This window comes from Maylandia zebra, linkage group LG10 (assembly GCF_041146795.1).
Source record: "Maylandia zebra isolate NMK-2024a linkage group LG10, Mzebra_GT3a, whole genome shotgun sequence".
NCBI lineage: Eukaryota > Metazoa > Chordata > Actinopteri > Cichliformes > Cichlidae > Maylandia > Maylandia zebra.
In genome coordinates, this window is record NC_135176.1 from 12695247 (window position 1) to 12969134 (window position 273888).

Sequence of the window (273888 nt, forward strand, 5' to 3'; positions counted from 1 at the left end):
GTTGAGTACACTTTGAGTCAACTGGCTTGTTTTCATCTGTACCAGTATAAGGGCCTTGAATGTATACTGTGCGTATTCATACTTTTCCATGTAAAAGGGTGTTTATTTGTGGGTGATATGTGGAGAATATGTAGATGTAGTCTACTTCAGATCCGTGGTTCTTCTGATTTGCATGTGAGTGGTAAATCACAAAGCTTCCAAACAACTGGTTAGATTACTTATCTGTGTTAAAGTGATAAAAAGTGGAGTGTCAACAAAGCAAACCTCTGGAAACTGCAAACAGTCAGTGAACTTAAGTGTTTTATGTAAACATGCTCCTTTGCTTGTGAAAATGCCAATTAGCTTGGGTTAAAAGAAGTCAAATGAGGACAACAACATGGCAATAACCTCCAAAAGTACTTGTCTTGCTACTCCATAACAATCTAGTTCGTGTAAATGCGTGATGGTGGGTTACTTCATTCTTTGTTGATGAATCAGGTTACAGATTTACTTAGATTGAACTATTTGAATTTGCATAATAAGGCATCACATAGATTTCTGTGGTGAATCTTTGCAGAGCCTGCGACGTAACCTACATGATGGCTGCCAGCTTTTATGCTTGTGCGTGGTGCGTCATGTGTTAATTATCACATTTTATGTGCGGTGCCATCCAGTAGAAACAAATAAAATTCTGGCACTTTTTTCCCCTCCTCTTTCTCCATTCTTTGTTCTGGTCAGTTTTTTTTTTTTCTTTTTGTTTTTTTTTCCAGGGCAAAAATATTCGCTCCTCTAGTTTTTCCACTTTGCTCATTCTATCACGCCCATCCCAACAATGTCAGCAATCTCCCTTGTGGAATTTGCTGACATTTGAGAGAATTATTGTCTAAAGGTGAAGAAAGATGCCCAACGGATTTACTTTACCAAATGGACCATCCCAGCCTTACCGTATTGGTCTATTTGATTCACCTTTTATTGTTTATTTTATTTTCACTTGCTAAATACGGGACAGACTTGACTGGGGAAAAGAAAGGGGAGAAAAAATGAGGGAAAGAAAAACAGCGGGGAAGAGGGACGGGGATAAAGGGCAAAGGGCAAAAAATAAACAAAATAAGCAGACAAAAAATACATATATCGATCACCTGTTGAGAAAGAAAAAAGAGAAAACAAGCAGAAGAAAAAAAAAGAGCAACATAATAAACAACATCACGATGATCTATGGGAATATCACAGTAAATACTAAACATTATTGTGCAGCACGTAAGATCGACAGCGCACAGTGTGCTTTGAGGTAGGAGCCAAAAAGGGTGTAGTTTGTGTGTGTGAGCACCCGTGTGTACACCTGTGAGCATGAGTGCGCTTGTATTTAAAAGGTTCCTTCATGTAATGATCTGCTAGAGGATGTTGGGAGCCACAGTCCTTATATTAATGCTGTAACTACTTGTCCTCATATCTAGATCATGATTGTTATTCTCTGAAATAAAATAAAAACTGTTGAAAAGGTAGCCAGAAATGCACAGGAGGAATCATCAGTACTGAACAGGCCAATCACAATAGCTGGAGGCTGTGCACACCCAACTACAATATTTGTAGGGAGGTGCCCGTCAGATGATGGGGTAGGTCACTTTGTTGGGTTTCAGAAGGGATTGTGGTTACAATGTAGCTATGGTGTAGATTTCCTGCTGAAGCATAAATCTCTAGTTCAACATGACTACTTCTTTTTTATAGATTAGTTCAACTGTAAGTAACCAAGGATGGTGCAGCTTGGCTGTCGGTGCATGGGAACTCGACTGAGTGTGCTTATACTGGTTTTCTGCAGCATACTGCTCCCCTTGCCTACAGATGCCTATATATATGCTGTAAGTAGAATTGGAGTTTTAAATCATATAATTTGGTAACCTTTGTTTGGAAAGATGAGCCTCAGACTCTTATGAAACTTTTGCCTGTTCTCATAGTGTTTGTATATTGTATTTACAGCATTATAGCAATATTACCAAAACATTTGATGACCGCATTGCTTTGTTTGGATCTGCACTTCCAAAGGATGGAATAATGGTGAGAACTGAGTGTTGAAGGAGGAGTACAGATGGTAAAATGCAGGTCGATTTCTTTTATAATGATGCTTTTTTTTTTTCTTTGTATCTTAGGGAGTTTTGGTTGCCTCTCATCCAGCTAATGCTTGCACAACAATAGACCCTCCCCCACCACTGCCCCCATCTTTTAATGCCACAACTACCAAATTTGTTGTTCTCATCAAACGTTATGACTGTAACTTTGATATAAAGGTAAGCAGAGTTTAACACTGAATATTTGTTGTCTGAGAAGCACACTGCTCTAATGTAAGGAACTTGTTTCAGGTTTTAAATGCACAGCAAGCTGGATACGATGCCGCAATCGTTCACAACATTTATTCAGAAATTCTGCTCAATATGAACTACAGCAATGGTAATTATTTGTGCTATTATAAACATGGGAAAACAAATATTACAAATATAAATATTTGCTATTGTACTGTCCTACTGTGTGTGTCTGATTCCTGTTGTTTTGTATTTTTTTTTCTTTTTCAGAAACTATTGCAGAACAGATTAATATTCCCTCTGTATTCGCCAGCTACTATGCCTCGCACATTCTTAGGAATTACATAATTCCGGAACAGGGGTAAGGAAGAACAATACCAGTAATATTAAACATAAACTGTAGATTAAACCAACTTTTTATTGTCAGCATTAGATTTGTACCAATCTGGAAACCATTTGGCTTGGCTGCTGATTTAGCTTCTCAGGCAAAGGCCAGTTTTCAGACTTTCCACTGTAGCGAGCTTATATCTTTGTCTGTTATCATGTCACGTGACTAATGCAGGTAAATAAGAAAGAGAATTCTGTTAATCAAATTGCATCTGTGATTGTCAAATGCTTTTGAGATTGAATTTCTGCAAAGTTTTCGCTCTTTTGCTCTGCAACCTCAAACACTGTTGGTCCACAGACCTTAGATTGCAAAGGGAAACCAGAAGGTTTCCAGTACAGACACTTTGCCTACAGAATTTACATATGGAAATGTATAACCTGTAGGCAGATCTGTTTATATGTATTAGGTTTGCAGAAACAAACATATTTCTACTTTTTTCTTTTCTTGACTTGTAGGGCGTATGTGATTCTCAAGCCAGACTTTCCTTTTCCGCTTTCCTACTACCTTATTCCCTTCACCGGAGTAGTGTGCCTGATCATTCTTGTGATGTCTGTTGTTTTCGTAAGTATATGCATGAATTGATCTTTTCTGGGTTGTTTATACAATAACACATGATGAAAGTAGACCAGAGGTAGTAGAGGCTTTTTGTGTTATAAAAGAGTGACCTAACTGTAGCTCAACATATCTCTGTGTGTTTATTCTAATCCAGCTTCTTAGTATCTAATGATAGTTGTCAAACATGAACACAAAGAACAAACCCAGTGATGTCTATTAGGCAGCTTTTATTAAACTTACAGAAATGAATCTGGTTATTTTCCACTTGCGTAATGTCACCTTCACTTTATCGGTCTCGCCTCTCTGCTCAGCTTAGCTTAATGTGTGGCAAAGTGAGGGGCAGATGAAGAAGAGCACACATGAATAGAGCCTGCCACAAACGCATCAGAGGAGAGAAACGACCCTTTTTGTAATAATGAGTACATGAGCATTAAGCAGTTCTCCCCCATTTATTTATTTGTTATTTCTTAGGGAGGCAGGCCATGAGGGTTAAGGGAAGTGTTGAGACGCCACTGTAAATCTTTTTTCCATCGATAAAACTGAGCTTTTTTTTTTTCCATATTTCAGATTACACGATGTGTACAATACAGAAAAAGGCTGAGAAAAAATCGTTTGTCCAAGGAACAGCTGAAACGCATTCCAATACACAAGTTCAGTAAAGGTAACCATTTTTGCTGTTATTATAATAAATAATTTTTTTAAATATTAAGAAGTGACGGTAAATTTGAAGGCTGCGTTTTATTTTTTTAATCATTTGGGAAGACTTTTACGTGCGTTGAGAGTTACATGCCTGTTTATGTCTAATGATGTGAGCTGGTAACATTCAGTCTCTTTCAGGGGATGACTATGATGTGTGTGCAATATGTCTGGATGAGTATGAAGAAGGGGACAAGTTGCGTGTTTTGCCTTGTTCACATGGTAAATATCTGATATTCTGTGTTGATGAGGCACTGAACTTTTTTTTTAAGTGCTCAATCATCTAATCCCATCCTATTTTCTAAAATATGAATTTTTTTATCTTTTAAAAACTCTTGTTTAGTATTTTAATCGTCATCCTCTGGTAGGTTTTTCATAAGTTCCTCAAAATGTTTTTGATTTTCAGCCTATCACTGCAAATGCGTAGACCCGTGGCTCACACAGACCAAGAAGACGTGTCCAGTGTGCAAACAGCGCGTTACCCGCAACAACCCTGAGCAGTCCGAGTCTGAGTCTGAGACAGAAACTGGAGGACGTGGAGAGGAAGAAGGACCAGAAGGTGACGCAGACTCGGAGCGCACTCCTCTGCTTCGACCCTCCAACCCGGGGTCACCCACAGGAAGCCCAGGGGCCTACTCAGCCACCACCACCACAACTACCGCCCAGTGCCTCACCTCCCCTGCACACTGCAACTCACCCATCCTAGGTTATGAAGGTTGCTACTCACCGGTGGAGGACACAGACTCAGAATGTGATGACACAGGAGAGGGCAGGCACCACTCTGACGATGACACAGCTCAGCTCATTGGTAGGGACTGAGAGGAGATCTGATGGCCAGAAATTAGCTACAATGAGATTATTTAGTTTGACCAGAAGGACAAAAAAAGTTTCTATCCTCATACGTATTGTTATTGGGAAAAAAAAAATTAAATTGTTTTCAGATTTGTGGCAAGCTTGACAGTTAGTTAGTTCACTGATTTAGTGCTGATTGTTAAAAATCTGTCACCCAATAACCAGTGGAGTTCTTTCAAGTGTCATAACAAATGCAGAACCTGCGGTTGGTCAGTTTTACCAAGTGCAATGTTGAGCATAAACCACTGAAATCCACACATTTACTGTAGTCCATTAGCTTTCAAGCATGATGTCCGCTGTAACTGGATCACTAGTGCAGTACAAAATGTCCAGATCACTTACCGATTCCCTTTTAGGCAAGAGTGAAATGTCCATAGATGACGTCTTCGTGGCCAAAGTTGTGCAAAAATGGGATGGGATCTTACCTTGTGCAAGGTTCTGTTTAGGATTAGTATAGAGTATGAAGGATTTATGTTGTCTTAAAATTAATCATTCCTGTCTTTTATTTTTTTTCTAACAAGGATAATGGGGTAATATTTGTCTTCTTTTTATATTGTAATACCCCCAGTTCTGTTTTCACACATTTTAACTTTGCATCCAAGTTTTCTGAAATATGAGAAGTTAATATTGAATTAAGTCACAGTAAAATATAGGAGATATGTAACGTTACTGCTGCTTTTACATTGTTAATACTCTGCGGTTGTGGACAGTTTAAGGAAACTATTTTTTAGCTTTATACAGTTTGTTGATCAAACTCAGGTTTACACTCCAATAAATTGTTGGTGGCGATAAGAATAAGGTAATGGGGTTGTGGTCTTGTAAAGTGTTTTAGCGTTTTTCCTCGAATCTGTTTAAATGTATGTAATTAAGTTTTTTCTTCTTTCATTTTTTTTTTGTTTTTATTTTTTATACAACAAAATAGAAAAGAAAAAATTGTAGAACAATAATGTGAGAAACTGGGACACAGGTGGTGGTTTTAGGAAAAGCAGAGCATTGCCTTCTACTGGCCTTCATCTACATGTCTGTGTTAAATGTCTGGAAATTGAACAAGATTGATTGACTCTCCACCCACACTGCTCTTATCGAGCTGTCTTTAAGACTGCTCTTATTCATCAGTGTGAACATCTGTCGGTGTGTTTTTCTTGGGCGATTGTGGCTCAAGAGTTGGGAGTTCGCCTTGTAATCGGAAGGTTGCCGGTTCGAGCCCCGGCTTGGACAGTCTCGGTCGTTGTGTCCTTGGGCAAGACACTTCACCCGTTGCCTACTGGTGGTGGTCAGAGGGCCCGGTGGCGCCAGTGTCCGGCAGCTTCGTCTCTGTCAGTGCGCCCCAGGGTGGCTGTGGCTACAATGTAGCTGCCATCACCAGTGTGTGAATGTGTGTGTGAATGGGTGGATGACTGGATATGTAAAGCGCTTTGGGGTCCTTAGGGACTAGTAAAGCGCTATATAAATACAGGCCATTTTTTTTAAATAATCAAAAATAAATTGCTTTCCACATGTTTGGCTCCTGTAACGATAACGTAAGCTCGCATAGTCATGCTTGATTTGCACCTGAAAGCCGAGCAGCTGTGGTTTGATTCTCCACTTTCTGAGATGAACTTGGTGAGGTCTTTGCCCTTGATGTTTTTCAAAGAGACGTACAGCTGGAAACCTTTTAAATCTGTTTCTGAATGAATAGGGCTGTCATATCAATACATTCCTTCATTACTGACTAAAAGACTCGACACTTCTAAGATCTCTTTGGGACTTGTTTGCAATAGTCTGTATTGTAAAATATAGAAACTCCTCCTTTTTACAAAATACTTAAACTATCTTTTGTACTGTACTTTTTTTTTTTTTTTTGCTCTTTATGTCTCAGTTTTAGAGACTGTTCACCGAAACACTCAAACATTATAATGCCCACTCATTTTTTCATTCTTTGTTCTTTGTTTTTTAGACTGTGCCTAGGTTATCAGACTTAAATAATAAATGTATAGTGTCAAGTGTAATTCCATGTGTAAAGCAGGATTGGGAATCTTTCAGATGTTGAAACACTATCCGTGAAAAGCTGCAATAAAGATCTTGTTTGTGGAAGGGTTAATGATATTAAAGTAGGACTGTGTTACTGTTCGTTTAAATGAGAACACTTAAGTAGATCTTCCTTACAAATGGTTATTGATGTGATCATTTTATTAATAAAGCCACTTGAAAAGTTTTGACTTTGTTACTTTGTTATTAGAACACCTGCTATCTTTTATAAATATTTGCAATATAGTAAGGTCAGTAATGTATTATAATAATATTTAAACCATGCTTTTATCAGCTGAGCTGTTCTCATCTGACGTTTTCGTTAGTTACTCTTCTGGTTCTCAGTCTCCTTCTAGTCCTCCAGAAGGGGGAAAATATACCCCCACCTCACTGTTTGTTTGTTTTTTAAAGTTAATCATTAAAAATAATGTTTTACTAATGATCCAAGTTGAATTTAAGTGAAAAAAACAGCATTATTAAACATATTTTTCCTATATAGTAAATATTAATCAGCTTCCTTTCCTCCATGTTTTCCCAAAGTTACTCATTTTTGTCCTCCTGCAGAGTCTGTGCTCATGGTCAGCTGATGCAACTTTAGTCAAGAGAGCAGCAGAGCTGACATTTCTTGGTGCAAATTACATCTGAAGATGCATCTGCTGATTTCTTAAAGGCGCTCTTTGACTGGAGCATGGAGAGGAGTAGAACCTTAATTGACGTTACTTCCCTGGGTTTTTTGCATAATTACACTGAAAACCACCCCGATGCATTTCAGATTAAACAGTTAAGATGTGATTCAAGTGCAGACTTTTTGCTGGTTTTGCAAAACTACTTCATTAACACCCACAGTCCCCTGTTTTCAGAGGCTCAAACGTAATTGGACAACGCAACATAATGTTAAGCATAAGCATGCTGTATTGGCTTTAGGTCGGGTGACTGATGTGGCCTTTGGCGAATATCCCATTTTAGCAAACTGTTGTTTTTGTGGTTTGCTTTGTGTTGTTATCCATTTGCACTGCGTAGCATCGTCTGATCAGTTTTACAGCATTTCGCTAAATCTGGGCAGAGGGTACAGCTCTGAACACTTCACAGTCCATCCTGCTCCTTCTATCAGCAGTCCCATCATCAGCACACACAATTTATATAGTCCCTCTGGCACCTCATGCCATAACACTGCCTCCATCATGTTTGACAGATGTTGTGGTTAGCCGTGGCTCATTAGCTCTTTCTTTCTTCCTTTCTCATAATTCTGTCTTTCTATCATCCTCGTTTAATCTAACAAAAGGTTTTTTTACTATTATTTTATTTATATTATTTCACTAGAATTTCATCTCCTTTAGATGTTTTTTGTTTTGTTTCTTGGTTACATATTGCGATCTCTTTGTTCAAACTATGGAAATAATGCTAAAAAAAAAGAAGCTAAAATACAAGTTCAACACTTTGAAGCAATTTAAAATATTATATATGTTTTGTTTGTCACGAAATAACAAGGAACAGGCCTCACCTGGCTATAAAACAGGTGTGTCATTATCCAACAAATGATGGCTGTAAGTCTATGCTCCAACTGGGAAAGATGATTCTGGTTCGACTAAACACTGCCTCAAATAAAATTGCCTGAAATGCCTGATGAGTTTCAGTTTTATGCGGCTGGTTTGGGTTTATTGAATTTAAGATCTGAAAAAGTCCAAATAGTTTTAACAACAGATCAGAGATGTTATAGAACAGATGTAGAAAAAAAACTTACAGAAAACGATGACATTTAAGAAGTAGTTTATTAGATCTCACACTATTGTCTGTGAAGGTTCTCAGTCATCCAGGTCATCGTAGTCAAAGGAGCTTGCAAAGAAAAGCGTCTGGACTTCTTTAAGTTGCTTGAAGACGTTTCACCTCTCATCCGAGAAGCTTCTTCAGTTCTAAGGTCAAATGGTGGAGAGTCCCAGATATAAACCTAGAGATCCCTTCCCAGACGCCTTAACGCCCACTCACATCCTGGGCCATCTGACCTCAGGAATTCGCATGATAAGGTGGGGCCAGGTTTCACAATGAACGCACCCGAAACTCTGGCTGATTGGGACCCACGCCCAGTTTCCCACCTTGGCTCAGGCGATTAGAGGATCATCAGGGGGTCCTTTTGTCCCTCTGTGGGGGGTCACTCCCACTAGGTTTATATCTGGGACTCTCCACCATTTGACCTTAGAACTGAAGAAGCTTCTCGGATGAGAGGTGAAACGTCTTCAAGCAACTTAAAGAAGTCCAGACGCTTTTCTTTGCAAGCTCCTTTGATCTCACACTATTGCGTTTTACTTTCACTAGACAGTGAACCTCCAAATATATCCTTTCTTTGTGCTTTTCTTTGTTCGTCCTTTGAACCTTAACTGGTGCCTCATGTAGTCCAGGATAGCAAGTGGAGTGGAGATGATGTGCAGGTGATAAGGACTCCCCAGAAAAGCCTGTGAACATGTGAATAGTAAAAACTGTTATTTTCTCTTTTATTTCTACAATATTATTATGATTATTGTTAGGATAATAAAAGCATTGCCTGACAATACACTGATAATAATATTATCAATTAAAGAATTAATTAAAGCTGCTTATGGAAGGAGTGCAGGGCATCTAGGATATAACCAGAACCAGATCTAATAACTTACTTTCATCTGAGGTTAAAAAAAAGCTGTTTGCATTTTTTTGATAATTTCAAAAAACCTTTGAACCTTAAACCACTTTGTTTGTTTCATATCAACATAATTTGTAAAATAATATCAGATTAAATTATTTTAGAGGGAAGTTAAAACTCGCCCAAGGAATAATTCTGCTGAAATGAAAATTAAAGTAAATGCATATCACACTAGGGTGTAAGTTCTCTTGGTACAGTCAATAAATTACCTCTGGTTTTTATTTCTGTGATGAAAGTTAGCAAATAAAGTCACAAGAAAATGTACTTTACCTCATTGTCGTCCTGGGAGATCTTTCTGGAATCCAGAAGCATAATTAAAGTTAAGACTAACAGGAAAGATGATCTCAGCAAAGAGCAGCTTGATGGCATCTTTTCCAGAGAAAGTTCAGAGTTTTTAAGAGTTTTCGAGATTCTTTGCAGCAAATCCAAGCTTTTTTTTGCTGACGAAGAGTCTTGTAAAGGTTCTTCTGGTTTAGAGGAGAACTCTAAATGTGATGATGCTAACCTATGCATGGCTATCATGTATCCGGGGTATAAAAAGATTTATTCAGCTCAAATGTAAATTGGCTTTTCTTTAACACAGCAGGTGACATCATTAAAGGGACATGAAATACTGAAATTAACAAGGATTAAATGGCTTGAATTCATCGTATGCATAAAGCCCTAATGAATCAAGTCTTAATGAGTAACCATAAAACTGAAAGGTAGGGTACGGCTTATGTCTGGAATAAGCACATTAATAATGTAGATGATATATGATTCAACAATTAATTTTAAATTATAGAAACACTTCAAGGAACATGGTATTGATGAGTGTTCAATAGAAAATAAGGTAATCCCACAGCAATTTTACAGTCATACATTATGTCTTGTATACATTTTTCAATGGACTCATCTTGGATAAGAGTTATAGAACCCTAAAGACAGCAAATCCAGCAAAATGTATTGGATTTAATTTATTTCTTCTAATAGTATCCAGTCGTTTTCTTCATACACAGTCTCCTGTTTCCAGAGCTCAAAGGCAAGTGGACAATTCTCTAAAAGCAGTTTTATGGCCAAGTTGGACCTGTTCCCTTATTACGTCGTGGCAAATTTGTCAGATTAAATATAAACACTTGTTTCCAAGTGTTTGGCATTTGGTAGCTTTTCAAGAGGTTGATGCAGGTGAAGACACAGCAAAAGCTTGTTTTGCAAAACCAACATTCTGGTGAATTCTGATGAAGTTCTGGTCAGCTCAGCAACACCAAAGAGACCTGAAAGGCCATAGAAGACCACTAAAGCGGGGGGCATTGCCTTCAGGTTGCATGGTTTCAAAGACAATTTCTCTACTTTTAAGATTAGGCTTAAAACTTTCCTTTTTGATAAAAGAAAAAGGGCTGGATCAGGTGGACATGAATCCTCCCTTTAGTATGCCGCAATAGGTCTAGGCTGCTGGGGGCTTCCTGTAATGCACCGAGCGTTTCTTCCTCACTCACTTCTTTTCACTCGCTGTTATTGTTCATCTCTGGCTCTCTTCCACTGTGTGTCTTTTGTCTGGTCTTTCTCCCCTATATTTAAGGGGATATATTTATATCTATCCATTAAATTGAATTGAACTGAAGTGAATAGAGAGGGAAAACTATAAAAAATATTGAAGAAGTACTGATGTGTTATAATTTGTGTGTTATACGTAGAGAATGAGAATGAAAATTCTGATCTGAAAAAGGTGAGGGGATAAATATACATGTTTAAGACCTACGTTCCATTTATTATCCATATTTTCCAATGCATTTGCAGTGTTGGGTTTTCACTTTTATCTCCCTTTCTTGATTATTCCTCTTGTATATGTATTTTTGGTTTGGGTCTATGAAAACCATGGCTGGTGTGGGCTGAAATAATCTTTCCCTTTAAATTATGTGTAAACATACTATCAAAACAGAAGATTTTCTAAACGGTGTGAAAGATGGAAAACTAAGCGTTCTGGGGTGCAAACCTCCACCAAGTCAGTTCACTCTCTGGTCATAAAAATTATCTAGGAAAGGTAATAGATAATAGGTATAATAATAGGTAAATAACTGGAAATGAATAACTTGAACTTATTAAATAGCTTTTTACATTACTTTCTTTAAAGATATAACACATTTTAGGGTCAACTTGAAAGAAAGACAGATACGGAACGTAATAGTGAGCTCAAATATAAAATGTGATGCAAACTATAATGTGATGTTTAAAATCCTCATATACCAGTAGCATTTCCTAAATGTTACCAGTACAAACAAATGCAGTATAAAAGACATTTTATGAATGTTTGACTTTATTTGACCTTAAAGAAAATCCAAAGTAATGTAATATTTAGAATCCCCATATATCATTCCCTTTATGCCTATATGTGGTCAGTAGAAAGAATAGCAGTAAGAAACATATTTTTAAATAACTCTATATAGCATTATTATCCCGTTGACCTTCAGATCAATCTATTGACCTTGAAGATAAGGTCAAATGTGACATGATATTTTAAATCTTTCTATATGTTGACAACACACACTGCACTTTTAATAATCATAGTTTCTAAGTGATAAGGATTTTTGTCTATTTTTGACCAATAAATCATTAATTTGACCTTGAAGACCTTGGAGGATGTAAGCCAGATTTGAATGGTTTGGTCATGTGACCCCAGTATACACTCCTAAAAAGTTCGATCAAAAGTCATTCAAAACGTTTCGAGTTGTTGTGTTTACAACCAAAAAGAATGACACGCACGTAAACGCTACCTAGGCGGAGGTGATAAATTGTGGCTTACACTCCAAACCAGGTGGTGGCGCTAATTCCATGTTTAGTTGTTCACCAATTTCCAAGCGAAGAATAAGAAGACGTGAAGGCTACGGAGAAAGAGGGAGACGAACGAGATCACCATACCAACGAGTAATTGTTAAGGTATTATCGTAATTATTAACTTTTCCTCAGTTATATCAGTTGGTCTGTTATTTAGAATAAGACAGGTCTGTAGAATGAGACTGTAATTCAGTTTATTTCATTTAATTTTATTTCTTTCATTTTATTTTCAGCTAACACACAGCTAGCGTAGTGGCTAACGATACATGGCTGCATTATCGAGGGTCCTAACTCGCCCTAAAACACGAATTTACAGGTTTTGTTTCGACTGAAAGACTCAAACCTGTATCTCCGGATAGCTACTAATTTTGATCTTTCTTTTTGTTTGTTTTGTTTTGTTTTTTGTAAATTTTGTAAATCCCAGTCTGATGATATCAATGATCGCTATTATGCAAGACAAAAGAATTACTTTACGGCAAGTTACGCACGTCGTCTGTGACAGACTATCTGCATTTCCTTGTTCACGGTCCCCCTTGTTTGAATGACTGCCGTCACCAAAATCCTTTTGAATTAGAAGGTCAAATATTAATAGTCACTTGTTATAAGCACCGTCCCGGTCTCCATGTGGCAACCCCACATACTGAAGACAAAATAAAGGAAACTGTTTCCCTGGCTTATAATGAGAACAATATTCAACGAGAACAATCTTCATGGGGGGCATTTTGCTGACATGGTTTACTGACTTGTCACTTAAAAGGAAGATGCACATGTGTTTTGAGTTGTGTTACATCAGAGCAGTTTCTTCTTTTGAGATGTAAATCATAAACTTTCGCTTTGCACTTATCAGGTCTTAATATAAAAAGTAAAACCTTCCTTAAAACGATTCTGCTTGTAGCCATCTTAATAATAATCAATGGATACTACACGTGATCTGGATTTTCTTTCTTCGTGCAGATGGGAGACAGTGATGATGACCATGATCGCAGGAGAAGGGACAAATTCAGACGGGAGAGAAGTGACTATGACCGTTCAAGAGAGAGAGAGGACCGGCGCAGAGATGACTGGAATGACAGGTTAAAAAGAGAGATGCTATTGGGCACACGCCAGATTCAGTGAAACCTGATACAGCCAAATCATATTCAGATGAACAGCTAAATGCTAATAAATTGTAGCTCTTTGCTGCTCTTACACTGAGTAAAGTGGATATTAAAGATAGACTTGTGTGTTTCTTACCTTTTTTTTCTTTCCTCATGTTTTCTCTCCTTCCTCTGATTGTGATCATTGGTCCAGGGAGTGGGATAGAGGCAGGGAGCGGCGAAGTCGTGGAGAGTACAGGGATTATGATAGAGGTCGAAGGGAGAGATTTACCCCACCCAGACACGACATGAGTCCCCAGCAGAAACGCATGAGAAGAGACTGGTAGGATTTGCAATGTTACTATTGCACAATGTCTGTAACCATCTTTTATTTTACTTAAAGCCCCTTATCCGTTCCTGGCAGGGATGACCATGGTGGAGACCCCTACCGTGGTGGGTATGACTTGGGTTATGGTGGTGGAGGAGGGCCCAGCTATGGACCACCACAACATTGGGGCCATCCCGACATGCACCTCATGCAGCCTCATCAAGGCATCCCCATTCAGGCCAGGTAATTAATTTAAGTTCAGTTTTGAAGTTAAATGTTACTTTACATATCTTTAAAGATATTTTTAATGTTGTTACCTCAGATATGTCTTTTTGCCAACTAGCTTCTTGGCTAGTCAAAGCTCCATCCAACATATCTTTCTTTCATTAGGCTTGGTAACATCCACGACTTGGACTTAGGTCCTCCTCCTCCAATAATGAAGAGCTTTAAGGAGTTTCTGCTGTCCTTAGATGATTCTGTGGATGAGACTGAGGCCGTCAAACGCTACAATGAGTACAAGATCGACTTCCGGCGACAGCAGATGCAGGACTTCTTTTTGGCTCATAAAGATGAAGAGTGGTACGATCTCAGATGCCTTTACTACATAAGCCCTTATCAAGAATATAATTTTTTTATTATAGTCATAATATAATTATTGCATCGACAGATCCATTAGCATTACTTAAGCTGTTATTTTTTGTTGTCCTCACCAAATATAATTGGCTCTTTATTTCTTTATTGGCCTTTTCATCATTTTAGGTTTAATTGCTATTTAAAGGCAAATATAATAGGCTGAGCCTGGTCCTTTTGGTGGGTTTATCTTAGAATTCTATTCAAAAATTCAGATGATGTTTTTATTTGTAATTGATGGCTAATGAAATTGGTACATTAAAACAAGGTGCATGTATATGCCATCTCCGTTATGTTCTTGTTAAACTCTGGTGCTGTTAATGCACACAAATTAAAAGCAGTGGAAAGGCGTTTGGTATGACAGTTTCACCCAGTACGAGGACCAGGCACACACAGTTAATTTATAACTAATGACTGTTGCTATAGTACTTGTTGACAAAATAAGAAAATCAACCCAATTTCAACATTAGTTTATATTTGTTATAAATGTATTTTAGGAGTTTAATTTTTTTTTATCCATAAATATCCATAGCTCCTTAGGCAGGAATACAAATATTATCACTAGTCAAACATTGGGTATAGAAAAAAAAATCTAGGAAGTAATGTGTGTTAATTGTTTATTGTCACTCTCATGTAACGAAATTGTTTAAAGTCATCATTTGGTGCTTTGACCAAAACGTCTTTGTTCCTTGGGTTGATTGTCTTATTTGGAGTAACACAAGATTCGTAATTGTGTGCTGTCTGTTAATGCTTTGACACTTGTTTCACAGGTATCATGCAAAATTATTCTGTTTTGTCATAACCCATTTTCTTCCCTTCATTTCAACTACTACGTTGACGACGATTTTTTTCAAGATGAGAAAAAGTGGAGCTCATCCGCAAGAATCGGTCTTAGACAGACAGGGCATGCACTGCGCACAATGCAGTTGCTCTTAGACACACAGTAACAGGGATTTTAGATAGACAGCCATGTAGTCGTCCGCACACGGAATTTTTTTTTTTTCTTGTTTTATCCTTTTTCGACACAATTTTCTTTTTATATTCGGATCAAATCCCAAAACCGAATTTGTGTGCATACAGACACACCATTGGGGTGAAGTGGAGCGCACTTTCACAGAAGAGACCCCGCTCTCTGTATTTATTTGTTATTAAACTGGCAGAACAAAAGGTAACTGTAGTCCACTTAATGCTAACATTTTTAATGTGACATTTTGAATATGTAAATGTTTAATTTGATCATCTCTGTTGTTTTTTTCCTGCCTTTTTTTTCTTTCTTTTTTGGTGAGTTAATCTCAAATCTTCTAACATTGTTGAGTAATTGGCTATGAAGACCACAGTCAAAACATAGAATTACAGAAAATTATAATAACTAGGATATACTGAAGACAAATTAAAGTTTTGTCATATGCTAGATTGCTTATTGAATTGGAGTTGTTTAACATAAAAAAAACCCTATTCAGAATAAATGTTCTGTTAAAAATGTGATTAGAAGAAACTTAAGAAAAAAAGTGTAAAATACACAGATGTAACGTAGGCTTGTAATATTTATTTGTTCTCTAACTTTTGCTTCCCGCTCATCCCAACCCCCATCATTCTCTCCCCAATCTGTTGTGGACGCCCAACTCTGGACACAGGTTCCGATCCAAGTACCACCCTGATGAGGCCAGACGACTTAAGGCAGAGGCCCAGAGGGCTCTGCACAACCGCCTGAATGTGTTCATTTTCCTAATGGAGAACGGCTGGTTTGATAATGTCTCCCTGGACATTGAACAGACCCCAGCCATCATCAAAGTTTTGGATGCAGGTGAGGTCTCAAACAACTTAAAGAGCATTGTTAACCTGTGGAGTTTTCATTTGTGTCTACAATTAAGTCTGCTTTTACAATAAAAGCAAAAATGATCTGACCTAATTGCATGGATGGTACTTAGAAGAGTACTTCTATGGCTGAACCATAACGTTCTTTCTGCATTTCAGCTGTGATAAAAATGGAAGGGGGCACAGACCATGATCTTCGCATCTTGGATCTGCCATCTGAAGAGGAAGAAGACAGAGAGAAGTCAGCATCTATTTCCAGGGGCACTGAAGTTTCCAAGAGAGAAGACCTCAAAGCTTTGGGTAGTGACTGCAAACCAGTGGAGAAAGACAGAAATGAGAAGGTATGTGTGCTCTGTTAGACAGGCGGTAGACATTTCATGAGGCTCTGTTGATGACAATGAACTGTGGCACAGGAGGGTAGTGACTCAGCCAGCACAGAGAAAGCTGCCACAGCAGAAGGAGAGGATATGAAAGAGGAGGCAGAGAAAGAACCAGCAAAAGAAATTCCTGAACCTAAGAAAGTAAGTGTTCCTTCTGATACTGAATTAGTTCTTACCAAGAGAAAGAAATAAATTGAACTGGCCTGATTGTTTTTCAATTTGATTGTTTAGCCAAGAAGAAAGAGGAAGCGCAGCGGGGACAGCGATGATGAAGCCAGCGCCTCAGAGAGTGACTCGGACTCAGATTCAGACTCCAACTCTAACTGCTCTGACAAACCAGTGAAGAAGGAAGAGGAAGACAAGGATGAGGAGGAAGAGGAAGGTGAAGGTGAGAAATCATGCCTGTAGTGTCTGGTTATACATTTTCAGGAGTATAATATGTATCTTTCTGTAATTTAGCACTCATCAAATAAATCTCCCTTTCCTGTCTAATGATCCAGAGGAGAAACCCAAGGAGAACTCCGAGGAGGACAAGAAGGAAGAGAAAAAGCCCAAAGACGACTCTCCTAGACCACGGCCTCTCCACAGGACTTGCTCTCTGTTCATGAGAAGCATCGCTCCCACCATCTCCAAGGCTGAGATTATTGCTGTGAGTTGTATAAAAGAAGCATACCTATCAGATCCAGATCTTTAAGTGCACTAAACAGATACGTGTCCTGGTTTAAACTGAGCGTGGTTTCTTTTTCTTCTCAGCTGTGTCGACGTTACCCTGGGTTTCTGCGTGTTTGCTTGTCTGATCCCCATCCAGAGCGCAGGTATGAAAAATGAAAACTTGGCATTATTTGCTACACTAAAGTGTAAATGGTTGGATTAGTGTAGTCATTCATTACTTTGACATGAAACCTGCACCGTCTCAGGTTTTTCAGACGTTGCTGGGTGACATTTGACCGTAGCGTCAACATCAAAGAAGTCTGTTGGAACCTTCAGAACATTCGGGTAAGTGCACCAGTCATAAGTGTTGGCACTGCTATAACTTTGTGTTGCAGGTGGCTTTAGAGATGCAGAGATCGTTCAAATTTCAGCTGAGGCCTTTACCAGTCTGTTTTTACCCTTCACAGCTGCGAGACTGTGAACTGGCACCGGGGGTGAACAGGGATCTGGCTCGGAGGGTGCGTAATGTTAATGGCATTACTCAGCACAAGCAGATTCTCCGCAATGACATCAAGCTGGCTGCCAAGCTCATTCATGCCTTAGATGAGAAAGGGGAACTTTGGAGCAACAAGTCCCAGGAAGAAGGGCAGAGCAGTGAGGTATAGTACCTGTACCCATGCAATTTAACCGATTTTTCTCAAGTTATTTGACCATCATCATCATTTGTGGGTTTTTTTTATTTCCACAGTTGCCAGCGCAGAACCCCATCCTGAAGAATATTACCGATTACCTGATAGAGGAGGTCAGTGCTGAGGAGGAGGAGCTTCTGGGCTCCGGGAGTGGAATGGATTCTGAGGAGGGCATCAAGGAAGGAAACCCTGCAGAGATGACTGTTGAGAGGGATGACAAACTTGTCAAGGTCATTCCTTTACCACACTTAGAACAGTTTAAGATATAATATCCATCTGATCTTCTCTTTTAAAAGTGGGTTTCTCCATTTGTATCTTCACTGTGCTAGGCCTGTCAATTTTACCATGTGTTGTTTCAGGTTTTGGATCGTTTGGTCTTGTACCTCCGTGTTGTGCACTCAGTTGACTACTACAACACCTGTGAATACCCCAGTGAGGATGAAATGCCCAACCGATGCGGCATGATTCATGTACGTGGACCCATTCCTCCCAACCGCATCACACATGGAGAAGGTCAGTGTTCTTCCCTTTTCATGTTACGTGACACAAAAGAGACCTCTGGGATGAAAACGTAAATGTTGACTCAGCTGTAGTGAAAATGAATCTTCCAACATCCTGAAGTTGACGTGAATTTTAACTGTTGTGTTTGCTAGCTAAACATTTGCTGTGCTTAGACTATTTTGCCACCTATCATAAACAGTGCCAAATGTAGGCAATGCAGATTGCAAAAAAAAGTTTAAGTGAGGATTTTAAAGTTTTAGTGTTGATTCAGAATTTAATAAGATGACATCCCCTCATTCAACAGTGCAACAGTGGGAGAAAATGATGGAGGAGAAGTTGGCCCCCTTGTTTAGTTTAAAAGAAGTCTTGTCTGAAGAAGAGGGGGTGAAGATGGGCCGCAAGGACCCTGAAGAAGAAGTGGAGAAGTTTGTGTCTGCCAACACACAAGAACTGGGAAAAGATAAATGGCTCTGCCCTCTAAGTGGAAAGAAATTTAAGGTTGGAACTTGGAATGAATAGTATTCAGGACTGTACAGCATGACCACAGTCAATGCATTTTATTAAACACAAAGGAGATATACCAGTAGTTTTTGTTAGAAGTTCTGTTGTAATTTAAAAAAAATAATAATCAAGAATTATTTCTGTATATATTTTTTATTTTTTTTATTTCAAATCAAATTCAAGGGTCCAGAGTTTGTACGGAAGCACATCCTCAACAAACATGGGGATAAAATTGAAGAAGTGAAAAAGGAGGTTAGTTTCTTCAACAATTTCCTGATGGATGCCAAGAGGCCATCCCTGCCAGAGATGAAACTTCCTCCTCTTCCAGGCCCAAGCCAAGGTCGGTTTGAGATTTTTGTCTAGTAAACCCAGAACTACAAATATTCTTCAACAGAGATAAACAGAATAGTAAGAAAAAGATACACTGGGCCCGTTTCATCTCGCAGGTTTGCTCAGTCCCAGTATGCCGTTTCCTCCCCAAGGTCCTCAGGGTCCAATGGGCTTTGCACAGCCTCGTCCTCCTCTGATGGGCTACGGTGGTATGTTCTGAATTTACCCTTTTATACTAAAAATGAGAATGTGCTTTCCAGTCAAGTCGCAACACTTTTTCTTTTTTCAAATTAAAATCATTTTTTGAAGCTGGTGGGCCTCCTTATCCACCCAACCAATATGGTGGAGGCAGAGGCAACTATGACAACTTCCGCGGACAAGGTGAATACCTGGGTAAGCCGCGCAACATCAGGTGAGACCGCTGTACGTGTCTTTATTTTGCTACAAACATTTTCTTTTTTCTGCTAATGTGGAAGTTTGAAACTCCCTTTAAAAGATCGTTTCTACTGTTTTTCTGTTTGCATTGCCATCCATTGCAGAATGTCACGAGGTGACCCACGCAACATCATTGAGTACCGTGACCTGGATGCACCAGATGATATGGACTTCTTTTAGAAGGTTCACATTTTTTGCTCTTTACCAGTGTTGTGTTCTGCCTGCTTTTTGGAGTAATGAGATTATTTCTTTTCTTAAAAGGCTTGTTTTGTAATTATTGTGCAACCAGAACTGCTGTAAACAGATTCATTAATAAAGTTGTGATCAAATTACAGTAATAAGTATTAAATTACTTGTGAAGTCGATCTGATATAAAAAGAAGTAATCTGTGACAAAGCGCATCATAATTTTTTAGTGGATCTTAAATAATACACAGCTTTTTTTGGGGGGGGGGTACAGCTCAAAACAACACAATATCCAGTAAGATTTTTTTCTTTTGTTCATGAAAACTAGTGGGATTGTTTTAATAATGCAAACAAAAAAGGAAAAGTATGTCATGTTATGAGATAATAATTGAATCATTCCAAATATGTACAGCTTTCAGAAACACGTGAGAATATTTTTTTCAATATGTTGTTAAAATTATTGCCAAACATGATTAAACTAATAATCCTCCAGTGTTTTCCATACAAACAGCAGTGCCACATAAAGGCTTCACGTCATAATTATTTAAAACATGTGATGAGCAGTTTTAAATACAGGCACATTTTTATAGACTGATGATCACAGGAAACCTTCAATGTTAATATAGGTCCATCACGTCAGATCCATAGTGACTCCAAGTCGTATTTGGTGCAAACAGTTTATGTCAAAATATCTAAATTATCCGAAGCTCGTGATTTTCTGAAAGTCCGCAGCTGACCTTGTGTTCGTGGAATAATTTGGAAAGGGCCTGCATGTAAAGTCTGTGATAATGGTCGACTTCCTCGTCTGTGGGCGTGACACGCTTTGGCACTGAGATTGGACTTCCCACTGAAAAGAGTACAGTGTGAGAATAAAATGGGCTCAGTACATAAAAGTGGTATTGGCTATTTAAAGAATAATAAAATACCCACCAACAGTCGTGATTGGAGTCCTGTAGGGCATGAGAACAAAGCGCTCACCGACAAAGAGACACGGTGCAAAGCCCATGATTTTTTTAAACAAGTCCTGTAACCTGCGACACAGACTGCCCTCTGCGAAAATCACCTGCTGGTAGAGCTCATTCTCCCCGAATGAATAAACGGGCACCAGATCAACACTGTGGAAGGTCAGAGTTCAGGTTTCAGTGTTTTACATATTTGTATATTTTCTTTCTTAGTGTATAATTCTCACCCCAACTCAAGGGCCAGTCTGACAAATCCCTTTCTTTCCTTCATGACCACTGTGTTGAGTCCGTGAGAGGATGCCAGAGACTCGGCAGCGCCCCCTATCACAATTACCACTGCATTCCCTTTGCCGCTTTTTGAAAGGAGGTGGACCAGGCTTGGTTTGCTGACTGGGTAAAGTCCTTATCAGACAGAGTAAGAACAGAAGTAGTTCAGGTCAGGAGCATAACAGGGACTTTTTTGTTAAGCTGTAACATGCAGGTCTACACTGTCAACAGGCTTTCAAATTCAGTTAGCATCAGTAACATGTAGGTATTCTTTCTTCCATTTGCATTCCACAAAGTAAAATCACTTTTTTCTGCAGAACATGAACTGTATACTGTAGTATGATCAATAAACTGCTGTTTCGGCCTAATGCAAAATGCTTCTCGGACTAAGAAACGGAGTAGTTTAGTCCCCTTGCTAAAACATGCGATAAATACCTGCGCTCATGATGTACTCCCTAAAGAATGGTATCCTGAACAGGCCCGCCAGCATCGCCAGGCTGGCTCGCACGCCGGGAAATGCCTCAGCAAAGCCACAGCTCTCCGTGCTGAAGCAGGTAAAGGCTCCAGTACACATGATGCCATGTGGGTGAGAACCTAGGATGTAGTTTTTGTTTGGATTCAGCTCTGCTGTCTTGACCAGCTAAGAAAGAACATTGACACAAGAGGGTTAATGTTGGTGATCACGGATGTTGCTGCTGTTAAACAGCCATGCCCATTTTCACTCATCTGACTGAGGCAAAGATTAGACACTTGTTCTTGCAGGCTTTTGACTGCGTGCCCTGCGTGAGGGCCTCAAATATAATATGCTCTTTGTAAAGACTAATAACAGGATTTTAGGTTTCCAGTGCTTCAAGTGTGCACTGGAGTAAAAATGTATCTTTCCGTACCCCAAAAACATCCCAACATGGAATTCAGTTGGACATTTCATAGGGTTTGAGATTTTTGAAAATATTAGCTGTCCTGTACACAGTAAGCATCTGTGTGTTAGAAGCAAATAAACAGATCTAAAGATATTTACCCAAAACTTACTTTAACGGGAAAGTAGTCTCTCATGTGCTCCCATACCTTCCACTTTCTCACAGACATCGTTCTTCTGCCCCCTGATGGAGACATTGAAAACCTTAGAAACACTGAGTGTCCCAGTTTCACAGTGCACGTTAGCAAAGCTAAAGAGTATCCTGATGTGATCACTGGTATGCAAAAACTATACTAAATACTAAGAGTTATAAAAACAATGGTAAAACTAAAATAAAGCTATTTTTAAGCAGCAAACCCATTTAATGTAGCCAGTATACATGCATATACTGTAAATCATAATTTTTGAGTGTGCTGTTACACACTTTAAAAGGTAGGCCTTTTATTAGTGTATAAACTGCATATTTTGTTTTTTGTATCGTCATTATTTTCATGCATACTTGAATTTCTTTACCTCTTTCGGGTTTATGCCAGTCCATCACCAACCATACAAAGTAGAGAGCAGACAGCGGCCACAGAGAGGTAAACATAAGATACACCATCAGTATGATACAAGCCACTCCTGGAGATGGATGTTTTTCATGCCATGTCGACCAGCATTGGAGTTGGGAAGGAGCAAGAGATTTATTTTATGAGTTAATTAATAATGCAATTAATACACTGATGTTTGTTAGGAAATCATTAAAAAAGGATAGTATGGCAACTTCTTACCCAAGAGGAGAAAGCTTAGCACCCACTGCAGAACACTTATTGACTCTAAAAACTCCTTCAGCTGAGTTTTTTCTCGAGTCATTCTTGCAACCTGGAGGCCAAACCATCATTTTTCAGCTATCAATAACATTTTAATGCGGACTCTCATTTAGTAAAGGTCACGACTGTAATGAATAGTATAGCGTATGGCCTTTGAAACGACAAAAGTGGCTTTATCCAAGATCATAAAATTTTAAATAGATGACTTTATGACAGACAACCGATTTCATTGATGACCAGCACATAAGCATGTACTCTTAAACTTCATTTAGGGAAGAAAGAGGCTTGAAACCTTGGCAGACATGCAGGAGCCTGATCAAATGACTCGCTTATGAACAAGCTCACAGGCAAACTTACATGCTAGATTTTTTTTTAACCTGCTTAAAAGTTAAACTATTAGCAGCCCAGCCTAGTAATGCCGTAAAACAAGACCTAACCCTAACCAAAAGCAATTTTTATGCTGCAAAGTTCCATAAAATGTTGTATTTTACCTTAGTAGAGTTAATTCCAAAGTTAATTTGAATGGATGCAGATTCGTTGCTTCCCCGCAGATCAGCAATATGCACTTTGACCAGACCGTGTACAGCTGCTGATAACAACTCCACCCACCCAATACTTTGTGACACAAGTAACTTATGTCAGAGATAAACACAGCAAACGTTAATGGGATTTAATAAGATACTGCAGTTATTTAATCTTTGTACTTTTACATACAGTGATTTAATTTGATTTTGTCCTTTTTGTCTTTGGTGTGGTGATCATCAGGATTACATGTCAGTCTCTTTAGCTGGTGTTATTTCTAGGAATCGTCTCATGCAGCTTCACAGCCACTTCACTTGTAAATTACATAAAGCAGACTTCCCTATAAGTCTTCTCATGAGCTGATGCTGATTTTCCTGCTACTGTAAATGTCATGAATGTGTTTCTCTCCTAAATGTTGTTCTTGCTCACTGATTTACTGAGATCATTTCTACATGCCTGCCTGGTGATAAGGCTCTGCCCTGAAAGCTCAGCATTTCCTGCATGGTTCAGGAAAGTCAAGTGATTGTGCCCTATGCAGCACTGAGAGATTTCTATTGTAAAATAATGAGGAATAATGAACTGGTATAGCAACAGTGAAATAGTTTGGCATATAGGATCAAATAAGGAAAGAGTGAGGCTTAGATTCAGACTGATCAAGTTAGTTTTTTTTGACAAACTGATATTAAAAATGAGACATTCAGAAATAAACCACAGCACAGACCTTGCTCTCCTCCTCTTGCATATTTGCTCCTGTCAATCAAAGATTTAATGCAAAATCTTATACTTTATTTTGAAAAATTTGAATAAGGGGAGCAATTTTTAAAAATCTGACTTTCTCAAGTGGCGGTTTTCTCCATCAGCATCCACGAAAAAAACAACAACATGAATACAAAACACAAAGCAGACATTTGAAGTACTGTAGATATACTGCCACACCACTTCTCATAACACTAACCACCACTCAACTGCTCTGATCCTTAATCATATAAAGAGCTAAAGTCCCACTGGGTCCATCTCTATTTCACTGACTTTATATATCCTGTGCAGTGGAGAAGTTTCTGTCATCTGCTACTGTACTGGCCAGTCCAGGCTCAGCACCATGCCGTTTAAACATAGAAAAATTTGATTCTTTTGTTTCATGTCCTGTCTACTGCACATTAAAGGCTTGGATTTTCTTCTGGTTGGGCCTCTGAACCTATGCTGCTAATGTTGCAATATCACTGTTGACTGATAACAGTGATAATAATCTGTTAGTTATGGACATGACTTTTAAGGAATGTGTCAGGTGCAGGTGTACGGTCAGCATGCATGTGCTTTTAAATTAGATTAATCCTAAATGGGCTAACACCAGATTTTATCCCAGCAGATCATCTTTAGGCTCCAACAGCGATAGATGCATATGACATAAACATCCAACACAGTGACTGATCAATATTTAGAAAAGTTTTAATCAAACCTAAACTTGGACTTTGGATTCACGGCTCCACTTGTGGCAGTCCAAAGATTCCACCGATACACATGATTACAGCGTGTTTCTCAAGAGGGAGCACTCCTAATCTAGATATCTGAAAGATTCACTTTTAACTCCAACCCAGTCACCCATATAGTCTCCCGTTGACTTTAGGGGGCGTGTCAGCCTCACACAGGCCATGTGTTGGCTAGTTGGTCATGTGACAACGACCTTAAAAAAAAAAGAAAGAAAAAGGAAAATGCCAGTGTTTGATCACATCACCGGGAAATATGAAAGAAAATATATCTGCACTAAACAGTGGGTATTTTCACATTTAATATTATGATGTCCTCTAATATTTTTTGCTTTCACTGCATGGTCATCTGGAGGCAGTTAATACAAAATGTTAATATTCCTCTGACGGCTTAGCCTACTTTGTGGTACTCAGCGCGGGCTTTTTGGCGAGCTTATTTTATACTTAATAGTATTTTATCCTCCATTACATCACCGCGATCCTCCTACAATGTTTTATATGGCAGGCTGACTTTGTTTTTGCACATTACAGCACTCTGGTGAAATAAAAGGGCTTTTTGTTGTTTGCATAAAAAGCCTTTAAAAAAAAAAGTAAGGACATTTAATGAGTGTGCTGTTAATATGAGCAGTTTCTGTGGCTTTCACTTTCACTGAGCGATAAATAGCAGGATAACAGGAATCAGTTTTCTCAAAACAACCACTGGGTTGCTCTCAGGAAGTACTGTATGAATATTAATATGGATGCAAATGCTCAGTGAGGATGCCCAGCGCTTGAACCAGCACAGCGCGCTGACATCTGCGCATTTTTTGTTTTGACGTTTTTTTTTTTCTTCTTCTTTCTGTTCATCCCCGCATTTGTGAGCGTGTTTCTTTTGCGGATGATTTTGAAAGAAACACAGACACAAGGATGATGTCGGCTGGGGAGCATTTTAACGTCGCATTGAATTGCATATTGGTTTTCAATAAGATCTCGCACCGGCCAGTCTACAGCGATCCTCGGTAGTACAGTGCGCCGTTTATCCCCCTAAAAATGGAAGACCTTTCACGTCAAGAAAAGGCGTCAGTCCGGTGATCGGCGTCTGAATATCTAATTTTTTATTTCCACGTCAATTGACACATCTGGGAAAGGATTCATTTCCCTTCCCTTCTGTTTACCAAGACAGCTGTGTCATCAACAACCGGCGTGGTTTTGTTGTTGTCTGATTTTTTTACGAGTCTGGGCAACTGGTTTAGGCGATCGGCACAGTCTACCTCTGCGCCAGCCGTAGACTCTACAGCTATCAAGGTAGGTATCACACCTTCATTTGTGTTTTGTTTTTGCTGCATAAATCACAAAATCGTTTAGCCCACGTAGAGAGCTGTCGTGGTTATGGTGGTTATGGTCTGCCTTATTAGCAAATGAAAACATGGTATATTGCGGAGGGACGTCGGGCATTTTTACGCGTAAATTTCACCAGAGTGCACGGGTGACAGCGAGCCGCCGTGTGTTCACTAGCCAAATTGTTCAACCTTGAAGCCTCGCGGCTCGCGTCATTCAATGCGAGGCCCGTATTTTAGCCCCAAACGTAAAAGATCCGTGCAGATATCGCCACGCAGTAACAACCCACAGCTCGTGTACAGTCGTGACATCCCCGTATAAATATTTCACCAGAAAACAAGCCCGCATCAGCTGACTATTGATGCTGAAGCATGCACGGCGCTGTTAATCAAAATATCTACAGCACAGCGGTGACAGGGGCGGCAGTGTTTGGCGTCTTAATCTGCATGGCCCTGATGGGAAACATCTGCATGTTTACGGATTATACGAGTCCGTAAATGCAGCACGGTTGTGTGTTTTTGAGTGTGCGTTCGTGCGTGCGTGTGTGAACGGGCGGTAATACTCTGATTGTGAGTATAGGGGTGACGTGTGTGTGTATGTGTGCGTTTGTTTGTGCGCATCCAGGTGAGGATGTGTTGGCGCGTCTTGGAGGTGCGGGAGAGAGAGGCAGGCGTCTGGATGGAGGGAGCCACATCACTAGATTTCTTTCTCTTTTCTAAAGGGAAAGCCATCTGGTGATTAATACTCAATCAACTGCCGCAGTGTTCTTCCTTAGATCCTCCATAAGACGATTCAAAAGCGTCGAGAAGTTGTGAATTGAACGCAAAATTAAGGCTAGTCAGCAATGTCTCCCCCCCTCAACCCATACCCCACCCGCCTTCCGGGCGTGACAGCCTCTAAACAGCCTCTGAACAGCACTCCTGCTGAGAGATTTCTTCGTCACAGTCCACCCTAAAAAGAAGAAGAAAGGCAAGAAAACACAAAAACCCCCAAAAAACAACTTGTAATTAGACTGCTTCAAAATATTACAGATAGGAAGCTATGTTGGAAGAAAATGGAATATCCATACAGTTTATTGTAGGTATTAACTGCCTGCCACAAAACAAATAAAAGCATTTAAAAAGGACAAAGCAGTCCCAACATGAATAATGAAGGCCTCCCCTTTGAATGTGCAATTAATGTAATCATTTGCCTTTAAAGATGCTGGACCAGCAAGACTGAATACTTCACTGCTTGAAACTGAGACTGACACTATTTACTAGCCAGTCCCAGTTGACCTTGGAGCTTAATAAGACCAAAATCTTCCTATACGTTCATTTAAATCTAGCTTAGGTTAACAGATGCACATAATCAGGGTCAGTTATGTGAGCATCTCTTGTGCAGTTTGGCTTAACCACTCCTAGCTACAGAGTGGATCGGGGTTGGGTGAGAGCAGCTGTGACTTTGGGGTCATTGAGTGCAGGCTATGAGCTACGCATGCTGTGCAGTGTGTTTTGCATGCAGAAGAAAACCGGTGCTCAGACCACCTGTCACTGACTGCCGGGCTCACCTAGTGATCTCAAAATGTGATTGTAGCGAAATGTGATTAAAAACAGGAAGTGGCAGCTCTGCGTTGCGGGCCGCAGTCATTTTATTGTGGTATTAAAAGCAGGAAGTGGTGGGAATTAAATAGAGTGGGTTTCATTTCATGCCCTTCAATCCCAGAGAGGTTTATCCCACTAAATTAATATTTAGAGCTTTTAAAAAATACATGAAATATAGCAAAAGACTTGAAGAAGAAATGAAATTGAGCGGAGGTTATTGTTGTTATTTACTAACGGAAATAATTTAAAAAAGGAAGTCCCAAGTGTTTTTGATGAGGAAAGAAAGATTCTGACTGCATTTGAGCTTCTTTCCATCAAGAGGATGGAAATGCTCAGCTGCTCTAGCCCGCTGTGTGCATCATGTCTGATTTAAAAACGAATGAGAAATTACTGGATCCAGTGAGGATGAGGGATGGCCTATGCGTGGCCACAGAGGAGAGGGGACTAATAGGAAAGAAACACAGAGAGTGAGGGGACTGATGGATGAGAGACAGACTTGGCAGATGCTGACATTTTAAGCCCATTTCTCTGGTGGAGTAGATACCCGTGTCTACATGAGCACTAATGGTTGTTTTTTTTTTAAACTGAAGCACCAAAACAGATTGTTTCCCTAGAGTTTGAATATTAGCATGCTGTTAAAAGTAATACTATAGTGTAATGTGGGCAATGTTAGCATACAGTGCTATTTTTAAGGAAGAACATGAGACATATGGAATCAGAAATGACCACGATTTCCTCTGTTACAGACTGTGATCAATGTGAGTGACTGCAGACAGTTAAAAAAGTGCATTTTGATCAACTCTTCCTCTTTATTTGGTGTATATTTAGTTCACATCTTTTCAGTGGGTTTCCCGGGTGAAGTCTGGCCACATTTGTACCTCTGTCGCTCATCTTCACGTCCCCCCGTATATGTTCAACAAATGTAATGCTTGCAAAAGTGATGAAAAACCAAAAGAATACTACAGCTGAACATCATTTTTTTTCTCAAACGGCAGCAACATATGATGTTGATCCATGTTTAACTCATTTTTTAAGGTAAGCTAGTGAAATAATGCTACACATTCACGTGTTCCTGCTTCTCAAACAGGTAGATTTTCAGCTTCTGTTTGTAAAATCTAACAGTAAAATTATGGTTTACACACATTTTAAAAAACCTTTTGGTCAAACTAAGATTTTTGCAGTGTTGTATCAGTTTAAATCCATGTTATTAATTGTTACTGCCCATGCTCCTTTCTAAAATGACAGCATATCCTCTTTGTATTTTTACTGGCACTCCTGTGTCAGTTTATATTTGATGGGAATCTTTAACAAAGGGAGATTCAGATGCTTTGAGGAAAGTTTGTGATATTCTCTTGAGTCTTGTGTTGTGGATATGCTAGAGGAGAGCTGTGGGTTTAAAAGAAAAGTCATTAAGGCTTTATATGCTTATAAATCAGGAATCTTTAAGGACGTATTTCTTTTTTGTCACATTGAAAAAATTCTGGTTCATAAACATATGACCCCGTGATGAGGCTGATATTCTGTTTTTGTGTCACATAACTGATAATACGACAGTTATCAGTTGTTAATGTAGCGTAATTCTGGCCATAATGTCGCGCTGACCTTGCTAAATAATGAGAACTCTAAGAGACTGATTAAAAAATGTTCACAGCTGAAAGAGCAGAGGATATCCTGTGATAGGCCCTCATAAGAATGTCTACACATCCCATAGGACACCACAAAAGGACCAGTCTGGGCCTTATTTTTCTGCTAAGGTTTATTCCCCTTGTTTGTCGAAACTCAGACAGGAAGGTTAATGTTTAAACTTGGAAAAAAGTCACAAAGTCAATGCAACATTTTCATTTCCAGGTCCATATTTCTACTCTTAGATCTGGATTCCCTTTAAGCTAGCTTTGTCCTGATTGGCTGCCCCTTTTAAACAGACAGTTCAGAGCAGAAGGGAGTGGGACTTTGGTGCTTACAGCCAGAACCGTGTGCCTTAGATGGGATATCCCCTCTCTCTGACTTCTTGTAGAATAGAAAGTGTGTAGAGCTGTCTCAAGCCCGAGCTTGTGCCTCACCGGGATAACAAACACCGACATATGCTGATCTCATTATTTCAAACTTTGGCCATGTTTATTGTGATTTCCCCCGATGTAAAAGTATATGTTTATAGAAAAGAAGGAAACAGAAAACAGATCCACTTTAATCTAAAGCTGTATAAAAATTTAATAAAATAAAAATTTACCAGGCTTCCTGGTTCAGTTTTAAACCAGTATATCACCAGTGCCCGTCAAACCTTAACACTAAAGCCTTTGCTTGTAGATCAGACTCACTTTTTCATGTAGCTATTTTAAGCAGACACAGTGTATAGGAGTACATATAGGGCTAAAGGTAAAGGTCTCTAGCGGCTTCTTGATTAAAGGGCATGCCATTTACAAACCATGTCCTGGATACAAACCCAGACCTGAACATTGTTCGATGACTGCCCCCCTTTGTCTTCTGCTTTTCCTCCCCTTTTACTCCAAGACTACACAGAAATAAAAGAACCCTAAATTGATTCTCATTAAGCTTCTTCTTCTTCATCTTCATCCCCCACTATAAATTCTTTCCTTTTTTTTCTCAGTAGAGAAGACTGAAATACTGGCCACTCTTCTTTTCTGTGTTGCTCTAAATACAGGTTCTGAAAAGCAAAACAAAAACACAGCAAAATATAATAGAATAATAGGCAGACCCTGCACGCACTGAGGGACGAGGTGGGGCTATTATTTTGCGCTACAAATGACTCCTCGGTGCTTTATCTGGGACGTCCCTCTGCGTCCACTTTGTTGGATGCTGTTGCTTTGTGACTCTTCACATTAAAAGCTCATAGACGTCTGTCCCTTGTCTGACCGGAGGATGACTGAATGTATATGGGCAAATTAACCAATGAAAATTTAAATTAAATGCCCCATTTAAATGCTTTTTTTCTGGATTGTGAGTATCTTAGAGCATCCACTTTCACTGCAGTGTGTAGTCAAGAGTAATGATGTGTGGTAATGATTTCCTTGAGGCAACTCATCTTTGTTCATTTCCCCTCTGTTTTCTTCTCATTAAACCTTTCAAAGTCATTCGCATGGTACCATGCAAAATAAATAAAGTTAGAAGCCAGCAGTCACTCCTCTCTTGTTGGCGCCAGGCTCAAGCCACGTTAATCACCAGCCGCCTGTGTGCATCTGTGTCTTTGCAGCATCATAAATAAATGCAAACAAACTGCAGATGTTTTCATCAAAACATAAGTTTACACATTTGCACATTTTTATGAGCCATTCAAATTTTTTTATTTTTTTATTTTAATCATTATTATTATTTGGCAAGAAGCTGTTAGCAAAGTCATTTCAGGGTCATTATGTTGGAACAGTAATTGGCAAAATCTGAAATTACAGGAGGGACACAATGCAGCTTTTCTTTTCTTTTTTGTTGTTGAAATTATACATGTTTAGGCATGCATAAATGGACCAAAGTGGTCCATAGTGTTATATTAATGTCCCCGGTCTCATTAATGTTTTACATTTATGCTAAAGACCTTCAAGAGACCTTCATTAATGTTTGCTAAACGATTAGGAGGCAGAAACGTGTTAATCGGGGCAGTTGTGTGATGCAAACAATCAAAAGCGTATCATGTTCCGCAAATATTGCTCCTCCACATGTCGCTGTATTGTGTGAGTGAGTGGGTCTCAAACTGATGGGGAGACATGATGGTCTTAGGAGTGTCTCACAGTGATAATTTATTGTCTGTGACATTGCCAAAGGTCATCGTAAACCAGCAAAAACTGAGAGCACAGCAGTGTTGGAAATTGGCGATCGCACATTCAGAAATGTAAATTCTAATTGTAGTGTAACTTAAATATGCTTTTTAAATGTCAGAGCAATTTTGCCTTGTCCTGTTAAAAAAAGAGAAAAGACTGCTGCTGCTCAGCTACTTGGCAGCAAAAGGAACTCCAGCTAATTGCACACAAAAAATATGCTGGGGGTCCCACAAGCAATATGAGTTGTTGGGATTGGGGAAGGGATTCTGAATCATGCAGGTTATTTTATCTTTGCCCCAATCTGGGCCGTTTTCTTTTGAGAAATAATTCATTTTTTAAAAGTCAGTATTTTAAACCCTGTAACGAGTTTAAACGCTTGAGCATTTTAGTTCAAAATCCAGCTGGCACTTTTTCAGCTCGCCACATTTTCTCGCAGTCTTTTGAGCATTATTGCGCAAGAGAGCAAGACGTACAGCAGGTACATCAAAAGCGGACGCAGAGGATGTTAATCACACTCCTGTTTTTTGGACACGTATCTCACAATCATCTTGTTATAAGTGACTTTTTTTTTTCCATCTGCCTTTTCTGGCCATGTGTCCAACGCGACCACAACGCGAGTACAGCGTATGAAAGCACTGCCTCCATCGGGCCCCCTGCAGTGTGTAATCTGCCATCACCTGCCATTTGCCCCAGTTATGGCCTTTTCATTTCATCACTGTCAGTACAGTGAGCAGCAGGAATGACAAGAATAGGAATTGCTCAAGTGAGACCCCCCTGCTGAAAGCCTGCCAATCATACCTGTATGGACGACACACCTGTACCACCTCTCTTTCATTTCAGTTTGCACGGCTTTGAAAAGCTCTCAGACATACTTGACCTGATTCAACACCTTTAAAAAGTCCCTGTTGCGATTTTATTCACCTTATACAAAGACAGAAAAGAGCTGGCAGTTAAGTGTGTGTGTGTGTTTTTCTTTCTTTTCTTTTTTTTTTTTTTTTACCAGCTATTAACATCATGTAAAGTTTGTCATGTCTTAATGTGTTACAAAACCCTCTTGTCATGAGTTACTGTCCTGCTCTTGAACACTATGGGGTGCATAACATGGTCCCTAAGAGATATGATTTGTTTGTAATGAGATCGATGAGTGGGAGAGCTGTGTGTGTGTGGGCATGTGTGTGCTTATCCTGTACAGCCTACACTATGACTCGCTTATCGGGGGATGTTGAGCACGAAGAGTAGGCTGATTCAAATGTTGGAAGACCACTTGTGGCCTACCTGGCTTTGCTAATCACACCAACGCTGCCGTTGCTTCATCTGTCAATCAAACGAAGGCCGGTCTGACATGCAGGTTTTTTGTTTTTCCAGTATGACTAACTGGGGGAGAGTTCTGATGCTTTCTTGTGTGTGGCGATGTTTTGATTTGATTTTTGAATAGAGGTCACCTCAGTCCTCATGCTTGTTTTTTATTCTTCTGCAGCTATCTCTGGACATTGTTCTCTAGCCAGAGGCAAAAAAATTTTCTTTGTTTTTTTTTTTTTTGCTTGTTTGAATGCGTTAGCTCTGGGAAGATGTGAGTCAAGCCCATGAACTGCTGTGAGGCAAATCATATGTGTAGCTTTTAGTGATGTTCAGCTGATCCTTTTTTGCTTTGGGCTATTTGAGTTTGCTTAATTGTTGCTGAATAGTTTATAAGGTTTGTCATGTTTGGGGAAGGGACACCCACAGAGCTGCAGATTATTTTGGTTTTGGCTGTTATAAAATACATAAAACATGCAAAGGGATATAATTTACTGAAAAACAGGCCTTTCTACCTAACAGAGAAAGGCAAGATGCTCAAAACTGAGCATCTTGAGTTTTATCTACTTGGATATTTTCACGATAATTTTGTAAACTAGATATCTAAATATATGACTTTAAGCTGAAGAAACTAACAGGAAGACAATATTGCAGGGTAATCCACATCCGAAAATGAGTCAGATCTTGGGTAGAGAAGGATGCTGGCTCAGTGAAGCGTGTGCAGCTGCGGAGTGGAGCTCTTCCCCTCATGCACAAGTGGAAGCATTAAGGAGTTTTTTTTCTTCCCTCTTCCACAGTTCTTACTCTTGTCCCTGCGGCGCTATATCTCACAGTCTGGGTTTCAACAGCCAGATGAAAAGACAAACAAAACAGAGACTACATTTTTCTATATGATGTGAATTCCCTCGTTTTTTTGTTAATGCAATCTTCGAAAGCCAGACTAACTTAAAGGGACCCTGCTCGGTTTTTAAATTGTAGCACATCTAGTGGCGGCACTCGTCAGCGTCCACATGCCGCTGCCGGAGAAAAGTCTGCTCTGAATCTTATCTCTGCGGTATGAGTTGATATTCCCACAACCCTTTATGCATGTGATAGAACAACAAGCTGCAGACCGAAGGAAAATCTGCCCAGTGTTGTGTAAATGCTTGCGAATGTGCAAGCTGTTAAGTGTTCATGTATGCTAAGTGCAGTGGGTCACCTTGGTTACTGCAGATTCCAGCAGAAGATGATGAAGGCAAGGGCGAGCTGAGGTGGGAGCTGGAGATTGGGAGGTCATTGGCTCGCTGCCTCTTTTTGACCAGAAAGACATCGTTTGCAGCGACATTATTTCCATTGTTTTTGCAATTATTTTATTATTGACCAGCTGTGACTGGTCATGTTTTCTATCCACGATCCGTGTGTTGTTTGCTCTAACAATAGTGGATTTATTTCTTGGGCGAATAGGTGCATACATTGAGCATCTCTGAACGTTTGTTGTGGCTCAGGGCTGTATCCTGAGGAATCAGGGAAGCGCTTTTTGTGGGATATTTTTGGTAGCGCTCCATGAAAGATTTAGTGGTCACTCAGTTTGAACAACGCTGAGGAGGAGAACCCAAAGTGTGCGAAGTGCCCGTTCACATACTTTTAAGTGAGTGTACATGTGTCTTCTGTGTGTTTAATGTTTTGAAGCAATGACTTTGTCATTAAGGGTTTTGGAGGGTTTTTTGATTTTTTTACATCCCAGTTTTTCCTGATAGCTGCTTTGCAGTTCTTTCATGCCCAAAACATGAGAAAGACATCTCGAACGTTTCTCTATCTCTTATGCACCAGCCTTCCATCCTTGTCCTGAAATGATACATCTTCCTCCTCCTCCTCCTCCTCCTCCACCTCCTCCTCCTCCTGTCCATTCTCATCATCCACAGGCATCTCACTGCACAATGCAATATTGTAGAGAATTTAGCACACAACAGCAATGCACGAAGGGAAGCCGAAGGCACGCTTGAACCCCCGTAACCCTCAGATGAAAGTAGTGACTGTGGTTTGAGAGAATTCTTCCCATCACACACACACCGCACACAAACGTAAATTTGTGAGTCACACAATGCACAGGCTCACACATTCACAGGTTTTACTTTAAGTGATTGTTTTGGTTTGAGGAAGGGTTACATTGATTTGTTTTTGTGCACGGGCCCACAAAGCAATAGGTGTCAATTGGAGTGTTTTCTGGCCTGCAGGTTAGCTGGCCAGAGTGTAAAGGGTCTTTGATTTTAAAGGCAGAAATATCTTTAAGTGTTTAAGAGCCGAAGTCAGGTCCTACACAGCGGGCGGTTGACTGAACCTGACATTAAACAAGTTTAACCCCGATTCTGGAGAAACAACACGTGCAAAGTATTTCTTGAGCTGATCATGAATCATTTATCAGTGCTCCAAATGGACATCTTCTCCTTCTGATCCCAAAACAGCAGAATTTATGAATGTGACATTGTTCCCGCGTTCAGATGCGTTAAAGGTGGACAGCTTGTCATAAATTATTAAAGGATTTGACTCACCAAATGTTTAGGACAGCATTTCCCACTGCAAGTTCAGTTTCTGTAAACAGAAAGCGTGAGAAAAATCTGGCCATTAATATATTTGCAAGCATGTTTGTACTTGCAAAAAGGCAACTTTTCGACAACTGACCAGTGCTCGTCGCTCTGCCACGCGCCGACTCTGCGTCGCGTTAACTTTTTATATTTTTCTGCTGAAATTAACCAAATTTAACAAAATATTTTGAGAGTTCTTTCATGGGAAGATCCAAAAACCTGCTAAAAAACCTTGCTATATTAGACTAGCACAAAGACTGGAAGTGGGAAAACAGCAAGCCTTACTATGCTAAAAAAAAAAAATGCCTGCCAGCACCTCTAAACACACTATATAAATAAATGTGATATAGTGTGTTAAGTAGTGATCTTCAGAGGAAGTGGCTGGGGAATTTTGTTATCTTTGGACACAGCTCAGGTTTGCTTTTCCCCCCACTTTCTGTCTTTTGAGCTCTGATAACCAAAGTAAACTGGCTTGTGGCTTTACCTTGCAGACATTAGATTTGTATCTGATCTCACTCTCTAAGCATTTTATAGTGCTCTAAAAATATGTGCAGTGATATGATTTGGTGGATTAATTTGTTAAATCCCTTTTCCTCTGCTTTGCAGGGAGTTTATAAAAATTGTTTAAACTTATAATAACCTTTAAATGATCATGTAGTAGTCCCCCCCCCCCATAATAATGTATTTAGTGCCCTAGTGCTATGCGGAAGCTCTCGTATCATGCTGTAATATGTTTACTATAAATGAGTGTTTCATTCGATTGTTAAAAAGCATCTCTTCACCAGATGTTACCTTGTTAAGGAAAGTGCTCAACACAAGTCATCATTTACATTTGACATTAAATGAGCCTTGACTCTATCAGATTTAGATTTCCTGCATAATAAGAAACTGAATAGATTTCTGTGCCTGGAGTTAAGTATTTCAGACTGAAGCAAATCATAGACATAAAAACAGCTGATATGGTTTGGGCTGAAAGAAGTAATGAGCTGTTTCACCCAATAATGTGTATCCAGCCAATGTGAAAGTTGGCGTTTAACTGTAAAAACATTTGTGATGGCTATTTGAGAAGAAGGAGGTGGGATTTCACATCCCTCCTACTTTGGTGTTTAATTCTTTACAGTATTTAGTATATCAGCTGGTATGTATATTCTCACCTTAAGTATTTTTTATTAATCTTTGTCTCATTGAAAAAGAAAATGGTTCAAATCTGGCTTGATAGGATTTAAAATACTAAGCGTTATCATTTGAGTGTATTTGCCTGGATTAATATTAGCCCCTGTATAGCTCAGTACAGATACTACTAAGATACATACTGTGCTATTTAAGAAACATGTGATATTTATTGATCCTGAGAGAGTCGGGTACAAATGAAGCTGCAGTGAAGTTTAACCCTGGGATCATCCTGTATGATGAGGCTGACGTCCTGCTTTGTGAATATTCAGCGGCTAAGGAAGAGATGCTGACAGTGTTGCTAGGAGACCACACACAGCGACTAGTGTGAGAGGCTTGATTTCACCTCCCTCCCCCATTCTTGTCGTCTGGCTGCCTTTCACTGTTTTTTTTTCTATCCTCTCTCCCTTCCACTTGCCTCCATTTGCACATTCCCTCTGCTCCCATGCTCCCTGTCTCTATCTTCCCCTCCGTCAGTCTGTCTGGGCAGTACGTTTCCCGCCTAATCATATTCGTCTTCTTCCCCGTGTTGCTATATCAGTGATTCTCTATTTTGTTGGTTTCCCCCATTTTTCACCGTGCCCCCTCCTCTCTCTCTCTCCATTTCCCGCTGCCTCTGTCTCTCCTCCTCTCCTAGCTGTGTGTGTTTCAGGCTGCTCATTCTTCCACTGAACGTTTTGCTCCATCCTCATGCACTGCTTCCTCACCGCCTCTCTCTTCTTCTCCTCCTCTCCTCTGTTTGTTTCTCAGGCTTTGCTGTCCAGCTCAGGTGCTGAGATACCATACAGATGTGGGCTGGAATGGCTTTGGTATTCAGGAGAAACCAAACAAAGTGAAGGATATGTATAGTGCACTGTTTCCTAAATATCTGATAAAGTGAGCCAAAAATATGGTGTTGAGAAAATCCTGACCCCCACCCCCCCTCCCTGATTTCCTTACCTATTGTCACAGATTGATTATTGAATTATTTGCTACAACGTGTTAGCAACATGTTAACTATCCAGCCTCTGCAAACGCAAACATACATGTTTTGTAGAAATTTTTCACTTTTATCGAAGCCACGCCAGTGTGATGATGTGTCTGTCCACTCTGCAGTCCTGCTGTCTCACTCACAGCGAGGTAAAACAACACTGCTGGACCGCTTGCTGAGGTGGAGACTGGAGGGCAGAGGGCTGCAGCACAAAACCTTCCAGTGCTGTGAATCCAGTAGCAGCTATAGAAGGAAAGGTTTTCGACATGAGATACCACAAAATGTACACCCAGAGTGAATCCCCTGACTGCATAATGTTTCACTCATAACTTTTGTTACGCTCATAAATCACACTGTAAATGTTTTACACTGTCATATTTTACATAGGTGATTATGATGTGCCTCGATAAATTCCCGCTTCTCTATAGTAGTCATATTGGCGGAGCTTTTTCAGTTACTGCTATACACACAGAGGGTGTTTGAAGGGTGTTATGGGGGCCTTGAATATGTGTGTGTGTGAGTATGTGTGTGTGATGTTTGCTTATGTGCATGAATGAGTAGTTTGCAGCGTTGCATGCAGATTGAGTTACGTGAATCATGGCTCCATCTGCCTCCTGGTTTTAATGAGGAATTCAAGCGACTCCTGACCCTACAGATGCTCCTGAAACAACTTCCTAAACGCTCTCAGTTTATTTGGGTTAGAAAGTGACTCTGGGGATTAATAACAGGCACCCTATATGAGCGTATTGCATGCTTGTAAAAACAATATTTTGCAGCCTGGTCTGATGACACAAACCTGCCTGTAGATATATAAGATGCTGGACTCTCGGTTCTTTTAGCTTGGCTAATTGTACACCAACCCACAGGGTGTAATGTGACAATTGTGGGGCTGCCTACTCAGCTGCCAGATCCTAGAAACCAAAATCAAAGCTCCATTTAACAAAAGCCCAACCTACAGTCACAGCTCCCTAACCTAATTAACATTGAGTCAGCAAACACGGCAGCAGCAGCGGTCGAGGTTGTGGTCAGAGCTGTGGGGTACAAGAATAGCAGTAGCCACGCTGACACACTGGATGACACACTGGGCTGTGACAAAAGAATCACACACAGGTACACAGATCAACATGCCACCTGGCCCAGGTGACAGCGCCTGCTGCTCTCACTGTGTGCTTTTTCTCTTTATAGTAAGACATAGCCGAGCTACTGCACTGGCAGTGAAAATGGTGTGCAGACGATGGTAAACTGCTTAAGTTATCGAAAATATCTACAGAATTAGGAAAACAACAGCACAGCTGGAAAGTGTCAATATATACTTTTTGATGTATTTTCATGCTGTGTGAAGCATCATAGGACCTTAATTGTAAATCGGGTCTCATTAAACTGGATTCGCATGTGTTCCACCACATTTGATTCATATGGCTTGTTTCCCCCCGTTTTCTGCTTTGTGAGAATATCTGATAATGCGGACCATTAAAATTACTCACCAGCTACACTGCAAACAAGCTTAGCTTAATAATGCATGTCATGTAAAGTGGCTGATTCAATTTAGTTCCCCAGCAAAGCTGTTTAACTCATGCTGATGCCAGGGGCACCGACGATACCACTTGAGTGTCCACCATCAAAACACATTCAATTTCTATTTATGGTGGAAAAACACTAGCATCGTGCATCAGCTGACATCTGCTCTTTTCTTAGCCAATTGCGCTGCACACTCACGTTCTCCAACATGAAAACACTGTTGGACTCCCAGATATCTGCCCCACAACAAGCCTGACTTCACATGGAGGGAGCGTGAGTAGGAAGCTGTGCATGCACTACATATGACAAACCGCATTACTTTCTGGCTAGTAGACAGGCTTAGATAGGCCATCCCAGGGCCTGCAGCCAAAGATGCTCTGCAGCTGATTTACCATGCTTACTCAAATATTCATAACTGGATAATGAAAGTATAAATAGTTTTCATGTGATACACTAGAGGCAGGGGTAAACAAAGCTGCAACCTCCATCATCATCATCATCATGCATCACCGTGTCTTCGCTATGACGGCTGCCAGGTAGAGTAATGGGAAGGATTGTTCACTATGACACAGTGAGCGTGATAAGCAATGACTCCCTTACAACTTTTGCCAGTAATTTGGAGTTGATTATTTATGTTGCCGCATGAACAAAGTAATCACTGTCAATCTTGTCATCTGCATGCAGGCTGGAAAGTTATTAAACTTGTTTTTTTTGGGATTTTTTTTTTTTAATGATTAATGAGCTCCTGTTTTCTCTTGTCTAAAGGAGGGCTGCCTGTGACATACATCGCCATCCCCTGAGTCCTCTTCTATACCATGAGCTCTGGCTCTGCCCAGGATGTGGCAGTCGAGCATTTCCTGCGTGACATAGAGAGGCGAAGCAAGCGGCTACACTGCGCTGTGATAGGCTGCGAGGAGGAGCGATCCCACAGCGACATGAACCTGCTGTATCGTAAGAGCCGGTTGGACTGGAGGCAGAGAGACCAAGAGGGAAGTAAAAAGAGGTGAGTGGATTACAATAGGGTTCAGTTCAGTGGAAATATAAGCCTCTTATCCAGTGTGAACGAGTTTAATTTTCAAAATCTTAATTCCAGCCACTGTTCGTGAAGTCAGAAGGGTTCACCTGGAAGTGAATCTCATAGATTTGCATAGCGGCAGGTCATGATGAAGTTAATACGGTCTTTAGATGAGATAAATTAGTAGAGCTGAATTGCACAAGGCAAAAACGGGCCAAAAGCACACATAGAAATGAGAAAACTGAGTTATTGCGTAATTTCTGAATGCATACACTACAGTGTTATAGTACATGGATATGAAATCAAATGGTTTTTGGCAGTAACATGTTATATAAATCTGGGCCATTCACTCTTTCACTGTTTTTTTAAGAAGCAAGTGTGAGGATTTATAGGTTGACTAATGTACATTTCACGCACACGCCCCCTTCAAATTCTGCAGGCCTGCAGCTTTTCAGAAGCAAAAGAGTAAACAAGGAATAAAGAAAAAAGATTTTAGAAAAAATTCATAAATTTAAATGAGTGATTTTTCTTAAGTACATAATTCTGCACATGGACGTCATGGCAAAGATGGACACATTCACCGTGATGTCACCAATTAAATCTGAAGCCTCAGGTAACGCTGGTTACTGACTGGGACTTTTGCTTTTTTTTCTCTTTTTTTTACAGTGAATTAAAAAACGAGTTACAAAATTGACAGATAGAATAGAGTAGGCTATGTTTTCTTTGAATGTTTGATTTAAAATATGGTTTCAAATCAACTATTGAGACCACAAATTCACAAGCAAAGTGCTGAAAGCGTCGCAAAATAGTGTTGCTTCCCATAGACTTTAACCCAGTCACAGTTCCTTTTGTAAACAGAGCACTGAACGCCTGCTGACTATAAGAAAGAATACAAGTTTAACTCTTTATCCTGCCAGGAATAACCCTTAAAGCTCTTTTCTGAACGGAGAGGATTCTGTCATATTTCAGGCCTGCTTACAGAACAAAATGAATCAGACATTAGTGAGGGCATCAAATGTTGTCTTTATGGCGGGTAAGCGTTAAGGCACTTTTGTGTTGGTTTCATGATTGAGACGTGCAGGATAGGTAGATCTTTTATTTTCACACTATGAGGTTACTGAATACTTCTTCTGCAGCTGCTTGATTTCACTGTAGCATTGAGGACTTGCTGCTAAACACTGTGCAGTGTGTGTTCAAGGCTATAACTTGTGCACCAGTAGAACACAGTTAGCTGCTGATGCATCACCTCCAGACTCTTTCTTTTTTTTAAAAACAATCTTCCAGCAGAAAAGCAATCATAGTAAATCACAGCACAGAAGTGCGATGTCAACGATATTTAAAGTCCCACATAATTCTGTGATTTTTCAGCCCAGTATAATTTGTTTATTTTTGCAGGACTATCAGAATTAAGATCAGATTTGTATTTAGATACAGGAAGAAAGAAGAGAATCAAACCCCCAAACAAGCAAATGAATTCAAGCACTCTTCAAAAGGGTCAAAACAGACCTAACGTCATCACACTCACGTGACAGCATTGTGCTGAAAAGCCTGTGAGTGAGTGATCTTGTGTATCTGAGCATGTGGTTTGGGGGCAGAAGGAAGGATGTGCTGTTCAAATGTGAGTCACCTATAACTAACCGAATTCAGCATGGGGTTCGGGCTATTTGTGCTCGAGAGGAGAAGGAGAGCATCAAAGACAACAATTCAAGTTTGTTTAGATGTGCCATCCATTGCTTTATGACTCACGGCGGTAATTGGAGGCCCTCGTGTTGGCAGCAGAGATCAACGCCATGGCAGCATCAAGCCAGTGAAGGTGTAGGGCAGCAAGTAGGACAACGGGACACGATGAGTGATGAAAGCAGAGCCGAGTGGGGCCAGAGGAGCAGAGGTGGAAGCGGGATATGACCGGTGATAATTACGAACAGGACAGGGTCAGGGATAAAACTGCACAGGGACAAAAGGGGTGAAAACCGAACGGACTTAAGGGAGGACAGCAACTGCAGACCTGGCTGGAGAGAGAAGGAGACGGAAAGAGTGGAGGGATAAAGGAAGCTGTGCACTGACAGACAGTTTAACATCCCGAGGCTCCCAGTAGAGAAATCACACGAAGTGCAGGCGGCTGTGGAGATGCAAATGGTAAATAGGTGAATTTTAATATGAGTTTTAAAAATAGAGACAGTTCCTTATGGCACAAGGCATGAACAATTCCCAGTCGTGACAACTGTAAATAGTTTTAATAAATTCTTGTGCTGATTTGGAAGTGTTAGTGGTCTGGTAGAGGGAAAGCCTGGCAACTCATAGGACGAGAGGTGGGGTACACTGAACAGGTCGACAGTTGTCGGTTAAAGATATTTAAAGGTTGCTCTGAATAGACAACTCATTCATTTCTCTCAAAAAAAACCCCCACTTTGTTGTGTCTGTCAGCACGGCCTCATGATAGTAGAAAAACTTAAAAAACATAAAAGAAGAGGTGACTGTCTACAGTGACACGCACAGACAGAGACAGCTGTTGTCATCTTGTGGAAAATTCAAAGACATTATTCACTATGTGGTTATTTAATGTCACGGAAGGAAGGCATGTTTTATCCTTTAGTTCCTTTAGGGGCATTTAAAACTCTCACATGCTAGTAAACAGCCCTGTAATAATATCATTAAGAGAATCAATACACAACGACTGCCTTTGATTGCTTTGGTTAAACCATAAGGCACTTTCACTTTTTGTATCATTTTCTTCTGGTGACAGAAGAAGAATCGGATCACTTTGAAACCACACTGGTGACAACCCATAACTTAAGGCAATCAATTAAAGTGTCGCATACTGTGTCAGATATGTCACTGAGGTCCAACAGAATGAGGACAGACACACGCTTAGAGTTCAGCATTAACCCCTGACTTTAACAACAGACGACTTGACTGCTCTGATTTGCCTTCAAATCAGATTTGATGTTCTCAAAAATAACATTCTTTCAGGTCTGATTTAGGTGTTTAAACATAACCCGCTCTTAAACCTTGCCTCCAAGTGAAAAGGTGAATTAGAAACAGGACTATATGCTGCTACAGGGGTAGGATGATATGAACTGGATTTCTCCAGCGAACGCTTTATCGCCACAGTTATCGAAGCTTTTGGGAATATCTTGCATTCTGAGAAGGAGATGGAGGTAGTATTCAAGAGTCTGTTCTACCAAAGGTGTGGTTCAAAGGGCGAAGCAGATGACATCACCTTCTTCTTCTTTCTAGTGCTTGCTGGGATCAAGACATTAAATTTATCTGCTGGCAATCATACCATTAAGAAAAAGCAAGACAGAGGATGTTATTACAGCATAAAGATTGTTTATGGAAATTGTTTTGACCAATATTTCTGTTAGTCTTGTATTCATGATAAAAAAAAATCCCATTTGCACAGGAATCATATTGTGCCTTTAATTAACAAGAGCTCATTGTCCTGAAATGGCAAGCTTCATCTCATTCTCCAGTACAGATTTTCATTTAGTGAGGTTTAGAAGTGATGAAAGGCAGATTTTGTAACCTTTAGACAGAGCCGGGCTAAGAGTTTCTCCCTCTTTATAGTAAGATAAGCTAACCAGCTGCTGGCTGTAGCTTCATTTCTAAAATGCAGATATGAAGGTGGTATCGATCTCATTTAGCTCCCGCAGATTATGAGCTTAATGCGAAGCAGCAAGGAAGGTAAAGCAAATATAGAAGTGGGAGTCCTGATACTTTGTGAACCGCTGAGTCTGGTCTCATTTTGAAACTGTTGGAAGCTCCTTCCTTTAGATGGAAATAAGAAAAAACACACAGACTTCAGTCAAAAAGAGCAGCTCAGCCTCTGTTCTGGGCTTAATTTGGCCCTGTTGTATCTGTGTCGATTGTGAAGAGTCACTAGCATGTCTCCGCAGGCATTCAAGGATACAAAGATACATGTACAATGCACTCTGTTCCTCTAACACACTTATATAAACACACACTGCCTCACACATGAAGAAGGAAAACAGAACCCTCTCTTTTCTCTACGAGCAGCCTCATTGCATTTTCTGCTGCTTGAAATGTTGAATGCAAATCGAAAGCCCCATTTGTCTCCTGTGCTTCACGGGTATTGCAACTGAACTAAAAGAAAGCGCTGCAAGGCCCATAGTTATATGTCACAATTAACTACTAGGCTGAATAATTTACAGTACTGTGCAAAAGTCTCAAGTGCATCCCCCTCCCACACACACAGTTCTTTATGTTTTGCTTCCAAGGAGCCAGAATTTCTTGTCATTTTGTTATTTCTTTAAGTGGTCTTGACCAATAGTTCTCCTGACTTTCTCACAGTCTTCCAAAGTTGTTTTTTGGACATTTTCTCCCTCTGTTTTTCTGTCCATTCCTTGTACCTGACCATTTTCAGAGGGATGTTTCCATTTGTCTTTTTTAAGGTCTGTGTTAAGTCCTTTAACATGGACCTGCGGATCATTCAAGTATAAAAAGCTACTTAACCTAAGACATAAACCAAAGATTTGTCTGCACATGACATACAACTGTGGAATGAACCTATTTTAAATTGGGTCTTTAGGCACTTTGTTACTACCAGCCTGTTGCAGAAACACATAGCTTGTTCCCATTTCTTTAGCTGAATGTGTGAAAAATGTCAAATATAACACATTTCGGCTTAAAATAGCATTTTTTGCACCACAAGTTGTTTCCCGAAGAGTTAATCACTGAAAGCCTGGTGCATCTTGGCATGGTGTGGTAAAAAACATGGTATGTTTTTGAGGAAACTAGACAAGTGGATGACAAAAGAAGAGTGGCAGACCTGAAAATCTTCTATGGCACTCAGTATTTGAAAGTCATGTCTCTAAAAAATAGAACAAATCCAGCAAAGACCTGACACAGCACCTGAGAGATACAGTACATCTGGCCCTTCAGTGGATCCATCTACTGTTCACTGAAACTGTTCACTGAAACAATCTGGAGTGGTCTCCGTGGAATGGTGGCTGTCAAGAAGCAATTTTTAAGGAAAGGAAACAGGAAACAAGGAGAAAAGGCTGAGATATTGGACACACGACTGAAATTGTGTGACTGAAATATTGCATATTGGATATGCATTCATATTTAGTCATTTTTGGTTCATATTGTTTTTAAAATGTACAGAGTTGGTCAGGAGAGTCTACAGTCATTTGTAAAACATAGTGGAAGCACTGTCTTGGTTTGGAGCTGCCAGTGGTGCTGGAGATGCAGTCAAAAGAGCCATGTTGTTGCAGATTGAGATTCACCATACAATGCGTTCTGGAAAGCATCTGATTACGAGGAGCTTCATTTTTTGGTATGAGAGTAAGTAAGTAAGTAAAATTTTATTTATATAGCACATTTCTAGATAGAGATCACAAAGTGCTTTACAAGATATAACAGATTAAAAAGACAAAATACAAACAAAGTTAGCAAAAGGCAGTTTTAAAAAGATGTGTTTTTAGCTGTTTTTTAAAAGTAATCAATGAATCAGCGGATCGTAAGTCCTGAGGAAGGGAATTCCACAGTCTGGCGGCCACAGTAGCAAAAGCTCTATCACCCCTAGTTTTCAGTCTCGTATACTGAATGACAAGTAGGCCCTGACTACTCGACCTCAGAGACCTACTAGGGGCATAGGGCTGTAAAAGTTCAATGATATATGGTGGTGCTTGTTGTTGAAGAGCCTTGAAAGTTAAAACCAAAATCTTAAACTGGACTCTAAATTCAACAGGAAGCCAATGTAACTGCATGAGCAACGGTGTTATATGTGAAAATTTAGAAGCTTTCGTCAAAATAATAAAGTAATAATAAATTGCCAGTGCAATAAAAGCACATCTGAAAGAAAAAAAACACACAGTGGCACACAATCAGTCTTGGATTATCCTTCACAGAGCTGGACCTCTACACTATTGAAGCAGTGTGGGAACAATTGGTGGGATCAAAACAAAGGGCAGCCAACATCCAAAAAGAGCTTTGAATGTCCTACGAGAAGCCTGGAGAACTATTCTCGTAGACTACTTGAAGAAATGTCAAGAAAGCTTTTGCCTATTTACATTTTACGTAGCAAAATATGGAGGAATGAGAGGTGCAACATCAGACATTTAGACCAAATATGAATATAACCTTCTAAATATGCTCCTTGTTTTTTTTTGTGTGTGTGTTTTTCTTCTGTGACATTAGACACACAAAATTCTATCACACGTGTGAATGTTTTTTCCTAGTGTCAGTGCTGTGGTTTTGCTCATGATGTTATTGACTAAAGCAAATAAATTTACTTCGATCTCAGTTGGCCAAAGACTTATCTCGTGTTTCTCAGAAGAAGAAGATGACTGAGACAGCTTTGCTTTTTACAATGTAACTAGTTTTTTGTGTGAAGATGTGCTCTTCAGGCTCGATCACAGACTGCTGAAAAATACTTGAATCCTGTTGTGCTAACTGTATAAGAGACATATTGTGTGTGTGTGTTTGTTTTTTTTACATGCCCTGCAAATATGTAAGTTACCCCAAAGAAAAAAATACTATTCCAGCTACTGCCCACTTTAGTGAAATGCTGCTGTATTCTGTCAGATTTTGTTTTCTTTGTCAGTTTCATTTTTTTGCTGCAGTAGCTTGTGTCATTGATGATTTCAAAGAGCAAGTATCAAACACCAGAAAATCACAACTGTTCCCATGGTAACAGATGAAATGCTTCTAGTGATCCTGAGAGCAGAAAACAGATGTAGGTTGAATATATAAACATATTTAAAAAAAAAGAGAGAGATGAGTGAAAAAAAAAATTAAGGGAATTCCAGTAGCAGAGTGCACACGAGTACCTTGCTTATGACAAGGCAATTGGTTTCTAATTGAATGTGTCTGAAGGGTAAGCACACATTGAGGAATACAGATGTGAATGCAGAAAGGTAAAGGAGCCTCCAGGGTGTTTTTCTCAGCAGCAGACGCCCTGCAGGCATTTCTTTATTGCAAAGACGATGTCTGTAGACCAAAGAGAGAGTGAGGAAAAGGGGAGGTCAGTATAAGGAGTACTACATGACTGTTTTACACCTCTCTATGATTTCTTCATGCTACAGTATTTTTCCTCCATTAACACTTTCTTGACCCGGTTCCTTGATTCCAGCTCCACGCAAAATGACCCCTCAGCTACTGTTGGCAAAGTCAGAGACCTGGCTTCTTTCCGACGGCACTTCCGAATGGGTTTCATGACCATGCCTGCCTCCCAGGACCTGTCCCCTCACTCCTGTGCCTCTGCCATGGCGCCGCGCTCGCAGTCCTGCCACGCTGTCGGAGCCGGAGATACAAGTCTAGAGAATGGAGATTACTCAGACACCCAATCTCAACACGGCGGCCGCTGCCCTCCAGCCAAACCCAAACGCCACCCCAGTACTCGCCTGAGCTCCTCGTCTGCTGACAGCAGAGGACCTCCTTCTGAGACACCACCTCCGCCTCCACCCACTCACTCCCAGGCAAAACACTCAGAGAAAAAGAATGGTAGGAAATGTGTTTTCAGGTGCATATTTTACAGAGAAAATTATGTGTTCTTTTGAAATTGCTTTCTTTCTTTTTTGTTCCCTGCAGCCATGAAGAAGTCTGACTCTGGAGAGATTGGAACAAAGAAGGTGCCTCCTTTAAAGCCCAAGAGAAGTCCCAGCACCCAGCTTTCCTTTGACCCTCTTCCTTCACGTGTGCCTCCTTCTGCCACATCAATGCCCTTTCAGGCATCAGACTCTCAGATTCAGACAGGAGATGGGGATGATGAGCCAGTCTATATAGAAATGGTGGGCCAAGTGTTCACCAGAGACAGTCAGACGGCCACACCCCACCCTGTAACCCCTGTGGCCACAACACCGGACTCTGACTCAGACCAGAGTGAGGCAATCTATGAGGAGATGAAATATCCAATGCAGGAGGACAGGGAGTCCCACAGACACCTCCCTCCCAAACACGAGAAACTGAAAACCTCTAAACACTTTCATGTGACACCTTCTTCTGCCAGCAGCTCCTCTTCGCTGCCACGCCCATCTTCTTCTTCCCCTTCCTATTCCAAACCTAAAGCTACTGTATCAATCTCCCATTCATCTCCTCTGCCTGCCTCTGCATCCTCCACCCCAGTGCCCCAGGTCCTCTCTGCCAGCCCCCACACGCCACGAGCTCCTACACCCTATCTGCTGCAAGGGAATAAATCGGAGCAAGAATCAAACACAAAGATCCCGGCGCCTTTCCCCAATCTTCTACAGCACCGGCCCCCGCTGCTCGCCTTCCCTCAGCCTGCAGCAGCCTCCAGTGGGGTCGGGGTGCAGAACAAGTCATCTGCTTCCACTAAAATGGGAACTCAGACATCAAGCGCAACAACACAAGCGAGCACCTCTTCCTCGGCCTCTTCTAATATTCCTGTATCCCTGTCGGGCTCCAAGGAATCATCAGGAGGCAGTGCAGCGCAGCAGGACAAGCACAGCAGAGACGCCCAGTTAGGCCCAGCTCCTGGACTGAGAGCCAGGAGTCATTCCACGCCCCTGCCTCCTTCCTCTAAATCCACCTCCCCCTTTTCCCATCACCATCATCACCCTCACCATCGCCCCTCACACTACCATCACTATCGGAAGCCAGAAAGAGGAGATTCTCCTGTGCCGACCAAGAGCAGCTCCCAGGCTTCTAACCAGGCCACAGTCCAGACACAAACCTCAAGTACAGGCAAGGAGGGCAAGTCAGTTAGCTTCCTCCTGAAGTCTGACAAAGGTGAGAAGGATAAGGACAGGGAAAAGGACAGAGACAGGGACCGAGACAGAGAAAGGGATAGGGGTAGAGGAGACAGGGACAAGGAAAGAGAGAGAGACAAGGACAGAGATAGAGACAGGGATAGAGATAAGGATAAGGAAAAGGACAGGGAAAGAGACAGAGACAGAGAAAGGGATCGTGATAGGGATGGAGGTCCACACTCTTTACAGTTGGACATCACTACCAGCACGAGCAGCCAAACGCCTCAAAGCAGCACCAGCTCAACCCCCACGCCATTATCCTCATCCCAGCGTCCTCACTCTCGCCCACACCTCCGTTCTCACACGCCTCACGGCCTTCCAGCGTACAAGCCGCCCTCCTCGGACAGCCCCTTGCTATGGACCTACCCCTCCGGTGGCTTCAGGAGGCCCCCGGCTTATGAGAGCTTGAGAGGCAGCTCTCAGACACCATCTCTGCAGCAGCCCTCGAGTCTTACTGGTATTGGTGAAGGTGCGTTCAAGAGCAATGGAGGGTCTGCATCCCTTCAGTCTAAAGTTGGCTTCATGCCTTGGGACAGCAGTGCCAGTTTATCCGCTGATGACGGGTCTTACTGGCCTATGCAGAGGAAATTGTCCTTCAGTCACGGCAGCAGAGAGACAGAGAGTAAGTCAGAGGTTGCTTTTTTATTACAAAGTGCAAATGCCATTAAAAATAAGGTTCTATTAATCCTGTATTCTTTTCCTTTCCCTCTTTCAGAGGATGAAGGCCGGGCATGGAACGGTAGTGCTGATGCCCTGTTAAGGACGGACAAGGAAGAGCTTGGAATAGGGTCTCGGGGAGGCCATTCAGGCATCCCAGTCCACTTCAGTGGGTCCACAAGCAGGGCTCTTGGACACAGTGAGTCACTGGCCGGTGTTGACAGCAGCCTAGGATTCAGAGCTCTGCCCAGGGTAGGGCTGCCTCTTCCCTGCCAGACCTTTCCTGCCTGTCGCAACGGAGGTAGGGAGGCACCCTGGGTTGTTTTTTGTTTTTTTTAAAAGCTTATATTTTAATTGAATTTAGTTATAAGGTCTAAACATTTAATATATTGTAATTTATATAATAGGTAAGCCCCTTATTAAAAGGATATTAACAATTGTGACCTGTCACATTTCTGGATTCGACTGCATCCTTTCTATGACATTTTGCGGTAACTTTGTCTTGGAATGTGCGAACAAATACTCCTGTTTTTATCTTATTTTGGTACCATTCGAAAAGACAATAATTGCTGAATCAGGAATAAACACCAAAATAATTAATTTTTGGTAAGTAGACAGTAACTGTTTAGTACCTTAAATAATGAGCAATGAGTTTGTGTCGCAGATCAAAAGTCTAGCCACATAACATAGCTCTGTGTGCTGAAATGAAGTTCTATCCATCTGCTCCCATTACCAGGCACACAATGTAATGTTTGTTTCCTTACAGAAGTGGGGCGGCTGGGTCGCTCCTCCTCTGCTGCTGGAGTGAGACAGGTGGGTGGAGGAGACGTTCAGAGACAGAGCAGTCTACCAGCACGAGAAGCCTTGAATCAGGTGAATGCACTGTATTATATTCACCAAGCCTTAAAACTACAGTTTCTTTTACCGTCATCCCAGGTAGATTTGAGAGTGAACATTAATATTGTTCTCATTATTACTTCCCCTACTGCTAGAGACACAGCTCCTGCAGATCTATTTTTAGCTGGTAGATATGCCCACTGAGCAGAATAAGGTTCTGGCCTGCCTCAAAAAAAAAGAAAAAGAGAAAGGTATATGACGTAGGTTAGTACTCAATCAGTAAATCAGAGGCCTTTGCGGGTTAGAGAACATGCTGTACTCTGTTTTGAGAGGTGAACTGCAGTCTTCTAGCAGCACATTTCACCCGGTTTCTGGCTCCATAGCAAGTGCTGACGCAGTTTGAGTGTGCTGCAGAGACTGTCTGCATGTGTCTGGTTGACCCTCCCTCAAACTGTAATAGATGCAGCAGGACTGCATCCTGGTGGCTGTCTGCAGGAACTGCAGTTCTTTTTTTCCTACATGTGTGAGGACCAGCTGTTACTGGTAACACCACTGCAGTAATCATGTAGGTTTATAAATGAAAATATTATCATGTGATAAATGACTAGATGAAAGCACTAACTTGACTTTTAACCCTTTTGCGTTCAGCTGCATAGTTTGGCCCAGCCTCAAGTACCCTGCAGTCCCAGCAGTCCCAGTGGTCCCGGTGTGTCACGGCAGCAGCAGCAGCAGCTTCAGCTACACCAGCAGCAGCTGCAGTTAAAGCAGCAGCTTCAGCAGCTTCAGCAACAGCACCACCTGCAGCTGCAGTTCCAACAGCTCGCCCAGTTGGCACAGGGACAACCTGTTGTCAGTGGGGTCACCACCCCATCCACATCGCAGACCCAGAGAGACGGCAAGTTGCTGGAAGTCATCGAGCGTAAGCGCTGCCTGTGCAAAGAAATCAAGGCACACAGGCGTCCTGACAAAAGCTTGTGCAAGCAGGACAGCATGCCCATCCTCCCTAGCTGGAGACGGACACCTGAACCTCGTAAAACTGGCACACCTCCCTGCCAGAGGCCACAGGCCGTTGTGTGGGACACGGCTATCTGACGTGGAAGTCAGGCCAGCGAGTACAGCACTAGAAGAGATGAGCTGAAGATGGCAGAATTATGAATGAGAGTAAAAATGGATATAGAAACTAGAAAATTCTTTAAATGGCTTTGGTGATGTAATTACCACCAGGGAATGGGAGACTATGGACCAAGAAGAAAACCCTTGATAGCATTTTTATTGTGCGATAAACTGATCTGTGAACAGTAACTGATGAAGGGTACTGGAGACTCTGAACCCATCTGGGGAAAAAACAAACAAAAAAAAAATGCTGATTAAGAGGTGAAGAATAAGAAGTATTACAATCAAACTACATGAATTTCTTACAAATTGGATTTGTATCTGCTCTGTATTATGTAGTACACTATGTAAATGTGTTCTAATTGCTAATGTTTTTTGCCACAAAACACCAGTATTATTGCTACAAAAGGAAGACGCCAACTAACTAATAATTAGCGGGTTGTTTTCTGAAGTCGGTGTTGCCAAATTTCTTCCTGACTACTTGATACATAAATTGTGTATTTTCGCCAACAAGCAGGTGTCCAACACGCTTAAAAACTACTCTGTGGATGAGAAAAGGCAAGACTCATAGATAAGTTGCTGAAGTGTTTCTTGAAATTGTGAATGTATATGAGATGTCTTGGTATCAATAGATTGTCATTGTGGATGCAAATAATCATCACCGAGGAGTAAAAGCTACCTACTGTATCTGTTTGCATATTTGTAATGTAAATCTATTTACTTTCTCAACGTTTCTGCAATTTTATAGCAATATCCTCCCGACGCTGGAGCAACATAATTAAAACTTGTGTCAACTAGCCTACAATACATATCTAAGACTTGAAGAAGTCATATTTACTGTGTCATTCTCTGCATGTCACGATAGACATACAGTATTGTAAAAAAAACAACAACAAAAACAAACAAAAAAATCCCAACTAAAATAAAAAAATTAGTGTAGAGATGATCATGGCAAACTTTTACATACAGCAAATCTTCACTATGATAACGTGTGGTTGTATAAAAAGCTGAATATGTTGTTTGGGGGGAGTGGGGGGGGGGGGGGGGGTCCTCATTAGGAAAAAAATTAATAAATAAATAGGTGACAGATGGCACATGCTGTGCAGTCCAGCCAAATATAGATACAGATCAATGGTACAAAAAAAATTTCATCGCTCATGCTTATCCACAGTTGCACATTAGTGATTGTTCCACCACACCGAAAAACAGGCACTCAACACCCATCAACACAGACTGTGCAATATGGTGCAACTGATAAGACTGTGAGTATTGATCACCTCAAACAGAATGCTGGAACAATCTGCACAAAACATTGTATACGCTTAGGACAAGTTAAACCCTAATGTACTGTAAATAGATATGTACAACTCTATTGAAAATGTAGCAATTATTTCCATTTTCATACTTGTAATCAATACATATTATGTAGCATATATTGTATAAACATAACTTTGTTCACTTGTTTTTTCTAAAAGAATTAAGTACTTTATCTGCTGCAGCCAGTCCATGCATTACTTATAGTTCTACTAATAAACAGTAAGCCCTCTAAAGAAAGGCACAGCCCAACAGTTGTTTATTTCAATTTATGCAAGACTCCCTTTAAGCTGTGTTATTGATTTATTTATGCCCTTTTTCTACATCCATTTTTATTTGTGTACAGATTTCCACAGCCCGTTGTCTTGACATTTTTGAATACTTGCTGCTATCTTGAACTACTGGTGTTGTTCACTCAACTATACAGTGTTACCATGAGAAACATTATTAATATAGTGCTTATTGTGAGATATTTGTTTTGGGTTTATTTTTATTTATTATTTTGGTTTTCTTTCTTTCTTTTGTTTTTCCTTTCTGAAAGCCACGTGAAATGAAGTTCGTACATTAAAGAGTGAGCCCGTCTGTAATAGTATTAAGGCGCTTGAATGTCTCTTGGTTGTTGTCGTTTTTAATGATAGTAAGCACCAAACTGTACAGTACAGTACACCCAGTGAAAAGAAGACCTATCTAAGTGTTTGAGAGTCACTACTTGGCCTTTTTTGTTTTTAGCTCCACCTGCTCGCGTTTGAGGATCAGAGTCCATTTTCAAGCAAACACAGGCCAGGTTGACGGAAATGGGCAAGTGCAATGCATGCAGAGATTCCTTACACTGAAATGCTCCAATGATTCTTACTATTGTGCCCAATTTTGATTGCTGATACCAAGTAATCACCTTACTATGATTCCTTTTCACGGACTGATATGGAACCCTCGGTATCATTTCCAGAATAGTTTACAGAAGCTGTTGGTTTTGTGTGTCTTCTAAAAACAGTGGCCATTATATGAGTGCCATACTATATTGATATGGTAAGATACGGTGTACCTTGGAAATCACTGTAGTGCTATATTTGCATTGATATTGTCATTGAAAATAAATTTTATATAATGAACTTTACACAACAAACACATGTTGTTTTCATGTTTTCACGCCACATTCTGTTGTGTCTTCGTGCATGTGATAATCCAGTCAGCTCTTTAAGATAACGCATACACGTAATAGCCATTTGACTCAGTAACCCTTGACGTGTCCTTTATCATTTGGATTTAACAGGGATTTCACATTTTAACCTCAGCTATGTGAAAATGAAAGCACACCCTCTTTCAGTTCTAAGGTGTATCAGGACATTTAAATAATCATCTGGTCCTTACAAAGTTCTACAAGTATGTAAAAAGTGTGGACATACTGAGTGTGTCCACACTGCACAGTGTTATTATTTCATTTTTAACAAAATTAAGCTAAAATGTCAATCCAAAGGGAGTATGTGAAAAACTAAGTACTCCCTTACTGTTTTCATACTGATTATGAAGATAAGTAACAGCCAGCTGCTGCTAATCGGATGCACTTCATTAACTGATCATGATCAAGTGTGAGCTCCTCTGTAAAAGCAGAGGTTTTGGTAGTTTGGAGCATTAAACCACAGGGCCTCTGGAATGACAGAGGCTCTGTGTCCTTTGACAGAGGACTGTCACGGACCGCCAGGGCAGACCGTGTGGAGTGAGTGGAGGACCCAAGAGCAAACAGAGGTGAGGACACAAAACCGGACTTAACAGAAGGCGAGCCTTTATTTAGGGCCGAAAACTTAAGGAACAAGGCAGCAAAGCAACTGAGGGAAAACCTGAACATAGACTGGGAAAACTATGGCTAAACAAAGTACAAACTAGGACTAGTTAAGGCTGGGAAACTATGACAAGGGGTAGGGGAGATAACACAGACGACGCGACACAGACTGTATGAAACACAGAGACTAAATACACATGAGGGATGATCAGGGGAAGTGGATGCACACGGGGAACACAGGTGACACTGATAATCATAACAAGACACGGCAGGAGTGAACGTAACACTGATGGGAGATGGGCAAAGTAAAACAGGAAGTACACAGAGGTTCAAACAGGAGGAGAGAGAGCACGGGGAGAACATAGAATAAAACACAAAGAGAGACGAGGGCTCATAAATACACAGAGGGGCACACAGGGGGTAAGAGTCACGAAGGGAAAACACATAAGGAACAACGTAACAGATCAACCCAGGAAGCATGGCCTAAATAAAGAACAAAATACAAAAATACATGAAAACTAAGAATACTGGGCCCACATGGCCCAGGACCATGACAAGGACATCATTCCAAAGTGGACATATAGGTTTGCACTTCACTGTGCTTAGCAAAACTAAACACAGCAAATCAGCACAAACACCTCATACCAACTGTCAAGCATGGCACTGAACAAGTAATGATTTGGGCAGCTACAGGACCTGGGCACCTTGCAGTTGTCGAGTTGACTCAACTCATCTTTATAACAAAGTATTCTAGAGTCAAATGTGAGGTCATCTATCTGACAGCTAAAGGTTGGCCCAAACTGGATCTCATAACAAGACAATGGTCCTAATCATGGCAATGAATCTAAAGCAAACGAAAAGAACCAAAGTGTTGCAATGGCCCAAATCTAGACATCAGGATGACTAAAATGCTGTGGTGGTACTTTAAGAGAGCGCGCAAACCTCAATGAACTGAAGCAATGTAAAGAACAGCAGTCCAAAGGTGTCCACATGAATGTAAATAACTGATAAAAATCATACAGAAAACAGTTAATTCAAGTTATTGCTGCTAAAGGTGTTTATAATAAACCATAGAATTGTGAATTTTGCTTAGTTTTAAATGCAATACTTCTGCAATATTGCTTAATTTTTGTTAAATAATTAAAGACAATGCGTAATATGTATGTTGTTCAATCTGTGGTTCTATTTGGCTAATTTAAGAACCTCGTAAGCTCCAGATTCTAATAAGTTATACGGAAATATTTAGAACTGAAAGTGGGTGACTGTATATTTTTGATGTGTAAACGATGTTAATAATGTATATATAGGGTTTAATGTAATTTCTATGTTATCCTTTCAAAAAGCCTCATTCTCATTTACTGCTGTTTTTAAAAGGAAAAAAAAAATTCTCCAAGGCTTTCCTGACATAACTTGATTCAAAAATAAATAAAAGCCTGAATGGGACATAAATTAGTCACCTCAAGCGGACAGTGAATTCACCAACAGAGACACTTTACGGTCCATGAGGGATTATTAAAATTATTCTGTTGATTTTTCTTTGGATACGTGACGTCAAGAACCACTTAGCCAATAAAGGGATGCTCTAAGCCACCAAGCGATTTGCTCTGAGGCTTGTCTCTCGTGCATCAGGAGTGAGGATCCCGAGCAGGTGATTGGTCAGGCGGGTGGAGTAGGCGGGAGCTGCTGTGGATCGCGGCATGCGGGAGGAGGGTTAAGGCCTGCGCTGGTGCGTGCGTGTTAGGATGTATGTGTGGAGAGCGGTGTGGCGCTTGTAGAGGGAGGCGGAGGGAGTGCTTTACCGCAGTATCACTACATTTCTGCACCACTCATCAAAACTCTGCGGCATGCAGACAAGAGCTGGGGGGGAGGGCAGTCACTAGGTCTGTTCTGAGTGTGAAACTGCTACCTCTTCTGTTGGCCTACCAGTCCTTCATATAATCTAGGCTACAGCAGTGCTTTTACTTTATTTATTTTCATGCGGGCTCGTTGAGTGTTTAAGTCGACTTCTTTAATGCCGGTCTTCTTCCTGTAGGAGCAGTGATACGGCAGGGCTCTCTCTCTCCTTCTCTCTCCATCCCTCTTGTTCTCTGCTGTCAGGGCAAAGTGCTTCAGCCCGTCGCTCAGTGTCATCAGGCCGCTTTTAGTTGAGCTTTGGAGCAGTTCGTTAGAAAATGGCAAAGGATGGAGAAAAAAGCGATTGGAAGGAGTTTCTATGGAACCCGAGGACGAGGGAGTTTCTGGGCAGAACGGCGAGCAGCTGGGGTAAGTGCTGTCCAGCTACGGCAATGCAGCAAACAGGGTCCCCCGGCTCTGTAACAGGTCTATGGCACAGTGGTTTCCCCCCCCCCCCCCCCCCCCCTAAAGGTTCGCTAAGATGCTGTAAGAGAGAAATGAGCGTGTGTAACCATGACATGAATTTCGACCCTGCTTGAAGTTAGGCGGTAATTTCCTTCAGGCGATGAGATGGATGTCGCTGTCCACTACAGGTTGGTGCTGAAATCTGACTGCGGCACCGCTCCTGTGGAAGCCAGCCGAACCCCCCCACCCCACCCACCCACCCCACCCCAACTCCTGTCTACTTTATTAATTTAATGTATTTTTTCTACAATGCTTTCCCTGCGCATTGCGCCCAGCATAAGGGATGAGGCATTTGGTTTTATTTTACATTTGGATAAACCTGATTACAGCAGCATTGCTGAAAATAAAAAGGCTCCACTTTCTTGTAAAGTGCATGTAATCGATTCTTCTCTTCTGAAGAGTGATTTAGTTATAACTATGACTTTCATTCTGCTGCAGAGAAGACTTTTTCTAGGAAAGCGGCTTACTGAAGTTGTACAGAGATTTGTTTGCATGCCCGTGGCTTCATCAAGTGTGTGTGCAACATGATGTCATTTATTTCCAGGCTTTTCCCCTGAGATGCTGAGCGACGATCAGGTCAAATCCTCTTTTTAACACCGTAGTGTTGCCATATACTGACACATTTTCTGCTATACAAAGACCCTGCAACTAGTTCAAAGATTCATGAGATGACAGGGCGCATATGGCTCTGTTCTAATGCCATTGGAGCATGTTTAATCTGGGTAAAGCCGAGGGCTAAATGCTATTTGTATCACCTCCAACTCGACCCCTCCCAGTGTGTGTAAATCAGTAAGGGATTTAATCCTAATCTAATGAGTTCATTGGCTGGAGAGGAAGGTATCAAATTCAGCGTGCTCTGGCAAAGTAAAACATTTTTAGGAACTTGGATTCATTTTCACATTTTCACTGAAGATCTGAGCTCAGAGACTTGAGTTTAGCACTCGAGGCTGAAACTGTGTTAAACGTAGTCTTTACTTTGAGTTTGAATTTTCTGATTATTTTTCATCAGTGCACATATATTATTCTTTCAGTGTGGGGCTGGGACTCATGGACTGTAGCTTCCTTAACTGGAATCCTCCCACAGTGTACAACTTAATCCAGTCCAATGTGCCCCAGGTGCTTTAAGGTCTGTTGGCCTTTTTAAGCTGCGCTCTCTGAGACTTAGTAATTAGGCTATTTCTGGAGTTAGAGACTACATGTAGGTCTGCTAAACTTGGCTTTTCAGAGTAGCACTTTCTCATTCTCCTAATGCTGTACATACTGTACCATTACTTCCAATGTGCTGGCAACACGGCCTAATCTACTCGTGATACAGTTTCTTACGGCTTGCACTGAAGAGGGGTTTAAATGCAGGTTTCCAGTCTCTTTAAGGCATTAATGTGTTTCTGCAGCACAATGCACATTCAAAGCATTAGATCAAAGACTTCTTTGAGGATGAGACGCAAAACACTTCCTTTTGTGTTCTGCTTTCTGTAAAGAGCTGTAATGATATGGAAATAACCTTGATAAAGGAGAGCAGTGCTGCAGGTTTGTTGTTACACATGCCACAAGCTGACACAGTGAAACATGGTCAGACAACTAGCTTGACTAATGAAGTGTTCTGGACCTCCCACTTCCAGAAACAAAGTCCACACTGCAACACAGGAAAAGAACCTCAAAGGGCCTCATGGTGACCAGAATCACGGTGCTCTTTGTTACTTTAACATTGTGTACGAGATAATTAGCAGTGTTTGCCGGTGAAAGAGCCACAGCTCAGAGCTATCCACGCTCTCGCCAGACCTTTTCATTTTTATTTCAGAGGTGCGTTTGATCAGCAAGTTGCAAAGCGATTAAACAGCATGTCCTCCCAATTAATTGTGAGAGAAAAAAGGGACACCTCCTGCCATTATTACCGAAGAAAGAACAGGGTAGTGGACCATCCGAGCCTGTCCTTTTGTTCTTTTCTTTCAATCACCGTCTGCATACAAAACCAGTGCGAAACAGAGACGCCTCACTGTCCATCATCAGCATGACTGAGAGGGCAGGCTGTAAACCCAACACCCTGTTTGCCAGGGGGGGGAAGCCACCTTGCCTGCACGCTTGATCCCGTCTGGATGTGCGCACATTCATTCTCCCCCTGGGTGGTGTCATATTTGTGGTTAGCACAAAAATCCCCCCACCCCCTTGACGACAGAGACAAACACTTTGCCACTTTTGTTGGATCGTAGCGTCTCTCTTGCTGCGTTGCCTCCAGCATAGTTCATGGTCTGTGTATAATTAATAACTGAGCTTGTGTCTTTTCTGTGGTGTAGATGGGATGCTCATTGTCATCCCACTAAGGGATTCGTTTTTATTAGATTCTAAAACTTCAGGTACAGTCAGGCAAAAAATGCACACACAAGCTGTGCACACAAGCTGTAAATCATCAAGATACCCCTCTGCGATTGCCACCCCCCCTCCATCTCCCCTTGACATTTTGCCAGTCTGGCAGCGCAGGGAGACAAATGCGATGCTGAGCCTGCTGACTGAGGGAGTGAGCGCCACGCTGGGGGCCATCCAGCAGAGGTGCAGGGTCAAGGCACTCAGCTGCCTCCCAACAATGGCCTCAGGTGTCGATGCTTGAAATGTGGGATGCGTCACATACATGTTCTGTATGTGGATAGGAAGCAAACAGCTGCTTCAAATGTATCTGATGGTTCCAAGTTAGAAAGATCGCCTCAGAAATGGTTTATGAATTTGTTGATCTCACAAAATAACAATGAAAAGATGCCAAGTTAGGATCTCCATCTGAAATCTCAGTATTTTCGTCACAACAATGACAAAGTAAAGCATTAAAAACAAACTCTTCTTTATATCAAATGTAATTATCATTATCAATTTGCTCGTACACAGTTATTAATAAATCTAGTCCCCTGACTCTGTGGCTCAGTCTCCGGGGCATCCTTATTTTCTCTCTCCTGGTGTTGCCTTCTGTCATTCTTCCTTCCTTTCTGTGGACAGGACATATAATGAAGTTGGTCGTCAGCCACGAACTCCTGCGTGGTTAGGTTCACTTTGTGTCATACTTATTTTTCAGTCCATGCAAAAACACAAAGAATTTAAGGATTAATGTGCAGCTTGTGTTTTGAGTTTATGTTGATAAAATAACATAAAAACCTGCAGTGGGCAGAAACATGGAAGGAAAAGCTCTGCCTGATCTGTACTAAGCACCTTCCACTGTACAGCCACTGGCATGTGTGCTAAAATGAGTCAGTATTGAGTTATGGCTTCACATATGATTCAAACCCTGCTCGCCCTGGTGGATGTCTTCTGCTTCACGCATTGCACCACCGCTTCTTATATCCTACATGCACTTTGTGCTTTTTATGCTACCCTATAGTGCTTCCCTGTTATTCTTTTTAAAAGACCCATGATTGGACACCATCTCCTATTGTGGTCTAGATGATCTAAAGCCTTAAAATAGAGCCCTGGGGAGACTCTAGTTCTCTCTCAGACCACTTGCATTAGTTGCATTACAGTGAAAATGTGTTGCCTCCAGTTATTTTAACTTTAAACGATGATATTTTAAGCATTGCATCTAAAGGATGATTTCTTTCATGTGAGTGAGAGAGAAACAGAGGCAGATGTTGCAGATGCAGTGAAGCAATTTAACGAGGATTAACTGAAATCCCGTAGACATGTTTGGTTAGAGAGTGACGTAATAGACATGAACTACTCATCAATTCAGATGTGAGATTATTTGTTCTCATTAAGGGTTTGTGTGCTGCAATTATAATGAAATGGACTTTGCTGACTTGCAGATGTTAGTCTAATGGACTTTATGCATAATTCATAGATGTGCTGTGGTGTACAGCAGACTAAATAATGTAATCATAGCAAAAAAAAAGGATTAAAGGTTATTGGGGTTTTTTGCACAGTGTATCAAACATACATTTTCCATGCAATAAACACATAAACACAAATTATATTATCTTATATGTAGCCATTTATAGATGAAAATGTCTCAGCGATATCAATTTTGGGGCATATGATCAGATTATCTTTCTACAACATCAACTGACCAAATCTGATGATGAAGAAATAGTTTTTACACAATTTTCCAGTTGGGGAAGATGCTGTTTTGTAATATTTTAATATTCCATTTTTGTTACTATTGCTTATATTAATATGGCTCTATTTTCTCATTGTCTGCAGGCCTTATTTTTCTCTTCTATTTAATTTTCTACACCTGCCTCGCTGGCATGTTTGCTCTCACCATGTATGTCATGCTGCAGACCCTGGACGAACACAGACCAACCTGGCAAGACAGGCTCTCCACACCAGGTGCAGAAACTATAGATACAAGCTGCATGAACACAGATCATGGTCTGTGCACTGTGTCATGTACTCCCTGCTGTCTCTCTTGTCACTCTCAGGCTTGGTGATTAGACCTCGGGCAGATGACACCTTTGAAATAGTCTATACTAAAGAGGACACTGAGAGCTGGGACCTGTATGCCCAGACATTGGACAAATTCCTTCAACGTAAGTTTGGCTCTTGCCCTCTAAGACAGAATGTTATGACATACACAGATAATCTCTTTATAGTTAGCTGACAGGAGACCGTCTTGTACTGGGATCTTAGTTGATTATAAAGACAATTTCACCCCACACACACTCTCCTATTTTCCCTGCAGCCTACAATGATTCCCTCCAAGCCCAGAAAAATCACGAGTGCGCCCCAGACAAGTACTTCATCCAGGAGGACAGCGGTGAGGTGAAGAACAACCCGAAACGATCCTGTCAGTTCAACCGCACAGTCCTCCAGAGCTGCTCTGGAATCGATGACCGTTACTATGGATACCGAGAAGGCCAGCCATGCATCATCATCAAGCTGAATCGGGTATGAAAGGAAAAGAGAGGGGAGTGAAAGGGACTGGTGTTGCTAGGAGACATGGAGTGACTGAGACAACCAAACTGGTTGGAAATGATAAAAAGAAAAAAGTCACTATCATAATTAAACTGATTGGTTTTTGCATTTATCATCATTCACTTATGTTATATCGCCTAAAAATGAACAAAAAACGGTTTTCTTTATTTTCTCATCAGGTGATTGGTTTGCTGCCAGGAAAGGATAACCAGGCTCCGTATGTCACCTGTGCTGCAAAGGTAATCCCTTTTTGTCTTTCACAATCAGAGGCTTGACACAACAGTTTTATTCATAGCTATTGTGCCTCACGTCATCTGCAGTATTCCACCTGTCGTTTACCTCCATCTTCCTTTCTTAGCTATCATGAATTTCTTTTCAGGCTGTCTTGTCAGTCAAGCCAGTTGTTTTTATCGCTGCCCTTTTCTTTTCTCCATTGTGTTCCATTAATTTGTTCACTCGCAGAAATACAGAGTTGGCAAAGATCAATGGGTAAGAAAAAGTCCAGGACCCATGTTTGGTACAGTTTAGATCAGAGGTGTCAAACAAAAAGCCTTTGGGCAAGAAGAGGTCTGCCAAAGGGCCCAGTTTCACCCACTGGGTGGTTTTACAAAGTGTGTAAAAATTGTGAGAGTATGATTAGTATTTTTGCACTTTTTACTATATTTAGGATTATATCTTGAGACATATCTGTCTTCATATGACTTAGTCTGCTATATCACACTGACATAAAGTAGTTTAGTAATTTGTACGATTTATGATGCGCGTGTTTGTAATAACAAAGTTGCTGAATGTAGAAAAAAATATTGTTGAAATTGGCTTTAAAAAATGTTATTTACATAGGATTCTACTTAACAGGTTATCTTAGTCACTATAAAATTTGACGCTGCGTTACCTTTCTCAGAGTTTGACTCCCCTGGTTTAGATAATATTTCTATATGATATATCTGTAGCAGTCGATCACATTGTTGTTTTGTATTTGCATTTTAGAACTAGATGGTAGATATGTAGGAGAAAGAAATTTAGAGAAAAGTAGACAAATAAAGCTCACCTCCACCTTATAAAGTGGAGATTATAGCTATATAACTGATGAAGCCGTTTCACCCCCTCAGAAAGATGACGCTGATAAAATTGGAGAGTTGATTTACTTTCCTCCAAATGGCACAATCAACCCTATGTACTTCCCTTACTACGGCAAGAAAGCGCAGGTAAGAATGTGGTTTAAATTAAAATATAATGTGCTGTAAACACGATAGCAGTAACTGTTAATAATTAATGTGTGTTTGTTTACAATTGCGCACACAGACCACAGAGTTAAACCTACTGGGTCCGCAGGTTTACGACGTCTTTGTTGACTGTTTTTGCAGGTGAACTACTCTCAGCCCTTGGTTGCAGTCAAGTTCCTCAACATTACTCACAATGAAGACGTGAACATTGAGTGCAAGATCAACGCCGAAAACATTCCCGTTGGAGGTGAAAGGGACAAGTTTGCTGGGCGAGTGTCTTTCAAGCTGAGGATCAACAGTAAAAACTAGGTTTACCCCCCTCCTCCAACCCCACCCTAACCCCCACCCCCACCAGCCTCATCCCCCAAAACATACTGTCTTCATTCTCAGCAACACTGCACATGCACAGAAAACAAAAATCACAGTATTCACACCCTTTTTAGGATTTGTTTACACCCCCAACCCTTTCCAACCTCACCCCCACCCTCCACCCCACACCTCTCCACAGATTTTTGTGGGAAATTCTTTGTCAGGTCACGTGGCGAGACGAGGTGAGAACCAAAAGGGTGCTAATCCTGTCATTATTTCTGTGAGCATTCACACACAGGTTATTTTCCATCAGTTAGTTTGAGGTGATGTCTATTTATACTGCATGACAAACTAGGGGGCTATAAAGGACGTGGACGTGTGTTTGCAGAGTTTGCAAGGATCAGCAACTTTACCACTGTACTGCTGCTCCCCACCCCCCGCCAACCCGCTGCCTCCTCATAGAGTATCCCTCTAGATATGAAGATCCACAAATTACAATACCGAGCGTGTATATCTACAGTATTTATACAGCATAATAATAGTAATCTTACATCAGTGCGTCTATTTTGTTGCACTTTAAAAGAATATTCCAACAAACAGGATTGATGCAGAGATGATTCCATTTGCATGTGCGTATTGTCTTAGTATGCTACAAAGGCAGGAGGCTCCTGTGTCCCACCTCTCGGCTGCTTACATCTGTAATAAGTTCAGCGACTGACCACCAGGAGGGACCACACCGTAATCTTTAAACCTGTGTAACTTTAAAAAAAAATGTGATACAGTAAGATGACCCCCCGCCCCCAAAAAAAGAAGAACATGAGGTACACATTACAGGTAAAGAGGAGTAAAGAGTGCAGGAGATCGTGTGTTTTAGTTCATACTGTAGGTCGGGAAGTTGCATGCAATGTGCAATATTCATTAAGTGGCATGCATTATGAATGCCCGTATCCATTCATCAGATGACTTCTATTAAATAGTAATCATTTTGGATCATTTGATATTCACTCTCATTGTGAATGAGTAGCTTGTGAAACAGATGATATATATATATTTATATATGGGGGGGGGTCATATAACACCTGAATTCTCAGTCGGTTACGGGGTAAACTGAACTCTAGCTTTGTGGATCCTGGACTGCAGTCCAATAAGATACCTGAATATCATGTGAAAATGACAAAATCGACCTCTGTTCTGCACGAGCACACAAACACACACAGACAAAATTCAATATCGCATTTTATTCCCAAAGTCAAACCTAGAATTTCTTGCGTTTCAGTTTTTAATATTAATATTCAATCGATGTTTAGAGGAGCTGTATTATTGAGTGTATTGCATCTATTTCACTTGTATCAGAAATAGATGCCATTGTAAAAAAAAAAATGGTATTGTTTTGCACAGAAAGTGTGCTTTTATTCTTTTCTTTTTTTGTGAAGCTGACTTGAGTTTATTAATGCATTTCCAGTTTTGAAGGAAGTTGTTTGTTTTTTGTGTTTTGTTTTTTTGGGTAGTTTTCTTTTTTCTCATTCATTCTCATTTTCGTCACCTAAAGGATGCATCTGAGATACGAAAATGTACACTTTACCTCTTATTTTAAAAGACAGTCGTTACTTTATTATTTTGAATGTTAGTTCAGTTTTGATTTGTAGGGCTGTAGCAAATTAAAAACAACATGAAGATTTACTCCATTGACCACAGAAGAAAGATATTTTTTTGTTAATTTGGTTCGATGTTGTTGTGTTCCCCGGTATTGTATGAATCATACTGAAGGAAAACCCATACTGATAACAAGACAATCAGTTTCAGCCTCTAAAAAAGTCAGACATGTTCCTGAGTTTAGTGCTTGAGCTGTTTACTAAGCATCCCTTAAATTATTGGCTTGAGAAATCTGTGGAGTCACACTTTTAAACTCAGGCACGTTACCTCTGCACAGCTCCAAAACTGTTAGATCAGTTAGACTGTGATCCTGCCATGTCACTGCAGCAAATATAGAACACGAGCATCTGTTCGCTCACATTAAGGTCTGGCTGATTATTAATTTGTTTTGGAAGGCTGTGTGTTTCTCTGTATGCCTGCAAATATCTTGCAGTGGTTTAAATAAGACTGCATCATCTGACAGAGAATGAAGGCAAGCCCATTAGATCCAAGGTGATTATCTGATCTATATTTGAAAGGTCATTTATAATGGATGATCAGCTCTAACAGTAATTTTTCATGAGTCCGCCACCCAGTTTGCATGCATTTCTCCTCTTGCACCGCTGCAACACTTACTTAATTTCAATGTAATCTCTTAATCTGGTCAGCTAATCCAGAGCAGGCACGCTGAACTTCTTTACCCCGCTCTGTTGCTCCTCCTCCTCGTGTCAGGCGGCCGGTTCAAGGTTTATTCATTTCTCATTTTGCTCACCACATTCACATTACACTTTGTTTAGTTTGAATCACATCACAACAAATAAAAGTGTTCCGCTTCACTGGCTAATCGGACACTCTTGTTTCACTCACGCATGTGAAGATGATTTCTTCAACCAAAGATCTACATGACAGTTAAAATTGAATTTCCACTTGTCTGACACATCCTCAGCAGTAGATCTGAGTAAGGATCCCATGCAGAGATACTGTAGGATCCAACTGGAGGGCTAAATACCCTGTGATAATAAAAAGGCCTCCTCTTATATAATAATAATACGCACAAAGGAACATGGTTCACCACGACATAACAGTGCCTCCTGGTGGACAGACAGTGTTGCTCCCCCAGTGTCACAGAATGTTATTTCCTGTTATCTCCATTTATCTGCTTTTTTTCCAGTGATAATTTGGAAATGTCTTTGAAAAGCAATATATTTATTTCTTGTGTGGCTATATGAATATTTACAGGAAAGGTTGTAACACAATCAGAGCGACGTGCATCAGAAACAGTAAGGAACAAAAGGGAAAGACTGCATATATGTCAGTGTGTGTTATTATGATGATGGAACCATTAAAAAAAAAGAATTGTTTTGTTTATAAAAGAGTATTTTGTTGTAAAGATGAGAGAATGCATTAGCCTGGAATATATCATGTGATAGGACGTACTAGATAGATTTTCAGAATAGTATTCAAGGAAACTTGAATAGATATGGATTTGAGGTTTTTTTTTTCTTTGAATGTTTTTGTCATTTGAGTTTGTTTTACTGTTTTAAAACAAACCTATAATCAAAGCTTTCTGTCAGAGTTCTGACAACACTTTATCCACTGCAAAGGTTGGAGAAAGCCAACTGTTGGCTTTTAAGTAGAGATAACTACATGAATAAGTAAAAAACAATCTCATTGCCCCTTAATGTTAAACTGTATTACTGCTTAAGACTGGTATTATAAGCCAACAAGAAGGAAATTCAGTGAATTTGTTCAAACACTCTCTCCCTAACAGATGATAAATATTCTGGATCTTTGTTTTCTGCTCTAACTGTATGTATATTTTTGCTCATGTTTACTGCAAACCAAGATAGAGAAATGAATAAATGTTATTTAAGGGAACTCAAACTTCCTTTCGTGCCTGCTTCTCAGTCATCTTTCTGCTACTCTTTGCCAGTTTCATGGGCGGAGGGATTGATGTATTACTCATGATCAGGCATGTTCTAGAAACTAGGTGGAATAGCAGTGACCAACGTGTAGTTAAATATAGCATCACTTTCACAGTTGACAATAAAACAAGCCAGCTAGTGTTAAAAGTAGTTTTCGGATGAATGTAACTAATGAAACTAATATAATCTCATTCTCCATAATCCTCACAGGTAACCATATATTACTGTTTAAAACAGTAATATATGGTATATATAATATATGATGATTATATACAAAATAAACTTGATTTTCACAAAATGATTATGCCATCCATGTCACAGGTCACTTTGACTGTAGACAGGAGAAAAATGTGGATGCTTTATAAGTTGTACTTTCCCCCCCCCCTGTGGCAGTTGCTTTAAATAGTCTGCCACCAAGTGGTTGACAGGATTAAAGGTGAAGTGTACTTCCGCTTCCTGACCTTTACCCAGCTCCTGTCTCCTCTGCACTCCGTGACTTTAACCCCATTTTCTCCACCGTTGCCCACTCAGAAAGAAAGCGTTTCATAAAAATGGAGCCAGCGTTGGAGGTACTGCTGGGTTTAAAACAGTCTAATCAACACCAGTAGTGCAGATGAGTCATACACATGCTATTCTCTCTGTTACACGTGTACTCTGTAATATAATACGGAATATTCTTTGATATTATAACAGTAATACCAAACGTATTCGGACAGGAAAAGCCTTTGCATTTGGATTCAGACAAAAAGTGCAGAGTGTGTATAGGTAAGAGTGCCACATAGACCAGATTATATTCACTGTGATGTGACTTCTAGCAGGGCACTGGAACCTCTGCTGGTTGGTTGGTGCACAACATAAAGAACATTTTATTGCCAGTTAAATGTTTTTCCATTGCTGGATCACACGATGAGTAGAAATAATCAAATGGATTGTCTTCTCTTTTTTTTTTTTAATTAATCATTAACATGATACAAAAAAATGACATAGATGTAAAAATAACAAAGCCATACTCTACACACAGCATCACTGTGAAGCAGTAACTTTCTAATCCATTTGGTCGCGTGGAGATTTCAGACCAACACGATAGTTACGAGGTAATTTACCAGAGGAATAACACTGTAAAAGAGCAGTTCTTTTTAATATAGCAATTACCAATTGTCAATTTTAGTTACACATGCGCTATTTAAAAAAATCAATTATACTTTTGTAAATAATGCACAGTCTAAACCATAATCATCAGCAACAAAGTTTGAGATAGTACCCCATAAAATCTGATGAGAAACATCAAAGTAAAGCTGAATGTCACATGTTGATTGTTGACTCAGCACTTTGGTCCGTAGAAGAAAAAAAAAAAAGCGGAGTTCTGGGTGAAAAACAAGTCAATTCTTGCATCGTAGAAAAGCTTGCATCTTATTTGTATCTAAATCCAATATATGACGCCAAGGATACAGAGCAGAAGCACAACCCAAAGACGGGTAAAACAGCAGCAGTGCCCCTGTGTCCAGTCTGATTATCTCATTTTTTATGGCAAGTCCAGCATGCCATGTTCCTCCAGAGCTTTCTGTGTCCGGTCATAAACCTCTCCGATGGCCCGAGACACCCTGTGCAGCACTTTGCTCATCTCCTCCTGGTTCTGCACGCACACCAGCCTGAAAAAGAAACCCCGCTCTGGCAGGGCAATGAAGGCCAGCTCGGCGGCCTTGCGGACGTACCATGTATGGTGTTGAGCGAGGGTGCTCTTGTAAGCCTCACGACACAGGTCAGAGGGACTCCTGAGCCGTCCCTCCACTGGTGTCTCAGCCAGCTTCTCCAGGAAGAGCTTCAGCCAAAGCAGAGCGCGATGCAGGCGCAGTAGAGTCCGGCATCCAGAGTCTGTCTGGTGGTGGAAACTCACCAGGCCTTGATTCAGCTCCACCAAGATCATAGAGCGCACAGAGTGATAAGCACTGGTGTGCACCGACGCCTTATTCTTTGTCCCACCACCCTGTGAGTTTACAGAGTTTATGGAATGTAGATCCGGGCCTACCTCTGCTTCAGGGTTCCCGTCTGCCGTCAGGGCCAGCTGGCGAATTATAGAAGTCTTACTTTCTATCTCTTTAGATATCAGTCCCACCATTGGCCCCAGAGAGTCCATGAAACTAGAAGAGTAACACAGAACAGGATAAAGCAGCTTACAGATTTCAGATAATCAGCAAACAACAAATAACTTTTCTTCCTGATGGCCGTAAACAAATCTTTATCTGAAAATCCTACTTGACAAGCTCGTCCCAGCTGGACAGATATGGCTGCAGCAGCACATCAGAGTTGTGAGTTGGGGCATCCAGCAGGTGGGAGAGCAGAAGTGACACCTGGAAGGTCTGACCGGGGCACAGCTCAAGCTGGCTCTCAGCTCCATCGCCCACACTGCTGTTGGACAGCTGGTGAAGCTAATGGTGGGGGGGATGGGCAGTGCATGAATGTGGGTGCAATCGGCAGGGGACAAAGGAAGAAAGAAAGCACGACATTTATTTTAAAAAAAAACAAAGAAATCCACTTCATAGTCTGCAAGCAATCTAATATCAGATTCAGGAGGTACTCTTACCTTATTTAACTGATTATAACCTTTTACACAAGAATCCCAGTGGTAATCCAACCCCCCCTCTGAAGTGGACCATTGAAAAGAGAAAAAAGACCAAGGGTTACAGTTAGTTTTGGTTCACAGAGCAATATTGATATTGTTATCATTTAATCTTTCAGATAGTCACACAGCTTTAGCTTGGTTTATCTTTGCGTGTCGACAAACCCGTGAACTAAATAACTGTCTCTTAATGGCTCATGCTATTTTCAGCTAGTGTTTGTCTGCAGTTTCATGGTGAGCTACTACAATATGGTCGAGCTTTCAGTGCTTTCTCTTAAAAAAAAAAGAAAGAAGAAGAAGCAAAGTTGTGAGAGTGAACTAAAAGGATAAACCAATGAGCTGAAACCCACTTCGCAGCTGTAAGAGGAGCTGCTGGTGCAGGTAGTGGTATTATGTAGGTTCATTAAACAATCCTTCTCACGCTGTCACTGTTTAAAATATTTTCTATTGTTATTGATATTTTGATTATAGCTGGCTGAAATGTAACATTCATGAAGCACCGTTATCTAACAGTTTTGTTATCTCATGGAAATGATTGTAAGAAGGTGTCCTTGTATCCTGTATTACGTCATATTGTATATCTCTGTATGTAAAGACCAACTTATCTACCTGCCTATCATCTTAACTGATGTGCAAGTTGCTAATGAAAGTTTGGCACTGTTCAGTTTATTTACAACAAGACCCTTACAGACACATTGTTGCCAGTGACAGTGGCAACAGCTGCGTTGAGCATGCTGAGTGCTGCGGAGTGTTTGGTGTTTTTTAAGGGAGCTGTGAGGTTACTGCAAATCACAGAATCAGCAGCAGAAACATTCACAGGTTCATCCTCCAAACTGACCCATAAACATTCAGGTTATCGAGCTTCTGGTCAAAATACTGAAAACTAGCAAACAAGCAAATGAGTTCAGATTAAACACAGCACAGATTTACCTGCAACAGCAGAAATAACTCGACTATGAATTATTGTAAATGGTCTCCATCCTGACTATAAAAACGCAGAAGTGACATTTCATGCTTTCAACTAAAAACCGGGGCCAATATTCTGAATTATAAATACAAACTAGACAAAGACAGATCACATGGACTGAGTTTGAACATTTTTTAGAAAGATCAGTAAGTGGCTCCTTAGCCCTTTAAAAGGTCACAGTGGAGCCACTTACTGATTTCCTTTGACAATGAATCACTTTTACTTCTTTTTAATGAGGCAAAACGCAGTGACATTTTTAAGGCTTACAGATTATTCTTGGAGGGTTACTTACATAACCCTTCAAGAATCTTTACCAGTAAAAGATTATTTGTGAAGTAGCTTATTTGAAAAATAAGGGTAACTATTTCATTACCATAAATAAATGTGTAATATTAAATGTATTTTGTACATCAAGGCTGCTTGGTATCATGTGACATTGTTGATCCGGAACAAACAACACACTGATTGTTTAGACTAAGTAGTACAGCATGAGAATCAAAGACACACGCTCGCACCCACACAGAGAGAAACTCACGTAGCCACAGCGAGCCAAGGAACAGCAGCAGGATAAGGATAGCTGCAGCAGCCTTGCTCTTTACACCCATACTGAAGTCCAGTGTGGGGCCGTCCAGTCTGCCTCTTGTCCCTTTTTCTTTCCTTTATCTTTTAATTCCTCTGTTTCACATGAGTTCTGGTCCCCTGGCACTGGCTGTCACTGAAATTACTTTCTCCCAGACCACTGCCTCTGACCCCCCCACCCTCCTCTCCAATCCTTCATACTCCTCCCCAGAACCTCAAACAAAACCTCCTGTCCACCACTATGGCCCCTATTAATCTTTAACTCTATTCTTGCTCTATTTTGAAACTGCCCTTTTCCCTCGTCACCTCCTCAAGCCCGAGGTTGCGGTTTCTATCCAGCTTTTTCTGCGACTTTGTTTAAAATCTGTGTGGCTTCCCGTGCTGCCTTTGTGATTTCAGAGCTGCCTGTCTCTCGCGTTGCTCAACCCCAGGGTCCAGAGATCAGCTGAGTGTGGCCAGTAGCTGATAAAGCAGAGCCAACACAGGGTGTCCTCCTGTAACCTCCCGCTATATGTGCACTATATTCCTGGTCAGCTTGAGGAAACACTTGCTCCCTTGCCTCTCCTCCCATGACCACCACTTTCCCTCCTCCCTCTTCTCTCCTTTCGCTCTCTCTATCACTAATTCATACACTCCATGACAGTATATCAATCATTAGGCAGTGTGTTAAAGTCACGATGACCAAGGGTTTGTATTTAATTTTGGTGGCTACACAGACAGACATGTTAATAAATAATAATCCAAACTTGCACTGGTCGAGATGCCAAAAGGAACAAAGATTTCCACACATGAAACTCTATTTGTAGAAAGATGTGACTCAAAAGGGAAGTGAATCTTTTGTTTTTATTAAAGAAGCTATTTCCTCTTTCCTGTCATCATATTTTGCACAAAACCTAATTCATACAAATATTATTTTGAACTACTACATGCAAATTATCAAACTTTTTGTTTAAAAAAGTGACGTCTGAGCCATATTAGTAAAACATTGCGGACTGATGTGACTCATAAAAGGTGTTCTCATCCTTATTGCCTCTGATAATGATAATTGTTGGAAGCTCAGAGGTTGGTCCTGCTATCACACGAGGAGGTACAGACATTGAACGCCACACTCAAGCCTGGCCGTCTGTGCTCCTAAAGAGGGACTCAACAATGGTATTTCTTCTGCGGATGAGCGGGGAAAAAGTGAAAGCAGGGGCATTCATTCCCAGTTTGGGGCGGGGGCTGGTCACAGAGCTTTTATTCTCCGCAACCAATGGCTGATCTTGTCCAAGATAGGCAGCAACTGAGAAGGGGAGGCTAAATCCCTGGGAAACCTTGGGACACATTCAGAAACCATTTGATACCACACAGAACAGAAAACAGAGAATACCTTTATTGTCACTGTAGCATGTTGGGTGTACAATAAAATTAAGTGCAGTCTCAACAGTGCAAAGATCACTCACAGCAGTCATAAAAAAGTATGCAAAAACCATAAACTATATCAAACTATATAACAGATTGTTTTAAAAACAGACAAAAGCAACCTTTCTTCAATCTCCCAGATTGCGAAACACTTTATCACACAGAGCACATTCATGTGGAAATTGCTGCATTATGCAGCTCTGGGATAAAAAGTCTTTTCAGTCTATTTGCCCCTTTTTTTAATTATTTTTTTTGTAATCTCTGTTATGGCGCGGTGGTGTCCAGGTGTGAGATGGATCCAATATGATATTATATGGTATTAAATGAAAGAAAAAAAACAGCTTGTATTTCCTATTAAACGCTGAGATGCAATAACAGACATTACAAAAGCATATAGCCAGCTGGTGATGTGAACATGAAGCGATTCAGATTCAAGCTGTGTTTCTCACACTGTTTTTTATACTCAAAGGTTACACGGGGGGGCAAAGATAAAACCACACTGGATTTTCCAGTAAAGTTGCTGCACAGCATTACTGCACTACTGAAAACCCCATCTGGATAATCAAAACATTTAACCACAGTGCTGGGATTACTCATGCTATCAAGTTTGGTGTTTGTTGAAATCGTTCCCAAACAAATTTCCCATTTCAACAGAGCAAAAAGATCCCGAGCTGGGTGAGAAAATATAATAACAGCAGTGTAGTCATTTAAAAGCATAAAACGTTTTATTTATTGATAATTGGAGGATTGACCCCTAATGACTTGTAGGCTGAAGTTTCAGACTTCTCTATTGTCTTCTCTGCAACAAGGTTTCAGAGTTTTATTTGAATTCCAAAACAAGGCACTGCCTGTGTCATTTCATATTCAGATTAACCCAACAATATTTTGATCCCCCCAGCTTCCCTTGTAGTAGCTATATTTGAAACGCTAGTTGTAGTTGTTGGCTGTAGCTATAAAAACAGTTACACACACGTGTCTCACATGTCGCACTAACTAGCCTCCATGTGAGTTATTTTCTGATGCTAATCGGGTGGGCTTGAGAGTATAATGCTGTACTTTAGCAGTAGAGAAGAGGGTAACAAATATAAACACAGCACATTGCTCAGAGTGGTTGTAATGTGGAAACATTAACCTAAACAGAACATGTTTTGGAAGGCTGTAGCTGAGAAGATAAAGCAGACCATCTACTAATGTGAAAATTAGTGGTTTGATTCCTGCCTACTCCAGTCTGCATGACAAAGTATCCTTGGTCAAAGTACTGATCCCAAAGTTGCTCATGTCAGTGTGAATGTGTTTATATGTTAGATAGAAAGCACTTAGAAAGAAAGGTGCTTGTGTGAATGGGTGAATGAGGCATGTCGAGTATAAAAGGAGAAGCTTTATTATAATGAGGGAAAATAACAGAGTTTTGTTATTAATGTATAATGCATATATATAGACAGGTGGAAAAAATGCAGGAAACCCACCATAAGTAATCTTAGTTAGGACACCTTAAGTGCTCTATGGCATAGATTTTACATAATACGGGGGTCATAGCATATAATTCATCATCATCAAGTCACTCACTGAGCCCTGATGTCCTCTGGACAGGCCTCCCCTCGAACAGAAAGCTCCCATCAGGACAGAAAGATCACTCTGAACTTTGTATTGATTTGCTGTGACCCTTCCCTTTGACAGGATGAGTTGACTCCCACACAGTATAACAGAACCGCTAGTAGGGTTCAAAGGTTTAATGTTTTTTTCCCCTTTAATTTGACACCTGTTTGGATATAAAACAGCTCTGCTCTCTGGAATTTGAAGGCCCACAGCTCGAGCCTTTCTGCTTCTGAGCTCTGAGTGCGAGACACACAATCTGCCTTCTGGAGGCTCCAGTTACCTTAAAGAAGCTCAACTCTGTTTCCCCAATTGTATATTTAGAAGTACATCACATACTGTGCAACTCACATGGCACATTCCAAAAATCAGTCTGTTGCCCTTGCCACTGCAAAGAGACACTCCTTAGATTAATCACAGCCTTTATTATGACAACAAATCTAGTCTCTGCATTTTAAATGAATTGCTAAAACAACCTGACAGGTCAGACTCTTGGGCTCCCTGGTTTCATGGGGTTTATGTGCAGCCCTCTAACCCCATTATTCTGCAGACACTATCTCACCGCTGAGGTCCTGCAAGGTTTACTGTAAGAATCAATACTCTGGACACGCATAGGAGGTGTGCACCACCAGTCACCTGTTCACCCTGCTGTAACCTGTGGGATTTAGCCATTTCCTGCATCGATCTTTAACACTGACACCAAAATGTTAAAGTTCTACGCATGTCTAGTGGATACAAAGGTGAGTGACAGATTAAAGAGGAAACACCAACCACTAATCCTGTCAGTGACACTGGCCCTCGTGCTGTGCACTGACCATACATCGATCTGACAACTGAAATTTTCTATCCTGATGATGCGAGTACTCCTGCTGTATAAGGTCTCGCTTACAGGTCTCATTGCTACCTTCAGAAATATCTGGAATATCCTGGACACTCCTAGTTTTTGTCTAATGTTGGAGTTGCTATCTAATGATGATGATGATTATTATTGTGGGTGCCTGGAGAGTGACTGGAAGTCCTGGTTTAGTGCTTTCAGCTGGTGTGTAATCTGAACCCCGGATAGTGACAGCCGTGGTGGGTGACAGTCAGGACGTTTGGTAGGGGGATTTAGAGCTCTTCATCTGCCTTCAGTCTCACTGTCTTTCTGTATCTCACTTTATATTTCAATATAGTGCAGCACAGCACAGTACAGTGCAGAGCAGCAGAGAGGTCTTGGAATATGATGGCAGTGCGCAGTCTTTGGATAGCTTTCGGAGTTGTAACTATTCTTGGGACTTTAGCGGGACTGGGTAAGTGACGCACTTGCAAACTTTTGGCACATCCTCGCTGACTGGCACAGAGATAGCCAACTCTTCTTGTGGTGACTGGCAGGGTACAGAAAACTTGCTGTACTTTAGACCTCATGAAAACATGTAAAAAGTTGTAGAGGCAAACTAACACAGCTGTAAACTTGCATATATTGTTTTAAACTGGAAGCAGTAATTTTTCTTCTGTTGATATCATATCTGCAACTTCTCTAACAAGGATTTTGTAGACTGTCTAATTTGGCTTTTTTTTGGTGCACACTAGTGAATTAGAATATTTGCTTCCTTTATACTGTTGCACTATGTTTTTGTGCATGGTATAAAACAGCGGTCCCCAAGCCCCGGGCCACGGACCAGTACCGGTCCGTGAGTCATTTGGTACTGGGCTGCAAGAGTTGAGGTTCGGGTGTGAAATGTATGGTTTTCAGGGTTTTTATCGATTTTTAGCGTTATTTTGTTATTGTTTTTGTCGTTTACTCGGTTTTTCTGGGTCGTTTCACTTGTGTTATGAATAAATCTTCTTTTTTCGATACCAGTACTAGTTTTATTTTCTGTGAAAATATTGTCGGGCATAAACCGGTCCGTGGCGCAAAAAAGGCTGGGGACCGCTGGTATAAAAGGTTAACAACATACAAAGTATGACCGTCTATTCCATAACCATTAAGTATATTTGATACAATTAGATAAAAACATCAGTTAACAAATCAGAAGGAAAGCGTAACTTCCTCTATGATTTTTCATGACAGCAACAGTATGAGAGTGTGTAAGCTGTTCTTAATGGTCCAGATCATTCTTATCCCACAGCACAACTTTACCCCAGGGTTTTTACACTTTTTTTTTAACTAGTTGGTTGATTTTCATTTTATCATGTTGCTGTATGTTTTGCAGTTAGGTTTTTGTAGGCCTGTGATGTAAATGCATTAACCTGGAAAGCACTTTAGGCCAACTACTGTTGTTTAAAATCTGCTATATAAATAAAATGACATGACAATATGAGGTAAGAGGATGTCATAAAGCTGCAATGAAAGCCAGGAGATGATGGAAAATTGAAAAACAAATACTTGTGAATCCATTTGTAAATTCAGGATCTAAAGTTATGGTGGTTTGTTCTTGTATTTGAGGGGGGAAAGGTTTCTTGAATCCAGCTATTTGGTGGATATCACATTCATTACCAAATTCCTCTCAGACCAAGTACAGGTATGTGTAAGTGTCAAGCTGAAATCTGGACTCTCAGTTTTTGTATTGATACATTAAAGGAATAGAAATCAAAGATTAAAATGCTGGAAATATGACTCGTGACTGTGGAACATCACAGAATAATGATAGAATCTCTTCATGCCTTGCACTTCAATAGAGGACTATAGGAATTTTGAGATTAAACTGACACTGTTGTTACGATTTGATAGCAGATAAACAGATGAACTTATGATCTTGGTATGAGGTCAAATGTAATCCAAGTGTGATATCAGGAATCTCTGCTCCACCTCGGGTGTTAGTGTTTGTCTTCAGAACACGATGCGCTGGAATCCTCTTAGGAAGGTACCAGACACTTCTTCTTGTTTCTCTTCTTTTCTAAATCACATTAAAAGATAACACACATGCACATGACGAATTACTGTCAAAATGTCATTTTTTGTGTCTAAAAAAATAAATTACATTTTGACAGTATACAGAATTTTTAATTTTGTTGCTCATAGGACAGGAAGATACTATCAAGAGACATTAAGAACAGTATAGTGACTAAAATTCCTTGTACTGTTTTACTGTATGAATAATGAAGGAGCTTTCTCACCCTTAATTTCAGAAAACCATGTGGACCTTTTTATATAGCCACAGGATTAATGAGCCATTGTCTGTCCTCGGCCACAAAATAAAATCTGAATCTCAGATGATGTTTTCCTTGGCCAGGCAGCACAGGAACTATAGCCTGGTATGGCTAATGAAGCCTGGCTGCTATCAACACATCCCCACTCGCTTCCTGAATGAAAATCAGCAGGTTTTCTCATGTGTAGGGATTTTCCATAATAAACCTCCCTACGCCGCACTGAGAAAATATCCAAAGAAGGGGAAATATGTAGGCCAAAAAAGCGTGTGAGGCAGTCACTGAATGAGGCAGAAATCAAAGCTGCCTGATAGAAACAAACATTCCCCGAGATAAAAAAGATACCATGACTGCCCCTACATACTTTCTTTTATACTCCCCTTAGAGCTCAGGCAGCATGCTAATGTGTATTAACTCATCAATTGCTACACAATGTCCGTCTTCCCTGCATTCATTCCTTGTATTGTATTTGTGTGTTGCACAAATCAGATCAGACAGAAATTGTCACTGCAGTCTTCTTTATCGCCCTCTCCGTATTTTATTTTGCTCTGCATGCTTGTTCTCATCAGCTCTCAGATTTCTATCAGGATATTCCAGGTTAGGATGCATCGCTCTCATTATTTGGGATGTGGTGATTCTTACTGGTTTCACTATAATTTGATGGCTTTTTGTTTACATGTGAGAATTCTGGTCAGCTTACAGTTTGGATCATTATGGCCCTAAAGTATTGTTTGAAACTGTTTGCGGGCTCTTGCATATACTATGGCTTTGTTATATCACTCAGCAAAGCATTACTTTTAAAATACATCTGCCAGTTCAAAAAGCACTTAGTGGTTTGACTCTCATCAACATCTCTGACTTGCTCAGTGTCTATAACCCAACTAGACCTCCCAGGTCATCAGCTGCAGATCTTTTTCCAGAATAAGATAGAATAAGATCCAAGTATGCTGACGGTGTTTTTACTTGCTGTGGTCCTATTCTTTGGAACAAAACTACCAGCACCAACTATGTCTACATTTAAAAATGAACATTAAAACCTTTTTATTCTCACATACTTACAGTGTTTGAGTGTTAATTTGTATTCTATATCTTGTAAAGTTTTGGTTTTATTACCTCAAAACGTTGCAAATCTACCTACATTTTTAGCTTTTTTTTTTTAATCAGTAAGCACATTGTGTTTATGTGGAATGAAATGTGCTATATAAAATGAAAATAATAATAAAATAATAAAACTGGCACAGTTTTGAAAAAGTAGTGTGTTAGCATTCAGCAAAATCTTAAACAGGGATACTGTAATGTTTACTTAGCTTCTTACTGACCTTCTCTGCCATCATCATAAATCATGAAGTAATCAAATATATATATATAAACACCCAGCACGCCCCTGCGGGCGGTTTATCCTTCAAGCTCGGGTCCTCTACCAGAGGCCTGGGAGCTTGAGGGTCCTGCGCAGTATCTTAGCTGTTCCCAGGACTGCGCTCTTCTGGACAGAGATCTCCGATGTTGTTCCCGGGATCTGCTGGAGCCACTCGCCTAGCTTGGGAGTCATATATATATATATATATATATATATATATATATATATATATATATATATATATATATATATATATATATATATATATATATATATATATATATATATATATATATATATATATATATCAAACACACATCCCTTCACAGTGGTTGCCTGCAGGCTCTGCCTCTAATTTCCAAACATCACTCTCCCGTCCCTCTGTCTGAGCTAACCTATTGTAGTGTCAACTACAGGAAATGATGAGGTCAAAAACTTGGCACCATATATTTAACTCACCCTTTAACTGACTGATATTTAGAAATATACTGCATGCTCACGAGGCCCACTTAAAAGTCAGACAACGTATAACTTCTGAAGTCATCCATTTACTCAGTACAGACACACTATGTTCTGCTTACTGTACCCAGAATGAGTTCTTGTACCTAAAACTAAGCAAGATCAGCATGGTGTCTTTGCAGCTATCCATCATTAAAACAGCTTGTGATTAATAAGCTGGCATAATATACACCATAAGGAATATCAAAATACCAGTTTTTGTTTTAATCAATGATGAAATTAGAGGGAAAAATTGCTTAGAAATTCAAATGGGGGATGGTCTTAGTTCAAACACAAACTCCTGCATATCACATCTCATATTTCACTGTTACATTTATTCATTCATCCTTCTTATATCCAGAGTCATCTATTAACCAAGCGCAATAAGTAGAAACTGACCAAGCCTTAAGAAAAAAAATCATATGGGTAAATTACTGTTCAAACTAAGTGACATATTTGTGCCTGACTGGGACACCCAGGATCTCATGGGAGATGACATATTTTCTGCTTTGTATTACTGTCACCATTTTTGCCAAAGGATAACACTGATGATTATTGTAGATGACCCGAGTTTGACTTAAAGTCCCATTTGAGAGTTTTGATAGGCCACTATGTAATGTGAGCTATGGATAGTGACAGCTGGGAGAGAAGAAGCAAGAGGTTGGAAATAACCTCCATTTAGTCTCTCCTAGTCTCTCTTGACCTTTGTTTGGATATATGGTCAGGAGCAGTAGTAGTACTCAAGGAGTACAATACAATGGCAATGACTGCTATTTTTAGCATAATCTTTGAACTCTGGAATCATAGATTGGCTAATCTCTAGAGTTTGTAGCCTATCCCAGCTGACATAGGGTGAGAGATTGACATTCTATCGTAGAGCTATAAACATAATATCTTCAGTGACATTAAAATAATATTTGTCCTTGTTAATATTATTGGAGAGTACTGATATGCAGATATCCAAACTTATGGGACTGTATTGCATGGACATCACAATGTAACAACAATACAAACAGAAATATTATAAAGTACGAAACCTTTTGCACAACAGCATCTTGTGTAATAATAACCAGATATATTCCTATGTAATTTTGATGCTTTTCTTCATGCAGTGCAATGTAATCAGGAGACAGAGCTGATCGGGGACTTGTTCAAAAACTACAACAAGAATATACGTCCAGTATTACATCCTGAAGACAAAGTGGGGGTTCAGATCAAGCTGACCCTCACTAATCTTATTTCCCTGGTAAAAGCTTCATTTTGCTACTTTTTGCAATACATCTTTTCCGCACATTAAGAATGTATGAGCATTACTTAAGGGTGGAAACATATTCAAAAGCATTACGGTTAAAAAATGCGATTAATAATAATCTCTCTGGTGTGCATTTACCACAGCCACTATCACATGAGCTACACAGCTCAATCAATCTCTTCTCTCATTCCTACAGAATGAAAAGGAGGAGACTCTTACAACCAATGTGTGGATTGAGATTGTGAGTTGTATCTCTCTTCGTGGTTGTCATTTTCCTTTCTTTGTTTGAGAGTTTTGGTAGAAGGCATTTCTCCCTCGTCTTTGTCCAGCTTTTAATCTCACTGCTGATCTTTTTCTCAAACCACAGCAATGGAATGATTACCGCCTTGCCTGGAATGCATCTCAGTATTATGGCATTGAGGTTATTCGTGTCCCGTGCAAAACTGTCTGGCTTCCCGATATAGTTCTTGAAAACAAGTAAGGCAGTAACAAAAAGGAGCGCAATTCTGTCTCTTTTGTTTTTTGCGTTCTGGACAGTTTGTTTGTTAACCGGTTCTGGTCTTTGTCCACAGCATTGATGGCAAATTTGATGTGGCCTACTATGCCAATGTGTTGATCAGCAGTGATGGTGGGATTTACTGGCTGCCTCCTGCTATCTATCGCAGCACATGTGCCATTGAGATCACCTACTTTCCGTTTGATTATCAAAACTGCACACTTGCATTCAGGTGGGATTTATTAATCATTTGAAATCTACGTTTATATTATATGTAAGTCTTTCTTTATGCATTTGCTTCTATTAAACTTTGGCTTGATTGCCACAACCGTAGATCCCAGACTTACAGTGCCAATGAAGTGGATCTTACCTTGGCTGTTGGAGAAACGGGGGAGATTATTGAATGGGTGGACATCGACCCTGAGGCTTTCACAGGTACTGTAAATACACCATCCATCCATCCATCCACACATCAATCCATGCCTCAGTCCACATTAACAATCATAATATTCAAGTTTTGAAAGTCCTTCAGGTTTTTGCATTTACACCCTTTAGAGAATGGTGAGTGGGCCATTGTCCATCGTCCAGCCAGGAAGATGATCAACAGTCGGTATTCCCCAGATGACCTGGAGTATCAGGAGATCTTGTTCAATCTGGTCATCCAAAGGAAGCCGCTGTTCTACATCATCAATGTTATCCTGCCCTGTTCCCTTATCTCATCTCTGGTCGTACTGGCCTACTTCCTACCTGCACAAGGTCAGTAAGGTCAATGCTTTTCCTGTTTCACTACTAAAGTTTGAAACATGCCAGATGAACACATTTGTCTCATAATTTTCTGTATTCAGATGTAAAACAAAACAATAATGAACTTGATTTGCTCTCCATAATAATTTTAAAATAATTTGGACTTAGCCTTTTTATTGTGTTTGTCACTAATTAATAAAAAATAATCACTAACTGCTAATTCAAAGTAACTGATCTACAGAGCCTAAAGGTTTGATGTGGAAAGCATTCAGCTAAAGCTCTAAGACTGATGTTACTGTAATACAGCTGACTTTTAAGTCTTAAATCATGAAATATTACAAAGCATTCCTTGATGCCTGAAGTAGATGAAAGAGAAGAATGTCCTTTTTTTTTTGGTCCAACCGGTCTAACTCTCTGCTGCTCCCTCACAGCTGGAGGACAGAAGCTGACCGTGTCCATCTCTGTTTTGCTGGCTCAGACTGTCTTCCTTTTTCTTATTGCTCAGAAGATCCCCGAGACCTCTCTGTCTGTCCCTCTAATTGGAAAGTGAGTCAGCATGTCCTCTCTGCTGACCCCTGCTGGTTTGTTTTGCTTCAATCCAAACAGTTTGAGCCTGCCCTCCAACAAAGATCTCTCTAATGTCTTCCCCAGGTACCTGATCTTCGTGATGTGTGTCACTACTCTCATTGCTACAAATCAAATTGTAGTGCTGAACTTCTCACTGCGCAGCCCCAGCACTCACAGTATGTCCCAAACCCTCAAACATGTAAGTGCCCTCCACGGAGATGAGTAAACTTGTTTTTTAAAGAGTTATTTCAGTAAAGTGACTGTTGTTAACTTCTATTGCCTGCTGCAGCTGTTCTTGAAAATGGTTCCCCGCTTCTTGGGGATGTCTCCGCTGGTGGACGATAGTGAGGTGACAACAGAGGTAAATGGGGTGAGGGAGCGGCGGCGCAGCTCCTTTGGCCTCATGCAGAGAGCAGAGGAATATGTGCTCAAGCAGCCTCGCAGTGAAATGATGTTTGACAAGCAAAGAGAGAGGCATGGTCTCACGCGATCCATTGGTAAGACCGTTGATTACAGAGCAACACTCAGCACAGTCTTTAGCTCACATTTCAGCTCAAATACTTAAATATTTGAAAATCAAAGTAGAAAATGTATCTGGTTTAATTAGTGCTGATCACTGCAAATTGTCATCTAACGCAGTGTCTCCCTCCCTCTAGTGGACAGTATAGATGTCAGCAGCACAGCTAACCTATATAAGAGTTTGGCCCAGGCTGCACCTGAGATTAAGCAATGTGTGGATGCCTGCAACTTCATTGCTGACAGTACAAGGCAACAAAATACCATTGGCTCTGTGAGTGTTTGTTTGTTTGTTTGTTTTAACTCAACTTCAGTGACGTTTTAGATGAGTAATATTTTGCAGTCAATTTTCATTTCCTTTCATTTCATTTCCATATCCTCACTTGAACTTAAGCTTTTGTTCACTTTCTTTCCAACTCAAGGAAATTGAAAGCTGGGTCTTGATTGGGAAAATGGTCGACAAAGTGTGTTTCTGGGCTGCTATGTCTCTATTCATCATCGGCACAGTGTGGATCTTCCTAACAGGACACTTCAACCGTGCCCCAGAATTACCATTTCCAGGAGAGAGTAAAAAATATGTCCCAACTTAAAAAAGGAGAGAAAAAAAGAAATTTGTCTCTGTTTAATGTTTTCGAGGTATATTTTGCCTCGTGCTGTTTATGATGATGAACGCAATGTTGTTCACTGATCCCATGGTTAAGATTCAGGGCTGAGTTAAGTCTGTGTTTGATAACATCAAAACTTTCTGTTTCCATGCTTGTCAAACACCTGAGCATCAACATTCAACGTTTCTTAACTTCTAAACTAAGTTGTCAGCATTTCTATATTAAATCACAATTATTTTGTTAGTTTTGGGGTATGAGAATGTATGCAAGCCCAGACTTACAGCTTATAGATGCATTTTGAAGAAAAAATGTTAACGGCACTGCACCACTGTGCAAAGGGATTTAATTCTATTGCAGAAAATGACTTTTATGACTTTGTTTTGCATAACATGAAGCTACAGGCACTGTATGCTTTAACTAAAGAACCCATTTTACTTGCATGACCATCTACAAAACACTCAGAAAACATATCCCTGCACACATATTATGTCTTATGGTCATTATCTATATATGTAACATGAGCCAACCAACTCTAAATCAAAGCCTTATTCTTCTTACTATGACTTATTATTTGGAATGTATTGCTTACAGTAGATGGCTCAGTGGGACACTGTTTGGCGTTAACTGTACCAGGACTTCTTTTTTAAAAAAAACAAATTCTTTAGGTTATTACAAAGTGTGTGTTTTAATCTTGAACTGAATGTCTAAGTAGGTGTTTTATATGTTTATACATCAGACAGTGTGAATCTGCAAAGTGTGGCTAAAACCTAAAACTGTGATCATATTTTTTACAGTTATTTTGAGTGGTGTTACTCAGCTGATTCAATAAATGTGACAGAAATGGGCTAGCAAATAAAAACAAGTCTAAACACTGTTGAAATTTCACACACTGAAGACTTGAATGGTCTATGTTTGTTTTTCTGTTCGTGTCCAGCTGTGTTTAAAGTTACACAGTTGTGTATTTAGGGAAGATATTCTATAATATAGTGTGTTTATGGCAAAAACAAAGGAAAGCTCACATCGAATAAGTTTGGATCTGCCATCGGGTTGTATTAATTTTATAATGTGTATAATAATATTTAATAAAGTGGAATAAAATGTGAGATTAAACCACATAGAAAGGTTTGACTGTTGTGTGACTGATAGACTGCTGTTTAAAAATCCAGTCAGACTTGTGGTTGAACGCCTCCATGTGGTGGAAAGTTGCACTAGGGATACTTTTTTAATAGCGCCACCTCACACCAGTTTTTTGGAGTTGTCTTTGATTTTCCCGAAAACATCAACCTGTCACATCACTGTTTAAACCAAGATTGTAAAAAAAGAAAAGAAAAAATCAAACTCAAAAGGTAAAAACCAAACCTTTCACGCCTGTGTTTTTAATATCAAGTCCTAGAAGTATGTTTGCTTTAGATACAGCAAGTCTAAAGTTCAGCTGTTAATTGTTACTGTTTTCTCTCAGCGTGTGCAACTTCAGCTACAGGCTAGGCATGTGTGCTGTCATCTAAAACCTGTACCTGTTTCGAAAACCAGTCCGGAAAGTCTTTTTAGTCATTTCAATTATTTCTCCAACCTGTCAGGCGGGGCTGTGGCTGAGGAAGCTGGTTTATGGTTAACATGCAAACAACTCTCCAGATTTCGCTCACTTTGCATGGGCGTGAGTCATCAACTCTTTTTTTAGGTACTAGCAATATGAAAATGCCATACCTCTGTTCGTTTAATCTAATAATGCACGGTTTATCTTCGAAAATAGGAATACAGATAAAACTAGAATGAAAGTTAAATCTGGTTGATTTTAGTTGATGCTCACGTAACATGTACTTCCGGTGTCCCACTTCAACGTTAAAGTTTGTACAGTTTTTTATTCTAAATAAAACTGTACAAAACACATTGTTGGTTTGTCCTAAAAACGCGTTTTAGATGTAAATTTTGGTATCTCGTCGGATAAAATAATATATATATATATAATCGGAAGTCTCCTGATACCTTACGTGATTCTCATGAAAATGGCATACGTGCCGCCTACTCCCTTCTCGTGTATCTGAATTCCTGCATATATGTTTCCTGACAAGTATGAAATCGGGACTTGTGTTCGTGTTTGATCATTGTGGCAGTCCACACGTCAGTAACGTGAACTAAGTCCATGAATGCGCCTGCTATGTACACAGCCGCAGGTACCGGAGGGGGAGGAAGTCATTGTTTGTTTTGTGTCAAAATTCCGAACATCACCGGGCTCTTTTCCATATAAGAATAAAAAGGGACATAGTATGATTTACCTAATAACAGTGGCAAAGCAGCAGAAACCATTTCCACGTTATCTTTTCCCTCACGCTGTCCCATCGGACAGCCAGTAATAATGTGGGTGGGACTAAAGCGTGCATCACCCACGGTTAACACTGATGAACTCTTCTCTGATACTCCGGTTGGGCTACAATGAAACATTTTTGTTACTTTGAATGACTCTTTAAGCTCTTCGCCCTGAGTGTGGAGCCGCCGTGAGCCGATCCGTGGCTCGAACTTAGCTGACAGTAAGTATTTTTTCAGGCCTATGTCGGACTTCTATTTCCACCCGCTGTGTTGTCGCAGTACTGACGAGTGCGGATTGTCCAGCTGCAAACTCGCAGGTAGAGATAAGGAATACGGCGATCCTATTAGTGCCGCGCTTAAATCTATGTTTTGTTTCCAACAGATGTCTTTATATGGGAAGTTTTTTTTTTTAAACTACACCGAGTCTCTTTGTGGATTGTGGCTGTAGTAGGGAAACAGGGAAAGGGTGGAGACGCCAAAACTTAGCCTTCAGCTTTTCCAGCCTGGAGTCTTAAGTAGACTTTGCTGCTTATAGATGCTTTGTCTTTGGCGAAAAAATTAAAAAGTGATTTTCGTTAGTGTAGATTAGGGTGTGTGCTTAAGAAAACTCCATCAGATGTTTGTTTTATTTCTCTCTTTGTCTTTCTTTAAGACGTTTTTTTAAACACTGACTTTTTGCCCTAACGCTTTAAAAACGTGATCAGGCGGACTATTCTTAGCCACAGCACAGTTTTGGGGGGAAATGCTGATGGTAAGCAAGTGTTGACTCAGCGCTGTTGTTTCAGTCATCAAGTTGATGACTAACAATTGTCTTCTGTCACTTGGTTGCACGTTTTAGAGTCGGTCCGTAGATTTCCCATACAAATTCATTTTAAAAATCACGTATGCAAAGCACAACTTCCCCTTAATCAAGGGAAGACCATTTTTTAAATAGGTCAGCTGATGTTCAGGCTGAAGAGCTGATGAATGATGTTTAAAAGAAAAAGAAAATATGATGGGTATGCAAACAGCTTAAAAAACGGAGGGGGAAGGTTGCAGGTGAAGGATTGTCAGAGGTACACTGCTGCACCTGTACACGCACCCAGCTGTGATGTCAGATTGTACATCATCATTGCAGGGTGTGCCATCCTTATCTAGTTGAGGCCATCAGTGAAAACTGCATGGAATTAAGCTGAAGTGTGATTGTTTTGCTGATCGTCTCCTAACATTTCCCTTCCCTTGCCAGGTGTCATTGTTTGAGATAACCACTGGGAGTCAGCAAAGTCAGGAATCTCCTTATTTATCCCTTTATCCATAGATTTTCTTCCACTTATCCATTCAATTTCTGGAAGCTGGAGCCTATTTCAGCTGTCACAGGGCAAAAGGCAGGGTGCAGGTAGTCAGTCTGTCACAGGGCCGACACAGAGAGACAGACAGCCATTCATAGAGAAATTCACACATAACCGCAGTGACTGCATGCCTTTGGGCTGCGCGATGAAGCTGGAGTACCCATGGAGAACATACAAACTCCACACAGAAAGGCTCCAACTAGATGGTGGATTTGAACTCACCTCCTGCCTTTTCATTATCCAAACAAACACAAAATATGTTTTGAATTCAACACAGCACTGCTATCAGTGTGTTTGATAGTATTTGTAATTGCTCCAGAGTCGGTACTGCTGAGAGATAAAAGTCATCCATTGCACCCCACACATACACACAAACAAAGCCACATTGTTCTTGACACATAGCGTGTGTGTTTAAAGGATTGCGATCATTGGACTCTTGCTAATAGCTTACTTCTCAGCCAGTCACAGCATTCCAATTTGATTAGTCTCATGTTTTATAAAACACAGTGTGGGTATAGTGTAGTATTTACCGTGAAAGTAACCTGAGCAAACAGTGTAGGTAAAGTTTGACTCAGACATGCAAAATGCAGGGAAATCACGTTAAGTCAACACTTAACACTTTAGTCCTTCAAAATGTAAACAGATAACAGCAGCTAGTTGGGTTTGGTACTTAATGAGAAATATCTGTTTTGGTTTAGTTTTTATCATGTTTATCTCTGTATTGTGCGTCTTGCTTGCTTAGGGACAAGTGTGAGCAAGTCTTTCATACGAAAGTATAACACCTAAAAGTGTGTGGAAACACACCAAAGATCTCACATGTGAGTGTCTTAAAAAGATCCAGCTCCATAAGTGGAAATAACCAAAAAAAAGTCAAAAGTATAAATTGAAATAGCCGAAATTGAGTATGGCCTTAGTGTGGAGATTTTTTTCCACAGCAATTAAAATGTCACTTGTGATTTCTTGGGAAGCAAAGGTGGGGAAGATCCGTCCTAATGGGATTAATATCTAAACCAGATTGTTGTCAAGACAAAAAAGCTTATACGAATACAACATATACGCAGTGGTGATCTATATTTAAAAAAACATGGCTGTACAGATGACACATTTGGGATGAATACACTGTGCAAATGTGCAGATCTCTTCAACAGCAGTGCTTTTGATTCATTACATGAGCAAAAAGTGGAAAGAAATCTTGGCCACAAAGTGCTGATTATTAAGTTCATCTGTCACATTTCCTTTTGTTTTCACTCTTAGTCTCCTTATTAGTAGATGCTAGTTTACGCCCGACACAGTAATTGTGGCGGGATCTTCAATTATTATTCTTCCTGAACCTGTTTTTGCTACACATGATCCTGTGTAGCTTGTAGTGGAAGTGGAAAGTCACGTTTCTGATAAAAAGAATGCAGACGCAGATCATGCTTCTTTCTTTCTTACCCTTGTTTCAAACTCTCTCTCCTTAACAGAGACAGGCTCCCTCCCTCTTTTTTCTTAAGCCTCGTTTTCCAGGAAACATTCAGCTATTCTACATTTACCAACATGCAACACAAAGGGTTTCACACACCCTTTTTTTTCACCAGTAACCTTGTCCTAAACTTCTCATATGTTTTGACATAAACGACTTGCCTAGCAGGTCGCTGCTGACAAACATTTCCAGTTTACTTTCTATTTTCATGCAAGTTATATCTAAAGCAGTCTGTTTTTACAGAAGTGATAATGGTGGTTGTCCTTGAATTCCCCCTGTTGAGCAATCATGATATGTCATCATTATTGAGCATTAGATTCACTTCAAGGTCATGATCACACTGACGGATTTTGCTAAGCATCAAACACTTAAACTGCATCTCTCTGTCTGTTTTAAAGCTGACATGTTTGTGGTTACAGGTCTGTATTATTGCCTTTATTACTACTTTTCCTACAGAAAATCTGAAGTCAGATACTCTTGCTTTAAAATCCGATTTTGCTATGATCTATATCACGAGAAAGGCCACAGTTTCACATGTCTTTGATCTCTGGACTGTTTTCTTTTGTCTTCTCACCAGGGCATTTGATCATTTGTGCAACAGAGCTATGGCCAGTCCAGAGGACGTGATCGAGCCGTTGGCAGAGAGCGCAGCTGCCCAAAGCCTTAATAGACGACGCTTCTCACACGACTGCCACGATTTGACTAAAGACGAGCTAGATGGCCTCATGTCGCGCAGTGGTGAGAAACGACGAAAATGAATTTAGTTTAAGATAGAAGCTCCCAGAAAACCATTTTTCTTGATTGCTTCAATTTTTCAAATCGCAGAAGGACGTCCTTTCATCGTGGTGCATCGTCTTTCCGAAATAGAAGATAAGGGTATACCTTATTTCATCCCTGATGTTCCTGTTAAATGCAGACTGGACAACACAGAGAAGCACACTACACGCTCAAGGGTACCTCCATAAACTTACAAAAATACCCTTTACATTTTTTTCTTTTTGGGATACTAATGAATCTTTATAGAAAGCTCTTGATGGGCCCAAAGTGAAAACACACACACTTATGCTTAATAAGTAACTCTTTACAACTGTGTAACAACAGACAATCCCATTTTCGATTTTGACTCAGGACATGCCAGGGATAAATTTGACTACTTTGCCATGACGTTAAGTCATAGTGAAGCGAAAGGAGCGATAAAATTACAAAAGAAAACTTTATTGCTACTGAGCAGGCTGTTTCAGGGTTTTACAGTGTGCTGTCACTTTGGCCATAAAAGGATCAACATGGCCAGCAGCAATGCTCAGTGGTGCTTAAATGATGCTCACTTGGTAGTACGGGGCTCAAAGTGTGACAAGAAAATACCCCCCCATTCCATTACACCACTACCACCAGCAGCCTGAACCATGGATGCAAGGCACCAGAGACGACAACCATGCCACGTTCAAAGTCATTTAAATCAAATTTCTTTCGCATTCAAAATGATTAACAGCAGAATTTCATTTGTGGTGAATTTTATTATGACTGTTGTTGAATGAGTCCTAAAGATAATATTTAAGTGATCTGAAACCAACCATATGACCATGAAACAGTCAGTCACATTTATTTCTACATAGTCATTTATATTAAAAAGCAGAAGTTCATGGTACTGATCTTCATGTCACTTTATTTGTAAGTTAACTCCTGAGTTTTAGTTGGATGGCTCAGTCAGTTTGCATATACTTTCCATATTCTGGTATCCACATTCTCTGATTTTCTTTCTCCCACAGTCCAGAACGGTGAATGTAAGTAGAATTAGAAACTTGTTTCTACGTGTTTTAATCCAATCCACATGCTAAATGTCTTGCCTGATTTGCTTATATCCTCCGGAAACCCAAACTTTTTTTTTAATGCATTTTTAATCTTAGCTATTTGGGATTAGCTGATTATAAAAACTGTCTGCATGTGGAAACAGTGGGTTTATTTTACAACACAGTAAAGTATTTTCAGTGGGAGAAAGTGACTTCTTCACTGTCCAGATGAACAGAATCAACTTTCTGGGGTCATTCTTTTTTATTTTTACAAAGTGTAAAACACTTTATTGAGTAGAATGAAGTAGAACGTGCGTAAAAGCCTAAATGTAATTTCTCCATATGAGGACATAGGTTCTCAGGAGGATATGAAACAAAAAAAACCTTTACGCTACTTCCTGGTTCATCTTTGATCTGCAGCACTTACAAAATGGCAATTAAAAAAGGACTTTGGGTGTCTTAACTCTTATCTTCCAAGTAAGTGATTTAGATATAAATTCATCTGTCTATTCAAATTGTGGCTTTCTTTCTTACTGGGAACTACGTTAAAGCTGTGGCTGGCAAAACACAGTCCAGTTGCTATGAAAACAAGAGCTAATAAGAAAAATTCTATTCCATTCAAATCACTCAAATTTTTGCCATTTGGTGGTTCCCCTTTTTCACCACCACACTTGTGTTTTTGTATGATATCAATGATGTCCCTCCAGGTTAGTATTGGGACCCTGTATACATTGCATCTAACACATGGCCAGTTCCACTGGACTATAAAGAGGAAGTACAAGAACTTTCAGGAGGTGCATCGCGACCTTTACAAGCACAAGATGATGCTTCATTTACTGCCTATTGGAAGGTTGGTGTGCTGATCGATTTAACTGTGCAACTTGTCCTTTCTCTCTTAATGCAGTTGAAATCTGAGTAATTGTTTGTTTTGAGCTTTTTTTATGGCAGTTCTCTCAAGCGCAGAATGTTTTTGAATATTCAAATTTTCCTCAAAGATTTGCAAAGGAGAGGCAGCAGCTGAGAAATATGTCGGAGGAAATGCCCAGCCTACATGGGACTGAGTGGGCCAGAAGAACCTCCAGCAAAGTGGTATATAAATCAGTCTTCCACACACTGAACATATTTTGAAGCATCACATAATTTTACAAGTAGCAGCTGGTAAGTAAATTGTAAATATGTGCTCTTCTAATGCAGAAATACCTTGAGGAGTACCTGAATTGTCTACTGGAGAACACATTCTGTAAAAATGATAGCAGCATGGTAAGCATGGGTGAATAATATATACACTACATTGCAAAAGTTTTAAATCAGCCCTCTGTATATTTTGCTTCCAAGGACCCAGACCTTTTCAAGATATTCTTTAAAAATGGCTGATTTTTCATACATTTTCAGTCCTAGTACCTGACTATTTTTAGAGAAATGTCTTTTTGTTTGTTAAGACACTTAACGCATACCTATTCATCATTCAAGTACATCATTCAAGTACAAAAGATGCACCTAACCCAAGGAATGAACCAGTGTTGTCTACACTTAACAGACAACTTAACAAAGAATCGGTTTTAAATTGTGTCAGGCAGCCTGTCATAAAAACACATAATTTAACCCACTTTCATAAAATGAATCTACCAAAAATGCAAAAGATAACATAGTCTTACAAGAATGAAATGATGTTTTTGCAACAACAAAATGATTCCCACAAAGCTATTAGTCTAAAACTTGGCACGAACACAGAAAAATTCTTTCACATTTTGATTCACCATACAATACCCATCTAGAAAGCCTCTAATTGGCAACAGGTTTATGCCAATGCAGCAAAGGATACGTGGATAGAAAAACCCACAGTGGAACACTCTCAGTCATGAGTTGGACAAAATATGACCAAATATTGACTTTGAAGCTTGTTAGAATTGTACAGTACCTGATTTTCTTGATTTTTATACTGTACTCCCATGTATGTTTGGACATTTTTAAATAAATTGTTGCACCTATTTCTAATGTTTCTAGCAAAATACAAAGAAAAGGGAAGTGGCTCAAGACTTTTCATTGTACCATCTCGACATACAAAGTAAATCTCAAGTAAAATGACTGCATTTTGAGTTATATTTTGTTTTGCAGCTGGAGTTCCTCTCCATCAGTCCCCTCTCCTTTGTCTCTGATCTTGGACCCAAGGGCTTGTAAGCAAAACACTGAGCTCATGTATTTTAGTGGGTTGGGAGTGAATAAGGGTATGGCAGGTGTTCATTGCATAATATGTCTGATCTTGACTCAGGGAGGGATATATCTTGAAGAGGTCAGGGGGTCACCGAATCCTAGGCCTGAACTGTATAGGCCATCATCAGATCTGCTTCCGCTGGTCACGCCGCTGGCTGGTGGTGAAAGACTCTTTCCTGTTGTACATGAAACGAGATAGTGGCAGCATCGACTTTGTGCTGCTGTTTGATCCAGAGTTCAAAACAAAAGTGGGTCGTGCTGACACAGGCACCAAATATGGAGTGTGCTTTGAGAACTTTAATCGGTAGGTCAGCTTTGTCTTTGTGTATTATATGTACTGAGTTTTGCGTGTTTTTGCTGTGTATGTGATGCACGTAATGCCTTTGTGCTTTTAATCCTTTTAATCAGGAATTTGATTATCAAGTGCAACGGCTATAGGCAAAGTCAATGGTGGAATTCTGAAATCAAGCATCTGGCAGAAACATGTGACTTTCTCAAAACGCAACGCTTCGAAGGATTCGCTCCACCGCGGGAGAACACGCTCACTAAATGGTCAGTTATGTAGTCTGGCTCATATTTGTAATAATTCCAATAATCTTTTAGGATTTGTCCTCAATTTACCTTTCATTATTTGAAGGTATGTGAATGGAAGTGGTTACTTCGCTGACCTGGCTGATGCTCTCGAACAAGCCAAGGAGGAGATTTTCATCACAGATTGGTGGTAGGTGTCAAAAATGTCTGGATTTGCTGATCAAAATCTTTATGTAACTATAATTTTTCAATATTTTAGTTAAACCTGGAAACGTATTCTGTGTGTGTGTGCGCGTTTTTTGTTTTTTTTTGTTTGTTTGTTTGTTTGTTTTTTTGGGCTTTTTTCACAGGCTCAGTCCTGAAGTCTTCCTAAAGAGACCAGCAACTAACTACTACTGGCGGCTCGATGAGATCCTCAAACGCAAAGCAGTAGGGAGTCTCTCTGTCTTGTTTTTGTTGCCATCTTGTTTTTTTTTCTTCTTCTTTTTCAAAATGTATATAATTTGTAGAGTTTTTTTAAAATAACATTACTTTAAATGAACCTGTTTCTGCAGGAAATGGGAGTCAAAGTGTGTGTACTGCTGTACAAAGAGGTAGAGATGGCACTTGGCATCAATAGTGAGCACAGCAAGAGGACTCTAATGAATATGCACCCAAACATCAAGGTCTTTCACTTCTCTGCACAATGTCTTGTAGAGTAGTAGGAGAGGAGGGACACAAATAACTGTCAAAAGAGCCCTGAATGCACATTTTAACACCAGTTTTACCCACTGATCCGTCAGGTGATGCGGCATCCTGACCACGTGTCTTCTGTGGTGTTTCTGTGGGCTCACCATGAGAAGATGGTGGCCATTGACCAAACAGTAGCCTTTGTAGGGGGGCTTGACCTGGCTTTTGGGAGATGGGATGACAGCCAGCATCACCTAACTGACCTTGGTTTGACAGAGACGACCGACGGGGTAACTGAAGGCGAAACGAGGAACGATGTAGATGTAAGAATGTACCGTGAACCGTACAGACTGTAATGGATGACTCTGTTATCCAGGGCAATGGTATGGCTGGTGGCTCTAAAACATCTGAGCCAGATAAGCAAGGAGAGCAGGACCCACATGATTTGACTGGTAACACTAAACTGTGGCTTGGCAAAGATTACAATAACTTTATCAAGAGAGACTGGGTCCAGCTGGATAGACCATTTGAAGGTACTCTATCTAAATTTCTTTCAGCAGCTCATGCACACACATACACTGACAATGCCTGAACAGAGAGATGAAAGACTTGTTTTGGGTTTTTTTTGCTTCCTTTCCCCCCTCTTTTATCTTGTCAGATAACATTGATCGTACTACAGTTCCTCGCATGCCGTGGCGTGACCTGTCTGCAGCTTTTCATGGCAAAGCTGCCAGGGATGTAGCCCGCCACTTCATCCAGCGCTGGAATTTTACCAAGGTCAGACACAAAAGAAAGCTGTGTTAAACAGCAATAGTTTTAACATTGATCTTTAAATATCTATATGTATATTGTAAACATCACTTTTGCTTTACAAATGAGTCTATAGGTGTACAAGCTACAGGTTGGTTTAACATTTATACTATAAATATCCAAAGTTGTGAAACTGAAACATTGGATTGAAAATAGGTGATCTTTACTAAAACAGAGCTTAAAATAATCAGACTCCTGTATTACTGACTTGGACCTTGTATCCTGTGTGGTAATATGACTCATACAGTAAGTCCTAAAAAAAACAAAAACATCCCCAACCCTCATGTTTCCATTAGAAGTATTGCTTAAAAACCTTTAAGCAATGCTTTGGAAACATGAGTAACAGGAAAGTGACAAAACTGAAATTGATTCATTTTTTCTGTCCTCTTCAGATCTTCAAAATCAAGTACAAAGACGACTTCTACCCTTACCTACTCCCCAAGTCTCATTCCACTGCTGACTCTCTGCCATTCACTGTGCCTGGGTCCAAGAAAGCCAAAGTGCAGGTATGTATATTCACACACAGACTCAAGATGGCCTCTGAGAACTATATTTTTTTCCAATTTGCTTAAATCACCAGTAGTAACGCTAATGTGATGCGTTAGCCAGCTGGTAATTTGCAGAGCCACAACAACAGCAACATGCTGGTGGACTCTGTATCTGGAGCTGTTTGCTTGTTGTGTGTTCCAGGTTGCTGACAACAGCACAGATGTGCAAATTCATATTATGCAAATTAAATTGTGAATTTTGTGGGCTTTAAAGTAAAACAACATATCATTTTGGTCAACATGACCATTTTCTTTATATGCTGTCAATTATACAAGGAGCAAGTAATCTTAAACAGGTTAGTGGCTCTAACTCTTTCACTGTGCCTCCCACAGGTGCTGAGTATAGTTTCCAAAAGCATGAACAAATCAATCAATCATTAGTGCCCAGCATATTCTCATCTATTGCCAAGGATAGCACGCAGGAAAACATACTGGAACCACTTTGGTTGTTGTGGTCCTTTAACTTTGTTGTAATCCAAATTTAATTGATTATAATCACTTAATAAAGCCTAGACTTTTCCATTTGAGAGGAATGTGTTGTTTACACGGGCAGTGTTAAAATCCTTCTTTAATGACTCTGCTTATGTTTACATAGGTTTTTCAGATCTTTCCTGCAGTCCAAAGAGCACCTTTTTAGCCCTTTCATACATTGTCGTCAAAACACTGACAGGTTAAGATGTGAGCCTTCGTGCATATGATGTGACATTAGCATGCTAGATACATTATATAAGTATTTATTATTATATTATTATATAATAGTTTTATTCATCACTGCTTACATATTTGCTGCAGAACTGTAGCTGGTTGTAAAACTTTCCACAGTTCTGTTTCAGCAGTTCAGTCATGTGCAAAAGAAAGTGTAACCCCTTTCATTTCTAATGTTTTATGTAACAAGAGAAACCTCATCATTGCACAGTTATTTAAATGCAATCTCAGATGAACTTCAAAACATGACTTATTACCCTGTCATTATTTAGTGAACAAAAATGAAGCCAAAATGAAAAGCAGTGTGTGAAAAACTTAGTACAATCTTACTGCTTCCATAGGAATTACGAGGGTAAGTAGCAGCCAGGTGCTGCTAATCAAGTGCACTTCATTAACTAATCATCAGTAAGTGTGAGCACCTCCAGTAGAGAAGCAAGTTGTTGCTGCCTATCAATCTGGGAAGGTTTTTAAGGTCATTTCCTTACAATCTGAAGTCCATGTTTGTACAGTGACAAAGATTATTCACAAGTGGAAAATATTAAAGATAGCCCCCAATCTTCCCAGGAGTGGATGTCCCAGCAAATTCCCTCCAGTGTCCGAGTGTGCAGACTCTACAGATTTAGCATAAACCAGACACGGCAGATCAGACCACACACCTCATACTGTCACACCTCACTGTCATGCATGGTGGTGGTGCGGTGATTATTTGGGCAGGCTAGCTTGAACCAGATAATTTTTTTTATTCTGTCTGATATGTAAAACCTTAGAACTAAAAGAGTCTGTACTTTCATTTGCACAGGACTGTAGGCTTCACACTAGAGCTTGATAGAAACTGGGTTCTCCTACACAGAAGGTCAACCTTGGATACGGGAAAACACAAAGACTTTGCCTCTAGCTGCCAGTGCTCATATGAAAGACTTTTTGTGTCACACAGCTCCAAGCTATAATGACATGGTGTAAAGAGAGCTTTCAACATCACTGTTAAGACGGCAAGAAGAATTGAAAACATGTAGAGTGCACATTAATGAAACGTTGCTGTTGGTCATATGTATACTGTATTCTTATTGAATAATTATTTAAGACCTTAATTGCTGTAAACAAGCCAAGAATGAAAGACCTCTACTGACTTTTACATGAATTTATTCTTTTGTGCTGCCAGGTCAGATCTTACAGAGGAAATCAGATGGGTATTTCTGTGCTACAACAAAGAGACACTGTTCTAGTGTTGGAAATGCAGCTATTCAGTATTTGCTGGTTTTTGTTTTGTTTTTTTGTGCTATGGCAGATGGTGGAACAAAAGTAAAGCCTGTAGAACAAAACTACTTCCAACATATTTATCCTGTTTAGTAAAGCCAGAGAAAACAAATGCAATGCCAAGGACAGAGTGGGATTACAAGTGGCAGTATCTCATTTGCAACAGGCTTCATAGGATCTATGGTCCAGAGAGACACCAGCATAAGCAGCACAACTAGCAGATATCCCCTTAACAGAATAATAAAATAATAATATATTGCTAAAGATGGTGCGTTAGCAACTTTGTGAAGATGCTTGTTTTGTTAGAATAATTCAAAAACAAGATGACAATATGTTAGAACTGTATTTAATCAGTATTTTTAGCCAGTGTTACATGCTGCAGTTAAAACCGCTCAATCAGTGAGTGTCCAGTAACAGATACTTCTATTGTGGGTGGTGGCCTGTAACCATAACCCTTGCTCCCCATTATGTTGTAGCTTTCCTATCAGGTTCTGTAGCTGCTTTATTCAGGTTTCAGGCTCATTGCCTCAGACAATCTGTCTTCAAACTTTAAGAGGTGCGCTCCCTTTTTGTGCATCTGCTCCATTTCTTCTGTTAAGTATCCTATTAAAATTCATAGAAATGGGCGAATTTACATGTCCATGGTAATATGATATGTAAGTGTGATTGCAATGGTGAATATCCACAGTAATAGTAAAATGACACCATTGAAAAGAGATAAAATATATGCATGATTTATAAGTATATCCAGTGCTAAGTTGAATTTTTGGGGTTTTCTCAGGTGCTGCGCTCTGCTGATCGTTGGTCAACTGGAACCTGTGAGAGCTCAATCCATAACGCCTACATCGACACCATCAACAAGAGTGAACACTACATCTACATCGAGGTAATTAAGATTAACATTGTAGCACTTTACAGATAAATGTACATCTTTAAGCAGGCAGTGTGTCATCCTGTCTAAACCATATTAAGGCTCGCTGTGCCTTAATATGGTTTAGACAGCAGTGATACAGTCAGGGCTCCCATTGGGACAAAATTGTCACCGTAATCGCAAATATGTTGCCCAAGAATAGGCTCTGATTTGGAAAAAACAAATCTGTTTACCAGCATGCCTACTGTAATGACTTTTCCTGAATCTGAGTATATCCAAAGCCCACTTCCTTCATTGCCAGCTACCTGCTAGCTTTGGCCCTCACCTCATACTGAGCCACCATCTGCCTTGCCTCTGCCCTTAGAACCAGTTCTTCATCAGCTGTTCCGACCAGAAGACTGTCCATAATGGCATTGGTGATGCAATCGTGAATCGAATTCTGCGTGCCTACAGGTATGATTTGAGTGTGTTGGTTTTCTAATATTTGTCTATTGTCTTTTGGAAGGGCTGTGTACAAAATGCATTCATTAAATATGTTTTGTACCAGATTTAGCTACTAGCTAATTTCCATCTGCAGTCCCTGGGCAATTTAAGAAGCAGAAGTAGCTGAATTCTATCAGCTCAGACACACATACAACGGTTACAAGTGTTTCTTACTTGTTGGCCAGCAGCATCCCATGAAGGAGCAGTGGCCATCTTCAGCTAAGATGCTCATTTTTAACTTGTGACGATGTGTGACAGCGGCTGTCAATCATTAGTGTATGCCCTGCCCATGCCTCGCCCACTTGACACATGCCCACAACACAAAATCAGGGTCAAAAGTTTGACAAATGGAAAAAAAGCGGGGGAAAAAGGCCCGAAACTGAAAAAACAAATTAATTTGTAACAGAAAATAAAATTTGAAGCTGAAAAAAATGAAACTAAAAAAAAAAGTCATTTCCATGAAAACAAATAATTTATTCAAATTATTTTTATATCAAAAAGAATTTCAACTTCAAATCACCTTTTTGAAATGAGTAAAACTTTTGACCATGATTTAGCTCCATACTTTGTAATTCAGCAGAAACTCGCTCAGGTCCTTGCATGCCATCAGATTTATCTTGTGTTTTTTTTCCATGTTGCATTGAAATGTTTAGAAAAGCTGTGGCTTTAAAACAGCAGTTTGTGAAAGAAGTTAAGACAAGACATGTAAGAACAAATGCAAATATCACTGAGCTGGTAAACTGGGGGTACACATTTGAAACAAAATGTTTAGTTCAAAGAAATAACAAAACCAAATAGAAATATACATTAGACCTCATCTTTTATCTGCAGAGTACAATGTACAGTGTTGATGTTGTGTTTTTTCAGAGAAAAGAAGAAGTACAGGGTGTATGTGGTGGTGCCTCTGCTTCCTGGATTTGAAGGAGACATCAGTACAGGAGGTGGAAATGCCATTCAAGCTATTCTGCACTTCACTTACAGGTGAGAGCCTTTTCCGCCCATTAGCACTCTGCACTCAGCCCACACATCAGCAAGCACTACAACTTATGAAAGCCACAGTAAAAACAAGACTTCTCAGCTTCGTCTGGTTTAAAGACATATTTCTGATTGAGCAGAAATGTCACTGATAGAAAATGCATAAGACATGTCAATAAAACTGGTAATGGAAGTTGGGGTAGCTACCATGCATGTAAGGTTTCTATCAATCAACTGGTCCAACTGGAATAGAGCATATCGAGTCATATTACATATTACATTGAGTGATGTTGCTTAATCAGCTTTGTCAGCATGTTGTTATTGCCAGAATGCAGCATGGCCATGTTATGGTTTCACTATCATCCATCACATTTCCAAATCTGCCTTTGATGTTATGCCCAGAAGTGTACTCTCTGTATATGCTCTAGATATTTTTGGGGTTTTTTTTGTGAGATTCCTAAATTATTTCCCCTTATGCTGGCTGGCTTTCTTAATGTAAGGTTTTATTCTGTCATCCTAGGACCATGTGCCGAGGGGAGTTCTCCATCCTGTCAAGACTAAGCGAATGTAAGTTTTTTTTGTCACTTACCTGCTTTGTTAGACCTCGGAAATCAGCCTGACATCAGCCTTTGCTGCCTGGCTAACATGCATCTTTCCTTCCCCTTGAGTTGTTCCTTTAAATTGACTCTACTGGTCTTCACTTCACATCATCTCATGTAAATAATGTGATTCTGCTCTGGCCTGCAGTGAAGGATCAGTGGACAGAGTACATCACACTGTGCGGATTGAGGACGCATGCCCAGCTCTCCGAGTCACCTGTCACAGAGCTCATCTATGTTCACAGCAAGACCCTCATTGCTGATGACCGCTGCTATATCATTGGTGAGTCACCGCTGGGCATTCAAGGATTATAATTCTGACCTTGAGTCATCACAGAGGTTCATGACAAAATGATGATGACATAATGCTGCCTGCAGCTGATATGATTTTTTTTAATGTGTTTTTGGCTTTCAGTGTAACAATAAAACTGAATCGATACATTTTATATGTAGTTTAGTAGCACCTATAACTGTAGAATACGGATATGAACGAATACAGTCATTTATATATAAAAAGATAAAAAAAATAGGACGACTTAAAAAATGGATGAGTGCAATGACTTTTGAATTCTTTTTTCTTTCTTTCTTTCATTGTTTAGCCTTACACTCTTTAAGATTTTAGGCTTACTCCATATGAATATGCAGATTCACATGCAAGTCTTTGTGGGAGGAACAGAGGGATTGCATTTGCTTAAACGTCCTCTGGAACCCACTAGCTATTGATGACAGTTAGCTTTGTATTACCTTTTAAAAAGATTTATCTGAATTCTTAAAGGTACAGTGAAGTTGTTTTTTGAGTTTGTTGAACAGAAAAACAGAATATTATACTCAACAACATACTTATAAATATTGATTAGTGTGTAAGTACGTTTTCCAACAAACTGATGCATTCTCATAAACGTAATCCATTAAAAATACATAGAAGCGGGCACTAATCGATGGAAGTTAACCATGTTACCCCACCCTCTTGAATACAGTGATTCAGATGAACATCGCCGTCCCGCTTAATCATGTTTTATGTATGTGGGTAGAGACAGCTACATACACAGTACGCCAAAGGTGGAGGAGAAGTGAACTCATAGGTGTGGAGACAAATGTAATTTATGTCTGCACCTTTAGACTCAAGAAGGTATGAAGGGTCATGCGTTTGTTTTATCTCCTGAACTGAAGTCAGTGCTCTAACAAAAAAACACGCTTAAACAATCGTATTTAATGTCGATACTGCTGCAGTTACTTACTGTCAGCAGATCAGACATGTGATCCTCCAATATCTGGAGAGCTGATAATTAGCCAACTAAATGGCAACAACAGCTGGTTATGCTAACATTGTGCTAGCTAATGTTAGACTAGAGTGTCCTAAAGATCACTCTGATAAAGAGTCTGAATACATTTTCACACTGTATGAAAATATCCGAGGTCAAAAATGTTAGAACCACTTCAAAGAAAGTTTCACTAACAGAGGCTAACAGCGGCAAAAAAATTTAAAAAAAAAAAAAATCAGGATGTTGTCAACAAATCACCTCCGAATCTCTGTCATTAGACAGATTTGAGCTTTAGAGACTCATGCTGACATATTGAACTCCATTTCCAAAATTTTACAGCCTCCTCCAGAGTAAATAGACGTGAATGCATTGGAGATTTCTCACTATATTCTGTACACCTTATAGGTTGTCGGCTATAGGTTCTATGTATTTTTTTCTTTTGCACTTAATACATGAAGAAAGATAAACAAAATGTTCTAAACAGTCCATGGACCTATTAGATAAAGCAGAACTAGAGAAAAAAAAAGCAGCACTCATTTTAAATAAGGCTAAAACATATATATATATATATATATATATATATATATATATATATATATATATATATTTTATTATTATTATTATTAATTTATTAATTTATTTTTTTACATGAATCATGCTTCTGAATGGACACACTGTAAATGCTTGTACTGTCCGTTTTTGCTCCAGGATCAGCCAACATTAATGACCGTAGCATGCTGGGCTCCCGAGACAGTGAGTTGGCAGTATTTGTGGAAGATGAAGAGAGGGTCCCATCCATCATGGGAGGGGAGGAATACCAGGCAGGACCACTGACACTTGCTCTACGCAAAGAGTGCTTCAGGTCAGGGCAAAAGCCTCTTGATGACTTATTAGCAACTTATAGTCTAATGTAGTTTTGCTACAAGATACAAATGTGAGAGTGAGACCTCTAAGTATATGGGCTTCTTTTTACACACAGACAAGCAAAAATATTTGATCCTGCATGGGAAACCTGTGCAGTTTTGTCATTACTTAACCATATTTTTTTCTGTTATTTGAATATTTTTGGCCTTTTCTTTGCTATACCAGGGTTCTTGTTGGAGCTGCTTCAGACCCCAGTATAAATATTGACGATCCAATCAGTGATGAGTTCTTCTTCTTGGTTTGGAATGACACTGCTAAAACGAATGTTAACATTTATGACAAGGTGTGAATTGACCCAAAAACCTTTTTATATATATATCTAATTGTATCAATATGTATTTTCACTTCTCTCACCGCTCTTTGTTCTTCTTGGCTCTGTGGCCCTACTGTATCACAGGTGTTCAAGTGCCTGCCCTGCAACAGTGTCCATAGCATGCAAGCCCTGAGGGACTATTTAAATGTGGCTCGCCTCTGTGACACAGACCCCGAGCAGGCCAAAGAGGAACTAAAGGCCATCCGAGGAGTGCTGGTCCATTTCCCCTTAAAGTTCCTTTGTAAGGAAAACTTGCTGCCTCCACGGAACACTAAAGAAGGCATGGCTCCTGTAGGGCTGTGGACATAAGCAGCAGCTCAGCCATGTTCAGACCACTACATGACAATGCAACTGCTGCTGTACTGCAACCATCTTTCCTGTTGTCAGCACAGTAAACAGAAGGAGTTACAGCACCAGCACTTGAATGGTGAGAGGCGGAGAGAGGTGTTACCCTTATCAAATTTATTAATGATCCACTTATGATTACTTTGTCTTTTTGATTGACAATGGGCTAATGTGACTGATGTTAGCTACTGACATGCAAATTTTACAATGTCCTGTCTATATTAGGTTGTGCTGACCAATTTGTTTGTGATGTCTGCTTTATAATAGCTTCAGTGTGATCTGATCTGCATGTCTGGCGGCGGTGCAGAGCACAGATAAATGAATGTATGAGTCAGGAGAGGATTGCAAGGTTGTATTAGAAATCAAGGATCTCACATGATCTGGGAACATAGTGTACATTTATTGGTGCACGATTTTTGGGTGGGTGGGTGACTCTCTCTCTCTGTCTCTTTTCTCTCACTCTCTCCCTCTGAGGCTTCACCTCTCACTGCAGTGCCAGAAAATCTGTCAGAACATTTGTGGTTGTTATGGTGACGGATATAAAGAGATGACTGGATTGTAGCTGAAATAAAGACTGGATAGGGCAGAATAGGGAGAGTGCTGATAAGAGGTACAACTTACTAAATCAGGATGGTGCACTGGGAAAAAGGAAGCTAATATTCTGCTAGGGCTGCTGACCATTTCTGGATATATGATCAGGTGGGGAAACTGTGAGAGCGGAAAGAAAAGCAGAACAAGATAATTAAAGGGTGTTAGGTTGATTTCCTGCTAATTGTTGCATTTTTTTAAGTCTCCATGACACCTTAGTGAATTTTTCCCACCATACTGTCGACAGTCCAGAACAGAACATTCCACTGCCCACTTGAGACCACTGAATATCTCAGCTATTTTTATGTTGGGTCCAGCATCTTTCATGTGTACCGTATGTTACATTTGCTCACAGACATAGCCGTTTGTTTAGGTCCACTATTTTTAGCCATAACGCTGACTTGAGTTGTGACGTGATGTCGTTTTCACGTTCTCACTGATTGCCATTTTGGGGCATCACGGGGCTGTTTTTTTGAAATGTCATTCCCTTGAGCTGTGACCAAGCCGTGACTGCTGTTGGGAAGTCTTTAAATGTCTTCTACTGGATACATTTGTAGCATTGCTGGTGAAAATAGACAGGAAACCTTTACCTCTTTTGTGTCATTGCATTGACTGAGATATCATGTAATAATACAGCGGGTAAGGTACAGTATGTGCCTTAGAAAAACAGGAATTGGATTCTAAGGGTTGATGGAAAATCAAAGCGAGGGGGAATGTACATTTTTCTGCAACTGTAGATTGTGCATTCGGGCAAAACTGTAACTCATTTTTCAATATCTGAAGCACTAGGCCAGGTTTTATTACATGCACTTTCATCACAAGTTTTTTACAGCAACAAACAGCAGAAGAGGATAAAGGCCAGTCTGTAAAACTTGTAAATGGGACTCTGTTTTATATTCCTAGCCTTGTGCTAGTGTTATGACTACTGTGTGTGTGTGTGTTCTGGAAGGGGGTTGAGCCTTTGCACATGTTTCTTTTAAAGAGACCAGATAAAAGATGACCCAGAACAATGCAATGACAGTAAATCACAGTTAAGTGAATAATCCAGACTGTTGTATGAGCTTCTGACACACACCTATGAGTGAAAAACATTACCTTGGCGGTTCCATTGCAAAGCTGTCTGTGAATGGGACAGGTGCCCCATGCGACCAAGTCTACATGAAGTGTCTCACAGGATTGTTGTTCAGTTAAAGCATCTGTGTTTAGAAATATGGATGCTTACCTATGTAAGATATTAAAAGACACTATAAGCCCTTCCATATATATTTTCTACCCTCTTTCTTGCAGCCCAAAGTGGTTGTCTTAACTGGTGTTCCTTTTAAGTTCTGCAGAAATGCCTGTAATATACCGAAAAGTGACCTTATACGGTTTCTCTCATGAATTTTATTTTTAATAGACCAATAATCAGCATTCCCAAACCACTTTTATGAATTTATTACTCATTGAAATGTGTTTGTATTCATTCCTGAGAGTCACTGTGTGAAACCTTGTCTCTGTAGATCAATGTCATTACCTTATAATTACTAATGTATAGGGTTACTAACACTCAGGGGTAGAGAGCGATGACCAATATTCTTAGTCTTGTTAGTGCAATTATGAGCAACTTGTATTTTATTCTGTTTTTTTTTTAACATGAACTTGTTTTTTATATCCGAATATCTACTCTGTTTGAAAAATTTACTTTTTTCAGCCTTCTCTTGTATTACTTTTGTAAACATTAGTGCTTTCTTTTTAAAAAGAAAAGACTGCATTCAAACTGGATTTAATATATTTAAAAAATAAAACTTTCAAATGTGTATCAGCATGCATTTCTATTCTGTATAAAATCTTAACGCAACTAAAATGACTGTCTAGACGTGTCTATCACATGGCAAGAGAAACAGAAAAGGGGAAATGTTAATTGTTTATATCTAAACTACTTTTGTCACCATGGAAGCAATATCCTTTGTTAGCTGGATATCCTTTAAGCAAATAGTTACTCTAAGAGAGAGCATGTGCTTTACACAGGAAACTGGTATTCGTGGCATGAAAGCTTAATGTTCACTAAATGACTAATGCATTGTTCAGGTTATTGCCATACAGTCTGTTTTTTTTCTTCTTCTTTTAATAACAGTCAGGTGCTTATCTGGAAAAGCTTTGGAACTGATTCATGCAGTATTGACAAGCACTATAAAGGTGAGCTTGCTCTAATGGAAAACTGACTATAACAATCTCCAATCTGCTGGATGACGCACACATAAAACCAAGACGAGGAGAATATTTGTTAGATGTGGCACTTATTACCAAAATCTGCATTGTTTATTCAGCAGTATTTTAGCCTTAAACGTGTATCCAGTGACCCAGAAGGCCAGAGCAGGACAGGTATGCCTAGGGATGATCTTAGCTGTGCAGCTCAAACAAGACAGAGGCAGCTGCGTAGGCTGAAGTCCACTGTAATTTCGGGTAATTTGTCCCTGATGAAGCACCGTAGCCAGTCGAGAAGAGAAAACACTTCAGGAGTGTTGCGTGCAGCCAATCGTCAGTACAAACCCAACAAGACTACATCTAGGCTGCGAGTGGGAGGGAGGAGTGGACTTGGGAAGCAAAACATGGCGAAATAACAAGTTTGGCGGCTATACCGCAGTTAGAAACTGCACCGATTCTAGCAGTGGCGGACTATGACTGCAAGTTCATAAAATCTGGACGCCGGAGATCGACGGCAGCGCTCAACTTTGAAGCGTCGAGTGCTCAGGCTTACAAGTATTACGGTGGCTGCCGATAACACAGTGCCTGCTCGTCTGCCCGTGTTTTCCCCCGGAAGGTTGGCAGTGCTAGGCGCGACTGTCAACACAGAAAATGGATGAAGAAGGAAAGGGAAAGTTTATTCTGGAAAAGACAATTTAGCTCGCTAGCCTAGCTGCGTTAGCCAGCCGGCCAGTTAAACGTTAGATTAACCGCACACACCTGACTCGCTATTCGGATTATTTGTGCGCTCTGGACGAAACCCGGGGGGCGAATTTAACTCGCGTTAACAAGTTTGACAACTGCAGCCGCAGGGAATCGCATTTGAAACGAGGCCCTTTTTTCCATTTTTTCCTCCCCACGCTCCTAATCTGTGACAAAATCCCGGGAGGTTTAAGGCCAGCAGTGAGAGCCTGACGGTCGGTTCTGGTGCGGTGCGGACGGACCCGGGGACGCCATCACATCAGACGTTGCGTTCTTAGTAAAACAATCACTGCGCTGCTAAACCGTAAATAATAATAAAAAAAATAGCATACTTTATCAGTGTAAGTAGGAATGTTTCAGTAGCACACAACACCTGTCTGGTAGTTGTTTTTCTTCTTCTTCTCCCCCCTCGGTGACACGCATCGGTGTATCATATGTGAGATTAGCTGGGATGTTGGAGAGCAGGGGAGAAGCGGCGTCTTGTCAAAATGAACGCAGCATGGTGTTCATCAACAGCGGAGGTGCTCTGCATTTGAAACCTGCCAGTTGTTAGATCGATATCAAATGGGCGGCTAACAGCAACGTTGACAGCCTGTCTAAAAAAAATCCTACTTTTTAAGTTGCATGCGATTTGATTAGCTGCCGCAGGCGGCATTAATGTAAAACAAGTGCGAATAACATTTACAGCTTTCGGTCAGAGTTGACGTGAGCTAGCCAGCTGGGTGCGTCTGTCCGCTCTCTGCGATGCATTTGCTAATCTAAGTGCTACAGCTCCTGCGTCTTGGACCGCCACTTTGCTGTATTTCCCCTGGGTTTAGGCCGTTATAACCTCGCGTGATCGGCCGCTTAAATCCCCCTTAAGCACTTCTTGTCAAATTAGTGGCTAACTTATTAGCCAGCGTGATAAGTTTCGCCAGCTATGTCTGAAAACGCCCCCACAAGAAGCCTGGATGACATAGACCTCGCAGCTCTGAGGGTGAGTATTGTTATTACCAGATAAGTGAATTGTAAAATGATGGCAGACGGACTCATTAGATATTATGTCATATGCCAGTTCGCCTCAGACACAAGCACGACCATTGAACACCCACGCGAAAAAGTTAAGGTGGGATAAACATCAATCGGCCTGCGTTATAGCAGTACAGTCTGTACACAAATCCTCCAAGTATATGTTGGGATTTCTCCCTTAAAGGACCACCTTACCCTGCCCTGACAATGTTAATTTGTTGGTTTGGGAGGAAAATAAGCACCAGTATCTATAAACACTGGGCCACTGTGTGATTACATCATGTAATGGGAAGGCTGGTTTATTTAAAGAACATTTTGTCTTCTGGTGGTATTTTTTTTATGGAGGTTTATGACTCCATAAGAAAAAGGCACATCTGTGTCGTTCTGATAACATTCTAATATTGTTGATATAATGTAACATATCAGACTGTTCGTGAAGAAATTAGACCTGGTGTTTGTTCCTTTTGTATTTTAACTGGTGTCCCATTAAAGTCCCCAGTTTGAAAATCCTAACTTCTGCAACATTAGAAACTCTTCGAGAGTCAAGAAATCTGTCACATCCCTTTTAACATTTTGATAATGTTTGACTGACTGTTGAATCCCCATCTACAGTTAAAGTGATCAAAAGGCTACCCAATAACTCCAATTCAAACTATGTTTAAAGTAATACCATCATTTTCTTGACAAAGTAAGATTCATAGTTTCATAGGATTCCCTCTGAAAAAGATGAAGAATTTCTAGTATTTCAGTGTAGCTCTCACATGGTATTGGGGCTAAACAGATCAGGATATTTTACCCAAATACTGATAGTTTGGGCAGGTTTGTCCTGTTTCCCTGAGCTTCTTCTGAGGTTTCACCTGGAAATTTCACCTAAGCCTTCACTAACAACACAGGCAGATGTGACCTAGTTTCTAAAAATTGTAGTAATTATTTAATCTTGCACTTCATTTAGTAATAATTTATTGTGTATTTAAATGGTGGATCTAGTAATTTAAGTAGCAGTTTGCTTATAAGAACAGTTGGGTAGGTGCAAAAAATGACCCAGGATTTGTTGCCCACCACAGCTGAGATGTGGAAATAAATAGTAGTTTGTTTGTGATTCTATCTATGGCTGGGTATTCCACTGAAGAAAACTGACCGTGTGATGGCTGTGGCTCAGGTGATAGAGCAGGTTGTCCATTAAATGCAGGGTTGGTTGTTTGATCCCGTGCTACGTTTCCTTGGGCAATACACTGACCCCAAATTGTTACATGACAGCTCTGCTACTATTGATTAATGAGTGAAACAGAACCAGTAAAGATGCGTCTTAGAGAATTTATACTTAATGCTGCACTAGATAATAGTGATTAAGCAGGTCAATGACTAGTCATTTATTTTGCTAAGGTTAAGTTACTGGTGTGTTTAAACAGGGAAAATAATATTAATTTACCTAATTGTTTTTCACATCTTAGAAGTTTCACCACCAAAATCTACATGATAAGCCACCAGAATAAATAAGTGTCGAATTGTTTTTGTAGTTTTCTCAAATGACAGTTTAAAATTTTATTGTAAACAGATATTTTGTTTACTGTCACTGTAACTCACCATCACTCATATATTTAAATTTATCCAAAAGGGACATTGCACTATTGTAAACATGAGCGTGAGAGCCATTTAATGTAAATATGCCAGATTTAGCTGTATAAGCTAATTTTCCTCTGCAATCCATGGCAGGTTGATAGCACTGATCAACATTAACAGAGCCATGTAACATACTGAACAGACATTAAGTACCACTTATTGTATAAAACTCACAACAAAAAACAAAAGTAGATGCATACAATCACAAAAACATAGACGTATGCGTCAGATTATGACAGCATGTTTATTTATTCTTGAGCTTTAACAGTCGTGTTTTCCTCCCCAATAAAGGTTTTTCAGGGTATGTTTAATTCAATATTTTTGCGTCAGTTTTTTACTGGCTAGCATTCTCCTTGTTACCTGCCTCGCATTACAGCATATCTCTGGTTTTACCATCACTCCTTGAAAAACGTGATAACTGTTGGCAGGACAGTGAACTGCGTCATCCACATCTGCGCAAACAAAAGGGGACCTCACTCTTAGATTAAAAAAAAAAGCGTTTGAAATTATTAAATGGGCTTTAAAAAAAAATCAGTGGCTCAATCACAGCATTTTTCCAGAAATTTGCTACACAGTACAGAAGAGGCCCAGCATTACATAACAACAGTTCACTGCAAACAGGCATCAACAAATTATTTATGCAGAAACACTTACATTGCCAATGGACTGGTTCTTATGTAGGGCTTTTCTACTCTGCCTGAGCACTCAAAGCAATTTATACCGCTTGCCAACATTCACACAAATTCATACAAACACTTTATTCTATGTTTTTTAAGTGTTTTCTATCCAACACTCACACTCTGCTGGATGCATTGGAGCGGAACTTGGGGTTAGCATCTTGGCTAAGGCACGATTTGGCATGCGGACTGGAGCAGCCAAGAATCAAACCACCAACCTTCCTCTTAGTAGATGACCTGCTCAGCCTCCTGAGCAGCAGCCACTAGCCAATATGTAGAAATTGCAAATGAAATTGAGGTATTTTGTTACATTGCTACAGTCAAAAAGTCAATCACCTTAGCCACCAACAACAATGACAATAATAAAGTTTATTTGTATAGGATTTATCGAACCCAATGTTACAGTGTGCTTCCCAAAAATGAAGAATAGACTTTAGAACAATAACAATACAACAATAGACTAAATTAAAATAAGCCATGCAATACTCAATTGTCAGTTAGGTGAAAATGCAAAGGAGGAAAATAGCTGTAATATTAATGAAAGCTCTGGAATGCTTGATTTGCACTTTCTGAAAAGGTTAAAACAAATCTATAGCCATTTCCTGTAATTTTTGTTATTCTTATTTTACACACATTTGATGTGTTATTAAATTGTAATAACACAATAAAATTGTTCCCTGATTCTAATCGCTGAAGGCACGCGATGAGTTTTGATTTTGATGATTGCTGCAGGTCTGTAACCACATCTTTTTCTTTTCTTAAAAGACATCCCCTCTTAGCGGTGTTGACATTGCAGGAAATGGGTTTTCCTTCCTCTTTAACCATCACCACTATATTTTACAGTGCATACTGTTAAACCTAGCTTACCATCTTGACTATTTGGCTCAATTATGTGCGTTAGTCACTGAGGTTCCCCTCCTTGTACATGGGTACAGCCACATGGTTACAACCTCCCCCTTCTAGCCTAGTTTTACTGACACCTTGCTTGTTTGGCGTTCACTGCTGACACTTTAATTGACTTTTTGCTGGTGGTGCTACTCTTTGAACATCACTGTATCCTTCCCCTTCCATCATATCTTTCCTCTCATCCCACTCTGTGCTTACGTGGGCGAAGATGCCGTCTCTGCCTCGCCACCCACTCTATCGTTACATTGTTGCCTCCCCTCCTGTTTTGCGTTACCATTTCCCCACTTTTCTGTCCTCTATACTTAACATGTTTATCTCATCATATAACCATGTGTATTGAATCTTTGGTCACTTCCCCGATATACTGCCAAGTTTTCCCAATCATGCTGTTCTTTATCGTAATTCCTTGTCCTAAAGGAAAATCTTCACCTCCCTGTTGAAGGCGTAAAAACCCCATCATTGGAAATGGATGAAAGCAGGATAGGTCATGGTGTACAATCTAAACCCAAAGCAGCAGTCTCACCACCCACACATCTTCTTAAAGCCATATTGAAATTGCATGAAAGTGGAACTGCTTGTCATTTCCCTTGTCTCTTGGGGGGGAGGGGGTTGCATAATTGAGTCAAAGCAACCTACTCATTATTAGTGTCAGTGAAATATGTGTTCGTGGTACTGAAACACAGAATGAACAGATGAAGAAAAAAGGCAAAAGTTTTATGTCAGTATTGTCAGAATCTGTCTTTGCATATCTAATCTAGTATCAATATTTAGTGTCTCTGAGTGTCTGCTTCCTCCGTGTAAAGTTTTGTGGGTGGCAGAGAACACTGAGTTTAGATCATTTGTATGGAAATATGTAATTGTGATATTGTCTCCGGTGTACACAGTAGAAGCCACTGGGATTGCTGTTATTTGTTTTTGTCTGTGGTCTCTGTTCTGCACAAGCCCATGTGCTTTATGTGGTTTTATGACACTGTTCTTAAGGGGTATAGATCTGTAGCTACGCTTACATCTAATGATAGTACACAACTTCTGAAATTGCAGTCATAAAAAAAAACTACACAGATCTTTCTTTGTCTTCAGCGGGGCCTCAGCATTGTTTTGTTTTCAGTCTCGTGCTAATTTAGCCTTTGTGCTAATATAACCGCTGGTTGATTGCAGCTGTTTCAAGAACAGGTGAGGTTTAGCAGGGTGCTAGTATTTAAGGGTTAGTCTTTACCCAAGAAATATGAGCGCAGCAACATGAAATACAACCTGCACTTGGGGTCAGCATTGAAGTGTAAATGTGGAGGATTCAAAGAAGAACAAAGCAAGTATCACCCACTTAAAAACAAAAATAAATGTGGTGAGCTTTGAGTGCAGTCATTTTAATTTTGCCTTTTCCCAAATGTTGAAAAAGAAAAGTGAATTAGGTTTGTTTTTGTTGAAATGCTTTGTTTGTCTTTAGTATGTCAAGCTGATGTGGATTAAATGATGCATCTTAATTGCTCTGCCTGTCTACTGTAAGTCATTTTAAACTGCTGCTCTCTTTACTAGGATCCAGCAGGAATCTTCGAGCTGGTCGAGGTCGTTGGCAATGGCACATATGGACAGGTGTACAAGGTGAGCCATGATGCCCTTGTGACATATGAGTAATGCACGAATTCTAATGGAGAATAAAAAATTCAGTGCCTGAATTATCACTTGTGCATTGAGTGAGCATTTTGGATTGTTGCTGCACAGCCTCCTTCAGTGTCTGTTCTTTAAACGTTCTGTACATTAACTTCTTAGATTAAAGCAGATTTAGTCCACTGTCATGTCAGTGAAAATTTCAGCTATCAGGCTGTTAAATTTCAAGTGGCAGTGACGGGAAGATAAGGCACTCTAGTAAAAGGAAATGTAAATTAAGAACAGGAAAATGATGTGAAGAAGCAATTAGCCACACTTAATGGACCAAATTCAAAGAGTTCCAGAGAGATAGAATCCAAGATTCACTTTAAATATTACTGATTAGTGTTAGAATGATTCAACTTGCTTTTTGTTCAGGGACGTCACGTGAAGACGGGCCAGCTGGCTGCCATCAAGGTGATGGATGTTACAGAGGAGGAAGAAGAGGAGATCAAAGCTGAAATAAACATGCTGAAAAAATACAGCCACCACCGCAACATAGCCACATACTACGGTGCCTTTGTCAAGAAGAGTCCGCCGGGACACGACGACCAGCTTTGGGTCTGTCTGCCACTGTGTCTGGGCTGATGGTTTAATGGTTGCAAGCCTCATTAATTGTTCTAAGTGAGATGTGTTTGTTTCCTCATAGCTGGTGATGGAGTTTTGTGGGGCGGGGTCAGTGACCGACCTGGTGAAAAACACTAAGGGCAGCTCTCTAAAGGAGGACTGGATTGCTTACATCTGCAGAGAGATCCTAAGGGTGAGAAATCAAGAAGCCATGTTTAGCCACAATGCCAAAGGGTTGACAGACCACATTCCTCCACATACTAGTGAAGTTTTGTCATGTGCACAGTTGTCACTTTGTAGTGTCAAAGTCTGTCCAGAGACAGATGGACCAATAAACACTTGGGAAAGTCACCTATGCGCTGGTTCCCACAGAAGTACATTCCTCCCTGACCAGATTTTTTTGTCAAGATAAGGCACACACGTAGGCAAAGTCAAGGTGAAAACAAAGCCAGCTGTGGTAGCAGGGCAGGTGAATGCTACTAATTACAGCTTTTATACAGTACGCAGGGTTGTACTACACCATTTCACAACCTCAAATCCAACTGTTAAGCCTCATGTGTGACTGTAATTTTGCACATTTGTGATGCTATCATGTTTTTAAGAGCAGCCCAAAGATGTGTGGATAACGCAGAAAGCCGATTAAACTGCTCAACGCTGCTATTGTGTTAGTGCTTGTCAGAGCAGGTATCTACAAGGCCACATTTTGCCAGGCTGAGACACACACACACACACACACACACACACACACACACACACACACACACACACACACACTTGCTGTTTTGCCACTAACGTGTGTGCAGCAGAGCTTGTTACATACTGATCTTTTTTTTTTGTCTTGTTTTTATATGAACAGGGTCTGTCTCACCTCCATGCCCATAAAGTTATCCACAGAGACATCAAGGGCCAGAACGTTCTGCTAACAGAGAATGCAGAGGTCAAACTGGGTATGTTAGTTTTGATAGTGTGCATTACTAAAGCAGACCCAGTCTCGGACCCTTTTCTGTCTCTTATTTCTCGTTTCTTTATGTCACTTTCAGTCGATTTTGGGGTCAGCGCCCAGTTGGACAGGACAGTTGGGCGAAGAAATACCTTTATTGGCACACCGTACTGGATGGCACCTGAGGTCATTGCCTGCGATGAGAATCCTGACTCCACCTATGACTACAGGGTAACACCAGCCACAGTTTTGTTTATGTGCAGTATGTTGTATGAACAAAGTGCAAGGCTGACCCTGGGCCCCTGTGTATTTTGCAGAGTGATATTTGGTCCTTGGGAATCACAGCTATTGAGATGGCCGAAGGAGCTCCTCGTAAGTGTCTTTGTAACCTTTGCACACTTTTTTGAACCAGTTTTTGCTAAATAGTGCATATTAACATAGCAACAGATAACTCATAATTTCAAAGCCCTTTCTGCAAGACGTCATGAATGAGCCTGTCTTGCATATGCAGCCCTGTTGTCTGTATCTTCAGATGGACGGCTGACTCACTGTAATCAAGGTAGTGAAATGGTGAGCTGCCAGTTGGCTTGTGGAGGCTGCTTGTACAGATCTCTCCGGTCTGCTTAGCAGGGAGGTTTGTCTGCATGGAAATTTGGTGTTAAATGCAAAGAAGCAAAGAAAAAATCTCACTGAAGAGTAGCAGCTAAAAAGTTTGGTAAAGAAGGTGTCGAACAGTAGCTCAACACGAGTAGCTTGTAGTGCCTAGTGCGCTCCTACATTTGATAAGTGGGTGGTTGTTTTTAAACTGATATATGTGCAGAGTTTTAGAGTAGAAGACTCGAGTCATTCACTGGCTGGTGTGGTTTTGTGACACCATTCAGTATGAAGTCTACAGAAAACTGGTGTGTAAACTTGAACCCTTTAGTGAAACGTTGACATCACGAGTGCAGTAGTTCCTTCTTTGAGATGAACAAAATTTCTATTTTCAGAGTAGAGCCACTGCTGTCCCTTTAGACCATTCTGAAAGTTCAGAAAGCTCCTGCAGATCATGATGTTGCTGCTGTGAATGACACGCGGCACACAGACCAACTGTCAAGATAGTGTTGTACCGTGATAAATTATGCAGCATGTACTGACTGTATCAGGGTGATAACTGAAGTTTGGTTGCCACTAATAAAGCGATCAGCTAGCCTCTATTTTTAAAAATGGTTGCTTTTGATAGTAATGCTGAAACCATTTGTCAGTTGATTTTTATTTATATTATAAAGTATAGTTTGTATAGTTGGCGTATATTGTCAAAATACTAGAATTTCAAACTCGGTACTGATACCCAGAAAAATGCATACAGATAGAAGAAGCATTTCTTTTAATGGAGGTTAAAACAATGCAAATGATAAGATCAATAACACTGATTAAGTTGTCTGCTATAGTGTAAAAAAAAAAAAATACAGGAACAACATAACTGTGCGTGTGTGTTGTATATCAAATAGAGATTAAGTAGGTTAACAATTATAACTGTTTAAAACTTCAGTGTTGTTGAAACGGGACCTTTCCCGACCGCTCGATATTCCTCCTGAAATGTTGTTTGGTGCTGTGAGCGTCAGCTACTTTAGCTGTTAGTGAGAGGAGGGGCTGTGTGCCTACCTGTCTGCAGCAGTGCTGTGTGAAGTTTTGTGTCGACTGGAGGAGGCAACGATGGCACTATTTATAGCAATACAAATGAGTATGTAATAGTAATTTTGAGTATTGATTAGTATAATTGGTGTCAATTTAATATATATGTTTTTTTTTAAATATAATATTGCCAATCCTAAATGCAAGACAGGTTTTATGAATCTGTTAACACCTGCTTAAAAGTGTAATAAAAGCATAATAACTATGCTAAAGCCCACACTGGCCTTGGCTCTCTTTGTTATATTCTATAACAACATGATGGGCATTATAGTCAGTTATTAGTTCTGAATGTTGAATTTGCTCTTTATTACCGTAATCAATATTCTTCCAAGTAAACATTATTCTTAATTAGGTTAAATAGTCACAGTAGTAGTTAAATATCTGCACTTGGTATTTTTATTTCTGTACTGATCACATGACCTAAATTTACTGGGAATTCATCCATCATCAGCAGGGCTGCCAGGCGAGGATTCTGTATGATATTTGTCACAGTTTCACTGGGATAGCTTTATTGTGCCGGTTCTAGTAATGTGCTCACGATCCTTGCAGGGTGAATCAAAGCATTGGTTGCACAGTATGCTCACTCCTTGCTCATCTTTAGCTTTTTTTTTTTTTTACCTCCTAAAGGTAATTGTTTGAGTGTTGAGCTTTTGGACTGTCTGTAGTAAAACACTGAAAGGGACAGCGGCAGGTAACCGTTTGCACAAAATAATTTCTACTCCCGGGAATTTTTAGAAAAGTGCCAACATCGTGTCAGTGGGTGAGCCATTTCTTTAGTGCATGTTATATGGAGCATGTTCTCACTGTGATTCCTGTGGTTCGTGCATACTTTAAAATGCTGAAATGAAAATTTCCTCTTTCCTGCCTCAGTCACGTTGGATATGTCCTAAAGACTGTGTTACAAAAGCCTATTTACTGTGAAAGTCTAAAGCTAACCAGTCAGGTTTAGCTACCTACCTACGCTGGGAACACAATGACTCACAGTCCTTGTTCTTACATTCAGTGTAACAATAAGCCTGAGGCACTGGGAACGATTGGATAACAGCAGCTGTAACCATGTTTGAGGATGCAGAAAACATGTATAATGGTGGCATGTGTTATTCACAAACTGCCACATGTGGAAGTGGATGATACTCTAACATTACCCTCATTCTGATGTGCTCTTTGTTTTGTAAATCGACTCACAGCATGGACGGAAAGATTTAACCCCAGTAATCTCCTTTATTTCTTTAGCCTTGTGTGACATGCACCCAATGAGAGCCCTCTTCCTGATCCCCAGGAACCCCCCTCCAAAACTTAAATCGAAGAAGTGGTGAGTTATCAGCCTTACCAGTGCCTTATATCAAAGTGTTTGAAAAGCCTCTTTTTTTCTTAGCGTGTGTTGGATTGTGCATTCAGTAAACAATGTTCTAGCATATTTCCCTCTGTGTAATAAACTGGTAACATACTGCCTCACTGCAGGCTTTGTAATTGTTATCACTTTGCATTAAATTGAAATAATAATTCAATAACTTATGAACTACAGTCAACAAATAAGCGTAGTCTATTGTGATGGCAAAGAAGTAGGTCAGTGCAGGAGGGCACGGTTTACATCTGATGTAGTAGTGTAGTCACTTGGCGTATCAGGTTACTGCTGTATGTGAATGGAAACGTGTGGATGGTACAAGAAATTGAAGGACTGTGTCTAGTTTCCAAAATCTTGTGCATCAAGATAAATTGGGTGCATTTGCAATAGCTGAATCTCCCTCACATTTCAAAGCATTAAAGGTCGCGCACTTGTTCTCCTTATGAGCCAGATTTGATTGCTTGCAAGCATTTAAACTAATTTGTCATGTTTTCTCCTACCCGCTACTTTTCCTGCTAGTCGTTAATGGACCCACTTAGTAGTGGATCTACTTTTGCTCACGCAGGATTAAAAATGCCATGTTTCTTCCACAGTTTTTATAATTGTCATGGGAAAAAAAAAGCTGCTGCCAATGTTCTACCAATACATGAGTGTTTAAAAAAAAAAAAAAAAAAAAAAAAAAAAAAAAAAAGTAGGGGACGGAGCCAGGTGCATGATCAGTTGAATACAATGGACATTAATGACCTGATGCACATACCAGTAATTACACAGTTACTATACTGTGCTGCATTGCATTATTCAACAGTGATCATGTGGTTTATGGTCCTATTTTAATGAAACAAACAATCGTTAATCACATTGTTTGTTTATGTCCTTTTTTTCTTTTTCTTTTTTTAACTGGTTAATCACAGCGACTAGCCCCCCCATCAGTGAAAGTAATTTTTGAAAAGGCAATAGTCACACAATGGTGCTAGCATTAACCGCAAAACTTAACAACTTAGTTCACATTTGACTAACAGAGGAACATTTCTAAAAAGGTCTTTTATTTCTCAAATACTGATAAAGATTATTCCTACCCCGCTATATGTGAAAAGATCCTCTTCAATGTCTCATTGTTGTTGAATCTGTATTCTGTGCAGTACTTGTCCAACTATCAGCTTGCCTCCTGCTCAAGTTTTCTTATCTTCTAACCTTCCTCATCCTGCCAGGTCCAAGAAATTTATTGACTTTATAGAGAGCTGCCTTGTAAAGACATATCCCAGCCGGCCATCCACGGAGCAGCTGCTCAAGCATTCCTTCATCAGGGATCAGCCCACTGAACGCCAGGTCCGAATTCAACTCAAAGACCATATTGACCGTACACGCAAAAAAAGAGGAGAGAAGGGTAAGCAAGTGTAGCACCAGCTTTGTAGAGTGTTCACAGACAGTCAGCAAAAAAATTCACATTAGAGTGACTTGAATTTATTTTTCCTTACAGAAGAAACAGAGTACGAGTACAGTGGTAGTGATGAAGAGGAGGACAATCGTGGAGATGACAGAGAGTCAAGGTAATTTTAGCATTTCTGTCAAAGGACACTTATTGACTTGTTTGAGTTTCTCTTTTCACTCATATCTTGATTTTTGGTCTTCAGTTCAATCCTCAATGTGCCGGGTGAGTCCACCTTGCGGCGGGACTTCCAGCGTCTGCAGCAGGAGAACAAAGAGCGCTCAGAGGCTCACAAGAGGCAGCAGGCCCAACTGGCAGCTCAGCGCCGGGACCCCGAGGAGCACAAGAGGCAACTGTTGCATGACCGACAGAAACGCATCGAAGAACAGAAGGAACAGCGTCGCAGACTTGAAGAGGTAAAATTCAACCTTTTGAAAGGAAGACTCTAACATTAAGAGATATACAGTGGGGCAAAAAAGTATTTAGTCAGCCACCGATTGTGCAAGTTCCCCCACTTAAAATGATGACAGAGGTCAGTAATTTGCACCAGAGGTACACTTCAACTGTGAGAGACAGAATGTGAAAAAAAAAAATCCATGAATTCACATGGTAGGATTTGTAAAGAATTTATTCGTAAATCAGGGTGGAAAATAAGTATTTGGTCACCTCAAACAAGGAAAATCTCTGGCTCTCACAGACCTGTAACGTCTTCTGTAAGAAGCTTTTCTGTCCCCCACTCGTTACCTGTATGAATGGCACCTGTTTGAACTCATCATCTGTATAAAAGACACCTGTCCACAGCCTCAAACAGTCAGACTCCAAACGCCGCCATGGCCAAGGCCAAAGAGCTTTCGAAGGACACCAGGAAAAGTATTGTAGACCTGCACCAGACTGGGAAGAGTGAATCTACAATAGGCAAGCAGCTTGGTGTGAAAAAATCAACTGTGGGAGCAATCATCAGAAAATGGAAGACATACAAGACCACTGATAATCTCCCTCGATCTGGGGCTCCACGCAAGATCTCATCCCGTGGGGTCAAAATGATCATGAGAACGGTGAGCAAAGATCCCAGAACCACACGGGGGGACCTGGTGAATGACCTGCAGAGAGCTGGGACCAAAGTAACAAAGGTCACCATCAGTAACACACTACAACGGCAGGGAATCAAATCCCGCAGTGCCAGACGTGTTCCGCTGCTGAAGCCAGTGCATGTCCAGGCCCGTCTGAAGTTTGCCAGAGAGCACATGGATGATACAGCAGAGGATTGGGAGAATGTCATGTGGTCAGATGAAACCAAAGTAGAACTTTTTGGTATAAACTCAACTCGTCGTGTTTGGAGGAAGAAGAATACTGAGTTGCATCCCAAGAACACCATACCTACTGTGAAGCATGGGGGTGGAAACATCATGCTATGGGGCTGTTTTTCTGCCAAGGGGACAGGACGACTGATCCGTGTTAAGGACAGAATGAATGGGGCCATGTATCGTGAGATTTTGAGCCAAAACCTCCTTCCATCAGTGAGAACTTTGAAGATGAAACGAGGCTGGGTCTTCCAACATGACAATGATCCAAAACACACCGCCCGGGCAACAAAGGAGTGGCTCCGTAAGAAGCATTTGAAAGTCCTGGAGTGGCCTAGCCAGTCTCCAGACCTCAACCCCATAGAAAATCTGTGGCGGGAGTTGAAAGTCCGTGTTGCTCGGCAACAGCCCCAAAACATCACTGCTCTCGAGAAGATCTGCATGGAGGAATGGGCCAAAATACCAGCTACTGTGTGTGCAAACCTGGTAAAGACCTATAGTAAACGTTTGACCTCTGTTATTGCCAACAAAGGTTATGTTACAAAGTATTGAGTTGTATTTTTGTTATTGACCAAATACTTATTTTCCACCCTGATTCACGAATAAATTCTTTACAAATCCTACCATGTGGATTCATGGATTTTTTTTTCACATTCTGTCTCTCACAGTTGAAGTGTACCTCTGGTGCAAATTACTGACCTCTGTCATCATTTTAGGTGGGGGAACTTGCACAATCGGTAGCTGACTAAATACTTTTTTGCCCCACTGTATGCTCATTCGTTTCGTTGGTGGGAATTGGAATGATACCCATCTCATCTCTGTGCTAATCTGGGTGTCAAAACAGGAAGGTTGGCATAACTTAGCATATGGACAGAAAGCCTGACCTCTCTAAAAAAACAAAAAGATCTGTACACAGTGAAACATTTGCTCTTGTTCCTCCATGTGACTGTAGAGGGTTAGTTACAGCTCAGACCTGCCCCTAAAATAAGCTGAGACTTTATCTGTTCCAGAAGTTGGGAAATTATTGTGTCATAGCTGCCAAATCATTAAGAATAATTAAATATAACCTATAACAAAACTTGAAGAAAAAAATACAAACACGATCAAATGAAATACCCCAATGAAGTCAAAGAAACTGCTTGGTGTCACTTCTACACTTTAGGTTTTGTATAGATTAGAAAAAGGAGATGCTACAGCACATTCAGAATCCCTGGTAGGTGTGTTTTTGAGCATTTGCCAGTCATTATGCTAATCTGGTTAATTAGTAGCTTAAGCTTCATGCTTATCCCACAAACATGAGTCTTACAGCAAAAGAGCAGGTGGGCATTTTCGCCCAGCTGTCACTGGGGGCTGCTGGATCTGGGTTCACTGTTTTACTACAACTAAAACTAGTCGGAATAACAGGAATTCCTGCATAGCACAGCTTGATTAATGTTTATCTTTTCGTAGCTTATTTATTCGTGCACGCCACTCTTTTAGGAAGACGGCCTTCTAAAGCGAAACAATCTAAAGCGAATAAAGCAGTAATTTTAAAATAGTCATGATGTAAAATATTTACTGCAGCTTGTCGTGGGAATTGAGACAAGAATCATTTCCTGTGATTGAGAATTGAACTTTGAAATGGATTCCACCTTAAATAAGAACGAGGAAAGACTGATAAGGAGGCCCGTGTTTTTTACAAGTGCTCGTTCTTTTCTGAGATATTAATATTGTGTTTACTCCACATTTGCACAACCGCTTTGCTGCTTATCATCAGATTTGAGTTGTTAGTTTTGATTAATTATGGTGATAATATTTATGAAATGCAAACACACGTTTTGTTCGAGATGGAACAAGAGCATGTTACTTTGAGTTGCCTCCACTCTTGATCTTCGATCATTAGAAATGTGCACGTTTTACTACCAGCTCATGATACAAAAACATTATGCAATATGACAGCACATCTTAATTCAAGCAGTGAAGCTATGTAGTTCATTGTCTGTCCGTACTTGTCCTTCTCTTTTAGCCACATAACTGTCTCTGGTTGGTCCTTTTCTTGCTTTGAGTTTGATTTCAGTATGTTTGTTTGCTTTCGGCAGTGGCATTTTAGATTTACTTCCTCACGCTGTCTGCGCATGCCGTGTAACTGGCATGACTTACAAAAGCACATGTAAGAGTAACAATGTTTAAATACTTTAGATGTTGAAATTGGCCAGTGAGACAGACACATCAGTACACTCACCTGTCTGTCTCGATTTCACAACCTACGTGACTAAATAACTAGTTATAAGTACTGAACTAAGCTCAGGTCACCTTGTAGACTAGAACAAAGTATTCTGAAGTGATGGAGTTTACAAAATGTATTGTCATTATGCTTTTTTCTTCTCAATTTGAGAATCGATGATTGCTCAATTACATTAGTGATAGTGACCCAAGATCGAGTGCTCTACACTAACCTTACCTCAGCACTGAGGGCCGCTTGTGTTATTTAATAATGTAAGAAAACCATTTATGTGTGATGAGTGGAAGAGGATGAATGAATGGAGTTTTTGCAGTAGAGCAAAAAAATATTAATGACCACACATTTCCAGATCTGAATCACTGGAAATGAAATATTCTTATGCTTTTTATTTTCTTTCAGTACCTTCATTCACAATGTTTCGGCCCTGAACAGTCTTTCACTGTATATTTTTAGAAGTACAGCATTGTACTTCTAACAGTAGCTGACATAGTGTTGATATATCCACCCCTTCAAAGCTTACAGACAATAAATTGTATGAAAATGTTGTCTTTGTTGCACGGCATCTGAACTTCCTTTGAAGCTGACACACAGTCAGGATTTGACAGGATGTTATGTTAGACATTATTAATGAAAAGGCTGAGCATGTTGCTAAATACTTTGAAAGACATGCCTGCATAACCCAGTGAATTAGAGATGGGGTGGGGGGGAAATCTGTGAAATCTCTGGGGAGTTCAGTAGGATTTGATGCACCTACACTGCTGTTGTTGCTGTAATCGTTGTGCAACATTGGTACAGGGTTATAACTACAGCGAGGGTGCGTTCTAATGAATCTTCACCTCCTTGTCTATCTTATTTACCTCTTTTGTTTACCGATAAAGTGTCAGCGATGACTGAGTGTACGAGTGCGTTTTAGTGCCACTGCCAAGTCGCGGGGGCTCTCGTTTCCCCACAAAGAACAAATCTTTGTGTTTCAGTCTCTGTTTAGAAAAAGGCAGATAAAAAGCGCCCCCAGTCACAAGTGGAAAAACTGTCACTTCAAGTTTGAATCAAAGCAGTACACTGAAAAGATGATTAGGATGCATTAGGTGTGTGTTTGTGAGAATGACTCACAGCTTCCTTTCTCTGCCCTGTACTTCTGCAGCTCTCACCCCCACCCTCCTCATATCTTTGCAGGGGAGAATTTTCTTAACAGTAGGCTAATTTCTCTGTGCAGCCACATCCTCTGTGCTCATTACTCTTTTTCCTGTCACCCTTCTCTCCCAGCAACAGAGAAAACAGGGAGAGATGGTGAGGCAGCAAGAAAAGGGTCCCCATCGGAGACTTGACGATATGAGACGGGAGGAAGATAGGAGGCTGGCAGAGAGGGAGCAGGTAACCAACCACAGGAGGAGTGGGATTGCAGTCGGCCAATCGGAGCGAAGTGTAGGCGTGTCCAGCGGCAACACTGTGCAGGTTGCTCTGGTGGTGAAATTCCAGGAGTAGGTTGCCATAGCAGCAAGGGTCTAAATTAGTGTATTTACTCAGAGATGAGTTTTCTGTGGGTGAGCTCTCTGCGCCTCTTATGCTGTTTCCAGTCTACCCAGTAGAACAAGAGTCTGGCATCATGGCACAGTCACCTTTTAGTGCCAAATAGCCCCTTTTTAAAATATCAGTCTGGTCCCTTAGATCAGTCACAGTGTCGTGATAAATATTTACATTTACTGCCATTCATTTTAAATCTAGACACTTCTCACGGTCTCTGACAGTATGTTTTAATGGTCATATGATTAGTCTCTGTTGCAGCTTCTTAACATGGGTGGTGACTGTTTTGAGACTAAAATTGTTGATTTTAATCCATGCAACACATGGTTTCTGTTACTGGATTGATATTACATAACTCTGCTTCTATGGTCTTTCCCCTCCCCCAATCATGCTCTCATTCCTCCTTCATCACCTCAATGTTTATCATTCCTCCCTTGTTACCTTTCCTCAGGAGTTTATCAGGCATAAGTTAGAAGAGGAGCAGCGGCAGTTAGAAATCCTCCAACAGCAGTTGCTTCAGGAGCAAGCGCTGTTAATGGTAACTAGTCCTTATTACTCCTTAATCATTTCCTCTTCAAACTGCAGAGACTTGCACATTCATCTCCTGGTTATAATATATTGTCTGAAAAGGAGGGCAGCTTTTTTCCAAACCAAACACTGCAGTGTTGCAAGCCTGCTTGTGTTTGGGTTTAGATGCTTTTTAAATGGAATAAAAGTCAGAGATGAGATGTTTTTGTTTTTTTTCTTTCTCAATCAGACTATAAAAGCTCAGCTTGAGTTTGTAAGATTCTACATGTGGAGCACCTTGATGTAAATAAGCGGTTCATTTTCCAGAATATGGATGTAGCTCCCACAGTATTCCGTGTTATTTAAAAGACATGCGGTGACCTAGATTTTGGGGGCAGTTTTCATTGTATAATGATATCTTGCGCACACTGAAGGGTAGAATCGCTGCACTCGTGGCATCTTTGTTTCTGCGTGCACCTGTGGAGCGTAGGAGTTGCTGTCATCAAGACTAAAGCCTTTGTTTCTGTTTTGTAGAGTGGGAAAAATAATCCTATCCTATTTACTTTAGGCGTCAGGGAATTTCAAATGCTTTCTCATGTCTTGCACAGAGCTCCTGTGGGTATGTAGGTCTTCACAGGGAACCAGAGCACAAGGCTGAAAACAAGTGCGCTATCCTTCCTCTGGGTTTGGCATAAAAGGGGCGTTTATGTGTGTGCTGCACGTAATTGCCCTACAGTGCAGTGAGACAAAATATTCAGGTGTATGGGCCTTGTAGGCCAAATTTCTGTGGATCACAGTATTTACTTCTAATACATCCAGTTTGTTCAGTAACTGTAAGCCTACCTCCAGCTCACAATTGGAGTACATCGTCAAATAGCGAGCAGCATTCCTCTCTTGCTATTTTAAATTAAGTCTAGGTGGAACATTAACCCAGTAGGAATGTTTCTGTAGTGCCTTAAAAAAAAGTTGTGAAAAACTGTCTATTAACCAAAACCATTAGTCACAAGGTCATAACCCCAACTTCTTGATATCTGTGACAGTTGCAGGATGTTTCCAGTCAGCCAAATTACATTGTAAGAAGGTATTCACATCGACAGCTACACGGATGTGAACAACACTGAATCCTTTTGAATTTGACATTTCAAAGTTGATTCAAAATGTGGTCTGATCGTTGATACAATTATTGACGAACATATTCTGACTAAAGTGATAATGCACAAACGGTCACAATTGTACAAGTTTTCATGAAAGCGCTGAGTGATCAGGAAGGAAGAAGTGAACTCAGCGAATGGCAGAGGCTCCTTTAGCAACAGCAGCCTCCATCAGATTGTTTCTGTTGCTGCTTTAGATTTAACCAGTCAAGAAAATGAACTTGGGACCAAACCTCCTACAAAGCAATTTTTGTTTCATCAATATGTTTAAAAAAAAGTTTATTCAACATGCCCTAAATACCTCCGCGGGGTTAAGATCAGGACTTTTAAGGAAATTTATTATTTTCAAACATTCAAATGATGCCTCACAGGTGGGATGAGGTTTTGGCATTTTTTCATAAATACATACTTGTGTGTTTTTGTCAAAAAGTGGCATGAAAATGAAACAAAGCAAAGAAGAGATGAAAGAAACACCGTTCAGCGTGGTTGTAACTGTTGATGTGCATAATTTGACCTCCAGAGGGCGCTCTGCAACTTCACTGCCAAAAACACAAAACTCTGTTCTTTCTCCGTTTTCCTATAATCATCTCCTAGATGAAGATCAGTACAGTTTGAGTAATCAATGTAGAGAAATATGACACTCCCAACTATACATAATCAGAGAAACCTGCTGTCCACGTCATCCAAAACAAGCTGATTCTGAAAACGTTGTCAGTTTGCGAATGTTTAATTCTTTTATTCTGATGTTTTGGTTCCTTATCTTGTTATGTGATAAACTCCTGAACAAATATTTCATATAGACAGTATTTTTTTTATTATAACAGGATTGTTATAATATTTCTCCGTGCAAATTCGCTTGATGAAAGAAAATTATGGTTAAAACTGCTCTCACTCAATGCAGCATCAGCTGGCCTGTAAATCTAGTGCTCAGTTGCCTGTAAGGACTCCGTTACTCACTCTCGGTTGAAAGAAAACTGTGAAGTTTAGCCTATGTTGTGGTGACTCATGGTAGAAAGTCTCATTTTAACCTCCAAAGCTTTGACTTCTCTGTTATTTCATGTTTTCTTCTGAATGCACTGGCCATCAAAAGGGTTAGAGACCCATGCCTACAACTCAATAAAAAACCAATAAGTCAGATGACTCATTTTTGCACTGTCTAACATACGGCACAAAAGCATTTAGCTACAGACCTGATCAATATTATTTTCATGTGGGCTGGTAATTGACTGAAATAGGAGCACTTGGATATGTTAAAGCCCTAAACATGTGTTGTCTCTGGTTGAAATCAGGTCCGGTGTATTATCATTGCATCTGCTGTAATCTGCAGATTTGACTTGTGCTTTTGTGTCCAGTCTGAGGCAAGCAATGTCTTAAGTGCAGTGTTTCTCTCTGCTCAGGAATATAAACGCAAGCAGCTCGAGGAACAGCGTCAGTCTGAGCGGCTGCAGAGACAGCTGCAACAGGAACATGCCTACCTGGTGTCTCTGCAACAACAGCAGCAAGACAAGAAACCTCAGCTTTACCACTACAACAAAAACCTGGAGCCCAACAACAAACCGACTTGGGCCCGTGAGGTACCAGCATTCCGGCATTTTAATCATTAGACAGTAAAAGCAGCGAACACTACAGAGTAAATTCTCCTCTCGCACGCCTTATTTCAGGTGGAGGAGAGAAGTAAGCTCAACAGACAGGGCTCACCCAAAATCTGCACTACTGTCTCCGACACTGCCATCCAGTCACGCTCTGACTCAATCAGCCAGTCAGGAGCGGTCCAGTCTGCGCAGACCCCACCGATGCAAAGGCCTGTTGAACCCCAAGGAGGGCAGGGCAAGGTGGGTGTTTCTGAGAGTTTGAAATAATAATCTGCCCTTAATTGGAGCAGATACAATTGCTTTATACCTTCCTATTTCTTATTCCTCTGCTGCCTTCAACTTAATTTTTTCTTACCTTATTTATGCCTTCTTTTTCTTCTTTTCCCTCTCAAAATCACCTTGAACTACAAATGCGACCATTCACCCTCGCTGCGCCTGCCTTCCTTTTTCGCTCTTCTTTCCACTGCTGCGCTTCCCTCCCGGTGTGCTGCTGCTGCTCCTGTCCCCTGCAGTTCCAGATGGCTCACTTGGTTCCTCTGAAGCCTTATGCTGCCCCTGTCCCTCGCTCTCAGTCACTCTGTGACCAGCCCACTAAGACCATGTCCGCCTTCCCTACCCAGGATCCTTCCCTGACCCCCACACCCCGCCCTATCCACTCCAGAGAGCTGGTGCGTCAGAATTCAGACCCCACTTCTGAAACCCAGGCACCACAGGCACACCAAATCAGAGAGGATCGTGGCCCATGGATCCGCCTGCCAGATGTAGAACTTCCACCCAAGGTAAGATTCAGCAGCTGCTTTGGACTCTGTAGTCGGCGTCCAACCTAAGTTTGAACTTTTTTGTTACCTCAACTGTTCACTGAGCTGCAGCTATTAATGAGACATTAAATGCGTACCTCATAGAGAAGCTGCTGGTAGTACGTTGAGCTCATTTGCTTACATCTAGGGAAGACTCGACCAACTAGGAATAAATTTGCATGATAAAAGCTGTTGTGCATCTTCGAGTGGTTGGTCTACAAGACACAGTCTTCATGAAAGTTGTTGCTGCCTGGAAAATGTAAGACTTTGCCATTGTTTTTCTTAGATTCCACAGAGGACTGCGTCTATCGCCACAGCTCTCAACACCAACCTAACCTCTGGTATAAGGCACCCAGTAAGAGCCAGGTACTGAAGACATGCTTTGATCTGAGATTTCTTTAATTTTGGTGGCTTTTTAATAGGATAAATATCTATGACAACTTGATTTAATTGATTTTTATCCTCACTCTAACCTCATGGCAGCAATCCAGATCTCAGTCGCAATGATCGCTGGGAGAGAGGAGACAGCATGAGCATCATATCCAATCTTCCCCAGACGGGCAGTTTAGAGAGGCATCGCATCCTCAGTGAGTTCCCATCTCCCCAGTGCCATTTCTCAGCAGACTGTCTTTGCAGTAAGCGTATTTTCAGAAGCATAACTACTCTCTGTGACGTTGTTATTTTCAGGTTCCTCCAAAATGGATTCGCCCATTCTCTCCCACGATCCTCGTCACAAGCCAGGAGAATCTCGAACCTCCTCCCGGCCTGGGCGTCCTGCTGTGAGTGGCTGTTTCCTCACTGTGCCTACTTGTATAGCCAGCTTTAACAGAACTCAAAGGGGTGCTCGCCACAGACAAGCATCTGTAAAATAAAAAAACACACTAACGCGCTGTGCTTACGCTTAGTTTTAAATTAAATGCACCTGTTCTGTAAATGAATTAATAGAAAACTAACTCGAGGTTTTCTCTTCACTTCAACTTTACTCCTGAGCCAGTACTGATATATGCTGCTCCTTTTCTTTCTTTCTTTTTTTAAATCCCTATTTTTTAACTTTACCTTAAATGTGCAGAGTTACAAGAGAGCTATAGGGGAGGTTAGTATCAATGTCTCTTCTGTGCTTGTGATGCTCCTGCATGACTTGGTATTTGCATTTACTGTCAGTGTTTGTACAGAATTTAAGGCATGCCCTACACTGCCTGCTTTCATCACGTAAATCTCATTTTATTCTTGGAATAAAATGAACTTCCTTCTGTAAAATCCTTTCTAAGGACTTTGCATGTATTCTGTTGCAGTTTGAACACCTTTCACTAAACACCTGCATCCATTATGAGTCATTTGCATCGCTGCTGTTTTTCAGCTCATCATCCCGATGCCTGCCTTACCAGCTGTCTTTGGATTGGATTGTTTATCAGTAGTACATGAAGTGTTTCCCATAGAATTAGATTTATGTGTGGCAGCAGCAGTTTTCGCTTTGGGAAGGTGTGCTTGTGTTGAGCACACAAAACGAAGCACACACGCGTTTCAAGGTTTATTATTAAATATTATTGTTTATTAGGCTAGTGTTGCTGTGTAAGATCTGATTTCGATGGGACCATCTCAGGCCGCAGCTTCGACAGCTCTGTAGGCTCGTCGAGTGACCCTCACTCACATGCTTCGCTCTTGAGATCCAGCTCACACTGGATCTCACCAGCTGCAGTCCAACATGGTGAAGTCCAGGTCTGACTGGGCAAACGCCACTGCGACAGCGACCTGGTCTGTGTGCCACTAGGAAAAAACGATATACCAAATAAAGGCAGTATATGGGAAACACTTGCATACTGTGTAATGCTGTCGTGTTAGCTGCTATTTTCTTTGATAGCTGAGATTATGTGCAATCCTGTCTGGCAGGACCACGGCCTCTTTGCCAAGGAGCGTGCCGAGGAGCCGCCAAGACCTCCAGTCAAAGCCAACGATTACTCGTCCTCTTCGGAAAGCAGCGAGAGTAGCGAAGAAAGCGAAAGCGGCGAGGGAGCAGAGGAGGAAGAAAGCCCCACAGATCGGTAACACCAACTAATACTTACAATTCAGGGATCAGTGTGAGCTTTGCTTTTAAATGAAGAGTAACCTGCTTGTGTAAAATCAGCATCCTACATCCTTTTTGATTTCAGCCACAGAGATGCAGACACTGATTCAGTCAACACCATGGTGGTTCATGAAGATGAGGGCGAGGCAGGAGAAGGAGAGCAAGCTGGAGGCTATGGGGATCAGACCATGCTGGTACAGAGGGTGAGTCATATGTAATGATGCTTAAAATGCATTGAGTTCACGGAGAAATCAACACAGTTTGTGTCACAGAATATTGTAAAGCAGGAAGACAAGAGCCTCTGGTCCACGTCAACAGTGTTATACTTTTTTACATATACAGTGTATACAAATGGCCAAATAAAGAAGACATTATGTAATGTGGAGTCATTGTACATGCACAAATAAATATGTTGGCAGCTTTCAGATTTCATCAATGCACTGAAAGCAAAGAAGATTCCACATTTTGCACCAGTGCTTAACAAGCACTCGCAAGTGAATCAGAAACCGGAACACGTACAACACTGTGTCGCGTAACAGTGGACTGCGAGGTTGTGAAACCACAGCTTCTGTATTGCACAGCTGTTGTTAGTAACTTTAATTATTCTTTTCTTTTAACTCCTTTTATTTTAGTGTCTATGTTGCCTGAAGACAGCCTTTAGCCAGCCTGAGTTAGATTGTCAAATGTCTTTTGATTTTTTTTTTTTTTTGAGAGACAGCCATGACAGCATGTGTCTTCCAGATGGCTCATAATGAGTTGTCACTTTTAACGAAGTGCAGTAGTTTTGTGCATATGTGTGTGAGTTTGAAAGTGCACAAAATGTATATTTGTGACAGGCCACAGTTATATAAAAGGAGGACATTTTTACCATGATGCCATCGATTGGTTTCTAATGTTGTGTTTTGAAGCCTCGAGAATAGCGTTTCTATAGTCTCCATTTCAGTTAAAAGAAAAAAAAAGGGATGTGATGGGGAGGAAGGGAGGGATGAAATGAGTCTATCCAAGATAATTCTCCTTTTTGAGACATAGTGGGACAAAGATTTACAAACTAGACTTAATTTTTTATTCAGTATGACCCAAAACAGCTCATCGTTAACTCATGAGGAAGGTTTACAGAGGTCCAGATAATGCTGATTTCACATGTGCTTCTGTAGGACAGAATGTCTTTTTGCAACCACAATTATCACCATCTGGTAGCCTTCAGGGTTAAGAAACTTCTGCACTGGCTTCATTTTTCTGACCTGGAAGCTGCATCCATGTTTTATACCATCTGAGGGATACTAATGATCACCAGGGAAATGTATGGTGCTATTAAATAGTCTGCCATTGGTGCTAAAATGACATACACAACACACTGAGCACACAGAGGAAGAATGTTGATTGCTTTTATGTTGAATGCTTTCAGTTTTTAATGCAAATCCTAAAACCATTTCCAGTGACAGCACCACATCCCTCTGCGACACATTAGAACAGTGACAGTCCTCCAGCCTGGCGGGGCACGTCAAATATTATCTTGACAGGATCACATTTTATAGCAGCGTGCAGATGAGATTCGTCATTCATTCATTCCCGAGTATGGGTAAGATACCGTTTTGAGGACATATAGGGTGTAATTTATCATAAACTTGTGAAAAAGTTTATGATAAATTTGTATTTAATGAATAGCTTTTATGGCTGTGCATGTAGGTTCCTGTCAGTTTAGACTTTTATTTTCTTTGTTACTCATTTTTCCTTAATGTGGCTTTAAAACAGCTCATGCATGTTCAGTTTTTCCTGAAAGAAATTCGACTGGGAAAGCATCCAGTGGTTGTGCATGACAGAACCTTTACAACTCAGATAATGATTTTGGGGTCGTTCACATAATGGAGACAGAAAACTGCACGATGTCCATTACTGATTGTTACAGTATTGAACATTTAAAGTAACTTTTCAAAGTCAGAGTCACTGTTTATGTGCTAAATGTTTCTGAGTAACTGGTGCAGCAGATTATCCTAATCGGAGTCTGTCATATCATTATGTAATACTTAATATTTCTGTTTGTTTGTTTTGTGTTTATTTCATCTGAAAGACCCCAGAGAAGCGCAGCCATAACGGATACACTAACTTGCCAGATGTGGTGCAGCCCTCTCACTCCCCCACTGACTCAGCCACTCACTCCTCTCCTGGGAAGGACTCTGTTTACGATGTAAGTGTTACTGATGCTAAGTATATCAGCCCTAAATTCCTCCTCCCCCCTCCCTCCCGATGTGTTCCACATTTACCATCAGATCAGTCACGAAGTTCACCCATAACTGAATGCATTTACAAATATCAGTAGTGCAGCTCTTAAAGCTGTTTTGATGTCACACAAGCACTTAAAACACTTGGAGATGGAAGAAAAATACATTTTCAGAAGAAATGTAGACTTAAACAAGAATATACAACTAACACACACATCCTGTTCTCCCAGTATCAGTCCAGAGGTTTGGTTAAGGCATCTGGCAAATCCTCTTTCACTACCTTTGTGGATCTGGGGATGTACCAGTCACCAGGAGGTACAGGCGATAACATATCTGTCAGTGGTGAGCGAAATATTCACTACCTTAACCTTGTTTTTGCATCAGAATACTTTTCCTTTATTTACAAAAATAAGTCTGATGACTTGATAATGGATGTAATGTTGATTTAAAATAGGATTATTGAAACATTAGTATATATGTATTTTGTACTGATTTGTGTTTTCCCTCTTCAAATAAGCCATTCCCATTGCTGCTTCTATGTGTAGGCTCCAGGTTTGATCAGCTGAAGATGGAAGTGAGGAAAGGATCCATGGTGAATGTCAATCCCACCAACACACGCCCTCCTAATGACACACCAGAGATCCGCAAGTATAAGAAGAGGTTTAACTCTGAGATCCTGTGCGCTGCACTTTGGGGTAAGACCCGGTTCAGTATTTATTAATGAAAAAATATCAATGCAAAATGCAAACACTCTTACCGAAGTGTGTGTGTGTGTGTGTGTGTGTGTGTGTGTGTGTGTGTGTGTGTGTGTGTGTGTGTGTGTGTGTGTGTGTGTGTGTGTGTGTGTGTGTGTGTCTTTAGGTGTGAACCTTTTGGTAGGCACGGAGAATGGTTTGAAGCTACTGGATCGTAGTGGTCAGGGCAAGGTGTACCCCCTCATCAACTCTCGCAGGTTCCAGCAGATGGACGTCCTGGAGGGCCTCAACCTGCTCATCACCATATCAGGTCACAACTGCTGCCCACTGCTGTTGCTGCAGCTGGTTAAGTTTGTCTGTCCTTTGGTCATGAGATGATAAACAAGCTTCTTTTTTCTACATTTGAAAATACTAACAAAAGTTGGCTGTTATCACCTACAAAGCTGTCTCTCACTGCTTTTTTTATTCACTCACTGTACTGACAGCTGTGTCATATGTTGTGAGTCTCCTCTGCTATGTCAAAAACAATGACCCTTCAACTTTAATTTCCTTTATGTGAGGCCAAAGTCTAAAAAGGCAAGTAGACTGAGAGAAGACTGTGTTGCTGTGGCTGAAAAACGTGCATTTTTAATTGTGCCATTAGTGGCATTTTGTAATTTCCCGACCTTTAATTGCAGGATAAAAAAAAAATAATGTAACCACATTATATAAATGCACTTAAATAATTACTATAATGTAGTCAGATTTATAATTGATCTTTCTCTCTGTGCATCTATTAAGGCAAGAAAAACAAAGTGCGTGTCTACTACCTGGCATGGCTGAGGAATAAAATCCTCCACAATGATCCTGAGGTAGAAAAGAAGCAGGGTTGGACCACAGTGGGAGAGATGGAGGGCTGTGTACACTACAAAGTGGGTGAGTGACAGATGATGGCTTTTTATCCGTGGTCTTTATTAAACTCCTGAGAAATTGGTGATGAATGCATTCGGCACAGTAAATTATTAATTACAAGTGTCTGATGTCAGATGGCCTTGTCCTTGTTCTGTCTAGTGAAATACGAGAGGATAAAGTTCCTGGTGATTGCTTTGAAGAATGCGGTGGAAGTTTATGCTTGGGCGCCCAAACCTTATCACAAATTCATGGCCTTCAAGGTAAGTCTCCCCTTTCGTATGAGCTGGATTAGTTATGCAAGGGCAGTCAACCAGAAGCGGGTTCAAGTTGATTATCTTCTCATTCTCCCTTTCTGCATCCTATCACCCTCCACCCCTTTAAACCAGTCTTTTTCAGATTTGCCACACAGGCCTGTCTTGGTCGACTTGACAGTGGAGGAAGGCCAGAGGTTGAAGGTCATCTATGGATCTTGCGCTGGCTTCCACGCCATTGATGTGGATTCTGGAAACAACTATGATATTTATATTCCCGTTCACGTAAGTTTTTACGGCAACGATTTGTAAAATATAAAGCAGACAGTAGCTCATCCCTCCGGGTTTCTATCTCAAACAGATCCAGAGCCAAGTGACACCACACGCAATCGTGTTCCTGCCCAGCTCAGACGGCATGGAGATGCTGCTGTGCTATGAGGACGAGGGCGTCTACGTCAACACATATGGGCGCATAATAAAGGACGTTGTCCTGCAGTGGGGCGAGATGCCTACATCTGTTGGTACGGGTCACACCAAGCAGCATTGAATTGTAAAGACTGTAACTGGTTAATCCGGTCCTAACCTTACACTGTGCTCTGCAGCTCATATCTGCTCAAACCAGATCATGGGTTGGGGAGAAAAGGCCATTGAGATCCGCTCTGTGGAGACTGGCCACTTGGACGGTGTTTTTATGCACAAAAGAGCTCAGCGGCTGAAGTTCCTCTGCGAGAGAAATGATAAGGTAAACATAGAAACACTTGTAGAAGGTTAACTCTGCTTTTAGTATGAACACAGAGCCTGCAGCTGATTAGCTTAGCTTAGCCACTGATTGCAGAGGTGTGCAGCTACCCTGAAAGAAAGTAATCTTGTCACCAGAACCCCGAAGCTCATGAGATACACAAAGAGTTATTTATATGTGAATCGGTGATTACCTCGAGTGCCTTTCCAGCACACCGTCCCAGCCATTAACACCTTTTAACAGCGTTGATCAGCTCCTGGATGCAGCTTGTTGGTAACATCTTTAAAAAGGAATAACATGCATCTCGATTGTGTCTATCCTCAGGTGTTTTTCGCATCAGTGCGGTCCGGAGGCAGCAGCCAGGTTTACTTCATGACGTTGAACAGAAACTGCATCATGAACTGGTGAAAGGACCCCAGCAGGGATCGAAGCAAGAAGTGCATCCGAAATTTGCGCTAACGCATGCACCAAACGTGAACATCACTCTCTCTTTTCTCTCCAGCAAGCTCACACTCAAGCACTCATAGTCCAAAGAGACACGCACACACACACATAGCACACACAACACACACAGATACATACAAAAACAATCTTAAAAATCCATTCCAACTTACACTCCTTAAGACGCAGTTTCAACCGTGACCCCGTGAAAACATTCTCCCTCGAGGATACCGTGAAAAACAGCCGATGAGCTTCATATGTTGATACCATCTATTTCATTTGTACTGTATATATTCTTGTCTTGATTTCCTTTTCTTTGTGGACCCGTGTTCAGTCGTAAATATTTAGTTCCTAATTGTGAAGTATGTTAACATTCCTTGATGGTTCTCCAGTACTTTTGAGGAAGGCATTATTTACTAATGGTATATATCAAAATGAAGCTGTAAATAGATAGCACCTTAGACTTGGATCCGAATCATTTGCAGGCCTCTTGCATAGCCGACGTGAGACGATAAACACCTGCAACGGCTCGTGGCCCCTGGTTATTTTGAGGCTTCTACGGATTCAGGGAGGCTCAAAGAATTATTACAAACATATTACAAAGGGACAAAGTCCGGCGAAGTAGCTTGTTTAAAATTTTTTTTCTTCTTCTTCTTTTTTTTTTTTTTTAATCTACAGTAGACAGTTAAAGGAACTCTTACTTTGTTTCTCTGACCAAACCAAAATATGATTCAGTTCTTAATCACTGGCAAATAAGCCTAAAATCCTTCAATAACAGAATAAATTCACTTTGAACGATCAATCAGAAGTCTCCATACTATACGGTACTCAGAATGAGTACGGTGAAAACTTCCTGCTTTGCCTTTTTGTAGTTTAGGCGAAACGATCAGTTGTATGTCTCATCAGGCTTGTATCTAAACTTTTTTGTTTCCATAGATTTTCAAAACTACACAAATTTGATATTTATATGTAGTGATTCTGTATTGGTATTAGCCTACTGGTATTTTTAATTTTACTGTAATTACGTTGCCATTATATTGCAATATATACTATTCTTGTGGAGTGTTTTGAGCAGGGGAGTTCATATATTTGGCTAGCAGTGTTGGAGTATGACGGCAACTCTGAAGGGGAGAGAGGGGACGGGAGATTTGTCAGGAGGAGGAGGATGTTAGTGAGACACGGGAGGAGGGTTTGCTACCTTCCTACCACTCTGATCTACTCTACTGTATTATATTTTAGTTCTTAGACTATTTTGTTAGTGTGGATTTTTTTCGTGAGAAGTGTTTGTCCAGGCATTTGCGGTAGAACAGCCCTCTGTGTGTGATAGAAGTCATATTTGTCCTGGGCCAGTAGAAAGATTCGATTAATGGGGACTCTGCTGTACCGCAGAGGGCTCCATCTCATCAGGCACTTTGGAGAGCACAGCTGAAACTCACGAGACTTAATATATTTTATATCTGTACATTCTGCCAAAGTTCACCGTATATATTTTGCAGCAGAGGTTTGAAGCAAGGCCAAAGGGAAAGAGGAGCTTATGGATGCTGACCAAGAAACTATTCCTACAGATCACTAACCAATATTTTGCTTTCAATATACCAATCCAAAATGTGAGTTAGTGGTGTTATGGTATGATTCTGTGTTTCTTTTGCATAGATTAGATTTTGTTAATTTTTTTAAGGGGAATTAGACTTCAGGAAGCTGCTTAAGCGAGAGATTGGTTGTTCCTCTACACCAAACACTACGGTACAAGCATGAGGCAGCCTTATCAGGAAGAGGCTTGATGAATGGAGCTTTTTGTTCAGTGAGTCACTTGGTTCACTGCACTGCCAGAGGTGGATGTTTAGCGTGGTTGCTGGGAAAATGTGCTGTTTGTTCACCAACTTGTACATCAAGAACTATTATGTAAATATTATAAGAATTCTAAACTGAATCTTAGCCAGTGATCTGTAGGAAGGTTTGTTAAAGCCTGCTCTTTAAGCTAAGGAGATATATTTTATTCATTAAAAAACGAAGAAGGCTATCAAGACTGCAGTGTAAATTCAGGACAGAGCGTTTAATCGAAAGTTCTATAAATAGGTGGTTAATTTTCTGAGAGTATGCGATAAATGGGCATGGAAAGCACCTTCAGCAAACATACATTTACAAGTATATCTCACACAGATACTTTGGTGTGCATGTAAGCCATTGAAATAGATTATATAGTACTGTATCAAAGTTGTTTTCCCCTTAAGCGAATGTGTTTTTATTCCTAAGTATCTTTTATGTGCCATGACCTACTTTTCAAACGTCTACAACTACAATCGTCCCGGAGCTCTGGCACTTGTGCTTTCTATGATCAAATCCTTATTTTTTATCAATCTGCCATGTTTACAGTTAAAGCAGTGCCTTGGACTCGGGAAGGTGAGATGCTTTTTTTGGAAGGGTTGTGAGCCCACTCCCCACCCCTATATGCCCACCCCCTCGCTCCCACCCCCAAAAATCTCTTTACTGAAATCACACGAAGAAGAGGCACAATTATATTTGCTCCCTCGTCAAGATTAATGTCCTGTGCCAGTTAAGTGCACTTAAGTAAAATCCATATTATCTCTTAAATGGACTTTAAATGCTTTTTCTTTGTTCTTTCTTTCTTTCTGTTTTATTTTTTGGGCAACATATATTCTAACTTCAAATAATCAGCAGACAAGAATCTATTGAGAGAATTGCAATAACAGATAAGTTAATATATGTCCAGTTAATCCAGTGTAACGTGTTGAGGATGTACTCACAGCAGGAGCCAGCATAGAGTAAAGCCATGAATATGTAGAGGAAAAAACAAAAGTTAATGTGCACACATCAAGTTAAACTGTGTGTGTATGTGTGTGTTTGTGTGTGAGTGATGTCTGCTCCTAAAAATGTAGGTTCATTCTGCACAGGTGATCTAAGCGCTTCTTTAACATGTTGATTGTGTAATGTTGTAGTGGGGAGAGTAGCGTGACTTATCCTGAGAAGCCTATTTTATAAAATATGTAAATGAGTCTATATTGAGAAATAAAAAGTGAATGTACATCTATACGACAGATTTGTATTTATATGAAAGTGTGTACCGCTCTATTAATCTAAGCACAATGTATTTTAAGGCTGAGAGATCAAAGCTATACCCGAGTCTAACGGAGAGATGGGATATTTTATTTGCCCCCCTCCACCAAATATTCCCCTTTCATTCTGTCATTCATTAAACTAGTCCGGGTGTAATTAGGAGTTGTTATAGCTAAGCAGGAGACAACTGTGTGTGTATATGTGGACAGTCTTAAAAATCTATCCAGACAGAAACATACATGTCTGTTGTTAGCGGAGGAGTCAGATGTGGCTGGGATTCAGACACTTGAGGTTGGATCTGCCCTCTGGTGTAAATGGCCTACAGAGGTGTGACAGGCTGATAATATTCTCAGGAGATGATCGCAATGATCATGAAGACAGAAGTACGCTGATGTTAGGAGCCCAATAGTCTGTGGTGTGGGGTCATCGGCTCTTCACACGCCACAAACGAGCCAATAATCTTTAGTTTTCATGAAGTATAGAAAGTAATTCCACTGATTTTACACGTCAGAGTCTGTTTTTGGTGTCAGTAGGTGCTTCGTGTGATGTCGGGTCGCGCTGCTCGGGGCTGAAGGCCGACAAAAATTCTTGCTTGAGACTACATTTTTGCACACCTGAATCTTTAACTGAAATTGCAGTGTGTGATTGTGGGAGCTTCAGTGTACAGGATAGTGGATGCATGCCTGGAAATAAAAAGATCTGATTCTGAAGTGTTAAACATGAATCTGGCTACTTCACACATATAGCATGATGGACGGCTTATGAAAAGATGAAAATCATCCAAATTGTAGGAGAGCTCAAGCTTGAGTGTATGCAAAGCTTTGATGTGTAAAATCAGTGCGTTTTCCCCTCTTTTAAACACATAACTTCCATAATGTACTCCATTCGCAGTTGCGTGAAATATCCTGCATACACAAAAAAATAATCACTTCCATGTAAACAAAATCAAAAAGCCATAGCATCACTTAACTCTCGTCATTTTAACTGCATGGTTTGTGCTGGCAGGTTTTCTGGAGAGCACTGCAGCTAAATTATTAACGTTAACCATGAAAGCCTTTTGACAAACGTTTGTCGCCAACCCGACCGAGAGCGTCACTCCCAAACACTCAGCTTGTTGCCTCATTTCGTGCAGCAGAAAATCTTCTAATGGTGTTGCGGTCTGGAAGACGGACGAGTGGTTATGGTTGATGATTTCCCTAAATGCACCTTAAGCTGTGAAAGTGCTATTTCATTTTGTGCCAACGACCATTAAAAGACCTGAACCTCACAGCTCATTAGTTTTCTGGGAAGATTTGCGTCAGTCTGGCCGTAAGCTTGGACATACTTGACCGCTGAATTTGTGTGATTTGACTCTTGAGTTGTAGGTTTGGAGGATTGTTCGTCTTTCTTTCTTCCTTTTTTTTAATTTAAAGCAATACAAGCGTTTGAAGAGTTTCAAAATTGTCCATGCGAGTGTGACTTGCAGGTCGTGATTCTCCAGTGGCCTTCGGCAGACTTAACATAGGCTAGTTTGTGTGTTACAAAAATCATTCTGTGCTCTCACTTTTGTTTGTAATCACACATACACAAAAAAAAATGTCGGTTTAACACAATCACATGCTGGGACGCTTGATGTAATCCAAAAACTGCCTTTGTGAACTCTTAAGTATCGATAAATGGCTGATAGATAATCATCTCATGAGGCACTCTTCTCTTCTAACTTATATTTCTAATCAATCCCGTGTGACAGGATTAGCAGCTGTAGTCGGGGAGTGAGGCAGATCAAAACATGGGGAGCTCTACATCGACGTGGCTCTTTGGACAGAAACACAATATCTCCTGTTCTTTTTCAATAACTTTTTGGTTCGTTTTTTAGAAAGACATCTTTGCAATGTTTTAGTGTGCGCGCGCGTCTGTGTTCCTTGTGAGAGATTAACTCCAGATTGTATTTCATAGACTAAACTTTAAACTTTCAAGATTGTGTTGAATGAATTCATGTCTTAATACAGATTGTTTGAAAAATAAAATACCTTGATCGCATTTGAGTCTGTTTGAATTGTTTTTCTTTGCACTGCAACAAATGCCCAGTAGGGAATTATAGTATTATTGCAGCGAGGGCTGCAGTTGACATCGGTTTCGTATCACACAACAGCAGTGAACGGAGTGAGATGTACTTCAGTGTTCAGCCACATCATGGTGCTAAAAGTCTGCCTGGACTTCATGTTCCTGTCACTCCTCCTTTGTTACTACGAAGCAACTGTGTAGGGTCCACTTAACAAAAGGCACTACTCAGTCTTCATAGCCTAACTTGTAAATAGATTTAACAAATTTTCTTCAAGATTTGTTTTTGGTTCACAGTCCTCATTTTCTGAGTCAGAGATGCAGAATGAGCTGCAGCACCCCCCGGTGTCTAAAGACAAAAGCATCCGCCAGACATTTCCATGTACCTAAAGTCTGTTAACAATGAGTTAGTGGAAAAGCTATGACATGCATCGGCATTCAACATAAAATTTCTTTGGAGACTGAAGGTTCAGGTTGCTGCCACATATGTCTAATTAAGCAGATAACCAAGTTTGCTGTGTGCCAGCTTTGAGTTTTAACACTACATTTACTGGCCACACCTCACTATTAAGGGTCTTGACCCCTTTTTGCCTTCAAAACTGCTTTACTTCTTGGCAGATTCCACAAGATGCAGGAAACGGAGAATTTGGTTCATATTGACATGCAGCAGCCTGAAAGTATGTATCCATGGTTTCGTTATTTGACAGGACTAAATTCTGGCCTGACTATCTGAATGTCGCAGCAGAAATCAAGACTCATCACGTCAGGGGACTTTTTTCGAATCTTGACCATGCCTAAATGAGTTCCTGCCATGTGATTGGCTGATTAGATATTTGTTTTACCTAATATATCTAATAAAGAGGCAGGGGACTGTATATTCCAATAACCCATGTATGTCTATATCAGTGCTACTTTCAAATCTCAGGTTTAAGTAAAAACCTGAGGTTGTATAATGAGAATACCTGACAATATGCACTTAATACTCAGTTAAACGTGTCAGTTTTAGAAACAATTTTAAAAGGAAAACACAATAAAAGGCAGGAGAGGCAGTTATTTATTAATAATATGTACAATTATAGTAATGTCCAGATAATACAGTGACAAAGTCAAAGTTTGATTATTGGCTCCTACTCAATAAGACGTGCTTTTACTTCTCAACTTCTCTTAATCTCAGGTTGTTTTGGATTCATGTAACTGTCTCAGTATCCTCTGTTAATAAGTGTATTTGAGGCACACAGGAAGAACAGGAATAAAATAAGTGTGTAGAATTGGGGGGGGGGGGGGGAAAAAACTGGGTGAAGACAGTGACTGTGTGACGTTCTGAAACAGATGAAAATCAGTTGATATCTTCATTGAGCTCAATCATCTGTTCATCGGTGAATGTTTTTCCTTCTTTCTTACTTTCTTTATGTAAATGCACTCAGGTGGTTCCGCCTTCACGTCACCACTGCTGAGATACGTGTGGTAAAGAGACCGAAACAACAAAGAAAAATGAGTCTGAGGTGTATTTCGAGCAAAGTCATAAGACGAAAATATCGGGTAACATTCGCTCCACTGCTTAACACGAGAAGCAGTATGTCTCATGATAAGCATGTGTGAGAATGAGTGCGTCAGATAGTGTTGATGGGATTTGTGTTTTCGGCCGAACAGCTGAATATTCGGCTGTATTTGGTCATATTTTGACCTGTTATGTGCATGTGTGTGTTGCACTGTGGCCTTGCTGCTGTGTACTTTCATCGGCGGTAGGTAGTGTGAGCATGTGTTTAGGTCTTGTTATCTTATCCTGCATACAATACGTGTGTGTGTGTGTGTGTGTGTGTGTGTGTGTGTGTGTGTGTGTAAGCTCATATCTAAGTCATATATATTATGTACAGTATAATGTTGCGGTTCGTCTGTGGAATCTTACATACAGTGAGAGTACAGGGTGCAAACTGTGTCCCAAGATAAGAGCGGTGTCTGTTGGACGTGTGTGGTTCGCTGTTTATGTGCATGGCTCAGTTCCAGATCTTGAGGAAGCTGTCCCAGGACCCGGTGCACACCGCCATGCCGTCATCCGCCACGCCCAGACAGCTCACGCGATTGTCATGGCCTGCCAGGACTCCTGCAGGAGGGCCGAAAAAAACCCTAAAAGTCAACTTGTCATTGTGCAATGCACTTCTTCAAAAATCAAACAGTGAGCATACTGTTAACTTAAGATCGATGCTACGGTTTGTATCCCCCTGTTTCTTAAGTGTGCAGACAAAGATTTTGTTTTTCAAAAGGAATCTTTAAAATCTAAATGTGACCTCATTTTTATCTATTTATTTTTGATGCAATCAGCGGCAAAACAGACTCACGATGTTCTTTCTACAATGGAAACGAATCATTGTTTGGAAAGTTTGTCCCAACACTTGTACTAAAATTCCTGCTACTGTAATGACTGTGCTTAAGGCAGACTGTGCTGCTCTTCCATCACTGAACTTACTGCCAATTCTTTTTATGCTTTCATATATTTTTTTTTTTGTGGTAGGATGAACTTCTGACTCACCAGCATGTGTGCGCCATACGGATGATCTGATATCAGATCGTGTGCAGTATACACTCTAGATCTGCTTCCTGCAATATATATCGCTACTTTCTGAAGTAAATAATTATACTTCCTGTTGTACAGTACTGTCCTAATAATGCCTTGACCTTGTAGTAATACAGATAAAAGGGCCTCTGAAGGACTTTTTTCTATTAATTTTCAAAGCTGAACTTAAGTTATAAGTTTAGCCATTTCTGAATCTGTGAAAAAGGCATAATTTTCACTTATTTAAACGATTTAAGCTTATTCTCTGCTTTTGATCTTCTTAAATGTGTTTTGATTAGCAGTACACAGTAGTACACATGACACATCTTGTATAAAATGCTTTAGTTGCTGACCTGGCAACAGAGAAAAATGAGAAGTAAAATAGTGATTGTTTCCACAGACGCATGCAAAAATAAAAAGTCGTGACCAGAGTTATTACAGTTTAGCATTTTAGAATTCGTTTTTATTGTTATTTCATTTTGAGTTTTTGTTTTTTTTATTCAGTTTAGTTTGTTAGTTTCATGGGGGGATTTTTGTGTTTGGTTTTATTGTTTGAAAATGTTTCGTTTTAGTTTAGTTCTTTTTGTTTTAGGGTCCTAAACAGTGTTAAATTTTAGACTTTTAATTACTCTTGTAGGGAGGACATATGTCAGAGGTAAAACCAGTAATGTTTTTTACATGTAGTTTTAGTTTTAGTTGAATTTTAGTTAGCTATAATTTAGCTATAATAACCTTGATCTTGATACATGGCAAGCAGCTTAATTTCCTCAAAAACAAACAAACAAACCCCAAAACACAAATAAAGAATTACATTTTTTGCAACGACAACTCCGTTTAGAAGCAGTTTTAGTCGCACTATTTTTTTTATTCAGATTGTGTTTTCTATGTTTTTGATTGAACTCTTACAGCTGAAGCTCAGATAGGAGTTTGGTGGAAAGAGGCTCTAACCAGAAAAAATAAAAATTACAACCAATTTGTTATTTCTGTACTTTAAATCATTGTTATCAGCAGTACTTGTATACCAAGCTCCCCTCTCATTTAAACTGAACATTGTATAAACCTATTTGTTGTTTCAGGCATCAGAAAACTGCACACCTACATACAATCATCCCTCTGCAGTGCAAAAATGAATCACTAAACTAAGCTTTTATTTTAGCACTGAAAAATCAAAAGAAGGAATACTACAAAAACACGTGTGGTGTAATTGATAGATAATCACTTCATCTTCACCTTAGCTTGAAGATGAACCTTCCCTTTTCTCTGTTCTCTCGCTTGCTCCACCCACCTGCTCTGTCTCCTTTCATGGCATCCCATATGTTGCAGTTGAAGTCGTCATAACCAGCCAGCAGCAAGCGCCCGGAGCGGGAGAAAGCCACAGAGGTGATGCCACAGATGATGTTGTCATGGCAGTAGAGGCCTAGCTCCTGGTCTGCGCGGAGGTCAAACAGCCTGCAGGTGGCATCGTCAGAGCCTGTGGCAAAGGCGCTGCCATTGGGAAAGAACTGGGGAGGAGAAAGTGAGGATGACTCTTATTTATTATTTATTTATATTTTTAATTATAAATAAATATAGTTACAGCATAAGCTGCTATAGAGAGTTCCTGCCTTTCTTAAATCCCTTAATAAGACAGAAAACTGAATGGGATCAGTGCTTTAACACCGAATCTGTCCACCTGCCACACTGTCAGATGGCCTGTGCCATCAACCCAGACTCCCAACCGGAGATCGTCTCCTGAGATGATCAGGATGTTCAGATATGGTGTTAATTGATAATCTTGTTAATCCTGCAGCGCGCTTCCCATTTAAATCCCTCCCAAAGCTGGTGGCTGGAGACAGTGTGTGACGTCACCAAGACAAATCCTGGAGCTGATGCTGCTGATGACGTGTTAGACAGTACTCAGGAGCGCCAGAGTGCCACTTAAGGCCACAGATTAGCTTATAACAGTGCCAGGAATTCAGAAACTCATGATGTGTCTGAGAATAAATGTCTAAAATGGTGTCTCAAGCATACCAACTCCATCCAGTTTCTTTAATCTATGATGTGGGTCAAGCTAAAAAAACCCCTACGTTATGCTCCTGCTGACCTTGTGTGTGTTGTGGGGGTTTCTCATCCTCACACCTTAAACCCTGATTTTGAATGTAGTAAATTGGAATAAAAGTCCTGTTGTCTTTTAAAACTCTAAACTGCATTTTAAGATGCTGCTTTTGAGCGACCTTCCAATACTACATTTCCCACAATGCAACTCAAAAGCATCTTTCATTAGGTCTCCTCTGCCTGTCACATCAGTGATGCAGCTTCATAAAACTCCACGGCCAGAGCACTCTTCTGAAACAAGAGCTCTAAACTGCACTTGTAAAATATATAATCCACGATTTTAAGAAGAATAAAAGCAGTTGGGCCTACAAGGGCACCCGGTCCCTGAGGACACTCACACAGACAGCGTTGATGTCCGATTCGTGGCCCGTGAAGGTCTGCCGGCACATGCTGTCCCTGATGTCCCACAGTTTGATTGAAGCGTCGCAGGCTCCCGACACGAAGGTGTGCTGGTCGGGCGAAAGGGACAGACTCATGACATCACCGGTGTGGCCCGAGAAAACTGTGGTCTGCTGACTCGTCTCGATATCCCACAGTGCACTGGGCAAAAAAAGCAACGACAACAACAACAAAAAAAGCACAGGGTTAGTGATTGGAAAGCAGGAAAACGATGCTTAGGCTGCACATGTGTGTGTTGATCTGTGTGACTCACCATGTGGTGTCTCCTGAGCTCGTGATGATTTGATTGTCATCAATGAAACGGCAACATGACAGGTAACCTGAGAGAACGGAACGCACAAACACGCGGATGATGTCAGTGACACTTGATGACGCATTTTACATTAAATTACTACTGTATAGGAGAAGAATGTAAAACGTAAATATGACTATAAATTTATTGTGAGTGTACATATAGAGCTACATGTTGTCTCTGCGCCACTAAAACTACTCATTCGTTTAGATATTTTATGATATATTTTGTTGACATATTTTACATGATTACTACTTTAAAGCCTTCTTTTTCAAGCGTCTTTTTGGGATCATTTTTTTAATTTCTTTGAAGCTGCAATGATAGATGCATTGACACATCAGCAAAGTTTGCAGATGACCAGGATTTTGGAGCCATTGGAGACCTTTGACCTTACTTATAGTATAGGTATTAATTATTATTTTTAAAATATTGGAGTATTGGAGTCCAAAGACATGCAGCTTGTGGGGATAGGTTAATTGGATAATCCAAATTGCCACTAGGTGTGAATGGTTGTCTGTCCCTATGTGTTAGCCCTGCGACAGACTGGCGACCTGTCCAGGGTGTACCCTGCCTTTCGCCCTATGACAGCTGGGATAGGCTCCAGCACCCCCCGCGACCCTGAAAAGGATAAGCGGAAGCGAATGCGAATGCATGGATGGATGGATGGAGTATTGGCCTTCCCAAAACCTCGATCTAAACCTTTCTGGACTATGTTTTTTTTTTTCTTTCAAATTAGTCCTTTATTTATCCAGGTAAAAATCTAATTGAGATTAAAAAAAATGTAATTTTCAATAGAGACCTGTATCACATAAGTACAAGACATTCAAAACAAATACAATATCCTGCACAAACATTTGAAAAATACGCAATAACAGATCATTTAAGAGCGAAGGAAAAACCTCCAGTTTAAATGAACTTTACCAATTCTGCCAAGGAGAGTGCTAAAATATCCGGGCAGAATTATGCCAGAAGCTTGTTGGTGGCTACAAAAAGCGTCTGGCCGAGTTGTAACTTGCTAAAAGACATTTAACCAAATATTAGCAGGTGGTGTTGTGTATACTGGATTATAGAAACAGCAAAATAAAATCAAAGTTTTGCACTCAATTCTTATTTTTAAGTCATTAAAAATGTCTGCTGTAAAAAAATAAATTAAAAAAAGATTCCAACCTGGTAAAAGAACAGTTCAATGAACTCATGAAAATCTCGAAACTTCATGTCCACGAGTGCAAGAAACCGTAAGTTTAAAGTTGTGTATGTAATGTAGTTCTAAGATGCCTTTTATTAGTGTGTGAGCAAGCTGGGTGTGCTCATGAAACGCACGTCAGAGTGTACTCTTTCCATGAGCAAACACGTGGGCATGTGGCATGTTTGCATCCTGCATCTGTGGTCATAATAATCTATCCACGACTGCAATAAAAAGAAGCTTTTCCATAGGTTCAAGAGGAAAGATCTGTTTACATGTGGTGCCTGTATGTCTGCGTGTCTGTGCCAGTCCTGCTGTTGTCTTCTTTTTATTACTTCTGATTTCCCACACTGTCGAACTCTTCTCATCATTATTTCCATCATTATCAGGCTAATTCTTGTAACCTTCTTACCTGACTTCTTTAAGCCAATCAGACTCTGTTATCTATTCTTTAAATGTGACTTATTATGCTTTTCACTGTTCCTTTGTTATATACATATAATTACATAACATAAACATAGAATTATATCATTTCATATTAAAGACGAACAGAAAAAAAAACAAACAAAAAAAAAAAACCTCAATGCCCTGTTCCAGACACTTTTTTTCTATTCTCGTCTTCTGTTAGATGTCAGTGAAGAGGGAAAAAGTTCTGGCTTTAAGCACAGCAGCCCCACCCACCTGCTGTTCAAACTGAAGAGGCAGCCAATCAGAAGACAGCTGGCTTTAAAGCAGGAAGAAGGCTGCTAAAATTCTTGGCTTCAGACAGTGGATGAGCTGAGAAGTGCCAGGATAAATGGGGCTTATTTTGAACTGTAAATTGTGCAAAGCTGCTCTAGAAGGAGTAAAAATGTGGAGGGTTTTTTTAGAGATTGGTTGCTTTTTTTACTCATTTTCAGTCCAGTCCCTGTACCTGACCACTTTCAGAGGAATGTTTTTATTTGCCCTGTAACACTGGCCTATGAATCATTCAAAGAAGAAAAAGGCATCTAACTCAAGGGATGAACCAGTGTTGTGTCAACACATAACATTAATCCCTCTACTGTTCACTGAGGCCTTGTCTGAATGGTCTCAGTGGAAGGGTGGCTGCCAAGAAGAGGCATCCCAAACAGGTCTTTACACAAGAAGTGGACTGAAAAGCAGTGGCAACACATCTTATGAAGTGATGGATCCAAATTTGAAATCTTTTGGTTCAATACATTCCAAGGAGTTCAAGAGAGAGGTACATCAGTGAGTACCTACGACCATCTGTAAAGCATGGTGGAGGCTGTGATGGTTTGGGATGACATTTCAGCCAGTGGGAAAAGTACCACCAGATTTTGATCCACCATGCAATACCTTCTGACAAGCATCTGATTATCCAATTAGCAAATGCTTCCTTTTTCAGCATGACAGTGGCCCTAAACACATAGTCAATGCATTGACAATGGGTAGAACTGGGTAGAACAAACACATCTTTAGATCGCTGTCAGTCACGGATCGGCCTCCCCAGAGCCTGGACCTCAACATTATTGAAGCAGTGAAGGATCATTGTGACAGAAAATGGAACAAAAGGCAGAAACATTCAAAGAAGAGCATTGCAAAGTTCTTCAAGAAGCTGCTATTCCTGACGACTTCTTGAAGAAAATACAATCAAACTGCCTAAGAGAGTTCAGAATATGCTAAAGAATAAAGGCAGTCATACCAAATTTGGACTTTCAAGCTCGTTACAATTGTGCAAACCTAGTTTTTGCTAACATACTGTATTTACATGTATGTTTGCACATTTCAATAAATCATCTACTTCACGTTTTTCTTGAAAATATAAAATCAAAAATAAAATACATAGAGAAGTTATAGTGTCACAAATCAGAGTCACACAGACAGGAGTTAATATCTCAGCTCATTAAGACTGCAATTAATTAACCATGTAAATGAAGTCATTGTTTAGGGGTTTGGGAGTGGAGCTTTCCCACGGGGGCGTACGCTCATCTGAAACATCTCATCAGTTTTACTCATGAGAAGATTTTAACATAGTTAGCTTAGGGCGCCATGTTCTCTCACCTGTATGGCCAGGTAGTTCCCTGCTGACCCTGACATTGCCCTCGCGTGTCTTCAAGCAGTAGATGGAGCAAATGTTGTCGAGGCCTCCGCAGGCCACGTAGTTCCCCGAGGGAGCGTACGCACAGGTCATTACCCAGGAGGAGCGCAGGGGGATGGCATGTATCTAAGAAAAGAGAGGTAGTTTAAAGAGCATAAAATGGGCAGATATTAACACTGAAAACACACACGATGATGCCACTGTGACTCTTACAATCAGTCACAGTAACACTGAGAAAGAAGCCATTATGGAAAGTCAGCAGCACTTCTACAAGAGGAAGATGTTAGTCCACTTTCATTTCAAGTTCAGACAAGTCTTCCAGCTGGAGACGTGCCGTGTTTTTTGTCTTTTTGGTGATTTTACCTTGTTAGTTGTGTAGCTGTCCCAGACAATCAGTTTTCCATCTTGAGAGGCACTAACCAGAAGCCTGCAGACACAAAAGGGGAAAAAAAAACAAAAAAGTTTTGAATAATACAGGATCTCTTTAATTTTGGCATTTGAGTCCTGTTATCACACTGCGCTCCAAACCTGTTGAAACATGCTTTTCCTGTCAAAACACTGCAGCCTGAGATGATTCTGTGAGTTCAAGGTGAAGAATCAGTTGTTTTAATGTTTGCCTCAGCCAGAAATGTTCATGGTTAATGCCTGAAGTCAGCAAATGATTTCACAGAACTAAAATTAAAATGCTTGCAATGCTTGTGCTTTTGTATCGTGCCGCTTTGAGCTAAATGCTAACGCGAGCCTGCTAACAAGCCCACTATGACTGTTTGGCTTGTTCATTCAGCATTTACTAATTAGCGCTGGCAATTTGCATGTGTGAGTGGAAAATCAAGCATTACATCTTCACCAAACGTGCTACAGTTCATCTCGAGCAGGTATGTCCCATGTGTCATTACAATCCACTAAATAGCTGTCGAGGCATTTGTTGAATCATGAAGACAAAGAGTGGAGCATATTTTCACTGCATTACAGACAGGAATTATTTATTATAGGACTTATATCTTTTTCTCCTTTGGAAAACTGGGTAATGCAGTAGTCTAAAAGCTCCATCAAACAGCCAATGAACTGAAATTAATTCCCAGGATGGACACAGGTGGCCTAAAGCCTATTTACACCACTTGCAAATTTTCTGTGGGTCAGATGTGATCCATATGAGGTGGATCTGTGGCTCAACTGAGGTGTGGAGACTCACATTGAGTCAGCTCCATCAGTAAAGGCTAAATGCCCAGAAAAATGCAGAAGTGGGCCAAATTTAGGTCAAACATTTATTTGTATCCGCCTTTTTCTATTCTAGCTAATATAGATAGGAAGTGGCTACCTGTGGGGCGATCGTGGCTCAAGAGTTAGGAGTTCGCCTTGTAATCGGAAGGTTGCCGGTTCGAGCCCCGGCTTGGACAGTCTCGGTCGTTGTGTCCTTGGGCAAGACACTTCACCCGTTGCCTACTGGTGGTGGTCAGAGGGCCCGGTGGCGCCAGTGTCCGGCAGCCTCGCCTCTGTCAGTGCGCCCCAGGGTGGCTGTGGCTGCAATGTAGCTTGCCATCACCAGTGTGTGAATGTGTGTGTGAATGGGTGGATGACTGGATATGTAAAGCGCTTTGGGGTCCTTAGGGACTAGAAAAGCGCTATATAAATACAGGCCATTTACCATTTACCTGAAGTGGCTTTGATGGCCGATTACACTCAACCATTTTAGGTGGAACTTTAATCTATAGTATACAAAGAAAAATTAAACCAAGAAGCAGTCAAAAGCATTAGAAATAGTATGGACTCACCTAGAGTCTGTGCCCCAGTGCATGGCATAGATCTTGGCCAGATGGCCACGGAGGGTGCGTCTTGTCCGCATCTGGATCCGCCCCACAGGATCCAGACCAGCAGTTATCTAAGTTAGTAAAGTTAGCAAGTTAGCACTGTTTTGATCATTCACTGGGTGTGTGATAAAAGGTTTGGCAGAAAAGTTTTGCTAAAGAGTAACAGTACAGTGGCTATCAGACACCGAAGGCAAGACCGGGACAGAAATAACTAATATCACATGTCAAATATGACAATATGAATAATGCACCTGTAAAAATAAATTCAGAAATTATTGATGATTTATACTACTGCTGGTTCAACAAATGGCCGTCATCTATTATTTCTAAATTGTGCTACAAAAAGAAAAGGTCACTCCTCTGTGCAGGTGAAACCTGGAGACATGTTGAGAGTAGCAGGGATGGATTTTTTGTCCTATAGAGTAACATTTGATCAAAAACAATAAAAAAAATAGCTTTCCTGCTTTCTCCACTGTGCCCAATATCATGTTATTAAGTATATAGGTCCATATCGACGCCAGGTTAACCCATCCCCAGGTGACTGACATACATCTTACACATTCAGTTGCTCTCACCTGTGTCAGGGTTGAATCTCCACATGCTTTCCTGGCGTCCTAATGGTTATGAAGTCACAGGGAAGGGGAAAAAAAAGAGGACACCGCTAGTAAATAACAAATTTTCCAGTATTTTATTCAATGGTAAAACTGTTCACAGCAGACACACATCACTCACTCGTATCTGGTTCCGAAGCTGCTCGGCCTCCTGACGAAGCTGTTCCAGCTCACTCATTTTGAAACTGTCCGAGCTGTCACCTGCTGGATGGGGCACGACTTTAAATATCACACTCTATTATCAAATAAATCTAAATGAAATGAATATCAGTGCATATTAAGTTTTTTTGGGATTATCATATTTTTATACTTCCTAACCTACTAATCCAGAGGTCTACTTTCATCAATAATTGAACGCTACTTGCATTTGGGGAAATAAAATAATCAAATAAAATCCCAATTTTAATCTCTGAGGTTTACTGAACCCACAGTGAGGGAAAAAAATACAACTTGTAATCTGTTTATGGCTGTACAACCACCCATCCTGGTTTAACTGAGGAGAATAATCTGCAATGACTAAGCTGCTATCAAAAAGCCAGCATTGCTACCAGGCACCAGATAGTGAGTGAATGCTCACTATCTGGTGCCTGGTAGCAATGCTCATACAAGTCCAACTTTGCACTAATGCAGGACGGAGCAATCCTTCATTTGAGCCGCTGACTGTGTTTAAACAAACACTTCACGCTGAAGAACAGGGGAGTCCCTAATTTCTTAAATTACACAGGTACACGAAAACTGTTCATCTCTATGTTGCGCTTTCCAGCGGCGTGCACTACAGTATTTCCTGTTCCTCATGGGAAAACAGTTGCACATTCAAATATTCTCCCAAACAGGTGGCCTATAGATTTGCATATGTGAAGCTATTCAAATTCAAGATAAAAACCCCAGATAGCATGCATACAGTAGCCTACACTGTGCAAGGAAGAGCAATTAGCTACAGTAGACCACTGTTCCCTGGAGGGACCTGCGACCAGATGGATCACACAGCACTAATGGAAGCCAAAAGGGGTGCATCGTGGGTCTCAGTCTCCTGGCACAGCTGCTCATTTAGCCAATCAGGAGAATAGATGCTGCAGGAGAGGAGGATGAGGAGGAGGGAGGTAGAGAAGGGGGTGTGGGGAGGGGGATCATATATCAGGCCATGGGTCCTGCCAGATGCTCAGATGCATGTTTTTGCTGCTTCTGAGCATCAACTGGCGGACACGCAGATTTGTGCTGAAGTCAGTGGGTAAAGAGTAGCAGAGAGTGAGGACACGCATATCACACTGCCGCACTGATGATGCATGGCCTAGCAGCGACACGACCCTTGCTGCTAGGCCATGCTCTTTATAAAAGGTTAATATGGCAGGTCCTCGGTGTCCCCAGCACTTCTGGCACTCCACCAACCTCCGAGAGCATGTGGTAGAACAAAAACGCAAAGATGCCAGGAGTGCCTGGCCCCACCCCTTTGATTGCACATCTGATGTGGAGGTGCTCTAACATGGCATGGCTAAAATCTGCCTCCAACCACTGCATGCCGGGCATGAGTGGATGTTTGATGGCAGAGGATGTGAACGCATGGCCTAAGAGCCTCCCCAATGAAATACAGTCAGCACTGAGGAGAACGAGGGTACAGGCCAGTCTCAAAGGATGCACTCGAGAGAGATTTTTATTTCACTGTCTAGATTTAGAGATTTACATAATTCAAAAAAGGCCCTACCCTAGCTACATCACCTCACATATTGATCAGCACAGTCATAAAGGCCTTCATCACGTCTCATTTTAGACATCGAGCTCCTAAAATTGCGGATGTAGCTAATCGTATTTGGTCAAAATGATGCCATACGCACACCATCACCCAGCCACACACACAGGCTGACCTATCTGCTGTCACAGCGTTTGGATAATGGGTGGCTACCTGTTAATTCTCCCGATGATTTTCCTGCCCTTTTTCCTCCCCCTGCTGCAAAGAAAAATAAAAAAAGAAAGAAACTGAAAGCAACGTCCCCCCCTCAAAAAAAAAAAAAGGAAAAAAAGACAAATCCCGCGGAGGATTTAACTACAAGTCTTTTTCAGTCATTAAAAATCAAGTTCACAGGAGATCCACTTTAAAAGTTCCGTGTGTCACGATCAGCCTGTTTCCAAACCCTTCAGTAAACAGGCAACCGGAGGAGGGCTGCACACATTTCCATTTCTCTGCTTTAGCGGAGCTCCTGAGGAAAAAACACACACACAAGATGATATCTGCTGCTGCCGAGCTGCTGTTTCCTCTACGGATCGTTTCCACTTTTCACACACGGCAACCTAACAAAAACATCTTCGTCCAATACGGCGTAAACAGACGGAATTGGCCCCAGCTCTTTCCCCGGCCCGCATCAGGGATCGTCCATTAAACACTATTCTCAGTCCGTTTTACTCCGAGTCTTCGTGACGTTATCCTCGTTTCCTTCCTCTCTTTGGTTTCCTCCTCCCTCTGCCGATACTTCATCAGGATAGACGCCTCCAAGTCGGCAGTGAATTACAGAGTAAAATCCGGAAAGTGCAACAAATATAAATTATCAATAAATTGATTAATTTAAATTTTAAAAAGGACGAAGAAGCGTTTAGAATTCCAGCCTTCACGCAAGATTTTGTGTTTTCCTCTTGCAGACAGTAACCAGAGGCGGCCCTTACCGCTTGGGCAGTATCCACACGGTTCCTGTTTTTTTTTTTTTCTTTTTTTTTTTCTTTGCTGAATATAATCATTTAGTAACAGGGTGCCGGATCACGCGGTGAGCGCTTGCAGGATCCTCAAATCCGGGCATGAAGAAGTCAACCACACCCATCTTTTAAATACACGTAAATCCAATGCCCCCCGCCTCCTCCTTCCTGTGCAGACCACTACTCGGGGGATCCTGTGCTCACACGGACAGTTATTGTCTCACCAGACACAGGTCGATTACATTTATAAAAATCTACAGCATATGATTGATGGATTTTCAGGCGTTTTACAGAAAATATGAATTATATGTCTAATTTCACGTGACATTGAGACGATTTCAGTGAGATGAAGATGTTGCAATGCATGTTTGAAAAAAAGAAAGAAGATTTAGTAGGTTTAAACAATCACTGAATCACGTGGGAGCTTGACTAGTACTCGGATCTATCCCATAAATCTATGAGTGCACCAAACTGAGGAAGCCCCTCTCCTCTGATAAACATGTCCTGTTTATCGTGCTGTTTCCTGACGAGCATTTCTGCCTCAGCTGGGTGTTTGACCTTCACCGTGCAGGATGATGTGTGTGCAGAGTTTTCCCACCTTTGTCCCCTGATGAATGCACAAACATGAATCTATGATATTACAACTTAGTGGGATCAAGAATGACTGTAATCAGTCAACCCTCACAAGGGAACTTTTTGTGGAGAAAACTCTTTGAGAGTATTTTTATTTTTTATTTTTTTGCAGAGAAATGATAAAATGAATGAAATGCAGGTTGCAGAGAAGTAACAAAAAGCTTTTAGCGCTTAAGTGTGGATTTTCTTAGTTAAAGTAATCGCATTACTTCGAATTTACTTCTGGAATATTTAAGATCTTAAGCAAATGTTGAAAATATTAAACTTAAAATAACACAATACTAATATTAATGCAATATTATGTCATGAAGGGCCAAACCATTATAAACAAGAATACATATGGTTCTGTATAAAAATCTTCAGACATCCACACTTTCATTATATTTAGCTATGGGAAAATGGTGCAGAGATTTATTGAAGCATGTTAAAACACACATGGAAATACAATATATCAGGCAGAAACAGAGTTTAACAATTCTAACGAGCTTAAAAGTCAATATTCGATAGGACCACCTTTATTCTTCAACACAGCCTGAACTGTGCTAGGCAGCTTGTAATTTCTCTAAATAGTCTTCAGGAAGAGTTACGGTCTGGACTCTGGGGAGGCCAGTCCATGACTTATATGTGGCAGTGTGTGTTTTTCTTTCTAGGTGTGCATTTACTGCATTGGTGTGTGTTTGGGATCATTGTGATGCTGAAAAATAAAGTAGGTAAGCAAGTAAAGTTTATTTATATATCACCAAAACCAAAGTACTTTACAAGAAAAAAGTAACATAAAAATAAATAAATGGGTTCCTTAAAATTCATGGTCAAGATGTTCACATTATTTTTCCCATCATACTCATCCAGTTAGCTGCCCCTCTCTGAGCCTGGTTCTGCTGGAGTTTTTGCTTCCCACTGTCACAAAGTGCTTCTTCACAGGGGACTGTGTCATTATTGGGGTTTCTCTCTAATACTGTAGGGTCATTACCTTAAATATAAAGTCCCCTGAGGCAACTGTTGGTTTGAATTTGTGCCATATAAATAAAAATGAATTGAAATTAAACTGAATTATTAGATAAAACAACACAACAGCAACCTGTCCTCCAGCAACAGTTCCATTTCAGCTGTTTCCAAAGCTGTATTTCATCCGCTCTGATTTAAAGACAACCACAGCTGATGCATTTCTGTTTATGTATGGACACAAAATTTATCACATATGCAGCTGCAAGACCATTTAAGACTTTAAATACAAACAGCACTACTTTTTAATTCTTTAATACACAGTGAGCCAGTGCAAGACTGTCAACCCTGCAGTAATATGGGGTAGTTTATAGATGAGCAAGAGACTAACTCTAATATAGAGAGCATTAAAGCTGAAAATCATGCTCATACCTTCCAGAATTGACAATTTTAAAAGAGGTTTGAGTATTTATTTAGATTGTTCTGATAGGGCAACGCGTTAGCATTGTTCTCTCCAGGTCAGTGGGGTTAGGTTAAGTGGTGACTGCTTCTAAATTGCCCATAGGTGTAAATGTGAGTGTGAATGGTTTTTACCCTGCGCTTTAATAAAAGTAGTTACTTTGTAAATCAGAGTTCATATTCCCATCAAATTCAACAAGATTCCCAACACCGCTGGCTGAAATGCAGCCCCGAACCATGAGAGAGCCTCCACCATGTTTTAGAGATGGCTGTGCATGCTTACTGTTGCACTTCTCTCCTGTCCTTGTCGTACATACAGATGATAACCTGAAGCCAAAAGTTTCAGATTAGGATTCATCACCCCATGAAAACTGTTGCCACTGATTTTTCAGTCCAGCTCTTGAATAGAAACTGCAGTCCTAGAAACTGCAGGATCTAGGACTGAGCAGCTCCCTCTGCAGCTGGATCCTTAGCTTCCTGTCTGACAGACGCCAGGTGGTCAGACTAGGCAGCATCACCTCATCCCCCATCACACTGAACACTGGTGCTCCACAGGGGTGTGTACTGAGCCCTCTCCTGTACTCACTCTACACCTACGACTGCACAGCCACTAACAGCTCCAACATCATTGTGAAGTTTGCGGACGACACTACAGTGGTGGGTCTTATCACCAACGGTGATGAGACGGCTTACAGGGAGGAGGTCAGCGCCCTGACCCACTGGTGTCAAGACAACCATCTCACCCTCAACGTCGCAAAGACAAAGGAGTTGATAGTGGACTTCTGGAGGTGCAGAGAAGTACACACCCCCATCACCATCAACGGCGCTGCTGTGGAGAGAGTGAGCAGCTTCCGGTTCCTTGGAGTACATCTGGCTGAGGATCTTACGTGGTCAGTACACACAAACAAAACAGTGAAGAAGGCGCAGCAGCGCCTCTTCTTTCTCAGGAGACTGAAAAGATTCGGCATGAGCCCCCGCATCCTCAGGACCTTCTATCACTGTGCCATTGAGAGCATCCTCACTGGATGCATCACCACCTGGTATGGCAACAGCACCGCCTACAACTGCAAAGCTCTCCAGCGAGTAGTGCGGTGCTCTGAACGGATAATTAGAGGTGAGCTTCCCTCCCTCCAAGACATCTACAGGAAGCGGTGCCTGAGGAAAGCGGGGAGGATCATCAAGGACTCCAGTCACCCCAGCCATAAACTGTTCAGACTACTTCCATCAGGAAGGAGGTTCTGCAGCATCCGGTCCCGTACCAGCAGACTGAGAGACAGCTTTTTCCATCAGGCCATCAGACTGCTGAACACGTCATAGACACCTCAGCTTCACTACTGGAACTTCAACATTATGCACTCCACACTGTATATAAATGCCACTTGTTTTGCACATATTCAACTCTGTATATTTTATATATTTTATTATTATTATTATTATTATTATTATTATTATTATTTTTTATTTATTTTTTTTACTATTTAATTTGTAAAAATGTGTATACACACACGCACACACACACACACACACACACACACACACACACACGTAGGAAAATATTTAGTATACACATCCAGAAATGCATACACTATTATATATTGTACATATATTTATTAGTTTCAGGTTGGCCATTCTTGTATTTTGCTCGTTTGTGTTGTTGTGTTTGCACATCTCTGTTGCTTGTGGGGCTCGCACACAAGAATTTCACTCGCATGTGCTGTGCCAGTGTGCCTGCACATGTGATGTGACAATAAAAGTGATTTGATTTGATTTGATTTGAATAATTTAGCATACCTGAGCTTTTCTCTGTGTTTTCCTTCCTTAAGAATGGCTTCTTGACAGCCACTGTCACTCACCCTTCTGATGATCTTTTAGATACTTTTCACCTGGTGAGGCTGTCTTAGGTCTGTCTTTTGTCTTCTACCTGTTCAATTTTCTCAGATTTTAGTGAGAACACATTGTACCCCATGCCAAGATATACAAAGCTTTTGACTAATAGTTTTTTGAGAATCACATTGGTTGGTGCAAATACTATTTTATGCCTATCAAACTCCATTATCTTTGGCATAAAAAAATAGATTCAGCTGAAGAAGCTTGAATAAACTGTGTGCTTTTGCACAAGGCTGATAGTAACAAAGTCCCAAAAGATATTCAAAATAGGTTCTTTGCTAAGTGTTCTGTTTTGAGTAAACACAACACTGGCTCATCTCTTGAGCTTGAATGATTCAAAGGTCAATGTTAAGTGGCTTAATAAACAACTGAAAATAAGGGGAAAAGCAGCCAGTGTCCAAAAAGAAAAAAAATCTTTAAAAGGCCTTCAAAAAACCTGGAGAACCAATCAATACCTTTAAAAAAAATAAATAAATTACAAGACTTGGAAGCAAAAACGAAAGAAATGAGGGACAGCTCGAGACTTTTGCACAGCACTTCGTGCACTAGAGCCTTCTGCAAACATCTGATCAGATGTTGATACTGCAGTAGTGCTTCCGAGGGCACATGCTGCATGACATTTCAGTCTGCAGGCTATGCACCCACCGACATTATGCAACTCCCGCACAAACGTTCTCGATTACATCGAGAAGTGGTTTGATTTCCTGGAGTTGAATGGATGGAGATGAACAGATTGATTTTCTTTGGGTTTTATTTTTGTTTTTAATCAAGAAAAACGCCATTATTTGACAGGTTTAGTCGGTGCCCATGTTTGACCAGTAAGTCCTCTTTGATATTTGGTGACCCCTGGAGGGAAGAAATGGCATTGCACTCCAGGATACAGATCGACCTATACTGTGTGCTAAATGAGCCGGTGTTCATACAGTACTCAGTACAGGCTGCTCAGAACAGACTGCGATCCAGAGTCATCACCTGCACTCTTCTACACTTATTTAAAGTGACTTATAAAGCCCTGGCGAGGCCACCAGTTGGGGGCGTGGTTTTCTCTGACAAGCAGTACCTTTCCTCATATTTGTAATGTTTTGCCCTCCCCTGTAGGCAGTCACATGAGCAGTGTCAGCTCTCCCGTGACACTTTTTAACAAATAACAGAGGGAACGAGGCGTGCCGCGGTAGTTGTATTATTATTGGGCAGCACATCTTTCGCAGCATCCAACTCTAGGGGAAGCTAATCTCGGTCAGCCAGCCCATTGCTTCCACATTTGTGAGTCTACTGCGCATCTGACGCGAGAGACTTCTCCACACAACTGACACAGGCTCAACCAAACACCCAGCTTCCAAACCAACAAAAGGAGTTCACAAGCAGGAAGTGGTTGAAAGTGTGCCGAGAGGTAAGGTTGACTCTGCTCGGTGTTTTAGCTGGGGGCGGGGGGAAGGCACATCACATCACGGGGCGCGTTTCGTGGCAAACATGTTTGATTTTGCCGATTGAATGACAGTTCAGGAGCATTTAGATCAGCTGTGTTGTTTACATTATGGCGGGATCAGCCGGCCCGAACTTCCTGACCGTCGGGCTTGGGGAGAAATTTACCCAAAATGCACCAGCACACGCATAGTTAAGCTTTTGCCCCGATTTACCCTTCTCTGGAGATGTAAAGTTTTTATGCTCCAGTTGCTCCACCCTCATCCAACGTACATGTGACGGAAGCGGTGATTTATTTTACCTACCTACATGTTTATAAAAATAGGGTCCGGGGACCCAGGAGGGCCTATAATTCCCGATAGACTGAATCGTGGTTTTCGTCATCATCATCATTTATCATCGTAAACATCAGCACAGTGCGTCACTGACAGCATCTTGCAGAGCATGCGCCATAATGCCCGTTTCAGCATCAACTAGAATACAGGAACTCACAAACTGATGCATGTGGCTATCTCTGAATGCTTAACTTCCCTTTTATAACCACCAAGAAGTCGTTTGTCATGATGGGGGTAAGCCTATGTAATTTACGAAAGACTTGCAACTAACACAAAACAAATAACAGCTGAGAAGCTCTGTGAATTCAAGTGCCTTTCTGACGCTTTCTTTAGTTTATGTCTCAAATGAGACAAAGGAAAACCTCATGTGAGCAGGTGACACCAATAAGTGTTTGCCCTTTTTTGTTGTTATCCTTGAGAAATAGATCTAAATTAACTGTCTAATAACTAATCCGATATTTAACAGATAGTATCATTGACATAAATCAGTTGCTAGCTAGAACCCTCTATAATAATTTGGAGAAAATGTACCTGGCGTGTTCAGTCAAGCTCTGTTGTGTATGACTTAGGTGGCAGTCTGGGTTTCCTATCATGTGATTTCTGTAGCTGAGCTAATAGCTTTCAGAAAGCTGCTCTGCTGGTTCAGTGATGAAAAATATCTCCTTGAGGAACAATTACAAAGCGAATGCTGAGAGGAACAAAACACGCAAGGCCACCTGGTTGCTGCTCAGCTGAGGTGGCTGCTGTTTTTTTTTCTCTCTCCTGTATGTCAAAACAGACAAGCAGCTGTGAATCAGGTGACTACAAATACCGACCTGAAGTGTGAGCAGGAACTTCATAATGAAGTCTGCTATAAACTTGGCCTGCAGATTCTTTCTGCAGCATGTGAGCGTTTGATCGTGATGATAAAGAAAAAACAAAAGTACTTACTTTTAAACCAGCTAATTCTCAGCTGGTGAAGAGTAACTACTTGATCAGGGCTTGTAAGTATTTATAAGACGTTCTAGGGCATTTGCTGTTGTTTCACATGATGATCACTTGTTTTTAGGAGGCACTGAAAGGGGCAAGGAGGCAAATTCTCAGCGTGATTTCAAAACTGTGTGAAAATGGAGTTCCTATTGACCGTGCCACGCCCTTTAGCCTGCAGGCTTTCATATGTCCAAGTCAACAAAAGGAGAATGGGAGATAAGTGAGAGATAAATTGGGCTTAACAAATGACAGCAATCTGTGTTGTGCACAAAGCAGACAGACAAGGTAGAAGTGACTCAGGCCATCAACTCCAAGTTCAGATGCTGCCTACCTGAAGCAGATTAAACTCCGTAGAACTGCTTCAAAATGGTTTTAAAACGGTCTCTATTGGTTTCTTTTTTTCCACAGGAGTAGACTAAGCAGAACCTCTTCTCTGCAGCCATGTCAAACGAACACACGCCCCTGATCACCTCAGGGGTGTGCGGTCTGAATGTGACTGCAGCGGTATGTGGCACGGATGCGGACCCCACCCAAGAATCCAGCTCCGGGACGCCAAATCAGAATCCTCGAAAATTGAACACGTTTTTCGGTGTTATGGTGCCAACTGTCCTCTCAATGTTCAGCATTGTGCTATTTCTGAGAACAGGTGAGAGGCGCATGTTTGAACAGATTTTAAAAAAGCCATGCTTGGCATGTTTTTAATGGCTCACGTCATTGTGCTGTAGTGACTCACGTGGTGTGATCTCCTTCTTTGCAGGGTTTGTGGTTGGTCATGCGGGCCTGTTGCAGGCTCTTTTGATGGTGGTTGTAGCCTACACCATCATATCTCTTACGATACTGTCCATCTGTGCTATTTCCACCAATGGTGCGATACAGGGCGGTGGAGCGTATTGTATCCTTACAGACCAAACTGTTTCAAACTTTTTTTTTTTAAAATCATCCTTTGCCACAGTTTCAGGTGAACCATAAGCCTTAACAAAAACACAATCAGACATGATAAGCCGGTCTCTGGGACCCGAGTTTGGAGGAAGTATTGGTTTAATGTTCTTTCTAGCAAAAATCTTTGCATGTGGAGGCTATGTTCTAGGTCTCGTAGAAGCCATACTTGATGTATTTGGTGCAGATCCCGGTAAGGTCCTACTCGTATTTTGTTTCACTATATATATATTTTTTCCATTAAATGATCTACTTCATTTACTTTATCCCATAAGTTTTCTGCCTGATTTTTTCTTTTTAGACTCCTCTGTGTCCACGGGCGTGCGGGTGCTTCCCCAGGGTTACTGGTACACAGTGTTGTATTCTGCAGTAATCCTTCTGCTGTGTCTGCTTGTGTGTCTGGTGGGCGCCCACATCTACTCCCGCACTGCCTTCGTCATCCTTCTGGTGGTCACTGTATCGCTGCTGTCTGTCTTCATCAGTTCTGTAGCAGTCAAACCTCAAGAATTCATCATTACCCACCACGGACCTAGCAACCAGACCCTCCATTACAACGCCAGCTACACTGGTTTCAGCGCCACCACACTGAAGAACAACCTGGGCCGTAAGTATAGATGGGCCACAAGTGTTAATGCTTGTAAGGACAGGGAAGCATCTATTTAAGGTCTTGCTGAGGTTCCTCTTTTTTTCCCCCTTTCTCTCTAGCTGGTTACTCGTTGGACTACAGCACCAACTCTGTCATGTCTTTTGCCACCGTGTTTGCGGTCATGTTCACCAGCTGCACAGGAATCATGGCTGGAGCCAACATGTCAGGTGAAAATTTGTTGGGGGTGACAGTGCTACTAGCGATATTTTTAAATACTTTCCTTTTTCTTGAACATTTACGTCTTTTTGATTATTTGAACGACATTTCAGAGGCAGATATTGCAGTTTCTACCAAAATCTAGTGGTAGATTTAAAAGCAGGACTTTCACTTCCTGTTATCGTTTCTTATATTATCTTGCGTTACCACAATACCCAAAAGATCTCTGTGACTGTTTTCTCAAGGTCTCCTCATGGTGCATTATGCACTGCGCAGAGGTCTTGAGTCATCCCTCATTTCTTTATATTTTGTGAGGAAAGAATTTAAATGCATGGAGTAATTTATTGAAAAGTGCAAAGATACATGAAAACATGAGAGGAAAAGACAAAAACAGAGTCTAACAAGCTTGAAAGTCAATATTTGGTGTGTTCAACTTTATTCTTTAATGCACCCTGTCATGTCTTTAAGTAGTCTTCACTAATAGTTCTCCAGGCCTCTTGAAAGACATTCAAAGCTCGTCTTTGGATGTTGGCTGCTTTTTGTTCCATTTTCTGTCACAATGCTTCGATGCTGATCGTGCTCCACTGTGTGGTTTTTCTGTCCAGGTAGGTTTTTTTCTGCATTGGTAGTATGTTTGCAAACTGATGACATTCATAATTTCATCAATTTTAGCAAGGTCTCTGACACCACTGACTGAAATGGAGTGCAGAACCTTGACAGAGTCTCCACTGTGTTTCACAGATGGCTGTAAATATCCTTGACCTCCTCTGTACATATTTCCTTTTCTCTTAAGAATTCCTTGATAGCCATCCTTTCACAGAGATTGTTTCTGATAAAGCTTCAGCGAACAGTTTATGGATCAACTGGTGGATGAGATTTATTTCTCAGTTCTCTGTCAGGCCTTAGCTGGACCTTTTCTCGTTTCTTAAGGGCATGACTTTCAGATAATATTGTGGATATTTTTTAAGACCTGGAAACAAGTGGACAAGTAGACGTTTGTTCTCCACTTGTCCAGGTTCCAAATAGTTTTTAAGGACACGCTGCACACTAAGCTGACATGTGTCAAGTTTTCAGCTGATAGCTCTTTGGGAATCATGTAAATATTTAAAAAATACTTTTTTGTATCTATCAAACTTTGTTATCTTTTCTTAAGAAATGGCAACAAATGATGTCTGTGAAGGTTCTCAGTCATCCAGGTCATCGTAGTCTAAGGAGCTTGGAAGGAAAAGCGTCTGGACTTCTTTAAGTTGCTTGAAGACGTTTCACCTCTCATCCGAGAAGCTTCTTCAGTTCTAAGGTCAAATGGTGGGGAGTCCCAGATTTAAACCCAGTGGCAGTATTATCCCCCCAAAGAGGGACAAAAGGACCCCCTGATGATCCTCTACCTAATCACATGAGCCGAGGTGTGAAACTGGGTGTGGGTCCCAATCAGCCAGGGTTTCGGGTGAGCTCATTGTGAAACCTGGGCCCACCCTATCATGTGATTTCCTGAGGTCAGATGGCCCAGGGTGTGAGTGGGCGTTAAGGCGTCTGGGAAGGGATCTCAAAACTGGATTATAGATGGCAGACAGTTCGTGTCGCAAACGACTGGGACTCTCCACCATTTGACCCTTAGAACTGAAGACGCTTCTCGGATGAGAGGTGAAACGTCTTCTAGCAACTTAAAGAAGTCCAGACGCTTTTCTTTCCAAGCTCCTTAGACGGCAACAAATGATGTGTTTTTGCAACACGTTGCTGGTAACAAAGTGCCTAAAGGTACAATTTAAAATTGGTTCTGCGCTAAGTTGTCTGTTTTGTGTAAACACAACACTGGTTCATCCCTTGAGTTAGGTGTCTTTTGGGTGTCAGTGTGAAGTGGCTTATGAAAGACATTCTTCTGGAGATGGTCAGGTGCAATTACTGGAGTGTAAATGAGTGAAGAAGCGGCCAATTCAAAAGCTCTTTTGAAAGCCTGGAGAACTATTCCTTGAAACATAATAGTCTGGCTCCTTATCAGAGAAGTATAAAGAATCGGTGGTGGCTCAAGACCTTTGCACAATACTGTATGAACATGCAAAAATTGGTCTCACGTACATAAACATGCACTTCATGACAGCAGCTCTTACTCCACTCATCTCTGCAGGGGAGCTGAAGAATCCGAGTGTTGCAATCCCTAAAGGCACCATCATAGCCGTCAGTTACACTTTCATCGTCTACGTCCTGCTCTTCTTCATGATCAGCGCTACCTGTGACAGGTCGGAAATGGCTTATCAAATATAAATGACATAAAAATAGGACGTTTGAGTTATGATAACAAACATATTTCTTTAGGACCCTGTTGATTCAAGATTATGGCTTTTTGCAACGGATCAACTTATGGCCACCGTTTGTCACTATTGGGATATACTGCGCCTCACTGTCAGCAGCGATGTGTGCCATGATAGGAGCGTCCCGTATCCTGCATGCTCTTGCTCTGGATCACCTCTTTGGTAAGGCTCATCCTTTTTTTTTTTAAATATTTTTTTATACTTCTTATGGGATTAATTATGAAACTTTAATGGTTTTCCTCAAAGGCTTTCCATTAGCCCCAGCTGCCATCACATCAGCTTCAGGAAATCCTTGGGTGGCGGTGCTGTTCACCTGGGGCCTGACACAGGTGAGTTCCTGCAGCCCGCAGGTCCCTGTTTTTGAAATTGGAACTGGTTGACTAACCTGTAGTTTGTGGCTTGTTGCAGTGCGTGGTGTTTGCAGGGGAGCTCAATGTGATAGCAGGTTTGGTGACTGTTTTCTACTTACTTGCCTACGCTGCAGTTGACTTGGCCTGTTTGGCGCTTGAGTGGGCATCAGCTCCAAATTTCAGGTAATGAGCACAGACTGTATATTAAAAGATGGCTGTAGCCTCTGGGTTAAAAAAAATGGAGCCAATGGACGAATGCTTTAAACTAGGATTTTTTTTTTTTAAAGGTTAACTCGTATGGACCCAAAACCTTACTACTTGCATGATTAATCACCTCATTAAACACTTTTAAACACTTAAACTTTTGACTTAATGTGCAAGTTAGCATAGTGTTCATGTTATAAAATGTAGCCCTGTTTAGTGTAAAACAGCTGATAAAGCACTATATGTGTAAAAAGTTGCTACCACACTATCATGCTGTGCCCAGTGCTTTTTGATTCAGAGCCACACCTTGCTTGTGATGTCTAGTTTCAAAATATGCACATGTTAATGACTAAAATGCTTAACTCATGCTTAAGGTTTTAAATTCTGCAAAATGTCTTAAGTAGAGTCGTAATAAATACTGATCAACCAGTAGTGAAAGAACAATAAAAACTTGTGTGGTGTCTGCTGACCTCTGTCAGTGGCAACTCATTGTTGACATTGTGGAACCTACAATGTCGTTACATTAACAGACAACAGCAAGCTTCATCATATTAGCATGAATTCAGCAGGAGGATAAGTTGCAGTGAAGCTGCAGCAATAATGTGTCACTGCATTAGCTGATTTTGGTTATAATCTGAATGGTTTCCAGCAAAAGTGAAAAACATTTTAGGTTTGCAAATGTGAGAACTTGTTGCTTTTCTGTATTATCGTGAGGTTATTGTTTAATTGTTAGGAGTCTGTGTTGACAAGAAAGATGTGATGGTAATTTTTCAAAAAACGTCTGACATTTTCAGAGAACAAATGGTTAATAGATTTGATTGTGACCGCAAAGCAGTTGAAAGCACTTAGTAACAGGACTGTAAATATCACAGCCCGAGAGCATTTTAGTCCTTCTGTGCCTACATTTAACATTGTGCTATGGTACCATGAAAGTGTAATCAATTAATCAATTCTGGAAGGACATAAGAAAACACTTGTTCTGTGACACTACAAAAGCTAAACATATATTGCCATAAAAGTGATATCCATCCGCTCGTGCTGTTCATGTCTTGTCTGTGTGTGTGTTTAACAGACCAACCTTCCAGCTCTTTTCCTGGCACACCTGCCTGCTGGGGATTGTGAGCTGTTTGGCCATGATGTTCGTCATCAATCCCGTGTACTCCTCGGGCAGCATCGTGCTCCTCCTACTGCTGCTGCTTTTCCTCCACTACAGATCGCCCACTAGCAGCTGGGGCTACATCAGCCAGGCTCTCATTTTCCACCAGGTTATCTGGACACAGTCACTCGCACTCATACACACAAAGTCCAGCATGCACTACAGTTTCTCAATAGTTTCGCTTCTCTTTATCCGCTCTGGTTTTTAGGTGCGCAAGTATCTGCTGATGCTGGATGTGAGGAAAGACCACGTGAAGTTCTGGAGGCCGCAGGTGTTGTTGATGGTGGCCAACCCCCGCTCTTCCAGCCAGCTCATCCTGTTTGTAAATCAGCTGAAGAAGGGAGGACTGTATGTGCTGGGTCATGTGCAGCTGGGAGATCTGGGTAATGCTCATTAGGTGGCGTGTTATGGCCGTCTGCAGCTAACAGTATTAAATTACTCTTATCGTTGTGGTTTTGCTTATGACTTAACTGAAGTTGCTGCTGCTGTTGTTTGAAGGCCTCAGATACTCACATTCAGTATCAGTTTTGCACTGTTTGGGTTCTGTGACTAATTCGTACCAAAGCATTTTGTTACCTGTAGTGCTGAAACATTGTGTATTTATAGCTAAAACCTACCTTTTGATGTCCTGTGCCTGGAAAGCCTGACGCTATGAATCAACTTGCAGTCATCTGTAAGTTGTAGGATTCATATGAGCTCTGACAGGCCTGATCACACATACCATCATGAAAAGTTTCCTTGTGGGGACTTAATGTGCAGGAGCTTTTGCACTTGACTTTTTTCCTGTGGCACAGTAGCTTCAAACTGAGGGTTCAGATAGATAATTAGCTCCTTATTGATTTGGCCTTGCGGAACTACATTTCTTTTTATTCAATCCTTAATCCATACTGCCACAATCCACTATCCTGCTGGGGCCTTTCTGCGTGGAGTCTGCATGTTCTGATGTTTGTGTGGGTTAGGTTAGCTAAAATGATTATTCTAAATTGCCCATAGGTGCAAATGTGAGTGTGAATGGTTGTCTGTCTCTATGTGCTAGCCCTGCGATAGCCTGGGGACCTGACCAGGGTTCGACTCATTCTGTGGCATCTTGGAGAGGCTCCAGCTGAGTTGCTCCAGATGTTTATTTGAGTGTGGATGTGTGTGAATATCAGATAGAAAGCACTTAGACATAGAAAAACATGCTTTTATGAATGGGTGAATGAAACATGTTGCATAAAGCACTTTAAGTGCTTGAGCAGGACAGTGCTGTATAAGAACCAGTCCATTTACCACTCACCATTTCCTTGATGAAATTGCATCTATTAAATGAAGCTCTCAGCTTAGTTTTGGTGAATGTATTTTTCTGTCTACTCTGTGTTTTAGACACCTTGCCTTCAGATCCAGTCCAGCAGCAGTACAACTTTTGGATGAGCCTAGTTGATAAACTTGGGGTGAAGGCCTTTGTTGACCTGACACTCTCTCCTACTGTCAGACAGGGAACTCAGCATCTGCTTCGCATCACAGGCCTAGGTAAGCTCATTTTTGTCTCCTCGCTTTTCTGGTGATTGCATTCAGTCCAGAGTGTGACGTTACTTTATGTGCTGACTCCTACATTCCTCTAAAAGGTGGCATGAAGCCCAACATGCTGATTTTGGGGTTCTATGACAGCTGCACTCCTGAGGACTTCCTCCTGCAGGACTCTGCCTTCTGCGACACAGCAGTGGAACGAGGCGGCGAGGATGAATTTAATTTTGGGGTTGACCTGCCTTCACTGCAGGCTCATTTCCCCCCCGTCCGGGATGCAGAAAGCCCGCGGTGGCTCGCACCAGAGGAATACGTTGGGATAATTTCTGACGCCATTAAAATGAACAAGAGCGTGTGCCTGGGTCGGTATTTCTTCCAGTTAGAGGGAGAAGATAAAGACAGCAAGGTTGACGGCTCGGAGCGGATTATAGACGTGTGGCCACTCAACCTGCTCCAGCCGGGCAGCCGTGACTACGAGGACGTGTGCAGCCTCTTTCTGCTGCAGATGGCCTGCGTACTCAACATGTCCAACAAATGGCGGCATGCAAAAATGAGAATTTTCCTCAACGTGGGAACCGCTTCCAGCGACCAGGGATGGATGGTCAACGAAGAGGCCTTTCGAGAGCTGCTGAGGAAGCTGAGGATCAGGGCGTCGATAAAGATCGTGCCATGGGACTCTGTGGTGCAGCACCACACTCCCACCGCAGAGCCAGCACAAGCTCCGTCCAAGAGCTTCTTGTCAGCAGTGAACCACATGTTGATGGAGCACAGCTCGCAAGCTACCGTTCGCTTCCTGTATTTACCTCAACCTCCTTCACAACGCAGCCAGTCACAGGTGTTTCTAGCTCAGCTGGAAGCAGTGACCAATGAATTGGGTCCAACGCTTCTAATTCACGGCGTCACCCCAGTCACGTACACTGACCTCTGAGCATGTGCAGTGATGACTTTTTGTCATCGCAGTACGATTTGTCATTGAAATAGTGTCTTATCTCATTGTTCACTTAAATGCGGGTAGCAACGATGGTCAAGTAGCACTTGAGGTCTTTCATTTAAATATGATATTTCCTTATTTTTATATACTTGAACTATTGAACTGGCTTCAACTGAACCAGGAACCGGGAGAATACTTTGCTTTTGTTGATACAACCTTCTTCTTGCATTATCTTCAGACCTGTCTAAACAAAATCAGGCCAAAGGCTCTTCGTAACAAACGCGCATGTTGTTTTAAGCTGCGCGGGTTGCCCAGGGCATTACATATAGAATATATCTGTCTATAATTTCAGTGCTGAAATGCTGAGCTTTGGATTAACAAAAACGAGTGCAGAATAAATTCCTCTAGTTCAATTTCTAAATGGCATTGTGTTCTTTTTGTTTGTACTTTTTTTTGCTGCCTACTTTCGTTCCTTCGCTCTCATGTTTCTGCTGGTTGCTGGACCAAGAGATCCAAAGACGTCTTTTGTTTGGGACCCTGATTCATTCAGATTTGTATTTATTTGTTTTTGTTGTTGTTTTTCATGTCCTCATGCCAATTTATGAATTTTTTCCCCAGTGATATAAAAGGAATTGTTACAGTTTTGACATTAGAATGATACATTTGTTGCTATTATTTGTGTTTATTTAAAAAAAAAAAAAAAAAAAAGTGGATTGGACTTGGTGCTAGCAGAGCAGACTCTAAAAGTACTTCAGAAAGGGTTATTCAGTTACGTTGGAGGTGATAAATAATGATAACAATAACGCTGAACAAATATATTTCATATAATCATATTTCAGTCTTTCATGGTGAGGATGACATTTCAGACCAGTAAAGACAAACAAGTTTTCATCACATTTTTACAAAATATTCAAGTAACCATATTTACAACATGAGATGTCACAACACACCGAGTTTGTTGTCACTGCTGAAAAAGCATCAGCGTGTTCTTGTTTGTGCTTGATGAGAACACTTTTGGACTCTTGCACTCTAATATTACTGAAATTACTGCCACAGGCACTGTCTGTTGTCATCCCTGGAGCTGTTACGTAAATTAATATTTTTGTTGTAACCACTTATGTGTTCAAACCACAGAATGTAATAAAAACAGATCAAATCTACATATCTGCCAGTTGTATTACGATTCTTTTTTTTCTTTGCCTTCAGTGCAATTCTCACATCAGAAAAGTCATTCTCACTACTCTTACTGCAGAATAATTTACTCCGCCCACGTTAACTTTTCTCATTGTTTTTATACAGTGCTGTAGTTTTTCCACATACTTCACAGCTAAAGATAGAAGTTGTTGTGTTGATGCACTTTTCATCTTAATCTCATTAAAACACAGTTTGCACTCTTGATTGCTCACTTTCCTGATTACTGCATTAGTGTTTTTACTGTAATCCAGGGGTAGGCAACCTTTCTGATGACGAGTGCCATTTAAAATTTCCTCAGAAGTCAGTGTGCCATATGATTGCATTAGCAATAAATTTAATAACGCTCTATATTAACGGTTACACACTATATAGAACCACTTTATAGAATTATATTTGTTCACAGATGAAACCAAAAAAAAAAAAGACACTTTTTATCCATAACAAGAACTCCATAACAGCAAATGAACTATACAACAGAAAATACAAATGTTATTTATGGTCTCCTCACAACAATGATAAGAAAAATAAACTGGGCCAATATGGCATGTTTGTTAATACAGAGACACACATGTTAATGTGATCTCTGGTCTCCCACTCAGAGACATAGGTCTCCGACTGTCCAGCATTCAGACGGCTACCTGAGGACACTCATGTGAGAAAATCTGCTTACACAGATATGTAGAACCAAATACTGTCAATAAGGCCTCTGCAATGTTCTGAAGACAGTTAAACTTGTCAGGTAGTGATGTCCAGCAGGTGAAAATGCAAACTCCATGAACACACACAGCTGTGGATTCCAGCTGCTTCGATGTTATATATATGATTTCTATACATTTTACACCAGATGGAAACTTTGGTTGTAAGCTTCAGATAATTATTTATTAAAAGCTAGACATTTTAAATGAGAATAAGAAGGTATTTCTTTGTGTCCCCCTTTCCCTGTTAATGCCCTACCTGGCCCCGCTGGCAAAACTTTGCTAGACCCGCCCCTGCACAGTTACCAGCTGTCAGCTACATTAAAAAAAAGGATCCTGGTGTTATTTGTCTCTCAGAAACAGTTCATAACTTCCCTTCAACTCATTCATGTCACCTAAAAGGTAAACCTGTTTCTCCATCCCCTGCTCAGCTCTGATGATTCAGTAAGGACATCTCCTGGTTTCATCTGCATGTTTCCCTCTCACCAGATATACAAACCGATATCATGGCCAGCAGCTTTTACAGCTGTGGCTCCAGCAAACATCAGCTACTAGAAAGTAATACTAAATACATTCTAACAACAGCTGATCAAGCTTAAACGTGCTGCTGTTGTTTAACGCGACATCCGGCGGTTTCCTCTTTCTGGTGCAAAGTTGGTGATAAACAAACGATCAGCGGATCATTGATCGTTTCATGATTGAAGTAGCAACAGGTGAGAGAGGGGGAGAGAATGAGAGAAGAAGAGGCAACTGTGCAGCGTAATGACAGAATAACTCCAGCTTTGTGTCTTTTTTTATTCTAGCTGAAGTCCGGGACAAACTGTTCCTTTTCACCTCAATACGAAACGCATAATATTTTCTCTGAATACGGGACGATTCAGTCTTTTTACAGGACGGTTGGCAACTCTACTAACTAACCTTATGAATAAAATAAAGTTCACTATTAGTACCATCAAAGCACCCACCCAGCTGTATAGAAACTCCGTCATGCTAGCTAGTACGCAGTAAGAGTTATTGTAACTGACTGTAAAAAGTCAGCAAAACGAAAATAAACTCCACCTAAACTTGGTTTATATCTGACCCAGATGGACTGCAGGTCATAACTTCTTACCTGAAGTTCAGTTCACCTGACACTCAGACCGGCGGCCGCCTGGGTCTCTCCTCCTGCCTCCCCTTTCTCTCATCCACCTGCTGGCCTCCACCACTTGCTAATGTTACTGAATCTGAGGAAGCACCACCACAGCCACCAGGCACGTGCAGAGGGGGGTGCCCAAAGTGCCCTTTTGTTGAGGCAATTGTTTTTTTGTTTTTTTTTAATTATTTCTTTTTATATGTGTGTGTGCGTGCGGAGTCCTGTCTGTGCCCCTCAACAATAATATTTAACTATTAATCACAGTTTTGCTAAATAAAAGGATCTGGCTTGTATTAGTCACATGATCACATTTAACCAATGATCGCAGAACGCGCTGGTTACGAGCCGGGAACGAGCTCACAAAGAGCACGCGCATTTTTTGCGGTCCGGAGCTGTAGGAGAAACACAAGTTAACTCAGAGACACAGACTGATGCGACAAAACCAGTAAGTAGGTGTACAGCGCACACTGTAGTGTATAGCACACAGGAGTATTAGCTTATTACGTACACGTTGGTAAGCTGTCTTGTGGCAACTGACGAACTGAAACAAACGAGCGTGCTGTGTGTGCAACAGCGCGACAAACATTACCTGTCCTAACTGCACAAGTAGTGCTGGTCATAGCTGCTAGCTCACTGGGTAAGGCTGTCATGGGTCTGTAGCTCTGTCACCGTTTTAGGGAACATATTTAGTTTTAAAGTAAGTTACAGAGTATTTCCTGCCTTTCTGGGGGGATTATATTTCACTAAAAAACGATCTAATATGCATGTCCACATAATAATGATTATAATTATAATATTTAAAAAACACACGCTGTATTTTAAAGAACGTACATTAAGAAACAGATTATATTAGATTTATATTTTAAATAAGACAAAATGCTGATTTTACAGCAGCAAAATTATTGTATCTCTACAGTTTAAAAATGTAATAAGCTTTCTCCCTGCACAGAGTGGATAGTGAAACAAATGGAATCATCATAAATACATTATTTCATATTTATTACTTTTTTCCCCTCATTGCTTTATTATTGTAGCTCTAGTAATAAATAATAAGGGAAGGATTCTGGATCAGCACCATGATGGAAACTTGTGCCCACAGTATATACAGTATTCTGAAGAAGGTCTAAAATGTCACTGTGTGTGCATGTGTGTGTTTTATGTATATGGATTTTTAAATTATTACTCATGATATAACATTGTCCAGACATTCCTGGTAAGGACATGAGGAGGAAACAGTAGGAGCTGTATGAGGCTACTAAAGGTAATGGATCCCTCAGCAGCTGGATTACAAAGAGCACAGGTAACATTAACACATGTACCAGTTGTTGGAGAGATATTCCAGTATAAACAAAAATAATAAGCACAACTGAAATGTTTTGCTTCTATAACATTTTTCTGTCATCATTTTATTATAGATTAAGTGTAAGAGTTGTTAAGTGTGGATAATTAAATAATAGTTTATTGCAATAGCAAGTTGTGCCTTGTTCTCAGATGGACAGCAAGTGGAGAGTGATATATGAAATGATGGGATGGAAGGAAGAAGAGAAGCAAAGAGTGATTCACAGTCTAGTTTATTTCTCAGTTTTTTGTTGCCTTATGGTTCCAAGCGCTGTCACCAATCTTTGCATTTTGTTATTATCTCATGACACTTGTTTAATCAGCTACCATCTCTCCTATGGAGTTTTTAATGTCTACAGTCTCAGATCAGCACAGCCCTGCCCTCCAGCACTATCAGCAGCAGGAGCAGCAGCAACACCTTAACAGCAACATTGTACCCATCAGGTAAAACATAGGCTACGTTTGCTTTGCCTTGTTACCCATATTAGATTCTTGATGAATGTGTGTTGTTGTTATTCAGCCTGGTTCAATGTGCCCCTTTTTAGCTTTAAGCACCCGCCCCTTTAAACGTCTCTGCCCTGACAGCCACCACCAAACAACTGAGTTATTTTTACACACCGACCAGCATCTGGCCAATCCACCACCTTTCATTGTTTATACAGTTACAAAGAAAAAAAAAAAGTCACCGGGCCACCGAGCAAATGCCCGGTATGCCTGACGGCCAGTCCAGCTATGGGCGTGGCATCAGTTAACCCTTTGCGTGCCAACTGTGGCACGCATGCCTAGGGTTGCCAACCCCTACTGTAATCAGTTTACTACTTTTTCATATTTGTATGAAAGAGCAATCAAACTCTCTCAGGGGTATGAAATAACCCTTTGATTGAAAGCAAACCAAGCCACATACAAAGTCACACAGATCACCTTTCATCCCTATTCTGAACGTCATCAGGTCATCTTGACCATGTCAACATGCCTAAGGTAAAACGGTGAAACCAGTTTGTTGTCTAAGAGTTAAAACAGTCGTGAATGGGTTTTATTCACCATAGAGTTGAAGTAATTCAGTAATATTTGAGTGATAATTTTCTCCTGCATAAAAAAAACAACCTCAATATCAGTGCAGATGGAGTCACATGACTACTCCCTGTTTTCACCGGTCCAATCGTTTTTCTTGCATGAGCTTCGTAGTTTCCTAATGAGGAATGTCGACATCCGAAGACAGTCCGGCAAGAGCATTGTAAGAAGCGCATTCTGTAAGTTGTTGGAAAAGTGACATGTTAACGTATTGGAGGGGATCATTTCTAAGCTATAACAGTTTAGCACTTTATAACTGACCTGGACTGCGTGTGATAGACAGCCAGTGGTGCAGCTGGAGTGACCCACGGTGTTCAAAGCCTCACGAGCAAACGCTGTAGCGCTCTTCATGAAGCTGTTCACTTTCACATTTTTTGTCATGTTGGTGGACACCAGGAAGGGAGCCACACACTGAGGAGAGATTAAGGGAGCCAGAGTTATTTGGCTTTTAACTGAAAAAAAAAAAATGAAATTTTGAAATTTGACCAGAGTTGCACACTTTACCTGGACAGTAATTCCCTTTGACTTGTACTCTGCATGGAGACACTGAGAGAAGTATGTTACGAAAGTCTGGAATAAAGAAGAAAACAGACAAACCAACAAGTGAGCATCATCAAACCGTGTGCCAGTGAGAAAACATTACAGTGTGACGGGGTCAGCGTATATCTGAAACAATGAGTGCAAGTACGTCATACTGAAACAGCACCTTGGAGGCAGAGTAAAGCGTCAACAAAGGCTGTGGATGGACACCTGTCATAGACGAGATGTTGATGATCAGCCCCTTTCCTCTGGGTCAAAGATGGAAGGCAGACATCCATTACATCATCCCATACCTTGCTACCTAATAATCACTTTAAATTTGAATGTTTCTGTCTTTACCTTTTAACCATGTCTGGGAGAACCAGTCTGGTCATCTGAATTGAGACAACATAAACTCATTTAGGTATCAATCAGTGGTTATTTATTGGAGAAAGCTGTGAAAATTACTCAGAAATACCCACAAAGACCTCTCACCTGAGGGACTGACAGTATGTTACAGTTGATCACTTGAGTGATTTTCTGGTCAGAAAAACACAGAAAATGAAAAAAGGATTGTTATCAGAAGAAATATATTAAACAGTTCATTAACTGTTTAATAACATTAAAACACGACAACGCTTACCTGTTCAGCATCCGGTATTTCCAGGAAATAGGCAAAACAGTCAGTACTGGTCATTCCCACATTGTTAACTATGTGGCATAAGGACATGCAAAATTAGCAGCTTCAGTAAGTAAGTATGTAAGAAAAAGGCAAGTTGGAAAGTAGGTGGGTATGTATTACCCAGAATTCCAATCTGCAGGCCTTGTAGTTCCTTGGCTATGGCAGTGTAGATACTGTAGCCATGTGTGAAGTCCACTGGGATGGTCTGAGTCTTTCTTCCATACACACCCTCTGACGAAAACAAACAATATATTTTTGATTATTTTGTCTCAATAGCCGCAGAAAGTAGTATTTTCCTTGAACTCACCGATTTCTCTGGCAACAGTTTGAAGCTTGTTATCACATCTGCTTATTAAAACAATATCCAGGCCTCTTCGTGCCAGCTGGAAGAGAAAAAGAGAGAGTTTGTGGCTGTCACACAACAAGGAGACAAAGTCAGTCAAATTGTTTTATAATTCTGAACTTAAAAAACACATGTCTTGGTCTTGGAGTTTACTATCAACAATTTTATTAACTGTGAAAACTTATTTATAAGCTAGCTGTAAAATTGATAATTTTTCACACTGCGTGAACAAAAATATATTTGCAAGAATGATTATCACATCAACAGTACATCATGAGGCGATATTAATTGCTGCATGACTACACACTACCTAAAACTCCATCGTAATAACGCAGCTACATTATAAGATACTGAAATTCACAACTTTCTGTTTTCCGTGAAAAGAAGTGACAAAAGTAACAAAAGAAAGTCTCGGCTACAAAATAGCTGTGTGTGTGTGTGTGTGTGTGTGTGTGTGTGTGTGTGTGTGTGTGTGTGTGTGTGTGTGTGTGTGTGGGAGAGAGAGCGATTGTTAAGGGGAGCTGATGACTCACCTCAGTGGCATAAGCTTTACCAATACCAGATGTGGCACCGGTGACAACTGCACAGAGGAGAAAGCAGAAAAACGTCAGATCAGTTTTATTTCTTTCAACACTCCTGTCAAACCCAGCAGGAGTTTTAAACATGGATTTGTTGTGGACAAAGATAATGTGTTTTGCTTTCCTTATACAAAAATACATTTTTAAATGTGGATTCAAAGCAGAAACTTCCATTATTTCTGATCAGCAGTACGGCACAACCAGCATTACTGTGAATGTAGTGATAACCAACTAGTAAGATTGCTAGTTGACAGAGGATATCAAAAAGCAGAATAATAAAATCAGTATCATCTGATAGGTTTACTGGAATAATAGCAGTCAAAACATGGGCAAAATTGTATCTATTAATAAAAAAGATCCAGTTACAGATTCTCGTGTAGAATTAGACTATTTTATATTTAGTGCAGATAAACATATACCTCAAATGCAACTTTATTTGCATGCCTCATCTCAACGAGTCATTCCAAAGTAACAATGTAATTTTAGAAGCATTTAGGAGGAAATGTAACCAACACAAGAGTAAAAGTTGCAAGTGGAATGTAAGAATGTGATTTCAGAGTATTCAGCCTTGATTTAAATGAACGGAGTGCTGCAGCAGGCCTCTAGTTCTCTGAGAGTTTGCTTCAGATACGTGGAGCATTAAAATTAAACGCTTCTTCTCCTTGTTTAGTTTGTGCTCTGGGGATAGATAGACCTGTCCCAGATAAGCTTAGAGATTTGTGTGGCGGCCAACATAGCAGCAGATAACACATGTATTTTGACTGCAAACCAGTCAGTTCTATGTAAACCGAAGACACTGTGATGATCTGAGAGTTGGCATGATAAAAATGTTAAGAAAAGAGGTACCATGTCCAGGGCTTTGCAGTCCTGACCCTAAAACCGCCACAGCTGGCACTGTTACATTTGAAGAGTACGCTGTAATTCCTCTTCTTTAACCTTATGTCATGCGGCGGCTGTGTGAAGGCAAGAGAGGACCCAAATGCACGGCTCTAGACACACGGGGATGAACTCAAAGGCCGGTCTTTATTAACAGGAACATAAAAAGTCATACAAAACTATACTGGGAGCAACTAAAAGCTTAGGCGCTGGGAAGACACGGAAAATGCACACAACCTAGAGGGACGACGCAACACAGAACAAAGGGACACTCTGACATAAATACACAGAAGGTAACGAGGGAAGTGGGAACACACGGGGAACACAGCTGAAGACAATTACTCATGGCCGAGCAGGGAGGACACGAAACTGACGATACTGACACCAAGATGTGGACCTTAAACACAACACAGTACACAGAGATGAGCACGGAGAGAGAGAGGCAGAGAGAGAGGCAGAGAAGAAGGATGAATACGAGGGGATGAGGAGAACACAGAACACATAGGATGGGAACACGGTACCAGAGCAAACACCACAATAAAAACATGGACACAGGGGGAATCCAAATACCAAACCAAACAATCCAATGGACATAAGAAACAAAATACAAACTACAGAAAAACTAAGAACACTGGGTCAAAATGACCCAGGACCATGACACCTTACCTGCCCATTGTCCGTATGTTCTCAAGTCCACTTGCCATTTTGATGATAAAACAAACTCTCTAAATCCACACCAACATCTCCAAGTGATTTTCAGAAGGTAGAAAGTCACAGTCATTCCTCCAATGATGGCCAGTAGGTCAGCAAACAACATCTTGTTGCAGAGCTCTTTTGCTTCTAGCTCAGAGTACAAAATGCCAAAAAAGTGGCTCAACTGCCAAACTTTGGGCAGTGAAAACTGTTTATCTGTAACGCCCCTCCTCCTCCACATTACCCCACCCCTGATTGAATGCTGCTGTCATGAAAGGTGACCCTGCTGGACACATATGGCCCTAAACCTCCATTACAGACCACTTTTTGGAAGCACACCTAAGCTTTTGAGTCTTTACAGAGTTGTACACTATAATTTCATAATGATATTATTAAGAGTTTGTTCACTTAACATAAAAACATCAAGTTGCAGTTGATCGTAAGCATGCTAAACGACAAGGGAAAGCTCTTAGTTGTAACTGTCATGTCCGATGGCACAAAATGCAAAGTTTTTTGTTAAGATGTCTTTCAAACATGCTGCAGTTGTAGTGTTTCTGTTTTTTATTTTTGTCTTCAAGCCCAAGCTTACTTTCTCCAATATACAGCTCTTTCTGTAACCCGAGTCCTGTATGGTACGTATAAATGTCAGGATTTCCCTTTAACGCGCTGCAGGATGCAGCAGGTTCTAACAGCAATCACATGTGAATCTAATCGTCAAAAGCCTGGAAGTACGACTCATCAAATGGTGTCAGTGCAGATAAAAGCAATAACGTAGTTGTGACAGCTACTGACAGCTGATAAATCTCAGCTGCAGTTACAATCTGTCACCTTTTATTGTCAGTAGAAACAGTCCCATCCATTCATGCAACAACCAACGTCTGTACACTGATAAACTCAAAATGCTCTCGATAATTGTCTGAGCAACAATACATGTGATAGCCCATAAATGCTACACAAGCATATTTAGAGCTGTGATCAAGCTGCTATCATTAAAATGATAAAAAATTGAACTGGGTCACTTGCAGTGTTCAGAGCCATAATGACTCCCCGTGGCAAAATAAAGTGTGTTTTGTGTAAAAATGGGTCAATTCATATTTCTACAAGTGTGTCTTACATTACTAACCCCTCTCTACCATAAAAAAAATACTATATGCATTCAAGATTACTTATTTTCCCACTTTCACACTAAGTTTTAGCAGAAATAGCATAAACTACTGTGTCCCCGATCAGGTTTGTTCAGGTTCAGTTACCAACATGTGAAAAATTCAATTAAACTCCATTTGTGTGTTGTTTATATGGAGCTAAAGTTTAGCCCCATATAAACAACACACACGCTACAGATGATTCAGTATTGTGTAGAACCACTTAGCAACATCAAGTTTAAATCAACGTTTTATGTGTGACTTTATTAGTGTCTTACATCAGTGTGGATTCATTTTGTTTGCTTTGTTGCTTCAGTTTGTTTAGGTTTGTGGGGATTCATTTATGGGCAGCTCTCTTAAGGTGCCGCTGCAACATTTCAGTTAGGTTGGGATTTGCGAAACAAGCTAAAATCATCACGCCTCCACCACCATGTTTGACAGTCGGTGTGACGTGTTTTGACTGATATGCTGTGTTTGGTTTTCTCCAAATGTGGCCAAACATCTCCACACTGGTCTTGAGGACATTGTTCCAGAATTCTTGTGGTTGTTCAGATGAAACTTTGGAAACCTAAGCTGTGCTGCCATGCTCTTTTTTTTGAGAGAAGAGGCTTTCTCCTTGCAACACAAACAAGCCCTGCTTGTTCAATGTTTTTCTAACTGTACTGTCATGAACTTTAACATTTAACATGCTATCTGAGATGTGTTTTTGAATTTACCTGAGCATTTCACAATCTGATCTTGGGGTGAATTCTCAAAACTTCAGTTTTTATAGAGGTCACATTTATAGAGGTAAATGTGAGATACTTGTTAATAGTTCTAACAGCAATCTGGAAGTATAGTAGCAAAACTGAGGGATGGTTAAAGTTCATTTGTACTATAATACCCAAAGGGTATTTCAGATTGACCAAAAGTTATGTCGGACAATGCTAAGGATTTTCTATGAGTCTGTTGTGGCCAGTGCTATCCTCTATGCTGTTGCATGCTGGGGCAGAAGGTTGAGGTTTGCTGATGCCAACACACTAAATATACTGATCTGCAAGGCCAGTAATGTTGTGGGGACGGAGCTGGACTCCCTTAAGGTGGTGTCTGAGAGGCGGATGTTGTCCCAGATGAGGACAAAGGTGGATAATACCTCCCACCCACTCCATGACGTGCCGGCTAGTCACAGGAGCACGTTCAGCGAGAGACTGAGATTACCAGAAAGCACCACAGGAATCATTCCTGCCCGTGGCCATCTCCCTGTACAACTCCTCCATCTAATACACTGTAAACACTTCAATAGTTACACCCTTTTGCACATGCTCTACAGTAAAATAGCAAATGCCAAAGTTCACAGTTTAGAGTCAAATGTCAGTCATATATATTCTCACCTCTGTAATATTCTTGTCAGTCTTCTTGATATTTATGATTGAGCAATTTGTTATATTAGTCCTGTTTTTAAAATTTCAAATTCTGCAACCTATTGTATTACATAATTAGTTTAGTCTGTTACTGTCTTGGAGCAACTGTAACCCACATAATTTCCTTGAGTATTAGTAAATTATTCTGATTCTGAAGTAACATAAAATAAAATCACATGTCTCACCAACAAGAACTGCAAATTAATCATAATTATACATCTGTACTGTATATAAAAAAGCAACATGTAGTCTCTTTTCATGTCCATTCACTGTAGGTGTGGATCTATTGCATGGCGTTCCTCACAGCAAGAAGCTGTTGAGCAAAATCAATACAGCTCTTCCTGCATCTGGAGCTTGTGAAGGACATCTCAGTCATGCAGGACTCCTGTTCACTGCTAAACAGTTAGAGCTTCACAGAAAGAACCTTGAGAGCAAACTGCTGCTGAAGCTTAACCATCATCTCACTGAGTTAAGAAATGGCACATTTTTGCTAAATCTGCAGAAATAGATGCACACCCATACAATTTATGGTAAACTGAGCTGCCTTGTATGTACATATGTTGAAGTTGCCTCGTTCTAATGTTTTCTCTCAGGCTGCTGCCATTTGGAGCAAAAATGAATATATAGTTTACAGCATATCTTGTCACTGGAAATTGTTTGCACTGGTTTTTTTTGGGGGGGGTTTTTTGGGTTTTTTTTTTTTTGTCCCGTTTGACTCTTTTGCCATCAGAATTGTTGTCTAAAGGCAAAGAAAGATGCCCAACGGATTTACTTTACCAAATTGACCATCCCAGCCTTGCCGTAATGGTCCATTTGATTCACCTTTTATTGTTTATTTTATTTTCACTTACTGAATACGGGACAGACTTAACTGGGGGAAAGAAGGGGAGAAAGAAAGAGGGAAAGAGAAACAGCTGAGAAGAGGGACGGGGGAGAAGGGCAAAAAACAAAAACCAACAGAACGGGCAGAGAAAAAAAAAATGCATATATCGATCACCTGGATCACCTGCTGAGAAAGAAAAAAGAAAACAAGCAGAAGAGAACAAGAGTACTAGAATAAACAACATCACAATGATATATGGGAATATGACAGTAAATACTAAATATTAAACATTATTGTGCAGCACCTGGACGCCCATCCCCGGACACAAAGAACCACCAACGCACCGATGTCTGAGGGAGTCCGCCACTGGCAGGGGAAGTGGTGGTAGGGGGAGATAGGCCTCCAAACCTTGGAGGGCCTGAGATGTCCCCAGAGAGGTGGCGCCTGACACCCAACCTGACATATAGACACAGAAATACAGGCACACACATATACAAACATCCATTCCCACCCTCATGCTCTCATATGCACTTACTCCACACTCAACCAACGTGGAGACAGACATAAAGAGACGCTGTACACACGATCACACTCCCCAAGCATACTCTGTTTGCACTGTTTATATATTTATATTATTTACTGTAGGTATTGGTGAAAAAAGCTTGTTGTGAAAATCTTGAAATTAGAATTGTTGTGCCTTATTTTGTTGATCTTTTTACATATTCCTTTTGAAAATACTAAAATTTGTGTATTTATTTATTTTGTTTGTCTGATAGCATTTATTTATAAAATAAATCGGACATTTCAAACAGTTACTCGCTACCTGAGTAGTCTTTTTGCCAAGTACTTTTTTACTCTTACTCGAGTAACTTTTTTGAAGACTACTTTTCACTTTTACTTGAGTAATAATATTTTAAAGTAATGCTACTCTTACTTGAGTACAATTTTTGGATACTCGACCCACCTCTGCTGCTACTTTGAAACTCCTGGGCTGCTCTGTCTGCCACAGTTTCAAACTGATCATGTGACTGTATGGCCACATCTGATTGGTAAAAAAGTTACCGGAAACTCCACTGACGGCATGTTATCTAATGTGTTAAACTAATTATTTTTTAAAAAGTAACAAGTCGAATTTTGCAAATGTAGCAGAGTAAAAGTACAGTTTCTTCTTCACAAATGCACTCAAATAAAAGTAAAAAGTATCGTGCAAAAAAGGTACTTTAAAAGTACATTTTTTTCAAAAACCTACTCAAGTAAATGTAACGGAGTAAATGTAACTCGTTACTACCCACCTCTGTCGATATGCAACTAATTCTGTTGTGTCGCTTTGAAAAAACTACAAGTAACCAGCAGAGGGCGCTGCAGTATCTTTACAGGTCATTGCTGCTTTTGACAGATACAGTAATTTAACTTAGAGAGCTGCTGGGACTACTTGATGTCAATATACTTCTATTTAATATATGACTTACATTTTGAACAATTTATACTTGAACCAAGAGTAAATGTTAAAACTTAAAAAACAAAATTAAAAAAAATAAAAATCACATGTTAACAACAACAATAATAACAGACTTTTGTATTTATATCACTGTGTGTGTCCATCTTCTACATGCATTTCTCTGATCAGAAGCAGCTCACTGAGGACAGTGTATTCAGACAGTCACAGGAGGTTTCCTGTTACCTAACCCACATTTTACGTGACGTTCTCAAATGCTGTTCAAGCATTCCCTGCCTCATAGCTCAAATCCTCTGACCCTGAAAATACTAAGTGATGTCACTTGCAGAGGCTCCCAAATGAATTCAGCAATTAAGTGAGGTCACATAAGAGGCAAATGTCTAAGCTTTTCTACTGCTCCTCCCACAGGCCCTCCCAGAGTATGAATAATTTACTGTGACAAACTGCTTCACGAGAGAAAGTAATTCCGAGAAACACACAGCTTTGCGAACCACGTGACCGCGAATGTGCCAGTTTCATACTGTCAGCTTAAGACCTACATGTTTGCTTAAGACAAAAAAATACTGAGTCATTTCCAAATGTGTCCTGTTGACCTTTTATACCCTCTCAACATGGGTAAAATTGTGTGTTAGGCTCCAAACAAAAAGAGCGTTAGGACTAAAATTAGTCAGGAAGTTACTGATCAGAAGTGCTGATGCCCTTCTGTTAGCACTGTGCAGCGTTGCATCTCCTGTTGTAGGCCAAACAGGTTCTTCGCTCAACTGGGCTGACCGTGTGTCTGACCTTGCTTTGAAGTGATTTCTGTCAGTGCTGTTGGCCATGTCACTAAGAGGCTTGCAGGGAGCCAGTTTAGCACAGCCTCACCTTACTAATCTAATTACAGAACAAACGTATCCTCACACTTGCATATGGGAGAGACCACCGACACAGTACTCGGCCTCAGCAGAGGGTGATGTGTTTGAGCATCACTTTTGGGCGTCTTTGTTTTGTTGATACTATGTTTAAAATGTGACGTTTTCCTTCCTCCTTATTAGTTTAAAAATCCAGCTGCAGGGCTGCAGTGAACTGAACATGCTGCATGCGCTTAAGAGCCACTGCAGATTGTGAGTGGCTTACCACAGATAACATTCAGATGTTTTAAGCTTTGTGCACCAGTTCACCCAGGACATCTCCCTGTTTAAACATGTATTGCGCTCATGTTGATCTTTTGACTCTAACTACTATGTCAGGCATATATTCCAAATTTTGCAGTGGCTTGCATGGACAATATGATGCAAAACTGCATGAAAAAAGTGCCTCAGTCAAACAGAAAGTAGTGTTTGCTCGAGTCATTTGCTGTTTTAACAGGTGAGGTTCTAGTTATTTAAGAAAAATCTCAGGTGTAATTGGCTTAATGATAATATTTTTTAAAAATTACAGGTACGTTTTAGCATTATCAACAAACTAGGTTTCACAGGCTGTAAAGCCGATGTAATTAAACCTCTACTTAATAAAGGCTTCATTCAATCCAAGCGTTTCAGCCACTTATCGACCTAAATCCTGCCCCAGTATAGCTGAAATCCTTTAAAAAATGGTTGCAAATGGTCGTGAATTGTTTCTGTCAGAGAAACAGTTTAAACAGAACTGGTGAAAGTTTACAATCTTCTTAAAGACTGATGGACAAGAGAATCATTTTATTTAATGCCAGTGATCTCAACGATTTATTACTGAAACTGGAAAGTACCATTGGGTTTATAGGAAGCACACTATGCTGCTTTCTGTCTTATTGACAGTTTGTTTGAGTAGATGATGAGTCAGTAGTCCAAAGGTTCATGTGTTTGGTGATAGCAGAAGTTTGGAGTCCTTGATAACATAAAACAACTCTTTGGGGCCACCTTCTTTCATCTGTGCAATAATATCTAATTTAAGAACCCTGTCTCAGAGTGATGCCAGAGTCCGTGCATTGTTAATTCTTTTGTAATTCTTTACCATCAACCTGCTCCTATATAACTCTGAGATGCTCTGACTGGTCAGCAGTGCCATAGTGAAATTGCTGAGCACACTTCCAAAAATTGAAAAAACTGGTGTAAAATCCTTCTCCTCAAATTTAAAACCCCGAATGACCAGGTTCTTCAAGACCTCACATACCCATATTATCCTAACAGAGCACTTCTTGGTCTTACAATTTCCAAAAGTAGAATGGGAAGCAGAGCTCAGCTATCTGATCAGCATGTAACCAGCTCCCTGAACGCTGAACCATCCGATGGCTCACTCCATATAAATGTAGCTATTTCATGTTATAAACATGCACTCGTGGCATACACTATAAATGCCACTGTGCTAATTTGTACAGTGCACTCACTTGATCCAAAGAAGGACATTTAAAGTATTTCCATGATTCAATTGATTGCATTTCACTTATTCCAGGCTAATTGAAAGGTTTAGTTGCTTACACTGAGTTATCTGCACATTTCACCTGCCTACAGAGCAGTGCAGTTGTGCAAACTTGTTTCATTTAATTTACTGAATTTGTGCTTGTTTTTACGAATTATGTAATACTTCTGCAATAGCAAATGCAAAAACTCATGGGGCTCATGATTATTATTTCAGCTGTGTTGTGTTTAGACCTCTTGTGGCTGCATAATGTTGCTTTCAGTGTGTGCTACTGTAATATCTGCTTAACAGAGGATTTGTATGAAGTGTAATTAACTTTTGCTTGGATGTACCATATTAACTTCAAATGACTTATCCTACTCGAGCACTGCAAACTCAAAATAAACAAGTTAGTGTAGTTCACCCCTTTTAAGTTAACGTAACTTAATGTTTTCGAGGCTTAAGTTTGTGGTTTGTGTTTTGTCCTCTTTCTCTCTGCCTGTCTTGTTTCTTTCCTCCCTGTCCATCTGCAAGTACATCTTGATCAGGAGCTGCATGTTCCTGATATGAGTTTGATGGCTGTACAGCACCACTGTGATGGGTTTTCCACTCCACTTTAAGGGTAGAAGAAGCTTGCCACCAACATTTAACTTGGTGAGAGTTTGTGAAATGCACAAAGGTAATTGTCATATTTCCTTTGACATTATTGTAATATCATATGTATCCAAGTGGTGTGGTATAAATAAAACAGAGCTGAACTGAATGTAAGAAGGGGGTATTTGCAAAGCAGCAGTGTTATATGGAGCTACAGACACAGTTGCCTTTGTTAGACTCGAGACCCAAGAGGTCAGTAGCATTTCTATAATTTAAAGTGGGCATCAATGATAAAACAGCCAGCTGCATTAGAGCCAAAGTTTCTCACCAAGGTCATGCTAAGGTGTGCATGATGAGCAAAGATTGAAAACAACTCTCTGTCTGAAAGTGAAGGTTTCACCCCAGCACAGATTTTATGTGTATATTTGAGTGAGTGACACGTTGCTGTTCTGGTAACAAAATGTCTCCTGTACAGTGGGGCAAAAAAGTATTTAGTCAGCCACCGATTGTGCAAGTTCCCCCACTTTAAATGATGACAGAGGTCAGTAATTTGCACCAGAGGTACACTTCAACTGTGAGAGACAGAATGTGAAAAAAAAATCCATGAATCCACATGGTAGGATTTGTAAAGAATTTATTCGTAAATTAGGGTGGAAAATAAGTATTTGGTCACCTCAAACAAGGAAAATCTCTGGCTCTCACAGACCTGTAACGTCTTCTGTAAGACGCTTTTCTGTCCCCCACTCGTTACCTGTATGAATGGCACCTGTTTGAACTCATCATCTGTATAAAAGACACCTGTCCACAGCCTCAAACAGTCAGACTCCAAACTCCGCCATGGCCAAGGCCAAAGAGCTTTCGAAGGACACCAGGAAAAGTATTGTAGACCTGCACCAGACTGGGAAGAGTGAATCTACAATAGGCAAGCAGCTTGGTGTGAAAAAATCAACTGTGGGAGCAATCATCAGAAAATGGAAGACATACAAGACCACTGATAATCTCCCTCGATCTGGGGCTCCACGCAAGATCTCATCCCGTGGGGTCAAAATGATCATGAGATCGGTGAGCAAAGATCCCAGAACCACACGGGGGGACCTGGTGAATGACCTGCAGAGAGCTGGGACCAAAGTAACAAAGGTCACCATCAGTAACACACTACAACGGCAGGGAATCAAATCCCGCAGTGCCAGACGTGTTCCGCTGCTGAAGCCAGTGCATGTCCAGGCCCGTCTGAAGTTTGCCAGAGAGCACATGGATGATACAGCAGAGGATTGGGAGAATGTCATGTGGTCAGATGAAACCAAAGTAGAACTTTTTGGTATAAACTCAACTCGTCGTGTTTGGAGGAAGAAGAATACTGAGTTGCATCCCAAGAACACCATACCTACTGTGAAGCATGGGGGTGGAAACATCATGCTATGGGGCTGTTTTTCTGCCAAGGGGACAGGACGACTGATCCGTGTTAAGGACAGAATGAATGGGGCCATGTATCGTGAGATTTTGAGCCAAAACCTCCTTCCATCAGTGAGAACTTTGAAGATGAAACGAGGCTGGGTCTTCCAACATGACAATGATCCAAAACACACCGCCCGGGCAACAAAGGAGTGGCTCCGTAAGAAGCATTTGAAAGTCCTGGAGTGGCCTAGCCAGTCTCCAGACCTCAACCCCATAGAAAATCTGTGGCGGGAGTTGAAAGTCCGTGTTGCTCGGCGACAGCCCCAAAACATCACTGCTCTCGAGAAGATCTGCATGGAGGAATGGGCCAAAATACCAGCTACTGTGTGTGCAAACCTGGTAAAGACCTATAGTAAACGTTTGACCTCTGTTATTGCCAACAAAGGTTATGTTACAAAGTATTGAGTTGTATTTTTGTTATTGACCAAATACTTATTTTCCACCCTGATTTACGAATAAATTCTTTACAAATCCTACCATGTGGATTCATGGATTTTTTTTTTTCACATTCTGTCTCTCACAGTTGAAGTGTACCTCTGGTGCAAATTACTGACCTCTGTCATCATTTTAAGTGGGGGAACTTGCACAATCGGTGGCTGACTAAATACTTTTTTGCCCCACTGTATGAGGAGTACTGCACGGGATATTATACCTTCTCTTGTCTTTATGCTTTCCTAATACCTAAGACTGATTTAATATACTTATATAATCTGAGCATCTCTTGGTCATGCTCATTGTGAAGCACTATTTTCTCACCAGTTCATCCCGGCTCTGATTGGTCCGACTGTCCATCAGTCTTTAAAATACTTAAGGACTGATGGATGGCTTAGGTTGTTTTACAACTAATTTGTGAATGTGATAATTTCTAGATTACATCAGCACCTCAGTTAGCACACAGTGCAAAAGACAGTGGATGTGCTTCTACTCCCGCCCCCCACACACTCTCTTTCCACACCGTGGATTAAAAGCTAAGGAAGGTTAAGAAGTCAAAGCTTGTCAGTCCTTCTCACTCTTCCATTTCTTTCTTCCATTTACTTGTTACTGTCCCCAGCTGTCTGCCAGTCTATTTTTAGCCAATCCAAACTCTGGATCAGAGCTGCGCTTCTTCTCACGCACCATCCCATTACTCAGTGCTTTCAGATTTGTCCCAATCCAAGCCAGGGACAGGAAGAACGAAAGCGAGGCTAAGCTACTGGAAATGTGGATATGTGTCATTTTCAGTATTGTCTTTGGGAACTTTAGGTACAAGTGGAGATAGCTGATTTTATTTATTTATTTGTTTACTTTTTACTTCACGTGACTTTTGGATTACATATGGTAGTTTTTTTCAACAAAGGACCACAGGTAACTGCTCCTGCTGGGTGCTTTAGTATTCTTAATCCACCTGGAGCTCGGATGGTGCTGAAGGACAAACTGCAACCCTGACATGGCTCCTTTGTAGAAAAACTGCTCCAGGTCAGAATTTATTTTCTTGTAACATTTATTTTATTGAATTCTCTTCCATAGGTCGGTCACTATTAATGAAAGGAATGTGTTCATCAGCCGCTTCTGTATAGGTGAGGCCACGGAAATTTCAAGCACTGACTTTTCTCTTGTAAACTAGATCTGTCTTTGAATTTGAAATAGACTTTTGGGGTATTTAACTCAATAAAATGATGCAATTTTCAGTGGCATATCAGAACAAGCTTAGTACATTCTAGTCCCTGCTCCTCTTAAGATATTAGCAACTGATAAGCCAAAGTCAGCATTAGCCACTTTCAGGAGCCTTGATGGTTGCTACTCATGTGCTTTAACTTAGCTTTAGGACAGGCTAAGAACACTGAAATTTGTAGTTTAACATTTGTTTATCAAGAAATCTAATTTAGAAGAGTTTTAACTTCTCTGTGATTTACCTTTATTTTTATTTATTTATTTTTTTTAAAAGTAATCTGACACTTTTAGCATTTAAAGCTTAAAGCATGAAATAATTCCCAAAAAAATATGTGTTTGAAGCTGGAGTGTTTCTTAAATCTTCTGACAAAAACAGACAACACATAAAAAAATAAAATAAAAATATTTTGCATGCATGTCTGAGCTTTAATTTGAAGATTTTTTTCTACATTCATCCTTTATTGTGGAATTTATTGCTTAACATATAAATGGGTGAGGGTTAAAATCACGCTGTAAAGGTCTCAAAAACTCATGTATAAAATATGATACACTTGACATTACAGGGTTAAGATGATGACTAAATCTTTTATATTTATGTTCCAATACATATTTTATTTATGCATATAAAAATATGTATGGGAACATTTCCAAACTGTTTTCTAGCCCGACCAGAAGCAAGCTACTGAGGCCTTTTGCTCTGCTGTCAGTGCTCATACTTAATACCACTAAAAATGTGAATTATCAAATTGCAATATATATTGAATTTCCAGTTGTGTTAACACTTATATAGGATACTTTACATTTATTTCAATAAATTCAGTTTGTATTGGCCAGAAATTCCAGTTAAAAATTAGAAAATAGCTTATGTGTCTCTTAAAGGTGAACCCGAATCACCTATGTACGGCCTGCTAAGCTAAGCTTTGCACTTTAAAATTTTTTGTTGTTGTTTTTCTTTTAGTTTTTTTTTTTTTTTTTAGATTTTTCTAGAAGCTGATTTGAGGAAGTTGGATTTCAGAGAAAACAAGAAATGAAAGACTTTGGAAGGGTAAAGGAAGTTAGACTAAATAAAGAGATGGCCAGATTTAGCTCTGTGTTATCTGCCATTTGAACTGCATGGCCTGGGCAGAGCTAATCAGCTTGTTACTCACATGCCATTAATTCTCAGAGGAACAGGACAGGGACACTGGGCACCATTTCATCACCGAAGCAGATGGATAACTAATTAGATTCAACATTATGTTCTGTTAAATAAAACATCGCAGTGGGATGTGAGGCTAGCTTATGTGTTGATAGATGCATTTTAAAACCAGAGGACCCAAACACAGATCAGATTAAATGTCGTTCTACAACATTTCTCATGCTTTCCACCTTTTTTTTCGTTGGCAGTGATGGCTTGGAGTCGTGCTGTCACCTGTCCAGCTTTGGACTAGAGGGAGACATTCCCATTTACAGAGAAACTCTCACGCTAAACAGCCACCACTAGCCTTCTGTGTGTGAAGCATCTAAACAGCTGTGTGAGAAAATGGCACAACACATAGACCCCTGCTGTCTGCACAACCTCTCCTACCACCCGCGATGGCAGCACAACTTCATAAAAGGGAGGAGAAAAAAACATATATGGACAGACACTTTCAGCGGATGTAGTCGATTTGAATCTTTTTCAGCATCGTCATCATTGTCAAAAAGGTCATTATCATCCAGACCGCAGCTGCTATCATCTGCCCTGCAACACACCAGGAGCTGGTGGAGGAACTGGCTTCTTTTGCCCTTCCTCATAGTCTCATTTTTCCCCCATCAAGCCTCTGCAACCACTTTCACAATGGCTCTAGTTGGACCCTGGACATGTGACGTACTATACTCAAAAGCCCTCCCTGACTTGGCTGCCAGCCTTGCCATCAACCGCATAAACAAGAACACCTACCTCAGTAAAGGCTACTGGTATGACTACAAGCTGATCAATGAGGACTGCCAGTCATCCCGTGCCCTGGCTCGCTTTGCTGGGCTGAAAGGTTATGCAGCTGCTTACTTGGGCCCAGCCAACCCAGGCTACTGCTCCTCAGCTGCTTTGTACGCCAAAGAGTGGGATCTTGGGCATCTTTCCTGGGCCTGCCTCAAACCCAATATGAATAAAGGACATATGTATCCTAGTTTCATGAGGCCACTGCCACTCTCCTCTCATGTAATTTTTACAGTGTTGCGATTTTTTCGGTGGGCCCACGTGGCCATAATCTCAGAGGAGTCAGACTTGTGGGAAGCCACAGGGCATGAGCTGGCCTCTTCACTTAGGGCCCTTGGCCTGCCTGTTAAACCAGTGGTCACAATGGAGAACAACAAAGAAGGGCCTCGGGCAGCTTTGACAAAAGTGCGGGAGACAGACCGGGTCAGAGGTGAGTTGCTAAAAAAACACAGTTCAACTTGAACAAAACGACTGTGATGTGATATCTGAATATTCTTTTTTTTCCTTTAATTTCCAAAACATAGGGTTGGGGTTCAGGTTAGGGTAGAGTAACTAAGCTAATCAGACCTCATAGAGTTACAAAGCCTGCACATGCTATATTTCACATGAATTGGGATTATAAACTGTCTTTAAACTTTACTTTTCTAGTGGTCATCATGTGCATGCCCTCAGTCCTGATTGGTGGCCAAGCCCAGTACCAACTTCTGACAACAGCCTCGGCTATGCGCATGATTGATCGTGGCTATGTGTTCATTCCCTACGACACCCTTCTCTACTCACTACCCTACAATGATGCACCCTACTATATGCTGGGCAATGACACCAAGCTCCGGAAAGCCTTTGATGGAGTTTTAACTATCACCATGGACTCTGGTGAACGCAATTTCTACGAGGCCTTCAAACAAGCACAGGACAGCTATGAAATACGTACCAGCACTCCCCCAGAGCAGGTGAGAACATCTAATAAGAATCTACTTCATTAAGAAATGACAGAAAGTAAAAGACAAATCTCGAAGGATAGGAAAAAGACACAAATCTGAAGTTTAAATGGCTACTGTGCTGTCCCTTCTTTAAGGTTTCTCCATTCTTTGGCACCATCTACAATATGATGTACTACACAGCTATGGCTGTTGAGCAGGCCCGCGATAGAGAAGGCCACTGGGTAACTGGTCGGATCCTGGCCGATGGCGAGGGTGGCTTTGAGTTTGAAGGATTCAATCAGCCCCTGAGGGCTGGCAGGAACGGTGAAGGCATGCAAGCTCAATATGTGGTCCTGGACTACAGCGGCATTGGCAACACCCTGTACTCCACTCATTCGCTTCATGCTTCTCACACGGACAGCAAGAGCGGGGGCTTGAAATATCTCGGCCGTTCAATCCATTTTGCAGGGAGCACTCCCTACAAAGACTCAACCTGCTGGTTTAGCCCATACTTTGCCTGTACTGGAGGTGATTGTGCTTGTAGTGCCATTGCTAAAAACAAATTTAAAAATAAGCCAATGCTGACTTTAGTGCATTCAAACTATCTTTGTGGTTCTCTCCCAAGGCATAAATTTGGCTGCTGTCTTCTTGCTTTTCCTGATGTTCATTTCGTTGATTGGATTTTTAGTAAACATCTTTCTTCGCTACAGGTATGTATCTGATTTTGTTCAGGCTTGTGTAGCTTGGAAAATATGTAATGATTGTTTTCGGTCTTTTCAGGAGAGATGGCAAAGTTGGGTTCAGCTTTGGAGGTGGTGGCCACAGTAGCGGATCGACCAAGGTGGTCCTGACCCTTGATGACCTGGTCTTCATCAATACCCAAGTCAGCAAGCGGGTGAGTTCTGTGCTGAATCAATACTGCTGTCTTTGGCTTCTCTCTGAAATGCACGCACTACATACCTACAGTAGTATGGACTGTATGAAAGCTGCACATTGTTTACTCTGAGTTTACACATCCTCTTTGAACCCTGTGTGTGAGCAGAAGCTAAATGATGACAGTATAGCAAAAAGCCAGGGGGATATGAAGACGCCTCACCACTCAGTGTCAGGCCGTAGCTACTTGGCCTCCACGCCAGACAGCTCGAATATTGCTGTTTTTGAGGTGAGAGTCAGATGTTCACATTCAGTAAACTTCAGTACAATGTTTAGAAGCTGAAGTCTTTTTGATGTTTTTGGTGTCACGATGACTTTGTTGTTTGTTTAAATGCCAGGGTGACTGGGTTTGGCTGAAGAAATGCCCTGCTAGATCAGTATCAAACGTCTATAACAGCACTGAGAATGTCTTTGTCAAGGTAAATGAAAATATGTTATTTAATGGATAACTGAATCTTAACTGTAGCCAGAAACCATTTGGTCATCTGAATTTGCCTTAACACCCTGATCACAAAAGCTACAGTGAACTATATCTAATATTGCCACTGTTTGCTTCTCAGCTCAGAGAAATGAGGCACGAGAACCTCAATCTGTTACTGGGGCTGTTCTTCGACTCTGGGATCTTTGGTGTTGTGATCGAGCACTGCACCAGGGGCAGCTTGGAGGATTTGCTCAGCAATGAAGAAGTGCGTCTCGACTGGATGTTCAAGTCTTCCTTGTTATCGGATCTGATCCGGGTAAGAGATCTATGAGGTGATCTGTCAGTGTTTCATTTCTTATTTTACCATGTTTGTCACACATTTCTACAAACTGGCATCAGGGTATGAAGTACCTGCACCATCGCGATATCATCCACGGTCGACTCAAATCCCGTAACTGTGTGGTAGATGGGCGTTTTGTGCTGAAGGTGACAGATTACGGGTTCAATGAGATTTGGATTGTCCAAAATATTGACACAGATGAAAAGCCAGAGGGTGAGTGCATGCGCATGCACATCCACGTAATAATTATTATTGTAAGTTTTGTTTGCATGTATCATTTTTTACTAACTGTGCACTTGATAAAAAAAAAAAAAGATCTACTTTGGACGGCTCCTGAGCTGCTGCGAAGTTCTAGTGAGAAGAGGAGGGGCACTTTTGCAGGTGATGTCTACAGTTTCTCCATTGTTTGCCAGGAGGTCATCTCCCGCTCTGCACCTTTCTGCATGTTGGACATGCCTCCCAAAGGTAAGTAATATGCTACTACTTTTAGTACTTTTCATTAACAGTTTAAATCACAGTTAGCTGACAAGACTGGGTAAACTAAATCTTGCACTAATGTTTCTGCCTGGGCGGGTTTTTTGTTTATGTGTATGATGACAGAGATTATCAACAAGGTCAAGGAGCCTCCGCCTTTGTGTCGGCCTGTCATATCAGTGGAGGCGGCCCCGGTGGAAGTGATACAGGTCATGAAACAGGCCTGGAGCGAAGAACCAGAGCGGAGGCCGACCTTTGATGATATCTTCAAACAGGTATAAACACATGTTTGTATGTTTTCACATGTTAGTCTGTAGCTAGGTGGACACAGCTGAGTTTTTCTCTCCATGTGACAGTTCAAGAGCATCACCAAGGGAAAGAAAACCAACATCATTGACTCCATGCTGCGCATGTTGGAACAGTACTCCTCCAACTTAGAGGATCTGATCAGAGAGAGGACGGAGGAGCTGGAGGTGGAGAGGCAGAAGACTGACAATCTGGTGGCTCAGATGTTGCCCAAGTGAGTTTCCATCAGCTTTCATTAGCACATGAAAGACATGACAGTATTGACTCCATAGCCATAAGTATTGAGTTTTAAACATGATTACCTTCTGGGGTTTGCAGATCAGTCAACACCTCAAGCTGTTGCTGGATCAGTTCTTGGTTCAGAGGCTTGCTGCACACTGTAGAAATTATTTGAGACAAATTTGTGGAGTTATACAGAAATATCTCAGGTGTATTCCAGTTATTCTCTGATTTGTTGAAACATTAATAAATGTACCATTAAGCAATGCTCAGAAACTATGAGATGAGATTTTTTTCAGTTGTCTCATTAAACAAAAAGCTGAATTTATTTTAGTCATATAGTCATAAAAGAACATATAGAAACAGATCTGTATTAAACTATATATTGATACGTAGTTCTTGCACATGTTTTTAGAAATAAGGACTAAAGCTGAATGTCTGTAATCGTCTGTATGTCCTGAACATTTCATTTTCCACTTATCCATTTCTCCTTTAGGTCTGTGGCCCAGGCACTGAAGACAGGCAAGCCTGTCAAACCAGAGCATTTCAATCAGATCACGCTGTACTTCAGTGACATTGTGGGCTTCTCCACCATTTCATCTCTTAGCGAACCCATTGAGGTGGTCAACCTACTCAATGACCTCTACTCACTTTTTGATGCTATCATTCTGCTGCATGATGTCTACAAGGTGAATGTTGAAATACCAACACATGACATAAATGTCACCCAGGTAGCTGCACTCAGGCTGAGCCTTTGCTCCACCTCCCATGGTTCGTTTCCCCATGTTACATGCCATTATGCTCCATTGCTGCTTCCTTCATCTGTCCTGGAAAACAAAATGTAATATATATATATATAGTATTTTATATTATATTACAGTATTATATAGAATATATTTATGTAATGACCAATCAAAGTTTACTAGAAACGACATAGATTTAACTGATAACTGATGTGTTATTGTAGCCATGTCATTTCTTTCCTGTAGCTCCTTTGTTATTCCTTTATTGTCATCCTTTTGGGAAAAAATTAGGAGCTACCCAGAGATATGTAATCATCATCATCAAAGACACACCTTCCCATTTAATGTTTTTTCTTTATTTAGATGACTATTTACATTGTAGATTCTGACTGAAGGCATCAAAACTATGAATGAGCACATATGAATTATGTAGTGAAGAAAAGAAAAGTGTGAAATAAGTTAAAACATGTTTTATATTTTGGATTCTTCAAAATAGACATGCTTTGCTTACTTTGCTTACTGTTCCCAGAGATGCTGAACACTTGTTGGCCCTCATGCTGTTACTCTGCAGTCCATCTCATCCCAAACCATCTTGATTGGGTTTAGGGCGACTGGCGGCTATTTGACCATAAAGGCCTGATTCGTGCAGTCTCCTCTGAGCAGTTGATGTAGAGATGAGCCCGCTACTTGAACTCTGTGCGGCATTGATCTGGGCTCTAATCTGAGGTGCTGGTGACTCGGATGTATTTATCCTCAACAGCAGAGGTGACTCTTGGTCTTCCTTTTCTGGGACGGTCTTCATTAGAGGCAGTTTTGTCGTAGTGCTTGATGGTTTTTGTGACTGCTCTGAACTGACTGACCTTTAGTTCTTAAAATAATGGACTGTCGTTTCGCTTTACTTAGCTGGTTGGTTCTTACCTTAATATGAATTCCAACAGTTGTCAGCTGTGTACTTCTGCACAACACAACTGATGGTCCCAAGGCAAGAAATCTCCACAAATGAACCCTGACAAGGCGCACCTGTGAAGTGAAAACCGTTTTAGGTGACTACATCATGAAGCTTATTGAGAGAAGGCCGAGGGTTTGCAGCGCTGTTGACAAAGCAAAGAGTGGCTACTTTGAGGAATCTAAAATATAAGACACATTTAGAGTTATTTATCATTTTGTCTTTGCTACATAATTCCATATATCTTGCTTCATATATTTGATGTGTCTACAATGTAGAAAGTAGTAAAAATAAAGAAAAAACACTGAATGAGAGGGTGTGTCCAAACTTTTGACTTATATGGTATCAGTTTGTGTTCAACTCTCCTCTTTTTCTCTTCTAGGTGGAAACTATTGGAGATGCCTACATGGTAGCATCAGGGGTCCCCAACAGGAACGGCAATCGCCATGCAGCTGAAATGGCCAACATGTCTCTTGACATCCTCCACTGCATTGGAACCTTCAAGCCGAGGCACATGCCTGATCTCAAAATCAGAATACGTGTTGGCCTGCACAGTGGTAAATAATGTGTTCATCCTTTCTGTGATGTGACAAACCCTGAATGTGTGATTTAAGCTTTAAGCTTCTCACGAAGATTCCTTACTGGGCGTGCTGTGAAATTCAATTCAATGTTATTTATACAACTCCAAATCACAACAACAGATGCCTCAAGGCGCTTTATATTTTTAAGGTAGACCCTACAATAATACTTACAGAGAAAATCCAACAATCAAATGACCCCCTATGAGCAAGCACTTTGGCAACAGTGGGAAGGAAAAACTCTCTTTTGACAGGAAGAAACCTCCAGCAGAACCAGGCTCAGCGAGGGGCGGCCATCTACCATGACCGGTTGGGAAGAGAGAGACAGGATGAAAGAAAAAATTATTATTATTATAAATAATTATAAAAAAAATTCTGGGTTTAGAATTTAATCTGAAGAAAAAGGTCAATAATGATCTATCCACACACCTGTTTATAAAAGCCAAATACATGCGTAAAAAGTAAAACCGTGCAAATTAAATCCAAAGGGAATTCAGAGAAATAGAACCACAGGGACTAAAGCTGCAATGACGAGGAGGCATTTTTACCTCCTTTATCTGTGTCTGAAGCTTATTCCTGGAAGAGTAAAACACTATCCACTTAGAGTGCTGTCATCCAATTAACACACTGCATACTCTGGATTTGTGACTCTATACTGTGACTTTCTTTATGTGCACAGGAGCTATATTTTTATATATTGGGTTGAAACTGTAGAGAAAAAGGCTTAAAAGCATACCAGTATAAAGAATATTTAAGGTATTGTTATGGAGGAAGTCTTTGTAACCTATATGTACTGTTGTTTGTAGGCCCAGTTGTAGCAGGAGTAGTCGGCCTTACGATGCCTCGGTACTGTCTGTTTGGAGACACTGTCAACACAGCATCTCGAATGGAGTCCACGGCATTGCGTGAGTGTCTTGTGCATGATTGTATGAACCACATGTTTCTTTCTTTCGCTCTCTTTTTCTTTTTTTCTAATGCTGGAATAGTGGGAGGGAGGTCAGGTGTCTTTCAATTTGTGTGCATGCTGCTTGAAGCTAAATAGGGCTTTGAGTGAGGAGTCCTTCCTAATCCTTTAAGGCTATCAGCAGAATTAGAGGCCAATTTAAAGTTTCGGAATAAATGCCGTCAATGACCAAGTTTTTCTTGACAACCTTCTACAAGGTGCACACATTTAGTAAATGCCCTGTAATTTAAAAAAGGAAAAAAGAAAAGGAAATTTAGAAAAAAAAAACCCTCTCATTTAATAATGTTCTCAGTAAATAATTGTAATTAAAAATTTGTATTGAAAAACATTCACATTCAACTTATCAGTGGTAGTTTCAGTCAAACTTAATCTAAAGTAACAGTTATGTGCTACATGATTATACTGATGGGTAATATGCTGCCACCAAGTGGCTTAACCTCAGAAGAACAGTCTGTTTTCTGCCCAGTCTTGTAGACTTAGTCATTTTAAACCCAGGAATGCTCCAAGCCCAAGATTTTATATTAAACTGTGTACCTGTACCAAAGCTAAGGTTTCACCTGTATTTGCACAGCTTACAGAATCCATGTCAACCAAAGCACAGTTGATGTCCTGAAGAGCTTGAACCTTGGATATAAAATTGATGTCAGAGGCCTGACAGAGTTAAAGGTAAATAAAATGAAAAGGGACGCTAACCTCTACACCTGCTGAAGCATTAGATATGTGCTCTTAGCAACTGATTGCTGATGATTGTTTATTTGTAGGGAAAAGGTATTGAGACCACTTATTGGTTGGTGGGTAAAGAGGATTTCACCAAACCTCTGCCTGATCCTCGAGACCTTCCAGGGTAAGAGAATGGTTCTGTCATTTACACATGTTAATAGATGCAATTTGTCCGACTGAATCCGTTTTGATCATTTTAAAGAAAAAGTTACTGCAATCAAAGTTGCTTGTTGTTTTCTTTGTTCCAATTTACGGTGCATAAAAAGGTGTGTTTCCTATTACAGGGAATGCACTCATGTGATCAGTTTAGAAGAGATACCCGCCGACAGAAGACAAAAATTCCTGGATCGACAGAAGAAGACAAACTAGCCCGTGGTTTATCATTGGAAAGTGATCAGAGGTAGATCATTGACTGAAAAGTTGAACATGCAATATCTGACAGCAACTACACACAAGACTAAAGAAAATTTCTATATTAATCACATCAATCAATCCTTTGCTCTTGTATGAAAAAAGTAGGTGAAACTGTCTATGCTCTATATGTTTATTGGATGTTTTATACCAAAAATAGACAAAAGTGACACTGCATATCCAAAAAGTGTAGGTTTATAGAACAGCACATTTTGCCTAACAGAAAGGCGTAACGACGAAGGTGTCTACAAATATGATTACAGTATTAAGTGTAATGCTGGTGTACTGTACTGTATGTATTTGTACTGAACCACGTGCTTTATAGAGATTCTGGAGGGATGCTGTCATAAACACCTTAATGATGGAAGCTATTACTGCCTGATTATTCATCTCAGCTATAATGGTGTCTACACTGGACTCACTTTAGAGGCATTAACCCTGTCACAACAGCACAGAATGAAAACATTAATACATTTTTATAGCAATTTCAGCTGCAAACCTGGATAGCACATTCGGAGCTCAGGTCGAGGGTAGCTCTGATTTTGCTTTTGTAGCGGCAGTGTTGTTTACAGATGATGGAAGAAGCCATGCCACCCAAAAGTGATCAAAATCTATATATACATTAAAACATGGTGGATTTAATATTTTATAGTTTTATTAAAATATATCTAAAAAATAAACACAATTCCTCTTTGGCCACTTGGTCTTTAAAAATTTGATTTACATCTGTGGCCTGTTTGTTTCTAGCTGGATATCAACAATATGCAGTGCTTAACAAATTTATTTATGCAAGTAAGCATAAATATTTTTAGAAATCTGACAAAAACTCATTTAAAACAAAAAAATTCTGATCTGAACTGAAATGATTCGACCACTTAAATTATTCTTTTCTGTTTGTGAATGTAAGTAAATGACTGTAATTCGCAATATTAATCAAAAAAAGTAATATTTTTTGTGTTTGCTTTTTTAAGTTTTGAAAACAGTAAATTTAAAAATTCATCAAACACACCACTTAATAACAAATACTTCTTTATTCTATTCTTCTTTATCATGCGCATCGGCGTTATGCTTCTCTCGCTGTAATACTCTCTTTTCTTTGTGAGACTACATTAGCTGTGTGTTCTTTCTAATTAAATGTGAACTGCTTTACACTATGTTGACATTTTCTATCAAAACATAAAGGATGTAAGGCCCAAACCATTTGTCACTAACAGTGCACTAACACTGCATGCAGCCTATTACTGAAACACGCTGCATGCATGACTGAACGTGCTGCGTGTTCAACGGGGTCTTAACAAGACAGTAATAGGAAGACCTTATTTAATACAGTATGTGTGTTCTGCACTGATGCACAGAACGTTTGAATCAATTGACTGAAATGATCTCTAATAACATGCTTCAACAGACTTGGATTTTTCATGTGTATCGCCATCTTCTGCAGGAAAATGTCTGAATTTTTGTTTGGGAACTCTCCAAACTGCGGCAGTATCTAAAGTTCCTCTGAGATTGCACGTCCACCTCCGATGCCCATCCCTAGGGAATCCTGTTTTACAGAACATATCGCAGATGCATGTGAAGAGGAAAATAGGAGAACAGGAGGGTGGAGTCCTCTGAGTCACTTGTCTTTGGCTTGGGGATGTATATACTGTACATGTGTACATAGTTATTTTTTCTTTGTGTCCTGCAGGTTTAGGGGATTTTTGAAATGTTTCCTGCTCGAGTTCCCTAAACCCCTGACACAACAGGAGATATCAACAAAACATGAGGGTTTTATCACGGTGTATTCAAAAAGCCAGCAGCCACATTGTTCTCTCACTCTGTGTCGCCTTGCTAATTGTCTGCCACGGCACTGATATTGAAGCAACAATAGGCAGACAATGTGAGGATGTGATTTTCCTCTAAAAGCAGTTTTCAGGCTGCAGGCAGCTGGCTGCTGGCCACTTTTAACCTACAGCAGTTTGTCGCAGCAGCTCAGCATATGGACAAAAAAACAGAGGTCTGATGACTTGATTATCAGGTTGCTTGTGGTGTAGTCTTTCACACCATTAAGTGTTTAGCACCCTTTCCAGGCGTGATTAAACCCCAGATGAAGACAACCTGGAAGGTCCCGAATCAAGAGGACAAACATGGGGAAAGTGGTCTGAATATTTCTTTCTTTCATTTAATTCTGTGGTAGGCCTATAGGTAAGACCTACTCCTTTTTTTTAAACAATTTGCCAAACACATAGATCTCATCAATACTGAATGCACTGTATTGTTCATTTTCAAAGTGATATCGCTGTGTTTCTGTAAATAAAATGTGTTTTAGTGAAGATTGTGTCTTCTTATGTTTGTCTGCCTACTGCTGAGTGTGTCGCGGATATTTTCCCAGATGATGCCCTGACGCTACACTGCAATATGCTTTTGAAATGAGCCAATAAAATTCAGTAAAAAAACAGTAAATCACAATATAAATCACAGGTGGGTTGAAGCTGTGAAATCTGTTCATGCATGTTTTAAGGGTATAAGGTTTGAAGCAGTGCTGATGGAGCATTAAACCACGAGCTACATTAAAACTACGCTTATTTAAGAAAATGCAGCAGCTCAGTGTGAGTCGTGAAACTCCCCACTTTGCTGAGCCAGTGATGCTAACAAGCTTTGACCTTACTTGGGCTGGTGTGACTCTGCTTTATTCTGTAGTGGAACAATCAAATGAAAATGTAAGGAAGGCTTTACATAATGCAACTTCTATGCAATACCCTGCACATTGTAAACAAATTTAAGAACAGACTGTGTCTGCGCCGCTACCAGGAATTGTCCCCGAGGACAATGACAGCTCAAAAGCAATTCTTTCTACTGCCACTAACAAGGGCTGCTATGAGAACATGTTGACAGGTTGCTGTGCCAAACCTTTTTTGGCACTTTTTGGTGCAATCACACCCCTCAGATTTAACTACAGACTATCATCTACAGCATGAGACAGAATCTTTCTGAACTGCTATTTATTATAGTTGATTTACTGCTTGGATAGAAATCAGTTTATGCTTTATACATTAGTATTTCTGCATTATCTCCGTATTTATGCATCATAATAATAATTATATAAAAAAACTACCTTAAATCCACATTCACAAGCTTATCACAACCCTATTGTGTGAAATCCCGGTTCTGTTTAAGTGTGTTTGTTGCTCCCAGCAGATAAGACTGTTAAACAACAATAGGGCAGTATGATGTAGCCTGCAGATGAGTGTATCTGACTTGTGTTTATTATCTTCAAATTCAACCACAACATTTCGCAACTGATCGCCAAGGCAACCCATTTTATCAGTAGTTCCAGAAATATGTGATTATTATTAATAATTTGTTTGTTTCCCCTTTTTTTCTTACGCGTTTTTGTTATTAAAAATAACTGGAATTGAAAAGAACGAATTAATTGGGTTAACTGGGTTTTCTAAACGTGAAAAAGAGTCACGATTTTCTAGCTATTGTTATAAAAATTGCATTTTGCCAGCAGATTCCGTGGACTCTACAGCGGACTCTGCATAAAATACGCACATATGAATTTAATGGCTGCTTGACATTCGACTACCCCCAAAATGTATTTGGCCTATGGCTGCGTATCCTCGACCTCTCAAGCGGCACGTTCTGCAGTTGTTTTCCTCGTGTCTTTGTACAGCCAACTGGGTAAAATCTGCTGGAAACTATATAAGCTGGCCGACCGTCCACACAGCGCCACGCACCAAGTGTTCGTGGTCTGAACGCCGCGTTCCTGGTCTGTGCACCTCAGCAGCCCCGAAGCACCCCTGGCATTTGACTGGCACCGGCTTGGAGGTGTCAGTCTAACGGATGCAAGTCAAGTCAGCCACAGAGAGGCGGGGGAGAGCGGAAACAGAGCAGGTTGTCTTTCACAATACAACTCACATTAGTGCAGTCGATACATTTGTCACAATACTCTGTCTTCTTGAACCAGCAGGATATTAGAATCCATATAACGCAGCTGTGAATCTACTGCAGTGTTGACTGCTCCTGTAACTTCCCGTTACTCTTTCTCAAACGATCATTGGTGAGCTGTGTTGAGGTCATTATTTAGAAAAAGAAACTGAAATTCAGCTTTTGAAATTTTAAAATCTGTAATGTTTAAATGCATATTGAACTTCACTGATTTAATTAACTTTACGTTTATGTTAATACGACAAGCACATGCCACTTGATTAACAATAAAAACTTATATATGCCCACATATCAGCACAAATCCCTTTGCTTACAAGGGTCATGTTAGATCATAAGATCCTTACCATCTTTATTATGGTACTACTGCAAAGCCAACGGCACAGTTTGTGTAAAAGCAGCCCAGAGAGGAAAAAATAATAATCTTAGCAAGGCACTGGGAGTAGGCTCTTCTCTCTTAAATTTAACCAATTGAACAAAAGTGAATCTGAATTTAAAATCAGCAAAGCTACATTAGTTTCTTACAGAGAAATGTAACAGTGATGTGTTACATTTCACTGTGTTACTGTATTACCACCAAAACTGTGGGGGAGTAAAGGTTAGACCAATTGTAATGCACAGCAAAGTTACTGAAAATCACTAAATGTGATGCTGGATGAGGCAACACAGCTCTAATGTTCAACATTTGGAAACAGTGTACAAACCCAAGACTTACTAAAAATGCTGGCCACACATATCGTTTTACCATATCATTTCAAGAGAAGTGATAAAAATGCGCGAATGGATAAGCGGCTTCGGTTGTAGCCTCCCTTCAATTCCTAAGGCTTTTATTTCGAAAGTCTTTACCGGGGATGTCGTTATTATCCTGCCTAATCTGACAGTGGCGAATACAGAGTGATATGGGCAACCTCAGACAGGTGGAGGAGACGTCCTTAAGCAGCTGAACCGCACCGTGGTTGGACTTGGGGACTGGGCTGGGCTGCGGGACGAGCGGCGGTGGACGCTGTGCACGCTCGGTGCGCGGATCCTCCTGCGGCTGCTGGATTCACAATATGATACCAAACCCAAAACATGCGTTGGCTTGGCTGATTCTCCCCATCCTGCGCCTCCTCACACATGCTGGACACTTAAACGTGAACGCGGGGAGGACGAGGGATAGTAGTTGCGATGGATAAATGAGGAATACGCATGGACATTATTTTTCCCCCTGAGAATAATTGTTTATAATAACCATCGCTCGCCTGTTTTGGCAATGGAGAACCAAGCAGCCGAGCCGCAGAACTATGAAGATGTACAGAAAAGCGGGTATCTCCGCAAGCATAAATCAATGCACCGGCGATTTTTCGTGCTGAGGGCGGCCTCGGAGCATGGTCCCGCTCGACTTGAGTACTACGAGAACGAGAAGAAATTCCGCAGTAAATCACCTGTGCCCAAAAAAGTCCTGAACCTGGAGACTTGCTTCAACATAAACAAGCGGGCAGATTCCAAGAACAAGCACATGATAGTGCTTTATACCCGCAGCGAGAGCTTTGCCATCGCTGCAGACAGCGAGGAGGTCCAAAATGAGTGGTACCAAGCAATGCTGGACCTCCAGGGCAACTGTAAGATATGAAAAGTGTGATGTGATTTCTTCTGTCTGTTTCTGCATCAGGCCTATCCTGCCGTAGGCTATTTGTTCTCCATACACTATTTTGGCTCGGCCATCCGGGTGTCTCTCTGCATATCACCGGCTCGAATTATTTGAATATTTTCTTTGATTTTTTTTTTTTTTTTTTTTTTTAGGTTTGTAGGTTTTTGTGTTTTAATTGTACCCATATAGTATGAGCAATGCAGTTTGGAGGGTGATGTATTTTAACCAAGAGGCAGGTGGATCCTATTGAACGGGTTAGACCGACACGCTATGGGCGGCATGTGCTGTGTGTTTGTGCAGCACAATCTCAATAAGCAGTGCTTTAATACAGTCACAACCTGCGGATTATTATCCGTCAGCAAAAACATAATTTGATGCGTTAAACAGCATCCGCCTGTAAGAACACGAGATGATCGCTTCTTGTGACCAAAATGCAGTCCGTTTTCATACGACGGTGTGCTTCTGCATGGCGCAGTGGGCATATAGCAACCATCCAAGGGATGCATCATATAGTAGCAGCCTATCGCGGTGCACTCCGCTGGAGCCCGTGTTTTTGTTTTTCTGCACAGCTCCGACTGCTATTCGCCTAACCTACATTTGCGTTGCGCGGTGCTGCTGCTGGTAGGGAGGAGATGGCATCGTTAGTGCGCTCTGCGCTGGAAATTGTGTTTCTGTTGGTTATCCTCGTGTTTACGTTGTTATCCTTATGCCGGAGCTGAGCACCACCACCACCACCCACCCTGCCTGTTCTCCCTTTGCATTTCAGTTATTTGAGACTGATGGGCTTGCCCAGCTCTAATATGTGGTTGTGGAACCCTTAACAGACACACATTAGAGCACAGAAGACCCCCATTTTGTTCAGAGTATGGCTCAGGCACAGTCACAATAAAACAATGTCTGTTTATTTTAATTTTAATGTGCAGCTGATCGTAATTAGGCGAGAGTCTTGCAAAAAAAACAAACAAACAAAAAACAGAGAGAGATAGATTGAAGCACATTAATATATTATGTCTTATAATAATTTCTGTGGAGTTCATTGCTAATATTTTCTCTTTCTCTGGTGGATTGTAGCAAACCAGCAGACTGTTTGTTGTTTACTGAAAATAACACTGATTGTGAGAGGGGGGCTGGGGCGGGAGGGGGGATTCTGCAATTTGTTACTTGATTGGCACTGAGCAGAATTACAATGTCTTGTATCACAGTTGAGCATGATGCTTTTTAGTGGATGCTTTCTATAGCTTTTAAGGCTTAATTAATTATGAGCTGTAGCTTAAAAGTGATGGTGATGAATTGGCTGCAGCACAGCTGTTTGGCAGTATTCTTGCATATGGCAATTTACTTACGATAGAGTAACAAAGCATTACTTATTACTGTCATTTTGGCTTTCGTTAGTATTTCAGCAGGCTATGTTTGAATTAAACCCCTCTTTTTTTCTTGTATGTATGTGTGTAATCATTAAATCCCCTAATTGTTTTATTTATTCTTTACTATTTTTCTAGGTAAAACCCCTGAAGACTATGGAAGCAGTGGAGAGTGTAGCTCTCCATCTCCTGTTCCAACCTTCAAGGAAGTGTGGCAGGTCAAGGTTTGGCCTAAAGGTCTTGGACATGCCAGGAATTTAGTAGGCATCTACCGGCTGTGCCTAACTGACAAGACAGTCAACTTTGTCAAGCTCAACTCTGATGTGGCCTCTGTAGTGTTGCAGCTGATGAATGTCCGAAGATGTGGTCATTCAGAGAATTTTTTCTTCATTGAGGTGGGGCGCTCAGCTATTACTGGCCCCGGAGAGTTTTGGATGCAGGTGGATGACTCCGTGGTGGCTCAGAACATGCACGAGACCCTGCTGGAGGCCATGAAGGCCCTTAGTGAGGAGTTCCGTCAGCGCAGTAAATCTCAGTCTGTGGGAACATCATGTGGAGGTGGTACTGCTTCAAATCCCATCAGTGTCCCGAGCCGTCGTCATCACCCAAATCTGCCACCGAGCCAGGTGGGCTTCTCGAGACGGGCACGCACGGAGACCCCCGGAACAGGAGGCAGCAGCACGAGCACATCACCTACATCGCGCCACGGGTTTCCAAGGGCACGAACAGCCAGCATCGGAGCCAGGTCGGAGGAGAGTGGAGCAAGTGCCAAAGGGACGTGGGCCAGCTCCAGCCCAAGTCTCAATGGATCCTGCTCAACTACCCCAACTCTGAGACCCAAGCCCACCCGGGCCCCAACCCCTGCTAAGATTACCCTCAGCCTTGCACGTTACACACCTAACCCTGCTCCTTCCCCTGCGCCGAGTCTGTCCTCCAGCTCTGGTCATGGCTCAGAGTGTGGACTAGTGGGGGCAGCGGTGGGAGGCATGACGATCTGCTCCTACCCTCGTGTATCACAAAGAGTTTCTGTTTCAGGTTCACCGAGCGACTATGGATCCTCAGATGAGTACGGCTCCAGTCCCGGCGAGCACTCTCTGCTCCTACCAAGCCTGTCAGGACATCACGTACATGGAGAAGGCTCCTCTAGCTATATCGTCATGGGACAGCGAGAGAGTCTGCTTGGTTCCCATCATCGCTCCAAAGGCAGACGGATACTGCGGCGTTCATCCAGTCGTGAATCAGAGGCAGAACGCAGACTGCTCAGTAAGAGGGCTTCCCTGCCTGTGGCGTCCCACGAGCGGCTGACTCCACATAGAAAAGATGAAGATGATGAGGACGACAAAGAATACGCCATCATGTCGCAGAGCGCTAACACACAGCGAGCTGATTTGCACCATGATTCAGGCAGACTGAGAGTTGGGGGTGGGCAACTTGTAGGGGAGAATAGGAAGAGGTCTGACAAAAGCGGGGAAGAAGTGGACAGAGGCGCAGCTGTGGATAGTGGCTATATGTCAATGTTGCCTGGAGTGACATCTCCTCCTGTTTCACTTTCTCTCTCAATAGGTATTTCTGACTCCGGTACTAAACCCGGGGCAGATGACGAATACATGGCCATGACCCCCAACAACAGCGTGTCCCCCCCTCAGCATATCCGCCAGCCCAGTTCAGAGGGCTACATGGTCATGTCTCCCAATAGCAGCAGCTCCACAGACCTGCATGGACTAGGCATGTGGGATAGCAGGGGCAACATGGAGAGCCGGGCTGCCAGTGACTACATGAACATCTCACCTGTCAGCAGCCGCTCTGCTTGCAGCACACCGCCTTCCCATCCTGAACAGCACCAACTTCAACCAAAAATGTTCAACTCCTACTTCTCACTGCCACGAGCTTATCAACACACTCTCTATACTCGCTTTGAGGATGACTTGAACAAAGGAGAAGGAAAAAAAGATGGCAGTGGGCACGATAGTGCTGGACGGGGAGGAGGAGTTGGATATAGCAAGAGAAACAAAATTGCAATGGGCGCTGCTGGAAGCTGCCAACTTTCCATGTCTTCCTCTTCTTTCTCCTCTAGCTCTGCCAGTAGTGAAAGCCTCGAAGACAAGTCCATATCAGCGGGGAGAGGGTTAAGTTTATTAAGAACCGGAGCAGAATACAAGAGTGCAGGAACAAGCACGAAAGATGGGCGTCACCACCAAAAACGTGCATCGAGCAGTAAGAGTCCAAAGCAACAAAGGCGGGGTCGTCCCCTCAGCGTGTCTTCAGACATTACTAAAGCAAACACGCTGCCCAGGGTTAAAGAGAATCTACCGCCATCAGTGTCTCAGAATGTTGGTGAGTATGTCAGTATTGTCTTCAAGGAAGACAGTAAATATGGCGAAGGACGATGTGCAGGTTCCGAACGTCCTGTGATCCATGGAACGCTCCGACCCGTCAATCAACCGCTCCTCTGCCATGATAATCCTGCTAACCTTCCCCGCAGCTTCTCTGCACCATTGTCCACCTCTGCTGAGTACGTCAGCATGGATTTAGGGAAATCCTCAACACCAGTGACTCATGTTAGATCCACATTCAGCACCCAACAGGGCCCACCAGCTGTTTCCCCCAAGGCCCGACACGAGCACGGCACGTCCTCTCCTCTGGCCGCAGAGGGCAACGTGGGCTACAGAACAAAAATAAAGACAGCAGCAGCGCTGACAGAAGTCCCGCCTCCATTTACGGAGAGCAAAGCCTCAGATCCCAGCACTTCAGCACGACCTGCCATCCACTCTGGTCAACCCTTACCTGTGGAGCAGGAGACAGGTTTGGGCTTTTCCCCAGTCAAGTCCTTCCAGTCTCCGGAGCGGAGCAGCAGACTGGTCCGAGGTGACCAGCAGGGACGCCTAAGCCACTGCCCAGAGACATTTAATTCACCTCCCTCACTACCACGCCACGCATCCTCTTCTACCTCCCTCTTCCCAGAGGGCAGCCAGGCAGTGGGCCATCGGCATGGTTTGGACTGCTCACTGTGGGAGAGCGGGCAGGCTGCTAGTATGTCTGCCACACCTCCACCTCAAGCCTCCACCTCATCTGGAGAACAAGGCCTTAATTATATTGACCTTGACTTGGCCATTAAGGAGAGCCCTCAATCTGGAGTGGAGCACACCGCTTCTGCCTACAACATGGGAGGAAGCGCTATGGGTAGCAGTGCTGGCTCCAGCCTCAACAGTTACGCCAGTATTGATTTCTATAAATCAGAAGAATTGAGAGCACACCAGAACAGTAGAAAAGATGGTCAAGGTAAGTACTACAAAGCCAGTTCATGTTGAATTATTTACTACTTGTAGAGTGATAAGTTATGATTAGATCTTTAGTGTTAAGAAAATTAAATATATATTCTGCAGATACATTTATAATTCTTTTTATATCATGGCTGGAGATTTCTGTTTTGTCAGTTTTGGCCTCAAGGCTAAACGACTACGTGTGTTTGACACTGCAGTTGTTTCCTTCAATTTAGAGAATAATTCAAATCTGGAAATGATTTTTGATGTGATTTCTGAAAATATCTACTTACTGTCAATCAAATAGTTAGGTCGATCATTTAAGCAAAAAAGGCCAAAACTGTATCTCTATTAAGACAATAAATATCGTAACATCAGAATAATATAATCCATTTATGAAAAGATTAGATCAGCCCTAATCTTTGATGTTTAATGAGAGCAAGAAGAATATGTTATTGTTTTTAAATAGGCAAAAACACAAGTTAAAATATGATTCTTGATCATATTTGTCTAGCGAAAACTTTTTCATGTGAGTGCATAATCCACAGACAGAGCTCATGTCTGGGTCTTAGTCACTCTTTCTCCTTTCATCTTTTACTGATGTGTACCTTGGCTTCAAGCTGGTGGGCAGCGCCATATTTCCAGTCTGTGGGTTGTCTGTAGTCTCTTATTATCGCAAGTGGGTGTTCAGAGAGCAGAGCCAATTGATTTGTCTGCTGGTAATGAGCCATTTCACATAAATGGAGGTAGAGGGGACAGAACGCAAGCAAGGTGTTTATATTTATGTGTGGGTGTCCTGTTGGCTGTTGCATTTCACATGGCAGCTTCGAGGTTTCCCTCACATTGCTCAGATGACAGTTATTAAACGCTTAGTGACTGAATATGATTTTTGCATGCGCATGTCAAGAACTAAACCGTTAAAGACTGCATGTGAAAAATAAAAAATAAATAAAAAGGTTAATATTAATATTTGTGAGAGGAACAATCACATGCGCGCATTTTATTTATTCAGATAAAGAGCATTTATCCAATGCTATGAAAATGTCTGAACATGTAGCATGTGATCGTTATAAACTGGCAGCCAGTTTGGTTTTCCATTTAAAGGCATGTAAGGAAATTAAACCTCAATTAACCATCAGTTAAAACAATATTGAGTAATAATTAAAACACATGGGCTCTAATCCTAACTGTATGAAAGCTATAGTATGGCAAGCGCACACGGTCTATATAATACACTGTATTCACCTAAAGAGTTTAAGAAATTAAGCAAAAGCTGGTCTTCATCAGCTGAATGGTGAAACAGAAATCTAGTGCACAAAGCTGCAAGCATACCTGGGTAGAGACGGCCAGAGTGTTGAGGCGGCAGACAGACATTTGACACTAATGATGCACGGGGCAAGTGGTTAGACTGACTCATAGCTTTTCAAACCGCACTTTCATTTATTTGCGCTCCTTTCCGAGCTTATCTTGATTAAGTATTTGCGGCTGCGCCGCGAGATTATTCTTTAATGAATTTATTTCACGGGATCCTTTTCTGTAGGTCACAAGCGATAAACCCAAGATGTTTGCTTGTCGGTGCCGCTGACTTCATTTTCCTGACAGGATCAGAGTCAGGGCAGTGACTTCTTGTTGCTCAGGTGGATCATAAAGGGAAGAAACATATGAAAATGCCTGGAGCTGATAAAGCTTGACACAGAGACACATAATATTGACATCTGCAACAGCGTGCATGAAACCAATCAGAAAATCCTTTTAGAAAGATATCTAGGGTCATGTGATATTTACCCAACCAGCCATCAGGAGCTCTAGATTAAACAAAAGCAATATGCTTTGGTGAATAGATCACCTAGCATGAGCTGCCTTTCTTTCTCTAACATTTTCTGTGTGGAGACTTAAATCTAATTTACTTTGATTATTCCGTAAATTGTGGTGAGTATATATACTTTAAAAATAAAGCACAATAAGGAGCAATAAAAAGAAAGCTGTGGTATACGATTGAAGCTCACGCCTATCTTTGATTCTTTCCTCCCAGACTGTTGATCTCCATCTTCGTCTTGGATCTCAGAGTGACAGTCCGTCAGGGGACGGGTGGCAGCCCGATCTGTTGCCACAACAGAACTGTACACTGGAGTCTGAACACTGAAACCCTGGAAAACTCATCCCCATCCCGTCTGCTGTTTTCTGTCAACCAAACGTGTGCCAAACACACCACACACACAGACACACACATACACACACACATATACACAACACACAGTCACAGGGTAAAGAAAAAGTTTCTTTTTTTTTTAACCTTGTTTTTAATAATAAAAAAACGAACATCTGATTATCATTTAACTTCATATAGATAAAGGATGACAGTTAGGTGTGTAATGGTGTGAGCTCACAGGTGGCCATTATGACATTCATGGACAGCCTGTTCTTCTTTTTGCCTACTTGATCTATATTATCATGTTACTAACGCTCGTATTTCAAAAACACTTTCAGGGAATCTCAAAAAATGTCCTTATTTGCTTTTAATTGATGTTTGAGCCAGTCTATTGGAATCTTGTGTCTCAAGATTTCAAGTGGCAGCTGCTATAATGAAGCAATCTCAGCTGAGTTTTAATGAGTGTTAATTATTGGATCCTGTGGTTTTTGCCTTTGTATTACTATTTATGCTACACCATCCTTTGTCCATGTAAGTTAAAGGATCATCAAACTGAGAAGGAAAACGCAGTTTGGCAGAGGGCTCATTCACGTACACACCCTGCCACTGTAAATGTATTTGATTTATCATACACAGTTGCAAAAAAAAAAGACTTTACACTTATTGATCGCTGGTTTTGTGCTACCGAAGGACTTCAAAATGTGCTTCTTTCTGGGGTGGTGGATGGAATTGGCAACGGATTTGCGCTATAGAGATGAAAACACAGTTTCCTGTCAGTTTTTTGCAGACAATAGGGAAGTGGTTGTGTGAAAATCCCACATAGCTTATGCAATCTTTGTGAAATGCATTAGAGTGTAAAGTCTGTGTTTTTTCACACAGAATTCAGCTTTATCCCCAAAGCTCCACATGTGCACTCACACAGGATATATGTTTATGTAGCCGCATAAACTTAACATGTCCCATCATGCCATGTGGTTCGTTTTCAAAATGTAGCCATTGTTAAAGCCTAGTGAAAGCTCCTCTGTGGTATTTTGGGATATTTAATGGATTTACTTATACACTATGTGGTGTTCAGGGTTTGATAGGAAACTCATGATCCCCTTCATCGTTATTCCCAAACCTAAGTGACAGTTTAATAACCTTCAGTAGCTGCAGCTGGCATAAGAAAAGTAATTTCACTAGACTCATATATGCTGTATTTGTTTTACAGCATAAATCCAGCAGAAGAAGTCACATGAAAGCCTTCGCTGTCATACAGGCATTTTATGAAAGTGATTGATGTCACAATTATACAGAAAAAAACTTACATAGATGCTCAAAAATCAATTCATTAACCATGAATGAGCGAAACACTTGATTAAAATGACCAGATTGACCTAATATTCTTGCTTGTCTGCTTTGGCATAGAAGAAAAAATGTCAGACTTAATTTAAAAACAACAGATATACCAAATTTTGTCCAAATTATGAATAGTCCATTCTAGCTCTTCTTTATGTTTGACTGAGAAGAATCGCTACGTAAGCAGTTATTACACATGAACTGAGCACACGCGACAGCTTTCTAATGAATCTGAGCGCTCAAGTTATCCCCCAATTCCACTTGATAACCGTACATTGGCTGAGACTGACACATGACTGTCAAATTACACGATTCCAATGCCACACAGCCAGTTGAAAATAGTAAGTTAAATCAAAATGTAAGCCATCTTTGTAATTAGTGTATAAAAGAAAACAAAATCAGTAAATATCTTAGGAAAAGAATCAATTTTGGAGTCCCTAACAGTCCCTTCATGTTTTTATGAGGACAGATCATACACAATATTACAAGGCTGTGTGAATAAAAAAACAAAGAATGCAATGATTTGCAATTCTCATAAACCCAAATTTTAACTCACATTAGAATATAGGAAAACAAATATCAAGTGTTCAAATGGAGAAAAGGTACAATTTTAATTAAAATAGCAGCTCATTTCCAAATGAGCTAATGTTTTTCATGAAATAGTAAAAAATCTGATATATTTTCTAAGCCTTACTGTGAATAAAATTTGGGTTTATAAGCTTTACAATTTGTTGAATCCTATTTTTATTTACATTATGCATTTTGAACAATTGTGTAGCACAAAATCATTGGAAACATCAAAGTGTAAACACTTTTTGCAACTGAGCTGTTATAACTGTATATTATACTATAGTGTATACTATAGTATAGAATAACAGAAACTATAGTACGTGCTGTACTTTTTCTCATTCGCATAACAGTTAACACAATTCTTATATAAAGTAACACATTACAATGGTATACAAAATATACAGTATACATATATTGATTAATACTATTTAGCCTAGATATATATATATATATATATATATATATATATATATATATATATATATATATGTGTATATATATATTGCCTGGTGCCTGGTGTGATAGACCCCAGCCTCTATGGATCTTGTACTCAGAGCTTGTTCTTGTGCTGCCATGATTAGTGCCTCTGTGCTGTCTTTCAGTCCAGCTTTGTCCAGCCACTGGTAGGATTTCTGGATATCAGCCACCTCCTCTATCTGCCGGTGGTACATACCGTGCAGGGGCCTGTCCTTCCATGATGGTTCCTCGTCTCCCTCCTCTTTCTTGGGTTTCTGCTGCCTGAGGTATTCACTGAGCACTCGGTCAGTTGGGGCCATCTTCCCAATGTATTCTTGGATGTTCGTTGTCTCATCCTGGACTGTGGTGCTGACACTCACCAGTCCCCGGCCCCCTTCCTTCCGTTTAGCGTACAGCCTCAGGGTGCTGGACTTGGGGTGAAACCCTCCATGCATGGTAAGGAGCTTTCTTGTCTTTATGTCAGTGGCTTCTATCTCCTCCTTTGGCCAGCCTATTACCCCAGCAGGGTACCTGATCATGGGCAGGGCGTACGTGTTGATGGCCCGGATCTTGTTCTTACCATTCAGCTGACTCCTCAGGACTTGCCTGACCCTCTGCAGGTACTTGGTGGTTGCAGCCTTTCTAGCGGCCTCTTCATGGTTCCCATTTGCCTGCGGGATCCCCAGGTACTTGTAACTGTCCTCTATGTCTGCAATGTTGCCTTCTGGTAGTTCAATCCCCTCAGTTCTGACTATCTTCCCTCTCTTTGTTACCATCCGACTACACTTCTCCAGTCCGAACGACATTCCAATGTCATTGCTGTATAGCCTGGTAGTGTGGATCAGTGAATCGATGTCTCGTTCACTCTTGGCATACAGCTTGATGTCATCCATGTACAGGAGGTGGCTGACAACTGCTCCGTTCCGTAGTCGGTATCCGTAGCCAGTCTTGTTAATGATCTCACTGAGGGGGTTCAGGCCTATGCAGAACAGCAGTGGGGACAGAGCATCTCCTTGGTAGATCCCGCACTTGATGGTGATTTGTGCTATGGGCTTGGAGTTGGCCTCTAGTGTTGTACGCCACATCCCCATTGAGTTCCTGATGAAGGCTCTTAGGGTCCCATTGATCTTGTACAATTCTAGGCATTCCAGTATCCAGCTGTGGGGCATTGAGTCATAGGCCTTCTTGTAATCAATCCAGGCAGTGCACAGGTTGGTCAGTCTGGTCTTGCAGTCTCGGCTGATTGTTCTGTCTACCAGTAGCTGGTGTTTTGCGCCTCTGGTATTCTTGCCAATTCCTTTCTGTGTCCCGCTCATGTATTGACCCATGTGCCTGTTCATCTTAGCCGAAATGATGCCTGACAGGAGCTTCCATGTAGTACTGAGGCAGGTTATTGGTCGGTAGTTGGAGGGGACCGGTCCCTTCTTGGGGTCCTTGGGGATCAGGACCGTCCGGCCTTCAGTTAGCCATTCCGGGTGTCTCTCGTTAACTAGCAGCTGGTTCATTTGTGCTGCCAGACGCTCGTGGAGTGCCAGTAGGCCTGAACCATGTCGGGCCCTGGTGCTGTCCAACTCTTCATACTGGAGACCCTTTCTTGGATATCTGCCACTGTGATGGTTACTGGACCCTGTTCAGGGAGGTCGCTGTGGTCTGCCCTCAGATCCTCTAGCCACTGAGCATTGCCGTTATGGGTTGCATCCTTCTCCCATATGCTCTTCCAGTATTGCTCCGTCTCCAGCCTTGGTGGTGCTGTTCTCTTATTGTTCCCTTGCCACTGAGAGTACACCTTTGCTGGTTCTGTGGAGAACAGCTGGTTTATTCTCTCTTGTGTACCTCCTCAAGCGGCTGGCCAAGGCTGTGAGTCTTTGCTTGGCAGTTTCCAAGGCCTCAGATATGGACAGCTTGCTGTATTTCTTAGGCACCTTATTTGTCGCACCTTTCTGCAACTCCGTTTGTTGGCTAACCTCCCTCCGTGCTACTTTGATCTTGCCCTCTAGTCTCCTTCTCCATGGAGGGTACTGCCCCTTGTCGCTGTTCAACTTGTAGCCAAGCATCTCACTGATCACTGCTGCCGTATTGTAGATCAGCTTGTTAGTGTCGGTAATCGTGGTTGTAGGTATTGCCCGTAGTGCTGCATTAACATCATCTAGCAGACCTTCTGAGGGTACTTCACGTAATCTTGGTAACTGGGGGATCCAGGTTTCAAGCTTGGCCATGATCCTATTTTTCAGGTCAGTTCCTCTCGCACTCAACGATCCTTCTCCTATCGCACTTGGGGCTATGTACCCAATCTCGGGTGGGGGTGATGATATCTCCCCCCTGACCTGGCGTCCTGACTCCTCCTTGCCGTAGCATTTGTGTTGTACCTCGTCAATCTCTAGCTGTGAGAGCAGTCCCTTCTTTCGAATGTTGGAACACTGAGCTACTAGTTGTTTCGCCGTCATTGTGGATGTTGGGTATCGAAGAATCCATAGGTCCCTCATCCTATTCATGTAGCCCCTTCCGCCAGGGTTACTTGCGTAGTAGCATTCCAACAATGCCCTGTTTTCGTCTCTTGCCCACTGATGCCTTCTTGTTCCAGTAGCCCACTTTTCGTCAGGGTGCCCTGGTTCCTCAACACCTGACGCGGACCTTGTTGATCCGGGCGACGTCCGAGCCGGCATGCCTTCATATTTATCTGTCTCGCTCATGTCTGCGGTAGGCTTGCTTAGCATAGGGGGTCTAGCCTTAGGACCCTTACTGGATACAGACGCCCCAGGCAGGAATCGAACTTACGATCCTCTGTTCCAAAGGCATGTAGTCTAACCACTACGCTATCCAGCTGCTCATATATATATATATATATATATATATAGTATTTTATAAAGTGCCTCATTTTTGATTGTAGCTGTTTTTACACAGGTAATCTTATGAAAGGTTGTGAAAATGGGGAAAAAACAACAAGAACAACAAAAAAACCCAAGTGTTATTTCTTGCCTGAGTCTAAATTGAGCATTTGTTGATCATGAGAGAAAAGGCTGGGAACTTACATTGCTGTCATTCAACCATAATCAAATTGCCTTACTGTGTTTAGAATCAGAAACATGTAAAACAATCTCATGCTCTTTTTTGCAGTGCCTAACACTTCAGCCACAATGTAAGCACACACCCTCGCTCGTGTGTTTGGCTTTATCAAGCTGTGGTTTGGCCAAAAAAGAAAAAAGAAAAGAAAGAAAAGAAAAACCAAAAAGTAAAAAAAAAAATGAAAGGAAAAGCCCACTTTTTCATCTTAGCATATTCACACATTGGGATGTGTCCACTTGTGCCCCAACTCTCCTTTTCTTTTTACCCTTGCCCTCCACCAACCAGCCACTTATTCATGCTGGAGACTTTAATGTAAACTCATACTTAATCTCTTTTATAATTTAACTTCCCCTGTCTCTACACTGGGAAGAAATTAATGCAGCTGCTTGGTTTGAACCCCCCCCCCAAAAAAAAGAAAAAAGAAATCACGAGATAAAACAGTATTAACACACGTGTGTATTGTTCAGATATTTTTTGGGGATGTGGATTCAGATCCCAGAAGGTGTGAATAGTACTACTTCTCTGTCACGCTTTATTTTCTCTCTCAAACTTGAGATCTAAACTATGAAACAGTGCCATTCCTGCTCCTACACATGACTTTCTCATTTATTCCATTTGTAATCTGCTGCTGTCAGAGCAATTGCCAAAAAGGTCTTAAAAAAAACTCATAGATGTGACTTAAGATAAATCGCTTTTCTTCATCAGCCATTGGGCGAAAAAAAGAAGAAGAAAAAAACCCGAAAATAGTTGTTAAAATTCAGTCAAAGTTTGTGATAAGCAAGTTTTTTCTGAAGGTTGTGTGATTTATAGTTAATGACTGCTTGCATACTGTATCCAGTACCATACTGGCAAGTAGAGCCTTTGTGGTGATACTGAATATTGAATAAGGATGTGTTGTTAGCGGATATAAAAAGAAAGGGTCAACTCTATGTTGTGTTGCAATGCCGCCCGCCCGCAGTAACTACACTCTCCGGGGCTCTGGCTTGCGTTTACAGGGTACAAACAAAGATGGCTTTCTTGATGTAGTATTTTTGACACTGGTAGATTTTCCCACATTTAGAAACTTTGATTTGTCACTAAGCGTATAATTGTGACACTGCTACGTGCGCGCTGTTAGACGCGAAGACAAATGCGTGTGTTTTAATCCTGTAGGTAAAAACTTCCACATAGTTTACCGCCCTCCCTCCAGATGTTCCTCACCGACTGACCCAGCCCTCGACTCACATCTGAAAGGACACAAGTGCCTGGCTGTGAATACTCGTGTTTGGCCGTTAATCAGTTGTCATTGTCAGTGCGTAGAAAAAACAATTAAAGTCTTCCTCACATTTTTTTCATATTTAGTTCGAGGTGTGCGACCTTTTTTTTTTTTGTAACAGACTTGTCTGTGGTGCCAAAGTTTTATGTGTGAATGGTGAGCTTCACCCGCACGGTTAAGGACCTCTGTCACCAAGGTAACACAAAGGTTGAATCAGTTTTTTTTTTTTACAAATCAGTCTGTTTTTAATCCTGAGTGGTAAAAATATTTATATATCGATTCAGCACTGCCCACTACTTCTAGTGTTTTTGGCCAATACCGAGAACTTTAACAAATCCATACAAATACTTTTGACTTGTTCCACTTTTATAACTTGTGTTACTCTTTTGGTTGTGGTGATCTTTTATAATCTCTTTGTTATTCCTTCACCACAGCTCATCTAATTAGGGATTACCGAGATTCTCTGACTGTACCTCATAATCTCATGTCCGAGCAGACGCAACAGTTGGTGGCAAAGCCCCTCGGAGAGTCTGAGAATGGTTCCTGAGGAACACGTAAATAAAAGCTGTAGATTGCGGTAAATATTTGTGTATTCAAAACTACGTCAGCAGCAGTCAGCGGTAACTATTCCTCTCTCATGACACACAGCGGTAGTTACGAAATGTTTCTCATCTGCCAATCATCTAAAATCTGCCAAGTATTCTGTTTTGGTGAATTACGGAGACTCGTGTTGTGTCTTCTGGATATTTTATAAGAACATGCTGATGAAAAGGAGGCACAGAAATTGCTCAACAGAACTCTAAGTGTGGGAAATGATGCTGTATGTACAATCAGGATAGCGATTATAATTACAATGGAAAAGTATTGTATGTATTTTAAATCTATTGATACTACTTTGATAATGATGTAAAATGTACAAAGGCTGAACAGGAACTATAGGTATGTAAAGTATACTGTGTATAGAGGAGTTTGCTCCAGGGGTGGGATGGGCATGGGGTTCATTCTGTTCATGGCGAAATTGTTTAAAACAGAATATTGATGATTCTTGTCTGTGATGTAGACAACGTCAATGTTTTTTGTTTTTTTGATAAAAAACAAAGATATATGGGAAAAAAAATCTGAAAAATGTGTCTTTTATTGACTGTGTGTCTGAAGTTAAATATCAAAATCTGACGAGCTGTTGTGGTCAACTGAGTCTAGACTGAGTTTTAAAGGATAAGACAGTGGACAGAGGGTGTGTGTATTTAATCCTGGGTGACTCAGTTTAAACAGATGGCATTTTGCCACCAAATAAGTTCATATAGGTAAATAACGAAACTGCAGTGCTTTCTGTTATTTTACTTCTCTAAGAAGAAGAAGAGGGGGAAATGACTGATGGAACTGCTAATGCACATTAACAGCTAAATATTTCAAAAATCTTAAATATCAGTTCAAAGTTCCTCCATGGAGCCTTTGCCTTTATGAAAAAATACAACAGAGATAAAGAAAATGTTGATTTCATATTTTTAATTTATACAGGAAATCACACTTAAAGCAAATAATCGTTTGTTGCAGTTTCTGTCAGAGCTCCACAGGTTGTTAATGTTTGATGTAGAAGCATGAAACAGCCAGTAGAGGGCGCATGATGATAAGAACTTGAATTGGCCTGCTGTTTTTTTTACCCAACAGCCGTAAAAGGCAGATGGGGTATTGTCGTCACGCAGCGTGGACACCTAAGTTTGTGAAAGCTATGTGATACCAAGGGTACATCTTCTAACAATCTAGGATGAGTTTGAATCTCAGTGACCTCAACCTCAAGGTCAAAGGTCAAGTTCTCTGAAAATCTTTGAACACATAACTCAAAAAGGAAGTCACACAGGATTTCCAAAATCTTGTGCAATAACTGCAATAACTTCAGAACAAGGCAAAGCAGGATTTTGAAACTGATGCTATAGCTGTGTATGCTGGTAGGCTGAGGGATAGCACTGACGGTTGCCAGTATTTTTGTGCTGTTTTGTGGTCAACATAGTGCTGCCACCTTACAGCTTACAGGCCTTCTGTGTGGAGTTTGCATGTTCTCCTTGTACATGTGTGGACTTCTTTTTACAGCCCCAAAACATACATGTTAGGCTAATTTGTGAATTGAAAATGGCCATGGATGTGAGGTTAATAGCATCAAGTGCTGTGTGAGAATGTATGGTTAAAATGTGTGACTTATAGTTTAAAATGCTTTGAGTGGTCAGTAAGACTAGGAAAACACATTACATTATATAATTATATACATAGGAACCTTTAAATAGCCAAAAATGTAATTCAGCATCATCATGTACAAATCAAATGTGGGATTTAAAAAGTTTCCAGTTTATCAAATTGCACTTACTGAGCAGTTCTTAGCTTTGAAAATAATCTCTCATCTTCCTCTCCTGTGCTCTTTCTTAGATCATCCTCCATCTCTCAGTGTCGTACATCAACGTTTCCTTTTCTCTCCCTGGCAAATACACCTGCAGACATTTAGCTAGCAGACGCATTTTATCACAAATGTTTGTCACAAAGTGTTGCTGAGAGCTAAATATACATATTAGTCCATACTCGTCCTGTTTGTCCAGCTGTTTGAAAAAAAGAAAGAAAACAACGCCAGGCTGCAGCATATGACAAATGAGCTAATTCGTTAGTAATACTTCATCAGCATTAATCTGCTTATCAGACTTCAATGCTCATCAATTGAAGGTGTGCCGGCCCACTTCAACCCCTGAGCTATAGATGAGGTTTAAACAATACAATTCATTGCAAGCTTGTGTTTAATGGAGACTTTGTAATGTTATGCTTGGGGAAGGCTGAGTAACAAGCAAAAGTGCAAAAGTTAGCCTATTCATCGTGAAATAAAACAAATTCTCTCTTCTGGTTGCTTTTTTGGAAATCGAATTTCCCAGAGGAACCCACCCGAGGGATTAATAAAGTTCTATCTAATCTACTTTGATACACAGCTATCTTGGGTTATGTAACTTCATTTAAAGGATGCTGTGACCATTTGGGATCTGGTGTGCACAGTGAGAGGAGGTAACTTACCTACTTCATCTGCATGCTTGTTACTCATAGGCTGTTAAAGCCAGTGTTAAAGTAAATGATATCTTGTCTGAGGACTTTGTATTAACTCGATTTCAAGATCTGACTGCCAGTGGCTAAGGAAGGACACAAGGCTGCAAATGTGTTGTTTGATGAGAATGGAAAAACCACCACTTGTAGCAGAGTCCATGGAATAATAATCAGTCGTGCTGATTTTAAAGATTTTTTTCCCCACAAATATAAAATTCTGTGTATAAAAGTACACCATTCATTTCTTTATATTTTGCTAGGAAAATGGGGCAGCGTTACAATAGGTACAATAGTTACCAGCGACTTATTGACACATTGAAACACGTGGAAATGCAGTATGAGAGTTTGCACAATTCTATCAAGCTTGCAAGTCAATATTTGGTATGGCTGACTGACCGATAGTGACTGATTTTGTGTTATTGTATTTTTCTATCCAGGTATACTTTTCCTTCATTGGCATTGTGTTTGGAGTCATTATTAAGCTGGAGAATCAAGCTGTTGCTGGTGAGACATTTCCCAGATGGTAGTACTGTTGTACTCCTCTCATGACCTCCTTCATATTGAAATTTTAATTAATCACTCCATTGGACATGTTGTCACAGATTTTCAGTCTATCTATCTATCTATCTATCTATCTATCTATCTATCTATCTATCTATCTATCTATCTATCTATCTATCTATCTATCTATCTATCTATAAAATGCACACAACTTGAATGAAAGGAGAACAAATGATAAGTTTCAATGACAGTCTGCAAGTACCTAAAGAAACAAATTAAAATCAGTTCTTTCCTAAGTTGGCTGTTACACAACACTGGTTTATCCCTTATTGCTTTTGCTTGCTTGAAAACAAAACTTTGACAGACCTTGAGAAAGCCTGGTGAAGTGTTGCTCAAGAACCATTCCAAAAATACAAGAAACTCTGGCTCACTGGAAGAAAAATACGGAGAAATGATGGATGTTTTAATATTTTCGTATACAAAAATAATAATACAAAAATGATTTCATCATATACAGAAATAAAACCAAAAAACTATTTCTTTAATACTCAGCAACTCGATGGGGTGTTTAAGTTTATTTTGAAAAACACGAAAGCATGTGAACCGGAAGCTTTACCGGTTCTTCTTGTGCCATGCGGCTCCGTGTCAAAGATCCCGAGAAAACTAAGAGGACCACTAAGTGTCGCTGACGGCTTCTGCATCTTGACATCTATTTAACATTTACGACTATATAATAACCATGTAAATCTACAATGTCATTTTAAAAAAAGTCCAATTACATTACAGCATTTGCAAATTCTGCTTAGTAAGACTGCTAATTTTCTGAGCAGAGTCGTTGGGTGACGGCAAGTTTCGTCCCTGGAATTTAGAGCAGAGAGGGCGCTCTCAACTTTTCATTTTCTCCTCCAATGACGCAACCTCTGTACTCTCCTCATCACCTCCCAGGATCGTTGATGGGCAATGCATTGATCATAGTGCAGACAGTGAGGACAGGCGCTGCAAATGAGATAGCAATAAGATCAACGTTGAACGGCGGCCTGTTGGAGTAAATTAGCATGATGTTAGCTTTGGTTAGCAGCTCCCTGAATTAGCGTATGTCTGACACATAGACTCCCAAGTTAACCTCTCCTACAAAGTTTACCTCGAAGCTCTCCAGTAATGTTTGTATTCTGAAATTACCGTATTCCGTCTATCTGTTCAGTTCTCAGAGTGAACCCACGCTGTAAGAACATCAAAGCAGTAAGTTTCTTTTGATAATTTCAGCGTGTTGGATTTTATTGATGTTAACAACCTAAGTTATCTCTCATACCTGTTGGACTTTTGGCTCTACCCGTGGCATACAGCATACATGTGTCATTTTGTTTTAAAGAAGCGGGGAAAACAGATGTTTAATTTATGCCACAAAAATAACATTTACCAGCCTCTGCTGGTGACGTGTGAGCTGAGAAAGGCCAATGACAGTAACGTTGGAGCCATGTTTCATCAGCTGGGGAAGGGTCACCACCGTGTCCTTACAAGTGGGAATAGTTTAGTAGCAGAGAGGGCAGCTGTGAACCACCCATTTAGTTATAAATGCGCTCTGAGGTTTTAGATTGGCACGCATCAAGACCACACAAGGCTTAAAAGACAGGACTGAACTTGCTTTTGGTAAACCGCAGGTAAAGTCTGCTTTTCCTCTCCACAGGATCCACTTTTTTGCGCTTTTCTTAATTCAAACGTAATGGTTTTGTTGAACAAGCACACAACTCAAATGCACAAGGGATGGCAGTGCTTTAAGAGAGCTGCAACCCAAGCAGGACACTTTTGGTGCCAGTGAACCGTGGCAAACCAACCAAGCTAATCTAACCTTGACTTTTCTGGTCATTGATTCTAGTGGTCAACAATTTCCTTCGTGGATAATACTTCTAGGCATCAAATTATAGAAGGAAATTAAATAAAGTTAGTAGGACAAGGTTGAAATGATTTGGATGTGTTCCAAGGACATGCCAGCTGAAGGATGTTGAATATAGAGTAACCAAGCGGGAAGGAAAGAAGACCTTAGAGGAAACTCGTGGACGTAGTGAAGGAGGGATAAAGTACATGCACACAGCGTGGAGAAGAAGATCATTTGGAATTTAGAAAAGGAATGCCTATGTAGCACTGAAGTTTACAGTTGTGCAATTATGGGCTTTATTTTACTGCTTGATATCGTCTAACAGTCTACAGACAAACTGAATATTTCTTTCACTTTGCATTGTTTTATGTCCCAGGTGTAGATAAAACTTTCAGATGTAAGTTTTATTTTACACCCCAAAGTGCAAAATCGGATCATGTGTGCCCTATTTTTAACATGCAAGCTCATAGAAAGATCTACCAGCGTCTTCACATTTTATTTATTTTCACATTTTGAGCAGTTCTGGTTGAAATTGCAACTAATTTAGTGTAGTAGTAATGAACCCAGCTGCTCTTTCTCTCTGGGGGATCTAATCCACACATAATTACAGTGTGAGGGGAACAATGAACAATGAACTGATTATATTTTTTACTAAAACACACCATTTATAGGTTTCTGTTTTTTCCCAGGTAGCTGAGAGGAGGGGAGACCTTTTCTGAACTACCATGGCTCCACATCCAGTAGTCCAGGCCATCATTGATCTCTCTGCAGGAGCCACAGGTAAATGCAGTAGCCTGTCACTTAAAACTCTTTCTACAGTAGCCAACATAAACATGTGCACATGCACTCTTTAATGTCTATGAAGTAATCCTTTTGCTTTTTAGTGCTGACAAAACCTCACCACCTATGTCAGACTGAAGGATGTTTTGATGACTCCTATGTTTTTCTGGCTCATTTGTTTCAGTGTTTCTGTTTCTCGCCCGAGCCCGCTATGATACTAATCTCTTCACAGCACATATTGGTTGGCTTTTGTGAAAAGTTTGCCTTTCCTGTAGCAACTCTCTGTATGTGCCGGTTCACATCTGTTATTTACTGTTTTTGTACTTTCGTCCTCCCCAGGGGGAGCTGCGTGCGTCTTCAGCGGGCAGCCTCTAGACACAGTAAAGGTCAAAATGCAGACCTTTCCTAAGCTGTACCGCGGTTTCATCCACTGCTTCATGTCTACCTACAAACAAGTGGGCCTGCGTGGGCTCTACCAGGGCACTAGTCCGGCGCTGATGGCCAATATCGCTGAGAACGCTGTGCTCTTCATGAGTTACGGCTTCTGTCAGCAGGTCATCCGCTTCACAGCCGGCCTGCACAGCAAGGCTGTGCTGAGGTAGCTGTTCTTTATGTTAGCACAAAGCCTGCCCTGGGTTTGTGTGTGTCTGATCTCTAACCGCCTGCTGGTCTTTCTGTCTTTGTTAGTGACGTGCAGAAAGCCTGTGCTGGCTCAGTAGCGTCCATCTTCTCATCGCTAGTGCTCTGCCCCACTGAGCTTGTCAAGTGCCGACTACAAGCCATGCATGAAATGGCATCATCAGGCAAGATTGCCAGTAGCCAGAAGTAAGTAAATAGCCTAACAGTAGGGCGGGTGTTTCTCAAGCGCAGTTTGTTAATGAGCAGTTGTTTTTAAATATTCATCTACTAAAACGCTATTTTAGTGTCTCGTGTACTGAGCAACCGTTCCCTCTGCTCTGTCTGAAGCACTGTGTGGTCGGTGGTGAGATTCATCATAAGGAATGAGGGACCACTGGGCTTCTTCCAGGGTCTGACCACCACTATAGCCAGAGAGGTCCCCGGTTACTTCTGCTTCTTCGGTGCCTACGAACTCTGCCGCACAACTTTTGCAGACTACATGAAATGTGGCAAGGATGACATAGGTACTGCTGTAAATGTTTCCCTATGTTATTAAAAGGTGTTCTGGTCAAATGTGGATGTTAAATAAAGTGAAAAAAGAGTAGACACAAATGATATACTTTATTAACTTACATATGTTATTAAATGTTACTTCTTATAATATAATGTGCTTATATTTGACTTGTGAAGTGAAGAAAATTTTAATACAGTCCACATCTGTGAACGGGATTTCTGCCTATGTCACCTTCGATATATTGACGGAAGTGATGAAGCTAACTACTACCCTACTTTCAATGTCATCAAACTACAAATATGTCTCTGTTAGGATATTTCTGTCAGTACATTTCCATTAGTACACCATGTAAACTGCATACTTGCTTGGTGCATGCATGTTAAAGGTGTTGCAAGTCAAACAGAGTAGGCTGCATGCATTTGACTGTGGCTGCTGGAATAACCTTTTCTTCTTCAGCTTTCTATTGTACATTTGCTGGCATGCTTGGAAAAACGGTCCTGTTACATGACTCGGTTTCGATTGCTTCACATTTGAATCTGTAATATTTTCATATACAGAGGAGTTAATGGTTGACTTAATGACTGCAACCTACCTAGGTCATGTGGCGGTATATTAAGCCCAAATCATCACCCCTCCTCCACCGTGCTTGACAGTTGTTATGACGTTGGTCGACTTTGGTCTCCTCAGGTTATTGGTCCAGACGTAGTTCATTCAGATGCATTTTTGATAACCTATGATCTTTTTAGATTGAGCACGTTTTCTCCTGGCAGCCCTTCAAAGCAAGCATTCTGTTTTTTTTATTGTACTGTCAGGAACTTTAATATTTAACATGCTGTGTATTTTGGAGGTGTGGCTCCCATTGTGTTCAGCGGCGGTTTTGGAGGGGCGTGTCTGTGGTTGGTGGTCTACCCTATGGATTGCGTCAAATCTCGTATTCAAGTCATGTCTATGACGGGAAAACAGGCGGGCTTTTTCAAGACCTTCATGACCATCACTCGCACTGAAGGTAAGCACATGAAGGGTTTTATAGTATTTTCCATAACATGTTTAGAAAAGCAGTCTTGGTGTAAAAGACTAAAGCTTTCAGCAGTTTCAGTTTTCACACTGTAAGCTCAGCTGTTTCTTGTGTTTAGGTGTGAGGGCGCTCTACTCTGGTCTTACCCCCACCATGATCCGCACCTTCCCTGCTAATGGAGCTCTGTTTCTGGGTTACGAGGCCAGCCGGAAGCTCATGATGAGGCAGTTTGACAGCTAAAACGGTCCACATCCTTAACACAAATGAAGAAACGGCGAAATATTATAGCCATATGACCTTATACATGGGCTCTGAAAACTGCCACACTCCATCTCCTGTGAGACTGAAGCAACTCGCTTTTGACGCAGCGTTTGCATCACAGTATTACTCTGGTTCTTACATAGAAGAATTTTTAGTTTTAGTTTTTTAATGCTTCGGCCACTTTGTTAGGTACACCTGTTCTGCTGCTCATTAACCAGCCAATCGGATGATCTGATGTCGTCGTGTTGGCGTTGTTCCCAGATCATCATGAAAATGTTGTTCCAGGTTCAACATTGCAAGTGACCAATCACATTGTTGTGACGTTATTGTTTTGCGCGCCAAGCCATTTGTGCATTCATGAAATTCCAATGTTGCAAGGACTATCAGTTCTGCTTACCGTTTATTAAAGGGTCAGGGTCAGGGTCCGTTGATCGGAGGACAGAGGCGGTTTCTCGCAGTTTAAGTAGTTTTTTGTTTTACGGCGTTTTTTTTTCCCGAAGTCGCAAAAGTCACAGCTGTCACAACATTCTGATTGGTCACTTGCAATGTTGATCCTGGAACAACATTTAGTACGATGATCTGGGAACAACACAAACACGACGATATCAGATCGTGCCCAGCGAATCACATTCATTGTTCAAACTGCGCATCAGAAGACGCATGATTTTGGTAAGTGTGAACACGGTGGGGTTGTTGGAGTATTTCAGAAACTGCTGGTCTGCTGGGATTTTACTAGCAGGAACTAGCAAGGTGTACCTAATAAAATGTCTAAGTATAGCACAGTATTGAGCAAACAACCTCTTTACAAGGAACTGCCAGTTTTCTCTTCCGTTTATTATTTTACCTCTACCTCAACAAGGTCATCGTCACATGTAACGATTCTTTCACATGGGATCGGTTACCCAGTTAAACAGGAGAGTTGTTGTGAAAGCCCCCTGTGGTCATACAAGCAACGCTCGGGGCTCTTATCCACTCCACATGCACTACTTGAAGGCACAAATACATTCCTGTCTCTTCAAGTTGTGCAGAGACATGAATAAACAGCTCCTTTAGGTTTTGAGTTTATATTTAGGGCAAAACTTAATATGACTGTGTTAAAGATAGTAAAGTGGCATATGCCATTTCATTAAATTTTACTAACTATTTTTAAATTTTATTAACTCATTATAGAATCATCGGCATCTATGTGGACACCTTAATTTGGGATCTCACCTGGGTTTGTCTGTATGGGTAGTTCTGCTCATAAATTCTGCTGCTTTCAAAAGGAACATCGATATGTTTTAAATCATAGGCTGATTTTTCTTTGTCATGGTTGCCATACCGTACTCCACTCCGTGCTGTGATTCTTCAGTATGTTGAGAACCAGCATTAATCTTTTTTTCCTTGTGTAACCTTTGCCTGCTTATGTGCCATTTCCCATGTTTTTCCCCTTTCAATGCTGAGTTTGCAGTTCAGAATTCTCAATCCTGTTCTCTTCAGTTTTATTCAGAAGTGTAGATATTTTATCCTGGAAATGCTAACAAAAGATGGAGAACTGTTTGTACATCAAACCTGATATTTATTGTACTAATGCAGCTTACATTAAAAGTAAGATTTGTTTTATTTTCCTTTGACTGTAATTACTGTATTACTTTGACTGTAAAGCACAATTATTCAAACGTCACAACAAAATGCAGTATGATAACTGTAGCTGCAGCGTTTTAAAACCAGATTATCTAAAACTGGCCATCTAATTGGTGTAAATCATTTCTACTGTTAAAATTATTGTTGTGCATTTTAATATTTAAGTTTTCTGTTAATATATGAAGCATTAAATACATAAAAAGTTATTTTATTAAACGGTGCAACTTCAAAGAGAATGTTTTATGCAGACATGAAGTTTATCGTCATTCATCCAGCAGGGGGCGCCCATCAACTGTCCGAAACTCTCAGATTATGTGAGTTAATGAATACATAAAAAAATAACCACATAATAATCCAGAGAGAAGAGGTGAAGTCTGAATTGTCTCTACATAAATCTGAGAAGTAAATCATTTTTACCTTTTTTATTTTTTTAATTTATAATTTTTTTAGGCGATCTGAGCTTCCTTATTGCAGGTTCCACACAGACAGCCGAAGAGCCCGTTGATCATCTGTGTGGCACAGAGGATCACCTGCAGGCAGCTTGTGGCCAGCAGAGTGCCGAACAGTCCAAGGTTGAACTCCACAATGTTCTTAGGCTCTGTGCATAAGCTCCATAATGTCTTGTCCATCAGGTAGTGGCTGTCACTGTGCAAGAGAGGAGAATTATAAATGACTAAAAGTTGAGAAACGTATGAAATGTGTCACGAGGAAGTCACTCCTGTGCTTTACTCTGTGAGTTCTTTAAAAGGCGTTGTCCAGACCAGTCCGGTTTTGCAGAGAGGCCCATTCTGCAAACTAAGTACTGCAACAATTATACTGTACAGGCCTCCAGCAACACCCACTCCAGCAAATGCAATTGATAAGAACATCTGCAGAGAGAGTAAATGATAAAGGTCAAATGCAATCATGATACAGTTTAAAGACACATTTTTTTCCCATCCTGTTGATAAATAAAATGGGTAGTTGTAGGTGCTCACTAAGCATCTGGTGACATTTTTCTTTCAGTGTTTGCTTTTCCCATAAACTGTAGATTCATCAAGATTAACTACAAGCCAAACTAAACATACTAAAACAGGTCTGTTACTCCCTCCACAGAGTTTGTTTTGCTAGTGTTTATTTCACTCTGTATGTAAGCATGATACCTTAAAAGGTTCGAAATGAATTCTGATAAAACCTAGCGTCAGGTCATGTTAGCAATCCATTAAAATTTGGCTTTAAGGTCTTCAAGGTCGAATTGATGTTTTATTGGCGGAAAATTGGGGGAAAGCTTTATAATTTAGAAACCACAATTCTTACAATTGTGCTGTGTATTGTCAGCATATAGAAAATACAGTATAAAGATTTAAAATATTTCATGTTTGACCTCTGACCTCTCCTTCAGGTCACAGGTCACAGTGATAGTAATCATATAAATACATAACAAGTTGAATACATGTCCATGTTCGTGAACGGAACAAAACTAGTGATCAAAAACGTTTTCAATTAATATTTATTGCTAAAAATTTTAATGAAATGAATGCTACACTTGTAATCTATCCAGATTAAAAACAATATAGTCAAAATTACCTAAAAAAAAAAGAGCTTGTAACAAGGCAGATGACAAATGCTTGCACTTTTCACTTGTTTTTAATGTGCAAAGAAAACAAAATGAATATATAGAAAATACAATACTGTTTCCCTTAAATGTAAATATTACCCAGAGAGCAAGCTAACTCAGGTGCTACTGGTTGGTGCTGTGTTAGGTCACCTTTTTAATTTCTGTAGCAGACTCACATTTCACAGTGTAATCGTAGCTTAACTTTAGAAACAACGGTTCATTAACAGGACTACTTTAAGTTTTGATTTTATTCAAATCTATTAATAAAATCTGTTACTTTATTATAATATTAAAATCTCTCAACTAGTCGCAGAAGATGGCCACTCCTCCCTGAGCCTGGCTCTGCCAGAGGTTTCTTCCTGTTAAAAGGGAGTTTTTCCCTGTTGGGTTTTTCTGTGTGTGTGTTGTTGTAGGGTCTGTCTTACAATATAAAACGCCTTGAGGCGACTGTTGTTGTGATTTGGTGCTATATAAATAAAACTGAATTGAATTACATGGATCAGTCCATTCAGTGTCAACACAGTAAGATCATCTAAAAAGTAGCTCAGCTGAAACTGGACTTGTTCAAATATTAGAAAACTGGTCAGCCTCAGGATATTATGATATAACAATTTTGTCTAAATTCTCCACACGCGATGTGCGTCAAATATCACATCTCTATAAGTGTTTTAAATGTACAATCACTGTCATATTTACATTTTCTGAGAGCTTAAATGTCTATGACTTTACTCTGAAAATATATTTAAAGAGTGTGTTTATTAACACAAAGTATTATCAAAGAAAAGGCATTATGTATTTTGAAATATGATGTACTTTCTATCAATATCTTTTATAATAAAAATAAATTTGGTCCAGTGTTCTGATTTTTCCTTTTTGTCTATTTACTCCATTTAACAATCCATTGAAATAATTGTAATATTGTTTTATTTCATTTAGTTAATTTTGAAAAACAAACAAAAAAACACAGGTAACATATCCTGTACCAAACCAGTGAGAACTTGCAGTTTTAATTTGTTTGCACAGTCTTAGCAATGGCAAAAATAAAGAACATTTTTACTTTCATGAAGTGAAATTGTATCTTTTCACTTCAGCTATTTTCCATTTAAACAGGTTGTATATGGACAATTACTACTGGGTTTGGTACCAAAAGTGTACATATAATAATCTTTAAATGAAATAAACATATTATCTGCATATGCATAAGGGAGGCTGCAGGGAATTCAGAGACACAACTTGTTAAGATTTTCAGCATTACAAATATAAAATGATAAAATATAATTTATAATAAGAAAAAAACAACATTGGGTGTAGATTATTATAAGTAAGGCAAAGCAACAGAAATGAAAAATGTCAACTTATTTAAGACTTTTCTAACTTTCATGGGTAACGGAACTTGAACAGAGATGATTCGGGTCATGGCTTTTTTAGAATACTTGTAATAAAATCATCAGTGATCATTGTAAAAAAAATAGGTAATTTTGGATTCATATAATTGTATTATGCGGTAGAGGGGGGTGAATAATGTAAGAGAAGCTTTAAGACATATGTATTGAGAAGGGCTGCAGCTATCAGTTATTTTAGCAATTGAATATTTTATCTATAATTCCATCAATTTTGTAATTGGATAAGAAATACTTTTGTCTTATTAATGAGCAATAATAAATATTCAAAAGAGAAAACAGAGGCATCTTAAAATGAACTGCTCATTTTAGAAATTGCAACATTTTTAATAATTTAAATAAATACAATTTCACAAAATTAAACATTCCCATAGTATTCACATGTAATTTTTTAAAGAAATTTGTAAAGAAAAACATTTCTTAATGCAAAAATAAATAAATGATTTAAAGTAAAGTATAGTAAAGTAAAATAAGGTATACTTACAATTTAAACTAGGCCATAAAGTAAAATGACCTATAATGTGTCTTCTTGAAAGGCTTTCTTACATTAATAGTTGGCAAAAAAAGGTCTGACAGTGTTGTATCGCCTGATGAAGTAGATTTTGTGTGTGTATGTTCATGTGTATTTATTTTTGTGCCTTTCCTTTTTTTTAAATCTGAATGTTTAAGTGAATGAGTGAGTTTGTGTCTGTACGCCTTTAAAGGAGCGTGTGGTGGTTGTTCTGAACAAAAGTGAGCATGTCAGCATTGTGAAGTTTGCCCTGTGGTTTAAAACAAGATGTTATGATGGTGTAGATGTTAATAATTAATGTTAATAATAATTAAATATCCAACCTAACAGCCCTACATCAGTGCCACAAAGTTGTATTGACCCAGTAGAGGTTTTATGGCGATTAAAAAAAAAAAGCGCTCCTGTTTTGGATGCTAGAAACATGTTTTTATGATCGAGTTATTCAAATTGCTCATTACAAATGAGTTGGTGCAGCCGTAGCATCGACTCATTTTTATACAAAATACATTATTTTAGTCACAATGACTCAAACAGTACCAAATCCCAGGAATGATCCTCATAAGTTGCAGTAAGACTGGGAGTCCAAACACTTTTTCTGACATTTACAGGATTCAAATCTCCTTTCAGTCGAGATGTGTGTGTATATGCATATTGATGCTTTACATTTAATGTGTTAATCATTAAACTTAATCAAGCCTGTCTAACCTGAAGCATCTTACTGTGCTCATGTCTGACTCACCCCACAGCGATTTCCATAGCAACCCTTTTTACCAGTTAAATGAATGTACAGTGCTGGTAGCAACACCTGTAGAAGGACAAAGGAGGTGATAGGACATAATATTCAGTCTGTCGTTAGTGGAATAAAAGACTCTGTAAACATGTAAACATGAGCCTTCATTCATGTTTTAAGAAACAGTTCGCACCAGTGAATTCTGACTTTTGCACCCTGCTCACACCCAGTTTAGATGATTCTCATGCGAGTGTCAAACACACTGAAACAAATCTTTAAACACTAAACTAATTCTCAGAAAACACATGGATTCAATTTAGATATGCACACAGTTTTAGACTGTATATGTAAGTGTGTATTTTTTTCTGAGACTCCAAATTTTCATAAAAGAAATCAGCTCTATCCTTTAGTAAAACACTGAAAAACAGAGGACCACTCACCAGTACGCCCCCTCCAATGAGTCCCCCCATGTATTTCACCTCCTCGGTAATATGTCCGTCTTTGTCATAGGTGACGTTCCCATCAGGGAAGAACAGCACGATGTTACAGATGATAGATATGACTACTAGTGGGTACAGAGTAATAGCAATGCAGCGGGAACATTTTCCAGTGCACATGTCTGCAGATGGAGAAAGTTACTAACTTGGTAGCAAAGTTTGAGCTCGGATGCTAATCGCCCTTTATAGAAAGAGGCTCCACTCCAATGTGACTGGGGATTCATACTGGGAAGATAAATTCATAAGTGGGAGGGAGGTTAGGGTGTGGGGGGTGTGGTGACAGGGCAATAGCAAAGGAAAAAAGGGTCTGGGACAGGCTGCGGAAGTGTGTCTGACTCATGCTTGCTCTATTCGACAGTTGGAGTTGGCATGATAAGATAACCCCAAATTTCTGTTAATTTCTGTTGGTCACCTTAGTGACACATGGTGGTACTAATGATGCCACAACTAACGAGACTCCAAGACTGTTTTAGGATTAAATACAACTGTGTTTCTTGTATGTTGTTGGAATGTAAAACAGCCAAGATTATTAGTGTCAGAGAGAAATTTAAAACCAGTGTAAGACATCCTGGGGATATGCTGTATTGTATGATCAAAGCACAGCTGGACTTTGCTTTGCTGCTGCTATAGCAACACACAAAGTGGAAGAAAGATCAATATGTCACTGGCACGGTCACTTTGTGCTTGGTTAAACACTCATCAAACATTCTGGCGAGCTGAAATTTAAAATGAAAGAGAATAAGCAGAGCGCCTCCTGCCCAAAAAGAATCCTCCAAACAACACATAGAGTGAATCAGGCTTCTTAACCCTTGTAAAAGTTGTAATTATAAGCCCAGGAGTACCTCCCTCACCTGAAGAACAGTAATGTTTGTGTGTCCTAGATTGTATTTTGACTGATTATTCTTTTTAAAAGCAGAAGAGAAGCATCAGAAATACATAAAATCATATTAATGCACAATATATTGGTATGTGAAGTGATGAAGTCCCCATCTGCAAACAGGATTTCTCCCTGTGTTACTTTTGATAACTTATCATAAAAAAACTAATGAAGACAACGACTACACTGCTTTACAATGTCATCAAACTATAGATGTGTCTCGGTTTGGATGTTTCTGTCAGTAAATTTCAATTAGTACACCAGGTACACTGCATACCTGCTAAGAAAACTAAGCATTCCCTAGTTTTTTACAGGAATCTGAAAAACTGTTATTTTCCAAATGACTTTATCAGTCTCTCACAATATTATTGTAAAGAGGAGCCACTCTTCTTTAGCTTATTGATGTGTACTGGCATTTATTTATGCACAACTCTTTTTTAAGGCTAATAACTTTTCCAACACCTCAATTCTTTTTCTTTTTTGCTGGCATGCTTGGAATAATAGCCCTGTTGCATGACTCTGTTTCAGCCGGCAGACAGATGGCCTCACGTTTGACTCTAGAATACTTTGGTATACAGAGGACGACCGTGGCTCAGGGGGTTGGGAAGCGCATCTGTAACCGGAAGGTTGCCGGTTCGATCCCTGGGCTCACTGTCCTGGTCATTGTGTCCTTGGGCAAGACACTTTATCCTACCGCCTACTGATAGGGGCCGATGGCGTTCCCTGAACCTCGCAACCGTAGCTTGCCTCCACCAGTGAGTGAATGAATAGTGGCATTGTAAAGCGCTTTGGGTGCCTTGAAAAGTGCTATATAAATCCAATCCATTATTAGTTAATGGCCGACTTGATGATCGCAAGGTGCCAAAGTCCATGTGGCAGCAAAAAAAAAATCATCACCCCTCCTCCACTGTTAGTGACAGTTGGCAGAGGTATTTGTGTGGATACGTTGTGTTTGTCATCCATCCATTTTCTGTCACTTATATGGGTTTTGGTCTCTGGGGCAGCAGTTTCAGCAGAGAAGTCCAGGCGTCCCTCACCACAGCCACCTCCTCTCAACCAGGGGACACAGATCAGTACAGCATTCTCCTCACTGTAAACGCCGCCCCGATCCATCTGTCATTCTTGTGTTCACTTGTGAACAACACCCTGGGATTCCTAACTCCTCCACTTGGGCCAGTAGCTGGTCCCTGACCCAGAGTGGGCACTCCACTCTCTTCTGGCTGAGAACCACGGTCTCGGACTTGGAGGTGCTAATTTTTCTCTAATTCAATTTTCTCTTTGATCATAGGTGAGGGGCCAGGTAATCTCCCATGGGAAACCCTAATAGGGGGAAACTGCCCTGAACAACATCGCTCCTGGGATCACTGGGGGGCACAAACCTCTCCTTGATAAGGTGGCGATTCATGGAGGGGAGTTGTGTTTGATTTTCATCCAATGTGGGGCTGTGCATTATGGTTAAACATGTCCACATTACAATTATAAACCACACTGTACATTCTTTATAGAGAAAATAGACTTTCTCTTTCTTTTGTCCTTTCTCCCTCTTCTCAACCCCAGACAGTCACAGCAGATGGCCGCCCTTCCCTGAACCTGGTTCTGGTGGGAGTTTCTTCCAAAATTTGAATCTGTTCATCTGGATGTAGCGTGTTCAGTGGGAGAAACGTTTCGTCACTCATCCAAGTGACTTCTTCAGTCTCAGCTGACTGCAGGTTTCCCCAATCTTATAAACAGTACATTTGTACAATGACTGAAACTAGCTAACTAAAAGAACAATGGGCTGTGAGATCAGTTCCTTGATCATTAATGTGTAGTTTGTCATGGTTGTTGATTAGTGGTCATGACAACCATTAGGGGACTGTTGTTATGATTTGGGGCTATATAAATAAAATTGAATTGAAATGAATGCAATTCAAATGTTAGTCTACTTACCCTCCTCGAGAGGAGAATTCTTATGAAAGCGCCCTCTGGTGGTGTTTGAAAATCATAACAATCCACTTCACATGCGCCACTTGTAGGTCATTGCTTAACCTCCTATGACCTGGCGTCCACATATGTGGACATCACATTTTGGGTTATTTAGATCAAAATACTCGATTTTGCTCTACAAGGACCTGATATCCACTTACGAGGACATTATGCTGCTACTGTTCTATCGAAATTTTAAACGAATATCCTCATTTTTCTTAGGAACAAAAAATAGGTAAAAAATAAATAAATAAAATAAAAATCTGGCAATTCTTTGTTTTTACATTCATCAGGTCCCAATCAGTCCAAATATCAAAGAGAAATTAAAAATGCATGTCGTGGAAGAGTTCGGGTCTTAGGAGGTTAAAGACTATGTAAAAATAGTAAAGTGGCATATGCTATTTAATTTTAACTTACATAAAACCTGGTGTAGCAACTAAATTAATATTTTCATTATGGAATCATTGGCAGCTATGTGTCCACTCTCTGCTGTGATTCTCCAGTCCCCAACATTAATCTTTTTCAATTCTTGTGTAACCTTTTTATTTATTTATTCATGTACGTCAGTGAAACCAAAACTGCCTGATTATGTGTCATTTTATCTAGGACTGGCTAACAATTTGAGATAACACTGAAATATTTGTATATCAAGGCTGGTATTTATTATAATAGTAAAAAGACATTTGTCATGTATTTTATTTTGCTCTGAAGGTTATTACATTAATTATAGTAAGATATTAGTAATATAGTACACTACTAATGTAATATTAGTAATAGCCACTAAAACCTATCAATGGTGTAAAACACAATTATTCAAAAGATATACTTTTTAGATTTTTTTAAAAAAAAACATAGTAAAACTTTAGCTGCAATGTTTCAAGCCAGATTATATAAAACTGGCCATCTAATTAGCATAACTCATTTCTAATGTCGTGGATTTATTATTACTAAAAAAAGATTGCACAACAGTAAATTAAAATTTTCTGCAATATGTGAAGCATGAAATACAAAAAAGTTCTTCTTTTTTTTTAAATAGTAAAAAATCAAAGAGAATGTTTTATGCAGATGTAGACAAGAGGTTTATCCTCATTCATCCAGCAGGGGGCGCCCATCAATTGTCAGGAACTCTCAGTGTCTGTAGATTAAGGAATGAATAAATAATAAGTATACAGATAAGAGAAGTTAAGTCTCTCTATATAAATCTGAGAAGCAAATCATTTGAGATGTAATTATTTTCACCTATTATTCTTTTAAGGCGAACTCAGTTTCAAAGCACTTCTTTGTTGCAGGTTCCACACAGACAGCCGAAGAGCCCGTTGATCATCTGTATGGCACAGAGGATCACCTGCAGGCAGCTTGTGGCCAGCAGAGTGCCGAACAGTCCAAGGTTAAACTGCACAATGTTCTTGGGCTCTGTGCATAAGCTCCACAATTTATCGTTCTTCAGGTAGTTGTTGTCACTGTGCAAGACAGGAGATTTATAAATGACTAAGAATTAAGAAACATATCAATCGTGTCCTGAGGAAGTCACTCCTGTGCTTTTTTTTTACCCTGTGAGTTCTTTAAAAGGCGTTGTCCAGATCAGTACAGTTTTGCAGAGAGGCCCATTCTGCAAACCAAGTGCTGCAACAATTAAACTGTACAGGCCTCCAGCAACACCCACTGCAGCAAATGCAATTGATAAGAACATCTGCAGAGAGAGTAAATGATAAAGGTCAAATGCAATCATGATACAGTTTAAAGACACAACTCCCCCCCTGTTGATAAATGAAACATTTAGGGAGGGACAAGCACTCTGTTTAGTTTTCCCATAGACTACAGATCTCCTTAAAATTAAGTACAGGCTAAACCAAACATAACAAAAACAGGTTTGCTGGTACTGTGTTAAGTCACTTTTTCTATTTCTGTTGCAGGCTTAATTTTTACAATGTAATCATAGCTTAACTCTATCAACAAAAAGGCCTTCGCTGGATTGCTGTACGTTTGAAGTTTTGTTTTTTATTAAAATGCATTTCTGTACCACTAAGTCCAAAAACATTTCAGTGAGCCTTTTCCTGTGTCTTCAACCTTTAAACATTCTCTCGAGATCAAGAAAGGAGACTCTGCAAACAACATGATGTCTAATTAAATTAGGATGACATCTAAGTAAATTAGGAACCTAAAAAGACATGCTGTTGTGGCTTGCAAATTGCAGCGAATTTGGCTTCTTTTTTTTTGGCTTCACTTGAATTTAGCCTCAGTACAAAAGTGGAGAAAATAAAGATTGAACTATACAAGGAATTTTTATAAAATAATCATCACTTTGGGCCAGTTTGTATGACACACATTGGAGTGACCTTGTGGCATATACTTTAACATTTCAGGTCAATAGCTATTTGTATTTCCACTGATCTTACTGATGTTATTTTTAACTATTTACTGACAATTTGCAGAGTTCAAATCTCCTTTCAGTGAAGATTGCATATGATGCATTAATCATTAAACTTAATCAAGCCTCCCTAATCGACCACTTGCAACATCTTATTGTACTCATGTCTGACTCACCCCACAGCGATTTCCACAGCAACCCTGTTTACCAGTTAAATGAATGTACAATGCTGGTAGCAACACCTGTAGAAGGACAAAGGAGGTGATAGGACATAATATTCAGTCGGATATTAGTGGAATATTTAAAAGACTCTGTAAACATGCAAACATGAGCCTTCATTCGTGTTTTGAGAAGCAGTGCGCACCAAGTGCATTCTGACTTTTCAACCTTGCAAATATACAGAATAAAAATGTTTAATTTCTGCAACAGACTGAAAAATAAAAAAAAGACCACTCACCATTACACCCCCTCCAATGAGTCCCCCCATGTATTTCACCTCCTCGGTAATATGTCCGTCTTTGGCATAAGTGACGTCCCCATCAGGGAAGAACAGCACGATGTTACAGATGATAGATATGACTACTAGTGGGTACAGAGCAACAGCAATAAAACGGGAACATTTTCCAGTGCACATGTCTGCAGATGGAGAAAGTTACTAACTTGGTAGCAAAGTTTGAGCTCAGATGATTCTTGCTTGTCGAAAGAGGCTCCACTTAAATGTGACTGGGGGAAAAAAAGCAGCCAGTGGGAGGGAGGTTAGGATGTGGGAGGTGTAGTGAAAACCAGTGACAGAAAAGATATGGGATAGGCTGCGGAAGGATGTGTGACTCACCCTGTGGAATTATAGAGACACAAGCCTTGTGTTGTTCACTCGCTGGCATGATTAGATAACGACGTTGTTTGGTCAACTTTATAACTACACACTGGTCCCCTTATTGACACATGTTGGTGCCGAGCATGTCACTGCTGAGAAATAAGCTGCATGATCAGAGTTCCAAAATGCTTATTGGGATTAAATACAAGCAAGTTTCTTGTACATTGCTTGAATGCACAACTAGATTAGTGTGAGACACATGTTTATATGTCAGAACCCAGCTCAGAGTATGCGACAAGAAATATGGAGCCCACACATAGACTTAGGCTAACGATACCAAAAATGGCTTATCCTCCCAGGACCTGGTGTGTGCACATCACATTTTGGGTTATTTAGACCAAAATACTCAATTTTGCTCTACATGGCCTGAGATCCACTTATGAGGACGTTATACTGCTACTATTCTATTGAAATTTTAAATGAATATCCTCATATGTGGCTCTCATTTTTCTTAGAAACAAAAATCAGGTAAAAAAAAAAAAAAGAGTGAGAATGTGCCAAAAAAATAAATAAATAAATAAATGTCAGTCAATGAGCATCCATAAAGAAGAGAGAAGCAGAAAAAGGGATATTCTGGCAGGGCTTTTTACAGTGTACCTGAGTCTGAACTGCTCAGGTGTTCTGCTTCTAAGTTTGGGACAGCTCTAACCACCAGTTACATGAAAAAGATAGACGCAGGGCAAATGGGGCTCGTCTGCAGAGTAATCTTGACCTTGTAAGATTTTTGAAGTAAGTTACGTAAACGCTTGTTTGTATCACTTCGTAAGGTTTCACTTAGTGCTCTGCATCTTCCACTTGCATAGAAAAATTTGGCTAGTTGTCTCTTTGGACTTGCCTTTGGAGGAAGTCTGTGATTTCATTAGTCTCAGGTTTGGTCATTTGTGATGAGATCCTATTCTTTGAACTATATTTGCTTAGTAATGGTTTTTAGAGATGGCTTAATATTCTCAGAGTGTTGAATATAACTAGACCACTTGTCTGTGTTTCTTTGCTATGAGTGGTGTTTTTTTCTTTTATTCTTCTGTCCATTGTAAGTTGTTTTTATTGTCTTTATTATTAACAGAAAAAACCCACCACTGAATAAAGCCAGGCTGTTGTGTGGCCTTGTGGATGATATCCACGTTGGGGTTCACTGGGGTTCAGTCTGCTTTACCTATCCATGGCATAGAGGTGATTTGGGGAAATGATTTGGCTGGAAATTGGGTCTTGGCTGAAAATTGGTTACCCATTAAGTCTGCTATTCTGAATGACAGATGGGTGTAGAAGTCTGTTAGAGAATACAGGGTTAAGCCCTAATGACTTTTATGATCTTCAGACAAAAGGTATGAGGACCTTTAGCAGTGGGATAAGTGGTTATCAGATGACTCACCTGTGAAATTGATAGACCGTGTTAATGGTTTGCGGCAGACTATAGGGCAGGTCAGTTGACAAAACAGAACCTAAAAAAGCCGCAGGTCAAGATGAAACATTTGTGTGACCAGAACTCTGAGAAGTCTCAAGTGGGTAAAAGGGTGACCAGGACACCAACCCCTGGATCTGATGAAATTTGCAGGGTCATATCCTAAAGTGCGGCAAGCGTCAGAATAGAATTGTCTGATTGCTACTCAAGACCAACTTTACGAATTGTTAAACGTGTCGAAACCATATAATGTCTTCGCTTTATCTCTGTGTATGTCAAGCTCTGTAGATTCTCCTTCCTCAGCAATGGATTCAGCTTTGATTGCTAACAGTGTGATGGTGCATTCAGACATGTCTTTTTATTTTCTTTATTGTACTTTTTTATTTATTTAAGAGCCCCCAAAGTCTATGTGTGATCTATCTTTTCTTGTCAATTACACATATTCAAAACGAGTGAGTTTCTTTTGTTGTTGGAATGTATAACAGCCACCACTTCTTAGTGTGAGAGACATGTTCAAAAAGCAGTGTAAGATAACAATGTCATACATCGACACTGTTATTGCATGCTCAACACACAGCTTTGTTTTGCCGCTGTGTACCGATAATATATATATATATATATATATATATATATATATATATATATATATATATATATATATATATATATATATATATATATATATATATATATATATATTATCGGTACACAGCGGCAAAACAAAGCTGTGTGTTGAGCATGCAATAACAGTGTCGATGTATGACATTGTTATCTTACACATGTATATATATATATGTGTGTGTGTGTGTGTGTGTGTGTGTGTGTGTGTGTGTGTGTGTGTGTGTGTGTGTGTGTGTGTGTGTGTGTGTGTGTGTGTGTATACTTTTGTAATTTCTAGGCTTAAATGTCTCTGCAGTTATATTGGGCATCAAGCAAATCGAAGGCATATGTATTAGTATATATCAGTACATTAGTATATTATCTAGGCACTGTACTGACAACGAGAGAGAAACTCATGCTGAACAAAACATGTTTGGTGTCTGGGCAACACTTAGGGTGAGGCAAGATTACTCAGCTGCCATAAAGGTTATCATGAGATCTGAAGTTCCCTTCCTCACCTTCCTCACACACAGCAATGTTTTGAGTGCTGTGGATTGTATTTTGATTGATTATTCTTTTTAGAAAAACCGTGAAGTTTGTTAATGCATCTGGAATATGAAATCGCATTTATACAGGATAGATAGACAGAATAAAGTTTGTGTGGAGTGAAACAAAGAGGTGCACTCTCAAATATCACTGCAGTTGTATTAGTATATTTTTTAGTGACTGTAATGACAAAACACAAGACAAATGTGTAGCTGTGGACCAGAAGCATTTATTTTCAAGCAGTTTATTAATATCTGACTCTATGATTAGCGTGAATTATTTGCAATACTGTACTCGTTTCACAGCGGACGCTAATGTGTGTATGTAACAGCAGCCTCAAGCATATTAAAATACCCCAACAATACTTTTAGAGCAAGCATACACTACAGATGTACTGAAGGCAGGAACACTTCTTTTAGACTCCTCTTCAGATGTGGCGTAAATGCAAACAGTCAAAAGCCTCCTGATCAGAAACCTATGCATGCTGTAATTTGAAAGAACAAACATCAATAAAACGAGGGAGCCACTGGTGAGTGTAACTTATGTGAAACATCAATGTGTGGTCTTTTTACCTCACCTCTTTTTTGTCACAGGTTCCAAACAGAGTGCCGGCAAGGCCATTGATTATCTGCATGGCACAGAGCAACCCCTGCAGGCAGCTGGCTATGAGCAGAGTCATAAACAGCGCAGTATTGAACAGCACCACATTCTTTGGCTCACTGCACTTCGCCCACGACTTATAGTCAGTCAGGTAGGTCATATTGCTGCGTGAAGAAAAGAGGTTTATGAGCAACCAGAACTTATTGAGGATTTTAACAAGTGTCTTTGGAAAACTGCTTCTGCTTGTCACCTGCTTTGGAAAGGTCTCTGCCAATCACCGGTTTCAGATTTGCAGAGGGGGCCATTTGTTAAGCCAAGAAATGCTGCGATGAAGCTGTAAACGGCACCCGCCGCACCCAGTGCAGCAAACAGAATAGATAGGAACATCTGCCAGAGTTAAATGACAATGACAGGTCATAAAAACATTTCTATTGCAGATTAAGATATTTGGTATTAACAGTGAATTCTGAGCAGCTTTTAATATTTCACCTCTGTTCTTCTAAGATTTGTGTGAAACTATTATTTATAAGTTTAAGAAAGAAAAGCCAAATAACTGTCCAATGTCCTTTCTAGCTCCTATCCTATCACGAACTACAGACTGACGTCCCAACATACCTCTATTATTAAAACAAGATAATAGTTTCTAGTCAAGACTCACAGTTGTGCATGCATGTGCATGTCATAATGGTGTTTTGTTTTGCTTAACTGTCATTGCATTGTTCTATTCTCGATGCAAATCTTTCATTAAGCTTATTGTTTAATTTGGCAAATTGTTTGGCAAAAAAGAAGAAGAAATGAATTGAGTTAGTATTTGTGGTAATTTGCTGTCTTATCTCACATGGACTTAAATATTGCGTAATAATGATACAACACCAAACATATTTCTTCTTTTTGGAAGTGTCTCTCCGCTTGGTCGCACACCCGTAAACACTTACGTGTGAACTGAATATATCTGCTTTAATGTCCTTCCTCATACTGCCATCCTACCAGTATATCTTATAGCAAAGCAGTCGCACCACATGATGCTATCACCTCCAGATAATTTTGAATTCCAAGTATCCAAGTGTTACAATCCAAGTAGTACAATCATTTTTCTTCGAACGCGATGATGTTGATAGCGCCCCCATGTGTACTTGAAAACTGTCCCCTGTTGTTGTTGTTTTGTTTGTTGCAGTTTTTGCTTAAAGGCCTTTAAGGTTTTGTGAATACAGGACACTTTTTATCCTTTATATAGAGACTTTGGCAGTTCTTCCTGATCTTGCAAGTAGTCATTTAACTACAATTCCTTTACCAGTTACTGAGACGTACCTGTCACCAGAAATGTGTTCAAAGTTACTCACCCCTAAGCGATTTGCGCAGCACCCGTGCTCTCCAGTCAAGTGAATGGAAAGTGCTGACATGAAAACCTGTGGTGGTACACACAGAGTTAAACTACTCTGCATGCATCATCAACAAGAAACCAGTTCAACAGCACTTAAGTTAAGTTCAGCCACTCTAAGCCTTTAAATAGCACCAAATTTTCAGTAAGATTTGAAGAGCTTCTAGATTAAACAAATTCCAGGTTGTTGTTTGTTTTTGTTTTGTTTTTTTCTTTTAACCAACGCACAAAATCTGTACTTGGAGTAAACTATTCTGTAAAACCATTTATAGTCTGTTCAAATTGAGGTTTTACAATATATTTTATAGTTTACACCATCTATCAGACCATCTATTAGATGTAATAATAATAATAATAATAATAATAATAATAATAATAATAATAAAAATAAAGACTTGGCTCCCACCCTTACAATCCAAAGAGAAGTGAAAACTCACCAATAAACCTCCTCCAATGAGTCCCCCCATGTACATGACCTCTCCAGTGATGTGCTGCTTTTTCACATACTCTGTGCTGAGGTCGGGGAAGAACAGCACGATGTTGCAGATGATGGACAGAAGCACCATCGGGTACAGAGTATAGGCAATGATACGCGAGCATTTTCCAGTACACATGTTGTCACAGAGAAAACTAACCAACTGTGATTAAAGACTTTCTGTTCATCACGTTTTAGTGCACATCCTTCCTGTTTTTTGGGTTTTTTTGGTCTTCTGTTTTTTGAGAGGAAAGACGTCCTACATGAAAAAGAAAAACGTTTGAAGCGTATTTGCATTGGTGGCTTCATTTTATTAAAAATAGGGAGCTGGTAGAGTAGTTTTGAGCCAAAACTGAACGTCTTTATCGAACATTCATCCCCTGTGAAAATCGCAGGTTTCTTAATGGTGGTGTCATAATGATGATGGTTCAGTGGTAGGGTCGCTCAAAGTATCCGCTGTAGGGAAAACAAAAGGCCTAACTAATTACACCTGGGCATAAAACCTCTACAAATTTGTGATCATTTATATAAAATCTACAGCCTTTATCTGTTTCACTGATCTGTTAAACTCACATTTTGTTGATTTAGTTATCAAATTTTCACCAGCGGGAGGCTTCCTACTTTTGATACCAAAATAAATTGCTACAAAGACTCAACAAAGAGCAATAATAAAAACTACTACTCCGAAGTCTCAGCACCTCCTCATTTAGGACTGTTTTCTATCTGATTTTCTCCCCCAACAAAAATGGGCTACTCTTAAGCGAGAACACCCTGGGATGAAAACCAGATATGATTGTAGTCTGTTTTTTCATACTTGGGGAGATTTTCTGTGCTTTCTTGTAATCGGAATTCCAGATGTGTGGGAGGCTACAAGCAGGATTAGTACGTCACATGTTTTGGTCAACCCTCCAGTACACCCGCAGATAATGCCCTCTCCTACGAAGACACTGTTGTAGCTCAGCTATGAAATAAAAAATGTGAAATTTGTTTCAGAGCTTTTAGCAGAGCATGAGAAGTAGATGTCAGTTAAGTACTTTGCACACAACTGAATTCAGTTATGTTCAAACTGTGCAGTTCTCCAGAAACATCCCATAATTATAGTAACCTCTTTGCCATTACAACAAAGACTACAAAAGCTGGATAACATTTTTTTTCTCTTGGAAACTGTGGTTTTATCTCAGAGGTCAAACGTCTGGCTCTTTATCCTCTTTGGACTCCACTGTAAACACTGGGAAACCTTTGGACCACTCCCCCTGTTGCTGATGATCATTCCCGGCTACGGCTGAGCCACTATGGCCACGTCAACCATCAAAGAGTTTCTTGTAACTTATTTAATGCCAGAAAAATGCTACTACGAGCTCTTCCTGAACTTTCACTTTCACGGTGAGGCTTCCGGCTGACACTTTCAACCGACTGGGTGAAATGGAAACTTAATTTTTCCAGATGCAGATGAGTGATAGCGGGGGCTGGGCGGAGGGTGCGTGGGGACGAGGGAAAGTAAAGATGTTGGTTTTTTGGGGTTTTTTTGCCTTTTGCCACCTACAGTGCGAACTTATTTGGAGATCTGACGTTGAGGTACATCTTCATTGTCTGAGAGTTTTCTTTTGTGTTACAGTGCCATGCCTAAAGTTCGTACTAAACAAAACTGCCGGATTCTGGATCATACTGGACACATTCCTGGGTAAGACGCTGTGATTTAATCATGTGTTTCAAAGCAGATCACAGCATACTGTATCAATGACAAACGAGGTTCATTAACAGGGCAGTTTCACATTTAAGAAACAAAACAAGAAAAGACATACTAACGCAATCGCATTTTTCCTCCCTCTAACCTCCCTTTACACGATAATCATGATGGATAATAATCAAATCATCATAACATTTTGTAAGACTCCCTCATTGCTGGTGCAGATAACATCTGGCCAAGCGGTTAAGCCACCGCATTAGCATGTCGTCTTCATGCAAAATGCAGAAACAAATGACGGCGGGAAACGGATTCATGCCACAGCACAATGCACATGAATATTTGCGTATTTATGTGGTTATTACCATGTGGCTTTTTTTAGGGGGACGGTTCCAAAAATTCTAAATTTGTCACAGGAAGCTCTCAGTACAGGTGAGCCAATCAGAATTGCACGACATTTTCAGTCCCACCCATGAATTTAGAAATAATCCATGCACAAAATTCTTAAGCATAAAACACTGCTCTGATGCAAAATGTAAATCTAGCTGAACAAATGGTTCCAGTATGCTATTTAAAATGCATATGCCTCTTGCAAACCAAAATTGCATCTTTATCTACTCTCCCAACTTTTTAAAACTAATTCACATGTTTAATATAAGCCAAAATAAGTTGAGTAAATCCACTTTTTTCTTTGCTTGCTTGTTTTTTGTTTTGATTTTGTTGACATAGGTCCATTTTAGTTAATATAATAATAATTGTGTCCCAGAATGCATGCGCAACCTGCTTACTGTAACCTCTTTAGTCTGGGAAATGAAGAGTATAAATAGACATGATCAAGCCCACGTACAAACACCATGGGTACACCAAATTTCAGTGCCAGTATTTTTCTAGTCTTTTGTGACCACACTGAGTGTGTCCTTTTGACCAATACAACCCTGTTACTCATATTACCAAAAAAGACAAAATATTTTCAGTTTCCCTCCTTTATTTATAGAACTACATTTATCCTTGACTTTCACAGGTCATTCCACTTGTGTGGTCCTGGGGATTTTTAAGATTTTAGACTTTCAGGTTTTAATATTCTCTTTGATTCCTAGTTTGTTTAATGTTCATGTTTGGTTTGTGTGTTTTTAGCACATTTAGTCTAAAAACTCTTCCCCTCGATTAGTTATCTCACCTAGTTAGTTGTTCCTTATGTTTTGTTTTTAGTTTTGCCTTCCTTGTCTCCTCCTGTGTGATCTGGATTAGTTGTGTCCCCCCCACGTGTCTCCTCTCTGCCTCAATCACACACAGAGAGGTGATTGTCCTTTATCAGAGTTTCTGTTCACTTCCCCCCAGTGTGTGTGTTCAAGCTTTATGATTCACTAGTGTATCGTTTTGAGTTTCCCCATTTTGACTTCGTGTGTTGCTTTTATGACGACCTGCAAACAGTTGATAAGCGGCTCGTTTTTTTCTTTATTTCAGTTTACCTCTCTGCGTCTGCATTTTGGCCCAATTTTAGAATGACGCTGACTGACTCAGATGTTTGACTTGCAATGAGTGCTTTCTGTCTTTTTCATGTTGGTCCAGATATGGACCATTAATTTCTCCTCTAATGACCAAATGTCACCTGATTCCCTGTTGTTTCCATGCAGCACAACTGCCTCAGTTGATAAAGATGTTATGGGGAGGAAGTGCAGAGGGTCTGAGTCTTAGCGCCTTCTTCTTGCAGCTTTATGCTTTCTCGTGTCCTGTTGTGTACGCTATGGCCAACAACTTCCCACTCTTGTAAGTAAGCTGATGCGCAGATCACACCGTTCGTAGGATTTCCCATTCATGCCATGCTTTACACCACTCAAGTTCAAATTCTCAGTCTGTTCATCATGCATGACTCACTTGCTCAAGCCCTGCATAGGCACACCCCAAATCCTCTCAACTTAATCACAGTGGGTGACTTAATTTTTTTACCTTTTCTTTCTGTGCTACCTTAAATGTATTTCACTTGAACTGTTCAACAGTGCCTGGGCTGATAGGCTCTTCATGCTTGCCCAGACAGTGGCGATCGTCTTCCTCATCTTCCATTATCGCGGTGATACGGTCCGAGGTGAGCACATGCATCTGCAGATTTTGCAGAGGCAGAGTACAAAGAGCAGTCCAACATGACATACTTTCACCGAGGCAGGCAGGTCCCTCCACACTAATACAAATAATTAAGCGGTGACAGTGACAGTTAAGACAGTGTCCCCCAGTTTTTATGTTTTCAATTTGATACTGATTTTTGGAGATTTAACACACAGTTGCTTTTTTTTGGCCCTATTTCTCAGGGGTAAAGGATTAATTAAAACAATGCCCAGATCTGGATTGACTCCAGGAGTTAATCAGCGGGTTAAGGCATGATATTTATGACTTGAATGTGAAACTATTGGAAATCTCCAGCACTTGGCTGCTTCTTCACAGAAATGAACTTTGAGTGACACTTTAAGGAATCAGCTGCGGTCATGCAGGGTCTGAATTGCATTAAAGAACCTCTGTGTTTTTTGTGGTCATGCAGAATCAGCCAGATTCTCCAAGTGTTATATTTGGAGCTGTTATATCTGAACATGGAAAAAACAACACAGTGATGTAGTGATTGTAGGGTTTGAACAAAGTCCCTCAAGGACAGGGTGGCTGTGCTTTCAAATAGCGCCACCTTGTGGTGTTGCTGTATTCTTCATATATAATTGTGGTTTCTGTTTCTGTTGCAGGAGTTCTGCTCCTCTTTGCTCTCTGTGGTGTAATGCTCCTCCTGTGCTCCTATGCAGCAGCAGCAGTCATCTCAGTGATACAGGCCTCCAGTTTGGCGGCTTTCATTGCAAGCAAGGTAGCAACTTATCAACTTGCCTCATTTATGAGCTGTTCTATGATAAATGTGATCACTGAACTGTAATTTTTCTTTTTTAAGTGCACGGTGAACACATTTAGTGGATTTGTTATTTACAGGTTCTCCAGGCTACAACAAACTATCACAACGGCCACACGGGTCAACTATCCACTCTGTCAGTGTTGCTTTCATTTGCAGGGTGTCTGGGTGTGGCCTTTGTTTCTTTACAGGTATGCAGTTAAGAATTACTAGCAGACATATGTGCACAACCGCATAGTTGTGGTTATACTAACTGGAACAACTTGAAACTTTTTTTATAGGAAAATGGAAACTCTCCTGTGAGTTTGTCACACATACTGTCAGCCTGTCTCAGCTGTGTCCTTCTGGCTCAGATCCTCTGCTACAAGGCCGGCGCTGTCAGCACTACAAAGAAGACAGTGTAGAGCACAGTGATGATGCTGCCTGTTATTATATTGTGCCTGAGGTTGGCCTGTCAAGTACGGAGCCAAAGTAGCAGTAAATGTTTACAGATTTTTCCTTTTTAATATGTCCAAATGCCACTGTCACGTGTTTTGTGTGAAATATTATGTCTGTTTTAGGTTATTGTGACCTAAGGGGATAGAAAAAATACTTTGTTGACCACCAGGGATTCAAATAAAATGACTTTATTCTCACAGAAACAATTTTCACTGTCTGCGGCTATGACAAAATATTTTTAAGTAATCTGGCAGCTCTGTGTCTTTCTGTTGAGCCATTTCAAATTTGCATCAACATCAAACTAAAGTTTACCAGATTAAACTCGCTGAGTAAACCGCAAACCATTTCAAAGTGGGCTGAAGAGAACAAATACAGAAGCTTTTGCTGGAATATCACTTATTAGTCCCTACTTTGAGATTACAGGAATATTCATATGGTCATACTTTTATTTTTTTACTTTTATGTTTTACAAAATAGAAAAACATTACTTTTGTGATAGATTTTGCTCTTCCTGTTGGTATCACATATTGATCATATTTTCATTATTTTGTGTTGTAATTTGAGCGTCTCCAAAAATTTGTACCCTTTACCTGAGGCACTCGCACAGTAAGCTCACAGTCAGAGTGCTTAAGTTCATATCTGCAGGATATTTACAGTGTTCAGTAATCTAACTTGATCTTCAGGTATTTTTAGCCACCAGTGTTTGTTTTTGTTCAGGTAGTTATTTCCTAACTTTACTATTTTACAACAGAACACAAAAACCTATTATATAAACAATTTAATAACTATAATTTATGAGGTTCCTTATTTCAGTATGGATTTAAATGTAGTGCAAATTGAACACTTGAGCCACTCATCCCTTTTTTATAGGAAGACTTTCGTTTGGCTGAGGTATCTGAAACTACAGCAAAAATTTCTGGCACAACTTCACCTACTTCCAAGGTGCATGGAGAGGATGAAAGAATTCACAATGCAGGAACTCCAGCAAGACTTAAGGGAAGATGAACAACTTTAATAACTGACCAACGCGTTTCGGCTTGTGGCCTTCATCAGGGTCATAGTAAAACATTGTAGAAAATTGCTTAAATACAAGATAGGAAAAAGAAAAAAATTAAAATTAACCAATCACAACTTCATAGATAGATCAGATGACATATAACAGGTAGGTAATGATTAATTGGTTAAGTCACGCAAAAGTAAATACTGGACTAGATCATTAATGATGAGGAGGGGAGGAGACATAATCCCCACCTGTCTCAAAATAACACATGTGTGAAATACATAAGAAGAATACTATGAATACACAAAAAAAAGGGACAAGGCAGTATTTAATAATAAAAAGAGGTTCATCTAGCAGTTGAATTAAAAAACAAGAGGACATCATCCCATAGGAACACATTTGTTAAAAGGTCCTAGTTTATGTCTCTAAAATGTAAAATCTCTAAAATGTAGAGTTAAGATGAGATGTCTAGAATGCTACTCCTTTGGCTGAAAAAATAAATAAAATTAATTAAATAAACATTACCCATGCGAGAATAATTTAACCGATAAAATTAGAATAAAAACAAAAAAGGTTCAGTTCACAAAAACTCATTGATAGAAAAATCCTCATTCATACCTCTGGGGTGCAGACTCTTAAAGCGGAATATCCAAAATGCTTTTTTTCTGGATAAAGTTAATATTACCACCTCTTTGGTTTAGTTTAATGGCTTCAATGCATAGAAACAATAATGGTGAATTTGGATGTTTATCATTGAAGTGTCTTGCAACAGGGCTGGTTAGATCAAGCCTTTTGATCGAACATCTGTGGTCATTAATTCGATCTTTCAGAGGGCAGGATGTTTCTGCTATATTCATTTTATTGCATAGGCACTGTATCATGTAGATTACATTTTCAGTTCTGCATGTGATAAGTATCTGAAACTACACAAGGACTGGACTAAAAATCAGTGGCAGCAGGTCTTATGAAGAGATGAAATCAAATTCGATATTCTATTTAGTTCAGATCATCAATATGTATGGACGAGGTTAGAATTGTAAAAACTCTATTTTTGCTTTTTACACTGGATTTTCATGCGAGTTCCTGATTTTCACTAGCAAAATATGAAGAAATAAGGGTTGTCATGAACTTTTGCACAGTATTGTGTAACTGTGAAATATTGGTCAACTGTTTTTCTCAGTCATTTTTTGTAAAAGTGTACAGTATTAAAGACACGCCACCTTCAGTCATCCTTATGCCAAAGGCCCTTTTCATATGTGTACACATAATTATCTCTACTTCCTGCAGTAGGAGTCACGTTGCAGGTTGACACAGGTGATTTTCATAACTATGATATCAGGCATTCACAGAAAGGTTAACCTTAACTTCCAGTTGGAGGTGCAACTAACATCCAGTCATGCACAAAGAAAGTCACGCAGAAAAAAATATCCAGTAATAACTACTGTAACATTACCAATTAGAAAACGTTAGCATACTTCTTCATAAGTCCTCTTAAGTCACCTGCCAAGCAGAGCGATATTGTCATTTAAGAAATTTTGTCCAGCACTTTCTGTTCTCTACCAGCTGATGGGGAAACTTCATCACTTTACCAGTTCTTCAATGTAGCGGTGAGTTAATCTCTTTTAAGGAAAAGAAACTCCAGCTAGCTGCTGCTGCTGCTCAATGGTGGGAAATCTTGAAAATGACATAAATGTACTACAAGACATATGCAGTAAAGTTTGAGAATAACACACAGGAAATTTTACATTTTCAACACTGTTGAACAAAGTAAGTAACCACCACACTGTTGGACAATAAAAGTCTGAGTTTATTTGCTCTTCACTTCCATTCCACATATCAAAAAACCATGTTGGAAAATTATTTTCTAACATTCATGAAATTGAACCAAGCTGCTCCATGAAATGACCGATAACACATAACTTTTAGAACTGTCATGAGGTTTAAACTTTGGCAAATATCGTATAATAGAGACACAGAGAAATGAGCTGAAAGATTTCCAAACAAAAGTGTTGATACATATACGGTTTTTTTTGCATTTATAGTGTTTGAGCATCAAATCGCTCCCTTTCCAAGGCCTCTGTATCAATTCTAAAGTTTTTTTTCCTAAAACTATCAACTAATCTTTCTATTTACTGAGACTGTAGAGAAAAGTCCAAATACAGGTTTGCATTCAAACAGCTCAGTTTGCTGTAATCTGACTTTATCATAACTAAAAGCTAAGGTATTGAACTGCGGTGTAATAAAATCGAGCTGGATTGGTAATTGTTAATGACACAACTTTTGGCACAACTTTTGTTTGACAGAAGTCTCATGAAACCACTGAAGTGACAGATGTGGAAGAATCCATGTTCCCTTTGGGCTCCATGCAAAGACCACAGCACCATTATATTTTGATCCACCCTAAAATTGTTCCATCAGTATTTGGATATGCCGCACTGCTGCCTAATACACCTATCAATTAGAGATGGCACGATACCACTTTTTTATGTCCGATACCGATACCGATATCATAAATTTGGATATCTGCCGATACCGATATGAATCCGATATAGTGTTTTTTAATCAACAAAACTGTTTTTTAAATATCTTGCTGCATTTTGTATAAGTTCATACTCAAGTTTAAAACAACAACTACACTAAAGCTATTCTGTTATACCTGTATGCAAAAAAAATGTTTCATAGTTCAGCAATACTGATCAATCTAATAAACTTAAACCTACACCATCCTCCCTATTCTGGTATTTTAAAGAGTACTTAGCATAAATATTAAGCAACCTAACTAATAGGGTTCCAACTCCCAGCAACAACAAAAATAAATAAATAAAAAATAGGGAACCACCCCTCACGCTCCACCTCATGATGCTTAATCGACGTAATCAACCTTAATTTGATGCAGTGTGAAAAAAATGCACAGAAATCAATTATTTTTCAAGAAATATTAAATAGATTCAACATCTTTCTTCAACAAAATTGCAGACTGCACAGATGGTACCTTCCCAAAGGAAAAAGTACTATAGCTTACTAGGGTATATATATTAGACTTAATAGTTACTATATACAGTAATGGACTTCTATTCATTTTGCATCAAATTAAAACTTTGGGTGTCAGATAATTATTTATTAAAAGCTTGACATTTTAAATGAGAATAAGAAAGAAAAGTATGTCTTTGTGCCCCCTTTTCCCTGTTAATGCCCTATCGGCCCCCCTGGCTAAACTTTGCTAGATCCGCCCCTGCACAGTTACCAGCGTCAGCTACCTAGAAAAAGATCCTGGAGTAGAAAGTAATATTAAATACATTCTAACAACAGCTGATCAAGCTTAAACGTGCTTCTGTTGTTCAGCCGCTGGTTTCCTCTTTCTGGTGCAAAGTGGGCCAAAAGCAAACTAGAGACACGGACTCGCGACAGAAAAGCTGATCAGCTGATCGTTAAGCAGTTTCATGATTGAAGTAGCAGCAAGAAGAGGCAGTCGCTCCATATATCGTTTGTTAAGCTTAACGCAGGAATGCTTTACAAACATTCAGAGATGGACTTACACACTTGCTTTACTTCTCTCGGGGATAACTTTGTCGGAGATGAAATGCCGGGTTGCTAGCGAAGCTCCAAATGCTATCCAGAGCACCAACAGGTCCTGCATGCCACAGCCGCTCTATCACGTGATGCATACTGCTCAGACGTGCTAACGTTCTGAGGTGAGTTACGGCGTGTTGCAAGTTTTGTGAGGTGCTTTCGTGATATTTAATGGATCGGATTACATTTTTTATTTTTCTCCGATATCCGATCCAGTAATTTAGGTCAGTATCGGACCGATACCGATACGTAATATCGGATCGGTCCATCTCTACTATCAATACCACCTTAACAATTAAAATAAAAATTAAAAAAATCATGTTCCCTTACAAAAAAAAAAACAAAACAAAAAAAAACTCCATAAGGAACCATATACAAAGAACAAATGAGCATAATTATATCAAGAAAAACACATTTAAAAACAGAAAAATTGCCAAAACTCAATTCTTTTGAAGTTCAAAACTTCATAATATTTAATAAACTTAAATAACAGTTTCCTGCCTTCTGTCACAAACTTCAGGGAACTCTATTCGTAGAGCTACAGTACATTTGTTACATGTCACATTGTGCTGTTGCATTCAAAGGTGGTCGGGAATAACTAATAATGCTCATATAAATAAAATCATGGGCATCCTACACTTATTAAGAAAGCATCAAAATCCACAAAGTTTTGTGGAACTTCAAAATGTTACCAACAGTTTCCATTTCATGGCAATCTGACTGTTGGGCTCAATTATGAACACTTCATAGAACCAAAACTCAAGCAGATGGAGTCAGTGGACGAGCTGATAAACGTCACGTCTGTAACATATTAAAATAGACCGCTTTTATTCCTAAAGGTTTATTAAGGCACACTATTCACCAACTAGCTTCACCAACAGATTTTTGCTTATTAACCAAGACATTTTAGCAGAGCAGCAGTAAGGTTTCTAACTCATGGGCAATAATTAATTGAATGTTTTGTCAACGTCACAAATAAATTAATATGACAGTGAAATACTTTAACCCGCGCTTGCACACTCAACAAATGTACCAGTGCAGTTATAGAATAAAACTCCAATAAATCCATTTACATTTAGAAAAAAGGGGCCAGTCTCCATCAGTGTTTAAACACAATACTTTTTATGAAATGTGTCATGTATGGTAATGAAAAATGTGCAGTTTTTTTTGTTGTTATTGTTGTTTGTCTAATTTAATGGAGGGAGCCGCTTTGATGTGTATATTAAGAGTAACGGCTCCTGCTATTATACAGTACCACATGCTTAGGGAGAGCATTGGCTTTCACATCCTTTTTTTTTGACAGATCCACTGGATACTCGCTTTGGTTTATGAGGCCTAAAATATTTCATGTTAGTGGAGTTTTCTTTCTTCACCTAAAGAGGAAATCTGTCTACTGCAGAAGTCATTTTGAAACAAAGCCTTTGTCCTAGAGTTGCCTTTAACCACGTTACATATTTATCCTTTTGTAAGGCTGGGAAACATTTTTCTCCACATACTGTTTGACAGTAACTATATTCTAGGATGCATTTGACCTACTCAAACTCAAAGCTCAATTATATACAGTTCACAAAACTTGAGCCTGGCATGTTTGCAGTCTTTAGAAAGTTTAGGAAACTCCACATAGACCTAAAAAAAGTTTAAAGAAGTTTTGGTTTTGCAACCAGCTGACTACACTGGTGAGTCAGCTGGTTTTCAACTGGTTTTCAACTGGTTCTCATTGGCTTTAATGAGTCAAAGGCAAAGTTGCTTGACGGAAATTGCTAAAGGCCAAAATGATTAAGCACAATGCTGCTGCAGGGAATTTGTATCACGATCAGATTTTCCTAATTCCCAGTCACACAGAATAAAAATAGGACATTGACCTCGTATCCTCAGTACGCAGGAGTTTAAGAGCTAGAGAAAAGGTACAGTGTTGAATTTCCTCTGGAGGACATACAGCATACTGTATGGTTCTATGTGACAAGTGCAGTTAATATATCCTTCAGCAGCTCAATAATTTAACATTTTCACCTTCATTCTTGACACATTTGACTCTAAAGTGTTTTTTTAACTGGAGTGTAAAACATTACCTTTGCTCTAGAACACCTTCAGGTGTTTCCATCCACCGGATAATCATAAACTCATTAAACGACGATTCATTTAACCTTCTGCACTAAGAACATAATGAGTTACCCATTTTCCAGTGTCTTTGTCCCGGGTGTTATCTGAACGGCTGGTAGAATTTGCGCAGTTCATCCCAGAAAAACAACGAAAGAATGGTGTGTGGACCGAGTCGGAAATAAGACGCTCCCAGGCCTTTGTAAAGCCCCGTCAATCCCTCCTTCTTCAGGGTTTTGGAAAAGCAGTCAGTAAATCCTTTATAGAGCTGACCCTAAAAAACAAGAGAGTGATTGTTCTTGTTCTACACCCACCTTGTATTTTTGTTCAAGCAATCTTTCTTGTCTAAACCTGGAGCCAAGTGACCAACAATTTCTCCCACACAAATGGGAGATGACACAATGAGGGATTCACAGAGGATGAATACAATGAAAACATATCAACCACGCCGTGAGCTAGGATCTTCCCTTCACTTCATACTTCCCCAGTCTGGCCCCTGTGCTCACCTTGCCCAAATGATCCACGGGCTGGTTGTAGAGCCGCGTGCTCACCACATCAAAAGGAGTCATAGCCAGCACCACCACCACACTACTGATCATGCCGGCGCTGAGGGCCACCAGCCAGCTGTTCACTGGAAACACCTTGGCAACAGAAGAAAATAATATTACAGGATGGACAGGTTTAGAGAGCGTGCACACGTGGGCCTGCGGTTGCAGTAGAAGTAGAGGAATAAGTCATTATCAAGATAGCAGCATGTGTGCAGCAACTTCTAATTTTAACTCCTCATAATTGCACGGTTACGTGCAGCGAACCAGAGGAAGGAGGCTCTATTATTATCGAGGTCATTCCATCTCAAGTTACCGTGCACCTTCCAATTCACCTGCTAATACAGCCCAACGTTTGGATATATGAAATTTTATTTGTTTAACACATATTGTAATTTAAAAATCATCCGTCGATACATTTCAAAGTTTTGTCACACTTTGAAATCCGAGGCAATCTTTAACACGAGTTTCTCAAAAACAGTTAAAGACAAAAGCCTGACATTTTCACTTGTCTTTCTTACCATCCAATATAATAAAGCTATTACAGTCCCATATTTAAGCACACCCTTTAAACAAATATCTAGAAACTATTTGATGTTTCAAGCTGAAATTTCTGGACTCCCCAAAGATATCCCCTTATTTGGTATTTGATGATGATGGAAGAGAGAGCTGTCAATGCATAGTGTCAGCCCGGCTGTAGCACAACCCATATGATGGAGGGAGCTTTGCACAACACCTTGCAATGTCCTGACTCAAAATCTAGCATGTCAGCATTTTTTTTTTTAACTCTACGGCAATAATTTTGTCTCTTCTATTTTTTGACAAATCCAAAACCGCATGCACCGCTTCAGTTCCCACCATCTGTTTGAAATCATTAGCCAATTTGTCCATCCTTATGAAGCACACTGTGAAAGACGGAAAGCACGACTCACTGACGAGGACAGGAAAGAAAGACAATATATTGCCCAATGACCACAATAACACCCAAATTAGTCATAGAAGTTCAGCTATCGCTCTTGATTTTATACTTTTTACCAATTTTTTCCATTTTTAGTTATTTTATTCTGGCACAGTTAGTGTGGACCACCCACAATTTTGCTGTACACGTACAATGACAACAAAGGGCAATTTTATTCTTTTCTATTCTAAATACAAAGTTCTTCTTCTTTGGTTTAATAAAGCTAATTATGCATGAGGTAATGGCTGAGATGATGGGAGGTATGTTCAAGTCCACCTCCATTCTTACTCACACAACCAACCAGTTGGGACAGCGTAAAGTAAGTCAGCCAAATCAAGGAAGTAGTAAATTAAAAGTATACACAAATGTAAGGATTTTTGCTAATATAATTTTTTGGGAATTTCTTATTAAGGAACTCTTTTTTTTTAAAACTAGAGCTGGGTCACTGATTTACATCATGCAGACTGATGCTCTAGTTACGCAAGCCTTGTGTTTTCAACAGGGGGCCAATAAAAGGTGTCGAATTTCCATCCCAGGGGAGTGGAATACAGAGCGCTTTGTCAGTGTTACAGCGGGCGCTTTAGGAGCCTGTAAACAGCTACTGACTGTAAATCACCTTCTCAAGCCTCTAGTACTGTTTTGGTCTTGTAATTAGACAAGAATGTAAATAAGGAGTGTTCAGATGTGTTACCCAACCGACACTCACTATACAAGCAGACTCTAAAAAACAGTCATGTTTATTTTAAACAGTGTGGACATATGGAAAATATGCACACATGGTGGAGTAGTGAAGAAACAAAACTCCCTCTGTGAGCCGCCTTCTACCTCATTTTCATGTCAAAAGCAAATGAGCCACACACCAACCTGCAGGTCAATGACGAGCTCCTTGGAGGAGGAGAAGGTGGACAGCTGAGCGGCCGACCCCACGCTGACCCTCGGCACTGCAGCGCTAGAGCCCCTCCACAGTCCCAGAATGCCATGATTTCTGTAGATGGCAACCAGGGCGTGGGTCATCCCCTGTGGTGAAGACGAGCAGCATTTTAGGACACTGTTGATGCCTCCCACTCATATTCGCACATTCACTTTCTCAGGTTACCTGGTGCTTGTACTGATGACCAACAGCGATAGAGGAGGTGGCCTGACTCTGCAGGTGAGTCTTCACCTGTCAGTGGAGACAATTTAAGTTTATCATTGACCACAGGTGAAAGTCACAGTTCACTTTAAGGTCACGCCTGAATAACTTTTCACAAGGTAAGTGGGCAAAGCCAGCTACTGACCAAGTATATGGGGCTCCCCATCACAGCCCCCACCACTCCAGCCATAGCCCCTGCTACTGTGGTTTTGACAGCGTTGACCCTTCCATTGGTGTGGATGTAACCCGAGGACTCTATGATGGCGTACGACCCGAGCCTGACTCCATTCATAAAAAACTGATAGCATAGCCCGGGTACTAATCCTTTCTGTAATCCCACTAGTCCTTCCACTTTGCCGATAGTATAAAAAGCGTGGAAGACGTTGCGATAATACACATGGTAGGATCCGCGGCTCTTTAGCTCTCCCTGAAGTTGCATGCGAGTTTTGACGACCTCCAGCGGGTTGGTGAACACACAAGCGCCGCATGCCGCCACTCCGCTCAGCACGAAATCCATCGCGATAGACCGACCGAGTGACCACCGACGGGCCGACAGATGTACGCTTGAGACCGGCCTCCAGTCTGTCTCGTTCTTCACATCACTGGACTTTTGCTAAGCAGCTACCCCCTCCCACATACTGTACATCCGTACAAACCACGACAGCTGAGTACAATACAAAGAAGACATAAGAGTACTTCAATGCGCCTCGTAATCTCAAAATTTCGATACACGAAATAAGAAAAATCGCTCATCTGCTGAAGGCAGCAACAAAGCAGACATATCCAATTGCGGTATTTAGAGAATTTCAACTTATGCGTGATTTCATTTTATTTCTCTGTTCCGTGAAATCATATTCACCCGTGCTACCAATTCTTTTTTTATACACAACAACAACCATTTGGAGATTTATAAATGCGCAGTGAAATTAAAATAAAATAAATGGACATTAAAAAATATAAACAGAATGCTGTTAAATACCATATTAGTTACCACCATACTTGTTAAATATCTATCCATCAGTTGCATGTTGTTGCCTTGAAATTTCATCGTACACTTTTTCTGGCCCCTAAACATCTCACGTTAGAGATTCTACTGGTGCGTGCTACGTAGTTCATGTAACGCGTCTCTGCTCAGCCACTGAATTTGGTCCTTAATCTTTGTGCTCGGTTAACAACAGTCACAATAGACAGACGTGATTGGATCAACGATTGCTGGCGCTAGATTGGATCGACCAGGTGACCAGTTCACCCATTGTTTTGAATTACCTGATGTGATAGTTTTTGGATAAATCCTATCAGAGCTACTTGCATCCAGCCACAATTAAAAGGAAAAAATAAGAACTATTACCTAAGACAGTGTTTCTCAACATATTTCACATTAGAAAAATAAATCACACGGCACACCACCAAACAAAAATGTCACAAAAAGCATGTAATAATTTTTTCCCGCACACGAGGTATAGTGGAACTGGCTCGGTTTGTCCCCACAGTATACCTTTATGCTTTCTTCTGAACACTACTCATGCAAGGGCCTTCATCTGGGTCGGAATTTTCTCCAGGACCCAGGTCAGACGGACTACTTTTTCCTACTTTATCTATTGCTATTATGCACTGCGTCATCTCACAGAATGACTTTTTAATTCTTCGTTTTCTTCTGTTTTACTGCAAGTTGCCAACCCATTTAATTAGAGAAGGTAGTTACACTGCCCTCTAGTGGAAGAGAATGTAATTGTTCTGCCCATTATTCACGCCGATTGCTTACAGTACTAAGGTGGAACCAGATAATCTTCCACGGCACATCTGATCATTTCGCGGAAAGGTGGTTGGGAAACACTGACCTAATACACAGTTAACAGTTAATTTCAGATTTTTTTGTTCAATATGTTGTTGAAGCATCAATTACTTTTTTTTTTTAAATAGTATGATGCTACAAGCTTGCCAGTTTCTCCCATTCTTCTTTGCAGAACCTCTGTAAGGACAAGAAAGACATTGTGGACAAAACAAGACACCCCCCATAATCTTTAGTGACAATATTGTAGTTAGTTAAATGGTCTGATTGTTCAAATCTGTATTTTCTTTGATTGTGGTAAAATAATGTGTGCCCCAGTCTCCAAAAATGACATAGTGCAGGAAGCGTAGTTATTCCTCCGTTACACCACAAGAGGGAGTATCCCCTAAAATGAGCAGCTCTAGCGGGAGTAAAGAAGCCAGCCACTACCCATAAGGCAGTGCGCCTATAAGCGTTATGTGAGACTGCAAAAGTGTGTAACGCTGTGCTATGTCCATGTATATATTTGCAGATGCAGTAAAGGCGAACTCACAAAGCCACACTGGTTTCAATTCATTTTAATTCAAGTGTGCAACACCTCTCAAGCTCCATCATGTTTGATGGGGAGTGTTGTTCCACAGCTATTTTGAGATCTCTCCAAAGATGTTCAGTCGGGTTCAAATCTTGGCTCTGGTTGCAAAGTCACTCCTTTGTTATTATTTCTGTGTTTAAGGTGGTTTGAAGATTAACTTTGACCCAGTCTGTGGTCTTTTCCCTTCCTTTTTCCAACCTTGATATTTTTCTCACAGTTCCTGTGGCTAAAAAACAAAAACATACCCACAGAATGATGCTACCATCATTGTAGATGGAGATGTGGTGCTGGGATGATATTGGCCAGGAAAAAGAATTTGATCCTTGTTTCGTCCGACCAGATTTTGTTTATTGTGGTCTGAGAGTCCATCAGTTGCCTTGCAAGGTTCTCCACAGAGCAATGCTGGAGCTCTGTGAGAGTGACCATGAGGTTCTTAGTTGCCTCCCCAATACAGGTCCTTCCTAAAGTCAAAGTCAGCTTTACTGTTAAAAACCATTTGTTCAGGTCATACACAGGAATTTGAAACTGCAGTGCTCCCACAGCCCCCAGTCTTACACTAAAACAACAGAAATCAATCTCAGAGCAATCTACCTCAATTGCTCAGTTTGGCTGGGAGGCCAGTTCTAGAAAAAGACCTAGTGGTTCCAAATTTCTTTCATTTGTGGATGATAGAGGCTACTGTGCTCATTGGGACTTTCGGTGCTGCAGGGTTTTTTTTATACAGTTCCCCAGATTAAGGCCTCTATACAATCTTGTCTCTGAGGTCTACAGGCAATTCCTTGGACGTCATGGCTTGGTTGGTGCTCTAACATACACTGTCAATGATAGGACCCCATATAGACAGGTATGTGCATTTACCAACTAATGTTCAACCAACTGAATTTACCACAAGTGGACTCCAGTTAGCTTGTAGAAATAATTGTCAGATGATCCGTATAAACAGGATACATCTAAGTATCATGGCAAAGGCTGTGAACACTTGTGTATGTGTTATATTATTGGCAATAAATCTAAGAACTTCAGGCCAACTTTTTTGACTTTATCCTAATGCTTCTTCAAATAGTGTCTATAACTAAGGTCATTGCTCTGGTTAATATCCATGTCTTCAGAACTCAGAAGGTTTATCATACTATAGTATGTCAGATACACCAAACTGAAAGCTGTTTCCCTGAACAGCTACCCTGAGGTACCCCTGAGCAAGGTACCGTCCCTACACACTGCTCCCTGGGCGCCCAGTGGCTGCCCACTGCTTCACTGAGTGAATAGGTTAAATGCAGAGAGGAATTTCCCCACGGGGATCAATAAAGTATAAAAAAAAAACAACTACAAGAAAGGTTTCCATCCATTCTAAATGTACTCTATATTTCCAAAAGTACTTGCTTGTCTGCCTTCACATGCATATAAACTTGAGTGGCATCCCATTGTTAATCTATAGGTTCTATAGGGTTTAATAAGATGTGCCCCACTCTTTGCAGGCATAACAGCTTCAAGTCTTTCTTTCACAAGGTTTAGGAGTGTGTTTATGGGAATTTTTCTGGGAGCATGAAATTATCCAAAATGTCTTGTGAAAGAGTTCCTTTCACTAAAACTAAGGGGCTGAGCCCAACTCCTGAAAAACAATCCTACACCATAATCTCCCCTCCACCAAACTTTACACTCGGCATAATGCATTCTGACAAGTACCGTTCTTATTGCAAACGCTAAACACAGACCTATCCATCAGATTGCTAGACGAAGAAGCATGATTAATCACTCCAGAGAACACATCTCCACTGCTCTAGAGGCCTTTGGCGGCATGCTTTACACCACTGCATCTGAAACGTTGCATTGTGCTTGGTGATATAGCTGCTTCACTATATCACCAGATCTCTTAGATCAGGGGTGTCAAACTCAAACACACATTGGGCCAAAATTCAAAACTGGAACAAAGTCGCGGGCTAACGTTAATATTTATTGAAATATATTTATTCCTCCAGATATGAGAATGAATCTTTTCTTATGGACTCAAACAAGTTTTGCTGAAAATGGAACAAGCAAAGCTTAATACTAAACAATATATATATATATTAGCTGTATAATACCAGTAGGCCAGCTCTAATAGTAATTTGTTATGGCTTTGCGGGCCAAATGTAATTAGGCTGCGGGCCAAATTTGGCCCGCGGGCCAGAGTTTGACACCTATGTCTTAGATCAAGAGATCTTTTGCTTTTAGCCATACCAAGGTCGAGGCTGGTTCATAGGGGCGATCGAGCATTTGCAGTTGTAGCGCCTAAGCTGTGCAATAGTTTACCCCTACACGTCAGACAGGCTCCTACTGTCAATCTTTTTAAATCTTATCTTAATTTGTATTTACTGGCTTTTAATACAGCATCGGAGTTATTTGTTAATTCATATTTGATGTTTGGTATCAATATTATAGGTTATTTTACTAGGTATTTTTTATTCTTGTACAGCACTTTGGTCAACGTTCCTGTTGTAATTAAATGTGCTATATAAATAAATAAATAAATACGGTACTAATGGAAACAGACTCCATGAAGCTCTCTATGCACTGTTCTTGAGCTCATCTGAAGGTTACATAAAGTTTGAAGGTCTGTAGTGATTGACTCTTCAGATAGTTAGTGACTTCTACACAGTATGCACCTCAGCATTCACTGATCCTGCACTGTGATTTTACATGGCCTACCACTTTGTGGCTGAGTTGATGTTTATGCCGATCACATCCACTTTGTTATACCACTAACAGTTGACTGTGGAATATTTAGTAGTGAGGAAATTTTACAACTGGACTTGTTGGACATGTGGCATCCTGTCATGGTATCCCCGCTGGAATTCACTGAGGTCCTGAGAGTGACCCATTTTTTTTAACAAATGCTTTCAGGAGCAGTCTGCACGCCTACGTGACTGATGGAAGGGATTGGAACTCCTGAATTCAATGATTTGGATGGCTGAGTGAACACTTTAGGCAACATATTTAATGACATTAAAGGATGTAAATCCTCTTTTGACTTATATGTTTACATTTTAGAATTTTTGCAGCAAACACAGATTTACCTTTCTGTTAAGGACACTGACCTCACTGTGTGACAAATGTGTGTCATTGAGTTAAAGTTAGAAACACCAGGTAACCAGGGCAGCTCCGCTGAGCTCAATTAGAGATTACTGCGTGAGATAGAACAGTGACTTCCACTGCTGTTTTTAATCACATCTCTGTTTAATCAGATGAAGAACACTTACTGCTCAGCTGCGTGAGGATCACGAATATTCTAACAGCTCCAAAGTGTGTGCACTGCAAATATAATGAGATCTTAACACAAAATTAATTAAATGGTCTTAGTGTAGTATTGAATATTGAATATATAGTAGTTGATCAAATTGTCTCGTGACAGGACAATGGAAGATTGAGCATAAAACCCGGATAAGACGGATGTTTTTCCAGACGATTATCATTTCTGTGACATCAACTTTGATTTCACAGATGAAAACATAGTGGTCAGATCCTCTAGATTGTCACGGTCTTTGGACTAATTTGATTAACCTCCCCGTCTGGGTCGGTGGGTTTGTTTGTTTTTCATCACAGAGCTGGATTAGACGTGACAGTAAAAACGGTTTCACCTCAAACCCTTTTAAATAGGATTTGTGCCGAGGGCGTTTTGATGCACACAGTGAGACTTAAAACAGCCAAACAGGCCCAGAATTTCTGTTATTACTGTTATTTCTTTATCGAGCCACTATATAGTCGTACAGAACTAGTGCTGTGGTGGCTGCACTATGCCACCACATCAGATCGTGAACTGTAAAAATTCCTCTCTGCTTATCTCATCAAATAAAGGGATAAAGGGCCATTCCCATATAATGCAAAAAATTAACAATTAAAAAATTAAGCTTTTGGAAGGCTGAATGCATTTATTTGTTCTTGGCACAAAGATCAATAGGATAACAGTTTTTATATTGATATTAAATACTTTTGTAATAAAAGAAATGCAACTGCTTGCAGTCCCATAATGTAGTGAATGTGTAGTTAAGTCAACATTACAAGAATAGTATTACAACACACTAACTTTTCTGCTCAATCAAAGGCGATATTCCCAACAGCTACACTGTGCAAGCAACTCATTTATTTATTCTGTCGTCTTTAGGTAGATGATCTAAATCCTTCTTCTCCATTTCCTCAACAACCTGCCAAATCCTATCACCTGCCATGTGCCCACATAATCTCTTTCTCACCTGTTCGAGCGCATTAAAATGCTTCTGCAAAGATCTGAATTCACATACATAATGAGTATAAATCCCGCTTACTGATGAAGCTAAGGTCATACAGAAATAACATTCCTCAAAGTTTGTACTAACAAATGCTGCGGTGTTTTGCTCTCGCATACACCCCGAGGAGATAATCCATTTTATTTCTCTCCAGCCTGCTTCTTCTGCCAATCAATACACCGTGTTGTTGTTGTGAAATTTGTAATGATGCTATTCACTAATTCTCATTGGTATGATTCACATATGAAAATGTACCTTGGACAAGGAAAATAGGACAGTTATAAATAACAATATAGTCTGAAATGCTCACCCCAATACTCACCAGTGGCTTCTGCCAAGTTGCTCACTCCAATAATGTCAGGGTGTAATCCTCACCAGGAAGGAGGATTTCAGGTGCAAAGTAAACCTTAACCTGAAACAATGACCTGTCCAACACATCACACAGTGACGAGAGGAGGAGAGAGCAGGTTTATTCAAGACACCGACAGGCCAGAGCTGTACGTTAGTGCTTATATTCTAATTAATAGAAGGCAAACAGGTAAAATAGTAGGAAAATATAAGTTGGATGGCGTTCAATTGGATTTAATTTGTTGGCCTCAAGCTCTGATTTAATTTGCTGCTTTAAAACAAGGTAAGTTGGAGTTCATCATGTACCTAGGTATAAAGTAAAATCTTTTTTTTAATTAACCATTGTGCATTTTTTGATTGTGACAATAGCCTAATGAGATTTGTTCAACTGTCACATGATACATTAAAATTACTTGCTTCCAGTTTTTTTCTTCTACAAGCTAAGTTGCGGCGTACATCTGTGTCGTTTCAAGAAATTTACCAGGTAAGCACCAAATATTTGTAACATCAATTCAACTTTTGACCAAATTTGAAATACTGTCATGACTTCCTCTCCCGTCTCTGAGTTATCGTGTTAATACATTTGCTTTTGCAGTACATTAAAAAGTCAGTGCTGGTGACACTGAAGCATAAAAATAATTAAAACCTGAAAAGTAATTATAAATAGCACTGAAAGAGCTACATTCAAAATTAAATGGGCCAGAAATATTATTCAGTGGCTGTACAGAATCATCAGATAAAAGTTTGTATTGGCACCATCGGGGTTTCTTCCTCATATGCATAGCTACATACATTTACTTAACAGAACTGTTTAAGAGCAAGGAGGTCATGCATAAGTAAATCCCCTGTATCAACAACCAAGATTAAGGAGGCAGACATCTGATACACCCGGGGCTTAGTCCTAAAGGGTAGTATGTATGTGGGATTGGGATTGGGGGGGTTAGAAATGACAAAGATTAATAGGCTCTGTTTTGAGTTTTGTTCAATAGGGAAAAATATATATCACATGTGCAGGACACCTTAAACTACGTAGTTTTTTAATTAAGCAGCAAGGCAGAACAAGGTCAGGGCTGTATCAAGACACGAGGACTACACACCAATTCAACCAGACCCAGAACTGATCCGGAATTAAAACAGGACTACAACAGTTCAAAATCAGGACTACTTAGGACTTAACCAAGACAGAATCAGAAACAGAACTAGATGATAGTAGCACTAAAAATCATCATAGACCTGCACTACACTTATTGTTTAATTCTACCAAAGTACACTATTTAGATTGAGAAAAGTTTATATAATTATTTAGCCTTGTTGTGCAAACAAGCCTGCAAAACTTAATAAATATAGAATTTGAAAAATAACAAACCTAAAAAGAAACACTTGGTACGAGATACATGAGGACCTATGATACGGTGATACTTTTGGTAAACAACCATTTGACTAACATGTGTGTCTCACCTGCTCTTGTTCCCACTCAGTTCTGTCCTCATTCTCCTCTCTCTGTTTCTCTCTTTTGATGTTGTACAGTAAAAAAAATGTTTTTTGTTTTCCATAAAGTGTATGTAAGTATCTGGTTTAAACTGTGACTATACTGCTGTATATTGAAATTTCTCTTGTTTTGCATAGGAATATACTGAACAACATACAAAGCATAATATATAAAATAACATCTACCAGAGTTATTTATTTGAAAGAAGCACCTCATGTCCATTCTTGTATATCAGTGCATTACTGAAACCGATTTATTTAGCCGTGGAGGGTAACAACTGAAAATATGAAATAAACACACATGTAAGCTAAGAAACAGCATTGTTGTTGTTCGGCTTTTCATTTCGCCATTTGTTGATTCACTTGAAGAGCAAGTAACGTAATATGGGTCAAGTGATCAGTTTGATATCAATCTTTTGTGATGCACCGTCATATTTACATTATTTGTACAGTACGAATGATTTTCTTTGGTACCTGGTCAAACTTTTGTTTTATACAGTTGTCAGCCAGGCATCTAACTATGAAAAAATTACACCCCAAAAGACCCCGGGCTTCTGAAAAAGCAACCCGGGCTTAAGCCCAGTAAGCCCCCCCCCCCCGCTCCGCCACTGCTGTAGAGTGAATACATCTAATGCATTTAGAGCTCAATTTATTAACAAGCTGATATTACTGATTGATGTTAGTTATCTGCCGCCGATGTACTGTTATCAGCATTTATGATAGCCGTTAAATAAAAAATAATAAAGGAAGAAAGGCCCTGCGACAGACTGGCGACCTGTCCAGGGTGTACCCCGCCTCTCGCCCTATGACTGCTGGGATAGGCTCCAGCAGTCATAGATTTATTCATTGATAGAGTAAAAAATCTATTGAATGTTTGGAATAATAATGTCATACTTTTAATATGACATTTTAATATCTGCATCCATAAAGCATATTTTGCAGTTCATGTTACCCCTAACATAAATCTACACCATCTACATCACTCTATAATATATAGAGATTTATGTCTATATAAAATGCAGGTCCCCGAAATCCTTTGCCTGTGTGACTGTATCGTCATGCAGCTGTAGCGCCCCAAGTTTAGCACTGTCAGAAGTCCTCATCATTCACTTTTGTCATTTGAACAGCAGGGAGCAGCATATAACAGCATTTTAATATTTTCACCATCAATGATTCTTACCTACATACAACATACCTAAATTAATATAGAAACAGATAATACATTTTTAGGATCATTGTTTAGCGTTTACTTAAATTTAAGATGGCACACAGCTACTCCGACACTACCCCGGCAGCTTACAAAGGAATAAGATAACTTATTCTGATTCGCTTCAACCTTATCGTGATGAGTTAGGACGAGAACAACAAAATGCTGAAGCATTAAGTGGTAGTAAAAAGAAACAGCTGACTAAACACTGAAAAACTAATTAGGTTAACTGGCAACAGGTCAGTAACTTGATTGGATATAAAAAGTACATCTTAGGCAGAGTTTTTCAGAAGTAAATATGGGCATAGGTTCCAAGATTTGCAAGAGACTACAGATTGTGTATCAATTTCAGAATAATGTTCCTCAATGAAAAATTGTGAAGATTCAAAATCTAGAGATATGTCTGTATGCCAGGAACAAGGCCAAAAACAAATATTGGATTACTGTGATCTGCAGGCCCATAGCAGCATAGCATTAAAAAAAGGCATTACCACTGACTGGGTTCAGAAACACTTTCAGAAATCACTGTCTGTGAACACACTTCAAGTTAAAGCTCCATCACTCAAAAAAGAAGCCATTCGTGAACATGATCCAGAAAAGTAACCTTCTTCTCTGAGCCAATGCTCATTTAAAATGGACCAAGGAAAATGCAAAACTGTTCTGTGGTCAGAGAAATTGAAATTTGAAATGATCTTTTGGAAAACATGGATGTCACATTCTCTGGAGTGAACAGGGGAGGCACCATCCAGCTTGTATTCAGCTCTCAGTTTAAAGGCGAGCACTTCTGATGGTCTGGGGTGCATTAGTGCTTATGGAATTAACAGCTTGAAAATGTGGAAAGGCACCACAAATGCTTCCATCCAAACGGTGTCCTTTCAGGGGAAGGTCTTGCATATTTCAGTAGGACAGTCCTAAACTGCATACTGCATCTATTACAGCGTTACAATAGAGGTGTGCCATCAAATCTATATCTGCCTCAGTTTTTTTTTCTTAAACTGTACATTTTCTCAGTTTAAACATTTGATGTTTTATTTGGTCTATTGTGAATGCATATTGGTTTATGAATGTATGAAAATCATTGCATTGTTTTATTTGTATTTTAAACATTGTTGCAACTTGCAATATGGGTTCTATTTTTTGTTAGAATATTTATTTAAAATTGTGCAGAATTGTAATATAGTCTAGTGAATGATATGAGAGTTTTCAAGACAGTGTTACAAAAGAGACTGATCTTCATTAGCTACCCCTTTAATGTAGTAAAATCTTATTATCAGCACTTTTAATGACATTTTTGGTTTCATTTGCCAGACAAAGGTGTAGCCATGGACATCGGTGGCTTGGAGACTGTAGTGGCAAACTCTGCCTATGTGTCAGCCCGTGGCAGCACGGATGGAGCTTCAGCAGCTGCGCTGCGTGACAAAAAGATGCGTGCCAGACTGAAACTCCCACATATCAGAAATTGTGAACACATGAAAGCAACACTAGACACCACCTTTGACAGCATGTGTGTCAAGCAACCCATCGGCAAGCGTCTCTTCCAGCAATATCTGGAGAGTGATGCAACCCATAAAAATGCTGGAGAGCTGTGGAAAGACATTGAAGAATATGTCGTGTGCCAAGAGAAGGACAGACTGCAGAAGGCTCAATTGATAGTCAATAAATACTATCAATCAGCTTCAAAGAATTTTTGCACTTTCCTAGAGGAAAAGGCCATCATTCGAGTTAAAGAAGACCTCAAGAATGTCCGTGGTGACTTATTTAAGGAGAGTGAACAACAGCTGCTCAAGCACTTGGAAAAAGCGGCCGTGGATGGCTTTAAGAACAGCATGTACTTCCTGCGTTTTGCTCAATTAAAATGGATGGAGAGCCAGCCGTTTGATGAAGAGTGGTTCATGGACTTCCGGGTACTGGGTAAAGGAGGTTTTGGCGAAGTGTTTGCTTGTCAGGCAAAGGCAACAGGCAAAATGTATGCGAACAAGAAGCTAGACAAAAAGAGGCTGAAGAAACGCAAAGGCTATGAGGTAAAATGCTAAGACTTCACAAAGCGGCTCATTATTTCAAGAAAGCATTCAGAGTTGTAATGAACATATACAGCTAAACAGTTGTTTTCAGCAATGGTTGATTTGCTCTCAGCACAGGCTGCACATGCACATAGCTTTATGTACTTTACCTGCAATGTGTCAAGAAATCAGAATCCGAAAGTTAACCTTCAAAGCGTCCTTTGAAGTGTACAAAAGCCATTATGAATAGTATTTGTTGCTTCTTAGGTTTCCTGCTGTAGTAAGACAGAATGTCATATACGGAGAAAAAAGGGCAATGAATCTCTCTGGCTTACATGGACCTGTGTATAACAACCTATTATTAATTTATAGAAGTAAAATAATACAAATTATCTGTTTGGCTTGACATTAGATGTAGGGCCTCCTGACATTGCACATTCTTGGTTTTGTTGCGTTAATCATGTTTGCTAATGTTTAATTTCTCTTTAGGGAGCAATTGTGGAGAAGCGCATCCTTGCAAAAGTTCACAGTCGGTTCATTGTGACGCTGGCTTATGCCTTCCAGACCAAGACAGACCTTTGCCTGGTTATGACCATCATGAATGGTGGTGATTTAAGGTGCTAGATCAAAATCAGTTACAGCAAAAATATGCACACATCAACCTAAACACTATGACTTGCTAGACTATGACGTGCTAGTTCCTGTAGTTAACACGGGTGAAGGATCCACTCCCCTCATCTCGACAAATAAGTTTGTAAAAAAAAAAAAGTCAATATTATTTCCTTTCTTGCAGGTTTCACATGTACAACGTCGATGAAAAAAATCCTGGTTTTGATGAGAAGAGAGCATGTTTCTATACAGCTCAGATCATCTGTGGGCTGGAACACCTTCATCAGCACAGAATCGTATACAGAGATCTGAAGCCAGAAAATGTACTTCTTGATGATGCAGGTAAGGAATTAAGACTGTAACACTTAATCTGTTTTCCATTTGTCTGTTTATATTGTCAGTTCACTGCCAAAATCTTTTAGTCTCTGTCCAAACCTGTCCTGAGATTAAAAAACAAAACAACAAAAAAAACAACCCTAAAGAGAAATCACATGCAGGTAGCGCCCAATCACAAAGCCCTAAATGACCAGTAGGTAAATGATGTCCAAACTTGTGTCCATATGCTACTGCTGTAATCAAAGCCTTTTTACTTAGGACATGTCCGCCTGTCAGATTTGGGTCTGGCTGTTGAACTTCCACCAGGAAAAGATACAACTTCTGGATATGCTGGGACTCCAGGTAAGTCATTTAACTCCTGTTATACCTGAAGATAAAGTTGCACTTATCAGCCTCCTTAGATAAACCTTTGATATCAATTTTAAAATCTTATGTTCCCTTGTTCTCGGGTTTGTGCATTCACAAACTTGGGTGAATGCCCATCTGCCCACATAAGCCTTTCAGGGCTGAGGGGTAAAAACTATCATATTGGAGAAAAACGTGTAGCCTTCAGGTTAATGCTGCCAGCTCAAACATCTTTACCAACACGTAGATTGCATTTCTGGACTATTGTGTGTGAAACTGTGTTACATGTTAATACAGGTTTCATGGCACCAGAGCTGCTTCAGAAGAAGCAGTATGATTACTCTGTGGACTACTTTACTCTGGGAGTCACGGTGTATGAGATGATTGCTGCCAAAGGACCTTTTAGAGTACGAGGAGAAAAGGTGCTTTACATACATCCTCTCTTCTCCTGCTTGTCCTTCCTGACGGTTCTCTGTGCCTAATAAAATGTATATAATGTTGTTTCTTCAGGTCGAGAATGAAGAGGTAGCTCGCAGAATTCTAAATGATCCAGTTTCTTACACACCAAAATTCAGCAAAGAATGCAAAGACATCTGCGAGGGCCTGATGGAGAAGGACCCGACTAAACGACTGGGCTTCAAAAATAACGAGTGCGCAGAGCTCAAGAATCAACCATTTTTCAAAGACATTAACTGGGGACGTCTAGAAGCAGGTGATGAAAAAATATCATCGACAAGCGCACGTATTTCCTAATTACATGTCTATTGAAAACGATGCAACAAAAAGATGCTCATTTGTTTATCTCTTGTGTTTCATCTAAAGGAATGCTACCTCCACCATTTGTCCCCGATCCTAAAATGGTCTATGCCAAAGATATTGATGATGTGGGTGCCTTCAGCACAATCAAAGGTGTGGTCCTGGATGACAAGGACGCTGAGTTCTACAATGACTTTGCGTCCGGCAACGTCCCAATACCCTGGCAGGAGGAAATGATTGAGACTGGTGTGTTTGGAGAGCTGAATATCTGGGGAGAGAAGGGGAAGTTGCCCAATGACCTTGACCCTAATTATGTGGAAGCCAAAGGGGGGGGATGTGTAATGCTTTGAATTTAGATGGATGCAAAACAGATATACTTCTAATTTTTAAGATCAGTCATTTGTACAACAATCTGTTGTTGATGTATTTAATTTATATTATATTGTTATTATTTATGTAGAATTTGCATGCAAATATTTTATCTACTTATGATGTAATATCTATAGTATTTATAGAATATATAGAAAAGTACAGCATGGTGAAATAACACATAGCTGAAATATAAAGTTGTCAAAACATATGTTGCACTAATTGCATTGGTAAGATTTTTATTCAGTAATTATAGAAAAGCTAACTGTATAGAAATCACATGCAATGTAATCTGTATTGACACTGTAGTAATATGTTTTTATTCTGGGGTGGCTGTAGCTCAGGTGGCAGAGCAGGTCAGTCACTAATCAGAAAGTCGGTGGTTCGATCCCAGGCTGCCTCCTGGCTGCATGCCAAATATCCTTGGGCAAGATACTAACCCCATGTTTGCCTACTGGTGGTGGTCAGAGGGCCCGGTGGCGCCAGTGTCCGGCAGCCTCGCCTCTGTCAGTGCGCCCCAGGGCAGCTGTGGCTACAATGTAGCTTGCCATCGCCAGTGTGTGAATGGGTGAATGACTGAATGTAGTGTGAAGCGCTTTGGGGTCCTTAGGGACTAGAAAAGCGCTATACAAATGCAGGCCATTTACCATTTATGTATTTATTATTAAGAAACAGGATTTAAGTAATTATTACAGGAAACATTTTAGATAGAAGAGTTAAAAGCAATCAATAAAACCTTCGGAAGGGCAAGAGTTGGTTCTTTTCATTTGTAACTTTCTGGCCTGCATTTGAATTTATATGAATATACATGGTGATAAAATATATAGCAAATGTCCAGCTTGTGCTTATGACAAAATGTGGAAGAGCCAAAAAAATTACTTTGTTTGCCAATGTGAATGCAACACCAAATCTTCTATCCATCAGTGTGTCTTTGGACTGTGGGAGGGAAGCCAGAGCATCCAGAGTGAACCCATCTAGTCAGAGGTAGAAGGTGCAAACTCCACATAGAAAGGCCCCAGCCTGCAATCAAACCCAGGACCTTCCTCCTCTAAGGTTACATTGTTAACCAACACAACAGTACTGACGAGACCAAATCAGCAGATTAAATTTCATTGCACGTTTACCAGCTGCAGCAAAACTGTGTTGACATTTCACTGATTATTTATTCACTTCTACAAAGAGGCGGCTTGTTCTTACTGAGAAAAGAAAGACAAGGATTTTCTAGAATAGTTGAAAAAAGTGAATGACTCACTGTTGGTCAGAACAGTATGTTATTGAAGGACATTTATCTTGTTTGTCTCGAGTTGAACACGTTTCTTACTGATACTGACCTTAATTACACCATTCTGCGTAATTATTGAAATAAATTATTAACCATCTGATAATGATGAAAATCATGACATGATGACGTGTTCCCCGAACAAACCTGCAATAAATCTGTTTTCTTTTTGATGTTTTAATCAAACCCTACAGCAACAGATTATCAATTATTTTATCTACATTTCTGAAACTCAAATGCTTTTTTCCTGTTGCATTTACCTTGATTAACGCAGGATACGAATAATTGATTTTCCTTCTAATGAAAATCCATGCTTATCCATCCAATTAACCAAACTCGCATGTTTTCGGTCAAGAGGACACCGATGAAGATGAAGAAGAAAAAAAACAAAACACAAAACAGAGAGAGAACATGCAAAAGCTAACAGTTAATGCAGCTTACCATTTATTGAGGACAAGTAACTATCAAAAATGTAAAAAAAAAACAAAACAATTGTTTGTGAACAATTCAATATAAAAGAGAAAGACCAGAAGTACTCAGAGAGTGCAGATCTCCACTAGAGCCACTCATTGTCTGGGCAGTACTTTTAAGGCAATAGTACTGTATTTGTATCTCAGTTTTTCTTTGTTCTTTATAAACTATTTAACTATGTTACTTTAAAATTTCACAACTGGAACATTCTATTCTTTTGTACAAAATTAAAAACTATGGTATTGAGAAGGTATATTTTAAAAACCGCTGCCATAACTTTCCTTTCTAATTAAGCCTCGTGAAAAGTTCTTGTTTCATTAAAAAACAAAAACAAACAAACAAACAAACAAACAGGTATGTTCTGCTTTTGATTACTTCAACGATGTGATATTTTACAAGATAATTGGAAATTCATGTATTATTAATTGTTGTTCTATCTTGCAATGTAATGCTCCTGAAATGGATTGCGTGTTACCTTAACATGCAAATTTTCCACAATTTTTGCTATAAGTTTTGGAATATACGTATTTCAGAGGCAATTTAACCTTGTACAGAGAAAGAAATTTAAAATCAATCACCCTGTAACTTTAATTTTACATAGCAAATGTTGCTTGACAGGACGATGAACCTACCACTATGTTGGAAGTTTTGTGCTGTCATAAGTTTAGCAATTAATCAACAAACAAGTGCACCCACACGCAGACACACATGCTGTCTGGTTATGGTGATTGCCTGTGGAAAAAAAAAAAAATGTGCGAGAGAGAAAGAGAAAGAGAGGGATGGGGAAATGTCGAGTACCGTACTAGTAAAACCAGTACTGACGCAGTTACTTCATCAAATTTCTGCTACCTTCAGCACACAAAACCTGACCGAGGTTTAAATATGCTGCATTGTTAAATGGCTTTTGCTGAATTTACTACATTACCAAACCACATATGAATCATCCTCTAAAATTGAAACAGGGGATATTTTCAAAAGTTTCTTCAGTTAAGTAATATTTTC

The 273888-nt window shown here is 40.3% G+C and overlaps 21 protein-coding genes across 46 annotated transcripts in view; 13 read left to right on the forward strand and 8 right to left on the reverse strand.

The window, feature by feature from the left end:
- The window catches only part of rnf167 (ring finger protein 167), a 7973-nt gene extending 1015 nt beyond the window's left edge, over positions 1 to 6958 (forward strand). For 4 of the 5 annotated variants that reach the window (XM_004563876.2, XM_004563878.2, XM_004563877.2 and 1 more), the window contains exons 2-10: positions 1705 to 1835; positions 1954 to 2031; positions 2124 to 2261; positions 2334 to 2421; positions 2544 to 2634; positions 3117 to 3222; positions 3784 to 3877; positions 4054 to 4134; positions 4319 to 6958. In XM_004563876.2, coding sequence (XP_004563933.1) covers positions 1731 to 1835; positions 1954 to 2031; positions 2124 to 2261; positions 2334 to 2421; positions 2544 to 2634; positions 3117 to 3222; positions 3784 to 3877; positions 4054 to 4134; positions 4319 to 4731 — 1194 coding nt within the window. In that variant the 5' untranslated portion in view covers positions 1705 to 1730 and the 3' untranslated portion in view covers positions 4732 to 6958. Of the gene's footprint in view, positions 1593 to 1704; positions 1836 to 1953; positions 2032 to 2123; positions 2262 to 2333; positions 2422 to 2543; positions 2635 to 3116; positions 3223 to 3783; positions 3878 to 4053; positions 4135 to 4318 lie in introns of all 5 variants that reach the window. The other variant, XM_014410425.4, reaches the window with a different exon arrangement.
- Positions 6959 to 12222: 5264 nt separating this feature from the next.
- srrt (serrate RNA effector molecule homolog (Arabidopsis)) lies at positions 12223 to 19954 on the forward strand. 2 transcript variants are annotated; one of them, XM_012922677.4, is made up of 20 exons: positions 12223 to 12355; positions 13208 to 13326; positions 13544 to 13672; positions 13754 to 13900; positions 14048 to 14236; positions 15922 to 16091; positions 16262 to 16443; positions 16516 to 16623; positions 16714 to 16870; positions 16983 to 17131; positions 17236 to 17297; positions 17400 to 17478; positions 17601 to 17792; positions 17882 to 18052; positions 18182 to 18335; positions 18628 to 18821; positions 19008 to 19164; positions 19271 to 19363; positions 19464 to 19577; positions 19694 to 19954. In XM_012922677.4, the coding sequence occupies exons 1-19, from the start codon at positions 12251 to 12253 to the stop codon at positions 19568 to 19570; spliced, it is 2664 nt and encodes an 887-aa protein (XP_012778131.2). In that variant the 5' UTR covers positions 12223 to 12250; the 3' UTR covers positions 19571 to 19577; positions 19694 to 19954. The 2 variants fall into 2 exon arrangements, with proteins under 2 accessions (XP_012778131.2, XP_012778130.2); XM_012922676.4 differs by having other exon boundaries at positions 19464 to 19566.
- A 101-nt stretch (positions 19955 to 20055) lies between these two features.
- On the reverse strand, positions 20056 to 23291 carry mogat3b (monoacylglycerol O-acyltransferase 3b). The gene is made up of 8 exons (XM_004563879.2): positions 23220 to 23291; positions 22690 to 22780; positions 22433 to 22540; positions 22033 to 22103; positions 21439 to 21643; positions 20964 to 21138; positions 20705 to 20889; positions 20056 to 20621 (listed from the first exon to the last, which is right to left on the reverse strand). The coding sequence occupies exons 2-8, from the start codon at positions 22769 to 22771 to the stop codon at positions 20467 to 20469; spliced, it is 981 nt and encodes a 326-aa protein (XP_004563936.1). The 5' UTR covers positions 22772 to 22780; positions 23220 to 23291; the 3' UTR covers positions 20056 to 20466.
- Positions 23292 to 25383: 2092 nt separating this feature from the next.
- On the forward strand, positions 25384 to 53176 carry nyap1 (neuronal tyrosine phosphorylated phosphoinositide-3-kinase adaptor 1). Of its 4 annotated transcripts, none has more exons than XM_076889066.1 (9): positions 25385 to 26018; positions 37179 to 37304; positions 37524 to 39189; positions 39682 to 39919; positions 47028 to 47398; positions 47486 to 49285; positions 49379 to 49621; positions 50087 to 50193; positions 50806 to 53176. In XM_076889066.1, the coding sequence occupies exons 4-9, from the start codon at positions 39732 to 39734 to the stop codon at positions 51247 to 51249; spliced, it is 3153 nt and encodes a 1050-aa protein (XP_076745181.1). In that variant the 5' UTR covers positions 25385 to 26018; positions 37179 to 37304; positions 37524 to 39189; positions 39682 to 39731; the 3' UTR covers positions 51250 to 53176. The 4 variants fall into 4 exon arrangements, with proteins under 4 accessions (XP_076745183.1, XP_076745181.1, XP_076745182.1 ...); XM_076889067.1 differs by having other exon boundaries at positions 37524 to 37681; XM_004563880.3 differs by lacking the exons at positions 37179 to 37304; positions 37524 to 39189.
- A 2953-nt stretch (positions 53177 to 56129) lies between these two features.
- atp1b2b (ATPase Na+/K+ transporting subunit beta 2b) lies at positions 56130 to 66658 on the forward strand. 2 transcript variants are annotated; one of them, XM_004563882.6, is made up of 8 exons: positions 56130 to 56623; positions 60893 to 61021; positions 61114 to 61221; positions 61374 to 61579; positions 61786 to 61845; positions 62069 to 62095; positions 62716 to 62811; positions 62971 to 66658. In XM_004563882.6, the coding sequence occupies exons 1-8, from the start codon at positions 56533 to 56535 to the stop codon at positions 63136 to 63138; spliced, it is 885 nt and encodes a 294-aa protein (XP_004563939.2). In that variant the 5' UTR covers positions 56130 to 56532; the 3' UTR covers positions 63139 to 66658. The 2 variants fall into 2 exon arrangements, with proteins under 2 accessions (XP_004563939.2, XP_004563940.1); XM_004563883.6 differs by lacking the exon at positions 62069 to 62095.
- A 966-nt stretch (positions 66659 to 67624) lies between these two features.
- gltpd2b (glycolipid transfer protein domain containing 2b) lies at positions 67625 to 71511 on the reverse strand. Its single transcript, XM_004563884.4, has 4 exons — positions 70815 to 71511; positions 69277 to 69335; positions 68949 to 69121; positions 67625 to 68833 (listed from the first exon to the last, which is right to left on the reverse strand). Exons 1-4 carry the CDS (start codon positions 70882 to 70884, stop codon positions 68218 to 68220), a joined length of 918 nt encoding a protein of 305 aa, XP_004563941.3. The 5' UTR covers positions 70885 to 71511; the 3' UTR covers positions 67625 to 68217.
- A 2772-nt stretch (positions 71512 to 74283) lies between these two features.
- On the forward strand, positions 74284 to 84349 carry chrne (cholinergic receptor, nicotinic, epsilon). Of its 2 annotated transcripts, none has more exons than XM_004563890.5 (12): positions 74284 to 74592; positions 79946 to 80079; positions 80282 to 80326; positions 80453 to 80562; positions 80658 to 80813; positions 80916 to 81016; positions 81137 to 81337; positions 81757 to 81871; positions 81977 to 82091; positions 82182 to 82389; positions 82549 to 82682; positions 82831 to 84349. In XM_004563890.5, exons 1-12 carry the CDS (start codon positions 74574 to 74576, stop codon positions 82996 to 82998), a joined length of 1506 nt encoding a protein of 501 aa, XP_004563947.2. In that variant the 5' UTR covers positions 74284 to 74573; the 3' UTR covers positions 82999 to 84349. The 2 variants fall into 2 exon arrangements, with proteins under 2 accessions (XP_004563947.2, XP_004563946.2); XM_004563889.4 differs by lacking the exon at positions 74284 to 74592 and adding an exon at positions 74757 to 75141 and having other exon boundaries at positions 82831 to 84348.
- A 160-nt stretch (positions 84350 to 84509) lies between these two features.
- On the forward strand, positions 84510 to 104778 carry pld2 (phospholipase D2). 5 transcript variants are annotated; one of them, XM_004563887.6, is made up of 25 exons: positions 84510 to 84691; positions 88685 to 88845; positions 88933 to 89060; positions 89874 to 89888; positions 90602 to 90744; positions 90890 to 90983; positions 91089 to 91154; positions 92010 to 92068; positions 92164 to 92409; positions 92514 to 92657; positions 92743 to 92826; positions 92987 to 93065; positions 93191 to 93301; positions 93419 to 93595; positions 93682 to 93838; positions 93964 to 94082; positions 94508 to 94621; positions 97404 to 97508; positions 97858 to 97946; positions 98844 to 98957; positions 99472 to 99518; positions 99699 to 99833; positions 101521 to 101674; positions 101902 to 102019; positions 102134 to 104778. In XM_004563887.6, the coding sequence occupies exons 2-25, from the start codon at positions 88713 to 88715 to the stop codon at positions 102356 to 102358; spliced, it is 2856 nt and encodes a 951-aa protein (XP_004563944.1). In that variant the 5' UTR covers positions 84510 to 84691; positions 88685 to 88712; the 3' UTR covers positions 102359 to 104778. The 5 variants fall into 5 exon arrangements, with proteins under 5 accessions (XP_004563944.1, XP_076745184.1, XP_004563943.1 ...); XM_076889069.1 differs by having other exon boundaries at positions 84510 to 84667; XM_004563886.4 differs by lacking the exon at positions 84510 to 84691 and adding an exon at positions 85379 to 85538.
- Positions 104779 to 105496: 718 nt separating this feature from the next.
- Positions 105497 to 139196, forward strand: mink1 (misshapen-like kinase 1). 6 transcript variants are annotated; one of them, XM_012922658.4, is made up of 32 exons: positions 105497 to 106883; positions 111652 to 111717; positions 112141 to 112323; positions 112412 to 112522; positions 113186 to 113276; positions 113370 to 113500; positions 113587 to 113641; positions 116177 to 116255; positions 117497 to 117672; positions 117766 to 117835; positions 117920 to 118130; positions 122500 to 122607; positions 123209 to 123295; positions 125813 to 125989; positions 126077 to 126247; positions 126520 to 126786; positions 127091 to 127170; positions 127288 to 127391; positions 127492 to 127583; positions 127874 to 127897; positions 128692 to 128843; positions 128952 to 129069; positions 130935 to 131051; positions 131316 to 131427; positions 131631 to 131780; positions 131947 to 132090; positions 132561 to 132695; positions 132831 to 132931; positions 133058 to 133207; positions 133284 to 133443; positions 133525 to 133664; positions 133986 to 139196. In XM_012922658.4, exons 1-32 carry the CDS (start codon positions 106827 to 106829, stop codon positions 134067 to 134069), a joined length of 3903 nt encoding a protein of 1300 aa, XP_012778112.1. In that variant the 5' UTR covers positions 105497 to 106826; the 3' UTR covers positions 134070 to 139196. The 6 variants fall into 6 exon arrangements, with proteins under 6 accessions (XP_012778112.1, XP_012778114.1, XP_076745186.1 ...); XM_012922660.4 differs by having other exon boundaries at positions 126628 to 126786; XM_076889071.1 differs by having other exon boundaries at positions 122506 to 122607.
- Positions 139197 to 140253: 1057 nt separating this feature from the next.
- gnb2 (guanine nucleotide binding protein (G protein), beta polypeptide 2) lies at positions 140254 to 153005 on the reverse strand. Of its 2 annotated transcripts, none has more exons than XM_023153764.3 (10): positions 152133 to 153005; positions 150357 to 150436; positions 150200 to 150238; positions 149589 to 149695; positions 148180 to 148243; positions 147780 to 147942; positions 144515 to 144581; positions 144201 to 144402; positions 143054 to 143270; positions 140254 to 141318 (listed from the first exon to the last, which is right to left on the reverse strand). In XM_023153764.3, the coding sequence occupies exons 2-10, from the start codon at positions 150411 to 150413 to the stop codon at positions 141212 to 141214; spliced, it is 1023 nt and encodes a 340-aa protein (XP_023009532.1). In that variant the 5' UTR covers positions 150414 to 150436; positions 152133 to 153005; the 3' UTR covers positions 140254 to 141211. The 2 variants fall into 2 exon arrangements, with proteins under 2 accessions (XP_023009532.1, XP_004563951.1); XM_004563894.3 differs by having other exon boundaries at positions 150357 to 150439.
- Positions 153006 to 157948: 4943 nt separating this feature from the next.
- Positions 157949 to 168909, forward strand: slc12a9 (solute carrier family 12 member 9). 2 transcript variants are annotated; one of them, XM_076889075.1, is made up of 15 exons: positions 157949 to 158225; positions 159641 to 159673; positions 159980 to 160207; positions 160319 to 160453; positions 160553 to 160690; positions 160799 to 161101; positions 161203 to 161310; positions 163422 to 163533; positions 163610 to 163767; positions 163852 to 163934; positions 164014 to 164138; positions 165232 to 165424; positions 165524 to 165698; positions 166678 to 166824; positions 166920 to 168909. In XM_076889075.1, exons 3-15 carry the CDS (start codon positions 160003 to 160005, stop codon positions 167744 to 167746), a joined length of 2709 nt encoding a protein of 902 aa, XP_076745190.1. In that variant the 5' UTR covers positions 157949 to 158225; positions 159641 to 159673; positions 159980 to 160002; the 3' UTR covers positions 167747 to 168909. The 2 variants fall into 2 exon arrangements, with proteins under 2 accessions (XP_076745190.1, XP_004563949.3); XM_004563892.4 differs by lacking the exon at positions 159641 to 159673 and having other exon boundaries at positions 157950 to 158225; positions 159970 to 160207.
- A 3443-nt stretch (positions 168910 to 172352) lies between these two features.
- Positions 172353 to 177008, reverse strand: hsd20b2 (hydroxysteroid (20-beta) dehydrogenase 2). The gene is made up of 11 exons (XM_004564077.2): positions 176844 to 177008; positions 175257 to 175303; positions 174688 to 174763; positions 174501 to 174611; positions 174342 to 174409; positions 174194 to 174238; positions 174059 to 174093; positions 173886 to 173967; positions 173684 to 173749; positions 173441 to 173590; positions 172353 to 173356 (listed from the first exon to the last, which is right to left on the reverse strand). Exons 1-11 carry the CDS (start codon positions 176992 to 176994, stop codon positions 173243 to 173245), a joined length of 945 nt encoding a protein of 314 aa, XP_004564134.1. The 5' UTR covers positions 176995 to 177008; the 3' UTR covers positions 172353 to 173242.
- A 10120-nt stretch (positions 177009 to 187128) lies between these two features.
- On the forward strand, positions 187129 to 199986 carry gucy2d (guanylate cyclase 2D, retinal). 3 transcript variants are annotated; one of them, XM_004563897.3, is made up of 20 exons: positions 187129 to 187547; positions 189129 to 190129; positions 190348 to 190649; positions 190775 to 191147; positions 191245 to 191329; positions 191400 to 191514; positions 191662 to 191781; positions 191891 to 191971; positions 192113 to 192289; positions 192373 to 192526; positions 192629 to 192778; positions 192914 to 193062; positions 193144 to 193307; positions 193809 to 194001; positions 195384 to 195558; positions 196386 to 196484; positions 197115 to 197209; positions 197305 to 197387; positions 197548 to 197663; positions 199116 to 199986. In XM_004563897.3, the coding sequence occupies exons 2-19, from the start codon at positions 189265 to 189267 to the stop codon at positions 197630 to 197632; spliced, it is 3465 nt and encodes a 1154-aa protein (XP_004563954.1). In that variant the 5' UTR covers positions 187129 to 187547; positions 189129 to 189264; the 3' UTR covers positions 197633 to 197663; positions 199116 to 199986. The 3 variants fall into 3 exon arrangements, with proteins under 3 accessions (XP_004563954.1, XP_076745191.1, XP_004563953.1); XM_076889076.1 differs by adding an exon at positions 187599 to 187648 and having other exon boundaries at positions 187130 to 187436; positions 197548 to 199986; XM_004563896.3 differs by having other exon boundaries at positions 187130 to 187547; positions 197548 to 199986.
- A 2505-nt stretch (positions 199987 to 202491) lies between these two features.
- On the forward strand, positions 202492 to 211940 carry si:ch211-284e13.4 (insulin receptor substrate 1-B). The gene is made up of 3 exons (XM_004563898.3): positions 202492 to 203202; positions 204731 to 207871; positions 209885 to 211940. Exons 1-3 carry the CDS (start codon positions 202854 to 202856, stop codon positions 209890 to 209892), a joined length of 3498 nt encoding a protein of 1165 aa, XP_004563955.2. The 5' UTR covers positions 202492 to 202853; the 3' UTR covers positions 209893 to 211940.
- An 8951-nt stretch (positions 211941 to 220891) lies between these two features.
- On the forward strand, positions 220892 to 226924 carry slc25a15b (solute carrier family 25 member 15b). Of its 2 annotated transcripts, none has more exons than XM_012922648.5 (7): positions 220892 to 221495; positions 222819 to 222909; positions 223249 to 223507; positions 223597 to 223734; positions 223876 to 224051; positions 224889 to 225047; positions 225175 to 226924. In XM_012922648.5, the coding sequence occupies exons 2-7, from the start codon at positions 222855 to 222857 to the stop codon at positions 225294 to 225296; spliced, it is 909 nt and encodes a 302-aa protein (XP_012778102.1). In that variant the 5' UTR covers positions 220892 to 221495; positions 222819 to 222854; the 3' UTR covers positions 225297 to 226924. The 2 variants fall into 2 exon arrangements, with proteins under 2 accessions (XP_012778102.1, XP_076745192.1); XM_076889077.1 differs by lacking the exon at positions 220892 to 221495 and adding an exon at positions 221582 to 221914.
- Positions 226925 to 227132: 208 nt separating this feature from the next.
- Positions 227133 to 231902, reverse strand: LOC101465314 (transmembrane 4 L6 family member 4). 2 transcript variants are annotated; one of them, XM_004563899.3, is made up of 4 exons: positions 231619 to 231902; positions 231188 to 231253; positions 227670 to 227809; positions 227133 to 227585 (listed from the first exon to the last, which is right to left on the reverse strand). In XM_004563899.3, the coding sequence occupies exons 1-4, from the start codon at positions 231793 to 231795 to the stop codon at positions 227387 to 227389; spliced, it is 582 nt and encodes a 193-aa protein (XP_004563956.2). In that variant the 5' UTR covers positions 231796 to 231902; the 3' UTR covers positions 227133 to 227386. The 2 variants fall into 2 exon arrangements, with proteins under 2 accessions (XP_004563956.2, XP_004563957.2); XM_004563900.3 differs by lacking the exon at positions 231188 to 231253.
- Positions 231903 to 235195: 3293 nt separating this feature from the next.
- On the reverse strand, positions 235196 to 237622 carry LOC101464645 (transmembrane 4 L6 family member 5). The gene is made up of 5 exons (XM_014410439.4): positions 237343 to 237622; positions 237062 to 237127; positions 236068 to 236207; positions 235757 to 235977; positions 235196 to 235652 (listed from the first exon to the last, which is right to left on the reverse strand). Exons 1-4 carry the CDS (start codon positions 237517 to 237519, stop codon positions 235785 to 235787), a joined length of 576 nt encoding a protein of 191 aa, XP_014265925.1. The 5' UTR covers positions 237520 to 237622; the 3' UTR covers positions 235196 to 235652; positions 235757 to 235784.
- A 2891-nt stretch (positions 237623 to 240513) lies between these two features.
- Positions 240514 to 242907, reverse strand: LOC101465796 (transmembrane 4 L6 family member 1). Its single transcript, XM_004563901.3, has 5 exons — positions 242720 to 242907; positions 242245 to 242310; positions 241155 to 241291; positions 240882 to 241068; positions 240514 to 240788 (listed from the first exon to the last, which is right to left on the reverse strand). The coding sequence occupies exons 1-5, from the start codon at positions 242894 to 242896 to the stop codon at positions 240780 to 240782; spliced, it is 576 nt and encodes a 191-aa protein (XP_004563958.1). The 5' UTR covers positions 242897 to 242907; the 3' UTR covers positions 240514 to 240779.
- Positions 242908 to 243980: 1073 nt separating this feature from the next.
- Positions 243981 to 247985, forward strand: LOC101466082 (mannose-P-dolichol utilization defect 1 protein). Its single transcript, XM_004563902.6, has 7 exons — positions 243981 to 244140; positions 244373 to 244438; positions 246076 to 246208; positions 246439 to 246524; positions 247165 to 247280; positions 247400 to 247510; positions 247601 to 247985. The coding sequence occupies exons 1-7, from the start codon at positions 244050 to 244052 to the stop codon at positions 247721 to 247723; spliced, it is 726 nt and encodes a 241-aa protein (XP_004563959.2). The 5' UTR covers positions 243981 to 244049; the 3' UTR covers positions 247724 to 247985.
- A 2558-nt stretch (positions 247986 to 250543) lies between these two features.
- slc25a35 (solute carrier family 25 member 35) lies at positions 250544 to 257728 on the reverse strand. The gene is made up of 5 exons (XM_012922674.3): positions 257205 to 257728; positions 257024 to 257089; positions 256792 to 256944; positions 254931 to 255065; positions 250544 to 254698 (listed from the first exon to the last, which is right to left on the reverse strand). Exons 1-5 carry the CDS (start codon positions 257574 to 257576, stop codon positions 254528 to 254530), a joined length of 897 nt encoding a protein of 298 aa, XP_012778128.1. The 5' UTR covers positions 257577 to 257728; the 3' UTR covers positions 250544 to 254527.
- Positions 257729 to 264115: 6387 nt separating this feature from the next.
- Positions 264116 to 271886, forward strand: grk1b (G protein-coupled receptor kinase 1 b). Its single transcript, XM_004563904.5, has 9 exons — positions 264116 to 264309; positions 264450 to 264510; positions 268030 to 268742; positions 269211 to 269338; positions 269515 to 269672; positions 269925 to 270008; positions 270309 to 270433; positions 270522 to 270723; positions 270834 to 271886. Exons 3-9 carry the CDS (start codon positions 268044 to 268046, stop codon positions 271115 to 271117), a joined length of 1680 nt encoding a protein of 559 aa, XP_004563961.1. The 5' UTR covers positions 264116 to 264309; positions 264450 to 264510; positions 268030 to 268043; the 3' UTR covers positions 271118 to 271886.
- The last annotated feature ends 2002 nt before the right edge of the window (positions 271887 to 273888 follow it).

Bases quoted from the DNA above. Each gene is read 5' to 3' on its own strand.
- hsd20b2 (XM_004564077.2), bottom strand. From the start codon at position 176,994: ATGTTGTTTGCTGACCTACTGGCCATCATTGGAGGAATGACTGTGACT. The intron at 174,094-174,193 runs GTGAGAGGTCTT...GTCTCAATTCAG, and splicing joins ACATACTGTCAGTCCCTCAG to ATGACCAGACTGGTTCTCCC. The intron at 173,750-173,885 runs GTGCTGTTTCAG...TCTTTATTCCAG, and splicing joins CGCTTTACTCTGCCTCCAAG to ACTTTCGTAACATACTTCTC.
- chrne (XM_004563889.4), top strand. From the start codon at position 75,072: ATGATGGCAGTGCGCAGTCTTTGGATAGCTTTCGGAGTTGTAACTATT. The intron at 82,092-82,181 runs GTAAGTGCCCTC...TGCCTGCTGCAG, and splicing joins TGTCCCAAACCCTCAAACAT to CTGTTCTTGAAAATGGTTCC. The intron at 82,390-82,548 runs GTAAGACCGTTG...CCCTCCCTCTAG, and splicing joins TGGTCTCACGCGATCCATTG to TGGACAGTATAGATGTCAGC.
- mogat3b (XM_004563879.2), bottom strand. From the start codon at position 22,771: ATGACTCGAGAAAAAACTCAGCTGAAGGAGTTTTTAGAGTCAATAAGT. The intron at 22,541-22,689 runs GTAAGAAGTTGC...ATCCATCTCCAG, and splicing joins GCTAAGCTTTCTCCTCTTGG to GAGTGGCTTGTATCATACTG. The intron at 20,622-20,704 runs GTGGGTATTTTA...TACTCTTTTCAG, and splicing joins GACTCCAATCACGACTGTTG to TGGGAAGTCCAATCTCAGTG.
- LOC101465796 (XM_004563901.3), bottom strand. From the start codon at position 242,896: ATGTGTACTGGAAAATGCTCGCGTATCATTGCCTATACTCTGTACCCG. The intron at 242,311-242,719 runs GTGAGTTTTCAC...GTACCACCACAG, and splicing joins TCATTGGAGGAGGTTTATTG to GTTTTCATGTCAGCACTTTC. The intron at 241,292-242,244 runs GTGAGTAACTTT...TAACTCTGGCAG, and splicing joins GCTGCGCAAATCGCTTAGGG to ATGTTCCTATCTATTCTGTT.
- LOC101464645 (XM_014410439.4), bottom strand. From the start codon at position 237,519: ATGTGCACTGGAAAATGTTCCCGTTTTATTGCTGTTGCTCTGTACCCA. The intron at 237,128-237,342 runs GTGAGTGGTCTT...GTCCTTCTACAG, and splicing joins TCATTGGAGGGGGTGTAATG to GTGTTGCTACCAGCATTGTA. The intron at 235,978-236,067 runs GTAAAAAAAAAG...TGTCTTGCACAG, and splicing joins CCTTTTAAAGAACTCACAGG to TGACAACAACTACCTGAAGA.
- nyap1 (XM_076889066.1), top strand. From the start codon at position 39,732: ATGAGCTCTGGCTCTGCCCAGGATGTGGCAGTCGAGCATTTCCTGCGT. The intron at 49,286-49,378 runs GTAAGTCAGAGG...TCCCTCTTTCAG, and splicing joins CGGCAGCAGAGAGACAGAGA to AGGATGAAGGCCGGGCATGG. The intron at 50,194-50,805 runs GTGAATGCACTG...TTTTGCGTTCAG, and splicing joins CACGAGAAGCCTTGAATCAG to CTGCATAGTTTGGCCCAGCC.
- slc12a9 (XM_076889075.1), top strand. From the start codon at position 160,003: ATGTCAAACGAACACACGCCCCTGATCACCTCAGGGGTGTGCGGTCTG. The intron at 161,102-161,202 runs GTAAGTATAGAT...CTTTCTCTCTAG, and splicing joins ACTGAAGAACAACCTGGGCC to CTGGTTACTCGTTGGACTAC. The intron at 164,139-165,231 runs GTAATGAGCACA...TGTGTTTAACAG, and splicing joins GCATCAGCTCCAAATTTCAG to ACCAACCTTCCAGCTCTTTT.
- mink1 (XM_012922658.4), top strand. From the start codon at position 106,827: ATGTCTGAAAACGCCCCCACAAGAAGCCTGGATGACATAGACCTCGCA. The intron at 113,642-116,176 runs GTAAGTGTCTTT...TTATTTCTTTAG, and splicing joins GATGGCCGAAGGAGCTCCTC to CCTTGTGTGACATGCACCCA. The intron at 132,932-133,057 runs GTAAGTCTCCCC...CCTTTAAACCAG, and splicing joins ACAAATTCATGGCCTTCAAG to TCTTTTTCAGATTTGCCACA.
- gucy2d (XM_004563897.3), top strand. From the start codon at position 189,265: ATGGCACAACACATAGACCCCTGCTGTCTGCACAACCTCTCCTACCAC. The intron at 191,972-192,112 runs GTAAATGAAAAT...TTTGCTTCTCAG, and splicing joins CTGAGAATGTCTTTGTCAAG to CTCAGAGAAATGAGGCACGA. The intron at 197,388-197,547 runs GTAAGAGAATGG...TTCCTATTACAG, and splicing joins GATCCTCGAGACCTTCCAGG to GGAATGCACTCATGTGATCA.
- srrt (XM_012922676.4), top strand. From the start codon at position 12,251: ATGTTTAGTTGTTCACCAATTTCCAAGCGAAGAATAAGAAGACGTGAA. The intron at 13,901-14,047 runs GTAATTAATTTA...TTCTTTCATTAG, and splicing joins GGCATCCCCATTCAGGCCAG to GCTTGGTAACATCCACGACT. The intron at 17,132-17,235 runs GTGAGTTGTATA...TTTTCTTCTCAG, and splicing joins CCAAGGCTGAGATTATTGCT to CTGTGTCGACGTTACCCTGG.
- LOC101465314 (XM_004563899.3), bottom strand. From the start codon at position 231,795: ATGTGCACTGGAAAATGTTCCCGCTGCATTGCTATTACTCTGTACCCA. The intron at 227,810-231,187 runs GTGAGTCAGACA...CTCTCTCTGCAG, and splicing joins GCTATGGAAATCGCTGTGGG to ATGTTCTTATCAATTGCATT. The intron at 227,586-227,669 runs GTAAAGCACAGG...TCTCTTGCACAG, and splicing joins CCTTTTAAAGAACTCACAGA to TGACAGCCACTACCTGATGG.
- gltpd2b (XM_004563884.4), bottom strand. From the start codon at position 70,884: ATGGGTGTAAAGAGCAAGGCTGCTGCAGCTATCCTTATCCTGCTGCTG. The intron at 69,122-69,276 runs GTAAGAGTACCT...CCCCACCATTAG, and splicing joins GTTATAATCAGTTAAATAAG to CTTCACCAGCTGTCCAACAG. The intron at 68,834-68,948 runs GTAGGATTTTCA...TTACTCTTCTAG, and splicing joins AGCTGGGACGAGCTTGTCAA to TTTCATGGACTCTCTGGGGC.
- pld2 (XM_004563887.6), top strand. From the start codon at position 88,713: ATGGCCAGTCCAGAGGACGTGATCGAGCCGTTGGCAGAGAGCGCAGCT. The intron at 93,066-93,190 runs GTAGGGAGTCTC...CTGTTTCTGCAG, and splicing joins AGATCCTCAAACGCAAAGCA to GAAATGGGAGTCAAAGTGTG. The intron at 97,509-97,857 runs GTAATTAAGATT...CTCTGCCCTTAG, and splicing joins AACACTACATCTACATCGAG to AACCAGTTCTTCATCAGCTG.
- si:ch211-284e13.4 (XM_004563898.3), top strand. From the start codon at position 202,854: ATGGAGAACCAAGCAGCCGAGCCGCAGAACTATGAAGATGTACAGAAA. The intron at 203,203-204,730 runs GTAAGATATGAA...CTATTTTTCTAG, and splicing joins GCTGGACCTCCAGGGCAACT to GTAAAACCCCTGAAGACTAT.
- grk1b (XM_004563904.5), top strand. From the start codon at position 268,044: ATGGACATCGGTGGCTTGGAGACTGTAGTGGCAAACTCTGCCTATGTG. The intron at 268,743-269,210 runs GTAAAATGCTAA...ATTTCTCTTTAG, and splicing joins AGAAACGCAAAGGCTATGAG to GGAGCAATTGTGGAGAAGCG. The intron at 270,724-270,833 runs GTGATGAAAAAA...TTTCATCTAAAG, and splicing joins CTGGGGACGTCTAGAAGCAG to GAATGCTACCTCCACCATTT.
- atp1b2b (XM_004563882.6), top strand. From the start codon at position 56,533: ATGGCAAAGGATGGAGAAAAAAGCGATTGGAAGGAGTTTCTATGGAAC. The intron at 61,580-61,785 runs GTATGAAAGGAA...TTTTCTCATCAG, and splicing joins TCATCATCAAGCTGAATCGG to GTGATTGGTTTGCTGCCAGG. The intron at 62,812-62,970 runs GTAAGAATGTGG...CTGTTTTTGCAG, and splicing joins ACTACGGCAAGAAAGCGCAG to GTGAACTACTCTCAGCCCTT.
- slc25a15b (XM_012922648.5), top strand. From the start codon at position 222,855: ATGGCTCCACATCCAGTAGTCCAGGCCATCATTGATCTCTCTGCAGGA. The intron at 223,508-223,596 runs GTAGCTGTTCTT...TGTCTTTGTTAG, and splicing joins CACAGCAAGGCTGTGCTGAG to TGACGTGCAGAAAGCCTGTG. The intron at 223,735-223,875 runs GTAAGTAAATAG...CTCTGTCTGAAG, and splicing joins AAGATTGCCAGTAGCCAGAA to CACTGTGTGGTCGGTGGTGA.
- gnb2 (XM_023153764.3), bottom strand. From the start codon at position 150,413: ATGAGTGAGCTGGAACAGCTTCGTCAGGAGGCCGAGCAGCTTCGGAAC. The intron at 149,696-150,199 runs GTGAGAGCAACT...TTACTAACTTAG, and splicing joins GAGATTCAACCCTGACACAG to ATAACTGCTGGTCTGGATCC. The intron at 144,582-147,779 runs GTGAGAGAACAT...CCGTTCTCTCAG, and splicing joins GGAACTACCTGGCCATACAG to GTTACCTGTCATGTTGCCGT.
- LOC101466082 (XM_004563902.6), top strand. From the start codon at position 244,050: ATGGCCACGTCAACCATCAAAGAGTTTCTTGTAACTTATTTAATGCCA. The intron at 244,141-244,372 runs GTGAGGCTTCCG...TTTGTGTTACAG, and splicing joins CCTGAACTTTCACTTTCACG to TGCCATGCCTAAAGTTCGTA. The intron at 247,281-247,399 runs GTAGCAACTTAT...TGTTATTTACAG, and splicing joins CGGCTTTCATTGCAAGCAAG to GTTCTCCAGGCTACAACAAA.
- slc25a35 (XM_012922674.3), bottom strand. From the start codon at position 257,576: ATGGATTTCGTGCTGAGCGGAGTGGCGGCATGCGGCGCTTGTGTGTTC. The intron at 257,090-257,204 runs GTCAGTAGCTGG...CTCCACTGACAG, and splicing joins TGGGGAGCCCCATATACTTG to GTGAAGACTCACCTGCAGAG. The intron at 255,066-256,791 runs GTTGGTGTGTGG...TCTGTTGCCAAG, and splicing joins AGCTCGTCATTGACCTGCAG to GTGTTTCCAGTGAACAGCTG.